The following is a 281,958-nucleotide window of genomic DNA, read 5'->3' as shown; positions in this document are numbered from 1 at the left end:
AAAGTTTAATGAAGTTCCAGTCAGAATGTGAATATAGTGATGCAGTCTCGCAACGTCCACTAGTTTCATGAAGACAAACATTCGGGCCACATTTCATGAAAGTCCGGTAAAAAATGTGGCCTCTAGAGTGCCAGATAACCCAGAATCAAACTTGAAATTGTTTCTATAATTTTACCTAGTGACCAATTTTTTTTTATCCTAGATTAACCAGTAAAGAACTCGGCCGAAGTTTTGAGACAAATATCCAAGTTTCATTGAAAATTGGGCTAGTAACTCTAAAATTGTTAGAGAACTTGGGTCTATGACCATCAAACCTTTTAGCATGATCGTGTATGGGTTGTAGATGACAATCATATTTGGAGGTCAATATATTAAGGTTATAGCGCACTCGAGACTGAAGATCGCGTACCCAGAAACCTCTGTCTATAATCAGGGCAAGGGGCTGGGGAAGGGGAAGGGATGGCAAATGCGTTTTACAGAACCTCGTTATTTTTTACTAACATATTTCCATACTGTTTGGGGTTAAGGTCAATTTTAATAATTTGTTTTCTCATAATAATACAAACTTCCAGCTGCTTGCAGTAAAAAATCACATTGCAAGAAAAGGTAAAAGAATATGGTTAACTGTGTTGAGAACTTCGTGCAGAGTTAGATTCTAATAGAATGAATTATACATTTATTGAGTGCCAGCCATATATTGTTTCTATTAAAATAACCTGATAAATTAGAGCCATCAAATTTTTTGCTTTGATTGTATATCTAATGCATCTTTATTTTCAAAAGGTAGAGCTACAACACCGTTGAGTTTTCACGTCATTTATGCACGGGAATAAGGCATAAGATCTAAATCTACTCCAAATAGATCGAGTTTTACTGTGCTGGTATAGATTTTCTTCTGTTTTTCAAGTTAAGGCACGTTTTCATGAAAAACTAATCGATCTACCATGATCTAATTATTTTGTTGTTTAATTGAACAAAGAAGGAAATCAACGATGATAAAATCTGCGGTAAACAATGGTTGACGCGCTGAATAATGAGAAAACATGACGTCAAAATGCCACATGACGTCCAGTTTATTGAATACGCTGATAAAAGAAATCCAATGTAAATTTTATCTTAATTCTTCAATAAATGTGTTGAAATGAAAATATACAAGGCCTTCTTGTTATCTCTGATTTACTGTGTTTCATCTTTCAATTTCTTAAATATTTAACCATGAGACGGACGCCCTCGTGTTTCAGTTTCAGTGCATAGATCTAAACTCTGAATCGTGGAAACTCAGACAATAAACATTGAGAAGACTTTGATTACTTCATGAATCAAATATGATAATACTCCTGAAATATAGCCCAGTTACCTGCACTTGTATATGTAACTTGATCAGTTTGCATGCTGTCCAGTTCGGAGAGATTTTAACGCCTGATTCTGTCCTATCTGGGTAACGCACAGCAATACACACACAATATTATGCCTGTCTTTATGCTTTGGTGTCAAAGCTGATCCAACGTAAGGGTGCCGGGTCGTATTCCACATCTGCGCTGTCTACTGATGCGGCGGCGTCAGCAGTTAACTATGCATACAGTTACTGCGACACTTCAAATGGCAGGAAGTCGTCGGTTTCCGAGATGTTTGGTCACTGTCCTATTATCTTAGTCTTATTTGGTGACTGTCTCTTGGACTCTAGCCATGTAAGCGAACAGACTGTTACAAGTTCGTAACTGATTGACCAGTCTCCGAGCGGACACATCAGTTGACTTAGGCCGGCCGGCACAAATATCCCTGGACGCGGTTCTCCCAATATTGCAATAATTCAATGAAATTTATGTGTTCAAGTCCGCCCAAATACAATAAATGTGGGTTTCAAGTCAATGTAAGCATAATTAAGCTTAAAGATTGAAAATTGCTATCTGTCGGTGGTTTTTAATTGAAACTTCAGATGTTTCATCGCAGATATCTAAAGAACGACTTGGCTTAAAACAAAACTTGTTCCTTGATCCCAGGTTCCCCATACAAGGCACTCGACCTTCAGTGAAGAACCGCATTTACAGCTTCTAGGTGTGCTTGGCGAGTATCCGTATTTTGAGGTATTGAAAAACTCGGAATGTCACTGCAAAAGTAGTCTTTAGCAAGTTCTATAGAATTCCATTTACTTTTAACTTAAAAAAAAGTGGAAAAGAAATCATCCCTTATACAATAATGTGTATAATTGACAGTGTCAAGGCACTGGCACCAGACCAGATAGAAAATGTCATTATACATTTTAAATTATAACCTACCTTTATGTACCTACAGGTAGGATAGAGCATGTAGATCTACAATAGCGTTTTTCTAGCCTGGTGTCAGAGCACATTTGTTTTTATGCGCGAGTCTGAAAATACAGGGTAGGAGTCGGTACTACTGAGACATTCAAAATATTTGGGAATAAATATAACTGCATGTCTGACGTCGATATACAGATACATTCACGCCTAATATGCCAGACTCAACTACCGAGTATGTTTGCGGAATGTTTCAATGTAAAGAATATCGACAGATACCAAAGAATAGATTCTTTACGTTGCAATACATGCAGCATCAATTACATTTAATTTTATCACGTCAAGAGTGGCGTCGCGGCTTGTGCGCAACCTTGTTCTGTTAACACGTGTACATGTTTTCTCTCCCGAAAAGTGACAATAACAGCAGTTTTGTTAGAATGAATAGTCAAAACTGACGGAACCCAAATCCTCTTGGCAACAATGATGGTGATGTCAAGTTCTTCTCCCCTTTCGTATTTGTAGTAATCCCCGTCACTCATTTTTAAACTTCTATATTTGATCTGACCGTAAGATATTAGTGTTGAATATGGTCCGAATGTTAGGTATGTTGGCTGAATTGTGCTATTTTGTTCTGGCGTGCTGGGGTGTTTGAAGAGAGCCAATATTCACTTAACCTAGTTAATAATTGACTAAGGGTATACTAGATGGAAGAAACATATTCTCCGGCTGCCTTGTAGATCTATGCCAGAACTTTTATTTTCAAGATTGGAGGGTAATGTTTCGCTGTATGAATCCAGGAGTTTTATCGATTGATTTCATTCTTGAGATGTGTGTTACAACTATCTATCTCTTTATCTTCCGTTTAGGTCAAACCCCTCGCGAGGACGTAGACCTTGCACTCGTCAACCGACAAAAGAATATTAGTAAGAATGTGAAAATAAAGAGGTTTAAAAACAAAGAAATAAGGTTGGTTAAAAACAGGTTAAAAAAATTAGAGCAGGTGGTTTATGGGGAGACATGTTCAATCTGACTAACACCCTGACTGAACTGCAGACCGGACAAGTTTACAACATCTGGCGGAAGAGCATTCCAGTGTATAATGGTACGGGGATAGAAGGAGTATTTGTGGTAATCAGTTGAGGTTGGAATTGGCTGGAATGCTTGGGAGTGAGTGTGTCTAGATGGTCTGGCGAGCGGTTTAAAATCATTTGGGAGGGAAATGGCTACCTGGTAATGGAGAATGTTATGAAACATAACAAGGCGCTGATCTAAGCGGCGAAGGTCAAGACGTCTCCAGTTTAGGGAGGACAACATATCAGTGACACTGGACAGTCTAGAATAATTACGCATTGCCCTGCCCTGTACAGACTCAAGCTGATCAAAGCGAGTGCCTGAATACGGGGACCAAACTGTAGAACTGTACTCCAGCCGGGGCCTGACCAGTGTCTTGTATGCAATTGATTTGAGTGCTTGCGAGTGGAATTTGATGTTACGTCTGAGGAAGCCAAGTGTCTGATTTGCTTTTTTTGTGATGTTGTCAATGTGGTTGTTAAAGGATAAGTCATTTGATATTGTAACGCCAAGGTATTTGGCAGATGGAACTGATTCAAGGATGGTGTTGTGAAGTATGTATTGAGTTGAAATGGCTGTACTACGTTTTGTGATTTGGATGACCTGGCACTTGGATGGATTAAATTGCATGTCCCATTTCTGTTCCCATATTTCAAGCTGGTGTAAATCTTGTTGTAGTAGGCTAGAATGTGAGGCAACAGTTAGAGATATATGGCAGTGTTATCAGAGAAGAGGCGTATTTTAGAACATTAACAAACTCAGGAAGATCACTGATATAGATTACAAATAAGAGAGGCCCTAGAACCGAACTGAAGCGACTCCTAAGGGTTTGCTTATGGTCAACTCAGCCTATACCCGCTAAGAACCCCTCCTAAACAGCGGACGTATCACAGACGCATATTTCTACGAGATGGCGGGCTCACCAACTCCGCGAATCTCCTACATTAAAACCCGTTACCCGGTACATTACAACTCTCTTATAAAGGCCACTACACTCCCCCCTACTTTATCCCAAAAGGAGTGTAGCCTACCCTATTGCTCAATATGCCATCCAAATATTAGAATTTTGAACCCCACTGCCCAGAAAACTTCAAAATACCCATCCCATGAATCTGAGAAATGCTGAAATTTGTACGCCATTATATTAAAAGAAATCCAGAATCAATGGCGGTCAGTTCAACGCACTCCGTCCCTGGGCAGTTCCAGCCATTTGGAAGTTTAACCAGTACTAAACATGCAAACACCCGCAAGCAACTGACAGCTTGCAAGTTGCCTACAAGGCAACTCCCTTCTTGATTCGACCTACAAGGCCAATCACAACTCCTTCTCAGTCTACCGACATGGCAGACTGCGACGTCTTCTTAGCCAACCTACGAGGTAGACCACAAATTCCTGCCTTCCTGAAAACCATCACTACCTGTCGACTCAGATGCCCAACTTCCTGACTTCTGCACGACTCCACGACCCCGACATTTGCAACCACTTGTCCTCCTGTCGCACCTGCTCTCCCCCATATACAAGATCTTAAGAGATACGCCATAGACTGCCCCACAAGTGATAACAGACTTAGTCTCTACACATTGTGCATGCCCTGATGCACCTCCGGAGACAACCATCCCTGTGGACTTCCCTCATCTATTCTAGCGCTCCAGTACAACTTCCAGAGATATTCTCCCCTTGTTACCACCATCTACAACGCTAAATCACCGCCGAAAGCTACCACCTTAAATCTCGTACTTAGCCACTCTTTGATCTTGTGACATGCTACAACTGCTCCCGGTTCTGCCTTTAGAGTTGAATTCAACCACTCAACTACGCACCTGCTGGCTGCCACTGCTACTCCAGTGCATCCTTTTACCATTTCCTGCCTATACTTCCAAGAAATTACATCAAGCAGTCCCCATAGTCGACATCTACCAACAACATCTCTGGCCTGTCTTCACTGCTCCCCGATGATTTTACTACACCATGGCCTCTAATGCCCCTTTTATTTGATGTCTTGCTTCTGATTTCCAGGTACCACCCCGATACTACCTTGCAACTACAATTCTTGTGTCATACTTGACTGGAACTATTTAGGTCTTGAAATTTCAGGTTCTTCGCTAACATCCACGACATCACCACACAAGAGGCGTACAACATCCCTTGTCCCGCATCTCTGTGTTGCTGCTTAAAACTGCCGGGGAGGGGGCTCTGCCTCCTGAGCCGATCCTACCCCCTCTAAATCTCTGTTACTTCCCCGCACCTGGTGCTTCCTATCCTGGTCCTTCCTCCCAGCAATCCCACTCTGCTGACTTTTGACACACCTGTTTTTCAAACAGTCCCCCTGGAATTGCCTTGTTTTTCTGCCCTTGGCTGAATACCTCTGCTGACCCTTTTTTAAATCCACAGCCTTTCTCGGTGTTCTAGCCTACTGCTCCCTGCAAACACCTTGAGATCACTTCTGCCTTTGACCAGCCAACTCCACAGCGCCACTGCTTCCCGTTCTCCTGACATTTAATGCAGACTGCAAATTCCGATGGCACATTGTCCCTGCACACCGTAATCCCCGCTACGAGCGGATTTCCAGGAAACTTCTCCGCCATTAGTGGTATAACTTCATCATCAAAAATCATCGTTCGCTTTGGCATGTTAAGAACTGCTCTTTTGTACAACAAGTCGAGCCCCAACAACATGTCTTGTTCTATTGGTGCCACATTCAGGTATTCCTTGATGCTGATGACAGTTTACAGATCTCTGCTACCTTCGTTTCACCATAATCATCTGACCGCCTGCAATTACCGGCCTGAACATCTGCTTCCCTGGTGAACGCCACTTTAGTCATTCCAGCTGCAGCTTCATCACCTGACTGCCTTCTTTAACTTTCACTGACTGTCACACACCTGTTTGTGTTGCTTCTGACCGCATATGCTGCCTTCCCGTCACAGTCCTACGAGGACTGCCACAATTCACTTCTGGTTCTCCAACCACCTCTTTTGCAACCCTTGGCCTTTCCACACAGCAAACCGCCCTGGTTCCGTCTTATCTGTATTATTGTTAAAACAAACCCTGTTTACAACACTCCTGCCATTCTGATGCTGATCTTGACCTTCTGGACAATTCCTCTTCAAATGTCCTTTTGCCTGACAACGGTAACATCTACGTTCTGGGCAATCTCGTCTGAAATGGCCTGTTTTACCACACTGGTAGCAAACGTCAGGACCAAGTGATCGGCCGTCACCATCGTTACGCTCCTTGGCCATTTCTGCAAACAACTTTTCCACTGTTTTCTTAACTATCACCTCTACCTCTACTCCAGTCAAACTTGATGCTGCACCACTAACTCTGGTCTCACAGATCCTTGGACCCTCCGCTTACGGTTCACGTGTACGACACGTGACCTTTGTTTTCCCATAAACCACTTGATGCACAAGTTCTTTCGCCCCAAACCGCAGTTCCAATTTCTTCATGAGACACCTGTACGACAGGTGTTCATTTCTTTCTGTAATCGTTGCATAGTAATCTGCCGCCTTCCCTTTTAAACACAAACAAGGCAGTCTGAAAGACAGCTAAATCCCCCGCCACTGCTATGGATAGTGAAAGGGTAAACCTTTAATTCTAGCTGTGACCTTGACCTTGAACTGACATGGCTGACTCATGAATTCTGCACAACGTCTTGATGAGGTGATCATTTGACCCAAGTTTCATGAAAATCCTTCAAGGGGTTTAGGAGATACAGAGCTGAAACCTTTGACCTTCAGTTGTGACCTTGACCTTGAGTTGACATGGCTGACTCATGAGTTCTTGATGAGGTGATCATTTGACCCAAGTTTGATGAAAATCCTTCAAGGGGTTTAGGAGATACAGAGTGGACACAAAATGGAAGGCTCAAACCTTCGACCCTTAGTTGTGACCTTGACCTTGAGCTGGCATGGTTGACTCATAATTTCTGCACATCGTTTTGATGAGGTAATCATTTTACCCAAGTTTTATAAAATTCCTTCAAGGGGTTTAGGAGATATAGAGCGGACACGAAATGGAAGGCTCAAACCTTTGACCCTAAGCTGTGACCTTGACCTTGAGCCGGCATGACTGACTCATGGGTTCTGCATATCGTCTAGATGAGGTGATCATTTGACCCAAGTTTGATAAAATTCCTTCAAGGGGTTTAGGAGATATAGAGCGGACAGAAAATGGAAGGCTCAAACCCTTGACCTTGAGTTGTGACCTTGACCTTGAGCCGACAAGGCTGACCCATGGGTTTTGCACATCGTCTTGATGAGGTGATCATGTGACCCAAGTTTCATGAAAATCCTTCAAGGAGTTTAGAAGATATAAAACGGACACAAAATGGAAGGCTCAAAACCTTTGACCCTAAGTTGTGACCTTGACCTTGAGCCGGCATGGCTGACTCATGGGTTCTGCACATTGTCTTGATGAGGTGATCATTTGACCCAAGTTTTATAAAATTTCTTCAAGGGGTTTATGAGATATAGAGCGGACACAAAATGGCAGGCTCAAACCTTTGACCTTGAGTTGTGACCTTGACCTTGAACCGTCAAGGCTGACTCATGGGTTCTGCACATCGTCTTGATGAGGTGATCATTTGACCCAAGTTTCATGAAAATCCTTCAAGGGGTTTAGGAGATATGGACCGGACACGATTTTGTTACGGACGGACGGAAGGACGGAAAGACGGAAGGACGGACGGACGCAGACCATTCCTATAATCCCTCCGCCACGGCGGGGGATTAACAAAGACAATCAGCACACTCTTCATCCGTCCATTCACATGCTTTCGCAAACAACGTAAATTTCTGTTTGAAGGCCCTCCAGTTGTCTTTACCACCAAACACCAGATTCTTTGGCAACGACTGCAAACCACTGTATTTCCTGCGCTTCTTACACCTGACCTCTTCTTCAGAACTGCTATCCCCATCCGAAGTGTCCAACACTGGCACACTACGCTTTGCCGCCTTCACACCTCTTTTCTTCACATTTTTCACTGATTTTCTATGCTCCGCATCACTGTCACTACCTGACCCTCCATCAGAAACTACCGCCTTCTTCGATTTACTCGTATTTTTCTCCACTGCAGGTTTATCCCCCTTTAATAACATGGCCAACATTTCCCTCAGCTCACTTGCCTTCATCTCATCCAACAACAGTGACTTTGTATCCTCTGCCATACTGCTACAAGCAATTATAATTGTCTTCCGCAATTACCCTTTATACATACAATGCATAAAGATACACCGTCTGCCTGTGCACGATCACAACCAGCTGCTCCAACGCCGCAAAATCCAAACAGATTACTGACACATTGACTAAAGCCACGGGCTAGAGTCACTTCTGCACAGCCCTCAATAACATAACCACAGCCACAGGAACGGAACAAGTTCACCTAATAATAATATCAGTTACCCTCCTCTACAAAGACCACCTAAATGATAAACAGGGATGGGCTCAATGAAATCTGGACAAGCCTTGTCTGCATAGAACCCTGCTTGGTTGCTTTTACACCTCAGCAAAAATACAAAAGAACAATCCTACCTTGTCTGTAGGTCTTCTTACAACCAGCTTTCTTACCGCCGTTCTATCTTGCACCGCCCCTGGACACTATATCTTCAAAAGGTATCTTGAACCACCCCTGCTTCCTTTCAAACTGCACGAACTGCACTTCAGTACACTATATAACTTTAAAAGTTCACTATTCCTACGAGGAATTCAATGCATAACACAGTCACTGTTAAAATTACTACCACCAATTTCACGCTACGCCCGTGATATAAATAAAGTCCTGCAACACCGTTTCAAAACTGAAATCAGTTCCACCAGATCTTATCAACCATCACACAGACTGTCACAAATTCCTATAACAGTCCTGTTCACTATTAGACGAAACACTGAAAATACCCTAATCCATAGTTTCAAACAATAATTTTGACAGCTGCGGTCACTCTTACCGTTTGTTATTATTTTTCCGGAACCACGTGCTTCTACACATCCTCGCGCATGCGCCGAAATCCGCCGGCTTCCGTCGTCGTTTCTGTCCTCAAAAACCTCTTTCCCGGCCGATCCTGAATGACTTACTAAGTCAAGACAGCTTCTTCTCAAACCCCTAAACCTTCCTCGCTTCGAAGATCGTTTTATCAGAAAGCACTGTTAACTTCCCGGTCACGACGTTACCCCACCACAGCGGTTCTCTACGCTCTACCAAACCGCTCACTAGAGCAACCTACCGACCGTCTCCACCACAACAGTGAATCTGACCCTTCTCGCAGCGCCAATGAAGCGATTCCTAAGGGTTTGCTTTTGCTCAACTCAGCCTATACCCGCTAGGAACCCCTCCTAAACAGCGGACGTATCACAGACGCATATTTCTACAAGATGGCTGGCTCACCAACTCCGCGAATCTCCTACATTAAAACCCGTTACCCGGTACATTACCGTGCAACTCTCTTATAAAGGTCATCGACCACTACAGAACCATGGGGCACCTACAACTAGTTTAGGTCCGCAAAGAGATCTAGTCCAAGATAAGGTGTTGAAGATAAAAAAAACAGTGTTTAATAAGTTTTACATCATATCCTAAGCTTTATAAGAAACCGTCAACCACAGAGTAAATATTTTGCTTAAAATCATTCCTATTTTTGTTAGTTGGAAATTTCGCCCTAAAAATAAATTTGACCACAAGTCAATTTAATAAACCAATCAAATTGTTTGTATTTCGTGCGAATAAAAAGTATTTTATTACAAATGTATTGTGTCTTTGAATTGTTGTTTATACCTGCTTTAGGTTTTAAAATGACTACCCTTTGCAAACTTATTTGGTAAAACCTTTCCCTACGTCATTGGAGATATAGACAACAATAATAAGTCCCCATTTTAACACTTAGTGTTTGCCTTTGTCCGTCTGTCTGTCTATTAAGCAAACGAGGGAACGTTTGTTGGGTACTAAGGACAAAAGGTAATTGTAACGTCTATTTATTCCGTACTGCTTATTTGGTACTTTCTGTCGCTTGGTGGGTACTTTATAACAAAAGAAATACCCGGTAAAGGTCTCTTACGTCCGTCCGTCCGAATTGGTGGCATTCATGTCTCTAGAAGTATTTGAACCAAAGTCATCAAACTTCACAGGATTATTATTCAGCATGGAAAGTTGCACGCCAGAGTATTAATTGGATTTCACACAACCAGACCAGAGTTATGGCCCTTTGTTTAGTCAAAAATATGCATAAAAAGGGCCTTAGTTCGTGTCACATGTATCTCGCATTGACCCAGGATTATTAAACATTACATGAATATCGTTTAGCATGTGAAGCTGTGCACCTGGAGTTTTGTTATGTATAGGATAGACAACTCGTGCCGTTGTCTACGGGATAAATACAACGAGTAAAGCGAGTTGTATATATCCCGTAGACAACGGCACGAGTTGTCTATCCGACTTAGACCACGTGACATAAAAACTGCAATTATTGAAAACTCTCCCAGGCGTTCAATAGAAATTAGGATTAACGTGTTTTTATAAAAGTAATATCATCTTTGTACCGTTAGCGCTTAATTGTCAGTAGGGCATATGAAATAATGCAGGTTATTTGTATAAATTCAGTTTTACTCAAATACCGGATTTACTAAGATTTAACGTTCATTAACACTTTGAGTCATTTGCAATCACAGAGTTAATGCTAAACGGTTAAGTATGGATTTCTCAAAAATACTCAAACTTGGACTGCATGCTGAACAATTAGTTTTTGTGAGGAGTTTGCATGTTGGCGAAACACGATGACAGATACGTTGATTCAAGAAGATAGCCAGGTTATTTATTTTTTTAGTTAGTTAGTTATTTTTTTTTATTTGTTTACTTTGTTTATCAGGATATAGTTAGTGGGTAGATGCTCGTAGGACTAGGAATACCTTTTACTATATCGTGCCCGTCTTGTAAGAATGATGTAGTTGTTTTACTTTCTAACTGGGCCAAGTTGTTCGAAACTTTAACGGGCTGTAATTTAGTTTAGTTTAGTTTAGTTTATACTAATTTGTTTTAGCTCGATTGTGATGAAAGCTTTAACTGTTTAAGCTTATTGTAACCACTCTCGAGTCCTTTTCCTATGAAAACTAGTACTGGGGTCATATGAGAAGTCATGGTCGTGACCCCAATGATGCTCGAACCCACAACTACTGCATTAAGCTGTTAAACTAACCGCCTGTTAAATTTCTATTCAAGATACTAGTCTTGGTGGGTGGGAAACACTAGTATGATATTTTAATTTTACTGTAAAGATGATTTAGTGTTTATAATCCTTAACAAGTGCATTTGATTTTCTAAGTTTTCTAAACTGATAAAGTTAATCGACCGTTAAGTCAATCGCCTGTTAAAGTTTCGAAGAACTGGATCCAGTTGTCTGCAAATTTAAGGATCGTACTGACATGTCTTTTTTATAACAAGTGAACATGAAAAGTTACAACTGTTGGAAACATTTCAGTGAATGTGTAAATTACGTTTTTACCCAGTTGGTTCTACACTACAAATATGTAGTTTATTGTAATTCAATTTTATTGATATCTAATAACATGGGGTCATTTTCACGATATTAATATTTAGACGTTGTCAACTGAATTTACCTCCAAGTCAGTCTTATTTTTTATCCCATTGATAACTGGTGAGAATATTGCAAGGTCATTTAACTCCGGCGTTCGCCTGTATTGTTAGATGGTAAATTGACACGAAATTCACGCGTTTTTTGCCCAAGTTTCCCGCGATATATATACAACGCTACTGTTGTATATGAAATATAGACGGGTACAAGTCTGCTTTGCGATTGGTTATTTACGGATTATCGTGGTCTAACTCTTGTATTATCTTCCCTTTCTGTGATATCGTGTTATATACTGAATCCGGTTAGTGCCATTACAGTGCTTCCGCATAATTTTATGCAGCGATGCAAAATTCAAGGTGAACATGTAAACTTGGACCATCATATGTATGACATCACAATAAAAACCACCGATCAGAGAGTATGTGCATCTTGTTTACTTCATATAAGCAAAGCAAGGTAAAGTGTTGTTTTATCATAGTTTTAACAGCGTTATCCCAGCCTAGTCACTTTTTGTAGGAATAACGCATGTTTTATCGTGTTATAACATCTGCAGAATCCATAGAGGTTAGAATGCGACTGAGCCTGGTAGGGCGAGGGTACCAACGTATCCCGAGGAATTCTGAAGTTGCTATGACAAAATGAACATGTGCTGCATAAAACGAGAAAAAAAACTAATAGATGAATACATTGTCACTCAACGTGATTAAATTTTCACGAAATGCGCGAGAATGTCTGAATTGTTTATTACGTTGACGTCATTTACCTGTTGAATTACCTGTTTTGGAGTCGAATGACTTGCCACGGAATGCGCATGTATAAAAAAGGCGTGTGTTATCTCCCCTTATCGGTACAGTATAAATAGTTAATATAAGTCATTTTCATGTCAATAGTTATACTATGCATGGATGGATATGCCAGTATAGTAGTCGCAACTTGACCGCGATGGTTGACCTTAGGCTGATTATTCATATCGATTATTTCATTGTAGAAATCAAGGGTGCTTAGGGTAGCCTTGTATATTTATATGAAATTAGTTTGTTTACAGTGCAGTATCAAAGTATGTATACTTACATTTGATCAGTTAAAACTTTCCAATACACTAATTTATATTTACACAAATTCTTATTTCCTTTTTCTCGTGCAGCTCGTGTTTTACGTACACTCCTTTTCAATAATAGGTTGTGCCTTATCATGTATTATAATGCAAAGGTCAACCATCGGGGTCAAGTTGCGTCCACTATACTTACATCTGATCAGTTAAAACTTTCCAATACACTAACTTATAATTACCAGATTTATATTTCCTTTTTCTCGTGCAGCTCGTGTTTTATGTATACTCCTTTTCGATAATAGGTTGTGCCCCATTAGGTATTATAATACAAAGGTCAACCATCGGGGTCAAGTTGCGTCCACTATAACTTAGCACAAACAGCCACCATAACAAAAGGGGTGTCACATGCAAGACTAGGATTGTAAGCTCCAAGGTCAAGTCACATTTGAGATCTGATCTTTACCTTTTCCATGCGAAGACTGATAATCAAATAACTTGGGATAAATATTTACCATTAAGACGAAGTGCCATATGTACAAGACCCAGACCCCTAACTTAAAGGTCATTTTCTTTTAACTTGGTCTATGTAATGACTTCCCTTATACATGAAAAGTACAATACATGTTGTTTTTTTTCTTAATTTTCCTACTAATATGAAAATAGCATATATGAAATATATTTAAAACAAGATAATATATACTAACAAGTAGATATTCAGAATCCAAACCCAGAAATAAGCTATCTATTATATAGCGAAATATACAAGAGCTGTCACAGGAGACAGCGCGCTCGACTATTTCGATGCTGGATAGTGAAACTGGGCATATCTGAGGAAACTAGAGCTGTCACTGGAGTGTTTAATGACTCCAATTGTGGATGAAGATATTGCACAATAGCCTGAGTCTATGTCAAAAATATCAACTTAAAGTAATAAGAGAGGTAAAGATAAAATGTATCAAAACACTATATAAGTATATCCTAAGCAAAAAGGGGCATAATTCATTAAATATTGGTGCCAGAGTTATGCACCTTGTGTCATATAGTGTGGGTGATGATGTTGAAGAACTATTTTAAGTTTGAATCAAATCCATTCAGTAATAACAGAGACAGAGTGAAAGTGCATCAAAACTTTAACCTAAAATTCTAAGTAAAAAGGGGGAATAATTAATGAAAAATTGGTGCCAGAGTTATGCACCTTGCGTCATATGGTGTGGGTGATGATGTTGAACAATTATTTTAAGTTTGAATCAAATACATTCAGTAATAACAGAGACAGAGTAAAAGTGCATCAAAACTTTAACCTAAAATTCTAAGTAAAAAGGGGAAATAATTCATGAAAAAATGGTGCCAGAGTTATGCACCTTGTGTCATATGATGTGGGTGATGATGTTGAACAACTATTTTAAGTTTGAATCAAATCCATTCAGTAATAACAGAGATAGAGTGAAAGTGCATCAAAACTTTAACCTGAAATTCTAAGTGAAAAGGGGGAATAATTCATGAAAAAATGGTGCCAGAGTTATGCATCTTGTGTCACATGATGTGGATGATGATGTTGAACAACTATTTTAAGTTTGAATCAAATTCATTCAGTAATAACAGAGACAGAGTAAAAGTGCATCAAAACTTTAACCTAAAATTCTAAGTAAAAAGGGGGAATATTTAATGAAAAATTGGTGCCAGAGTTATGCACCTTGCGTCATATGGTGTGGGTGATGATGTTGAACAATTATTTTAAGTTTGAATCAAATCCATTCAGTAATAACAGAGGTAGAGTGAAAGTGCACCAAAACTTTAACCTGTAATTCTAAGTAAAAAGGGGGAATAATTCATGAAATATTGGTGCCAGAGTTATGGCCCTTATGTCAGATGATGAGGAATAAGTATTTCAAGTTTGAATCAAATCCATCAAGTAATTACAGAGATAAGTTGAAAAAAGAGAAAGTGTAAAAAAAACTTTAACCAAGGTGGGGACGCCGACGCCGACGCCGGGTTGAGTAGGATAGCTTTCCTTATACTTCGTATAGTCGAGCTAAAAATTATGACTGTTGCTGCAGATGAGATTAATATCGATTAATTATGCATTGGCTAACATTTGTATAAAAGTCTAATAGGGCTTTTAATTTTCTGTTAAAAACAGATAAATCAGCTTGCATAATGACATAGTTAGAAAAGCACTACTTTCAAAATTGCACATGATTTTATACGATCAACGGCATAAAGGGGAGGTAATCAGAAAACAATAGATTCAATAATAACTAGAAAATGCTTTTGTAAAAAAGCGCATGTCTCCCCAAATGCAAAGTCCTATAGGCAAGAAGTCAATAGGGGTCAGGAGCGAAAGTCAAAGAGACACTGATGGTTGGCTGCAATAGGGATCATCTACTTGGCATGTCCAGTCATCCCGCTAAATTTCAACACTCTTGGCCTAGTGGTTCTCAAGTCACTGTTCAGGCTCCTGTGACCTTGACCTTTGATCAAGTGACCTCAAAATAAATAGGGGTCATCTACTCTGCATGTCCAATCATCCTATTAAGTTTCAACATTGTAGGTCAAGTGGTTCTCAAGTTATTTCCAAAAATTGATTTTACATGAACATGCCACTGTGACCTTGACCTTTAATAGACTGACCCCAAAATCAATAGGGGTCATCTACTTTGCATGTTCAATCATCCTATGAAGTTTCAACATTCTTGGTCAAGTGGTTCTCAAGTTATTGATCGGAACTGGTTATCAATGTTCAGGCCCCTGTGAACTTGACCTTTAACTGAGTGACCCCAAAACCAATAGGGGTCATTTACTCTGCATGAACAATCATCCTATGAAGTTTCAACATTCTGGGTCGAGAGGTTTTCAAGTTATTGATTTGAAATGGTTTTCCATGTTCAGGCCCCTGTGGCCTTGACCTTTAAAAGAGTGACCCCAAAATCGTTAGGGGTCATCTACTCTGCATGATCAATCATCCTATGAAGTTTCATCATTCTGGGTCAAGTGGTTCTCAAGTTACTGACCGGAAATGGTTTTCAATGTTCAGGCCCCTGTGACCTTGACCTTTCACAGAGTGACCCCAAAATCGTTAGGGGTCATCTACTCTGCATGATCAATCATCCTATTAAGTTTCAACATTCTGGGTCAAGTGGTTCTCAAGTTACTGACCGGAAATGGTTTTCAATGTTCAGGCCCCTGTGACCTTGACCTTTGAAGAAGTGACCCCAAAATCAATAGGGGTCATCTACTCTTCATGATCAATCATTCTATGAAGTTTCAACATTCTGGGTCAAGTGGTTCTCTAGTTATTAATCGGAAATGGTTTTCAATGTTCAGGCCCCTGTGACCTTGACCTTTGACAAAGTGACCCCAAAATCAATAGAGGTCATCTACTCTTCATGATCAATCATCCTATGAAGTTTCAACATTCTGGGTCAAGTGGTTCTCTAATTATTGATCGGAAATGGTTTTCAATGTTCAGGCCCCTGTGACCTTGACCTTTGACGGAGTGACCCCAAAAACAATAGAGGTCGTCTACTCCAGCAGCCCTACAACCCTATGAAGTTTGAAGGTTCTAGGTCAAATGGTTCTCCAGTTATTGCTCGGAAATGAAGTGTGACGGACGGACGGACGGAAGGACGGACGGACGGACGGACAGGGCAAAAACAATATGTCTCTTTGGGGAGACATAATTCCTAATTATTGAACCAAATATTCAGACCTTTGACGTATTTCATAAAACAATTATCCAAAGTAAGATTTAACCAAAAAAATATACTTTATATCCGTAAGAAAACTATAGCAGCCACATTATAAACAGAGAATGAGCCTTAAATTTTCAATGGTATGTACTGATTATGTAGTTTGAAATAACCCGTTACGTCAGGTGTACCTTTCATAATGTTATTGTAAATTACTTCCCTTTTATATGGTAGATTTTCTCACCAATTCAAAAATGAGAATCCCAAATCTTAAAAAATACAGAAATTAATCTTTGAAAAATAAAAAATAAATTAATCTTCAACAATAATAGACTTCCGAGCATTTTTTTTTGACATATCATATCTTCATGAATTATACAATATATATGACTGTATGATGGTAGAGTGTATCAGCATTGTGCTCCTTAACTTGTGGAGGACCGTGTATTAACCAACAGTGTTTGTTTAAAAATGTTCCAAAGGATGTCGGTATAACATTTTCTTGTTTCATCGGCTGAATTGGGATCATTAAAACTTTCCTTCGAAATACATGATATGTTTGTGAAATAGTTTGTTGATATAATATGTCTTGAATAATCTAGATGATGGCATGTCGGGTGTAACTGGTTGCGTTACTAAAAGGGCTTGATTATGCTGTCACCTTGACATGGGTGGTTTACTGAGCATAAGATTTGATAATAAAAACACTCAAATAACCCGTTTTTAGTCTGGCGATCATTGTCCTAAACCCAAAACCAACCAGGGCCATCTACTGACTATTGACGATAATGCTATGATTCATTTATTTATTTTCTTGGGTTTAACGTCGCACCGACACAATTATAGGTCATATGACGACTTTCTAGCTTTGATGGTGGAGGAAGACTCCATGTGCCCCTCCGTGCACCAATTCATCACGAGCGGTCACCTGGGTAGAACCACCGACCTTCCGTATGCCAGCTGGATGACTTCCTCACATGAACAATTCAACGCACAGAGTGAGGCTCGAACCCACACCGACGAGGGGAAGTGATCTGAAGTCAGCGACCTTAACCACTCGGCCATGGAGGACCCCTATAATGCTATGAAGAATGATGACAATATGCACAAACATTCTCCGGCAAATGCTACGAAACATTCTCAATGTCACATTGACCTTTGACTTACTGACCCAACCAAAAAAGAATATGGGGGTTATCTACTGACCACAGGCAATCATTCTATGAAGTTTGACCATATAGGCCCAAACATTCCCCAATTGTTGATCTGAAACTGTTTCCAGTCTGAAGGTCTCTTTTGGCTTTTGCTGTCCTTCGGATGTATAAGAAAATAAACACATAACATATATCTCATTGTATTATTCCTTACGTACATCATAAAATGAGCAAAATCATTGATTTATTAAAACACCGATTCAACGAGTTGAAATGACATCAATAGTCAGTAACAAAAGTTTAAGAGCTAACTGGTCAGTAAGTAGAAGTTGTAAGATTCACGAAACTTGTACGTTACCTAATAGTTTAAAATTATCAATCGCAAATATCAAGAGATGTCATCGACCGAAAGCATCAAGTGACATCCCTAATCGTAAATACCGATTGAAATTGTCACATGACATCGGTAAATATAGATCATAATTGTCGCGTGACATCATAAATCGGTGAAAGCCAATCGCGATTTAATTGGTAAATATCCGTTGTGATTTCATAAGTCGGTAAGTACTGACTGCCTTTATGGTCTGTTACTAGCGGATGCATGTATTATCTGACATCGATGATCGGTAACTAGCGACTGCAAGTATCATTTGACTACACTGATTGGTAGTTAGCGACTGCAAGTATCATTTGACTTCACTGATCGGTAACTAGCGGCTGCAAGTATCATTTGACATCACTGATCGGTAACTAGCGGCTGCAAGTATCATTTGACTTCACTGATCGGTAACTAGCGACTGCAAGTATCACGTGACATCACTGATCGGTAGTTAGCGACTGCAAGTATCATTTGACTTCACTGATCGGTAGTTAGCGATTGCAAGTATCGTTTGATATCACTGATTGGTAACTAGCGACTGCAAGTATCATTTGACTACACTGATCGGTAGTTAGCGACTGCAAGTATCATTTGACTTCACTGATCGGTAGTTAGCGACTGCATGTATCATTTGACATCACTGATCGGCAACTAGCGACTGCAAGTATCATTTGACTTCACTGATCGGTAGTTTGCGACTGCAAGTATCATTTGACTTCACTGATCGGCAACTAGCGACTGCAGGTATCATGTGACATCACTGATCGGCAACTAGCGGCTGCAAGTTGACTTCACTGATCTGTAGTTAGCGGCTGCAAGTATCATTTGACATCACTGATCGCTAGTTAGCGACTGCAAGTACCATTTGACTTCACTGATCGGTAGTTAGCGACTGCAATTATCATTTGACATCATTGATTGGTTATTAGCGACTGCAAGTATCAATTGGCTGAAAGTAATCATTTGACATCACTGATCGGTAACTAGCGACTGCAAGTATCAATTGGCTGCAAGTATCATTTGACATCACTGATCGGTAACTAGTGACTTGAAATAACTGATCAGCAACTAGCGACTGTTAGCAACATGTAACATAACTGATTGGTCACTTGCGATTGTTAGTATCAACTGACATAACTGATTGATAACTAGACTGCAAATAGCATTTGACACTTCTGATCGGTATTTATCGACTGCAAGAATCATTTTACATAACTGATCGGCAACAAGCGACTGCAAGTATCATTTGACATCATTGATTGATAACTAGCGACTGCGCTTGCTGATAATTAGCAACTGCAAGTACCATTTGTAAGAACTTCCTGCAAGCATCGCGTGACATCACTGATCAGCACAGCAACTATCGGCCGAAAGTGCCCCAAGATATCTTCGAAAGGTACCTAATGATCGCTTGAATGACGTGGCACTATTGACCGGTAAATATCCGTCGCAATCGTCACAATATAATAGTGACTGAAGCTTACTGAATACAATATGATACCTGAGAGAAAAAAACAGAATTTCATTTGTAGTACTAAGAGTTAGGGCAACAAATCGTACTATGTGTAAACAATGATGAAGCTTTGAGAAAAGTTACGTCAGATCTTGAAGCCTTCCAGAAAAGATGTAGTAACAGGATGGAGTGTTGGTTTTTTCTTGCCGTTTCCACGATGACCATATCTGCCTTCTTTTATAACATCCCAGTTACGTTCTGTGTACTTTATAGTGTCCTTATTACTTACGATTGCCATCTACCTGGAACTTGGACAGACGTCCGCGTTGTGAAATTATCTTCAGTCTTACGACGCTACTTCTTTCCAAATCTTATCATACAGGTAAGGACTCAAGGTTGTACGGAAAATCTTCCCTAGCGTATAAAATGCTACTTTTTAAAATCATTTATCCATAACGTTCTATTGTTAATTTTTTCAACCACTTTTAATATCGTTTTGTCAAAAATTCGTTTCTTCTTGTTTTTGCACAGTCTCTGGAAGTCAGAGTAGCACGTGCGATAATGATTAATGGCCGCCGTAGTCTCCGATACAGTAACTCTGAAAGAAAAATAGATATACTATTGTTTTCATTTACCAGAACTGAAACATTATCCGGTGCTGCCTATGGCTTATAGCTATCTTTTATGTAAAAAAACAGACGGGTGTGTACGTGACTGGCACACATTCATAATCAGATTTTATCTCCAATCATATGTTAAAAAGCTTCATATCCGTCCTTGTAGTTCATTCTTTCCGGGGAAGGGACGGGATATACCCTATAACCCTTCAATTATATGTCTGCACATCCTTTGACGACTGGCTACATACGTGACCGGTAGCTACAGCAAGTCTGTGCTTCAAAACATTCATATAAAAGGTAACTTCCTAAAAACAAAGAAGAATATATTAAAATCTTTACGCTCTAATAGGTGATCTACCGGCATAGTAAAGTTCAGCGTAAAGATACATCAAGTACATTTTGGTAAATAAGATATTTTGAAAGTACTAACCTTTCGTAACCCTCTAAAGGCTCGAACTCGTGTGTGTCGATGCTGTCTGGTCGGATCCGGCCAGGTATATGGACATTTTTCTGTCTCGTATAGAGCGCCGGTGTTCTTCGTAAATACTGCACAATATCAGAACCACTTGTGGTAACTGTTTTGTTCCAGTCTTTTGCGAAAATAAAACTTTTAAATGTAAATCCGGCAGCTTTAGGAAATTGTTCAGTTAAATTTCCCTGAAACGAAAATGAAAGAAAACGTGAGGAAGACAGACAAAGCATCAAAAAGGTTTAGTTATCGGCCTAATTTATGTAAACCCCGTAAAAATATCATCTGCTACACACTCACTCTTCTTGTTTAAACTAAGAGCACCGCCTTGCGGTCACTCTTCTTGTTTAAAACAAGAGCACCGCCTTGCGGGTGCTGACGCTCATCTGATTTTTTTGTATAATAGAAAAATTGTCCTACCCATGATTTTCTAAGTCCAAAAAGGGCCATCATTCTTGCAAAAAGCAGGATGGAGTTATCATCAGTTATGTTTCTTGATGTACAGAGTCAGCTTATGATGGTGAACAACAGTTGCAAGTTTCAAAGCAATAGCTTTGATAGTTTAGGAGAAAAGTTTACCTAAACATAAAACTTGGCAATAAATCTGATATTTTCTAAGTCCAAAAGGGGCCATAATTCTTGCAAAAAGCAGGACAGAGTTATGTTTCTTGCTGTACAGGGTCAGCTTATGATGGTGAACAAGTGTTGCAAGTTTTAAAAGCTGATCTAAACATAAAACTTAACCAAGAAATCTGATTTTCTAAGTCCAAAAGGGGCCATAATTCTTGCAAAAAGCAGGACAGAGGTATGTTTCTTAATGTACAGGGTCAGCTTATGATGGTGAACAACTGTTGCAAGTTTCAAAGCAATAGCTCTGATAGTGTAGGAGTAAAGTTGACCTAAACATAAAAATTAACCAAGAAATCTGATATTTTCTAAGTCCAAAAGGAGCCATAATTCTTGCAAAAAGCAATGATGGGGTTATGTTTCTTGCTGTACAGAGTCAGCTATTGATGGTAAACAAGTGTTGCAAGTTTCAAAGTAATAGCTTTGATAGTTTAGGAGAAAAGCTGACCTAAACATAAAACTTAACCAGGCAACGCCGACGCCGACGCCGACACCGACGCCGATCAAGTGATGACAATAACTCATCATTTTTTTTTTTTAAAAATCAGATGAGCTAAAAACGCTTTAAGTGAAATGTATGATATATATAGTGCAGTTTAAAAGTAGGCCTAAGAAAAGACTTGAATTAATCTAGCATATGGAAGCGAAGCTCGACAAAACATTTTTTTTCATCATAGCAAACTATAGGCCTTACACACACAATTTAATTATTGACATAGACAAATTAAATCAAAAGTTCACAGACCATCATGCTTTTTATATCTTTGTGTCTCCTTGGTAACAGAAACTCGTCAAGGTCAACAATGGCGATATACGTATAACCATGGAGACGCTGGTAACAATCGAACACAACAACCTGCTCATCCTGCCAAACGTTTGGCGACTTCACCCCTACCTCTCGTTTCATAACTGTCAATAAAAAAACAAATGCAAGTATTTAGAAGAAAGACATTACAACTAACCGCTGCTGCGACAGAATAGCACTGATGCTATGTTGTTAAACGATGAAAAGAACGTTCAGAATACATCAGGGTGTTATTTTTTACATTATTAGGAAAATGAATAGATCCACATATATCAGAATTCAATAGGTCAGGAAACTTAATATATCAGCATGTCAGAATAGGTTAGGAAATTAAATAGACCCACATATCAGAATAGGTCAATATATAACTTGAACTGATCCACATATCAGAATAGGTCAGGAAACTGAACAAATCTACATATCAGAAAAGGCCAGGAAACTGAACAAATCTACATATCAGAAAAGGTCAGGAAACTGAACAGATCTACATATCAGAAAAGGTCAGGAAACTGAACAGATCTACATATCAGAATAGGTCAGGAAACTGAACAAATCTACATATCAGAAAAGGCCAGGAAACTGAACAAATCTACATATCAGAAAAGGTCAGGAAACTGAACAGATCTACATATCAGAAAAGGTCAGGAAACTGAACAGATCTACATATCAGAAAAGGTCAGGAAACTGAACAGATCTACATATCAGAAAAGGTCAGGAAACTGAACAGATCTACATATCAGAATAGGTCAGGAAACTGAACAAATCTACATATCAGAAAAGGTCAGGAAACTGAACAGATCCACATATCAGAATAAGCAAGAAATAGAATGCTAGTAAATCCGAGTAATCAGAACAGGTCATAAAGTCGAATAACATTTTCAAACAATAAGTATAGGTCATAAATGGAATATACCCGAACGTTTCAGGGTAGTTGAGGAAGTGAAATAGATTCAAACATTCATAATAGGCGAGGAATTAAAATAGATCATCCTAACATTTGGAATAGGCGGGGGAGTGAAACAGATACAAACATTTAAGATAGGCGGGGAAGTGAAATAGATCCAAACATTCAAAATAGGCAGGGAAGTGAAATGGATCCAAACATTCAAAATAGGCGGGGAAGTGAATACGTGGAAGTAAAGTAGACCGGAACGTTCAGAATATGTGACGAAGTGAAACAGATCCTACAACTGAGATGAATAGATCCAAATTTTCCATACTTACGTCCATCTTTTTTCCATGGAAAATCAAAATGCCTTCTGTCTAGGAAACCAGTATTTATATAATGTTGCAACACAGTTTCTATATTGTTTGTCAGATTATATGTAAACATAAACACCTGATCCACCTTCATTTCCCGGTAGAATTCCATCCAATCAACTAGTAGCTTCATATCAATGTTACCATAGACTATTTTAACACAAATTGCAAACGAGTGTTTCGGTTGTTCCTTGGGTAGAAATGGTTTGATATACACAGATTCGTCTCTTGGACATTTTTTCTTACTAAATTCCAGCGTTACCCCTCTTACATCTATTAATGGCCCTCTAATCGGACATGTAAATTGTGTAGCCGGAAGTCTGCTTTTCTTCCAGTAAATTTTCTCTGGAGCCGAAAAATATGTAAATTTATTTGAATTCCACAATACACAGCACTTAATCTTCATGTTCCTATGTTTCATTCCCTCCCAACCATTTAATTTGATTTCTCTTTTATAGCCTCGTTGTGACGTAAAATTTGAACCAATGGCGCTCAATATAAACACTGCCAGAGCCTCTTTCTGATATTGGCGCCACTGCAGCAAAGTGTCATGGTATGGGGTAGCGGTGGTTGTCAAGCTGTTTCCAGTATCATTATGTTTATTAACATCATCTTGTGATCTTGTTATTGCATGGTCTGATTCTAAATATTTTCTCGATCTCACAGCAAAAGAACCGCCACTGGTTTGATGAATTATCAAATAGCCCTGAAAAATATGATGAAATGAAAAAAAAGCAACTGTTTTATGCATACTAGTTTGTTTTTCACTTCCCGCAACATTTAAAATACTTTTAATGATAACAGTAACATACATGGGAAAATGTTGCGCTGATCATTTCGGGATATTCATTTTTACCCACCAACGTTTTGGTACACCACATAAACTTAAACACAAATAGACATTAAACGTTTTTGTTACAAAAGAAAGCATCACAAAACGGGTGCTTGGCAATATATTCTTTAAAATATGGATTACGTTTTTTTTCAGTGAGTTTTCTCGGTAGCAAATAGAAAACATACAGTGCCAAACAATTTTACAGATAATGATAACTTGTACTGGGGCCTCCGTGGCCGAGTGATCAAGATCCCTGACTTTTAGTCACTCCTTCCCCCATCGATGTGGGTGCGAGCCTCGTTCGATACGTTGAATTCTTCATGTGAGGAAGCCATCAAGCTGGTCGGTGCCTTTACCTAGGTACCCGTCCGCGATGAAATGATACTTGGAGGGGCATCTTGTTTTTTTCCCCTCCACCATCAAAAGCCGGAAAGTCACTATTTAACCTATAATTGTGTTGGTGTGACGTTAAACCCAACAAAAAAAAAAACAAACAAATAAATTATACCTTTGCGACTGTATATAAAGCGAGGACACATTGTCTAACAGTTAACTTACCGTGTATGACTGCTGTAACATACTGTTCTGCAGGAGGAGGCAAACCACGCACGTGCTGAACACGAGCAAGATTATCCTCTCCGTCAACTTTCGAAATGAAATCCTCATACCTGAAAAATACTGACCTTGTTACTAATATTCAGGCTAGACTACGCTTTCTTCATCATATAAAGAACAGTTTTATCTATTTATCGGACTCATTTATTTGACTATCAAAAAACTTGCCTACACATCATACGTTCTGGAAAATATTTATTATTTCTATATCATTAACATGGATAATGTAATAACAAATACATATGAGACACCTTCTGGTTTCTGAACAAAACAGATGTATGTACTATAGTTGTGGATTTTTTTAACATATAAAGAGCGATTGCTGGCAATGCCAATGATATTCCGTTAAAGGAGTTAATTATTGTAAAACATATTCTTTTCTCGAATTGAAATGTCCCAAGTTTGAAATAACAGAATTTTACAAATGCGGCACCAGAGCCAGAGAATTAGACCATAATTTAGCATGTGTTTCAAATATATTTTCACTATCCCTATAGTGAAAATCTTATTTATCGTTCTATGATATGAAACGCTGATTCTGTAATTTCATAACCTAGGATTCTAATGAAAACATACCTCTACGCACTTCTTCATTGTATTTCTCAAGTCATAGTCCTTCAATTAATCTCGTATGTTTTAATATCCATTTCTTTATTTCATTTTTTTCTCCATACCACTCTAAGAAATTCGAAACTCGCAAAGAAATAACAGGTGAAACCAGGATAGGTTTTAGTTGACTTAAAATAAAATAAAAGCGTCCAAAACTGACCGCTTAATATGATCTCAATGACCAAATATTAACCTGTCATACCTTCAGGCGTTCTTCAAAGTGCAAAATTGTGCAGACCAACCAAGCATAAAATGACCAAACCTTGATAGGGGATTACAGGTGCTAAAATGACCAATAAATACCCTATACGTCAGGCTTTTGTAGTCTTATACAATGCGGGGGTAGGGGTGGGGTCGATTTATTCTTTATAAGTCAACTTGAGATTAAGACACGGATTAACATGTTTTGTTTCTCTTACAAATTGCTGTGAAATATTATATAAAAGTTTCCACATGCATTTTACCTATAATACCGATATAAATAGCTAATTTTATGTTTATATATTTATCGGAAAATTAGTTTGTTTTTTTTTTTTTTGTGCTTTTTTGGTAATCTGGCAAAGACAGTGGTCTTAACGAACCGGAGGCGGTGTTCAATTTTGACAAGCGCTCTGTAGATCGTGCTACCAAGAATTTAAATAAGGATCCTCAAGTGACGTTTCTCAAATGTATTCACTTTTCTTTTTCATTTAAAAACTCCGAAAATTCTATTAGATAGCAATATTTCTTTTCTTTTCGAAGCAGTGGTATATCGCCATGCACGAAATTTCATTTACCAGCGAATGACGCTGATTGATATATTATTTCGTTTGCTTCGGTGGTTATGAAAATATTGTTACAATTAGGTTAAGCAGATGGTGCACTTTTCTTGACTGCCTGCTTCACTGAGATCCGCTGGCGCCGTGTCAAGTTGGTAAATATTATTTTTCTCCGGACTATTTATATAGAGGACAGGAATTGACAATGCAGTGTTTTTAGACTGTGACTCAATGCAGACTTGGAGCGCCGGTATAAATTACAGACTCCGGTACATACCGGATTAACTAAATTTGAACGAAAATATCATAAATGTATATATCTTGTAACCATGGTGATACTAACCCTAACCTTTAGTCAGTATTTTATGCATATTGTACACTAAATGCATGCGGACATGCAAAAATATGCATATTTTTGCCGTGCGCTACAATTGACAATCACTTTCGGGCATGCGCAGAAGACCGCTCCAAGTCTGCAATGAGTTACATCGGTGTTTTTATAGGAATTCAAGCGTTGTATATTCTGCAATAAACAATAATTGACGCGCGGGCTGGTGCGAGAAATTTTATGACGTCAATTATGACGTCAAACTGTCACATGACTTCCAATTCATCACTACACTGATGAATAAAATACAGCATTACTTATATCATCCTGTTGTCATGAGCACGTTAGAATGAATATATATAGGACAACCGTTTATATACTTAAATATATATATTTAACCACTCAGGCTACCACCCGCGAATCTAAACTCTGACCCTTGATAAATCAGACGATAAACGATGCCAAGGTCTTGATTACTTGGTACGAAAAACGGATGACGTTAAGAAAAATAACAGAGACAGGTAAGACAAAAGACCTGACCGTAATACAGCTAATGCTCGACTACTCGAATTATTGTCCCAGAAGCTGGAATATTACCCCAAATGTATAAATATTTACAGAGTTTCAATACAGTATCTGCATTAGATTTGGAGATAGTAGCTTGCAAGCAAAACTTTATCTAGAAGTTTTAAGTTCAAAAGGAGATATAATTTGGTCAAAATGCATGCCAGAGTTATAGGAACTGATGAGATAATCTAGTTTTATAACCGCGAAGACATATATGAAGTTTCTATTCAATATCTGCATTTGAGCCGTGCCATGAGAAAACCAACATAGTGGGTTTGCGACCAGCATGGATCCAGACCAGCCTGCGCATCCGCGCAGTCTGGTCAGGATCCATGCTGTTCGCTTTCAAAGCCTATTGGAATTAGAGAAACTGTTAGCGAACAGCATGGATCCTGACCAGACGGCATGGATGCGCAGGCTGGTCTGGATCCATGCTGGTCGCAAACCCACTATGTTGGTTTTCTCATGGCGCGGTTACTTGCTTTGGAGACAGTAACTTGCATGCAAAACTTTTACCAAGTCCAAAGGGGCCATTATTTGACCAACATACATGTCAGAATTATGGGACTTGACCCAGTGAGGTTGGTAATTGACCTAGAAAAAGAAAAATAAGTTTCAAAGCTATATGCCTAATAGCCAAGTATTCTTTGAACAGTCGAGCTAAAAATGTAAATGTATATTAACAATATAATTATGTTTTATATATTTGCACGGGCGTGTTATTGCACGGGTATGTTTTCATTATCGAGCATTTCATGTATATAAATATATTAGATTTGAAGTTTAAATGAAAGTTTCTTTTAGTTTAAATGCTATATAAGAATGTTCAGATGTGCTTTGACATCGCCAAATGTGGCTGAAGCAATTTCATAGTAGCAAAGAAGTCTAAAATGAGCTTGTTTACACAGGTTGCGTTGTAAACATTGTTGATCGCGGCCATATTGAATAGGACAAGTATATGCGCGCTGGGGAAAATATTTCATGATGGACCTGTGAATTCTTTACTTGTGGGTGAAACAGGTCTCATAAGCGTAAATACGACTAGCTTCTACTGATTATAAAACATATCGTACGATTTGTTGTGAATTAACTGTTGTTGTACTTTTAGTAGTTCAACCGCCACCCTTGTTTAAGAGCAACATTTAAAAACACGTTTTTTTCATCCTCAAGTAATAAGTAAGTAGACTCGCCCAGTTTAATCAATCTAGACGCATAATCTAATTCTATACATAGAGCGCTTACTTCACCCGATTTACATTCGGAACATTTTCACGCGTTTCGGGCTTTATCGTATGTTTAACATGGGACTTTTGAACCGTCCAAAGATGTTGGAAATGTTTGTATCATTTTTTTTTAATAAAAATGTTACTGCTTTCATTGTCTACCACTTTTTTTCCACCCTTGCCTGAAAAAACAGTAATGAGTTTGTACACTGTTCAGACAATTGTGCTCTGTTGAAATTTAACCAAACACAAGTTTACCTGCATAAACAGAAAGCATAATATGTCACCATGCGCGGATCCAGAGGGGGGGGGACCGGGGGTCCGGACCCCTTCTGGAAAATCTTTAAAAAAGGAAAGAAGACAAGAAGGAAAGAAAAAAAATTTCGAAAAAGGCAACATTAGGACTGCATGTAAAGTATATGCGGTTGCTGCTACATACGACACAGACATAATTCATATTATTTATCTAAAAGAAACTAAGAATTTTACCTTCAAGAAAGCTTGATTTTATCATTTTCCCAAATTTAACAGGTTAGTCCATAAAACTGTCCCAGAATGCAAAAAATGAAGTGCTAAATTTCAAAATTTCCAGGGGGGGTGGGGGGGGGGCAGGGGATCTGACCCCCTCTGAGAAAATTGGCTGTGTCCGTGCATGGTCACTATACCTGTCCAGTACTGGACATTATGGTAAACGCTTCTATCCTGCACAAATGACAATTTCGCAACTTCTGTCCGGTTTGTACAAATTTCTGGCCGCGATAAACCATTTGACTTGTATTGTCATTGTATTGAGGTTGTTGTATACAATAGGGTTATTGAAACAGTAGCTCGATCTGGGATGCTGTATTCGGCTCGAGCTGATTTTGCCAGATCCGATGTCACGAAGCGCGCATGCGCCTAGTGCGATCCGTCCTTGCAAAATCCACTCGAGCCGTATACAAAATCCCAGATCTAGCTACTGTTGTAAAGACCCTTTTTTCAAAACGAGTGTGCACGTATTGCTTCTGGGACCACAAAACTCATCTCTTTGGAAAATCTACACCAGGAAATCAATTGGGAACCCCTATCGGAAAGAAGATATAAGCACAAACTCGTTATATTCTTTAAAATGCAGGCAAATCAAACACCCGATTATCTCTCATCTTTGATTCCCGACGCTGGTAACCCAAGATACTCACTAAGAAACTCTGATGACATACATAATATACATGCCAAATCTGCTTTATTTTACAACTCCTTTTTACCTTCAGTCATTCGTGATTGGAACCAACTACCAGCAGACGTTCGCAACTGCTCAACCTTGTCAGCCTTTAAAAGTCAAATTTACAAGAACAAAACGAAAACGCCACAGTATTATTACGTTGGTAGCAGAAAACTCCAAATTCTTCACACACGACTTCGCACTAAATGCAGTTCCCTCAACCATCACCTCTTTATGAAAAACATTTCTCCGTCTCCTTTATGCACGTGTGGAAAAATTGAATCAAACTTCCATTTCCTTTTCGAATGTAGATTATACAGTGCTTGCCGTAACGTCTTACTACTTAATCTACAAAACTATGAGATTGATCTCAACACATTGCTCTTTGGAAACCCATTCCTTTCAGACCAGGATAATACTATAATATTCACGCATGTTCAGAATTACATATCTGAGAGTATGAGATTTTCGTGATGCCTTTCCTTTCATTCCGAGACAATACCCCCCTACCTTTCTCTGCCTTTCCTCTTTCTGATTACTTTAGTCTTTAGTACTTAACGTTGTTCTATTTTCTATTTTTAATTATCATTATCATTTTACACTATACAGATACTTGTATCACGACCTATTCCCACTACGAGTATAATATGATATACTGCTCTTTTGTGTTTACATACAAACTTTATTGTCCGCCTAAGGAGAAGAATTCTATAAGACATGTCTTTCATTCTTATCCTTTCCTTAGTATCATGTTAGCTTGTTGTTGTAAATATACAAATCTATGTTATGTACTCTTGGGAATAAATATGTTTAAACTAAAGACCCTTTTATTATATACCTCCATCTTTGTGTTTGTTAATTTGTAATCGAACGAATGAAATGAGTGATGTTTTTGTGTGCGCTATTTATATAACTATGTCAGCTCATGTATATTAATGAAAGTAGTCCGGCCACATACAATACGGAGGGTACAATATGGGAATTTGGTAGGTACAATACGGGATTTTTTTTCGGCCTGTTTGTATTTCCTAGTGAAATGCAAGCTGTATTTTTGAAAGAATTTATATAGGTATATAATAATATATAATAAAGGTTGTTATTGTAGAAAGGTTAATTAACGAAAAAAATGGCCTGTGTAAAAAGGTACTTGCTCTCAAGGGTTGTTGTTAACCGAGGTTGTACAGTATTGTTATAGTACAAATAAAAAAATGACACAAACAACCAGTGTTTACATGCACTTGATTATGTAAATATAAAATCGGAAAAAGCAAAGTTTGCTTTGTATGATTCAATTCTTTAACATGACAATACATTGTAAATCATTATTTGTATAATCACAGAAGCGTAATGGTAACTGTAGGACCTCCAAATGTAAAAAAGGTCACAAAGTAAAAATGGTAAAAACGTTAAATAATTTTATCGTATATGTAGAAACTTTCTACAAATGTAAAATCAAGTTGTTAAAAATGTAAAAACGTTGCTGGTGACATTATGTAATAAAAAAAAGCGTCACAAATGTAAAAACAAAATTTTGGTCATATATGTAAAATCAAAAAATGTAAAACACAATTTTCACAGTCGCCCGGTGATTTCACCTGTATAAAATAGTTACGCCTTTATAGCCGGAGTGTTCCATACAGTGATATATGTTTTTTATTATCGCAAAACATTCAAAGTTTTTTTATTCTGACACGAAACACACATAATTTTTTGGGGAGCACATTCTTAGATCAAGGGGACATAACTCTGCAACATCTTGACAGAAATGCGTCAAAATATGTGTTGCACATCTACACTTCATGTTAACTATTTTATTGTAATCCCTTGAAATTTGAAGAAGTTCGCGCAACAAAATGCATACGTTACCCGCTTCAAAGTTTCAGTAGTTATGGATAAAAATTATATTTCGACTTCGTCTTTCAAATTTTAAAGTTCGAAAATGGAAAATGGGATGCTACTTCCTAAACAAGAGCTGTCACAGGAGACAGCGCGCTCGACTATTTCGATGCTGGATAGTGAAACTGGGCACATCTGAGGAAACTAGAGCTGTCACTGGAGTGTTTAATGACTCCAATTGTGGATGAAGATATTGCACAATAGCCTGAGTCTATGTCAAAAATATCAACTTAAAGTAATAAGAGAGGTAAAGATAAAATGTATCAAAACACTATATAAGTATATCCTAAGCAAAAAGTGGCATAATTCATTAAATATTCGTGCCAGAGTTATGCAGCTTGTGTCATATAGTGTGGGTGATGATGTTGAACAACAAGTTTAAGTTTGAATCAAATCCATTCAGTAATAACAGGGACAGAGTGAAAAAGCATCAAAACGTTAACCTAAAATTTTAAGTAGAAAGGGGAAATAATTCATGAAAAATTGGTGCCAGAGTTATGCACCTTGCGTCATATGGTGTGGGTGATGATGTTGAACAACTATTTTAAGTTTGAATTAAATCCATTCAGTAATAACAGAGACAGAGTGAAAGTGCATCAAAACTTTAACCTAAAATTCTAAGTAAAAAAGGGGAAATAATTCATGAAAAATTGGTCCCAGAGTTATGCACCTTGTGTCATATGATAAGGGTAATGATGTTGAACTATTGTTTAAGTTTGAATCAGATCCATTCAGTAATAACAGAGATAGAGTGAAACTGCATAAAACTTTAACCTGAAATTCTAAGTAAAAAGGGGAATAATTCATGAAAAATTGTGCCAGAGTTATGCATCTTGTGTCATATGATGTGGGTGATGATGCTGAACAACTATTTTAAGTTTGAATCAAATCCATTCAGTAATAACAGAGGTAGAGTGAAAGTGCACCAAAACTTTAACCTGAAATTATAAGTAAAAAGGGGGAATAATTCATTAAAAAATGGTGCCAGAGTTATGCACCTTGTGTCATATGATGTGGGTGATGATGTTGAACAACTATTTTAAGTTTGAATCAAATCCATTCAGTAATAACAGAGATAGAGTGAAAGTGCATCAAAACTTTAACCTGAAAATCTAAGTGAAATGGGGGGATAATTCATGAAATATTGGAGCCAGAGTTATGGCCCTTATGTCAGATGATGTGGATGATGATGAGGAATAAGTATTTCAAGTTTGAATCAAATCCATCAAGTAATTACAGAGATAAGTTGAAAAAAGAGAAAGTGCACCAAAACTTTAACCAAGGTGGGGACGCGGAAAGACGCCGACGCCGACGCCGACGCTGGGGCGAGTAGGATAGCTCTCCTTATACTTCGTATAGTCGAGCTAAAAAGTATGGAAATTACCATTTGTCTGTTAGTCCGCGTACAAGTTCCGATTGTATTTAATTTTATTCTGGTATGTTCTTGCACGTTATGTACATTCCTTTACAGTATACAAGCCGACAAAGTATGTATATTCAAGTGTTTTCAATTACTAAACAGTGAGAACTAAACTAGTTTTGAGAAAAAAAAACATCGATGGCAGAGTTATGAAGCGGACACAAAACAGACCCTGTTAACCTTTGTTTTTTAAGTATAACCTTGACCTTGGAGCTAGAGGTCTGGGTCTTGCGCTTGACACGTCGTCTCATTATGGTGAACATTTATGACAAGTTTTGCAAAATCCCTTTATGGATGGCAGAGTTACAGCCCGGACAAGAATTTACACGGACGGACGCATGCACACATGCACACGGACGGACAGTGCGATTTTAATATGCCCACCTGCGGCCGAGTAACCTCAAAAATAATATTGGGCATCTACCTACGAAGTTTGAGGAACCTATGCCTAAAGGTTCCCTGGTTATTGGTCGGAAGCCATTTTACTGTTCAAGGTCACTGTGACATTGATCTGTGACCTACTACTGACTCCAAAGTAGGGATCATCTACTCTATGAGACCAATTATCAAATTAAGTCTGAATTTGAAACGATGTTAATATAACTAAAGTAGTCCGGGAACTTTATGACCGAGTCTTGTAGTGTTCTATCAACACGTATTAATTCCCGTTCTTGATATTTTCGTTATTCTCCCAGCTATTTCAATCACGATTTATTTTCTTTAATATATTCACTTCAATGGAAAGTACATTTGTAGAGTTATGTAACATACATACATTACAAAGCATCCTTAAGATAATAAAAACTTTGGTAGTTCAGGAGATAAGTTGATCTAGACATACAACTTAATGTAAGAAAACAACCGAAAAGATGAAGATCCAATATGAGCCAGACTTGAGCTTGCATACATTCTAAGTTTTTATAGTTAAGTTAAAAAGTTAAAACGAAAGCTTAACATTTGTTGTACGGATTTCATAAAAACCCGGGGCATAGCTGGGCCCAACTGAATTCTACAATCAAGCAAGGTTTTAAAAGAGCTGTAAGTTGCACCTTTGTGTAACAGTATGACCCCCACCCCTTCTCCCATCCAAACCCCGTAGCCCTGCTAATTCCTGTCTTCGAAGGTGTTTCATGAATTGAATGTTGTCTGTTTATTTTCCGGCACGTGCCGGTTATGAACGTAGAAATGTGGAGCTGTGTGGCACGAAATTGTGGCATGCGGTGGAGTGGGAAAATGTCTGTCAATTTTCTGGTGAGCTGTACGCACTTTTGTATTTGCGAAACGGCAGCTAGGCCCCTTTAAATCCACAATTCTGCCAAAAAGTGAGATAAGTTAGAAGTATCTTACTTGCAGTACATTTTGACAGGCTAGACACATTTCCCGATCGGGTTATTTTAACGAACTTTATGTGTTTCAGTAGCCTTACCAATGTGTTAAAGGACAAGTTAATGGTTTGAACGATAGATCTTACCGTCTACTATTATATAATGATCATTTTGTCAGAAGAAGAAAAAACTAACTATAAAATGGGTAAAAAAAGTTCCCCGTATGGGACTCGAACCCACGACCCTGCGTGAACATTCAACTTAGCCTCGTTAAGCTACTTTACGAGAGAGTGCTGGTTTTCTTAAAATTGAGCTTTGGATTATAAGTTGATATAAAGAGGTCCGGTGTCAATAAATAACGCTAATTTGAAAATAATAGAATGAATTATTTACCTGAATAACTATTTTATTTAGCATTCTTTCATGTTTTTCACTGACAAAAATATGTTTTTACACTAAAATCAGGAGTTGCGCATTGTTGTGCAGTGTCATTTTATAATATTTTATACATCTCAGTTCATGTTTTACAGCATTTCTATGATGACATCGAGTCAATGTAAACATAAGCTGTATTTCACGCCTAAGAAGAAGCATGGTCCTTGTGGAACTGTTTTCCGAAAAAACATCTATTACCGCTACCCCCCTCCCCTTCCTTTACCTGTACTAGGAGCATTGTCTTCTATATTTTATGCAGAAGAAACATACAAACTGAGGGACGGACAAGTCCATTACTACACACACTACACATATCACCGTGTAGACCACTCCGGCTATATAGTTTTTGTTTTAGATAGAAAAGGCGAAACTATTTCATATAGATGAAATCACAAGGTGACTGCGAAAATTGTGTTTTACATTTGTAGGAAATTGATTTTATATGTGACCAAAATTTTGTTTTAACATTTGTGACGCTCTTTATTACATATGTCACCAGCAACGTTTTTACATTTGTAACAATGCGGTTTTACATTTGTAGAAAGTTTTTATACACGGTAAAATTATTTTACGTTTGTTACCATTTTTACATTTGGGGGTCCTACAGTTACGAAACTGGTGGTCGTCTCTTAAAGGGACATGCCTCCTGATCAACATGAAAATTAAAAAAAAAAAAAATCAGCAGTTGAAATAAGATGTTGAAAGTAGTAAGCGAGTATTATTTAAATAGTATTTTAATGTGTATGACACAAGTTACAGATCTTTTTTCCTTCTATTTTATATCAAATTTCAATAGCGTGACAGACGCATTTGACAGTATGATGTCTTTCTGCTGCAATTGCCAACTTCAGAAGGTATTTGAAAATTTTTACATAAATGAACATAGCCCAACCAACCATGTAACTTAAAGGCTTCTTCGACAAAAGCTGGTTGGTTTAAAATGTTGCTTCGTTTCGTGAGTGAACCCCTAAAAACAAATAACTTCTACAGTTTCATCAACATACCATACTGTCATAACTATGGCATAAGAATGAAGGTTTTCAGATCTTATGTAAAGGCTGCCGTGAGCAATTAAAATAACATAACGTATTAACATAAAATGTGTAAATGTATGTAGCGTATTTACTCAAAGTTGTACCTTTTTAGATTTTTATTTTCTCGTGCTGAACACTTACCCGACATGTGAAATGTCAGTTCTAACATTAAATGCTAGATACAGAATTTAATAATAAACATATCTGGTCTCTTACCTACTGAATTAATCCTTGCTTGAACTAATGTCTCAGACATGAAAAGTAACACTAACAGGTGCATTCAGCATGTTAGTCAACTTGTCGCAATGTAACTTCCTCGTAAATTTGATCGTACAGCAAATGTTGACAAAAATGCATGTTGCGTGTGCATGAATCCGTCAAGAGTAACTCTTTGTGAAAACAGATACAAAAAAGATTAAACGACTAAGATTAAATGACAAACAACATCTAAATTATTAACTGCATATATACATGTAAATAATTCTGTGTCACCATTCTTGTATTTTTCTTTTCTGTAATTTTCACTACTCGGAAGGGCTTAATGTAATGTTGATAGAACTTGTTGCAAAATCTATTTGCTTTTGTTTGTTTGTTTATTTTGGGTTTAACGCCGTTTTTCAACAGTATTTCAGTCATGTAACGGCGGGCAGTTAACCTAACCAGTGTTCCTGGATTCTGTACCAGTACAAACCTGTTCTCCGCAAGTAGCTGTCAACTTCCCCATATGAATCAGAGCTGGAGGACTAATGATTTCAGACACAATGTCGTTTACCAAATAGTCACGGAGAACATACGCCCCGCCCGAGGATCGAACTCACGACCATGCGATCCGTAGACCAACGCTCTACCTACTGAGCTAAGCGGGCGGGCTATTTGTTTTTGTATTGTTGTAATTCTTTGTAACTACTTGCATGTATATATAAGCAATAAAATATGGTTAAATGAAATACAAAAAAAAAAAAAAAATAGATACTAATACGAGCAAAACCTTCATCAACTTCATGTGTAAAATAAATTTTGGACATCCCAAGGACTTAGAAATCAACGCCTAGACTTTTTTTTGGGAAAAAAATCAAGGTCCTATTCCAGCACATGTACATGGATACGTGAACTGACCTGCATAATTTGTCCCAAGACCAAAGCCGGTCATATCTGCAGATATTACTAGAAACCGCGAAAGGCAGTAAAAATGTTCAATTTATGTTATGTAAAAGTAAGTAATGAAAAAATAAGAAAGAAACGTACTTCAACTAGAGTCCTTTAAGCATGTATGCATCGAGATGTAGTTAGTCCATAATATCCGGCTGTGTTAAACCGTTTTTACTATTCCATTATGTAAGATGCATACATCAAATAACAGCAGTTGCCCTGGAAGTCACTCTAACAAAGACAGCCTTAATTAATAACCAGTATCCATCTGATCTGTTGTTGTATCTGCGAAGTTTTCAATAATTAACACACCTATCTATTATCAATCCACAACAGATGTAGACTAATATTGATTTACTTCCTACCCTCGGGTAACAACACTGACCAAATGACCATCCAGTTTCTGCTTTATTTGTTTAAAATTATGCGATTGTTTCGTCTTCTGAACAGGAATGTAAAAATATTTATACACTTGCAAAATTAACAAAAAAAAAACCCCGAAATTTACATTAAGGTTTTTGTCCATTTCTCTTTTAATATAAGGCAATACTATTCATAATATATGTCATTTAAGAGAGCTTCAATTGTGGTAATTTGGAACTTTTTTCAAATTTACAAAATAACATTAGTTTTGAATTTATCGTAAAAAACGATTTTGATGTGACATTTCAGCTATTTTGGACACAGAAAAGGCTTTGATTTTTTTATTTGTTCAATATTCTAAAACTTAGAGTTCTAGTACATTAGTTTAACAGCATATAAGCGATATATTTCCCTGTAAAAGTTCCGTAAATTTTGAAAATCACTTCTACTTTTCATAAGTCAGGGGGGAAATACGTTTTCGGAAAAAAAAATAATTCCCGAGTCAGGAAAAAATATGTTTTTGGAAATAACATGGACACTATTAGAAGTATCTTAAAATTCAAAACGTTCCCAGTCAACCACCATTGTAACCCTTTGCAATGATGTTTAATTTTTATCTGGATGGTGCAATCCAAAACAAAAATACAGGGAAAAAAACAGTGGTGGGAACAGGCCAAGTGCACTTTGCCAAACACGTGTATTAATAAGGGGTTCAAGTTCTTTAAGGTGTTGTTTGGAAGATATATTGTTATAATATGCAATAGATCAAGAACAGGTACAGATATTACCGGTGGTATTAATCTTACCTGGTATCATAAAATCCTAATTCTATACCTGTACAGCTATGCATATTGACAATATAACACCTGGTATGTGTTGTAAAGAAATCAAGTACAAAATCAAAAGTCTGGGAATTCAGACATAATACTGCAAAACTATATTGATTTATGGGACATACCTGTAAAGGTATAAACTATTTTTTTTCCATTTCCAAATAAGGCATGAGCAAATAAAATGTTATAAAAATATTTTTCCCCATCTGATTCCTTTTTTTTTTATTTCTTGCCACTGAATTACATTTTCCAAGTTCTACTTCTGAATTTGTCTTTAATACTATACACACAAACTGAGATTTGCTTTAAAATTAGATGTTTTACACTAAAATGATCTGCTAAATAGGGTGTTTTTTTTTACCAATCCTTATCATATTTTTTTATACAATGATTGTTTCAATGTAATAGCTTTAATGTTTTCTTTTTTGATTCAGAATGGTGGACAAGTTGTTATGTAAATATTGAACAATGAGATTTCTAATAGATCAATAAAATCAAATTTCAAATACAATGATAATATTTATACAGTTTGTTTTGTTTGTTTTATGTTGTACCAACAATATTCTAGTTATAAAGCAACTTTTCAGCTTTTAAAGGGTGGAGGATGAACCAAGGCCCCACTCAGCAAGGGTGGTTACCAGGTAGCACTGAAGACATACAAGCCAGCTGGATGACTTACTCACATGACTTACCCCAAGCAGGGCTCAAACCCACTAAAATAAGGGATAATAGATTCGGTAATCTTAACCACCTGGCCATGCAGGCCTATATGTCTTATTTCTTGCTTCATATTTTTTCCCAACAGAAAGTTTCAACTGATACCACAAATGCCCATGTAAAAGAGCATTTGCATTAGAGAAGGAAATTAAATTTATCAATGATTTTAAAAATAAATTATATGTTCTTTTTTTAAACAAGAGGATCATGATGACCCTATATCGCTCACCTGTTAAACTTGGCCTTGGAATCATCAAGATAAACATTCTGACCAAGCTTCATGAAGATAGGATCATAAATGTGGCCTCTACAGTGTTAACAAGATTTTCCTTTAATATGAGTGGTACCTAGTTTTTGACCCCACATACCCAGATTCAAACTTGGCCTAGGAATCATCAAGATAAACATTCTTACCAAGTTTCATGAAGATAAGGTTATAAATATGACCTCTATATTGTTAACAAGGATTTCCTTTGATCCGAGCGGGTGACCGAGGTTTTGACCCCACATGACCCAGTTTCAAATCTGGCCTAGGAGTCACCAAAATAAACATTCTGACCAAGTTTCATGAAGGTATGGTCATAAATGTGGCCTCAAGTGTGAACAAGCTTTTCCTTTGATTTGACCGGGTGACCTAGTTTTTAATCCCATGACCCAGTTTGGAACTTGGCATAGGAATCATCAAGGTAAACATTCTGACCAACTTTCATGAAGAAGGGGTCATAAATATGGCCTCTAGGGTGTAAACAAGCTTTTCCTTTGTTTTGACCTGGTGACCTAATTTTTGACACCAAATGACCCAGTTTCTAACTTTGCCTAGAGATTATCAAAACAAACATTCTGTGCAAGTCTGTATCAAATCAAAGTATAAATAAAACCTCTATATTGCTGAAAGGGCCAAAATAGAAAATTTTGCACCTTTCAGGGGCAATAACTCTAGAACCCATGATGAAATCTAGCCAGCGAGATCTTATTGTGACAAGTTGTGTGCAAGTGTGGTTAAAATCGAATGTAAACTATCACCTCTCTCTTATTCACAAGGTAAAAATTAGCAAATTTTGGCTCTTTCATGGGTCAATCAGGGGCTGTAACTCCGGAACCTAAGACTGGATCTGAAGAATTCATCATGAAAGCCAAGACATATTGTTGTTAAAGATATTTTGCAAGTTTGTATCAAATACAACCATAAATGAAGTCTCTATATGGCTACAAAAGCCAAAATAGCAAATTTTGGCCATTTAAGGGGCCATAACTCTGGGACCCATGATGCCAATACAAGTTGTGTGCAAGCTTGATTAAAATTGATTGCAAAATGTTGTCTCTATTGTGTTCACAAGAAATTGTGGATGGACGACGGATGGATGAAGGTCAATCACAAAAGCTCACATTGTCACTATGTGACAGTTGAGCTAAAAATGCAATAGGATTTATCAAAATGCACATGGAGCTTGTCGTTTCAACAGACCATCTGCCTTAATCAAAGGTACCTTGACCTATTCCACTGAGTAATTAGTACTTCCAGTACACAGAATCAAGAGGGTCATGATGACCCTGGATCGCTTACCTGAGTAATATGAACTGCATGTTTCAAATGTCAAACTGATGATTTTTAGAATTTTTTTGGAAGATTTTCCGATGTACAATCAAGTAAACCCTGGGGCGGGGCCAATTTTATCTCGGGGTTCATGATTTCAACAAAGTTTATAGAAGTCTACTAGGCAATGTTACATATCAAATATCTAAGATCTAGGCCTTCTGGTTTATTTTTAGCAAATTTATGAAGATTTCCCTGTGTACAATCAAGTAACCCCTGGGGCTGGGTCAATTTGACCCTGGTGTGGGGGGGGGAACAGTTTTTGTAGAAGTCTACTAGGCAATGCTACATGTCAAATATCTAGGATCTAGGCCTTCTGGTTTATTTTTAGAAAATTTTGAAGATTTTTCTATGTACAATCAAGTAACCCCATGGGGCAGGGTCAATTTGACCCCAGGGGTCATGATTTGAACAAATTTTGTAGAGGTCCACTTGGCAATGCTACAAGTGAAATATCTAAGCTCTAGGCTATCTGGTTTATTTTTAGAAAAAAATTGAATATTTTCCTATGTAAAATCAAGTGACCCCTGGGGCAGGGTCAATTTTGATCCCGGGGGTCATGTTTGAACAAATTTTGTAGAGGTCCACTAGGCCATGCTACATGTCAAATATCTAAGCTCTAGGCCTTCTGGTTTATAATTTAGAAAATTTTGAAGATTTTTCTATGTACAATCAAGTAACCCAATGGGGCGGGGTCAATTTGATCCCAGGGGTCATGATTTGAACAAATTTTGTAGAGGTCCACTAGGCAATGCTACATGTGAAAATTTTTGAAGATTTTCCTATGTAAAATCAAGTGACCCCTGGGCGGGGTCAATTTTGACACCGGGTCATGATTTGAACAACTTTAGTAGAGGTCCACTAGGCAATACTACACGTCAAATATCTAAGCTCTAGGGCTTCTGGTTTTTGAGAAGAAGATTTTTAAAGTTTTTCCTTTTGGTTGCCATGGCAACCAAAGTTCTGCATGGAATTCAATTCTTTGAATAATTTTTGTAGAGCTTCACCCAACGAACATTCCTGTGAAGTTTGGATGAAATTGGCCTAGCGGTTTATGAGGAAATGTCATTTAAAGTAAAAGTTTACGGACAACGGACGCCGGACAACGGGCGGACGCCGGACGTTGAGTGATCAGAATAGCTCACCCTGGGCCTTTGGCTCTGGTGAGCTAAAAAGTCAGTTGCCATAGTGACCACATAATTTTGACTGCAAGAAACAGACTTCTCAAGAAGGTAAATCAACTATTTGCACAGCTGTATTTCTCTGGAATGTCAGTTTTATGTTGATTATTTAATAAACATGGTTTGGTTTCTTTTGAAATAATCTTGTAAAGGTGAATGATTAAGCATACCCTTTGAGACATATTATTACAACCATTACCTTCCAATCTGTGTACTCAAAGTATACCACACAGGTTTAACAATAATACACAACCAATGTCAATATTATAGCTAGCAACAAAAACATCTAAAACTTGGTCAAAGTTTACGATTTTCAATATTTACACAATTTTTTTTAAAAACGCCACATTTATAAAATGTTTCGATATACAGTGCAATCCCTTATAAATGTAAATAATAAGGAAAATGTGACTGTTTTAAAAGTTGTTGCTTTTTGAGAGGTTTATCTAACAGAAAAAAATATTATTGTAGAGGTGTTTGTTCTTCCATGGTGTCATTCTGCAGTAATATTGTAAATCACTAAATGATATCAAATGAATTAATCAGTCATTTAGTCCTTAAACTTCCATTTATGCTTTTATGTTAGAAACAGATAAAGCAGCTGCCCAAATAGTGAATATTATACAATTATCGACTTATGATGAGGTCAATAAAAACACATATTGACCGTAAAATAAGTCTATAACTGTTATATTATATGCTCTTCTCAAATGCACTCATTTGACTGGCCCATATTTCATACATATAAGAAACAAGAGCTGTCCGTAAGACAGCCAAGCTCGACTACTATTTATTCATAACAGCTAACCAACAAGAGAGCATATATCCTACATTAGGTAACATAAAAATGAAAATATCGTAAGCCACATCTTAATGAAATCGTGCAGAATGTGATTTTCTTGTAACACTGCTATCTTAAATTGCCTCAGCTGTTATATTGCTTAGTTGTGTTGTTATGCTTCGAAAGGATCATCTAAAAAAATATTTGCTATCTCAAAAAAGTCTTTAAGTGCCATGTGATGTTTATAAAAATGTCTCCTCGTACCCGGTTTCAGTGTTGTTAGATTTTCTGGCCCTTTTGGACCATGTTTACTGAAACAGAATGCCTCTTAAGCCAGTGCTAGGGGGGCGTAAGGTGTGTTTCACACTTCATTACCTCTCATAAACACACTTAATCCAACTGAGTTTGCTATTTATTTGCTTGGTTGTGTTCTTTGCTTCTAAAGGATCTTCGTAAAGTCTATTGCAACATGTTTTCAGCAACTCTGAAGTGTCGTTCAGAAGGCACTCTGTATATTCCTAGAAGGTTTGAATATCATTATGTAATTGTTTTCTTAAAACTTTTATCAAACATTTAATATTGTTCACATTCTTGACAGCTTTTTACAATTTCATAAGTTTAAATCTAAAGATTACTTAAAGTACCTGAATATTTCATTTTTTTTTTTTTAGTTTTTGTTCAGTGCTGCTTTTCAACAGTGAATAATCTATTAATTAGCCCATTTAAATTTCTCACGTAAATAACTGCACAGATACACTTCACAATCACAAGAAACAAGATAAGTATTCCATTATAAAACCATTTTCCATGAAAGGCAGCCCCAAATTTTAACCCTATTATCAGTGTATGGATGTAAGCAGGGATTTATACCTAAGTAATATATACAGAATACATACATAAAAATACATAATCAATGTGAAATGTAATTACTGACAACAATATTGAAACCATCAAATAAAAGAACATCATAATTAAGAAACTGATATTAGTATAATTAAACTGATAGATGCATTAATACAAAATAAAAAAGGAACATTATATGTGTAATAAATGTTTCAGATGATTACTTTGTTGACAAAAGTAAAGAAAGAATGTTAGAATTAATACTTTAAAGTTTTAACAAATCAGTGATATCATAATATTGATAACAATGATTCAAATTTCTTCCTACATATTTGTAAATACAGCAAAGTACAGTGGTAACGTATTTTAAGGCGCAGTTATGGAAAAAATCTCATTGCTTGAGAAGTATGGAGCTATACTATTTTGTAAGAGTATTTAATAACTTGAAAAACTAAATATTCCTCTACTATTTTCTGAGAAAATAACGATACAATAAAACAAGATTACTGGAATGGTAATGTAACATGTGTAAAGTATGTAACAAACAGATTCCACCTTCAAATAAGTATTTACACTACATTTTCATACGATATAGCTCAAATAACACAAGTTTATTGATTGCAGTTTATTTCATCATGTTGCTCAGTTTTAGTTATATCTTGTTTCCAGAGATGTTTGTTTTAGCATAAATAATTTATGCAAATTAGCTAAAATACATTATGTAGAAAAATAATATTTATCTTCAGAGTAACAAAATACTATTCTAGAAAACACTGAGAGACATTAAGACCAGATCAAAACTGTCTGATCTATATTTTCTAAATAATTGATGTAATAAATCAAGGTTATTGAAATGGTAACGTAACATGTGTAAAGTATGTTACATACTGATTCCTCCTTCAAAAAGATGTTTAAACTATATTTTCAAACTATATAGCTCACACAATTGTTATTTTATTGATAACAATTAACTATATCATTTCATTAAATTTTAGTGATATCTTGTTTCCTGAAACGTCAGTTGGGGTAGTGGTTGATTTTATGCAAAATTAGCTAAACATACTTATTTTGGAGCAAAAACATTACCATCAGTGTTACAAAATACTATTTAAGAAAACATGAGAGACTTTCAGAACAGATCAAAACTGTTTGGTACATTTAAAGTGATTTAAAACTTAGAAAATATTATTTTCTAATAAAATTTTGTCATTTTGTAACATCCTCATTAATATTCATGAATATGCAAATAAGTTAATTAACATAAAATACTGCTATTATAAGGCCAATGTCTTAGCTCCATTTTTATTGTTTTATCACCAAAACTGACCAAGATATGACTGATTATCATCTATATGGTTGTACTTTCCAAAGATGAATGGTTGCCATGGAAACAGTGAAATTATATATAGTTCAAAAGAGTTTTTTGATGGGAACATTTTTTATTTTGAAAGAGTTGGTCCTGCCGAACACTTTGGTACCTATGAAAAAAAGTCTAGGGGGGATGCATGGTAGACCTTATTGGCCCACCACCTATAACTGTTTTGATTTATGCCTTCGGGCCTGTTTCGTCGGGCCCTTAAGGGAGTTTCTCTTGATGCTCTGTCTTTGAGTACATACGTTTTTGGTTCCTAAGGATTGCTGATTCTACAGGCGCATTGTTGTGTTTTACATGCCATTTTTTTCCATTGCGTGTGTTAGATGGGAACATTGTGTGTGAGTGGTTAAGAATGAGGTTAGGTGCACCATAAACCGGTTTAAGCTCCCCAATGGTGTTTTTGACACTGAACGTTCCAAGGCAGTGTCCCAACTGTGTTCTTTGTCCTCGTGTGTCTGCTTTTTATGCGAGTGTGTAGTGTGCACATCTGCGTGCTATGAGTTTCGTTTTGGGAAGGCTACGTTTTTGGAACACGGCATTCCCTGTTTCATATTTACCCCGTTTTTATTATACTGTAGGCGTACATTTATTAGCGCGGCAAAAATTTAGCGCAAACGCAATTTTGGTGAAATATCTAATTATCTAAAAACGTATTGGCGACGTGTCATACAAGAATGTTCAGGTCGAGCTGTAACCATCGGGGAACCACCGAATACCGAAGATGCCCGAGGAACAAAACGCTACACCATCATAGAGGCCCTTAGAATTACCAATATCTAATAACCAAACTGAAAAAGAAAGCAAGAACTTACTCTGGAAGTAAAATCATAGTGGCAATGAATACGTTATTGTAATTTTTTACACGCGATCTGTTTCAGGCCTGTACCACCATAAATAACCGAACATGAGTGGATATTAGTTTTTTAAATGTGTGTTATTTATTTTTGGATTAAATTTATCATACACATCAAAATACATGAATGATCTTTTCTGAATACATAATATTTTAATAAGTATACTAACCGAATTACATCTGCTGAAAGTTTGTACCTGTGAGATTCGTGTTCGTGGACTGAAATAAAAACATTGCAAACTTTGCACTAAACAAGCTATCAAAGAACAATAAGTGAAGGCAAAAAACAAAACTAAATAGGTATATATATATATATAACTGCACTTGAAAAAAGACTACGTCGATTATTATGTAAAGAATACCTTCCTATGAGATAGAAACAGGTGTCATTACGCCATAACAAGGTCCAAAATTCTTATAAGTTACTTGAAGGATATCTATCCATCATGATATGATGATCAAATTAACGACATTTGAGACAATGTGGCGCGGCGTTATTGAAATTCTATAGTTTAACTACAGTAAGGATTCCATTGTTATTTTTTGACAACTCGTAAAAAACGGTTATGGCGTTGATTTATAACAATAACTCTTAAGCTAATGTTTCCTTCTAAATAATCAAATAATCAAAAGCAATGGTATCGTATACAGGGTTGTCAAATTATCTCTGTTTTATTGTTTTATACTTTTGTTCATAATTACTAAATGTATACAGTTCAACAACTTATGAATGACAAATACATCGGTTTTAACGGTACAATGAAAACCAATCTATTTAAATAATGTTTGCTATGTCACCTGAACGCAACAAAGTCGTATCTTAATATAAATTTATAATAAGATACGACTTTGTTGCGTTGAGGTGACGTGATGTCCTCCACTCACCACCCACCTGGTTTCTGCTAATGGCAAAACAATATTCATGCTAAAATGTCCTCCACATCCCTTGTCTATACAGTATTCAGTTCATAGACCTCACCCAACATGCCTGCATTTGTCCCCCTACTTTCTGCTTACCTCAAAATACACCCCCACCCCTTAACTGGCCACCCCCTGAATTAAACTGCTTCCGCACAATCGATTAGTTCTCACTTCTTCAAAATGTCCCTGTCCTAAAGGGTGTTTCCAGACAGTTGTTCAATACCCCCTCCTACCATCCAAATAATCCAGCCCCTCCCCTAACCCTAGTGTGGTTTGTCCTTTCTACATGAAATGGTAAACTACTTACCCCCTCCCTTCCTATTATCATCACCTCCACCCACCTGGTTTCTGCTTGCCACAAAAATAATACCCCACTCACACTTGAAAGGGCAAACTCCACCCTTTCACATACAGTAAATTACCTTGGTAAACTAGATGCCCATGGGCAACATGTCGAGCCCGCCCTTTGACCTCTAACTATGACCCTGACCTTCGAGATAGAGTCCGTCTCATTGGGTTAAACATTCATACCAAATATAAACAAGATTCCTCAATGCATGTCAAAGTTATGGGCCGGACAAGATCTGACATGAACTTTGACCTCCAACTGTGACCTTGACCTTTGAGATAGGAATCTGGGGTTTGCGCATGACACTCCGTCTCACTGAGGTTAACATTCAAGCCAAATATAAACAAGATTGCTCCATGCATGTCAAAGTTATGGTCCGGACAAACAAATCCGGATGCACGCACATACACCAAACAGCCATTTGGACAACTATGTCTTCGCTTCCGCAAGCGCGTTCGACAAAAAGTATGTAAGCAAGAGATAAAAATCAGCTCTTTAATATGTACGAGATTTTTTAATTCTCCATTGTTTACAGTAAGCAGTCTTGTTATAACTGGAACATATATAGACATATACACAACACATAATTATACACCCTGCATAGGGTGTAGCTCTCATTATGCACAGTACGTATATGCATAATATAAAAATACAGGTATGTTTGTTGCCAAAACAAGAGTTACTAAATTAAAGCATCTTTAATGCAAGCAGGAACTTTATATATATATATATGACTCAAGACCCTATTATATGCCACAAAATGCATCAGAATGCACCATTTTTTTTATCTAATTCTTCAAAATTGACAATAATAGGGGGATGCTTTTAGCAGTTAAAATATTCAAAAATTTGACCTTTTAAGTGTACTAAGTCCCCTTGATATCCAACAAAATGCATCAGAATGCACCATTTTTGATCTAAGTTTCCAAAATTTCCCAGGAAACTGGCCCTGGCGCCACCAGCAGAACGGGGAAACCTCCTCCCCCCACTCAGCTCTTGCATATCATTTTTGAAGCTCTGGCTACGCCTATGCCTTGCAGTGTTTTTTTCCAAATTACAAAATAAAATTCTGTAAAATGTTATATGAAACCCAACACAAGGCAGCAATCTAAATTAAGTTAATTACTCAAAGTAATACTTGGACATTTTTAAAGTATCACCTTCTTTAACACTTCCAAATCTGGACATAATTTTTTCCAGTTCTAACATCCTTGGCCAGATTCTCAATTCAGTGGAAGAAAACACAGCTCTGTGGATTCCTTCCATTAAAGTAATGGGTTATAATGATACAATCTGCAATGTCAGCAAAAAGCTACACCCCTAAATAAAAATGAAGTTTCAAGAATCAGTTTTCAAGCCCTGTTTGCTAGCATTGTATATATACATGTATATTTAAGTTAAATAGTTCATCCTTATGAGTAAAAAGTATTGTGATTGCACTCATTCTCTGGCTTGTATCCAATTTAAAAAGTGAGTTTTGAGTTTAAAAAAAGCATGTTTTGAGGTAGGAAAGGAGTGTTTCGAAGTTTCTTGATAAAATCAGAGGCAATATAGGTCTGTGTGCTGGGACTGGTACTTCTAAAATGAATTATATTTCTGCTGTTTATCAGTTCTAGGACTTAACCTTGCATCTTATTTAGCACAGATTTACCGGTACTATCTGATAAAGGCCACTACTGAGTAAAATGTTATAAAATCTTTCTGCCATAAAATCCTCTATAATACCACTTTCTGAATCTAATGACTTGACAAAATAGTAAGTAAGTACATGTGTAAGTAAGTAACGACTTTATTTATAGTGGATGACATATTTTGCAGAGCCAATTTACAATATGGTCCACTGTATAAATATGTACAAGTACAATACCACATGATTATAAACAATAACAAGAGAAAATTTTACAAAACATGACAGCAACTGTTATGATATAATCCATTATTAAGTACAATTACAACAAAAGCAATATGAACTGAAATAAATTATATACATGTATAAACAAACAAAAATATTCTAAGTAAAGTTAAAAGTCTGTACATTTAGAAACTTAAAGAATTTGGTTACGGCAGTATTTTCTGATAGTAATTTTGGTTGAGAAAAGTGCCATCGAAGATAGGATTGTTTGAATTGTGAATGCATGCCATGACAGTTGTTACTCCATCTCCACTAAATCCATGCATGTAATTTTATGACCATTTAATGGACATAAGTTAACCAAAAGCTGTTTATTAAGATAAGGTGCTAATAGATATGATCAGGCCTTACTGCCTCTGCTATAATCCAGTGATTTCTTGTCTGCAGAAACAAGTCTGATCAGATACATGATTTTATAGTTAATACTATGATACATATTTAAAAACCATTCAATGTTAATATATAAATGTCTGTGTACAAAATTAATAGTGTTTTAAATCAGAGTCATCACAAATAATTTTATTATATACCTATATAAATTCTGTAAAAAATCGGCTTGTATTTCACAATTAAATATGAACAGACAGACAAAAATTCCGTATTGTACCTTTTAAATTCCGTATTGTACCTTCTGTATTGTATGCTGCCAGACTTTTTCCATTAATATGCATAACCTGACACAGTTCTATAAATAGCGCACACAAAACAAGAATCAAAATGGTAAAGGTATATATTAAAAGGGTCATTATAACAGTAGCTGGATCTGGGACTTTGTATTCGGCTGTTGTGGATTTTGCAAGGTCGGATCACACTCTGCACTTGCGCGCCTCGTGAGATCCGATCTGGCAAAATCCACTCGAGCCGAATACTGCATCCCGGATCAAGCTACTGTTAAAAATCGGCTTGTATTTCACAATTAAATATGAACAGACAGACAAAAATTCCGTTTTGTACCTTTTAAATTCCGTATTGTACCTTCTGTATTGTATGCTGCCAGATTTTTTCCATTAATATGCATAACCTGACACAGTTCTATAAATAGCGCACATAAAAACTTCACTTAGTTCCATTTAATATCGATAAACATTGAAGATTTCGTTCAAGAACAAAACAAGAATCAAAATGGTAAAGGTATATAATAAAAGGGTCATTATAACAGTAGCTGGATCTGGGACTTTGTATTCGGCTGTTGTGGATTTTGCAAGGTCGGATCACACTCGGCGCTTGCGCGCCTCGTGAGATCCGATCTGGCAAAATCCACTCGAGCCGATTACTGCATCCCAGATCAAGCTACTGTTATAATAACCCTATTATATTGTATGAATTGAAATAGTAATTTAATTTATTTTTTATTTTAAAATATTATGAATATAGTGCTCTGTTCTAAACAAATATAAATTTATTCTTAATGCAACATAAAATTACTGTAATTATGTCTCCCCTAGGAGACATATTGTTTTTGCCCTGTCCGCCCGTCCGTCCGTCCGTCCGTACGTCACACTTCATTTCCGAGCAATAACTGGAGAACCATTTGATCTAGAACCTTCAATCTTCATAGGGTTGTAGGGCTGCTGGAGTAGACGACCCCTATTGTTTTTGGGGTCACTCCGTCAAAGGTCAAGGTCACAGGGGCCTGAACATTGAAAACCATTTCCGATCAATAACTAGAGAACCACTTGACCCAGAATGTTGAAACTTCATAGGATGATTGGTCATGAATAGGAAATGACCCCTATTGTTTTTGGGGTTACTCCGTCAAAGGCCAAGGTCACAGGGGCCTGAACATTGAAAACCGTTTCCGATCAATAACCAGAGAACCACTTGACCCAGAATGTTGAAACTTCATAGGATGATTGGTCATGAAGAGTAGATGACTCATTTTGATTTTGTGGTCACTCCGTCAAAGGTCAAGGTCACAGGGGCCTGAACATTGAAAACCATTTCCGATCAATAACTAGAGAACCACTTGACCCAGAATGTTGAAACTTCATAGGATGATTGGTCATGAATAGGAAATGACCCCTATTGATTTTGGGGTCACTCTGTCAAAGGTCAAGGTCACAGGGGCCTGAACATTGATAACCATTTCCGATCAATAACTAGAGAACCACTTGACCCAGAATGTTGAAACTTCATAGGATGATTGGTCATGAAGAGTAGATGACCGCTATTGATTTTGGGGTCACTTCGTCAAAGGTCAAGGTCACAGGGGCCTGAACATTGAAAACCATTTCCGGTCAGTAACTTGAGAACCACTTGACCCAGAATGTTGAAACTTCATAGGATGATTGGTCATGCAGAGTAGATTACCCCTAACGATTTTGGGGTCACTCTGTTGAAGGTCAAGGCCACAGGGGCCTGAACATGGAAAACCATTTCCAATCAATAACTTGAGAACCTCTCGACCCAGAATGTTGAAACTTCATAGGATGATTGTTCATGCAGAGTAAATGACCCCTATTGTTTTTGGGGTCACTCCGTTAAAGGTCAAGGTCACAGGGGCCTGAACATTGATAACCAGTTCCGATCAATAACTTGAGAACCACTTGACCCAGAATGTTGAAACTTCATAGGATGATTGAACATGCAGAGTAGATGACCGCTATTGATTTTGGGGTCAGTCTATTAAAGGTCAAGGTCACAGTGGCCTGTTCATGTAAAATCATTTTTTGGAAATAACTTGAGAACCACTTGACCTACAATGTTGAAACTTAATAGGATGATTGGACATGCAGAGTAGATGACCCCTATTTATTTTGAGGTCATTTGATCAAAGGTCAAGGTCACAGGAGCCTGAACAGTGACTTGAGGACCACTAGGCCAAGAGTGTTGAAATTTAGCGGGATGACTGGACATGCCAAGTAGATGATCCCTATTGCAGCCAACCATCAGTGTCTCTTTGACTTGCGCTCCTGACCCCTATTGACTTCCTGCCTATAGGACTTTGCATTGGGGGAGACATGCGCTTTTTTACAAAAGCATTTTCTAGTTTATAGCTGTATAAAATATGAAAAAGGGCTGTGTGTAAGAAAAAAACATTGAATACATGGTATAAAGTTTTACATACAATCCAACTTCATTCGCTTCAACTGAACACCCGCTTTTACTGTGTCCATGGCTTGAATTTCTCTGGGCGCAGCCAGTTTGAGCGAACAGTATGAAGCTGTATTGTATTTCGTTGAACAATGATCAAATTACATAATAACAGGGTTATAATATAATATAACAGTAGCTCGATCTGGGATTTTGTATTTGGTTGGAGTGGATTTTTGCCAGATGGGATCTCAAGAGGTGCGCAAGTGCCGAGTATGATCCAACCTTGCAAAATGCAACTTTGCAAAATCCATGAGAGCGGATACAAAATCCCAGATCTAGCTACTGTTATATAATGACCCCTTTTATTATATACCTCTACCTTTTTATTTGTTGTTTTGTTATTGAACGAAATCTCCAATGTTTATCGATATTAAAATGGAACTAAGTGAAGTTTCCATGTGCGCTATTTATAGAACTGTGTCAGGTCATGCATATTAATGAAAGTAGTCTGGTAGCATACAATACGGAAGGTACAATACAGAATTTAAAAGGTACAATACGGAATTGTTTCTGCCTGTTCATATTTAATTGTAAAATACAAGCCGATTTTTTACAGCATTTATATATGTATATAATAAAAGTACATATTGCTACATCTCGATATCAAAATTTTCAAAACAGGAACATCTACATTAAAGATACATGTTCTTTTTCCCTTCAAAAACTATGTGATATCATCATTCATAATGCGGATAGTACAGATCCTAAATATATGTCATTCTTAATAGTACATAAAGATAAGAAATAATGTCTTTTTATGTCCCTGAAGGTGTGTATATTAAAATCGCACTGTCCGTGTGTGTGCGTCCGTGTAAATTCTTTGAAATAATTTGGCATAAATGTTCACCATAATCAGACACGCAAGACCCAGACCCTTAGCTCCAAGGTCAAGGTCACACTTACAGGTCAAATGTTAACAGGGTCTGTTTCGTGTCTGGTCCATAACTCTGTCACATAAAGAGATTTTGAAATAAATTGGCATAAATGTTCCCCATAATGAGATGGACATGTCATGCGCAAGATCCAGACCCCTAGCTCTAAGGTCAAGGTCACACTTAGAAGTTAAAGAGCGGACTTGGCTATATATTAGCTTCCAGGGTCTTGTGGTTTTCCCTGACATTAATGCCCATTTTATCATTATGTTTATCTCATTTCAATGATCAGCCATTACCAGGTACACACTAAGGCAATAATGCTGGACATGGTTGCTCACTGACCATCTGGGTTTCTCTCAGAGAATATGTTCATGCTCCAGTGTGGAACTGCACTTGTGATACAGAAAAAATATTTAATCAAGTGTCACGTGCAATGATATATATACCAGTAATTTGATAATTTACATGTATATACAGTTCAATCACTGTGAATCATTTGTAATACAATCACTGGGTCTGTGAACTAAAACTCCCGTTACTTAGTACTTGAGTTTCTGTTTTTCTGTAATATATCTTTCATCATTTTCATCATTAGAGGTTAGATTTTAATGAAACACATACTAAGATCTAATGTATTTCAAAGTAACTACAGCATGCAAAACAAAATGTGATATTAGTATTTTTTTACACAGATATGAGACAATTATGGATTTACAGTCAACTGACGTCCCCTAGTCAGCTCGTGTCCCAGTCATCTCTCGTCCCCGATTTGGCCATTTCGTTCCTCTCGGCGATTTCAAACTGGTCATTTCGTCCCCCCTTTTTAGGTGACTACGTACATTACTATCTATGTGCATGACTGAGATGAATGTAATTATTTAAATAAATATAAGACAATTATGAATGTGATAATAGTCAGGGCTTTTCCCCCTATAAATCTACCCCCGGTAAAAACAGGTAATCCCACAGCAAAAAAAACCTATGTCATTTTTTTCAGATTCCCAAATGAGTGTTAACTTTTGCAGTTTTTTTTTTGCTGTTTTAAGATAGGTTTGATAAATTTTATGTACATTTTGATTATCAAAAGACAGTTATACTGTTTACAAATTACTGTATGCAATTCATTACTATCGGTATTTTACATAAAAAAATATTTTTGCATAGATTTTGGAAATTTGAAAATATTCCCACAAGAGCATTATCCCAATTCCACTGGTTTTGGTGGGCATGTTCTAATCTCTGGCCTGGCCTGGTCCGATGAGCCCAATTTTCGACTGAGCCGGGCCAGCCAGGCCAGGCCAGGCCAGATTTTATTGTACATAGAGAAATGAATGGCATGAAATCCAAATATACAATTACAATAGCAGGCAGTATTAACCTGCATTGTTTACTTGCTGCATGTCAAACAAAATGAGAAACCAGTCCCCTGGAGAATCATTAATTAGCCATCATTCATCTTATTTGAAATACAGATTTGCACTGAAGAAAATGGTGTAACTAAATGATAACTACCCATTTTTTTCTGTGATCAAATTATTTAAAGTCAACTTTAACACTTGGTTTTAAAACTAATGGCTAATTTCATTAATAAGTTTACCTGCTGCAATATAACTGAATATTTGGCAGCCGAATATTTGCATGCATCTCTTTGGGAATTGTAATTACAGGTTGTGTCCCTACTATCCTTAGCTGACCTTTTAACTGTTCAGTTGAACTTTTAATGTGTTTGGTTTAGTTAAGCTGATGTTCAATTTATAGAAGAGTAATAAAAATAATATTCATTGTGGGACCTCTCACTCACTGTCAGGGTGTTGGCATTTTAGATTATTGATATTTGTCTTGCACTTAAAAATAATGGTGCATTGTGTTTATGTTATTTCTAAGTGATATATTTAATGCTAAAAGATGCTCTTGAGCCTGTTTCACAAAACTTTGTAGGATTTTTTTTCCACATACTTAGATCAATATAAATACAGTCTTACAAAAATATTTAATTTAATATCATTAAAAAGTTTAAAACTTAGAGAATTGATGAGGTAAAAAATATTTAATAATTTTCATTCTTATTTAAAGTGGCATTATGCGTATCTTACTGCACATACTGTGTTTTTGGAGAATGTTTTATAAAATCAATTTTCGGTTACTGTATATTTAAATGTGTTAAATTAACGATAATGCCGCATAAGTAATTGAAGTTAATGCTTTAGAAATAAGGTTATCGGACAAATGAAATTATAGTTCTTTTCTGCAATCTTCTACGCAGTGATTTCCCTTACCTAAAGGTAGAGCTTTCTATAGTTGAAGGGAAGCAACTCCTGCGTGCAGTTTGACTTTTCAAAAAAAAGACTGCCCCAGTCAAAATAAGAAAAGTCATATTTGGAAAGTTATTATTTCGTACTGGTAACAGGACGAGTTTGGTTTATTGGGTTAAAAGCTATAATTTCTTCCATCCTTTTTACACACACATCTATTTCAGCTGATTTTTTACTTGAAAAATGCTCATATTTCCACTTTAAGTTATTTAGAAAAAAACTATAAAAAACTGAAGGATGTGTCTGAATGGTTTTTGAATTTGCAATGATTGACATTTTGTGGGTGGAACCATTCCTTTTATACTGAGCCCTGGGGTTTAACTGTTCAGTTGAACTTTTAATGTGTGTTTGGTTTAATCAATCTTGTGATAAATTATGGAAGAGTAATATAAATAATATTCATTGTGGGGCCTCTTTTAAATGGTTAGGGTGTTGGCATTTTAAATTATTTGATATTTTTCTTGTACAAAAAATAATGATGCATCTAAGTTTTCTTTTCATTTTCCTGTGATAAAGTCTCAAGAGCAATAACAGAGCTGAAACACCATCCCCGATCCACCACCATAGTCGGCATTTGTTTGTTCATCTGTCTGTCCTGAAGGAAGTAATGGTTTTCACTTAGTCTCTAAGTGTCCCTTCACAACTCCCTTCAATCTTTGTTTCAGTTATAAATTTTTTTTTGAGATGAGTCCTGTTTTTTCGTTTTTACGTTGAGTTTTTACTTTTACTTCAAGTCAAGTCAAAGTTTATTCGGCAAAAACATATACATGTTCATCGCCAATTACAAGGTGGCGGTACATACACATATTACAGAAAAGTATGAGTCATATATTGTATGAGTGGAATGTACAATCAATTATAAACATATTAAGCATTATGAATAAATATACAAACAAGCAAGAACATTTCATTCATTACAATACTATTAGCATAAAAGTAGCTAACCAACTGCTTCATTTCTTTTAAGCGTTGCGAAGTAAATGTATTTTCCTAAATTTAGAAGCTTACTTCATAATAGATTTGAATTTATGAACACTAGGCCATAGTTTACTTTTACTTGACTGCGTATTGTTTCTTACTCATCAAGCCATTATCCACAATATACCCCCACTCCGATTTACCAATAACTGCCATTCAGAGTGTGCTCATGTTAAGCATTTCATCTTCATTACCAATGGACAACTTATCTGTTATTTCAAATTATGAAAGAGAAGTAGCTGTTGATACATGAAGCAACGTAATCTTTATTCTTGATTAGTACATGCATGTACATGTTTTTTAGTATGTAATATATTGTTATGTTATATATTACACAAATATTTATCATTGCGTTTACAATATACCCCCACTCCGATTTACCAATAACTGCCATTCAGAGTGTGCTCATGTTAAGCTTTTCATCTTCATTACCAATGGACAACTTATCTGTTATTTCAAATTATGAAAGAGAAGTAGCTGTTGATACATGAAGCAACGTAATCTTTATTCTTGATTAGTACATGCATGTACATGTTTTTTAGCATGTAATATATTGTTATGTTATATATTACACAAATATTTATCATTGCGTTTATGTTATTTCTAATTGATATATTTAACGCTAAAAGTAGACTAGCTCCTAGACTATGATATTTTTTTTTTACATTTTTATGATTAAATGTAGTGAACTGAGCCAGTCTATATTCTATGTCCAATATCATAATTTTAACATCATTCCTCTGTGAAAATCTCTAAAATAGACTGGCTTTTGTCTCTATAAAATTAAATTCGCCAAAAAAAGGAAAAATGTAGAAATATATTATTATCAGTCTAGTGGCTAGTCTATGCTAAAAGATGCTCTTCAGCTTGTTTCAGAAAACTTTGTAGGATTTATTTTCACATACTTAGAACAATATGAAACCAGTCTTACAAAAATATTCAGTATGTATATAACCTATACTACATCATACTATCCCAGATCCCAGAATGGAGATAACATTTAGAAATAGAAAGTTGTTGGCCGTAATTATTAACAGGTGACACTCATTAATCTTGCCAATACTTACGGTCGTTTTCTTTATTTTACACTATATTTGTAACCTGAAAATATCTAAATTCATGAAATGACCAAAATAACATGCATAGTTTACCAATAGTGATAAGTTCTCCGATTTTCACGCATGTTACCGTGGGTTCAAATTTCAATTCAGACTGTTTTCATTAAAACGATATAAAGTCATTTTATCGATACTGTTTTTATTCTTACAACATTTATCAAATATATGTAACACCCGTGGTAATAACTTGTATGTTGAAGAATGTGAAATACTTGTGTATTTCTTTCAATAGATGAACAAAAAATCACAATAAGTGTTTTCCTGCAGTCTAAGTTTACAGATGAAATTAAAAAAATAAAAGATAATAATAAGGTCAAACAAGTGTCTAGACTAGCTCCTGGACTATGATATATCTTTTTTTTTACATTTTATGATTGAATGTAGTGAACTGAGCCAGTCTATATCCTATGTCCAATATCAAAATTTTGAAATCCTTCCTCTGTGAAAATCTCTAAAATATACTAGCTTTTGTCTCTATGAAATTTAATTCGACAAAAAGGAGGAAAAATGTTGCAGTATATTTATTATCAGTCTAGTGGCTAGTCAAACAACTGTCTTGAACTCACAGTCTCGAGATTGGTAGCAGAAGGTTTTGTTAGCACAACTATATCTGCATGTACGACCTGGTGGTAAAGAAATGTTTATATATTTTTTTTAATATTTATGTTAATTTTTTATTTAAGTTTGGGCATGAAAATGTTTTTACGTAAGCATATGGAATATTCTTGAGTGCTAGTCCAATAATTTCGAACAATACTCAATAATCCCCAGTAGACAAAATAATAAACATTAGTTAGGTATAGACAAAATGATAAGCATTAGTTAGGTGGTTATTCAATCGAGGGGTGGGGCGGTAACCAAGCCACCACTATAGAGTCAATGGAGGTAGAGATCCCAATAATAGACATAACAATTAATCAGGAATCACCTTCAAATTAGACTTAGTAGTAATGTTGGCTACAGGCTTATTCCCAGGTGTATAATTTTGCTGACTAGGAATTCGCTATGTATTTATATAATGTCTGAAATATCCAAACTTATCTCAATAAATAAGTTCCAAAAGTCAGATTTTAAAGATGCTTTGGAAATCACTTTCACCTTTTACGAAATTGGTATTAGCGATGTTGAGCAGCTGCTGCGCCTTAAATGCACATCCTTGGCGGTGATGCATAATTATTATTAAGTTGTTCAAACTTCAAAAACCAGCTATAGAAATGTATCGAAATAAACGTAAACATGGATTCGGGTCCTCCTTTCATCCGTATCCCTTACTCAATGTTTAGTTCTGGTATACCAGTAGTTCAGTGCATTTCTCTAGCTGATGATTGTGCTACATCTGATTGTGTTTATAGAAAATTATTTTGATGAAGTTAATAAAAACAATAAATACTTCTTTATGTTACTTAAATCTCTGTATATATTTACATCCATAAAACGCGTCTGGCTCATTCGATATTGCTGCTCAAATGTCTCTTTCTCAATGTTTCCACATACAGAAAAGCAACTCCCTGAAATGGTGTTATGCCTCCCCAACATTCTTGTCATGCTGTTTTTTCATGCTAACCCGGATTCAGGATCGAACCAATGTCCTCCGCATGTGAGACCAACGCTCCAAATAAATATCAGAATAAATAACCTGTCCGTATGTTTCAAAGCAAGTCAAGACAACTAATTCATTCTGATATCAGTGCCTATCCCCCACCCCCATCCCACCCCGCTCTCTTCCACCTTAATTAAATAAAATAAGACTCTAAAGGAATCTAATTGTTATTCCTGACAAAACAACTAAAACATAGCCATTTGAATAATTTCAAATATAGCAATAACATTTAACTGCCAGATTTTCTGCAAGTCCCTGGAGACTGTCTAGCTAACAGTCTACCTGAAGTTGAACTTTGGCAATGAGGGCAACGAGGTATGACCTTAAGATGTAAACAAATCAGTAAGTTTTGGAATGGAATGGAATGGAATGAGATATTGGAATGGAATGGAATGGAATAAGTATCTCATTCCATTCCACAAATAAGTGTATGCCCAAAAATATTCAGTATATGTGTAACCTAAACTACAAAATTTATATATCGCTTCCCCGCACCATACTATCCCAGATTCTAGAACGGAGGTAGCATTATTTTAGAAATTGAAAGTTGTTGTCCGTTAGTATTGACAGGTGCCACTCTTTATTTTACACCATATTTGTAACCTGAAAATATCTAAATTGACCAAAATAACATGCAAAGTTTACCAATGACACAGTGGCGTAGTGATAAGTTCTGCGACTTTCACACATGTTACCATGGATTCGATTTCAATTCAGATTGTTTTCATTAAATCAATATAATGTCATTTTATTGATACTGGTTTTATTCTTACAACATTTTATGGTAATAACTTGTATGTAGAAGAATGTCAAATACTTGTGTATTTCTTTCAATAAATGAACAATAAATCACGATAAGTGACAATTTTCCTGCATTCTAAGTTACAGAGGAAATTTAAAAAAAATGATAATGAAAATGGTCAAACAGGTCACGGTTTCGAACTTACCGTCCCGAGATTGGTAGCTGAACGTTTTGTCAGCACAACTTTATCTGCATGTACGACCTGGCAGTAAAGAAATGTTTATATTTTATTTTTGGTTTTCAATATTTATATTTTTATTTATGTTTGGGCACCGATTTTTTTACGGAAGCGTATGGAATATTCTTGAGTGCTAGTTCAATAATTTCGGACAATACTAAATAATCCTCAATAGACAAAATAATAAACTTAGTTAGCTTATTCAATTGGGGGAAAACCAAGCCACCAGTCAAGAGTCAATTGAGGTGGAGATCCCCTGATAATAGTCATAACAATTAATCAGGCATCACCTTTAAATTAGACATAATAGTTATGTTAGCTACAGGCTTATTCCAAGGTGTATAATTTTACAGAGTGGGAGTTCAAAATGTATTTATATAATGTCTGAAATATCCAAACTTATTCCAAAAGTCAGATTTTAAAGATGCTATAAAAATCACTTTCACCTTTTACGAAATTGAAATCTATGGCCTGGCCTGGCCCGGCTCGGTCGAAAATTGGGCTCATCGGGCCAGGCCAGGCCAGGCCAGAGATTAGAACATGCCGTTTTGGTTGCATTATCAAAATGATGAAGAAAAGGCCAGATAGTAATTTATTTACATACATGTAACTATAAATGTCTGTGCATATATATAAACAGATGATGAAAGAATAATTTACAATAAATTTACATGATTGTATATACAATAAATGTATTTACAACAAATATATCATCAAGTTACAATAAATTACATATTAAATATCCGCGAAGATACAGATTTATTTCATGGAAAGATAATTACAATATACATGTATAATGAAAAATAATATACTCTAGAAATATAATAAGTCTCATCAAATAGGGCCAGTGGCTGGATAACGACATGGAAACAGTAATAAACCTACACTATTGTAGTTTATTTTGTGCTATAAGAAGTTGCATTACTTCATTTTTTAAAGTGTGACACAATACCATTACATCATAATAACGTTAGTGCTGAATAGTTTAAATTTGTGTATTTTTAGCTCACCTGTCACAAAGTGACAAGGTGGGCTTTTGTGATCGCGCGGTGTCCGTCGTCCGTCGTCCGTCCGTGCGTGCGTGCGTGCGTCAGTCCGTAAACTTTTGCTTGTGACCACTCTAGAGGTCACATTTTTCATGGGATCTTTATGAAAGTTAGTCAGAATGTTCACCTTGATGATATCTAGGTCAAGTTCGAAACTGGGTCACGTGCCGATAAAAACTAGGTCAGTAGGTTTAAAAATAGAAAAACCTTGTGACCTCTCTAGAGGCCATATATTTCATAAGATCTTCATGAAAATTAGTCAGAATGTTTATCATGATGATATCTAGGTCAAGTTCGAAACTGGGTCACGTGCCGTCAAAAACTAGGTCAGTAGGTCGAAAAATAGAAAAACATTGTGACCTCTCTAGAGGCCATATATTTCAGAAGATCTTCATGAAAATTGGTCAGAAAGTTCACCTTAATGATATCTAGGTCAAGTTCGAAACTGGGTCACATGCCGTCTAAAACTAGGTCAGTAGGTTAAATAATAGAAAAACCTTGTGACCTCTCTAAAGGCCATATTTTTCATGGGATCTGTATGAAAGTTGGTCTGAATGTTCATCTTGATGATATCTAGGTCAAGTTCGAAAGTGGGTCAGGTGCCTTCAAAAACTAGGTCAGTAGGTCTAAAAATAGAAAAACCTTGTGACATCTCTAGAGGCCATATATTTCATGAGATCTTCATGAAAATTGGTCAGAATGTTCATCTTGATGATATCTAGGTCATGTTTGAAAGTGGTTCACGTACCTTCAAAACCTAGGTCAGTAGGTTAAATAATAGAAAAACCTTGTGACCTCTCTAGAGGCCATATTTTTCATGGGATCTCCATGAAAATTGGTCAGAACGTTTACCTTGATGATATCTAGGTCAAGTTTGAAACTGGGTCACGTGCCTTTAAAAACTAGGTCAGTAGGTCTAAAAATAGAAAAAAACTTGTGACCTCTCTAGAGGCCATATATTACATAAGATCTTCATGAAAATTGGTCAGAATGTTCACCATGATGATATCTAGGTCGAGTTTGAAACTGGGTCACGTGCTATCAAAAACTAGGTCAGTAGGTCTAAAAATAGAAAAACCTTGTGACCTCTCTAGAGGCCATATATTTCAAAAGATCTTCATGAAAATTGGTCAGAACGTTCAACTTGATGATATCTAGGTCAAGTTCGAAACTGGGTCACGTGCCGTCTAAAACTAGGTCAGTAGGTCAAATAATAGAAAAACCTTGTGACCTCTCTAAAGGCCATATTTTTCATGGGATCTGTATGAAAGTTGGTCTGAATGTTCATCTTGATGATATCTAGGTCAAGTTCGAAACTGGGTCACGTGCCGTCAAAAACTAGGTCAGTAGGTCTAAAAATAGAAAAACCTTGTGACCTCTCTAGAGGCCATATATTTCATGAGATCTTCATGAAAATTAGTCAGAATGTTCACCTTGATGATATCTAGGTCCTGTTTGAAAGTGGGTCATGTGCCTTCAAAAACTAGGTCAGTAGGTCAAATAATAGAAAAACCTTGTGACCTCTCTAGAGGCCATATTTTTCATGGGATCTGTATGAAAGCTGGTCTGAATGTTCATCTTGATGATATCTAGATCAAGTTCGAAAGTGGGTCACGTGCCGTCAAAAACTAGGTCAGTAGGTCAGATAATAGAAAAACATTGTGACCTCTCTAAAGGCCATATTTTTCATGGGATCTGTATGAAATTTGGTCTGAATGTTCATCTTGATGATATCTAGATCAAGTTAGAAACAGGGTCATGTGCGGTCAAAAGCTAGGTCAGTAGGTCTAAAAATAGAAAAAACCTTGTGACCTCTCTAGAGGCCATACTTTTGAATGGATCTCCATAAAAATTGGTCAGAATGTTCACCTTGATAATATCTAGGTCGAAAGTGGGTCACGTGCCATCAAAACGTAGGTCAGTAGGTCAAATAATGAAGAAACGTTGTGACCATATTTTTCATGGGATCTGTATGAAAGTTGGTCTGAATGTTTATCTTGATGATATATAGGTCAAGTTTGAATTGGGTCAACTGCGATCAAAAACTAGGTCAGTAGGTCAAAAAATAGAAAAACCTTGTGACCTCTCTAGAGGTCATACCCTTGAATGGATCTTCATGAAAATTGGTCAGAATGTTCACCTTGATGATATCTAGGTCAAGTTTGAAACTGGGTCATGTGCCTTTGAAAACTAGGTCAGTAGGTCAAATAATAGAAAAACCTTGTGAATGGATCTTCATGAAAATTGGTCAGAATTTTTATCTTGATAATATCTAGGTCAAGTTCAAAACTGGGTCACATGAGCTCAAAAACTAGGTCACTATGTTAAATAATAAAAAAACAACGTCATACTCAAAACTGGGTCATGTGGGAAGAGGTGAGCGATTCAGGACCATCATGGTCCTCTTGTTTTGTGTGTGTGTGTGTGTGTGTGTGTGTGTGTGAATATTATTGAGATTCAGAGTTCAACTTTTGTTTTCTCTCAGAGATATTTATACAGCATACATGCTTGGTGTTAAATTTCTACATGTAACAACACACACCTGATTCCGAAAACTGACCGAATTCATTGCTCTCATGCTGGGCATAATGGCCATTAAATTTCCATGTTATAGCTGTAAGCAGATAACTGATAAAAGTTGCCTGGAGAACCAAGTCGGCCCTTTAAAGGTTAACATAGTCTGTTTCTTCAATATTCATAGGGGATTTGAAATTGATTTGACACAAATGTTAACCATATTGAGAAGGTGTGTCGCGCTTATGACCTGTGTCTCTCAGGTCAAGGTCACAAATGAATTATGCCCCCAGGAGACATATTGTTTTTGCCCTGTCCGTCTGTCCGTCCGTCCTTTCGTCCGTCCGCCCGTCCGTCCTTTCGTCCATCCGCCCGTCCGTCCGTACGTCACACTTCATTTCCGAGCTATAACTGGAGAACCGTTTGACCTAGAACCTTCAAACTTCATAGGGTTGTAGGGCTGCTGGAGTAGACGACCCCTATTGTTTTTGGGGTCACTCCGTCAAAGGTCAAGGTCACAGGGGCCTGAACATTGAAAACCATTTCTGATCAATAACTAGAGAACCACTTGACCCAGAATGTTGAAACTTCATAGAATGATTGGTCATAAAGAGTAGATGACTCTTATTGATTTTGGGGTCACTCCATCAAAGGTCAAGGTCACAGGGGCCTGAACATTGAAAACCATTTCCGATCAATAACTAGAGAACCACTTGACCCAGAATGTTGAAACTTCATAGGATGATTGGTCATGAAGAGTAGATGAAACCTATTGATTTTGGGGTCACTCCATTAAAGGTCAAGGTCACAGGGGCCTGAACATTGAAAACCATTTCTGATCAATAACTAGAGAACCACTTGACCCCGAATGTTGAAACTTCATAGGATGATTGGTCATGAAGAGTTGATGACCCCTATTTATTTTACGGTCACTCCGTCAAAGGTCAAGGTCACAGGGGCCTGAACATTGAAAACCATTTCCGATCAATAACTAGAGAACCACTTGACCCAGAATGTTGAAACTTGATAGGATGATTGATCATGAAGAGTGGATGACCGCTATTGATTTTGGGGTCACTCCGTCAAAGATCAAGGTCACAGGGGCCTGAACATTGAAAACCATTTCCGATCAATAACCAGAGAACCACTTGACCCAGAATGTTGAAACTTCATAGGATGATTGAACATGCAGAGTACATGACTCCTATTGATTTTGGGGTCACTCCATCAAAGGTCAAGGTCACAGGGGCCTGAACATTGAAAACCATTTCCGGTCAGTAACTTGAGAACCACTTGACCCAGAATGTTGAAACTTAATAGGATGATTGGTCATGCAGAGTAGATGACCCCTAACGATTTTGGGGTCACTCTTTGAAAGGTCAAGGTCACAGGGGCCCGAACATTGAAAACCATTTCCGGTCAGTAACTTGAGAACCACTTGACCCAGAATGATGAAACTTCATAGGATGATTGGTCATGCAGAGTTGATGACCCCTATTGATTTTAGGGTCACTCTGTTAAAGATCAAGGTCACAGGGGCCTGAACATTGATAACCAGTTCCGATCAATAACTTGAGAACCACTTGACCCAGAATGTTGAAACTTCATAGGATGATTGAACATGCAGAGTACATGACTCCTATTGATTTTGGGATCAGTCTATTAAAGGTCAAGGTCACAGTGGCCTGTTCATGTAAAATCATTTTTTGGAAAAAACTTGGGAACCACTTGACCTACAATGTTGAAACTTGATAAGATGATTGGACATGCAGAGTAGATGGCCCCTATTTATTTTGAGGTCACTTGATCAAAGGTCAAGGTCACAGGAGCCTGAACAGTGACTTGAGAACCACTAGGCCAAGAGTGTTGAAATTTAGCGGGATGACTGGACATGCCAAGTAGATGATCCCTATTGCAGCCAACCATCAGTGTCTCTTTGACTTTCGCTCCTGACCCCTATTGACTTCTTGCCTATAGGACTTTGCATTGGGGGAGACATGCGCTTTTTTACAAAAGCATTTTCTAGTTTATATATATTTGTGAAAGCACTGGCCGATTCTGAATCGTTTTTATACAAAACTATATGTTAGTCTCTAGGAAAACTTGCACCATAATGTTCCACAACATTCCTTCCCGATGCACACAAACTTATTGACTGCAGTTTTTACACTCCCTTTTCTTTGGAGAGCTGTTACATGAAATGTATCTAAACTGTTGTGCACGTGTTTTGTCTATTTTTCTGCAGAATTGTAAAGTTAAATCACCAAAATCAATAAGGATATGTATCAATGCACCGTTAAACATCAATATCTTTAACATATTTACATGAAGAAAACATTACATTTCCAGTGCGCATGATAAAAAAACAATTGGTTTGCAAGGTGAACTTATCTTCTGTTAGTTTTAAATCATATTTTGTTGCTATTATATAGCAAATGATAGAAAGACCTATCATAAAAATATCCATAATATAGAATTCAATAATTTAGAGATAAATTTGTTTGTAGCTGGTGAAATTGAAATCATTTCCAGTAGCAAAACTTCCAAAACTGAGAAGCAAGGTAGGCTTGAGTTGTTAAAAAGGTTAATGTACTTGAATAGTGCATATGACTTTTCCGTGATAAGAACACTTTATGCGGCAGTTCAGAGAGAGGTAGAATTAGGTCACAAAAAGTGGGACAGTGATTTCCAGTATGTTGAAAATGCAGTACCGTCCAGATATAAAGCAAAGGTCAAATCATCAGAGAATAATTATAAATCAAAAAGTTTCTCTTCTCAGGCAGGCAGCAATGAAAGTGAAAGTTGTGGTTTTGCTCTAAATTTCAAAGAAACAAGTGCTCCAGCAATAATTCACATATGATGGTTTATAAGGGAAAAATGAGATTGGCAAAGCACATATGCGCAGCTTGTGGGCAAACTGATCATAAGGAACTGGACCATCCTGAATTTTCGTTGGCCTGTCCATATTTCTCTGCTTGACTGCCAAAAAATGAAAGTAACCAAACTGTAGTAGACATTTTTTTTTACCAAAGTTCTGTATTGATTCATTCAAAAATAATGCGTACATAAAAGAAACAGGGTTTTGTAAACATGGTAATAGATGTAAAATTTGTAAAGGAGTTAAAAATATTTTAAATGAAGATTCTGAAACAAAATTAAGAGTACATCATTTAGTAAGACAGTCTGGTAAATACAATTTTGAGGGTTGTAAAATTCCAGTTAATTCAAAAATAGATACCGAATTTATGAAAAAAATGTTGCATAATTATTCGGATCTCATGGTTTGTGATTTACTGAAATATGGTTTTCCTATCGGATATGATAAATCAGAAATACAGGTACAATCAATCAGTTCGAATAATAAGTTAGGAAATAAAAATCACAAAGGAGCAAGAGATTTTCCAACTGACTTAGAGAAATATTTGATTAAGGAGGCAACAAATAAAGCAATCATAGGACCCTTTTCAGAGAATCCGTTTGCCGAGCAAATAAAAATTAGTCCACTTAACACTGTACCAAAAGCCAATAAAGTTGATAGTCGAGTTATCCTAGATCTTAGCTTTCCAAAAGATGGTGGTTCAGCTGTTAATGATCATATTTTTAAAGATAGTTATCTTGGAGAAGAAGTACTATTGGTTTTTCCTAAAATTGATGACTTTGTTGCTTTAATTAAAAGTAAAGGTCAAGGTTGCTTAATGTATAAGTTGGACTTAAGTAGAGCATACAGACAGATCAGTATTTGTCAGTCTAACTATAACTTGGTAGCCTTTTCTTGGAAAGGCCATATATTTTGTGACACAGTCTTGTCAACGGGGTTAAGGTCGGCAGCTCAAATTTGTCAACGTGTTACAAACGCTTTTGCGTATATGATGTGGAACTTTGGGTTAGCTGTATTAAATTACTTGGATGATTATGCGGGCGCAGAAAACAAGGTTATTGCACCGTTTGCCTTTTCACTGTTGCGTAGTTTATTGGTTAAGAGTGGAATTGATGAAGCGATGGAAAAAGCTTGTTCTCCATCCACTCTTATGATATTTTTAGGAGTTCTTTTTGATAGTGAAAGCATGACAATGCAGGTTACTCCTGATAAGCTTTCCGAGATAAAGTTACTACTTAAGGAATGGTTAAACAGAACACACGCTTCTTTGAAGGATATACAAAAGATGCTAGTAGGAAAACTAAATTTTGTTGGAGCTTGTGTTCGATCCAGTAGAGTTTCATAAATCGGATTTTAAATTGGTTCAGAGAATGTTATGCACATAATGATCTCAGCTTTCCACTGCCTTTAGAGGTCAAACAAGATTTGTGTTGGTGGGATAAATTTCTTCCATTGTATAATGGAATATCCTTGATAGATTATGGAGAATGGTCTGTTGCTGATGGAATATTTTCATCTGACAGCTGCTTGTCAGGCTGTGGTGGCATGTTTGGTTCCCAGTTTTTTCATAGGGAATTTCCAAAGTTCATTATGAAAAAAGCATACATATCAGCGGTTTAGAACTCCTGTCTGTAATAGTGTCCCTAAAACTTTGGGGTTCACAGTGAAAAGAAAAAAGATCATCATTTTTTGTGACAATCAGGCTGAATGTATAGTAGTCAATTCAGGTTTTTAAAGCTAGATGCAGATTTTTGCAGCAGTGTCTTCGCGAAATTTGTTTTCTAGCATCAATACATGAGTTTCAGGTTGTCTGATTGTTTATCAAGATGGCATTTACACTCGTCTTATCAACTGGAGTTTCAAAGGTTATGTGCACAGTTGGGTGAATTAACAGAGTTAAATGTCACAGATAGTTGTTTTCAGTTTTCGCACGAGTGGTTATTTCTGTAATTAGAAATTGGTTCTGTTTCAGAATTACTCAAGTAGAGACAGGAACTGAAGATTTCCACAGCTTCAGCCTTTGCAAAAGGTACAAATAAGAACTTAAAAGTTCAATGGAAGAGTTTTTTTTATTGTTCTGTTTGTTTTTTAATTTTAAATGTTTACCTACTTCAACACAAACATTACAGTTATACGCTCAGTTTTTGAGCAGGACATTTAAATCTATAGACAGTATACGAAATTATATTTCGGGAATCAAAACTATGCATGCCTTTTTGGGATATGATTTTGAGCATATTAACATATATCTGCTTAAATTGTCTTTGAGAGGAATAGCCATATTAAAACAACACACAGTACATAGAGCTCAACCAGTCACCATTCAAATTCTGAACGATATTTATGATATTTTAGATTTTTCGGACCCAAATGACATAGTTTATTGGTGCTTGTTTGTTTTTGCCTTTTTCCTTGTTGCTCGCAAGTCTAATTTGGTACCAACTACACAACATGATTTAGCTAATGGCAAGTTCTTACACAAAGACGATATTGAAGTATTTCCTGATTACCTTTTAGTACGCTGATCAGAAACAATACAGTATGGAGAAAGGGAAGTTGTGTCTCCCTTATTACGTTTGTCATCCAAATTATGCCCTGTTTCGGCATACTGGAGGTTAATTAAATTGAATATTAATAACTCATATGGTGTGTTATTTTGTCTGCCAGGTGGTAAAAGCATCACATATCGGCTTTTTCTCAAAAAGTTCAGGGAATGCATTTACAAAATTAAATCCAAGAGACTTTTCTACGCATTCTTTCAGAAGAGGTTTTGCTACTCTAGCATTTCAGTCTAATGTTCTTCCAGAACACATTCAGTTACTAGGTGACTGGAAATCTGACGCATATAAGTGCTATTTAGAACTTTCGTGGGTAGAGAAACTTCATATTCTTCGGGAGATGTTTTCCAAATTTATCTGATCAAAAAAGAAATTGTTGTATAACAATTACGCTGAGAAGTTTAGTATCAAGTTTTATATATTTTTACAGATATTAAATTCACCATTTTGTCAGATTCCATAGCGAAATACGTGACAGACATTCGCCAGGCAAAAGTAATTCCCTTTCCAGGAATAAATATTACTCGTCTCACGGCAAGAATTGCTAAGCATATAGACTTAGTGTCATCTCCGTGTACAATATTTCACATTGGCACCAATGACATAACTAATTTTTCTGAAGGTAGTATTATGAGTACTTATAATGACCTCATATCAGCTGTACGTAGCAACTCCAATACATATATAATTTTTTCCAGCATTTTACCTAGACCTTTAGATCATGAAGTTTCGGGTCCTAAAATAAAATCAATTAATGTACAGTTGAAAAAGTTATGTGACAATAGGAATTGTCAGTTTGTTTCATCTTTCAGATGCTTTTTTTTAGATTTGGTAAACCAGTTAGAGAGTTGTTTGCCATTAGAGATGGGGGTTTGCATCTTAACACAGAAGGCACACGTCGACTTCAGCAGTGTTTTATCAATACAATTGTTCATATTTTTAAGTAATACTTGATAAGGACAAGAGTTTAGCATAAACAAGAATCCCCAAATTAAGGACTGATATATATATTCAATAGCTCTGCCTACACGTTGCTAGCATTTTGAATTTCTTTCTTCAAATTGTCAAAAGCATTTTTGATGTGTTAAGGGAGATGATTTCAAGATCACCAACTTCAGTTATACATATATATTGTTTGACTTGTGTCGTGTTCATGTTAACCTTTTCAAGTTATTGTGCAAACTTTAATTTCACATTCCTAGGAGTTATATAAGGGTTGGGTATTTTAACTTCTTAGGAAGTACATCAATTCCTAGAGGTTTGACTACAGAGAGAGTAATTATTCTCTTTAGTCAGGGTACTCTTAAATGGAGGTATCTTACTCCGGCAGAGTCTGTTTCTAGTGGAAGTAGTATGTGACACTTCTCTAGAATTCTTGCTTTTTTAGGGGAAGGGATTGTTCATCATCAGTACAGACAGATATGTAATTGATTATTTTGATTACTCATGTTTATTACATTATCTTATGTTTTCACAGGTTTTCTTTTGATGACAGATATTGTAAGTTTTGTAAAGTTTGTTTAACTGTGTATTTAGTTTGTTTTGTTATTTTGCTTTATTTTTGGGCTGGGAGTTGGCGTGTTGAAGCCTTGGGGCATTTTGTGCAGGTATTTGTTTAGCCTAAAGGCATATTAGACTTAACAAGTGAATCATAATTTGTATGACTGTTTATTTATTTATTTTGTTGGGTTTAACGTCGCACCGACACAATTTTAGGTCATATGGCGACTTTCCAGCTTTAATGGTGGAGGAAGACCCTCCGTGCACAATTTCATCACGAGCGGGCACCTGGGTAGAACCACCGACCTTCCGTAAGCCAGCTGGATGGCTACCTCACGTGAAGAATTCTACGCCCCAAATGAGGTTTCGAACCCACATCGATGAGGGGCAAATGGTTTGAAGTCAACGACTCTAACCACTCGGCCACTGTTGTTGTATTGTTGAAGTTCAACATTGTAATTAAATGACCTACTTTAACTTGTTATATTAAGTGTCGATGCACCTGAATTAAATCTATTATTATATTTAATAGTAGTCAGTTGTGTATATTGCATAAGAGGATAATTTATTGCATTTTGGCTGCACAAAATCATTTAATTATACGAATTCTAAATATCTTTTCTCCGAACATTTTTATCAATCCTCAATCAGCTGTTTTTCCGAACATTTTTATCAACCCTCAATCAGCTGTTTTTTGTTTACATTTTTACGTCACTTCTCTATGCCATTCCTTTGCTTTTTATTGGTCAAACCAAAGTTGTTTATGAAGTATTAATACGCGAGAATTACTTATAGAATTTCGCGCGTTTTAGACCAACAGTTTTCGACACTTTGTTGAACCGTCGACGTTGATTTAATTTGCCACTCCCACCCACCCTTGTCATGCTTAGGATTAGCATGTGTTTGTATTGCATATATTATCTGAGCCGTTTTCTTTATTGTTCTTTTCTTTTTTGCCTTCCTTCCTTTCAGATTTTTCATTCTTTGTTTTTCTTCCTTTTATTTTTCTTTTCTTCCTCTCTTTATTATTCATTTTGATTTTCCCTTCGTCTGTCTTCCACATCTTAAGCATGGCTTATTTATGTTTGCATTGCTTGAATTATTTTAATTTGATTTTCTTTGATTTGATGAAGATGAGATGTTATATCTGTTATAGTCAAAATGCAATGTGAAAGGCGTTTTGAAGCCTTGGGGCATTTTGTGCAGGTATTTCTTTAGCCTAAATGCATATTAGACTTAACAAGTGAATCATAATATGTAGGACTGTTGTTGTATTGTAAAAAGTTCAACATTGTAATTAAATGACCTACTTTAACTTGTTATTAAGTGCCGATGCACCTGGATTAAATCTATTATTATATTTAATAGTAGTCAGTTGTGTATATTGAATAAGAGGATAATTTCCTGCATTCTGGGGCATCTAAGCAGCATTAGCTTTTCCGCTGCGACTTGTAATGTAACAGGTTTGAAAGGTTCGGAATATTGTATATTCTATAAATCATTGTTTAATATGCCACGTAGAAAGATGATAAACTGTAATACTTGAATCTAAATTGAAAAGCTGAATTATCAAACCTGTCACAAAAGATGTATCCCAAGGGTTAAACAGGTATACTTAGTTGTTTATACCATTTATTTCCGGGATCAAAGTTAAATATGTTTAAGGAAAAGGCACGACGAATTGCGTAATTTTACATAGCGGCTAGACTGCTTAATTAAATATATATGCTGAAATATAATTATCTGCAGAGAGATTTAGAGTTAGGGGAGAGAAATTGAGTAGAAATGCTAGATTGATAAGGTCACCTCTACTTGATAATATACTGTTGCTATGTTAAATAAAACTGGTTAAAAGGTTATGTTTGTTGTATTAAATGGCCACGCTATGTTACAACGCGCGTTTCTGGAGCCGCAGACCAGGATGAACCTTTGGAATGTTGTCAGGGCACTACGATGAAGTACGCAATACCACTAGATGATCACGCCGGGAAACAAGGTTAGAAAACTGTCTATTCTATTTGCTTGTTAAATAATTTATTTTAAATTTTTTTCAAGATTTGGCTATTCAATTAAAAAATGTTTCCACCGCAATAGGAACTCAGAGCGTACAACATATGATTTCAAAATTTGATGGTAATTCTGAAGATTATAAGTCATGGGTAAAATCAATAGAAAAATATTCTATTTTAAATGATTTAAATGATGATAGAAAGAAATTAATTTGCTATCAGACTGCAACAGGGCCAGTGTCAGATTTTATACATAGATTTATGAACGAAAATCAAGATTGTACTTGGGCTGCTTTGAAAAATGTTTTATTTACTAGATTTTCTACAGTGCATGACTCACAGCATGCTTTATTTCTTTTGCAAAGTATAAAACAAAAACCTGATGAAAATGTAAATGTCTATGCTGAAAGATTGTTAACACTGGCAGAAGATGCCTATGAAAATCAAGATCAAGGTCAAAATCATATTGCAAATTTAGCAATTATCCAGAAACAGTTAATAGGTCATTTTATTGACGGGTTAACAGAAAATTTTCTGAAAATGAAAGTTATGCGTGATTCGCCGGAAACTTTACAGGCTGCAGTTACGTCAGCTATGAATGAACAAAATTTAAGAGATCGGTTTAATTTACGATTCGGAAATGCTACTAGCCAGCAAAATTTTTCAGAAACTTGTCAAAAAGCTAAAGAGATAGATCATATTCAGCCACAAATTCGTTGTCAATATTGCCGAAGGCTAGGTCATAATGTCAAGCAATGTAGGACACGTCAGAAATATGTTCATGCAGTGTTGTTACGAAAGAAAGCCACTAGACATATGCAGAAATTAAGCCAAAGTAAATTTCAAAACAATTATGATTGGAAAAAATATATTGATTGCTGGAATTGTGGGAAATTAGGACATTTTATGAGAGAATGTAAGAGTGTATTGAGACCTAAAAAGAATATATTTAGGCCTTTAAACTAAGATCTTCCTGTCATAAAGAAGTCGATGGTAGGAAAAAATGATTTATCAACGTATTTTATAGCGCTAGCAGGGAATCCAAACTCTTGTACAATTAGAATAGGGAAACAGAAGATTAGGGCGTTAGTAGACTCTGGAGCAGAAGTCTCATTAATTAATAGGAGGACATATGAATCAGTAAATAGAAAGCCAAAACTATTATAAAATCATAAAGTTTCATTACAGTCTGTAAATGGTAATTCACTGCATGTAGATGGATACACCAATTTTATTTTTCGAATAGGTGGTGAAAAAATAGAACATAAATTTTATGTGGTCTCAAATATGAATAGAAAAGCAATACTTGGAAGGGACTTTCTCATTCAGAACAAATGCAGAATTTATTTTGATCTTTTATCAATGAGAGTTAAAAATAGCTATGTCACATTACAAGAAGATGTGCATATTGCTTCAGTAGTTAGATTGCAAAAAGATACTGTAATTAAACCTCAGACAGTACATATTTGTTCAGGACAATTAAGAAAAACTCTAGACAAAGAATTTTAAAAACATATGAATAAAAAGTGTTGAAGATGGTTATCTTAGTACAGAACCTGGTTTAATGGTAGCTAATTCAGTCATAAAGTTACGAAAGTATCGTAGGTTTCCTGTTATGTTAGTAAATTCTACAAATAGAACAATTAAATTAAGAAAAGGGTGTGCTGTTGCAACTGTTGAACAAATTGATGAAAAATGCATAGCTTCTGTTTCTGATGTCAATAAATTATCACACAATCAGGGTGAAAAATCAAGTATAAATACAAAAGAAATAATAGCACCAAAAGAACACTTTCAGTATGTAGAAAAGTTAGTTCAAACAAATAGGGACGTTTTTGCGAATAATGACTCAGAATTGTCACAGACAGATACGATTACAATGAAAATTCCTACTGTAGAACATGAACCGATAAAGCAGCGACCATATAGAGTACCATTAAATGATAGAAAAATTATGAGTGATGCTAAAGATGAAATGCTTAAGGCTAACGTAATAAGACCTTCTCAAAGCCCTTATGCAAGTCCTGTTGTACTGGTTAAAAAGAAAAACGACGATAGTCGTTGTTTCTGTGTCGATTTTATGTGTTTAAATTCCCTGGTGAGGCCCACAGCATACCCTCTACCTCATATCGATGATATATTGGCTCTTTTAGGTGAATCAAAATACTTTACTACCCTAGACTGTCGCTCAGGATTTTGGCAAATACCGATTGATGAAAAAGATAAAGAAAAAACTGCATTTACCACATTCAGGGGTCTATTCGAATTTAACGTTATGTGCTTCGGATTAGTTAATGCCCCTGGGATGTTCCAGGAATTAATGTCTAAAGTCTAGAGGGAATAGATTTTGCTGTGCATATTAGATGACTGTCTTATATTCAGTAAAACATTTGAAGAACATTAACGCACTTAAACATTATTTTTCGAAGGTTAAGAGAGCATAAACTTAAACTTAAGTGAAAAAGTGTCAATTCTGCAGCTAAAACGAATACTTAGTTTTGTCATAGATGAAGATGGCATCAGACCAAACCTGAAAGTAAAGCATTAGGTCACTTCCGGTTCACAAAAATTGCGTGAGTTCGAAAATTAATCGGGGCTTCCTCCTTTATGTCGGTTCATCCCTCATTTCAGGAAATACAGAAACCTCTTATAAACTTAACAAGGAAAAAGTCTCCATTTATTTGGACAGAAGAATGTCAGAAAAGTTTTGAGAAAATTAAAGAACAATTAACAGCTATTCCTTTCTTATCTTACCCAGATCCAAACAAGCCGAATACATTGTATACCGATGCCAGCGATAGTCATGCGGCAGCGTGCTTAACTCAAGCGTGTAATTCACCAGAATCAGATGAAAATAAAGAAAGACCTATATATTTTCTGTCTCATAAACTAAGTGAAACACAAAAGAAATACAGCACTATTGAGAAAGAGGCATATGCCATCTTTTATTCTTGGCAACGTCTAGATTTCTTTTTACACAATGCTGAATTTACAATCAAATGCGACCATTCTCCGCTTCAGTATTTATTAAAAAGTCCAATGCAAAACAAGAAAATTCAGTTATGGGCATTGTCTATTAGTGGTTACAACTGTAAGATAGAGTATCTTCCAGGAAAGGCAAATGTTATTGCTGATTTCTTTTCACGACCACCAGATTCTGAAAATAAACACAAGAAAGTGAGCAAGAAATTGAACCAGATATAAATGACAATACCTACAAAATGTCTGACAAAAATACATTGAAAAGCATAAATGTTATAAACTCTAACAACTTAAACCCGAAAGAAGTAGCTAACAAAGAATATCAAAAACAAGACTCTTTAGTTGAAACTGTCTCAGCATTTGCAGATTTAGATATGAGATTAGAACAAGATAAAGATCCTGCAATTGTTCAGATGAAAATGCAACTTAAGCATGGTGACCCAAGTAAGGCTGAACTGAAGAAGTATTTAGAAGTAGACAATGTTCTATACTATATTTCCAACCCAGATGAAGAACCAGTTATGAGACTGTATGTTCCTAGTCATTTGAAATCATTAGTTATAACAGAATATCACAACAATGGTCACCCTGGTACACAGCGTATGTTTGCAACTATAAAAACAAAGTACTACTGGCCAAATATGTTTAAAGAACTTCATAGATATGTAACAACTTGTGTTGATTGCCAGTCTAGAAATTTGACAAAGGTTAAAGCGCCCTTAAGAGAAACAAATATTGCACCATTTCCATTTGCTATTGTTTCAATAGACATATGTGGTCCTTATGAGAAAACACTTAGTGGCAATCGTTATATCATTTGTTTTGTTGACATGTTCAGTGGTTTTCCAGAAGCTTTCGCAGCTCCTGATAAAAGTACAAATACAGTAATAGACTTACTTTTGAACGAGATATATCCTAGATATGGATGTCCTCTCCAGATAATTCATGACCGAGAGTCAGAATTTACGAGTTCTGCCTTTAGGGAAGTTCTGAAAGAATTAAACCTTGACAATGTATCATGTACAGCATACCACCCTGAAAGTAATGCAAAACAAGAACGAATGCACAGAGTTCTGCATGATATTTTAGCAAAAAGAGTTCAAGGTAATACACGAGAATGGGATCTCCATCTTAATATGTCTTTAGCAGGCATACGTCACAATGTTTCTTCAAGTTCAAAGTTCACACCTTTCTATTTAGTTTACAACAGAGACCCGATTTTACCTATAGATAATTTGCTAAAGCCTAGAGCTAAATACCATGGCGAAGAGTTTCACAAGATAGTTCTTCAAGAACAAGTTTCCTTACTGCTTATAGACATTTAAAACGCTCAAAACGAAAACATAAGGCACAAGTAGACAAGAAAGCAAAAGACATAAGTTCGAAAATAAATGATCCTGTCTATTACAAGAACTATCAAAGAAAAAAAACAGCTTGAAGATCGCTGGAAATCACATTACCGAATCCTTGAACAAAAAGGTCCAGTTACATACCTTATTAAGAACCAGCTTGACAAACTCAGTTGTTCAAGTGCATGCAGATCAGATAAGGCTTGCTGACATTGCTGAATGGCCCGAACGTAAAGCTGTTAAAGGTTATCCAAGACGAAGGGTTAACTATGTAATACCTCCAGATGATTCTAGCTCAAGCAGTAATGATGAATCTGATGTTTGTGATACTGAAATATCAAACAAAATCAGAAAAGTTAAAATGCCTAAAAGCACAGATAGGGTCCGTCAAGAACGAGAACATTCTTCCTCAGAAGATAACATTCCTTTAGCTCAGTTAAGAAAACATTTAAGAGAACAGAGTAGGGAACAAAATGACTCAGAAACGGGACAAAAAGCAAGCAACACTGGCGAAAGTTCAACTAGTATGAGTAACAATACAGAAGAAAACAATTATCTTGATAATGATTCCCGTATGGAATCAGGTGCTTCGCATTCTGATCAGTCCATAGAGACAGATGACATGGATACACAGTCTTTGTCAAACGAGTCTGAAAATAATCAAAGTAACATGGTTATTGAAAATGTTACAAGACACACAAAGATACCTAGTCCTGTAAACAAACATGAAGATGGTGACAAACAAAAATATCTGCAAATGATATTAAGTCACATGGCTGAGAGTGAAAAAAACAAAAATGACATGATGCAAGGTCTGATAAGAAATTGTTTTAGGCCTAACTGCTAGACAATTGTTTAAGGACTTACATGAAGGTCCTATCTTAGAGAATAGTTTGCTATTTTATAGCATAAAATGATTTAACAAGAGATTGGTAAGAAAAGTAGCGCTATATAGAGATGGTACCTAAAAAATTCAAATTCATCTTTACAGGTTTTTTTCAGAGTGAAATGATAGCTAAGTGCACCAATTTTCTAAATATATTGATGGTTTTCCTCTTCTCCATGTCAAAAATAGAAATATTTAATATCTAAAAAATGACTTTCTCAAAATATCTGAAGCAAAATGGACAACTCTTGTACTGACCGTTTTTCAAAGATTTTAGGACTTCCCCAATTATAGTCTATATCAAAAGCTCCCACAGCTAAATAAATTCAATAGAGTATAAAGTAAGTTTACACTACTTTCAACATTTTGAAAGAGCCTATACTGAATTTCCTTTTGTCTTTTAATAAAGTCAAATTCCAAGACTAGCCAAGAGTCTAAAACGCATGAAAAAATTCTGAGTGAAAGAGAATGACATGCTCTTTATTATAAGCTTACCAAAACCATACCAAAAATGTACCTTAAAGAAGTTATTAAAGATTTTATATTGTAAACAAACCCCTACACCATTTTACAAATCAATATTTTCCACTCATGAATGCACTCAATTCAGGTGATAATTGTTGATATATTTGTAAATGAGAGGCCCCAACAAAAATCTTTTTTCAAGTTGTGTAAACAGTTTAAGTTGTAAATTAACGTTGATATCTGAAGTTACCCGGTTCCTTTGTTTTCAACATAATTAAAACACCGTTTAGTTTGATTAGGGTAGTTGACCTGTAACGAAAATCATCAAATAGAGTAATCTCCATATGCTTTTTCTGCATTTATTCGTTTTTCAAGGAAAGCAAGTGATCGTGCTAGTTCCCACCAGAGAATGTTTAAATTGAGAATTTCTTAAAATACATTACATAGAGTCTTTACCTATCAGCTACCTTAAAATGTAGTAATTACAACCACTACCTTAAAGCATTGTAATTATATTTGATGACAATGAATTTTTGTGTTACCAATTTAACTTTTTTTGTTATTTCTCATTGTTGGATATATACATTTTACATTTTGATATATAAATGTTGTGTAAACCAATGTATCACCATTGAGAACAATAAATAAATAACTTTGGCTAAAAGATCAAAACTTAATAACGTTTCTTAATGTCGTTAATTTTCTTCAAAGGAATTTATGCATTATTTTATATCATCTTCATGCATTACTAAACTTTCTATCTGGGCCTCACTACAACTTACAAAATAACTGTCTGTGTAAGTCATGAGAAAAGCGTGCATATTGTATATTGAATACAAAGGGATTTAAACAAATGTAGGTCATATTTTGTCTGCCTGATTAGTTGTTTGAAAAAGGACCTATCTGATTTTTCTTTCACTTTTGACCAATGTTTAATGTTGGCTTCAGTTTATTGGTCAATTCAGAGTTGTCCCCCTTTGATTTATTTGGGTAGGTACCATCTCTACGCTATATGATGACGTTGATAAATCCAAATGACTTCACCAAGGTGTATATTCATATACACTGTATTGTTTTGTAAATATCTTCAATTAAAGTTATTGTTCATACATTTATTATTATAATTGTTCGGTGTTGGTTAAGTTCCTAATGCACAAAGTTATATTTTCTGCATAGTAAAAGGCTAGTAGAAAATACAAGATACAACCACAAAGTAACATTTTATTTCTTTAATTCTGTTTAGAACAGAATGCCTATGCTGTTATTCACATTTGTAATTATTGTTATCAGAATATTTTAATGTCAAATCATTTAGTGTTCTGAGACCTGTGAGAACAATTATATCGTGAGGTTCACTAGTTTAAGCATACTTTAGTATTGTAAGACGCATGAAAACAGTCATAATGTGAGATTTACAATAATGGTTATTGATTAATGCTTACAATAAAGTGGAAAAAAAAATTGTCTGGCTAACATTTTTAATGTATATTTTGTGTTTTGTTTCTGCAATTTAATGTCAGCTGCAGTCTGTAGAGTATTAAAAACCGGTGTCACGATAAGTTTCTCCACGCACCTGTTTACATTAACTGGTGTCATGATAAATTTCTCCACGCACCTGTTCCAGAAAGCGGTGTCATGATAGGTTTATACACGCACCTGTTACAAAATCCGGTGTCATGGTAAATATCTCCTAGCACCTGTTTAAACGTATTTCTGAAGATTTTAGTTTAGATTAAAAAAAAGAGAAAGAAATAATTATATTCAACCCATTTGAAGTTTCTGTACGAGATTTATGTTTTATTAAAGCACGTACGCTTTGCCAGTATCTAATGACTTTTGAATTTTTTACACGTATTTTTCTTAATAGTAAAATGCAAATACGACTAAAATTAAGAGGCATAACAACAATTTAATAATATATCCTAGAATAAGCCGAATAAGTAAAGCTTACAAAACGTAATTACTTTTATTGCATATATGATTTTGTTGATTTAGATTTAGTGTTCTCATACCTTTTTTGTGAGAACAAGCACATTGTTTTACTAGCAATTATAGTTAAAGCACATTTACCGCGATACATTTCCACAAAATGAATAAATTGCTGTAATCGTATTAATTCTATTTTTGTATCAAATATACATGTTTCAAAGTTCATATCCTTAATTAAAAGTATTCATTTTAAAGTTATATTGTTCTATTTTTAAATTAATAAAGTAAACATGGTCACAAATGCTGTGAAATAAAAAAAAAGAAAAATGCGGCAACCAGTACAAAAAAACTGTTATTCGTTTAACTATGTATCATATTCACTTGCCCGAATAATTTTAGCGAAATAATTCATAAAATATAAGTCTGTTTGCAAATGCAAATTAAATGTTAGAGTATTTTTTTATTTAAAACAATTTATATCAGTTAAAAGATAAATATATAAAGTACTTACCTTATAATAACTTGAATACGTGTAATCATTCCTCATGTCCATTGTTATATCCTTTTATTATATCTGAGTGCTCGTATTACGGTGGAACTTTAATTAAATTTCAAACAAAATTTCTAAAACACGTCTGCACACAATACAAGCAAGAAGTACAATACCAGTTAGCTAACAGTTTCTGCCACAAATGCAAAAGGGGACTGACAAATTCACGGTTGAACGCACGATATTGACCAATGAGAAACTGCGTAACAATAACAGCCCTCAAGGACTTATTATCAGTCAACTATATCAGCAACTTCCTGGTGGAACGTCAATGTGATAAAGATAAAATCATGAATAATACAACAATCAACGAAAAATAACCTCGAGCTATAATAATATATCTGTCTTTCTCTCCATCTACAATTAAAGAAACTTTGTTCAGACAGAATTTATGAAAAATGTTAAAATGAAAAAAAGAAATAATCTGAAATTCTGTGTAGAAAACAACAAAGAAACAAGACAAACAAGAAACATTTTAGCAACAGATATATTTACACGATGTCAGATTCTCGTCAGAGTATTATACTTTTATTCCCCATGCAATTCTTATTGAAAATACCCGACGCAGTTTGCAATTCAATTGATTATGAAGACTATTTACTAAGCTGATATGAAGACTATATTTTGCCCTAGCTGAAGACTGCTCTAGCTGAAAACTGTAAAGAATTAACATATTAAAACTAACTGGAGTGTTTTAGTGATTAGCAAATTCAGGATCCCACGGCCTGCTCCGCTACTCCGCAACGAGATGTGTGCATATAGAATTCAACAACAACAGAGAATTATTACGGAACTATGGGACGCCGATGTGAACAACGCGAAACAGCAGACTTGGTGCCACATGACCGACAACTGATGTTTCTACGCTGCAGAGAACTGGCTGATGTTGGAGGCAGATTTGTTTAAAATTTGTATCATTTATTGTTTATTTCATTTGAATATTTAAAAGAAAGAAAGGAAATTTATAAAAAAAAAAAAAATGTTTTCGGTGCATACAAATGTATATATAAAATGTATACTCTAGATACAAGTCTTTCAGAATTTATACTTTTGAAAGAATATTCATTCTTTTTAAATGTGTGCTTTAGATATCCGACTTTCAGCGTATACACTTGTAGCATGAGCGCAATTAAAAGAAAATACATGTTCAAGGCATATAAATACCTTGATCTTTAACTTGTACTTTATACATGTGCGCGTATTTAATTTTAAAATATTAGCATGTTTCAAAAGATATATCGTATCTATAGAAGATGTGATTTTACGGCTGTTGATATCTATAAACATGTACATGTAGTATTTAAAAACCAGATATGTAGTTTTGCTTTCTAATTTCAGAACCACTTATGTTTTATATGTATGACAAGCTCTGATAGATGCATCAGAAAGACGGAATTTCCACAAAATGAACGAAAAACGAAAACAAACAGACGTTTATCTGACAAACGTGATACTTTAGAGTTATATATATTATATCTATATTCTGTTATTTACATGTAATCGTGAAAATATAGACAGATGTGACTCGCAAATGAAAAACTGTTTAATTTCAATGTATAATGTAATATTGTAAAACTACAGACGAATGTTTTGAAAAGATATATAATGCATGTTATTTGTATGAAAGAAATCATCACGTTTTAAGAAATTCCTCGATTATATTTGTATTATGCTTGCACTAACTATTCTGATGCCTAAATACTGAGAAATTGTATCTATCTGTAATATTATGTACTTTAAATTGTCTTTTAATATGTATGTGTAAAATTACCCAACTGTTTAAGTCGTGCATTCAAAAGCTAATTATGTTTACTAAAATTATACCTGGCGAACCCTCGACAACATTTCTAAACGATCAACATTAAGGATTTGTTATAGCTTAGATTTACTATTAATCTTTTTTTTATTATTTTTTTTGTGGAAGAAATGAAGGGATTTGTAATGTAACAGGTTTGAAAGGTTCGGAATATTGTATATTCTATAAATCATTGTTTAATATGCCACGTAGAAAGATGATAAACTGTAATACTTGAATCTAAATTGAAAAGCTGAATTATCAAACCTGTCACAAAAGATGTAGCCCAAGGGTTAAACAGGTATACTTAGTTGTTTATACCATTTATTTCCGGGATCAAAGTTAAATATGTTTAAGGAAAAGGCACGACGAATTGCGTAATTTTACATAGCTGCTAGACTGCTTAATTAAATATATATGCTGAAATATAATTATCTGCAGAGAGATTTAGAGTTAGGGGAGAGAAATTGAGTAGAAATGCTAGATTGATAAGGTCACCTCTACTTGATAATATACTGTTGCTATGTTAAATAAAACTGGTTAAAAGGTTATGTTTGTTGTATTAAATGGCCACGCTATGTTACAAACTTTATATACAATATACCCCTTATTTTCACAGTTTTATGGGCTAACCTGTTAAATTTGGGGAAATGATCAAATCAAGTTTTCTTAAAGGTAAAATTCTTAGTTTGTTTGAGATAATTCATATAAATATTATTGTAACTGTGGGAAACTTACCAGGTGGAATCAGTCTGTACTTATGCTGTTTGGGACAATAGCCAAATGATATTGACTAGCAACACCAGCAACGTCTTTTCGTGCTGCCCGCGCCAAGGAAAATCACTCTTGCTGTGTTCCGGGTTCAAGATATCGCCCCGTAGGCCGTACCAGACCGTACGCTGGCACTACACTCCTCCCCGTCCTATTAAAAGGAGGTAGTCCTACACCATGAAAGTAGACCATGGTGTCTTAGACTATGGAAGTATACCATGGTCTCTTGCTCATAAATATGAGATGTTCCTGGGTTTAACCAGTACTTGTATTGTGTCACTTCAGCCACAATACCACCGCTACCGGCGACCATGGATCTCCGCATCCATAGTGCACCGGGATCAGCCCCTATGGCCTAAATAGACTCAGTTCTTCTATAGATAGTCAATGCTATCATAAGAACTGTTCGTACTCAAAGAATGGTCAGCAGCCAAACATTTACCATAAAACAATCTTTAGTCAAACAGGCGGCTGACTCTTACCTCACACAGTTGCCTCTACCTGAGCTTTGCCTAACAGAGGGGGGTCTAGGTAACCTTACTGTTAGTTCAAGCAGAGCTCAAGTCTCCTCCGTGACAGGGCCTTGCGGTGCCTGCCCTATCCTAGTAAAACTGTGTGAGGCCATACTTTCCTCGTCTAGGGTCTCTTAGACGAGGCTTCACTGGACTTATCTGTTTCAGAGTCCGATGTCCCAAAGAGGGAAGGCTATGACGGAGTTCAATAGCTTCCTCCTTCAGACTTTTCAGCATACCAAGATGAATGCCATCTTGACCTTAGTCACACTAACATAAAACACAATCTAACAGAAGAAATTGTTCCTTGTTTTACCGATTTGACTCAGCCGCTTGACTGGCACGAAACAGATCGGACCATGCCGGATCTGTCCTACCTCGTTCCAATCCAAAACAAACAGCAATCTCTAATCCCGTTTCCGCTCATTACTCAGCTCCATTACCGAGAACCACCAACTACACAGTCCAGTTACATCCCTCAGAGCTCCTTGATCCGGTACCGAGATGGAAATCTGAAGGCCAGACCTAAGACCTTTTGTAGAGTCAGAGGTACCTGTCGCACCCTTAGGCACGGCACGTCTTTTCAGTTTGACCTTAGACTGTGAACTTGGTCGTCCTACAATAGGCACTGAACCTGACTGTCCAGACGTGACTGTATTACCGAGGCCTTAAACAGTCTCAGTCTCAACCCTCCTTGTGGCCACCATGTTCATGTTTACAACAGCATCTTTAAACATATCTACCACAGAGGAGCTTACTCCCTCAGAGTAGTCTAAATCCATACCAGCACCGAAAATTACTTCATCTGGTAGGCTACATTTCCCAGAAGGGTCATCCCGCACCTGAGACTACTATTGAAAGGACTGGCATGCCACTCTTACCCTCGGTGTCATCTGTGGTTCCATCGAGATACCCGTAGACAGTCGTACCCATGCCCTTGTTGGTCTTAGGTTCCCCGGATGTTCTGTGATGTAAACTGCAGGTAACCCCTTTACCAACGGCACTGCGTCGTCTACATCAAGATACCCGTAGACAGTCGTTTTTTGTTGTTGTTTTTTTTTTGTTTAACGCCGTTTTTCAACAGTATTTCAGTCATGTAACGGCGGGCAGTTAACCTAACCAGTATTCCTGGATTCTGTACCAGTACAAACCTGTTCTCCGCAAGTAACTGCCAACTTCCCCACATGAATCAGAGGTGGAGGACTAATGATTTCAGACACAATGTCGTTTATCAAATAGTCACGGAGAACATACGCCCCGCCCGAGGATCGAACTCGCGACCCCGAGATCCGTAGACCAACGCTCTTACCTACTGAGCTAAGCGGGCGGGCTGTAGACAGTCGTACCCATGCCCTTGTTGGTCCTAGGTCCCTCAAATGCTCTATGATGTAAGCTTCGGTGTCCTCTATGACCAACGGCGCTGCGTCGTCTACATGGTTAAAGGACCCCAACTTTCGTTGTCTTCTTAACAATAATTACACCTGCCACGAGGTAACTGCTCCAGTCTTGTCCCAGCATGACACTCTTGGCAATGCCTCCAACCGGCATTTTTTAAGACATTGCCTTAGCTTTATCATGCTCACGACCTACCCCGTGCTGCAGCACAATATTCAACCGAGACAGCTCCTCCAGCTACTGTCTCACCAGTTGACCTTGAGGCCCTTGGAACCCCATGAACCACCTTAAACTTGAGTGGTCATTCCGTACAATAGTCCACCAAATAAGAACATAACTACCATATGCAATGACCTTCTCCTTGCCGCCCTGGATCTATGGTACCCATGCACTGATCTATTTATTCAATGCATTGGTGTAAAGCATAAACTCATCCATCCCCATCGGCAAGGCTAACCCAGTATCAGAACCTCTTATCAAAACTTCAAAAGCTCCGACCCACTCTCCCCGCCACACAAACCGAAGTTTGCCTGTCAAAGCATAAAACAGATTCTGCTTTTATAAAGCCTCTATGGTAGTTCACCAGATTCACCTCTACTGGATCTGACTATCATGACTTCTTCAATTTTAAGCTCTAATTGCCTAAGTGCCTCAATGACAGTCCTATTATCCGGTGCCCCTTGTGTGCTACTGGCCATTTCTCCCACTGCAAAAACATGTTCCTCTTCTTCGCACCATTCCTCCTCTTCGAACAACTTAGGTTGGTGCTTTGACATACCAAATATAGCCATGTGTGCCTGTTGGTATTTACGGACTACCTGCTTGGCCTGTTGGATACTTGTAGGATCAAGCATAAACACATGATTTTCTGCATCCTTATCTAACAGGTCCTGACAGAAACGACTTATGACTTGATTAGTCACAAATGAATCTGGCAGGCCTCTGAACGCTCTTGCCGCAAGGGTCAAAAGCCGGTCTGCAAATCATCTAACGACTCGCCCTCTTCCTGACAAGCCTGTTGAAATTGCAAGTGAGCCGCAGCTGGCAACTCGTGTTCACCAAACCGTGCCTCAACTTACCATGTAAACTCTGGTACGAGTTCACCTCACCACTATCATGTATCAGTACATAATAGTCCATAGCTTTGCCAGTAAGACACCAGCACAAGCCCTCAAATTTCTCAGCATCTGACGATCCACATGTCTCAGCATATCTGGTAAACTTTAAATTAAAAGCTTCCCAGCTGCCCTTACCATCAAATGTCAAATGCTTTTGCAAAGAACTTAATTTCTTTGCCAGCTGAATATAGTCGGCTCCCACTCCCCCATCTGATGATGGCCTATTTGCATTGGCATTACCATCATCACCAACAGGTGTGCTACTTTCACCAAGGTTGAAATTCAGTTTCGTTTCTGGTAACGATACCCTCTTCCTGCCCGATGCTGGTGTCCCAAGGAATTCAGCTGGAGTTTTCAAAAAAGGCCTGTGCATACCAGAAGATACAACATGCATTTTCGGTCTAGGGGTGATCAAGTCCCCAGGCCTAGCTAGAGTATTTCCAGTCTTAACATGTGACCAAGCACTGGACTCTTTTCTAGCCTCAGGCTCCTTATCACTGTCTTGAAGTGGCCATAATTTATTCTGGGTAAAATCAATTCGACCCAGCTCAGACTCTGTAAATTTCTTACGACACAACACGAACAAGACTTCCGGGGTTATGTTCCCCGTCGCCTCACGCACCGACAAAATTGCACTGGCAATCTTTGTATTAATGCCAGGTATCGTTCTCAATTGCTCAAGGGTAGCAAAATTAATTGAAACCACTTGTGCACTAATACCAGATGTAACTGACTTACGTTCTGGACTCTTTTGTTGTGACATCTTTGATGAAAATCAAAATAACAACAACAGAATCAGAAATAAATTTAATTATTTCAATTCCAGAATGATCCAAAAAATTCTTTTAAGGATCCTAAAACTTCAACCAAGGTAAACTACAATCATACCAATGCCAACTATAGGGATTTCCGATGGTGTAAGTCCTTTCAATTATTCAACCTATTACACTTAAGTAAGTGTTTTAGACCAAGAACGTAATCGACTAAATTCAATTACGCATCACCTGGTCCCTGATCCAACACAAGTCACAACCGTTTTTAGACTGGCAAGTTGGCCAAGCCTAAAAATCAAAAGTTCGGTAGCGATTTATTGGTCGGCGAAATATGGGTTCTAAATGAACCGCTGCCCTCAATATTGTAACTGTGGGAAACTTACTAGGTGGAATCAGTCTGTACTTATGCTGTTTGGGACAATAGCCAAATAATATTGACTAACAACGCCAGCAACGTCTTTTCGTGCTGCCCGCGCCAAGAAAAATCACTCTTGCTATGTTCCGGGTTCAGGCTATCGCCCCGTAGGCCGTACCAGACCGTACGCGGGCACTACAATATGAATTATGTCGGGGCCGTATGTAGCAGCAGCCACATATACTTTGGATGCGTTCCAATAATGTCTTTTGAAAAAACATCTTCTTTCCTTCTTCTCTTCTTTCCTTTTTAAGGATTTTCCAGAGGGAGTCCGGACCCCCGGTCCCTCCCTCTGGATCCGCGCATGGCTGTTAACTCTAGCGCGAATGTGTTGCCACATCATTGTCATCCTTTGTACTTTTTTAACTCATGTGCTTAAACTCATTTGCTTATATAATTATATGTCAATATTGGGAAGAAGTTTATTCCGATTCGCTGCTGAAGCGACCAGAATTTTGAATATATTGGCTAAAAACTTCTATTAAATCTTTCCTTGCCTCAACCCTGATATCAGCCAGTTCTCCTACTAGGGTGGCCATTGATATATTTCCACAACTAATATTTTCTCTATACATTATTGTCTCTATGTCTCTTTCAAGTGTCTCTCTTTGTTTTGTAAATCTGTCACAATGGAATATGTAATGTTGTGCTGTTTCTGGAACTTTGCATTGGCAGCACATTGCTGATTTTGTTGAATCAATTTTTGACCTGTGTGCATTTAATCTTGTGTGTCCACTTAATAGCTGATTGATTATACAAAAAGTTTCCCTGTTTTCCTCTCCCACAAAAGACCTAACTCCTGCTTGCTGGTAAACTTCTTGAATATTCTCAACATTTTCTGACAGGCCGACTTGTTGTTCCATTTTTCTTTTATTTTTTCTTTCATAATGTTGACCACTTCCCTTGCATCTCTCTTCTCTGTGGTCTCCTCAGTATCGGATGTACACATTTCAGATGCAGCTGCTTTTGCCTGGGAATCTGCCAATTCATTTCCTGTAAGTTCTTTATGGCCTGGGATCCAGTGAATTTCTATTTCATATTTTCTGTCTTGTAGGTTTGCCAAATATTTCTTGATTGTGATGATGTTTTCTATCATTTTTGTTGGTACTTCTTTACAGAACACTGATGTTATTGCTGCCTGACAGTCTGTAAATATATATATCTTTTTGGCAGTTGGACTTGTTACTTCAGACAAGAATTCAAGAGCAATTTCAATACCAACAATTTCCCCAGAAAAGTTATTTCCCCTTTTGCTCACTGACCTTTTTAATAAAACTGGGGTAGAGTCATAGCCATTTAAGTATACTGCGGCTACGGCTCCAGTTGGACCAGGGTTCCCAATGGCAGATCCATCTGTGAATGCTAATATGCAGCTATCTTTACAAGTGCCTGAAATGTCTTTTATATTTGATACCTGAATATCCTTTGAGTTATGAAAGGTTTCTGTGTGGACATACTCTTTGGTCCTGGATAACCCAAGATGCTCTTTGCTGTAGTGGGATTCCTGTTCAATGTTTTCTAACTTGATGTCTTCTCTTACTTCATTGAATCTACTGATCATTAATTGGAATGTTTTTGGTCTGCCTTTCGAGTTGTGACATTCTGACATCCATGTATTGAATTCTTATTTAGAGGGTCTGTCTCTCTTTTTTTCTGCTATTCTTACTAATTCCTGACACTGTCGCAATTTCATATGAAGTTCCATTGGGGTGCAATTAGTAATCTTGAATTTCTAAAGTGTCTGTACTGGTAGTCGAAACACACCCAGTTGCTTTTAGCATTGCACTTCTTTGTACCCCATTGAATTGTCTGTAGTAGCTGTCATTTGATGTTATAAATATGGGTGCTCCAAAGTCTATCACAGGTAAGACCAGGGATTTGTACAATCTCATATAATTGGATTGTGCACAACCAGCATTTTGATTAATAAATACATCTATGTTTCTCAATGCTTCATATCCCGATTTTGTTTTTTCAGCTATATGTTCTTGAAAACTGAGTTTGTCATCCAATGTTATTCCAAGGATTTTCTTGCTGCGCACTATTTCGACTCTCTTATTGTCTAGTTCAATGCGACAGTATGAAAGCACTACCGTAGTGTACACAATGTAAATTTAGAGCGTTCCAACGACCAAGATGTACTCTCCATAAGGCCAGCATTTTTTAATTTTCTTGTTTACAGGAGCGCCGACCCTATTTTTTGACAAAACAAAATAAAAATAAAAGTCATTTTCAGTACTGTTATTTTCATTTTACCCGCCGATCGTCCATAATTGCTGCTGCCAAAAATAAAATTTTAACTGTAATGTAGAGGTTTTTAATCAAGACAGCAGACGCATGAAAAATGGCGGACTGTATGAATGTAAACTGTGTGAAATTAAATAGGAAAAAAATACAAGTTAACAGACAATAATCTTCGGAATAAGTTTGCAGAGATAACAAATATTGTGAGCAAATTGGATCTGAGTAGAAATTACAGCACCTAAAGCTCAACATTAGGAATAATCACATACGAAAAATGACCTTCACTATCAACGCTGTCCAGATGTTGAAAAATCTGGCGTATCACATGTACGAGATTTCTTCTTCTTCTTCTTCTTCCATACACTGAGCTGGGCTCTTCATAGAACGTAAGTAGCTTAACGAGACTAGGCGTGGTGGTGGCGCACAGTGTCTCAAATGTTAAAATTTTAAAACTATGTACAGTGTCATGTCTGGTGAAGTAGTGTCAGGTTACTCCGCGAGGAGTGACCTGAACTCATCCAGGGTAGGCGCAGATACTGTGCTGGCTGGGAGAAGGTTCCATTCTCGCACTGTTCGTGGGAAGAAAGAGTTTGCCAGTACCTGGTCTGTTATTCGCTCCTGGAATAGCCGGTGTTGACCCCTGGTTCGTGGATCGCCGCTTTGGAGGTACTTGTCTGCGTTGATGTCTACAAGATTGTTGCGGATCTTGTACATCATGGATAACCGACCGTGTCTTCGACGCTGTTCAAGGGAATCCCAGTTAAGGTCCTTAATCATATTTGAGACGCATCCTGGGGTCTTCGTAGAAAAGTCGTCGAAGACAAAGCGGGCCGCTCTACGCTGAACCTGCTCAATGGCTTTGATGTGGTTTTGCTGATGTGGGTCCCAGACGGTGGCTGCATTCTCAAGTGAGGGGCGGACCATAGCCTTGTATGAAGCTTCCTTGAAGGTGGTGTGCATTCCCTCATGTTCCTGCGTAGAAATCCCAGAGTTCGACTGGCCTTGCTCGTGATGTTGCCTATGTGTTTCTCCCAGATGAGGCTTTCAGTGATGGTGACTCCAAGGTATTTGCTGGCGTCAACTACATCAAGTGTGTACCCATGGAGGCTGTATTTGGTCTCTATGATTTTTCGGCAACAAGCGGTGATTCTGATGACAGTTCACTTAGTGGGGTTGAAGCTCATTTGCCAAGTTTCCTCCCACTTTTCCAGTGCAGCCAGGTCTTCCTGTAGAAGTTGTCTGTCATGGTCGTTCTCGATCACCTTGAAAACTGCGCTGTCGTCAGCAAATAACTTTGATGATGATGATTTGATCACGTCCGGGAGGTCATTTATGAAAGCTAAAAATAACAAAGGGCCGAGTACCGTCCCTTGTGGAACGCCGGATAGTACGTCTGCTGTTTCGGACTTGGCACCATCAAGAACGACTTGTTGTTTTCTGTTACTTAGAAATGACTGTACCCATCTCTTGACGTTTCCCCTTACACCGTTGTTGTCTGTATATTATAACTGGACAACGATCAAATTCATGTGGGACTGTCAGAAAAATACCACAATTGATAAAAGGAAAGAAACCTAAGAAATGGCAAAATGGAAGAGCAAATGTGAGTATCAACTTGCTAAACACATTTTTATTTACTTTGAAGTCTTGGTGGTTAGAGAAGAAAAAATAACTAATACCACAATTTTCAGTAGTTCTGTTCAAAACAAAGTGCAATTTCAATGTAAAATGACACATGTCCCTGCAAATGCTTGACAAAGATACATGTGATAAAAAATCCATACTACATGTAGTCAAAATAATTGGACACTCGATCAGATTAAAGGTTGTTTAATATGTTTGACAGGCAATCTAATCAGAGTGGAGATATTGCCCATATGAAAAGATTATCTCAATATTTCCTAGGATCACGTCAAATTAGTTTGACTAAAGTTCTAGCCAGGTACTGTAACTCAAAAGATAATTATCAAACATGAAACTCCCAGCAATATTCTCATGAGTCCTGTTCACTTGAAGTTTACCGATAAAATCTGTAAGAAGACCCTTTGAAAGTATGTTTGGGACAAACATTCAGACACTACATGTCACATGTGCCTTTGACACTGAGGAACACATAATGACATATCCAGTAATAAATGTTTTTTTCAGACTCATATCTTACTCAAGTCTTACTTAAGTCCAAGTCCCATTTCGGTGAAGAGTCTTAGAAATCTCCGATACTGCTGTTTGAACATCAACCGATAAGGTTGTTATTTTGTACACATTTTAGCTGAACCAGAATTCAGATTGCTTTGGCTTGTCGTACAATACAGGTGGCACTGACAATCGGCAAAATATATAACAATATTCAAGCCACTGAAACTTAACCAAAAGCCATTCAATTTTAAAGCCAGTTTGCATAATTTTTATCAATTCGTAATTTTGGCTTTCTAGTATGACAATGCCTGTCTTTTAAGACTTTTAAGACAGTGTTTATACTTGTAACCTAATGTCAATTGGATTTATCTGATCCATAATTCTAAAAAATGTACTAAAGACAATTTAAAATGATACATACGTTACTGACGCCATGCGCAAGTTTTATACAAAACTTCACAACGCTCGATCTCTTTTATAGTTAAAGACGGAATTTTTTTAGGTAAATGTATAGAATACATATTCCCTAATTACTAATTACTGCTTCATAATATGTATGTTTGTGTTATTACGATTCCTAAACAGATTTGACGCCGATGAAGGGATACTTACGTTATGGATCTATCCTACTATGAATATATGAGCTTGACATACAAAGAATAGCGTTTTTATGTCTTTAAAGGTTATTTCTAGTTTTGTTTCAACTACATGTTATAATATTTGATACAAGATATACTTAGTAGTGATGTATTTTTCACTTAAACTTTTCTTATGTAAAGATTCCACATTCTATTATACAAACGTTACCTTTATTCTAAGACATTGAAAATCACAGCAATTCATGTGAGTAGTTTTTTCACGCTAAAACAGTGCTTGTATTTTCTATAAATCTATTATGAAGCAGAGGTCCTTCTTTATTTAAATGGCATAAGAGATGGCAAAATGATACATACGTGATAGATACAAACGTTACCAGTCTTATTTAAAATAACAAACAAGAATGTGTCACTCAGTTTTATTGACAGTGTTATCAGTTTGTATCGTCTATGTCATAAGATGCAGATTTCGCACATGTTAAGTCGCACATTTGTCCTTGAAGACGTGTTTTCTTTTTCTGAAAATGTTCAACGGGCTCAGCTGGTAATGTTCGGTTTAAATAGGAAGCTAATTTGATATTCCTTAAAGTAAAACCTATTTGTGATTATATGACAATTATATTTTTTGTTTTAATTAAATTTAAGCTGTTATACAGATTGAATACGCCATAAACACAGTACAAACTATTGATACATAAGTTACGTATGGTAACGTATGTATCCTTTCATACTTGATATCTTACTGACAGTCAATTTTATACAACATGAGGCTTCTTTTATGTTTAGAAGTCAAGGTTCCAAGATAAAACGCTCGGGCGTTTTAATTTGCTGAAAAGTTTTGTTTTTATCACTATTTTTTTCAAAACATGTCATGCAAATGCTATTTTTAAAATCTGATAATATATGCTTTAATATTTATTTCTTGTTAAAAAGGTTTTGTTTACAGAACTGGTCGTATGTCATAGCATTTTTATCATAAAGATACATGTCTGACATATTTTTGAAAACAAAATGAATGGAAACAGCATACCCGTGGTACCCATAGCACAGTGGTCGGTAACGTATGTATCAATACATAGGTTATTGGTGAATGTGTGAGTATGTCAGTAATAATAACTCACTGTTGACTTGTGGTGGGTTGCACATCAGGTTAACATTATTGTAACATCGACGGCTGAAGTCCGAAAGGTGTATCGTGAACGTGAGAAGGCTAAAGGCAATGCGCTCCTTTAAAAAGAGAGAATCAGACAGTGAAACTATTACCTCCCTGCTAATTAATCTTTGGGAAAACAGAAAAGGGAGGAGAGAAAATAAGAAAAACAAAATGAGAAACAGACTCTCGAGACTTCGAAAAAACAGTACTTTTTCACAAGAGATATATAATGTCATACTATGACATTATACATTCCCTGTGAAAATGTACCATGTTTCTTTCGGAGTCTCAAGAGTCTGTTTCTTAGTTTGTTGAATAGGCTTTGGTTGTTCGAGCACAGGCTTAACCTAAAACATAGTGTTTCTAGTTTTAACTAAGAACGTATGCCACCTTAAATTACTTTATTTTCGTATACCTTAAAAAGAATCGCTGTCTTAGAACTGGTAGCTAAAAGGTAAAAGAGCTACCTTTAATTACTGTTAACGTAAAAATCTTCCAGCAAAAGGGCATAAAATTTTGTTCCAACCGTAATACATATTGAAATATTTCTACAAGACTGTAAATATATTTGAAAATGTCTTTACAGTAAATACAGACTTAAAAGAACTGTTAATTCTGAATGAAATTTTATATGCAGAATTGTCGGTTTGTGTTGATGCTTGGTTCATGAATGTGGTTGTACTGAAATAAAATTATCTTTTCTTAATTCTTTTGAAAAGTTTAGCCTGAATAAGCTCTTATTCTTCGTGCATTTCATTATATACAGCTTAATGTTGTGTGATTCATGGATTCAACGACAAAAGAACTTGTTATAAGGGCTGCCACCTTACAAAATATACAAATATACAAGAGAATGAGATTATCAACGCCGCCTTTGAAAATACGAATAATTGATTTGACAATCGTAAGAAATAATTAATTAATTGAATAAATAAGTATTTGTGCTTTCGATTTACAATGGTCGGCTTCAATATGATGGCAATCTTGAACACAAATTTTGGTGCCCGAAAATGAATTGATTCGTTATTCTTTTGATACATAATTTCAGATCAGATGGTAACCAAGATTGTATAGTCATATTGTGCATAAGATTATGCTGATAATATGGCAACGATTTTACTACAAAGGTACAACCACAATATGTGTTGTTAAAAAGTATTATTGTAAAATTGTATGTTTTATGTTTTGACAAGTTTAATACGTGTTATAGCTGATTGACATAAATGTTTCCAAGAAAAGCTTGATAATTAAATGAACTTAAATTCGTGGTATAAGATACATAATGTTGGTAAATAACAATCATATTTGCCACGTATTAAGCCCTGCAACATTTTCGTTTTTGTCGTGTTGAGCGACCTGTGAAGTTTCCACTTTTCTCTATTTGAATGTATTTTTTCCCATACCTATGCCATTCAATGTAATGATACTTACGTTACTTTTGTAGTGCAGCTTAAAATACAAGCAGGACACATAAAGTATTCAAATTGCTCTTCCAAATGTATAAGTTAATGTCATCGTAAGAGTATATCTATGATTTTATGGCTAATAATGTTTGCGATTTGCCTTTTGTAAATGTTTTTTAAATATGTTTTGTAACAGTTAAATGTTCGTTCAATAATCTGCTAGCAAACTTGCGAGGTAATATTCCTTATTAACTCTAAGCCAACGTTAACTTATAATGTAAGAGTTAATCATAATTATGAAAAGTCATAATCATAGTTACAGCTTCAACCACGAGTAATTTTTTGTCTGTATGTATCCATCAAATCGTGAATTTGTGCGCCTAAATGTCGCATAGCGTATGTGTCTTACGCAAAATTACAAAGAAGAGCGGTATATTTCAACAATGCATAACGCCTAAACAAGTTTAGTGGTGGACTATCTTTAGTTGAACACATTGTATTTTAAGTAGATTTAACTTTTAATGGTTTCTTAAAACAAAAGTATTTCAACATTTTTGTATACTTGCTAAACGTTTGGCTTTCAATACATCACGTGTCTGATAAACAGGCGGATACCTTAAAATCTACATTGAGCAAGAGATAGTTATAAATGATCACCAAAATATTATTTAACAGAATTTTACTTGATTGTCTCTGAAAAGAGCGAAGAAAAAAGTCGTTTGAAGAAGTGAACTGCACCTTATCCTCTTATTTTCGTACACTGTTCCTTACCATCAGACAAAAAACTGTGTAATTTAAAATTACGACTTTTAATCGGGTCCAGACTAACCATGATGGAAATATATATTGAAATTTTACTTCTGATCAGAAAAATAGCTCACAACTATTTGAATAATTAGGAACAAAATACCATATTTGCTAATCGCACTATTCCTTATCCCGTGTTTACCGGAGGAGTTTCCATCGATTCAAATCCCATGACCAGCATTCCAGACAAATTACAGCACTGTTTCCAAAGTTAAAGGTACCGATAGTTAGAAAAAACAGTATAGCAGGTTGATAGCCATGTCTCATGGTCTAGAAACCCTTGAAAAAGATAAAAAATAAGAAAAACTCACATTTTCAGTTTTGGCCGCCATTTTGTTTCGGTGGTAAGGAGTAGATCGAATACCCCCCTTGAGTGAACACTGGTTAAGTCTTATTTTTTATTTCATTTTCAACAAAATTTAAGATGTAACTAACACTAAATCTCTAGAAAAACAAGGTCCGTACCCCTAGACATTCCCTTTCTCACCCTGTAACACTGACAAAAGCAAATCATTCAGTATCATGGCTGCGTGCATGTTGTTTGTTTAGTGTTAACTTTCTTGTTTTACATGTTCATATGTTTTGTTGGATTAACTCCATTTAACCTTATTATGAGAACTTATTTAGCTTGTGTCATGTGTTGTTTGAAATGCTTTCTTTTTTCTACTTTATACTTGTTAACTGGAACGCCTCTGTGAACTGGGCTGTTATGGACCTTTTCCCAGTGCATATAGCTATGTTGACTCACAGAAATTAGCCGGAAGCTTTTGTTGGCAAATATATTTCCAGACCCTGTAGAATGTGTGTTATCTGAAGTGAAAAAGGTTATAAATGCATCAATCTGACTAAAGTACATATCCTATTACGCTACTCTTAGGATCTGAACACGAGCTATTGATAGCCTCGTTCTGACGACCCTTACGCTAGCCAATCAAAAGCTAACTTACAACATTCTGCAAGCTTAAAAAAGTCTTGGTTTTTGATATCTACAATTCTTATATCGTAAGAGGTCAGATAGCCGGTTAGCTCAGTCGGTAAGGCACTTGCTCTGTTAGCAATGGGTCCCAGTTTCGAACCTTGGACTGACTGCAAATTTTTCTTACTCTTTGACATTCGAACAAGCCGCCTGATTGGCTCAAATAAAAATAGCAATATTGGAAATCCAAAATATACAGAAGACGAATGTGAATGGGTCGTTGTCAGATCTTCGTTTAGAAGATCAAGTACTTTAGTCAGATTGTAAATGCATTTAAATGACAGGAACCATTATCTTATTTTTGTTAAATCTAGGCCTAGAGACTGCCAAAAAGGTATTTTGGAAAGATCAGAACTCGGTGAAGGTGGGACGACAGGGGTTTACAGGCATACCATTTGTTGTCCTTGGACAGATAAAAAACTAAAGTTGTGTTCCTTGAATAGATCAGTGTCAACGCCTTTGAATTTTATATTTAGATACCGTAATAATTCTATTTATAGCCCATGCTCTAATAAACGCCCAGTCCCGACTTTTTGTAAAAAACCCGGCCTTTTTTAAGAAAAAAATCAAAAATACGATGTTATCTAATAAGCGCCCATACTATGAATCTTAGAAAATAATCCTACCTTTTATCAGTTAAACAGCGAGTTTTCTTATTTCCCTTCTGATGTAAGAGCGTACATCACTTTTCTTGTCTTTAATTCCGTATATTTTATATGAACACAGTATTTCAATGCCCGCTCCTTGCACGGACAATAGCACTATCACTGTGTTCGTTTTCAGGTTCTAATATGCATGTCAGTATAGTTCCGAAAGGATGATTAATTTTATGAACATGATAAACTTTTATGGCTGCTTTAACTGAAACTAACACACATGCCGCCATATCATATATACATGTAATGTGTATTGACCCAGGTAAACATGTGCTAATGCAAAGGCGCGCGCTTTTCGTAATTACGTAACGTCACTAGTCTGACATTTTGAGACAGGGTCCCGCAAGGGAAATTTAATCAATACTGGATTCAAGGTGCTTTGATCAAAAACAATAGGGTGTTTTTTAAATTTGCTTGAAAATGACAGAATCACGAACAAAAATACTTAATACTATATTCACGACAGAATAAATTAAATTTAATCATGTATCTTGTGAGTTTAGCTTGGCCGGTTATAGTACCGATATAGTACGGCCGTTATCGATTTTTGTACGACTATCACATCATTACTTTTTTATAGTCACCGGTACATTTGAAAATAAATATTACATCAAGATTTTGAATGTTTGCTGGTGATTTGTCTCTATTATTCGCCCATCCCCAACTTTTGAGCCGACCGTGTTTCTAATAAACGCCCGGGCTATAAATAGAATTATTACGGGTATATAGATTACGGAATTCGTATCCATGGTAACATTAATTTAATTCAAGAAATCACTATTTTCTACTGAAATTTAGAGCAATAGTTTAGTATATAATTACCGAATTATCAATGGAAACTGAAAAATAGATATTACAGATCAAACAGCCCAATTTTTATTTGAAAATGGTCGTGATAAGTAACCTTTCACCCAATTATATTCCTAATAACATCAGCTACCATAATCCATTTTCTTACGTTCCGCGTAACTTTTCAATATAACTACATAAAAGCCGCAAAATATTGATCATTATTCAGTGCGAAAGACTCATAAAAATATTTCGGCAAATATGCTGTTTAAAAATAGTTCAAATAAAAATTGCTCAGAATTACATACTTTCAAGATAAAAGCTATTAACTTTGCGTTAATATTTTGTAGCGTTTCTGTGGTAATTTTATTCATTATTTCAGCATCAGATCAGAGACAGGTTAATGATTGTTTTCAGAAGAATAAATATACAAACACATTTAGTTTGTCGTAAACGTTGTCGTAAATCGTCACGTTAGCTTCCGGTTGGGCATGCGCACATACAAATATTTAGGTATACTACCTACTTAAATGTCATGTTTTTAGTGGTAGTACAAATTTGTACTGTCACAGCGGCTAGTTATACATTTATCGTGCACTATTTTTAACATAAAGCACAATCCTTATTACTCAGAAACATGCTTATTTCATGTTACTGTGAGGCACTGTGTTCTCTTTTTTAAATATAAAATTTGGTTCAATACAACTTTAAGAAATACGTAAATGCACAAACTCCTAAATGTTATACACAATATATACTTTATACTTTATAGTTATGACTATCTGAGAATTTTATTGAAAGTATAACAGTTTTAACTTATATTGTATAAGCCAAACTAGTAATGTGAGTTGGTGCCTTGTAACATGTTTCTTTTAATGAACTTTCTTTTTTATGATCAAGTACGATATGCTGTCAGCTTCAGTCTTTGCCTTGTGTTCCCTTTCTAGTCTTTAAAATGATAGATTTATTGATCCAATTTCTTAATCAGAACATTTATATTTAGTTATTATAAATAACTGCATTTTGTTTGTGTCTAAAATTATATCAAATTAAAGACGATCAGACAAACAGGAAACTTTGGTTTCAACATTGATAGTTCCTTTGCATTGTACAGCCTTAGAGTAACTGCGTTTGTCTGTGCTATCAATGTTCACTTCATCTGCAATATGTTATTTACTTGAACATTATTCATTCTTACCATACGCTTATATCTGGTAAGTTTCGTCATTTACCTTTGTCTACTATGTGAATAAACTTACTTTTCTAGCTCATACTTTAACACGTCGGCTTTGTCTTTCTGTTCTATCCTACAAAAGAAAAAAATGTATAACAAGAGGAAGTACTTATTTCATGTTTAGACTAGTTGTCTATCAAAACACATTTAATAATTTCCTTCATGACTGAAGTCACGTTAAAGCAAGTAAGAAGAGACTGACAAACTTCCTTGTTAAAAACTTGCACTAAACTAATCTTTATATAGGACATCATGTCCATTTATTTCTTAATACTGTTTCACTTTTCTTAAACTTTTACATATCTCCTCTATTTATTAATTAAACAAATCTTATTTCTGCTGCTGAAATGTATTAAAATAGATTTGCAAGGCTGGCCGCATCAGACTATTCTTTTACGTATTGAAAACTTTGAAAATCTCCCTGTGAGTGAAAAAATGTCCATAATGTATTCTGAAATGCACAATATTGGGAAAAAAGTTGACCAGTGCCTTATGTTACAAAATAAAGTATTTAACATTCAGGAACAATTGAATGTGCGAGAAGATCGTTTGACATTGTTAGAGTATAAATCTATTGATTTGGAGGCACGCAGCAGAAGAAACAATCTGATATTTGGGGGGATACAAGAATCTAAATTTGAACATTGTGAAAGAACTATTTGCCAATTCCTCAAGGAGCATCTAGGTTTTGATTCTTGCCCACCCATTCCTAGAGCGCACAGACTGGGCAGATTTAAAAGAGGTTCTACTAGGCCTATTATTGTTTAATTTCTAGACTCTAGAGATACAGAATATGTTATTTCAAAAGCCAATACACTGAGGGGTACAGATTACAATATCAATCGTGACTTCTCCCCAGAAATTGTACAAGCTAGGAAAGTGCTGTGGCCTAAATACAAGAAACTTAGAGCAGATTATCCTGAAAGTAAATAGGGCATCATTTATCCTGCCAAAATCATTATGGATGGCAAAACTGTAGCCGATATGTTCCAAAATGGAACCTCATCATGCATGGCAATCGCGTTGACATTGAAAAAACAGTGGTTTCTAATATCCCTCCCACGCAATCTCGCAATTCTCGTGCGCGCACAGATACACAGTCGATGAACAACCGGCCAAGCGCTAATCAAACGCAGGAGCGTAGCCCTGTTGGGTCTCCACCAAGCAGCCGCCATGTGCCTCGGCGACTACAGTCGCAATCTCCTCGTCATCTTGGACCGCGTAATCACGCTCCAGATTCAAAAGCGGTGAATAAAACTTTCCAGTTAAATCAAGCTCTTATGGTAACAATAGAAATAATAATAACAATAATAATAATAATAAATCGTGGCTCGGTCCAAAATGCAATAAAGCTAGGAATAACTAGCATGATGCCAAAAGTAGTTATCGCTCAAACCCAACTGATATTAATAAAACACGGCTGCGCGATGCTAGTAAGCTATACAAAAGAACAATGGATTTCTATATTAAGAAAGATAAACAAAGTAAATCTACGAAGTTGCGAAATTTGAGCGAAAAAAATCCAAAGAAATATTGGAGGTTCCTTAACAGCCTAAAACCTAAAATAAGAACAAATAACCCACCGGATATTACTGAATTTTATGACCATTTTAAAAATGTAAATATAAACACGATTCTTGACCAAAATACCTTTGAGTTTGAGGAAAATATGTATCCTTTAAACTCTAATATTCAATTAAATTCCCAAATTACCGAAGCAGAAATACTTAAATGTATACAAAGTCTTAATAACGGTAAAGCACCAAGCCCTTCCGACAATATAAGAAACGAATATATTAAGAGTACCAAGGAGATTTTGCTGCCTATTTATGCAAAACTGTTCAACTGTTCAACTTTTATCCCAAATGCATGGCTCGAAGGAACAATTATTCCCATTTTTTAAAATAAAGGCCAGCCAAACAACCCAAACAATTACCGCCCTATTATAATTCTAAGCTGTTTAGGAAAGTTATTCACTTCAGTTTTCAACAACAGGCTAACGAAATATCTCGAGGACAATATTCTAAATGAAAACCAGGCCGGTTTCAGGAAAAGTTACGCCTGTTCAGATCATATATTTACATTATATTCTTTAATTGAAATGCTTAAAAAGAAGAAAGAAAAACTTTTTCGTGCGTTTGTGGACTTTTCTCAAGCATTTGATAAGGTATGGCGCGTTGGACTCTGGCATAAAATGCTTCAAAATTCTACAAATAGTAGATTTTTCAACATTATAAATAATATGTAGTAAAGTATCAAATCGTGTGTTATGCACAACGGATCTGTCTCTGCCTCGTTCATTTCCGAAATTGGGGTTAGGCAGGGTGAAAATTTGTCCCCTGTGCTCTTTTCCATGTACCTAAACGACCTTCAAACATATTTGCAGAATAGTGGCACTGTTGGAGTAGAATTATTCGATCCACAAAATCTAACACTATGGCTTAAACTCTTAGTTCTACTCTATGCAGATGACTCCATTCTTATCTCGAATTCACCCACTGACCTTCAAAATTTATTGAATGCATTTAATGATTATTGCACAAACTGGCATTTAAAAGTTAATTTAAACAAAACCAAAATAGTTGTTTTTGGAGCTCGACAAGTAGGAAATTTCAGTTTTCATTTAGGTAACGAGAATCTCGAGATAACAGATAATTACCACTATCTAGGAGTAACATTCTCTTGCAGTGGCTCCTTTCTTAAAGCCAGGAGGCATGTAGTACAACAAGCAACTAAAGCAATGTACCTATTATTTACTAAGTCAAATAATTCAGATTTACCAATAGACCTGATTATCAAACTATACTGAACAGCAGAAGAAACTATCCAGTTTTAAAACTGGGGTATTTTTTTATTTAAAAACTTTAATTTATAAATCACTTGTGTTTTTCATATCATTTTACACTTGAAGAACTTCATGTGTAAAATTTTGAAAAATCAATCAACCGTGAAGTCAGTAGTCCCACAATAGCCGTTTTGCACGAAATTCACATGCGCCTGTAATTAACAATTTTCTTTGTGAAATTTTATTGTCATTGGAAATATTGATAATTGTCTAAATCGAAAAACAGCATAAAGTTTCAAAAATATTGTTGGTTGCACCGCACGACTGAATCAAATTTAGCGCGAGCGCCTAATTGGGATGTTACAATGCAACTGACGCGCAGAACATATAGCCTTTCAAACGGCTATTGTGGGACTACTGACTTCACGGTTGATTGATTTTTAAAAAATTATCAGGTGAAGAGCTTCAAGTGTAATTTTGGTTTGAAAAATTATTTTTTTATTTCAAAATATACCAGTTATACATCTGGCTAATTTCTTTTGCTGTTCAGTATATTTGACCATACCGTTTTACCAGTTTTAACGTACGGTTCAGAAATATTCGGATTCGAAAATTTAGATCTGTTAGAAAAAGTCCACAACGAGTTTTTACGCAAAAAAACTAAATCCCGAAAATCTACGCCCTTGTATATGTTAATCGGCGAACTTGGTCGATTTCCGATATCAGTCATTGTAAAATCTCGAATGATATCGTTCTGGAATCGTCTACTTACCGGGAAAGAAAATAAAATATCTTCGCAAATTTATAGATACATGATCAACGAGCCTTACTATGAATTTAAGTGGTAACTAAAATAAAAGAAATTTTGAATTCTGTCGGGCGGCCGGAACTTTGGCAGAATCAATCACAAATTAGTCACGCGTTTATCCATAAAGAAATAAAACAAACATTAATTGACCAGTATAAACAGTCATGGCATGCGCAGCTTTGTCAATCGAACAAAGGTCTCATTTACAAAAGTTTAAGGAAGATTGTAATTTTGAAGAATACTTTCGAATTCTACATAGCCAAGAATCACATACTCTGTTCAAATTCAGAACGGCAAATCATAAATTCCCTGTAGAAGTTGGGCGCTACGACAGCACCCCTTTTCATGAAAGGAAATGTACCCTGTGCCCTGCGGACCAAGTTGGTACCGAACAACACTATCTATTACATTGTATTTTTTCCAGCAAAAAAGAGAACAGTTTCTACAAAGTGTAACGTAAAATCATAGACGCGACATTACACTTAAATCACTACCTTGATGTAATAACTTACTTGTATTGAGAAATCTTGTTAAATTTGTTGATTTTATGATGAAACATTTTAAAAGATAATCCCAATGCCTCCAATTTGAACATATTACAATTAATATACCTACGTAGCAAATTATACACTAAATAGCTTCTTCTAAAAAAAATACAATTTATAGAGATGGTAACTAAAAAACTCAAACTCATCTTTACATATTTTTTTCAGTGTGAAATGCTGGCTAAGTGCACCAATTTACTAAATATATTTATGGTTTTCCTCCTCTCCATGTAGAAATAGAAATATTTAATACTTAAAAAAATGACTTCCTCAAAATATCTGAGGCAAAATGGACAACTCTTGTATTGACCGTTTTTCAATGATTTTAGGATTTTCCCCAATTATAGTCTATATCAAAAGTCTCCACAGTTAAATAAATTCAATAGAGTATAGTGTAATTTTAGTCTACTTTCACCACTCTGAAAGAGCCTATACTGAACCTCCTTTTGTCTTTTGATAAAGTCAAATTCCAAGACAATCCAAGAGTCTAGAACTCATGAAAAAAATCTGATTGAAAGAGAATGACATGCTCTTTATCATAAGCTTACCAAAACCATACCAAAAATTTACCCGAAAGAAGTTATTAAAGATTTTATAATGTAAACAAACCACTACACCAATTTACCATCAGTATTTTCCACTCATGAATTCACCACTCAATTCAGTTGATAATTGTTGATATAATTGTAAATGAGAGGCCCCAACAAAAATATTTTTTTTCAAGTTATGTAAACAGTTTAAGTTGTAAATTGTGAAAATTTACTTATAAAATAACTGTCAGTGTAAGCCATGAGAAAAGTGTGCATGTTGCATATTGAATCAACGTATTACTTAATTGTAGATAACAATTATAGGAGTACTTATGGCCAGTTTGTTTTTCAACTATTAAGTAAAGACTTAAGCTCCGACTTAAGTCGTGTCGGATATATTTACAACGCTTAAGTCAGCACGTGAATAACGGGGCTCGACAAAAGTTAAACCTTCGATTGGATTTTTTCTGCTTTGAGCGGTGTCAGCAGTGGCTTATCTTTCTATTGTTTTTTTTAAACCAGGGGCATAGGTGGTTTAAGAAAAGATGGAGGCGGAATATTTAGACATGGATTTAAATTTTCAACTTGAAGTTAAACTGAAATGTTGAGAAGGGAAGGAATGATACGGGACTGAGCAAACCCTTTCGTTATGAACGACGATTTGGACTTTTGGATATATTTCGTTTCAGTAAAGCTAGTATTAGAGATGTTTTACTTTATAAAAAACTTAAACCACCGGCGATGCAAAAGCTCTATTTTTATTAGCAAAGTCGAGCTAAAATGTAACAGATTCAACTCTTCAATTTTAACTTTACTAAATTCGCTACGTTTGTACACGTTTCAAAATATACGTGCAATCATAAATATATAAGTGCATGTAATTAATCATAATTACATGTAACGCAAAAATATGTAGTTGAACATATATATATGGATACGCACGTCTATTTTTCTATGATTTCTATGAGAATTTCTTTTCTGATAGTAGTAAATCATCAAAGTAACACGTTTTATATATGTAAAAATACAACGAAACGGTCCGATGACTGTATCTACATGTTCAGAGTGTGTGACCAAGGCTTAGCTAATACATCGCAAATATACCCGCCGAGTATTAGTAAAAATCCGTTAGAAAACAAGGTTGAGCGATGGCTTAACTAATACTAGTTTAAGCCTTTCTTAGTGCTAGAGTTGAAAAACTGGCCATTAGTGTTTTGGGGCTGAAATTAACTTGTTCCAGAAGTTGACCATTCGAGATTTAATGATTATTTCAATAGGGTAGCGTCCAATTAAGAAATTTAAATAAATGTAGGTCATATTTTGTCAGCCTGATCAGTTGTTGGAAAAAGGACCTATCTTATTTTTCTTTCACTTTTGACCAATGTTTTATGTTGGCTTCAGTTTATTGGTCAATTCAGAGTTGTTCCCCTTAGATTTTCTTGGATAGGTACCATCTCTACAATTTACATAAACATAACTCCAACATATGAACTACTGACATATGTAAATTGTCTTACCTACCATGGAATTAGTCCATAATACTGCTATTTTTTTCCAGATATTTCTTGAAATATCCTTGGTATTGCATTTGTCAACACGTAGAGATGGTACCTATCCAGGAAAATCTAAGAGGAACAACTCTTTAGTTACCATCTCTACAGCACGTGTCTGTTTCATTAATCTAGTTTATGAATGACAATCCTTTGAGCTGTAAGACACGGAACTTGATTTAAATACACGGTATTCACGTGCAAAGTGGTCAATTCTCCCTACCCATTTTATTTATAATTAAAACTCTAAAGTACTCCCCATGTACTTAAATTAACGATGTTAATGATTGCTAAATATCAATTGTTTTTCCCCCGTATATCTCTAGAGTTCTAAGTAATTAAACGATCGAATTACTACAAAAGTGCATAATTACTAGTATTGGTAATGTTTGCTATTTATAATACTGCCTAAATTAATGAATGACATTCCTTTGAGTTGTAAAACTGTCTACGCATGAAATACTCGATATTCACATGCAGCACCGATCAATTCTCCTAACTCATTTATAAAATAAAAAACCCATCCCGTTATTTAAACTGGATATAAATATAAATATTTTCAAAACTGTTCTATGTTTAAAATGTTTCCTTTTTCTAGAGTTTTTATTATCATTGATATTATATTTCATTATTTCTCGAAGCGAAGTGATATAATGAAAGTGCATATCAAGCGCTCTTTAGCATTGCCCTTAACCCACCCCAAATAGACATCCATTTTAGATATTAAATCTTTTTGTCAAAAAGTAAACTAAATGTAATTTGGTTTTTGGTTTTCCTTACCGTCTAATATTAAATGTACCCCTGCTCGCCATCAGTAATATTGAGTGTATGTTCATTTTACTCAACGTTGAAATTCTTGTTACAGGTTATCTGATTTTTATTTGTATTTGTATTTTTACCTGTACCGGAACCATTCAAATTTTTGTGTTATATCAACATTGTTTTATATTCCCCTTGTTGTACTGAAAAATGCCTGGGCGAAATAAAAGATATGTTCTGTTCTTCTGTTCTGTTTCATTTCCATCAAACTCACAGGAATACATCTTGTAAAAAGTAGTCTATGTATACTATATATTGTTCTTTTTCCAATTTCAAGTACTGAAATAAGTACACTGTGGTCTGAAAAAATGGTATCTTTAGAAAGATAGTTTTAATATTTCATTTCTATTGAAACAAATCTCGTATATACCAATAAAGGTCTACAATATATGCTTATTAAACGACAGTGGGGGCCTGAAGTGGCTGTTAGCACGACTAAACCTATATTTGCATGAAAACGTGTCAATATAGGTTTAGGAGTCCTAATAACCACGAAAGAAACGCCATTGTCGTTTAGTGATTTCTTTATTTTATACCTTAAAGTGACTAACCCACACATCGTGATATGAGATTTAAAAAAAATCAAACTTTTCCTATATTCACCTTTATGTCACATATTTGATGTTATAACAATGTATTTTCCATCGCATTCTGTTGAAAATCGTTGTTTTCCTGATAAATTTAAAATAAAAGTATTCGTCTGCCATTTCTGATAGAGTTTCCCCATGTATAAAAAAACGGAATTCCGTTCAGGGAGCACCTGGCAACATCACGTGACAGTGAGAGAAAGACCATCGTCGTGATAATCAATACAGCGCACACGTAGCTGGCGCTCAGTAACAAAATGACAGTAAGAAATCTGGGTAAAGAAATTGGATATTTAATGGCGAATTTTCTAATATACGGTCTTGCATGCGATGTAAATCATCGTTAGGGTATTTTCAACAGCTTATAGACAAACTGTCAGGGAATGGGACCACTTATTATACATGGATTTAAAGGAAATTTTAATGTTTTTTAAATGCATTTATTGCAAAGTGAGGATTGACAGGGTGTGATAATCAATTCTGTACGTATGATATCAAGGGAGAAATGCCGTTAGCGACCATGATAAACAACACACACATCTTCAGCCAGGGAATATGACACCACTTATTGTACATCATGTTAAAGGTATCTATATTGTCTTTCAGATGCATTTAGGCCCAAATTCATACCTTGGGATAAATAGGATATACACACATGTATTATTCAATCTTCTTCTTTAAGTATTTTTGCAGAACGCCGTTCGGAGCACTTTTGAACAGCCCATAGACCCCCTTTTAGGTAATGTGACACCGCTTGTTATACATTATTTGAAAGGTATTTATACTGTCTTTCAAATACATTAATGCTCAAGTTCATATCTTGGATATAAACTACGTAGATCATTTAATCTTCTACCGTAAGTATTGGGTGAGGAATGCCGTTCGGAGCATTTTGAACATTCCATAGACACTTTCATGGAATGTGACACCACTTGCCATACATCATTTTAAAGGTATAAATATCTCCTTTCAAATGCGTTTATGCGCAATGTGCTTTCTTGGGGATGAAATTGGCATATAATTAAATCTTCCACAATAAGTCTTATTGGAGAATGCCCGGAACCCTTTAAAATAGCCCACAGACCATCTTCCAGGGAAAGTGACACCTCTTGTTATGCATCTTTTTAAAGGTATTTATACTGTCTTTGAAAAGCATTAAGGCTCATGTTCCTATTTGTGTGATAAATTAGGTAGATCATGCAAACTTATACCGTTAATATTAAGGAGAAAAAGCCATTCAGAACATTTTGACCCTCTGTCAGGGAATGTGACACCACTTTTCATACATGATTTTGAAGGTATTTACATTTCTTTCAAACGCATTTACGCGGAAAATCCTATCTTGAGGATAAATAGTGTGTATTGTTAAATCTTGTACCTTAATCATTCTTTGAAAAACGTCGTTCGGAACATTTTGAGCAGCCAACAGGCCCTCTTCCAGGGAATGTGACACCGCTTGCTTTACATCATTTTACAAGTACAATGTATTTATATTGTCTTTCAGACGCATTGAGGCTCATGTGCCTACCTTGCGGATTAATTAAGTATATCATTCAATTTTTCACCTTAAATCTTCTTGGAGAAAGCCATTTTGAACACTTCTGAACATCCCGCAGACCCTCTTTCAGGGAATGTGATACCATTTGCATTACATCATTTTAGAAGTATTTATATTGTCTTTCAGATGCATTCAAACTATCGTTTCTATCTTGGAAATCAATAGGGTAGATGATTCAATCTTGCTTTTTAAGTAATGAGGAAGGAAGGCCGTTCTGCGTACATTGAACAGTCCACAGATACTTTCTCAGGGAATGTGACATCACTTGCCATACATAATTTTAAATGTATTTATATCTCCTTTCAAATGCATTAATGCCCAATGTGCGATCTTGGGTATGAATATGGAAGATCATTCAGTCTTCTACGTTACGTCTTCTTGGAGATCGTCGGTCGTAGCACTTATGAAGATCCCACAGACCCTCTTTCAGGGAATGTGACTCCACTGACCATACATCATTTTAGAGGTATTTACATTGTCTTTCGATCAAATTTAGTCTCATGTTTTTTATCTTGGGGATCAAATGGGTATTTCATTAAATCTTTTGTCTTAAGTCTTCTTGGAAAAGGCCGTTAGGAGCGCTATTGAACAGCATAAAGACAATCTTTCAGGGAATATGACGACACTTGTTATACATTATTTTAAAGGTACCAATACTGTCTTTCAAATGTATTAAGTACAGGTTCCTATCTATGGGATGAATACGTTAGATCTTTCAACATAAACTCCTTTAACATGATGTACAGTCAATGGTGTCATATTCCCTGGCATAAGATTTGTGTGCTGTTTATCATGGTCGCTAACGGCATTTTTCTCTTGATACCATACGTACAAAATTGTTTATTACACCATATCCATCCTCAAAGTACGCACTTTGAATTACATGCATTTAAAAACATTAAAATGTATAATAAATGGTGTCACATTCCCTGACATTTTTCTTCTATAAACTGTTAAAAATACCCTAACAATGATTTACATTGCATGCAAGACCGTATCTTTGAAAATTCGCCGTTAATACCCAATTTCTTTACCCAGAATTCTTACTGTGGGTAGCCATTTTGTTACTGTGTGCCAGCTACGTGTGCGCTCTGCCCACGTGTTGAAAGTGTCTAAACTCATTCTATATTTATCAATGTTTACAAAATAAACCGTTGCAACGGTTTATAAAAGTGCATGAGAAAAACTGCGAAAACTCAAATGTTCCCGTAATTCTGGAAACTAGAAACTGATCAACCATTAAGTTTCATGTAAATATATAAAACCGTGACGGAATTTTGCCTTTTGGTGATTAATTATTTTAAAAATCACAAATCGCAATGTGTGGGTTAGTCGCTTTAACCCAATAACGATTACTCGATTGTTTGAGTGAGTTAATATTATAAAATATCGACGTGAACGATTTTTTTATCTTGACGACACGAGGTAAATGAGGTAAAATGATGTATCCGATCCCTGGCGGTCCAAAAACCGGTTATTGTACCAGCCCCCAGTGATTTGGTCTGTGTTACTGGATTCTACTATATTATGCAGCATGGTTAATATTTATGGTAGGGTATATAATAATGCTTAATACTTTATACAGATATTTGTGCAAATAAAATCTGCGAACTGTTAACTATATCTACAAGATTATATTCATACACTTATATATCATAAGTAAATTATGAACTGCACATTTTATTACAAAATTGATCAAAGTATGATATTGGTGTAAATAATTCCACCATTTTATTGAAAGGATTGAAAAGAGCAGCGTTTAGTCCAAAATAAATGTATTCTAGTTTTAATGATTATTTGTAAAGGGTAATGCTCACTGTAATCATATAACATATACAAGGGTGTGCTTTTCTGCAATGTGTGCTTTTTCGAAGGAAGTCAGTCTGTAGTAAGATATCAAGATTTCATAGCGTAATCTCCGACACCTGCAATCTCTACACTTCAAAGCTAGTCGTTAAAAAGGGCAACATTCTTTGATTAAAAAACTCAAATTGAAAGTTAGTAGGCTTATCTAAACTGTATTTATGTTAGGTGCCTAATGTTACAACGCAATTAAGCCGTAACCTGTCATATTCATGTTTAGTTTGTCTAAATGTACTATAGTTAATATTGCTAGCTTTGAATAAACTTTCTATATTATAATATAAATATCAAAACTTTTGTCATTGAAAATAGATAGGGTGTTCGGTGCATGTCAACTTTATATACAAACATATTTTCGGTATCTATGACATTAATCTCGGTCTCAAAGACTTACATATAACGTCCACATGAAAATGTTTGGTAATATTAGAACCAAAACCGTCTGAACCAGTGCAGATGTAAGTTCCAGAGTCCCCTATTGACGCATGTGGTTGGCGGTATACTGACGCAAGAAATACATGCATAGAAACATTCAGTGCCGTTATATAGAATGATTCACTTTTTCTATTTTGATGTTTAATACCTCTAAGTTACAAAAGATAATAGGAAAGGGTAGATTTCTCGGCAGCACAGGGCACCAAAAACACAGCCCCAGAGCCGCGCATTTACATAGTAGGCCCACAACAAGAAGAATCTGTAATGGAAAAATATTTCAGACGGGTTGCTTCAAACATCCAACAAGTACATATTAAATTATGCTAAATATTGATGGAAGGGAAGGAAACGGCAAAAGGGTGGGGCTGGGGGGAAAGAAATCCGAAGGGGAAAGTTGAACAAGGACGAATATACAAGGGAATGCCATGTTCTTTAAAAACAGTCGCACTACAACGTAAACTACAATAGCGCAGACATTCATGTACCAAAGATAAACACACAACTACGGTCAACTAAATAAGATAGAAAAACGAACAATTAACACATAAGAAAACAGTAGGGCACCGTTATAGACTCACAAGCATACAAACGCACCTACACACGTAGTAAAAACAATCAAGTACCGTATTGGGATTCGGCTGCCAAAACAAAGGGAAGCCATGAAAACTTACTAAAATTAAAGGGGGAGGGGATGCAAAAAGTAGCGTAAATGCAAGGGAAAAGAGAGGGCAATTGGGGGAGTGGGGTGGAGGAAAAAACGCTTACAACAAAAAAGAAAACATACGCAACAGACAATACAATACAGACAAAACAACCAGTTGAAAATAGGGGCACCGCCTTGGGACGGTCAGTAACCTAAATAAAGGAAACTGGGGGGGGGGGAGGTTTAAACGCGTTTAGGGCATGCCGACCTCTCACTTACCCTATTATCAACAAGTTAACAACACAATGTAAATAAAATCCCCGCTGAGAAAGGCTCTAACATTAGTGCAAAAGTAGCAGATAAATAAAGCAAAACGTAAAATTAAGGTAAATTTAAAGTACAATTACACAAATGTACTCAACAACTTGTCTGAAGTCAAAGCAACAAGAGCCTTACTTTTAAGGACACGACCAAGAAAACTGTAAGATAAAAATCAACTCCCTCCGTCCGTTATACAGATCAGCTCACGCGGAAAACCCATTTTCCGTTTTTCCTCGAAGGAAAAATCTTGCATAGCGAGGAATTCCTCCGAGTACTGCCTAATTCTGACTCGGAGTACCGACTGTTATAGTTTTATTACTTTAGCGGAATTTCGTCGAGTCACTCCGAGAAATTACTTGACGGAACTCCGAGACGAAATATACAGGTAACACTATAATGATTTCCGGTATTTTATGGCCACTCCGCGCGACTCCGAGTCTGTAATAAACAATAAATCGGTCATTTCGAGTGCCGCGAGAGGATTTGACGAAACTTCGAGGCAGTATTTCCTTACTTGGACGAATTGTTTTTACATAATTAGCTTGTTCTTTCAATTGAATGTATGAAACTGTTGTGAATTTTGATCTTGAAATAGTTTCTGACCATGCGAATTAGATTAAGAAGTATATTTATGTATAATAAATTAAATTATTAATCATACGAAATTAAACAAACTTTCAAATCACCACCGTTAAAGGCAAGTGATTTGTTAAATTTTGATATTTAAATAATTTCTGAATTTGTGAATCAAATTTAGGAAAAAAGTCGTGTAATAATTTATGCACCAAATTAAGAATAATTTATAAATAGATAAACTTTAAAATAACACCCGCTAAAAGTAAATTGTTCGGTATGATATTGAAATACATGCGAACTAGATTTAGAAGTAAATTTATGTAGAACGGACTAAATCATTAATCACATATTATAATTAAACAAATTTCCAAATGAGCGCCGTTGAAAGAAACTGCTGTGTTAAATTTTGATATAGAAATAATTTCTGACTTTGCGAATTTAATTTAGAAAAAAAGTCATGAACATGCACTAAATTATGAATAATTTATAACTAGATAAACGTTAAAAATACGCCCGCTAGAAAAGTAAATTGTTAAGTATTATGAATTATATAAAACTAAACAAAATTTCAAATAACTGCTGTTAAAAATAGTGATTTGTTAAATATTATATTGAAATAGTTTCTGACAGTGCAAATTAGATTTAGAAATAAAATGGATTAAATTAGAAACTATATAAGACCAGATAAACGTTAAGATAATGGCCGTGAAAGAAAAGTGACCTTTATTAATTAATGAAAGTTATAGGAAAAATGATTAATTTTCATTATGAAAATGGGTTTTCTTTAATTAATTCATTTGGAAGGAATTATAACTAGGATAAAAAATACTACTGCCCTATCCACTCAAAAAGTGATAAAATATCATAAGTAAACAGTCAAAAAAAGGTTTACTTTAAAGTAAGATAAAAATTCTACAGTATTATTTTTATTTACAAATACTGTGTTATTTCGCTTATCAATATGTAATATATAATCATCCTGCTTCGAGTAATCTGAAATCTGTCCTCGAAGTTACTCGAAGGCCCATTTAAATTTGTATAGGTAATTAATTATTCGTCTCGGAGTCACTTGAAAAAAATTCCGTCAAGTGACTCGGAAACAAAAGAAACCGATATAGGTGTGTATTCCGCTAATTGGATTTCATCTCGAGTCACTTCGAGGATTTCCTTCAAGTGACTTCGCATAAATACTCGGAGTCAGATAGCGAAATTTCTTGACGGAAAATTGCTGACTCGAAGAAACTTCGAGTCAGAGCCTTGGTACTCGTTTTCTCCATCCTCCGAGGATCGAGTAGAATGGGTTTTCCGCGTGAGCTGATCTGTATGTAGGAATTAGGAGAAAAGCATCATGGAGTCCTACACTTTATTAGTCATCGCACCACAAATAGGAAAGCGTAGCAATTAAGTGTAGAGGGGTCAATCAATAACCATGCACTGTGCTTCACGATTTTCGTATCGTATCCTCTTTTGATAAACATTTTAGCCAATTTTACAAACATTTGATTAAAATAAGGGGTATGTTTAACTATAATTTTAAAATCTACATCTCCATAGTATTCCGGGTGTGTAAGTCCAAGTTTAAAATGTGTTTTAAGGGTCGTATTGTATTTTTCTAATAGTTCAGACGATCTGTAGTAAAATTTACTAAAAGCTTTCCGTAGCTTATAATAACGGTAACCTTGTTGTAACAATTTCTTGGTGATATGAAGATTTCTGTCATTAAAATCATCTTTCTTTGAGCAAGCTCTTGCAAAACGAATAAGCTGTGAAATATAGACACCGTATGGTGTTGCTCGAGGGACATATCCATCAAGATGGGGAAAGTTGACAATTTCAAAATTAAAAACGCATGTTACATCAATGTAAAGAATATGAAAGTAGAAACGTTAGTGGTAATTATAAATATCAGAAATCATTTCAATTGATCAGATACATAGTTGCAGAGCGTTTCTTTAAACTTTATTTCTAGAAGCTTCTAGAATTCCTGTAAGTGCTATATGTAATGTAAATATTCAAACCTTTGATATTTTCATGTTTGAATCCGCATCCATTTAATTTTGACCAATACAGTGTAGGTGGATGCAGCCCAGATATGCTGCAGTTCAACGTTAGTTCACTACCGACAGGTACTTTCAAAAATGTTTCTTTTGGTCCATTAAGAGTGAGCTGTACTAGAGGTGAAAAAGATTGAAAACAAAATTAATAATGTTTATAACATATTACATTTGACAGAACACGTCTCTTAAATATCTAAAGCTGACTTCAAATCATTTGCCCTCATCGATGTGGGTTCGAGCCTCACTCGGGGCGTTGAATTCTTCATGTGAGGAAGCCATCCAGCTGGCTTATGGAAGGTCGGCGGTTCTACCCAGGTGCCCGCTTGTGATGAAATAATGCACGGAGGGCACCTGGGGTCTTCCTCCACCATTAAAGCTGGAAAGTCGCCATATGACCTATCATGTGTCGGTGCCACGTTAAATCCAAAAATGAAAAAAAAATCTAAAATATTTCTTACATGTTCATGTCCAATTATTGTTATTAAACATCCTCTACTAGACAAAATAAAAATATTTCGATTGCAATATCATGGTTCATTAATAAGCTGACATTACACGTGTTTAGGAGTTATCTTCGCAATGAGCACCAGAAGGTCTTCCCTTTTGAAGAAGTTGAAATAAAAGTAGAACAGTTATATAAAAACGATAACATATACATGTAGTTCAAAGTAACCATATACTTACAGGTAGTTTCACACAGCTCTCCCGTAAATCCCTTCGGGCATTCGCAAAGAAACTGGGACTCATGGGAAAAACAGATTCCTCTTACACAAGGGTTACTTGTGCAGGGATCAATACCTAACAATGATAAGTGAAATGATAAGAAGTAAAATAAAACAATACATTTAAGACCGTGAATAGCAAGCAGGGCAGTAATACGGTTTTAACGGCAGTGGCAGCTTAGAAGATGATAACGATATACAGGACATAATTATATTCCAAAAATAGGTCTCCATTTGCATTTTACGAAAGCCACACAAGTTTGCACTAGACAATTTCAACAATTTCACTTTGAACAGATGTTTTTAGTTGGAACACTTCGCTTTAAATATGTTTATTGGAAAGTTCTACTTTTGTGCCTATTTCGTCCAAAAATAATCGTCCTTTTTACATTACTGTTTCTAAAAATAGTTCACCATTTCATTTCAGATTATACTTCTGGTTTTAGTTTTACCTTAAATTGCTTGGTTCTTGGTTTATGATAATTAGTTAGCTGTTTGAAATTTATTTAGAAGGCTGTTTGTAGCAGTGTAGATAGTGTTTTTATTTTTAAGTGATTATATCAGGTCTTGCTGGAATGATTTGATGCAACTTTTAATTATAAAATATTTATTCCCACTTCTTATGAAACTGAAATTATTCAAGATTATCTGTTTTCCACATTATTCACTTTAGTTGTCCTTTTCATAATATGCAAACCACATATCCTCATACAGTCCTGTTACCTACCATTCTGACACCTGTCACCATCAAATCCTGCACGACATTGACACAAGAACTGGTTAATGCCATCTTTACAGAATCCTCCATTTAGGCACGGCTGGGAAATGCATTCATCTACATCTGTAAGAAGTTTGTTTCAACATACAAGCTTCTGATCAATATTGGATTTCACTCTGGTAATGAATTATGTTGAGAAGTGTCTATTGGTAACTTTATCAAAATATTGCTTTGTATGAATTTGATTGAACAAATATTGTTAATGGAATTAAATGTCATTTTGTAGTAGGTAAAATATCGCTATTCTTAAAAGATATTGCAAGATGCATATGCATGTGGCAAGATGTTTTCAATCATTCTATGACTACAATTAACATTCTTGTTGGATTTATTTATCTCACCAGTTTCGCAAAGTTTTCCAACAAATCCATTCGAGCAGTTACACGTAAAATAACCAATATTATCCACACATACACCACCATTTAGACAAGGCTGCGATTGGCACTCGTTGATACCTGAAATAATAAATGCTAGAGACACTAGGGCGGAGTATACATGTTCTATGTTCATGAAAGCTGAATTCGTTGATATTTTTCTTTTCCTTTCGTAGCATGCCATCATCTGTATATATCATAAAATTTCCTTTAAGTCGCGACAGTGTTTCACCTTTTATCTCATGTATAGGCGCAATCAAATTGAGTATTTTTCTCTTTTGCGTGGCTGCGTCTCATGCTTCCAAAAGATCGTTCTCAAAACTTTTATTGTTGAAATCAACCCTAAATCGTCATTCGAGCTAAGTATTTGCATAAAAGAATTACATCTGATTTATCGAAATGAAAATTTTACACTACATGACATGAGACAACGTCTTTTGATAGAACAAGTACTTACTACTTTCACACTTCTTTCCTGTATACCCAGTGGGGCATAAACAATGATACTTTGGTGCATGATGGAAACAAGTTCCTCTTAGACACGGATTTGAGCTACACGGATCCAGAACTGAAATACAGACGTGAAACATATGCAAGGGAAATTGTATATATGGTGCCAAGAAAGGTCAGATCATCAAAGAAAAAGATCAGTACTGTATAGAAATTTCGTAAAATGGTTTTAAAAGCACCGTGGAGTAGATAACATATTGTGGAAATTTCTACGCCGATTAAGACTGGACGATCTTACCAAGACGCATGATGAAATATTTTAAATTTGCAAGTCAAATATCCACCATACAGTATTTTTTTTGATACATTCTTTTATCATTTTAAATAGACTCTCGAATTGATTAAATTTATAACAATGTCAAATATTTTGGTATTAGGTAACACATGTTACTGCTGTGTAACCGGAATGAGGCTGACAATCTTGCTGTCGTAACGTGACATATTTGGACTTCATGACAAATAGCTCTCAAATCTCAGCCCAAATTCTTACACAATCTCTTTCCTCTAGAGGTATGGATAAGTTTGATAATCTTCGTCGTGTGCTTGGTGATGTTCCTCAGAATGAATGCACTAGCATCTCTATGGTCATTTAGTATATACGTTTGCGGTTCTGTGTGTTTATGACACAAGGCACATGTCATTCACAGCACGTTACTCTGCGGTTATACTTACGTATATAATGGAATTACTCGGCAGTGTGTAATTTATAATAGCAAACAGGATCGGGACTAAACAGTGAGGTTTCACTTCAATGAGCCAGTTTAAACTCCAGGGTTGGTGCAGCTGACTGTTCCAGAGGCGTATACTGTTGAGTTCACTTTTCGTGTATGTTTGCATCTGTGTCAAAAATGTTTCACTTACCTATTTCACAATTACGGCCTGTATGACCAGGATAACAAGTGCAAGTATAATTGTTCCCTTCATCAACACAAGATGCTCCGTTTTTGCAAGGATTCGGAACACAGTCGCCTATATCTTAGCATTTAAAAAGGTAAAATAAACATATCTTTAACAGAAACACTGATACAGTTAACACAAAGACGTTATAAAGCAAATTCTAATAAGAAAGGAAAGATCATGAAAAATAATGCTGGATAGGCAGAATTTTTTTATAAATTTTATTATATGTATAATTGCAAAATATGAACAAATCGGGACATGTTATATATGAAACGCGAATATATATCATGACCAAAATAATTGTTTTGTTCAGTTGTCTGTTTTTTACTTTGTTTGTTTTTAGTGTTCAAAAACAAAGAAGTGTTAAATGTGTCCTTGGAGCGCACTAGTAATTTCTTTTGTCTTTGTTCACTTCAAAGGTTTTACTTACCTATGTCACAGTCACGGCCGGTGTATCCAAGGTTACAGGTGCACGTATAATTGTTGACCTGATCAACACAAGTTGCACCGTTTTGGCAAGGATTAGGACTGCAGTCGTCGATGTCTGAACAACAGAGAGGGATGATAATCGTTCAAACAGTGATTAAATCAGTATATTATAATCAACAATTTAACAGTCAAAGCAAATAGCAGTACACAATATATGAATCCGTCATGCTTGATAAAGCATAGCGGCAACATAAACATACGCATTTTAGACAGATGCATTTGATTTCTTATACATGTAGTCTGAACTATCACACTGATTCCTTAATGTATTTTTTTAAGTCTTCAGGGGGCATTATGGCAGACTTAAGTTAATGTTTGTCGTAAGGTTTTTTTAAAAGTTGAATGAATAACAGATATGAGCAAACGACCTTACTTTAGGTTTTATAGCGAAGTTATAGTGTCCGCTTTAGGTATGAGAGGTTATTATGCGAGTCCCGATCAAGGCTAAAATACTTTCAGTATCTTATAAACATATGCTGTACAGATGACAATTTACTTCGTTTTGTCACAAGAGCGCATTTAAATCATAAGAGTAACTTTTCAGTTTCAATTCTGGAGGGACATTATTTCCATCACGGGTGGGAATGTAGTTAGGATCATTGACCTTCAATATGCTGAAACATCGGCAAGTGAAACGAAGTCAGCGGCCTTAATTGATCCGCCACAGTCATCAATGTCTGCACATTTTTTATTAGGCAATAACACCGTTAAAATGATCACCACAAAACGATGCTAAATGTGTAAACAGATGCGATTACTGCAATTCTTATGGAGGGAAGGGGTTATATGAGGCATCGCCTTTTTACAAAATTGAGTATCTGAAACCAAAACAGATGTAAAAATATGCCAGTAGACATGATAATTAGTTCATTTTTATAAAATAGGCTTGCAATCAAACTAATAAAATCTGTAAAAAGATCCTTATTTGATTTACACAATTCAAAGCTATATCAGACATTGTACAATTCAGTTGTGTTCGAAGTAATAAAAACAGTTATAAGAATATAGTATGACAGGACAACTTATACCTGTTTTACATTCGTTGCCTGTGAAACCAGACATGCAGAGACAAGATGTTTTTGGAGGGTTTGATCTAAAATCAGCCAGACATTTCCCACCATGCTCACATGTGACTCCGCGGCACGGTGATATAACTGAAAAGAAATTAAATTGATTGTATAGTATTTTTCTTGCCATTTGAAAAACGTTAAGACTTGCAAACACCACAGAAAGTCATAAAATTAACAGTATTTAGTATACGCAAAACAGAAAAAACCTACATCAAAACGAATGTTTTTACCTTCCTTTTGGGTGTCGTTCACTACTTTGATTGTGTAGCACCTTTTCTCACCCTTCTTCCTTTGAAGAGAAAAATCGTTAATATCATTTGTTCATTTAGAACAAACATTTATATAGAAATGCTATTTTAGAAATAAAGCTTCACTAATTTAAACCTAAACTTCATCAAATACAACATAAAAATCTTTCAGAGTATTATTATTATTATTATACCAGATTTATATAGCGCCCTTTTCATGATCAATTTCACGTTCAAAGGCGCTTTACATAGTTCAAATGCAGCCGGCGCATAATTCATCCTCTACTAGTACAGACACAGAGCGATCTGACCAGAGGGACAGAGTGAGACAAAGCCCCCACAACAGAGAGATCAGAAATCAGATACAGGCTTGTCCGGCTAACTTAGCCTAGCTCGTTGCGAATAGACAGCCTGGTTCTTTAACGTGCCCAGTGTATAGCACTGATACACGCAAGGATTGCCTGGGTTCCTGGCCAGTACACCTCTAGTTGGGTGGGGAACACTGAAAAGCGTTTCTGAAAATTCCCGAGTAGCTGCCACTGAGCTATCCGTCCACCATATTCAAATTGAATATACACATATATTTGTAGTACAGTAAATACTGAATTATGCAATAGTCTACCATGTAAAAAAAAGATAAATATCAAACAGGGAATGCCATGTTCCAAAGATGCAGTTTCCCAGAAACGAAACTCACAGCACGCATATGTGCATGCACGCACGCACACATTCGCACAATGTTTATTATTAATGTATACTACACTTGATGTTAAATATTATTTGATGACCTTATACAATTTAATCATAAATAAAGAAATGTTTAAAAGTACTAGAGGGTTTGATTATCAAATATGGATAAGACCCTGTCCAGATAAATTTCAATAATGCATCTCTCAAAATATATCAAAATATAATAGCGTTAAAGTAGGAATATTTTGTAATACTTAAAAATAAAAAGCGCTGTATATTCGGCACTTCCACCTAATAAGGGCTTACATTCAAGAACTTTAGCGCTTAGGTGAAAAAGGGGCATAATGGTAAATGAATAACAGATGTGAACAATTATTTCTGTAACAGATGATGTTGTTAATGGCACAGATATGTACAGTATAACCGCGCATTAGCAAAATGTTCATAGTTCAAAACGGGCATAATATTAAAAACATTTACTCCAGAGTTATGAAACTAGCCATGTGAGGTCAATTAATAATACCAAATATGTGTGGAGAATCTGGGAACATTGGGTCAAGTAGTTCCTATGAAACATGTTGACAAGCAAACATTTTTATGTTTAGAAGGGGTATATTTTAACAAAATAAAAGCCAGAGTTATGTACCTTGCCCTGAGAGATTATCTCATAATGCCGAAGACATGCGTAAAGTACAAAAGCATTAGACCAGGTATTTTAGAGAAACCTGCTTACATGCTAAACGTCTGTGACGCCGACGCCGGCAAAATTTGAAAACAATTGCTCTACTATTCAAAACATAGTCGAACTAAAGATATTAATTGATCTAAATTGTTAGTCAGACAATTGTACTGCAGTTATCATCGCGCTTACATTTTCTACCGTCGTCTCTAATGATTTAACATGCTTTATTATTGTATTTGCGTTGAATTTGACATGCAGTTTAGTTAAGGGCAAGCCACTTGTATTTTGCGGCATTTCGACACCATAGTATATACATTTGTAGTTGTATTATGTGGTTTCGTGAAAATAGTTGATAATCTAGACTAAAGTATTAATGGCTTGAAAATACAGCGTCGTTATGGAATCATGAGACTTGTGTTTAGAAATCTGTTGTAGTTGTGTTATGTAAATTACCCTGGTAATGCTACTTGAAGACATAGGATATGTTCGCCGTCGACTGCTGGAGGAACGTAAGATACATCTGTAGTACATTCCGTGGCTTGTCTTTTACCATCAAAGATATGTACGCCTTGAACTGGACTGCGGCTTGTTTCAGTCAAAGCTGGACTGTAATATCAATAAAACAAAAATGCAAATATTTATTTACGTGTTTCCTTATAAAATGGTTTCCGCTAATATCAAACTTGAATATCTAACTTCTGTGCAATTGTTGACATATATGCAAACACAGTTTTTTTAAAGAACTTTTGTTAACAAAAATGTAATGTTATCAGACATATAAATGATGAAAATAGGATTATTATTTACCATCTCCCAACGAATCCGAAGTTATCTCCTGCGGTGAAATGCATATCAAAATGGCAAGCCTTGTTGACCACACACAGAACAGTTGAATCAGTTGTAATTGTTGGAGAAAGAAAATATGGCTTTGTCTGTGAAACAAAGGGAGATGGATGGATACTTCTGCGAAAAAGGTGAACTTAAATATCAAGTTTTTTACATTTAAGGATCTCAGTTCTTTAAAGAGACTTTCACATAAAACTTGTCTTGGACTTTTTCTGGACTTCTGTTTCTCTCTCTATTGGCTAATAGTATACATTCTTTAATTATAGTAACAAAAACTTCTGATGCTCTCAATCGTGCAAAAATATAAACGAAGTTCTGAGAAAATCACAAGTTTTCCACGTTACTCATATATATTATTCTTTAAATTTCCGAAAACTATCGTACTGATATGCTATATTTATTATGCTATACTTAAATAGCACCCGTTTCATGTCAAACACTAAAGGGTGCCACTATATTATCTACCATGGCAGATTTATAGCTATTTGACCAAAAGGACAGAATGCGACACAATCCCAAGAACAAAAACTGGGAGAAAATTAGATACAGACATGTCCGGCTTACATAGTCTAGTTTTTGTGAACAGACAGTCTGTTTCTTTGACATATTCAGCGTAGAGCTTCGATGCACGAAAAGCCCCTTTTCATGTGGAAGCCAGTTCTGGCTTCTTTGTTGGGTAGGGGACACATTTTAGACCTTTTAAGGTACCTGGACCGGGATTCAGACCTCTGGACTGACAGTCAAGCGTGTTACAACTAGATCACCGCAGGATTTAATAAAATGTCAGAAATGATATACCTTGTCCGTCTTTTCAATAGCTTTGCCTAAAACAAATAAAAAGTTAGAATTTTGTTAAAAACTCATTAGGATTGAGTTATGAAAGTGCTCACATTTGTATAAATTCAGTAAGTTTCAATATCAGACAGAAATAGTGAGAATTTAATTCTCATCTAAAATACTTCTGAAACTAATTTATAATGAAGCAGTTCATTTGCATGGCAATAAATAGAAAAAAAGGAAAACCACAAGTCACTCAACACGACATAAATGAAAATGTTGCAGCTGGTTTGACGGCAACCTCTAGTCCCGGGTTAAAGAGAACTCGACATATACACAGGTTACAAGTACCATAATAAACTTAAAGGAACACCCGCAGGTGTATTCATACGGAGATGAAGAAAAAAGCGGCATATAGTCCCAGGTTAAAAGAATCAGTTCACACTAAACAATTGGCAGAACTTAACAACTGGAATTTAGAGACAAGATTTTTAAACTACTTACTTGTCACTTCAACCATCACGCACATTTCGTCCTCGGTTTTACTGTAAAACAGAATCATTTAAGTAACTCATGGTAATCAACTGTAGAACAAAACTTCCAGACAGTGAATTACAAAGCTCTAGCCTACTGAACAAAACGTCAAAATAACCAGCACACAGCGGAAAATATTCTTCACAAGTAGGACAGGTCATATTATTAATGTCAACATACTAATCTGAAAAGGATTGTTATTAATTAAGATTGAATTGAAGGATTGCAGGAAAGTTTGCTTTAAAGGTCAATTTAAATCAGAAGGTAAGATAAATAGAAGTTACTGCCAACACAAGTTCAAATTAACTCGCCTAAGAAATCGAACTTGTTAAGACAGTAACTTGATGTTCTCCCTTATATCTACCAATGAAAACGAAGTTTTAATGACATTGTTAATAACCTTACCTGTTAAAATTTGCTTGCAAACACAATTTGAAATTCCCAGCTGTAGTAGGCGTAGCTACTGTATGACCTTCAAACACTGTACTGGAATTACCAAGCGCTTTCAACGATGGCGTCTCAACAACAAGACGTAGGTCGTTATATCCAAGAGAAACAGTTGGCCTGAATATATCAATGTAGCTATGAACGTTTTTGTACATTTTTTATCAAGGTCATAATTGCTTTGTTTTTCAATACGTGCCAAAATTGTTAAATGTTTGTTCGCGTCAATGATGTAAATCAGGCTACAAAATATTTGCGAAACTTTAACAGGGTAAAGTATGTATAGTATTACGCAATATCTAAAGTCTATATTATGCAGTATGCAAAGTCTATAAAGACTTATGTCACTGTTATATTTCGCGAAACAAATATATTTCCTTGTAAAAGGTCGCGTATATACTTCAGAGATGGACTTCTGAAAATATAAACTTAACAAACATCCATGCACATATATGTACTTACGTTACTCCTGGTTTTGAAACTATTTGGAACGGAATCGAGCAGGACTTGTTAACAACACATTTCAACTTTGTCGGCAGTGCTAAATCTCCAATCAACGTCTACAAAAAAACAGGATATTTACTAATCCCTATTTTAGCCGACATTTTTTAAAAGGGTTGTACTGAATGAAATAAATTTATGTGACGCATAATTTTGTATTTGTTATAATTTGACATGTGATTACATGTTATTGCATATTGAATTAAATCTTCTTACTCAAATTAGGAAGCAAGCAACATGAACTTAACAAGAACTAAATCTTTTTCAGACGAGCTATCTCGCTTTAGAACCTCTAGCTGTCTTTGTATGATTCCATGTAATAAGCTTAGAAAGTAAATGAAGAAGACTTGCTTGTTAAAAAACTGTGATATAATAACAATTATATTAGATTATTGCAAATCAAAAACATGATGAGGTTTAGAGTACCTGAGTTTGGGCACTAGTCGTTGGACTTAGAACTTCAGCTGTAACAAAACATTATTTCCATAATATAAATCAGACATTTTTTAGGTATTTATGCATTAGGAAAAGAATGTCATGAAAAAATTGTTCGTGTTAGAAGCATTGCAATGTTAAGCCATGCCATGATTAAGGAATAATATGTAACAGCATCATGTAATAATATAAAATAACCACGACCAGGGGGTTACCTTACTGATTGGAATTTGGTGTATATAATTTCTTATGACTTTTTATCTTAGAGAATGAATAATATGTGACGTGACGCCAATTTAATTACTACGATATATTAAGATCTAGCAAACAGCCTATACAGTAATCTTTGATTCCAGGGTCAAACGTTTTTAAACATCATTTCAATAGCATACTTAAGATAAAAAGTTGTTCTAAGTTATGTGCAAGGCCTTAAAACACATTTTAAACTCTACGAGCGAATAAGCGCAGTATGATTCAACGTGACGTCATAGAAGTATGACATAAAGTATGACGTCACAATGATGTGACGTCATACAACCGTTAAAATCGTATCACTGGGTCAAATAACGAATTTGGTTATTCTGTTCACTAACAGTTTGCGACCTGTAAGATTACTTGTTTCCAAACGTCTGATAAAATAGAAACAAATATCTAAATGTTCCGTTTGCTACGCAACACTTTTTAACCATAGGGGTAAATTGTAACAGCATATGAATTATTTGCATTGTTAGAATCAAAATGATTCATACGTTTCGATATTTTTATCAGTAAATAAAATATGGGCAGTCGTTCGGATGCAAATTATTAAATCACTCATGCTACGCACTCTTTTAAAGCAAATTAGTAAATCACTCCTGCTACACACTTTTATTATTTAGCATCCTAACTTCTGCCTATATTTTATTAACTGATAAAATATAGGAACTGTGTAACGGTTGCTTACGTATAGCCTCACGTTTTGAACAAATCTCTGACAACTGCGTCAGGGAGACGACTCTTTGCTCAGTGGTAAGAGCATTGAACTTCCAACCGTGCGACTTGGGTTCGAATCCCACCAACGGCAGATGGGATTTTCAACAAATGATTTAATGCACCTATTGTCAAAGACATTACCATGATATAAATGCCAAAAACCCAGAATATGTCACCAAAAGCAAACGTTTGGTTAAGAAAAAATGGAAATACTGTTACTATGGTTACAAAAATGCATTTGCCTGATAGAAAACAACATTAGTTATGCAAACTTGCTTGCCTTGAGAAAATTTAATCGTTTTTTCGAGACTGGCAGTCGCTGAATCTAATGTTATGTTTTGTACTAAAGTTGTTGCATTTTGAAAAGGTATTATGGAGTTTATTCCAGGAATAATTACTTTTATTATGTGCTTATTTTCAAATTATGAAGTCAGTTCATTGGGAAAGGGCTTTAATTTATACTTTATAACATTGTAATGTGATTAACGAATGACAGACATTCTTCAAGCGTTACTTAGATACATAGTTAATTCCAATATATGTCGATGTTTCATTGCTACATATGCCCAGCAATTATCAAGATTATCTACGTTAGACATACTTATCCCGATGCGTCACAGGGAAGGAATGTCACTAAAACACAGGGCAATGTCAAAATTTACAAATATTAAAATCAAAATATACATGTTGTTAGAAAACTCGAAGTAAAAAGTAATACTGAAACCTTTTTCGCAATTAGTTCCTGAAAATCCCTTTGGACAAAAGCATGCAGGCCGGCTTGGAGCATGGCCATCACAGAAGCCTCCATTTCTGCATTCGAGAATCTGGCAGCCTGCCTTTCCTTAGAATACATATCAACAGCTTGGCTTACATATATGTTCTAAATATCTTGTTTGTGGTAAAATATAACAGTATTTAGTAAAACATCTTTTTAACGGTTAAAAAACAATATTTAAGGGGCCACAAAATACGGAATAATACGGGAAGTATGACAGGCTTTCATTGATGACAGTGTTATAATGTAAATGAAGTTATCATGTAAATGGCGTAACGGATGCTGATACTTGACGTCACCAAGCGTAAATTTTAGCGCTCCACTAGGTAGCGCTGAATTACACTATTTAATATAAAAAACAAAATAGATAATCAGTTAATGCGTCTTCTATTATAAACATTTGTAAATTCTAGAAAGTTCCCAGAGAAGAAACAACGCATGACTTACTATACCATTCGTATAAACGACGTATCTTTAATGGAAAAAAAACAAGGCCGAAAATTGATGTTATTTAATGGATTAATTTAGCATATTGTGTACATACGAACTGCACTTGGATCTTTAACTGTCATGTTGAAACATCGCATTTCTCCCACAACTGATGACCTAAAAATAGAATATAGGTCATTAAACAGTATTACACATCTTTCATAAAAGACGATGTTAAACAGTAAATATATATCACATTTCAGCAAGACTGCAAATCGAAAGCGAAGATTGGATATGAAAAAAATAGTATTACTGTATTGGAAAAATTGGAATTACCCTTTCAAGCCAACAGATAAGCAGAAACGTCGCACAGCGTCTATGTTAACGTTGCTGTTTACAATGGATAAGTCGACAGTGCAGTTGCCATTACTAGGATCACCAGGGTTACAGTTGTCACATGAAGAAAACAGATGATAGTTTACAAAACCATCTGGCGGATGAGGGTTGAATGTCACACTGAAACGCAGTTTTGAATGTATTATAGCTCGTGACTGAGGTAAGAGCGTTTGTTTTGTAAATACACGAAATGCGTTTACATTAACTGCATGTTTGTAAGAACAAATCAGTGTTTTATATCAGTTTTCAATACAGAGAGCTTTAAGCTACACTGGAGCTGAGCACATACTGCATGATTTAACTATAACTACTGCCAGCACTGCTACTACTACTACCACTACCGCTACCACTATAACTACTACTACTAAGACTACTAACACTTCTATGACCATTATTACTACAACCACAGCTACCACAACCACTACCACTACTGCTACCACAATGACTACCACAACCGCTTCCACCACTATTACCAATACTATTACCACTACCATTACCGCCTAAAATGCCATTACTACTTCTATTACTACTACCATTCCCGCCGTTACCAATAATACCACTCCAATTAATACAACTACTACTGCAAGTTCTATACTACAACTAAAAATACCACCACTTCCATACAAGTTATCACTACTAGCACCATTGCTAGTTCCGCTACTATTAGTAGCACCACAACTACTACTACCATTACTTCTACCACTACTACATTTACTAGCCCGCCTGCTTAGCTCAGTAGGGAGAGCATTGGTCCACGGATCGCGGGATCAGGAGTTCGATCCTCGGGCGGGGCGTATGTTCTCCGTGACGTTTTTATAAAAGAAATCGTGTCTGAAATTATTCGTCCTTCACCTCTGATAATTCATGTGGGGAAGTTGGCAATTACTTGCGGAGAACAGGTTCGTACTGGTACAGAATCCAGGAACACTGGTTAGGTTAACTGCCCGCCGTTACATGACTGAAATACTGTTGAAAAACGGCGTTAAATCCAAAACAAACAAACAAACAAAACAACTACTACTACTACCACTACTACTACTACTACTTCCACCACGATTACTACTGCAACTAACTTCTGCCTCTGCAACTACTACTTATATCACTTCTTCTTCTACTACTAATGCTCTCAGTACTGCTCCTAGTACCACCTGTTATTTAGCATCACATTTCATTCTGTCAAGCATAGAAACATTCATGAGACATACCATTCGTTTTCATTTCCGATACCAGGCGTCACGTGATAAAGCACGTGACAGGGACCTTCAGCCAGACACTCAACCTCAGTATCGGTAGGCATACTTGGTTCCATGAAATGTGGACGATCCTGTCAAATATCAGAAATATACGTCAGTCTCTTGAACAAACCCTTACTTGATACAAATTCAGGCGAAACTGTTTCTAAATATTACATCACTTAGCATTATTTCGAATTAATTCTTTAACATTATGAAAACATATGTCTCTCACTTCCAAATTTTAAATAGTGGTTTCTAACTGAGTACTTTGAAGATTCGAAAAAAGGCAGGGAAAAATTACATTTTTCGTTTGACCAAACACAGAATGCAACATTTCGTTCAACATCAACAAAATAGCCAACCAACCTTGAAAATCCAAATATGGCAGTATTAGAAGTGTGGTTTTTACATTTTTGTTTGGAAAATTACAGCATTGCAAACATTTGTGCAAATTGACCATTGCAAATACCTCTGAAGAGTTTTAACGAGAGAACCACGATGGCCCTAGATCGCTAACCTGAGTTTCACAGCTGGCTTGAACACTTTTGGTGCAGAGCATAGGGAGAAAACTAGTCCCATCCCTTGGCGGTAATGTTTTCAAACAGAGTTACCAAAGAAACATTGTTGTACAATGTTTTTTAAATTAAAGAGCGTTTTCAAAAAGATTTTTCAAGATTTCATATAGAGAAAATTAACTCTTTCATAGAGAATTAACTCCACACATTTTCTGGGGATAAGATTGTTTTAGTTTACCTATCTGGTTGCCATGACAACCAGAATTGTGTGTGCGTAACTGACCTGGATTTGAAGGAAGTTGAAAGAAGACTATGCGAGGAACAATCCTGCGAAGTTTAGTTGGAATTTGCTATGATTTTGACAGGAGGTGTTATTTAAAGAAGTTGTGGGCGGCGGAAGGATAAATGTTCGACAACACTTCTTAAATTCAACATGGGTGTTCAAGTGGGCTTAAGATATATAGCTAAATTATAATGATTTGACTTAATATTATACACTGGAGCAATTCTCACAACAATCAGAGTGCCAGGCAATTCAAAAGATTTATTTTTACGTTAAAACAAACAGGATTGACTCAGTTACAATAAAAGAATGTGAATAAAATTTAAACGGACTGTACTTTATCAAACCGTAGGCTAAGGATAATATTAACTTAGTAGAGACACAATAACAATTCGTGAACGGACAATAAAACAGAATAAACGGGTAGAAAATATTTATAAAATTATGTAAGAAAGAAAAGTTTTGTCTTTCCTCATTCTTGACTTAGTGCCACGAGGGCTCCTCTTTAGTTTTTAATTTGTAAATAAAAATGTGTAATGTGAAGAAGAATTTTTTACCTTAAATCCGTATATTGAGATTACATCTGCAAAGGAAACGGACATCATTCAAAACATTTAGTATACATAACAAATGCTATAAAAGGGTTTGATATTCGTCCCAGAGTTCAGGATATTGCCATTTGTGAAGTGAAAAAAGACGTGAAATAACATTTATAAAAAAAATATAAACTAGAGCTATCACTAAGGGCGATTAATACCCCCAGACGCCGCTGTGATACAGAAATGGTAAAATGTTGTGACCCTGACTTGACCTTCAAGTGCGTCGTTGACCTTGGATCTAGTGCTATGGGTTGTATACTCTGCAAGTTGTCTTTATAGGTATAATAACTGACTGATGCCGGTCTTAGATCCAAAGCGGTTAAGAAAATATGGAGCGACGAGAAGTTTAGCTATTTGAGATTTGCCTTCCAAATACAACCTTAACCTCGGATTTCGTGACCTAAATTTTGTGCTCTGAACATCGACTTGATGACGAAAATAATCTAAGCTACTTTCATGAAAATCTTCCCAGCGTCTTTGAAGATGTAGAGCGCTCATGAATCCAAGATACTTGACATTTTACCTGCAAGTATTACCTTGACCTTGGACCTAGTGACCTTGATTGTCCGTTTTGCATGTTGCCTTGATCAGAGTAACAATCAACGTTGATTTTGTTAAAATCTTCTCATTGGTTAAGAAGATATAGAGCGAACACTAAGTTAATCTATTTGCACTTTAACATCCAAGTGTGACCTTCGACCTAGTGATCAGGTTTGTACGCTCTGCAAATTGTCATGCTGAGGTATCAAGTGATGTAAGTTTTATGAAAATCATCTGAGCTGCTTATACAATATGGAGCAAACACAAAGTCAAGCTATTTGACTTTTGACCTCCTAATGACCAGTGCTTTTGTTCTGCACGTCTTCTTGACGAAGTTAAGGTTTTGCAGTATATCATCAAATCACAGAAATGTTTGGTACAGAAACATTATTTTTACCAACAACCCACCTGTCTAATATATGTTTTACCTTACTTTCCTGTACCACTGGATACTTAAGATATTCTCAAAAATTGCCCCCACCCCCACTTTATAAAAGAATGTCATTTGTAAAGAAATAAAACTAAACAATTGTTCAAATCGATGTTTAACCTAGTTATATGAAGTTTAAGCACAAGGACACTTACAATTGCATCAAAACAAAGACATGTAACAGGCGTTGAACTGTCCAGAAGTATACGGTCCCTTTCCAGAATTCAATATATGTGAGCAAATTGATCATGCTGTTGTAGACATATTTACGTTTAATAAGCTGTTTAATTTTTATGTTAAACAACTCTCTCTTTCTATGATTTTGTAATGTTCACTTTTTTCCAAAACCTGGACCTAACGCTTAACAGTTCATGCCAGTTTTATGCAAGTCTTCCTAGCGGACAGTGTAACGGATGGAATGATAATCTAGATTCTTGTATACCTGGTGATGTCACTGGTGCTTGACAACTCCATCTTACACCTCGCTGTGTAAGATGAACCTCGTGCTGTAAATCACGTAAAACAAACCAAATCTGTACCGTAGATTTGTTTTGTAATAGTAATGTTTTTCATAAAACAGAATAAAAAATAGTTGCTCTTTGTTTTCGATTCATACAACGTAATTTTAAGGGAAAAACATAACGTTTGACTGCAAATGATATAACAAAACTGGAACACTGTTTCCGTCTTTGTAACGCCGTGAAGTACTTCCTCTTTGAGTTCCCGTGCTTTGTTAATACGCTGCTAAAGAAGAAAGTGTTATACGAAAATCATTTGTTTAAATTCATTTTTATTATTGTTTGTCGAATATGGCATACAAGAAAAAGAATTCATTCACTGGTGGTATGCGCATATGGAAATATCCAGCTGTCGGGTAACTGTTTAGACGGTAACTCGGCAAGAGCTTCGTTTTCGCCATAAACAGTTACCCTCGAACCAGATGTTATCATCTGCACCTACCACCTGTGAAATAATCTTTTATTTTTAAACAGCCCTTAAATGCATTGTTTATCAGGGTATATTAACAGTCGAATAATTTCAAAGTGAAATGAAAATGCATTAATTCATCTACGAGAACATTTTAAATAAACGTGGAGCAAAATTTATAAAACCTTTGTGAACATGTGAACATATTCAACAACAACTTTAAACGGCGTTTAACCCAAATCAAACAAAAATTAGTCTTAAGTTACTTAAGACTAATTTTTGTTTGTTTTGGGTTTAACGCTGTTTTTCAACAGTATTTCTGTCATGTAACGGTGGGCAGTTTACCTAACCAGAGTTCCTGGATTCTGTACCACTTCAAACCTATTCTCCGCAAGTAACTGTCAACTTCCCCACATGAATCAGAGGTGGAGGCCTAATGATTTCAGACATAATGTCGTTTATCAAATAGTAACGGAGAACATACGCCCCGCCCGAGGATCGAACTCACGACCCTGCGATCCGAACACCAACGCTCTTACCTATTGAGCTAAGCGGACGGACAAAACTTGTTATCGTACAATTGCACAAACAACTTTTAAAATAAGATTCAAAGTAAAAAGGATATGATATTGGAGTTAGAGTAATTAACCTTGTAAAAAACATTGTTATGACGAGTAACAATTAATTAAAGTTTCAAGCAAGTTCGAAGTTCGAAGATATTATACTTAATATCAAGCCATGTATTTGAAATAAGAAAGGTACAAAATTGAATTGATACCGAAGCAACAGCATAAGTGATGTGGGTTATGATGAGATACAGCGGATAATATTTATAGATAAATTATTTACTTATTTAAAAAAGGGGAAATCGCAACACTATTTTAATTGTGTACTACAGATAAACAAGTGTCAATTATCCAGTAAATTGTCTAATTAAATGTCATTGAGCAAATTTCTGAGGTATTTGTATTTCACGTTTAAGTAACACCACACCTAGTAATGAAATATCAATATTCAGGCAATATCATGTTTGCTGTTGCTTTTGGCCAAGCCAAGGAACACAAATCGAGTAATAGAAATTCAGAAATATGTAAGCAGAAATATACTATACAACAAATCCCATTATTGCAATATATTAAGGAATTCATGCCCGAGTAATTATGGACGCTGACTTCGAAACACTTTCCCCTCATCGATGCATCATTGTCTTTGTTTAATATAGAAGATCGGTGGTTCTACCAGGTATTCACAAATTCAGGCAACGCAAGTAGGGGCACTGAATGTCTTCTCACACCTTCAAAAGCTTAAAAGTCGCCTTTAGTGACTTACTCTCCCCACCCCACCCATAATGCGCAAATGTGAAAGTCGTCTTGTGAATGATTAATGAAACAATAGTCTAGTTTTAAGGTAGCTGACCCGTATTTTCAGTATTTCCTGTTTTTTGCGGTACGTCATGTGTGTGTTTGGCTATATTTACCAGATCTTGGGTCAATTACTTTAAATGTAATTAATTAAATTACAATTACATTGAGAAATGTCCAATTAAATTACAATTACCATTACATGGAATTTAGCAGTGTAATTAATCAAATTACAGTTACATTGCAAATTGTAATTAATTACATTCAACTACAATACCAAATGTTGTGCTTCTTACATGAACACTATAGCAAAGTTCTTTACTTTGTACTACCTATACATGATAATTCACCTGTAAACTGATTTCAATGATTTCAATTATTGCAAATTGAATTTAAGCTCAAAGTAAAATAAGTGTTTGCGTGAGAACATCACTCAGTCTAATATTATTGCAAAAGGAGCTAAATGTCAGCCCTGATTAAAAGTTAATATATTGTTAAGCTGAATTCGGTTAGAGAAGATGCATGTAAAGTCAGGTATTTCTCTGAGGTCTGAATTTCTATATGATTTTCTGAGTTTATATGATCATGGTTCTGCAATATGTTTCAAATTTTAAAAGTATAGTTCAGTATTTAATCTTTTACATTTTAAACATATATTTAAAGTTTTTATCCGTGACACTACATGTTATCCAAAGGACCACATTGAAAATAAGTTGTAAAACATTCATGAGCCATCTTGGAATAATTATGTCACTAAAACTGTAGAATACTTATAATGTCTACAATAATAATTATATTTTCTATCTTGTTACAACTGTGATGTCAAATGCTATGTTGTTTGTATCATTTAATACAACACATTTTATCACAGATAAAAAAATGATAAACTAAATGCTAAGCATTTCAATTTTTGCTCCGATAAAAATCTAAATGATAATGATGCAAATAACAATTTCAAATCATCATTTGATCAGTTTCTCCAAAAACATAGTGACAAACATCATCAAAGATTACCAGTTGGTTCTAATAAAACAATTATATCAGAAGAAAGGAGCTATGTCCAAAGGATTAACACCTACCATAATATTCTGTTATTATTTTTCACAGCTATGAAATGCAAATTAGCATGTTAAAGTGAAGTGTCACTCAGTTTGGTAATAAACATATATATATATATTCCTAGTTAGACTCTGATTAACATGCAAATTGCCGAGTGTCATTCCAGATCTACTATCTGAATTCAAGTTTCTTTCAGATGTTAATAATGCCCTACTTAAATGGGTTGTAAGTACTACTTACCCGATATTACGTTCATCTTAAAGCAGAGCTCGTCTGTATTTACCCTGTTAATATTTATGCAAATAAAAATCTTCCTTCATTTTGATAAAATATAATAAACGGTCTTTCGGAAACACAGAATGTAATCAAGCAAAATGATAGCAGATTTCATTATTTTAAGTCTATTTAAAACTCTACCGACTAAATTTCTTCTATTTCAGTAGTTCTTAAGATAAAAGAAAATATAAGAAAATCATTTCGAAGTATAGACATGATTGGAGACTTGGTTTGACTGAGTCTGTTTATGAGGGTTAACAAAATGTACAACACCCTTCATATCTTACACACAGGTAATGCCTAATACATTCAAATGTGTGCTTATATATTAATAAAAGAACCGCCAATTTCATTTAAGAAATTAAAAGTATATATGAATATAGCTTACCCAGTTATGTTCAATGTCTGAATGCACATATCTTTAACACCGAGCTCCAATGGTTTAATTTTAATATTAGTCTGATAACTACTTTGTACTGGCGTTTCGTCCACTGTTACTAATTCCTCCAATAATATTGACAAATCAACATATCCCGGCGAAACCGTTGGTCTGAAACAAAAAATAAACAATATTCTTAAATACCGTTACTCATAATTGTTTCGGGAATGTTCAATCAGTTAATTTTTCAACATGATTTTGCTATTATTACTCTTTCAAATATATGCCGAAGTAGCGTTTAATTCTGAAGCGTTTCAGGTAATTTGCTTTCCTATCAGAAAAAATACCAAAAACATTACTTCTATATTGTAATTTCATTTTTACTTGTTTTTGGATTTAACGTCGCCTTTCACCTTTATAAACTGAACAACAAAATAAAGTATATGATATCCTGCTATCTCAAATATACATATATTTGTTCATTTCAAGATCATATTACTTTATCAACTACAAAATAAAATATATACATGTAATGAGCAGACAAAAGGGAGACGTTGTATAATACATGAAATAGGTGCATGAACCTTTGCTAAAATTGAAAAAAATTTTTAGAACTTATATGTGGTCCAGTTAGCAGCAAAGCAATGCTGCATGTACTGTAAATTCAGAACTTACAAGTGTCCAGATGGTCCATTAAGCAGCAAAGCAATGCTGCATGTTCTGTAAATTCAGAACTTAAATCTGTCCAGATGGTCCAGTAAGCAGCAATGCAATGCTGCATGTATTGTAAATTCAGAACAACTTAAAAGTGTCCAGATGGTCCAATAAGCAGCAAAGCAATGCTGCATGTTCTGTAAATTCAGAACTTAAATGTGTCCAGATGGTCCAGTAAGCAGTAAGGTAATGCTGCATGTTCTGTAAATTCAGAACTTACAAGTGTCCAGATGATCCAGTTAGCAGCAAAGCAATGCTGCATGTATTGTAAATTCAGAACTTACAAGTGTCCAGATGGTCCAATAAGCAGCAAAGCAATGCTGCATGTTCTGTAAATTCAGAACTTGCATGTGTCCAGATGGTCCAGCTAGCAGCAAAGCAATGCTGCATGTTCTGTAAATTCAGAACTTACATGTGTCCAGATGGTCCAGTAAGCAGCAAGATAATGCTGCATGTATTGTAAATTCAGAACAACTTAAAAGTGTCCAGACGGTCCAATAAGAAGCAATGCAATGCTGCATGTTCTGTAAATTCAGAACTTATATATGTCCAGATGGTCCAGTAAGCTGCAAGGCAATGCTGCATGTATTGTAAATTCAGAACAACTTACAAGTGTCCAGACGGTCCAATAAGCAGCAATGCAATGCTGCATGTTCTGTAAATTCAGAACTTACATGTGTCCAGATGGTCCAGTAAGCAGCAATGCAATGCTGCATGTTCTGTAAATTCAGAACTTAAATGTGTCCAGATGGTCCAGTAAGCATTAAGGTAATGCTGCGTGTTCTGTAAATTCAGAACTTACAAGTGTCCAGATGGTCCAGTTAGCAGCAAAGCAATGCTGCATGTTTTGTAAATTCAGAACAACTTAAAAGTGTCCAGATGGTCCAATAAGCAGCAAAGCAATGCTGCATGGTCTGTAAATTCAGAACTTAAATGTGTCCAGATGGTCCAGCTAGCAGCAAAGCAATGCTGCATGTTCTGTAAATTCAGAACTTGCATACGTACAGATGGTCCAGTAAGCAGCAAGGTAATGCTGCATGTATTGTTAATTCAGAACAACTTAAAAGTGTCCAGATGGTCCAATAAGCAGCAATGAAATGCTGCATGCTCTGTAAATTCAGAACTTAAATGTGTGATGATGGTCTAGTAAGGAGCAATGCAATGCTGCATGCACTGCGTATTCAGAACTTACATCTGTCAAGACGGTCCAATAAGAAGCAAGGTAATGCTTCATGGATTGTATTTTCGGAACTTACATGTGTCCAGGTGGTCCATTAAGCAGCAAGGCAATGCTGCATGTTTGACGTATAACACAGGGGAACACCAACGGTTTTGCCGTATATGTGAACTCCTGCAATTATGACATTTTCAATTTTACATGGATATTGTCATTTCTATTAATATTAAACATTCCATGAAAGTTCGATCAGAAGTGCTTGTGTCAGTATAATATCACAATTTGATACATTAATAATAGTTTTAGTGGTGTTATCCGTTTAAAGAGAACGCAGTTCCTTATAAAACCGATATCCTGTAACAACTATTTTCTATATTAGTAATATAACCAACCAGTTTTGTTACCAAATTACCAGTATATTCAATAATTTAAGATGGTTGTCTTCCTAAATTAGTTGTTGGAAGACTTCCCATAATCTGTATAATTATAATTATAATAACAATAAAGAAATAATGACGTTATTTAACGACAAATCCAAGTTGTCATAGGACCAGTCGTCCTGATGGTTCTCTTAGCACGTATAACATGAATGAGATTTGAAATAACAATGAACTAATCCCATAACTTACAGCTGATGATTTATGTAAGCTCGAAGGATCTGAAAACAAAATATTCAAAACTGATGCAACAACACATCGTGTTTAAACCAAACATGCATTAAGGTTCTGTAATATTCTATCTTATTTTTCACAATTGTGTCTTCAATGTAAATCGCTCAATAGTTGGATCAAAGCTGAAATATCTAGAATTGACTTCAGAAGGATGGCAGCGAAACTATTATAAAAATATACGAATAAAAAAAACAAGATATACAAGGTGTGCACTGATTTGTAAAATCTGATCATCAAAAATGATCCGTTTCAGTAGGTTGACGAGAACACAAAAGAACATAAAACGGAACCTAATATATTTACCTATAAAGTAATGGTCAAGTTAAATGACAATATTACCAACGTTAGCCAGTTAGCAAATGCATGAACGTAAGAATATAAACTTTAAATAGTTTTTGCGTAAAAAAACAAAGAGTCAAGTTACATTATAACAGCTATACCTATATTACAAGTCTGCCCAGAATATCCTGCTCTACATAAACAAGTGGCAACTCCATCATTTGTTTGGCAATAAGCTCCGTTCTGGCACCTGTTATCTGCCGGTTGACAGGGACCTACATATATAAAATATCAATACAAAAACAAGATATTTAAGCAAAACTGGATACATCTGTAGTTGGTAATACATAGTCATATGCTCTTACTTTTGATTCGATGTGTGGTTGCAGGCAGGGATATAATTCTGATGTATGTATGAGGACTAATGGAAGGAGAAACGTGTGACTATGAAACTGGAGCATTATGTACAATTTAATCTTAACGGTATTGACAACTGAAATTCGCCTCGAATGTGTACGTTTGCTCCAAAGCCTAGTTTCTGTTCAGGGTAACATTGGTAGTACTCATAACATATTTTACTTATCTTTATTGTATTGCATTGCTTTATTTATTGACAGCAAATAGTTATATAGAAAATTCCTTGTTGCGACGCTAGTGTGACCTTGTACATGCTTGAAATTATTAGTATTTACATTTAAAGTGACAAAAACATATGTGACTCAGCATATTAAGAATATGGTTTCCTACATCAGATAAAAAAGAATATTGCATACCTTTCTCACACTTATCACCAGTGTAATTATCAGCACAAATACACTTAAAGTTGTTGTGATCGACGTGAAAGCAGTGGCCATTGTTTAAACATGGTGAACTGGAACATGGATCTGCAAAGATAACCACGTATAATCATTATCATTTGCATAGTATTAATATTCATTTAATAATACAATTAACAATCAAATTAAATATAATATGATGTTCAAAAAGCTTTCATACTTGTATTAAGCTGCATATATAATAAAGTGCAAATATTCACTTCCTTTAGAAAACATCCAAATGTACTGCAACGGTCTGAAATATTTATATTTAAGATATGGTGCATCTTTTGCCTAATGGGTCCAGATTTTCAAGAATCCATTTTCTACATTTGCATTTAATACATATAACAACTAACAGATAGAATTAAGTTTACCTGATGTTGAATCATACACGCCTACTTTGTAACATACTTGCTGAAAATCGGTTTTACTGGAATAAAAATATCATACACATTTTTGAATGGCATACCGGTCAAAAGTGTAAACTTTTGCTCGGCAAGCCATGCAATAAGTGTTTCATAACATGACATCAAAAATAAATATATTTTTTGAAGTTTTGACTTATTACCCCGGTTAAGATATGTTGAATACAAACTACAGACCGGCGATTTATTTATGGAGTCATTAACTAATATTTTATATGAAACACTAGTTTCTCCCTGTGCATTTATCAACATTCGTAACATATTATATGTCTGACACTTGGTTCATTGGACGTTTTTCTAGTTTCTTGAAATTTGTATTTTGATAATAATGGTGGTTCAGTTTAGCACAAATTAGTGAATTATGATATTAACACTTCGTTACAATAGCTAAGTAAGCCGTCCCAATTTCGGATAATTCCTAAGGTTTTGTCGTCTCACCATAAAGGTATTCATTTGGAAATAAATAAAGTTATATTACCATTCATATCCTTCCTGTAATAATTAATAACTAACGGACGGTTTGAATAAATAATACATTCTGGTAAGGAATATTATTTATGTCCGTTTTACAAACACTGTAAACACGTCTTGGTTTACGAATCACCTTTGAATGTTTTTTTCTTCTTGTTTCTGACTGTAAGATACGTATGGTCCGAGAGCTCACGGACTTTTATTGCAACAATTGAGGCCAAAAGAAGTTTATACATTTTTGGAAACCATATTTCATATCCTCCACGAAAACCAATTTCTTAAGACTTCGTGTCAAAGCCGTGCCTATCTATATTTTGTTCACTTATGTTTGTGATAGGGGAAGTAAAACTCACTTGTAAAAATATTAGAGGGTAGGGTAAAGTTTACGTCTACCAGTTTTTTCACTGTTTAATTACAGTAACTATTTGATTGTCAGTAAATGTATATTTGTCAAACAATGACAGCAATAAGAAATTCATCAAAATGGAATGAAGGGCTAACTTGATATTCAAGGTCAAAGGTCAAATTTATGTGAAAATCACAAAAATGACATACTTGAAATTTATTTTTGTTCTTATAAAAAAGTTTGTTATCGTAAGGCACACATCTTTACCTATGTAATGTTTATATACATGTATCAGCAAAAATCAGAAATACAAATATTATTGCAAAAAGTCAAGGTCAGTCTTGATAATTGATGGTCAAAGTTCAGTTTCATGCGAAAAAGTGAAAACTGTTACCTTTACCTTTTCTTATCTGTTTAATATGTCTTCACATTATTAGCCGTCGAAGTTAATTCGTTTTAAATGTTTGTATGTCAGACAAAGTCAGCAGTGCAGATGTAACCCGAAACCGCCAAGGGTAAAGCTAATATCAAAGGTCAAAGGTCAAACTTGTGTGAAAAAAATGCATAAATAGCTTCCTGTTTGAAAAATAACAGATATCTTTTTTTATTATTAGTAATTACTCGTGATTAAGTTTAATGTATACATGTCCCACAATTTCAGTAATAAAAATTAATGTAGGCTGGAATTAGTTAAGTTTAAATGTGATATTAAGGGTCAAAGGTCATTTTCAAGTAAAAGAATGAAAAAATAGCTCTTTAACTTTTCTCTTTGTTGATAATATCTTGTCGGTATTAGTCAATGATATCAGTTCATTTTAATGTATAAATATTAGGCAATGTCTGGTATGCAATTCAAAACAATTTCAAAACATCCAAGGTCAAACATAATATCAAAGGTCAAAGGTCCAAAAAGTGAGTAAAATGTTGCAATAGTATTACCTGTTTGTAATGATTATTATTGTTCAAAAACATTTGTTTTGTCATTTTAGTAACTGATCGTTGTTCATTTTACTGTTTATATATATGGCAGACGATGTCATGGAAGAGAAAATATGTCAAGGTCAAACCTGGGTGAAGGTTAGTGGTCATTTTTGCATAAAGAGCACAAATTGCAGCATACTAACTCCTTGCTTTGTTCAAAACTGGCTTGTTGTTATTATTCATTGTTACCAATTTACTTTATTGTATACATGTCAAGCAAGGCCAGTAATGTAGTTCTTATCCCAGTAAGTCAGAGGCAAACCTATTATTAAAGGTCAAAGGTCAAATTTGTGTAAAAATTCGCAAAAAGCAGCATTTTTGCAATGATTTTTCTTTATTGTTTTAGGGTACTTTTGTCACTAGTTAAACTGATTATTATTCATTTTAAAATATCTATAACAGACAATATCACTGTTGAAATAATATTGAAAAAATGGTCAAGGTGAAACCTGACATTAAAGGTCAATGGACATTTTTATATAAAAAATTCAAAATACATCATATTTATTTTCTTTCTTCGTTAAAAATCAACTTGTAATTTCTTCTTTGAAAATAATTTTTCTTATGTATAATTGCATGCAATATCAACAATGCAGATCAAATTTCAAAAACAGTGAATGGTGTAAAGCTTAGGTAAAATGTCAAACTTTTTGCAATATATTAATATATATATGGGTCAATGTCAACAATGAAGATATCATCAGCCATAAGTTTATAGATCAGCCCTGATGTTAAAGGCTAAAGTTCATTTTCGGGTAAAAAATCAAAAGCTTGCACTGTTAGTTTATTTCTTTGTAAAACAATCTTGTCGTTTTCATGTTAATTCATTTAAATGTTAACTTTTACTTACTTACTTACTGCGTTTCATCTTCTTATGGCCATTTTATATTTTAGTATTAGATGCGGCAATGAAATGCCCGGTATTCTGCAGGTCGCTGGGATCTCCCCGCAGCTTGGTCTCAAATGAGATGTATGTGGGCAAGACTTTCTGGCGTGCTTCTTCCAGATAGGAACAGCTCTGCAGGATGTGGAATGGTGTTTGTTCCTCTAATCCGCACTGACATTTAGCTGTCCCCGCAACACCCAGCTTCTTCATATGTTTTCTCAGGCCACAGTGTCCAGTGCGCAGACGGAGGGTAGTTGTTTGGTTGTGCCTGATTAGCTTGTCATACTGTCATGATTAGGCAGGTAGCCTCCATTTATGTTCATCCGGTCTGACGCAAAGCTGTTCTTCAGTAGAGTCAGTATGAAATTGGAGGTTGAGGCTGAATTTACTTGGTTGCGTTCTTTGCAAGTTTGTCTGCAGCTTCATGCCCGGCTATGCCAATATGTTCAGGAATCCACTGAAATGTTACACTGTTGCTCTCAGACGGGAGATTGATGATTTTTAGCAGCTGTCTCGTTACGATGTCTGATGGACCTGCTGAGCGAGCCTGAAGAGTTGACTTGGAGTCTGTTAGGAAAACAATATTCTGTCCCTTTTCTCCTCGCTCATACAGTTGTAGTGTGGCCGATGTAAGAGCTTGCATCTCGGCTTTGAAGCTGGAGCATCTCTTGCAGACTGGATAATAGAGTGTGAGAGTGGAGCTCTCTGGAAATTTGATGTAGGCACAACTCCGAGCATTCTGAACTGCTTTTCCCATTGATTTTTTAGTATATGCTTGGATCCAAAAGTGTTCTGGATAGCGGTCACTGATCATTTCTAGCTTTAGAGATTATTGGTGAGCCTGATGCTGTTTTCCTTTTTCTTCTACTCCTGGCACTTCCAATCAGATCTTCGAAGCACAATGTCTAGGAACCCAATGATCGGGTACAAGCGGCTCTGCCTCTGCGTCCAGTGCTGTTGCTTTCCCTTTTTGTAGTTCTTTAACGATATGGTTGAGACTCGTTTCAGTCCGTTTTTGGTTCTGCTCTCGAGTTCTCAGTTGAGTGGATGTGATGGTAGTCTCTTTGCCTTCTCTGCCTGCACAAGGGCTTTTGTACTCTCGTCTTGTCTCTAATGGCTGAAGGTTGGTTGTCTTTTCCATTTCTTTCATTGGAGTCGTTTTCATTGCTCAGAGAATCATCCTCAGGCCTGAAGTTTGAGCCTTGTCCTATTTACCTTTACTGGTTTAGGAAGCGGTTACCCATGAGGTGGATTCGTACTCTGCTATTGGTCTATACGCTTGCCGTAGGATCTTTCTATTGGCTCCCCAACTTGTTCAAGTCAGTTTTTTCATACTGGCGAGTTTCTTGAAGACCCTCATCTTTGACCTTTAATGTCAGGTTTGACCTTGACTATTTTTTCCATTATTAAGAAAGAATGATTTCATCTGTTATATATACTTTAAAATGAATAATGATCAATTACTAGCTTTGACAAAAATACCATAAAATAATAAAGAAAAATCATTGCAAAAATGCTGTTTTTGCTTATTTTTACACAAATTTGACCCTTGACCTTTGATAACAAGTTTGGCTTTGGCTTAAGGCCTACATTGCAGACCTTGCTTGACATGTATACATTATAATAAACTGCTAAAAGTGATTTATAACAACAAGCTATTTTTGAACATAGTAATGAGTAAGTATACTACATTTTGATCTTTTATGCAAAAATGACCCCTGACCTTTAATACCAGGTTTGACGATGACTTATTTTCTCTTTCATGACATCATCTTACATAAATACAGTAAAACGAATAACGATCAGTTACTAAAATGACAAAACAAATACTTTTAAGCAATAATAATCATTACAAATACTAGTAGGTGATATAATTGCAACATTTCACTCACTTTTTGGACCTTTAACCTTTGATATTATGGTTGACCTTGAATGTTTTGAAATTATATGTGCATACCAGACATTGCCTAACATTTATACATTAAAAGGAACTGATATCATTGACTAATATCAACAAGGAATTACCAACAAAGAGAAAAGTTAAAGAGCTATTTTTTCATTCATGTACTTGAAAATGACCTTTGACCCTTAATATCAAATTTGAACTTGACTCATTCCAGACTATATTTTATTACTGACATCGTGGGACATATATACATTAAACTAAATCACGAGTAATTACAACTAATAAAAGAGGTATCTGTAATTTTTTCAAACAGGGAGCTATCTATGCAATTTTTCCCATAAATTTGACATTTGACCTTTGATATTAGCTTTACCCTAGGCGGTTTTGGGGTTACATCTGCACTGCTGACTTTGCCTGACATACAAACATTTAAACGAATTAACTTCAGCGATTGATAATGTGAAGACATATTAAAAAGATTAGAAAAAGTAAAGGTAACAGTTTTAACTTTTTCGCATGAAAATGAACATTGACCTTCAATTATCAAGGCTGACATTGACTTTTTTTGCAATAATATTTATATTTCTGGTTTTTGCTGATATATACACATTACATGGATACTGATGAGTGACTTATGATAACAAACTTTATTCTAAGAATAAAAATAAATTTCAGATATGCCAATTTTTGTGATTTTCACATACGTTTGACCTTTGACCTTGAATATCAAGTTTGCCCTTCATTTCATTTGTATGAATGCTTTATTGCTGTCATTGTTTGACATATATACAATTACTGACAATCAAATAGTTACTGTAATTAAACAGTGAAAAGACTAGTAGACGTAAACCTTACCCTCCCCCTAATATTTTTACAAGTGAGTTTTACCTCCCCTATCACAAACATAAGTGAAAAACATATAGATAGGCACGGCTTTGACACTTAAGAAATGGGTTTTCATAGAGAATATGAAATATTGTTTCCAAAAATGTATAAATTTCTTTTGGCCTCAATTGTTGCAAAAAAGGTCCGTAAGCTCTCGGACCAGGACATGTATGCTTTGTATTCAGTCCCAATTTACTTCATTTCATTCAATTTACTTGGGACGAGTTTGTTTTGAAATATATATATGTATAAATTTGGTTAGGAATTGTTCTGAATTATAAACCAGAGATTATTTGACAAAGATGGCAAAATACTAACCCTAACCTACTAGCTTAAAATATATTTTTTTGATGTTCAAAGCAAACACGTATGTTGTAGTATACCAGTACAAGAACAACACAACACTTGGTCCAAATAACTGCCACGATATGTATTACACGTTACTTCAGAATTCCAATGCAATATCTCAAAAGATGTGCCTTGATATTTTGATATAAAGACTTTTTTCTGTGTTTCGTTTCCTTACAATTCATTTTTTCCACGACGTAATGTTTATGACGGAATTATTTTCACCCAAAAAGTTAAAATGATCTGCCAATATACAATTTTCATTTTAATTTGACCTGTGTGTATTAGAGTGAGATTAGTTATTTTAATATTTATTTATGCATATATAATTATGGTGGTATACATACGCTGACTGGAAACATATATCCTTCTCCCCAGCACTTGCAAATATGAATGATGCTTCCGTTACACAACTAGGTCCGCGTGGATGTGCATGGTATACAGTCACATCGGCACTCGAAGAAATTACATCTTCACTTCAAATACAAGATAAGCATTATGAAACAACAAATTCGTTTTATTTCTTCTTTTATAGATATACAAAAATCAAACTGACTTTCTAATGATAGAAAGGGTTAATGTGCATGGTATTTATCAAGAAACAACATTATGATACATAAGGAAATGTAAGAGAAAGAATTACAACAATCACTGTAACTTTAAGGTTGAACGGGAGCCTTGAGTGGGGAGAAATGAGAGCTGGTCATTTTACAAAATTATACTCATAATCGGTGATGAAATAATTAATCATCATTCTGAATATTACTACGGTTTCGTAACAAATATGATATTAGTTCTGTTTTTTTGTGCTTGTAGATGGTTATGATATCGCCCGATATATACCGAATGTTTTTACTTCTGAAGGTTTGTAAAAAGAATATATGTACTTTGTATTTTCATGCTAACAAATAGCATTGAGTTTCTTACCAGAAATCAATCACAAATTTCGACAACAACGACTATATTAAATAGTTACCAACAAGGGTCAGTAGATTTTGTGCTGCTGTCGGGGTCCGCTTCATCATTATCCTTGTCATCCTTATCACACCCTGTAAAACTGCCCGAAGTATTAGTGGATGACCAACTACAGGAAGGCCTACAAGAAAAAGCCATTTTGATTCATTTTTATACATTAGATATTAAAGACTTTGATTATCTTTCTGAACAGTTTAAATTGTTTTTTTCCCTTATATTTATAAATATAAAGCATAAATGATAAAATCACGCATATGTCCGTGTAACTCTGCAATAGATCATTTTTAATTACGAAAAAAGCTTGAAAATACAGATTGAAAAAAAAACACTTCAAGATAAAATCAATTTAAAACGGTCCATTGTTGATCAATAACATATTAATTTCATCAAATCAACACAGAAGCATACAAACCGGCTTGACGCAAATGAGGTGTACATTAAAACGTAACATTTCTTCCCAGCTTTACATAATATTATGCTTCGGTCTTTTAAAGTCGGTTGAACAAATTTTACTTTTGCCTGAAATATTCAAACCAAATGAACAGGAAAATGACACATTAGAACATCCAGTACAGATACTTTTTTCCGTTTTGATATTTCATTTGTAAAATCAGTAACAAAATCCTTTGGAAGCATAGAATGTAAACAAGCAGAATAATAGCAGACTCGGTTTCATCGAGTCTATTCGTGAGAGCAACACCTGTCACGCCCCCTAGCACAGGCATAAACGGAATTCTATTACACATTTATTGTATGAACTCCATGATCCCAAAGAACCAGAAAATATTACAACACTGACTCACAAACTCACAACCAAAAGTGGTATCTATGCGTATCTTATTTCTGATTCGAAATGTAACGCCTTTAAAAAATATGAAAACTTAAGAATTGCATATATCTTTGTAATAGGCACTGGGAATAAAAATACAAACTTCAAGTAGGGGCTATTTATTTTAGATGTATATTTAGCTAACTGCATCGAAGTACACAGTCTGGAAAATATTCAAAATATTAGTTTCTGAAAAATAGTCATTTGAGCTAAAATAAAGAGATCCAGGGTAAAATATCTGGAAAAAACGAAGACCACTCCGCTAAAGATTTAATACAGGTTTAGATGGCTATGTACGTAGTATCTCATGCAGACCATGTACTTTTCGCCTCTAAGCACGAAAAATATGCATAATAACTGTAAAGGTCGGTACTTTGAAAAGAAAATATGTGAAGATAAAATCAATAAATGCCTTTTGTGATGAAATTTGTCAATTATTAGACGATTTTAAAACCCATAGAGTTCATAAAGTCTGAGAAAAATATATAGAAATACAAGAGAATCAAAGAAAACAATCTCATGTCTGTTAGATGCATGACTTTGTTATCCTATATGGTAGGTCACAAAAAAAACTTACTTTTCTATGACACACAATGTTCAATCTACAATTTCACTCTATATACAGATTGATTTCCTTTGGTAAAGAGGGCTTATGGTTAGTTTCTACTTGTAACCCTGAATATAGTAATATGATTTACTTACATTTCGTTGTAAATATGCCAGTGTGGTTGAGTCATTTTCGGCTAAACAAACAAAGACAAAGCGACACGCAGTTGTATATTATATCCAATAATTTGGAAACATTTCGTTCTGTTTTTATTAACATTGAAAGAAAAATCAAATAATACACTACCGGATACAAAAAAAAATAAAGTTTACGTGTTTTGAAATTGCCTCTCACAACAAAGATGAAATCTACATTACAAGTCTTAACCGTATATAACGCTGTATGCCAAAATGAATATAATAGTTAAAATATTTAACATAAAGTGCAAAGAGCAAATGTGTTGTTTGTATTTTCATTCTTATAACATTTAGCTCAAACTTAGGAAAACCATCAACAGTTTATTGGTGAAAGCCAAAGAGACATCCTTATTACGAGTTAGACTCAATGACGACAACTTTCATAATCATTAAGCAACATCAGTGTCTATTTTTGTAATTAAAAACTTACGGTTCGGAGCAATGACTATCTCATAACACGTTGATGATGTTGAAGTCCTGAAATAATAAAGCAATGTGGTCGGGAAACCCTTGACATGCTCACCTTACCTTGACATAAAATACTACAGAATCATTTTAGTGAAGAATAAACATGGGAGGTCTACACATGCATGAAGGACCTCAATAAAACGGATCATCAAAAGAAATATTGTCAGGATTTGTTTTGCGTTAAAAGGAAAAACGAAATACAAAAATGAGTCTGAACGACAACTATAGCACGATCATAATAGCTCGGTTGGTCGTGGCCTACTATAACACGATCATAATAGCTCGGTTGGTCGCCTACTATAGCACGATCATAATAGCCCGGTTGGTCGCCTACTATAACACGATCATAATAGCTCGGTTGGTCGCCTACTATAGCACGATCATAATAGCCCGGATGGTCGCCTACTATAGCACGATCATAATAGCTCGGTTGGTCGCCTACTATAACACGATACTATAACACGATCATAATAGCTCGGTTGGTCGCCTACTATAACACGATCATAATAGCTCGGTTGGTCGCCTACTATAACACGATCATAAAAGCTCGGTTGGCCGCCTACTATAACACGATCATAATAGCTCGGTTGGTCGCCTACTATAACACGATCATAATAGCTCGGTTGGTCGCCTACTATAACACGATCATAATAGCTCGGTTGGTCGCCTACTATAACACGATCATAATAGCTCGGTTGGTCGCCTACTATAACACGATCATAATAGCTCGGTTGGTCGCCTACTATAACACGATCATAATAGCTCGGTTGGTCGCCTACTATAACACGATCATAACAACTCGGTTGGTCGCCTACTATAACATGATCGTAATAGGTCAGTTGGTCGCTTACTATAGCCAATCATAATAGCTCGGTTGGTCGCTTACTATAGCCGATCATAATCGCTCGGTTAGTCGCCTACTATAACACGATCATTATAGCTCGGTTGGCCGCCTTCTGTAGCACGATCATAATAGTTCGGTTGGTCGCATACTATAACACGATCAATATAGCCCGGTTGGCCGCCTTCTGTGGCACGGTCATAATAGTTCGTTTGGTCGCCTTCTATTACACGATCATAGTAGCTCGGTTGGTCGCCTACTATAACACGATCATAATAGCTCGGTTGGTCGCCTACTATAACACGATCATAATAGCTCGGTTGGTCGCATACTATAAGACGATCATAATAGCTGGGTTGGTCGCCTACTATAACACGATCATAATAGCTCGGTTGGTCGCTTACTATAACACGATCATAATAGCTCGGTTGGTCGCCTACTATAACACAATCATAATAGCTCGGTTGGTCGCCTACTATAACACGATCATAATAGCTCGGTTAGTTGCATACTATAACAAGATCGTAATAGCTCGGTTTGTCGCCTACTATAACACGATCATAATAACTCGGTTGGTCGCCTACTATTACATGATCGTAACAGATCAGTTGGTCGCTTACTATAACCAATCACAATAGCTCGGTTGGTCGCTTACTATAGCCGATCATAATCGCTCGGTTAGTCGCCTACTATAACACGATCATTATCGCTCAGTTGGCCGCCTTCTGTAGCACGATCATAATAGTTCGGTTGGTCGCCTACTGTAGACAATCATAATAGCTCGGTAGGTCGCCTATTATAGCACGATCATAACAGCTCGGTTGGTTGCCTATTATAGCATGATTATAGTAGTTCAGCTGGCTATCTTAGGACAAGGTAAGGTAATGATAGATAGGTATTATCATGCTCCTTTTGCACTCAATAACATAGATATTGTGGTAAAGTTAACAGTCTTTAAATTAATGCAGCAGTTCTATTTTTTAACAAAATGCTAACATAAAATGTAAGTTGATATTTCAGATACTATGATTATATTTCTGTCCACGCTCGATACTATAGCTAAAACATATGTGGTAAATTATATTGAAAAAAAACATTACCACTATGACAGACATTGATATAATGTTATTATAGTCCAATTACCCAACTGATGCATGAACACAAAAATACTGTAACTTTGTACTGTTCACTGATCCGTTTATAGTAACATCTGTCGAATACATGGTAGAAATTCCTGGGAGAATCGGCGACTTAGTAACTGGTCCAATGGTTATGATGTTTTTCAATTCACTTGTGGTCTCAACATCTATATTTGGGTTAGAACTGCAGTGGGAAAATGTTGATTGATAGTATTCAAATTATTCTGAAACGAATCTTTATACATTATATATTTACTAACTGAATACAGTCTTTAAAAATCTGTTTTAAGAAGTTATTTGTCTTACTAGTAAATGCATTTTACACATTATGTACTTCAGCTTTGAAATAAATGATCAATTCTACCTTATTACCTATATTAGTTCCAAAAAAGCTCAATTCATATAAAAAAATGTCAACCGTCTACGTTCTTTGAATAAACAATTATTAGTCTAAATGCCATGGTATACACAGCTAAATGCACTGTATTGTCAATGATCATTAGTTTTCATTTTTGCTATTACCTGTAACTTTTCTGGGAAAAACAAAATATCATATCATTGTAGTAAAACTATTCATTCAAACTTTCAACTTTCTTATATAGTTTTCTGATATTGGTATTATAGTTGTTGTCATCTACATATTTTGCACTTATAATCACCTATTGGTAAAGTCTTTTTACCTATTAAGATGTATACTTTAAGTCATTTTTATATTTTACTGCATTTCAATAATTTGTTGTAGATATACTTAAGAAATAATATATTTCATTTAGTGATTTGTCGCTGAATAAATCATTGTTTGGAGCTCAGATGCGAAGGAGATAATAATACGCATCTGAACGAGAAACAACGATATATTCAAGAGCAAATCACTAAATGAGATATATTATTTCGATTCTAACACGTTATCAAAGATATTTTTTTATTATTATTATACCTAACTTATATAGCACTCTTTTCATACAAAATATGTACGTTTAAAAGTGCTTTACAAAAACATAAAGAACAGATACATACACATACATACATGAAAATATATCGGTAAAAGATTGAAATGAATAGTAATTAAAACAAGATCATCCATAAATTATGTTCAACGTTAAATTACATTACGGGACCAATCCCTTTCTAAACACAAAACAAACCTTTCATGGTTTTTTGTTTAACGCCATTTTCAACAATATTTCAGATTTTGTTATTTATTTATAACATATGTGAATGTGATTTGGTTTAACGCCATTTTCAACAGTATTTCAGATTTTGTTATTTATCTATCACATATGTGAAAGAGATGCGTTTTCAAAGATTATTTTTAAATGCGGACAGTGAGCTTGAATCTCTGATGCTTGCTGGGAGGGCATTCCAAAGCTTTGGAGCTGCATGCTTGAAACTTCTGTCACCATACTTTACTGTTCGACACCTCAGTACAACCAAAGACACCAGGCCATTTGCCGACCTTAAGTCTCTACGAGGCTTGTACATGTCCAGCATATCGACAATGTACTTAGGAGATTTATTGTGCATGGCTTTGTATGTAAGTGTCAAGATTTTGAACTCATTGCGGTGCTGAACCGGAAGCCAATGCAACTTCTTCAAGACCGACATGATGTGTTCGTATCTTGCAGTCCTGGTTATGATGCGGGCCGCTGTATTTTGTATACATTGAAGATTTTGCAGTGAGTCTTTGGAAATTCCATAATGCAGCGAGTTACAGTAGTCTGCTTTCGATGTAACCAGAGAGTTCACAAGAGACTTGGTAGCATCAGCTGTGATATACTGCCTGATGTGGCCAATTTGCCGAAGTTGTGCGTAACTAGCTCTACACAGAGTGTTAACATGCTGTGTCATGACCATGTTTGAGTCCATTCTAGCACCGAGATTCTTCACACAAATTGAGGGATTAATCTGAGAGTGTCCTACTTTCACGCAGATATCTTCGGGTATTTTTGTGTGATTTGTGTGAAACAAAATGACCTCAGTTTTGTCAGTATTGAGCTTCAGCATGTTCTGATGCATCCAAGAGACTATGTCGTTGAGACAGATTTCAATCCGAGACAGGGCTTCGTGGTGGTGGGAAATATTTTTTGGCTTAAACGATAAGTATAATTGTGAGTCATCGGCATAAAAGTGATGATTCAGTCCATGGCTTCTGCAGATTGAACCAACGGGTTTTGTGTACATGATGTAGTTTTTCGGTCCTAGGACAGATCTTGTGGTACACTGTATTTCATATAGACTGGAGTAGATAGTTTGCCATTTACTGAGACTGTTTGGTAGCGTTTGGTAGGATGTTTAAGTACATCCTTGACGAAATTCATTAAACACTTGCCCGTTTTCAGTTGGTTTCTTTTCCAGCGCGCCGCTATGCCGTTTGACGCTATGACGTAATAATTGTGACGTCAGAACAGTGAATTGTTGTATAATAATTCACTGTTTTTAGCCTTCTTTGTTTAATAGGAAAACGAATCGGATCGTGTTAGAATTTTTCTTTAATCATACGTACTTCAAGTAAAAAATAACGATGCTTTAAAAAAAAAATCAAACGCTTTCTCGTATATATTTAGGGTTGTTGTTAAAAAAAATAGTTTTATTTTAATTGCTTATGTTTTCATTTTACAATCAATGCAAAGGCGCCCGCCCGCTTAGCTCAGTAGGGACAGCGTTGGTCGACGGATCGCGGGGTCGTGAGTTCAATCCCCGGGCGGGGAGTATGTTCTCCGTGAGGATTTGATAAAAGGCATTGTGAATGAAATCATTCGTCCTCCACCTCTGATAAGTCATGTGGGGAAGTTGGAAGTTACTTGCGGAGAACAGGTTTGTGCTGGTACAAAATCCATGAAGACTGGTTAGGTTAACTGCCCGCCGTTACATGACTTAAATACTGTTGAAAAACGGCATTAAACCCAAAACAAACAACACAATCAATGCGACACATTAGAAGTACAAATCTCTGTATTGTATATTTACGTTTTGCAGACCATAGGTTAGATTGTTTTCCTTGTCTTGAAATACAGTTATCATTATTATCACTTTTATCATCATCATCATTATTATTATTATGGTATACGGCAATGTTATGAAAAAATTAATTTTACCCAGATGCCACAGCCAGATAAATTCTTGTTTTACACGAGGATATGGTATCCCCCTGCGTATAACATATAATCTTACTTCCATCATTTGCTGAGGGAGAAATGATTTTCACTCCGGTCTGAAAAAAATCATAACCTAAAATATATATTTTTATCGTATTTTTATTCAGTAATAACGTAAATTTAAGTATTTCAGAGCTATGGTATTTGCAATATGTATTTTCTTTAATATACAGTAAAGGTTTTCATTTTCCAGCCTTAATATATAACTTAATGCCTCGGTAGACTTACAAACTTTATTTTACATTTTTGCTTTAAATTAAGATCATGCTTTCGATGTAAATGAAAGATGCATTTACTTACAACGGCTCCTGATATGTCACATGTTCCTAGAAAAAAGTAGTATTTTGAGTATACTTTTGCAGAATCTCCATTCTTAGTTTTGGTTAAAAGTGATTATTTAAGAAATAATATATCTCATTTAGTGGTTTGTCGCTGAATAAATCATTGTTTGGAGTTCAGATGCGAAGGAATTATATCACGAGGGCGCAGCCCGAGTGATATAATGATACGCATCTGAACGACAATGATTTATTCAGGAGCAAATCACTAAATGAGATATATTATTTCGATTCTAACACGTTACCAAGGACTTTAAAGTATATCCTTGACGGCATTCATTAAATATTTGCCTGTTTTTAATCGGTTTCTTTTCCAGCGCGCCGCTATGCCGTTTGACGCTATGACGTAATAACTGTGACGTCAGAACAGTGAATTGTTGTATAATAATTCACTGTTTTCAGCCTTCGTTGTTTAATAGGAAAATGAATCGGATCGTGTTAGAATATAAAACTATGCATATAACACTTATATTGTAGGGATAACGCATGTGTTTTCGTGTTACAACATCTGCAGAATCCCTAGGGATCGGTAAGTGCCAGAGCCCGAGGGTACAAACGTATCCCGAGGGATTCTGAAGACGTTATGAGACGAAATGAACATGTGCTAATGCTAATCTAGCATAAAGTGTATAAAAACTGATAAATACTGTTCCTCAACGTCATTTACTTTTCATGAAACGCGCGTGAACATCTGCCATGTCTTTTTTCACTTTGATGTCATTTCCTTTTCACTTTCTTTTTTTGGGAAGCGCGAGCGCGAGAATCTCTCTGTTAACACACATTTTCTCTCCTGTTGATAAAATGTGTAAAAAGATCCTTTGGAAAACACCCCCAAAATGTGACAAGAACAACAGTTTTATGCTAGAATAGATGGAAAATGCACTTATTATTATAAAACGGTGCATATAAAAATTATACTAAATGAAAAATGCACAAGTTCTCTATTTATTTTCTCTATTTCATTTACAAGCTAAAATATAATAATAAAAATACATGTTTACAACTCAATATAAGTTACAAAAAATAGACGTACCTATATAATTAAAGAATAACTAATAAGCATTATATAAGATAAGATATCAAGTACTGATAAATTCCCCCTTTTAAAACTGTACTCAAAATTATAGTGATTTTGTAACTAAAGACTGCCTAAGCTTCACTGAATCACCTAGTATTTACTAAAAAAACTGCTATAGCTACTACGGTTGATACTGCTATTACTACTGTTTATATATAAAGTCAGTTTTATATACTAGTGACAACAATTTAGATAATGATGATTTAGACAGCATTACCAGTTTCACAGTTGTTTCCACTAAATCCGAAAGGACACGAGCAAATGCCTCCTTGCAAACATACTCCCCAACCTTGACAGAGGTTTGGGCTACAGCCGGCTGAAATATGATGGGTCATATCTAAAATGTTTTTAAGAGTTACATATGTGTTCATACGTTACTTATCGACAAATAATAAGGATGGGTCAGAATAATATTTAAAATGCTTTTGAAGAGTTACAAATGTGTTCATATGTTTCTTATCGACAAAAGGTAATTTGAATTTGAAGGAATCGTGTCTTGGTGATATGAAACAGGCAAATACTAACATCTTTGCTTTAGTAGTATTTAGTAGCCCATACTGAAACGCCCTAGATATCTTTTGGGTTATCCTCACACGTTTAGAAAATTATGTCGTATCGTAAGTAACATTATTAAATTTCAACAAAGTCGATTTATGCAATTATAACATTTTATTACCTCTGTCCATTTGTAAAAAGCACAAAAGTATACATAAATGTTAAAAATTTAACAAACTTGTCAAGATTTTGAAACATTAAGATTTTAACAAACTAGGCAAGATATTGAAATATTTTGGTATATACAGTAGATTTCCTCCTAACGGGCACGCCAAAACAACGGGCACGCCGAAATTGCGGCCACTATTTCAAAGTACAAAATAAATTTGTTCTTTATTCATTATAAATATTGACCAGTACAGCGGGCACGATGCTAATGCGGCATTGTGGTTACTTTTTGTAGAACAAATTGCTTATTTACTATGTGCTAACTGACCATAATTACGGGCAGACAAAAAGATGGACCCATACATTTTGGTATATACAATGTATTGTAGAATATGAAACCACATTTGATTTTTTGTCTAAGACTCGAGAGAGTGATTTTCCTGCCTTATGACGAAATTTGTTCTTTTGTTAATTACATACATCTCTTTGCATTTGTGTGACATTTTGAAATTGAGTGGTATCAAAGTAGTTTTCAATTTCGTTTAAAACTGTAATATGTTATTTAGGATACATTTTTTTAATCATGATAGAAACTTCATAAATATACTTTATCACATACTCGTTTTTATTCTTCATTAAGTAAAATCCGGACCGGAAACTGTAATATTTTCCAAATTGACGTCTAAATTTCATATAGCAAGCTGACATCATTTCAATAAATTCAGGCTACAGAACAAAATCTTAATAGTAGAATTTCATGAAGCAGAGAACACCCCAAATACAGTCATAGAACCATGTGTCGCAAATAAGGCCAACAACAAAACAAAACTGAACGGAAATATATAGCAGACGGGTTGCTTCAAAAAGCCAAGTACATTTTAATTCTATGCAAAATACAATAACGGGTAATGGGTACATAAAAGAAAAGGGGTGTTGAGGAAATTGGAAAAAGCAATGATGAATATTAAACAGGGAAAGCCACGCTCCAAAAACAGTCTTTGCCCAACACACACACAAACACGCACGCACGCACGCAAAAACAAACAGAGCGAGAGCAAACAAGCAAGAAAAGACAACACAAGGGGCACCACCCAGGGATGGCTGGCGGCGAAAGTTATTGTAGGCACCTAATCTTATTCATAGTAAAAGGAGAGGGACGTAAGTACAAGGAGACGATGGGGGTGAGAGTTAGGGGAAGGAAGCACCAACAATAAAGACTATATGCGTAACGTGAAATACGAAACAATAAAAAAAAAACAATAAAAATAGGAGCACCGCACTGGAACAGTCAGTAACATGAAAAAAGGAAAACTGAGGATTTTAACGCGCTTAGGGCACGCAAACCTCGCACTTACCCTATTTTTCAACAAATTAGACAAGACAGTGCAAACAAGTGAATGAAGTATTACTGTGCAATACAAAGTCCCCTACTGGAAGGCACCTAATTGTTTCTACCGCAGTATAACATACATTGTAATGAACTGATATATGTCAATGATGTATAAACAATATTGTACTATATATACAATATGTTATAACAAAACACTTGGATTAAAATTTGCATACATAAAAACCTACAGTTGCTTTCATATTGAATTATTTGGCCAATTATAAAAATGTTATCATATAAGTTATCTATCGTAACAATGAAGGGAAATTAATAAAAAAAAAACTATTATAAGTCTACAAAAAACTCTTTACCAGGTAGAGATAAGTCAAAATATATCTGAAAATTCAATGTAACATGAATGTTGTACCACAGAAAAGTGGCCTCGATTTTCCCTTCGGCCAGTAATAAAAAAGTAACAATATAATCTATTTATAGCAACAACAAGGGGGGGGGTAATTCTTAAAACAAGGGTGCCTTATGGCGATGAACATTTGTGCCAAGTTACATCAAAATCCGTCTATGCATTAAGAAGAAATGCTCTGGACAAAGTCATTCTTAAATTTAACCTTTGACCTCTAAATATGACCTTGACCTTAGACCTAGGGACCTGGTTCTTGCGCTTGACAATCCGTCTCATAGTGGTGAATATTTGTGCCAAGTTTTATCAAAGTCCCTCCATGCATGAAGAAGAAATGCTCCGGACAAAGTCATTTTTGTACCTGCCTTTTGGCCTCTAAATGTGACCTTGACCTTAGACCCAGTGCCCGGGTTTTGCGCATGATATGTTGTCTCATCCAGGGGAATATTTGTGCCAACTGATATTTAAATCCTGTCCTGCACGACAAAGTTATAGACCAGACAGGAAAATATCCTATTGTCCTTTAATCTCTAAATGTGACCTTGACCTTTAAGCTAGGGTTCTGGGTGTTGCGCATGGTACGTTGTCTCATCATGGGGAACATTTATGCCAAGTAATATTGTAATCTCTTGATGGATGACAGAGTTCTGGACCGGACAGGAAAAAAAGCCCTATTGACGTTTGACCACCAATTGTGACCTTGACCTTTGAGGTAGGGGTCTGGGTTTTGCGCACGACAAGTTGTCTCATCATTGGGAACATTTGTGCCAAGTGATATTAAAATCCTTTTTTCATGGATGGGAGAGTTATGGACCGGACAGGAAAAAAAGCCCTGCTGACCTTTGACCCCCAATTGTGACCGTGACCTTTAAGCCAGTGGTCCGGGTTTTGCGCATGACACATCGTCTCATCATGGGGAACATTTGTGCCAAGTGATATTAAAATCCCTTAATGAATGACTGAGTTATGGACCGGACACAAAACAGACCCTGTTCATGTCATGTTAATATTTGACTGCTAAGTGTGACCTTGACCTTTGAGCTAGGGGTCTGAAAGTTGTGCATGACACATCGTCTTATTATGAGATACATTTTTGCCAAGTAATATTAAAATCCCTTCATGGATGAGAGACTTATGGACCGAACAGGAAAAAAAGCCCTGTTGACATCTGACCTCCAATTGTGACCTTGACCTTTAAGCTAGGGATTCGAGTCTTGTGCATGACACGTCGTCTTATCATGGGGAACATTTGTGCCAAGTAATATTAAAATCCCTTCATAGATGACAGAGTTATGGACCGGACACGATATTGCGGACGGACGGAATGACAGAATGACGGAAAAGCGCATTCCTATAGTTCCCGAAACTGGTTTTCAACCAGTAGGGGACTAATAAAATAACTCCCCGCTGTGAAAGGCCAAAATACCAGATGATATAAAGTGATAAAGAAAAAGTGGAAAACCACACTACATACATTATTCTGATGTACATCAAAACATCAATAAAGGCTTCAACTACGCAAAAAATGAGATCCAGTTTAGAGTCGATTCATTCTTCAGTTAAAGCCGTATAATGCTTTTGTTGATAATATGGCTGTCACCGTTTTCGTAGTGAACATCAAATATAGAGAATAATAGGTTAGTGCCGTAGATGAGAAAGTTTATCTGGCGAGGCGGAGGAGGTTATCGGGTGTGCCGAAGGCGAACCTGATAACGTCCGGAGCCGAGCCAGATAAACTTTCTCCATCTTAGGCACTAACCTATTATTCTATTTATCTTGTCATTACTTCATTTTCCGATATTTGGCCATTTATTTTACAAAAATAAGTGTGCGACAACCGCTTTAATGACGTCATATTCGTAATGACGTGACTTATATAATGACGTGATTACCAGCAAAATCGCAATAACTTCTTCGTTTTTGAATAAAAACTCATTATTTGACCACTCATTAGAGATGGTACCTACCCAAATAAATCAAAGGGGGACAACTCTGAAATGATCAATAAACTGAAGCCAACATCAAACATTGATCAAAAGTGAAAGAAAAATCAGATAGGTCCTTTTTCAAACAACTTATCAGGCAGACAAAATATGACCTACATTTGTTTAAATCCCTTTGTATTCAATATACAATATGCACGCTTTTCTCATGACTTACACTGACAGTTATTTTGTAAGTTGTAGTGAGGCCCTGAAAGAAAGTTTAGTAATGCATGAAGATTATATAGAATAATGCATACATTCCTTTGAAGAAAATTAACGACATTAAGAAACGTTATTAAGTTTTGATCTTTTAGCCAAAGTTGTTTATTTATTGTTCTCAATGGTGATACATTGGTTTACACAACACTTATATATCAAAATGTAAAATGCATATATCCAATAATGAGAAATAACAAAAAAAGTTAAATTGGTAACACAAAAATTCATTGTCGTCAAATATAGTTACAATGTTTTAAGGTAGTGGTTGTAATTACTACATGTTAGGTAGCTGACAGGTAATGACTCTATGTAATGTAATTTAAGCAATTCTCAATTTAAACATTCTCTGGAGGGAACTAGCACAATCATTTGCTTTACTTGAAAAACGAATAAATGCTGAAAAAGCGTATGGAGATTACTCTATTTGATCATTTTCGTTACAGGTCAACTACCCTAAACAAACTAAAAGGTGTTTTATTTATTGTTGAAAACAAAGTAATCGGATAATTTCAGATATCAACATTAATTTAAAACTTATATTGTTTACACAACTTGAAAAAAGGTTTTGTTGGGGCCTCTCATTTACAAATATATCAACAATTATCACCTGAATTGAGTGCATTCATGAGTGGAAAATATTGATGGTAAAATGGTGTAGGGGTTTGTTTACAATATAAAATCTTTAATAACTTCTTTAAGGTACATTTTTGGTATGGTTTTGGTAAGCTTATAATAAAGAGCATGTCATTCTCTTTCACTCAGAAATTTTTCAAGCGTTTTAGACTCTTGGCTAGTCTTGGAATTTGACTTTATTAAAAAACAAAAGGAAGTTCAGTATAGGCTCTTTCAAAATATTGAAAGCAGAGTAAACTTACCTTATACTCTATTGAATTTATTTAGCTGTGGGAGATTTTGATATAGACTATAATTGGGGAAGTCCTAAAATCTTTGAAAAACGGTCAATACAAGAGTTGTCCATTTTGCTTCAGATATTTTGAGAAAGTCATTTTTTAGATATCAAATATTTCTATTTTTGACATGGAGAAGAGGAAAACCATAAATATATTTAGAAAATTGGTGCACTTAGCTATCATTTCACTCTAAAAAAAAACCTATAAAGATGAATTTGAATTTTTTAGGTACCATCTCTACACTCATTTTCTTAGTTCAGACATTTCCAACACAATGATGATGGTTTCGTTGCAAAATTTCTTATGACAACAATATCGATCAATAGGTCACATGATCAACTGACCATATATCACTGGTCACATGATCAACTGACGGTATATCAAGAAAGATATACGGCAACTGATATCGGGTCGAAAATACTGCAAGTGACAGGATAAATTATAATCAATTGTTAAATTATATTTCTGATCAATATTTTTCATAATATTTGTCAAGGGTTTGAATTTGATTATCACAGTAGAAGTTTTATTGAATCCATTGTTTTTGTTTACCTCCTTTTATTGTTATAACTGTACAAGATCATATGCATTATTAAAAAGATTGTTATTCATTACATCTATTTTGGACATTTGTTTCGTCTACTTTTTACGAAAATTTAAAGCCGTATGGAACTTTAAAAGATTCATGTAGTACTTTCCTATTTAAGTGAAGTTTAGACGTCTTATTCAACTGTTTTGCATATTTTAGAGAAATGTCCCCTTAAACAGTGCATTATTGCAAAATATTCGCTGGTGTTTATTTTCACTCACAGAAATTAGTATCAATACAATACCTGCGGGGCAACTCATGATTCCAGAAGATTGTGTTGAGCACTTATCTAAAATAGCAAACAATATTTTCAACGGAGTCTATTAAAAGAAATTCATTATTATTGACATCAGAGTTTCTCCAGCAGCATTTTGTGTTACTATTCTGTCAAAGTTACCCTAGAATACCGTTACCAGATTCGCAGCCAGTCAACGGGCAGTCAAAAAATCTGAATATATTGATTGTCTTACCGATTCTACGATTTTAGTATAAACGTTTTCATTTATCTATGAATTTTGTTAAATGTAATTGAATGAAAAAATAGAATTTGTCAAAGAGCAACGATAAACACTAACAACTATCCTAACATAAAGAGAAAAATGTATGTAAGTCTTACCATTTTCACAGTATGTCCCATCGTAACGAGAGAAACATTCACAGTCAAACCCATTAAGGTACATTCTATAGCCAAAATATCGACATTTTAGTGCTTGTCTTTACAACCATTTTGCGAATTTTTACTGAAGAATTACATATTTTGATGAATGAAATGCCTATTGAAAATGATTTAGCTCTCGTTTGAAGTATATATCTTGAAAAACAAATGCCAATTTGTACCCGAAAATCCGGACAGAAGACAGAAAAAAATATTTTTAGGCGGTCATATTTTTTCAAAATCGACAGCTGCTACATTCAAGCATTATTCTGCCTAAAATTGTGACCAAAAGTACCTAGATAATATATCTACTTCCTGCGAGCAATCAATTTTTAAATAAATTTGATGAAAGTGCCTTTTAAAGTCGATAATTTCAGAAAATTTTTTTATTTTCTCTTTTTTTCATGCAGACATCATCTTTTCACAACTAATTGAGATAAACATGCGTACCTATGACAAAAATCCATAATATCATTACAAGGGCAATACACATAAAAGTCAGATGTGTCAATTTTATTTTTAGAAACGGTTGCAGTCACAAAGTAATTGACAGAGTAAAATGTAAATTTCAGCATATTTTTTTCACACAAAAATGTGTTAGTGCGTAGAAATGTGATCAGGCTGAGCACATGGCCTTATGGATTTCATGATTTTCGGCGCTTAACGTGAAAACAGTTAAAGCACAGGATTCACAAACATTAACTTTATGCTTAAATCTATATGCGATACATTATGCATATAATTATAATTCACGATAATATCGCATATGGAAGTAACTGGAATAAATTTGGACTATTTCCTTCAGAAGTTTACAGGACTGTCCTGTCAAAAGACCTCGCTCGTGTTTACATGTTTTGACAGGTCGAGTTGTTCTGGGACTAGGAACAATGGTAAGTGCAAAGTTATATAGATTTATATAAATTAATTATTTTTGCAACGAGTTCAAAGTAAGGTTGATTATCAGTCGACTCTATTTCAAGATCTGAGAATGATTTGCCTATTTTTGGGCGGAGAACATAGCATATGCATGCTTGTATCACTGCCACCATAGATTATCATTAGATCCACTGGTAGATATACAACAAATCATTCTCAGATCTTGAAATAGAGTCGATGCAGAATTAACGCATGGTTTCATAGATAGTGAATCGATCAGAATAGACAGAATAGATCATTGTCGAAGAAAAAAAACGTTGATGTACTTTTTGCATTCGAATTGACATAATTTGAACATATAGACTCTGCATTTATGCCATAAAATATGTCTGATCGGACGTGCTGAATCATCTGGCAAAAACCATCAATATTTTTAAAGTAACATTAATTAGAATCAAGGTCTACTGTGCATTTAATCCGTCATGTGTTTGTTTCAGATGAATGAATACCTGCACCATGGAAACAATGTCATTTGCAAACTTTTTGAACCTGTACTGGGCGTTCACATTGACATTTCTTGTTCAACAGGAATACATGATGTCGACCAACAGTACAGCTAGGTGAATGTCAATGTTCTATATATATTCTACAATAGTTTCGTAAAAAAAAAGAACAATGTCTATAAGTAAGCCAAAGAAAGGACACCTCTGCATAGCTGACAAGGTCAAGGGTCTGAATGAAGCATGATCATGCACCAAAATATCAACAAATTTATACATTTATACATACAGTAGGCCTATATTACAGCAAAATGTGATTAATAAATAGTATCATTGATCTAATTATTTATTTTACATGGCATGCATGAATTGTTCAACTTCATAAATCAACTGTGCTGTAGACCTACAGAATCAACATTAAGAAATTAAGCTACATGAGTAGTTTTAAGATACATTAATCCACACTTGTCAAGATTCCATATATAATGCTGATTTCCTTATATGGGTGGTTTTCAAAATAATGAAGTTTTTCTTCTTTTTCACCTTACTTTAATTCAGTTCAGTTTTAAAATGTGTTTTGGGGCAAATCATATCCAAATCAATGTATTCAAGAAATGTGTGCAATTTCAGATGAATGGCTCAAGCATTTTTAAAGTTATGTTAAATCATATAGCTAATTTTGTCCCCTCTGCACCAAAAGTGTGACATTTTGCATGAAGGTTTCAACTGTGCATTACAGATTTACTTTTTCAAACCAAACTTAATTGTTACAGCTTTGGCTTTTCTTAAATGAAATCTAAACTCTGCACATTTAAAACAAAATACTTCTTTTCATTAACTACATTTTATTCTTACCAATAGTTCATGTCTTGTGATGGAAGCCCCTTCAAAAAAAATAGTGATACATTTAAAAGTTGAACACTACAATTTCATAACCCCATTACTTTTCTTAAGTAATAATGTTTTTCTAAGATCTTTATCCTTACAGCTTTGAAGACACCTTATGATTTTATTGTTTTATAAATCAACTTTTTCAGGATCTTCATATATGTGTATACACCCAAAAATGTCCCTTGTAAGTATTCTTTAAATAAAATGGGTTTTTACTTTATTTCCCTCTAAATGGAAGTTACAATGGTTACAAAAGCAGCTTTCAGCTTCACATATTAAGCCAAAGTGATGTCCCCTGTGCACCTTTTTTTGACATTCATCAGTTATCATAGCATTTATACTGTAATATGTTGTGGCAGTTCTATATTCTTAGCAGTGTGTAAGTTAAATGCAGGCATTACTTGATAATTAAGCATTATATAAGAATCCCAGGACAATTTAAATTTTATTTTTTGCATTTTTCTCAAGTTTTCAGGTTTAAAAGGGGAAACATCAATTTTAATTAAAGTTTACCTACATATGTAAATATTCAGTAGCTAGTATTGTGTAGTTGAAAGAATTTTACTTACTATGAACATATTCCATGAATATATATTTTGCTGCCATTTGTCCCCTGTGCATCTTCTTAAAATTAGTAGCATTATAAAGATGTATGAATTTTACCATTCCATTTTACCATGCATGGTATTTTGTCATTTTTCTACTCTGAATAAGCAGTGCATGTAAACTAAATGATTTCAATGTGTTAATTGTGTTTAAAGTTGCTTATTTTTCATTTAAAGCATTACATGTTGCTGAATTTTCATGTTTGTGTTGCGAAAATTTTCAGTTTTATAGTTATTTTGTGGAATAAAGTAATTGTTCAATAGTCTTTTGTCTTAAGATGATCACCATTAATCTTGTTTTGAACAGAAAAAATAATACTTAATGAATATTACACTGATTTTTAGTATGTGTCCCCTGTGCATCTCTTAAAAATCACCAGACATTTTTGAAATTTGGAATGTGGTTTATAAACCTGCAAAATGTGAGAAAAAAAAAAGTTTTATAATAATATGTTAATTATTTTTCATTCAGCAACAACTTTTCTAGGTAAAATTTTATTTTTATGTCAGAGTTTGGCAGAAAGGGTGATTTTAAAAACCAAAGTCCACAAACATTTATTAAATAAGTTTCAAACTATACACAAACACCTATTCATATATGTTGAAAAACATTTACTGTTATACATATTTCCTTGTCATAAAACACTGCAATATTTTTCACCCATCTTACTGGAAATTCTCTGAATTTATGAACTGAAGGCTGTTCAAAATATTATCTGATTGGTATTTCTCAACACTTTCCCAAAATTGTATATTTCCTTGAAATTTGAATTATTTGCTATCATAAAAAATAGGTGACCACCAAAAGAAATAGGTTTGAATTTCCAACCCTTATGTCACACTTTTGCTTCATTATTTTGAAAACCACCAATATGTTTCCTCATAGTTTTTTTTTATACTATACTATACTTATTTCAGATGAAGATATAAATTTATTCAAAGAAATAATGGGACAATGAATGCTAAATTTGCCAAGAAGAAGACTGCCAATTTACACACCATTTTATACAGGTAGGTGTTTAAAAGTGTTTTGAAAATAGATATGGCATTCAGCATTTATTTTACAAACTATAATAACTGATTTTAGAATTATGTACATTGTACATTTAAATTGTTTTTAATGTGAAGTGTCAGAAATTTATAGAGAAATCACAGTTAATTGTGAAAGAAAAATTGATGTATATATAAATGTACATGTTGAGCTTTTTTTAGTTACAGTATGATATGGTGAACAAAATGCCTCAATGCAGCCAGTTCTGGAGCTTTGGCTAGACTATGAACAGTAGACATCAAAAGGTAATTTTTTATGTAATTACTATTTATCAGTTCAAATGAAACTTGGTACATCAGCATAAAGTGGACAGGCACATATTGTCAGGACTATCAAATTTGATTATTTGTTTCTTCAGTTATTATGTCATTTTCTTTTTCAAATTGTCATATCATAGCTTCCTTCATACCTTTTGCATTAAAACTCTCTTTCTGCAGATTCCATCATATTGAAATGGATCATGGTATACTTCATGGCCAAGCAGCAGAATTATACACACTATTATAATTATAGTGGATTTTACGTCCGATGACAGTTTTCTAAAGTTATGGTCCTTTTAGAACCTTGAATTAAATGAAAGAGTTACAGTTTCTTTTCTTTTGTTCTTTATGTACTCAGCTCCTCCCCCACTTTCTATCCAATGCCCTTGAAACTTGTAATACACTTTTACCTTAAATGTAAATTAAGGCCTTTATCTATTTCAGCCTAAAATTTAAATTTGGATTGTTATGCCCCTTTTTATATTATAAGAATTATATTTCATCTCCCCCTACAGTTTTCATACTGTGTCACAGTTGATATGAAATTATCAACATGAAGTAGGCATGCACATATTGCAAGACTTCATTTCAGGTTACTTTTTATTGAGTGATGTCCTTTAAAATATCACAAATACACTTGTACATTGTGTATGCCTACTCACAGTTTCAAACAATTCATAAGAAATTTAGTATACATTATGGACATGAAGTGATCATGTGCCTATATATAGTGTTAGTTGAAAATGGAATGCATGAAGACATACAGACAAATATATATCATCTGTTTGAATTCAAAGCTGTATTTCTTTATTACTTGTGTAAGGTACTGTTTTTCCACTTCTTAATGACATTTTCTTGATAATGTCTGTCAGACTGATAATATTATAATTGTAAGATTTTACATTCTAAAATTTTGTGTTTTATGAACATATAAAACATGTTAAGTTTATACTAGTGTGAAAATGGCTAAATTTTTCCATTTCAGATGATCATCTGAAGGGCCACAATTGTTTAAAGCACTGGTCAACAAAAACTGAACTATTTGATGGATCATACATCTGCAGAATGTACTACCATATTTCCAGAATCAGAGGAAATAGAAATATCAACTATTAGAGAGAAAGAAAAGTATGCATCATGTATGAAGAACTGCCTAAGAATAATTTGCAAATACATTGAAATCTAACAATTGCTAATTGCATAAGGAAGTTAAGAAAGTGTACTCTTCTGGAAAATATGTGTCCAGTGCAACAGTTCTTTTCCAATTTTGTGAGCATAATTCTGAATAAAAATTGCAACATGGCTACAGGGATGATACAAAAGGTTTAATCTTATTTCCAAACACATTGGGGGAATCAGAGAAGAAATATCAAGAATTAGGGAAAAAGAAATAATTGTCATGAATGAAGAACTTGCTTTTTATTAATTTACAAAATACTTTTTATCCTCACAACTGTTAATGATATTATGAATATGGAAGTTAAAAGTGTGGACTTTGATTAATCTTCAACTTCTCTGAGCATAGTTCTTCATAAAAATTGTAACTTTATAAAATAGTCGTGTAGAAAAAGTGTAAGACTTTCATACTTGTTTTATAGAAAATGTTTCTGGATGTTTCAATGTAAGTTTGCTAGACCCAGACCACTAGCTCCTAAGTCAAGGTTGCACTTAGATGTCAAAGGTTAAAAGGGCCTGTTTCTGTCTGGTCAATAACTGCCATACATAAAGGGATTTTGGAATTATTCGGCATAAATGTTCACCATAAAGAGACAACGTGTTATGCGCAAGACCAAAACCCTTGCTCCAAGGTCAAGGTCACACTTAGAGGTCAAAGGTTAATAGAGTTTTTAGCTCGACTATTCGAAGAATAAGTAGAGCTATCCTACTCACGTCGGCGTCGGCGTCACACCTTGGGTTAAGTTTTTCGTACCAGTCCACATTTTGACAAAGTCTTTTGAGATAAAGCTTTGAAACTTTCAACACTTGTTTACCATCATCATGGCCAGTTATAGGCAAGAGCACATAACTCAATCAAGGATTTTGGCTGAATTATGGCCCCTTTTGACTAAGAAATCATGGTTAAGTTTTTCGTACCAGTTCATATTTTGACAAAGTCTTTTGAGATAAAGCTTTGAAACTTTCAATATTTGTTTACCATCACCATGTCCAGTTATAGGCAAGAGCACATAACTCCATCAAGGATTTTGGCTGAATTATGGCCCTTTTTGACTTAGAAATCTGTGTTAATATTTCATACTGGTACATATTTTGACAGTCTTTTGAGATAAAGCTTTGAAACTTTCAATACCTGTTTACCATCACCATGTTCAGTTATAGGCAAGAGTACATAACTCCATCAAGGATTTTGGCTGAATTATGGCCCCTTTTGACTTAGAAATCATGGTTAAGTTTTTCGTACTAGTTCATATTTTGACAAAGTCTTTTGAGATAAAGCTTTGAAACTTTCAATACTTGTTTACCATCACCATGTCCAGTTATAGGCAAGAGCACATAACTCCATCAAGGATTTTGGCTGAATTATGGCCCTTTTTGACTTAGAAATCTGTGTTAATATTTCGTACCAGTTCATATTTTGACAAATTCTTTTGAGATAAAGCTTTGAAACTTCCAACACCTGTTTACCATCACCATGTCCAGTTATAGGCAAGAGTACATAAATCCATCAAGGATTTTGGCTGAATTATGGCCCCTTTTGACTTAGTAATCTTGGTTAAGTTTTTCGTACTAGTTCTTATTTTTTGTAAGTGTTTGACATATGGCTTTGAAACTTTTATCACTTGTTTAGTATAATAGTCCCCTATCTGTAGGAAAAGAGAACATAACTCTGTCATCTATTTTGGCTGAATTATGGTCCTTTGGATTTTGAAATTGGTTCTGTTTTCATACAAGTCCATGTTTTGTCAAAACTATTTGACATATGGCTTTAAACTTTGAACACTTGTTTATCATTATGATTTCCATCTGTAGGCAAGAGTACATAACTATTTTGACTGAATTATGGCCCTTTTTGGACTTTGAAATTGGCTCATATATTGCCATTTAGTGCAAGACTTATCGAAATCAAAGTAATACAGGAACATTGTTTGTCTAATCTATTTATTTCTTTTGTCTGAATATCCGTGGAAATATTTTGACCCCATTCTTCAATCAGTTCTTTGAATAGTCGAGCGCGCTGTCATCAGACAGCTCTTGTTTTGGTGTCTGGTCAATTACTCTGCGATCCATGAAGGGACTTTTAGATAACTTGGCACAAATGTTCAGCATAATGAAACCAGGTGTCATGCCCAAGACCAAGACCCCTAGCTCGAAGGTCACACTTGGAGGCCAAAGGTCAGATACAAAAATGACTTTGTCCGTAGCATTTCTTGTTCATGCATAGAGGGATTTTGATGTACAATGGCAAAAATGTTCATCATCATGAGATGATGTGTGATGAGTAAGAACCAGGCCCCTAATCCTTTGCTGTTACTATAAATAGCTATTACTGTAAACTTCTATTCTATTAACCCTTATCATGCTGAACATGATTTATTCTGTCTTTGCGACCAGTGTAGATCATGATCAGCCTGCACATCCATGCAGTCTGATGATGATCAGCACTGTTCGCCATTCAGTCAGTATATTTTTGGTAAGCATCCCGTTTAACAGTTAATGGTACTGTCCAAATTGAAAAATGGACAAGTTCATTATAGAAATTCAGCAGGGTAAGGGTTAAATTTAGCCCTAGGAGAAAATTGGGACTACTTTTCTGTAGTACAACACGCATGTTACATCCAATTTTTGATGTATTTTGAGGTAAGGCTGCCTGATAAGTACTTTTGTGTGGACTTAGATTTTTTTCAGATTAACTTCTCTTTGTTATCACTATAAACAGTATATAGAAAACTTTTTATAATTGACCATAGGGAGAAATCAAGACCATTTTTAGCTCCACTATTAGGAGAATAGGGGGTCATACTACTCGCCCCGGCGTCGGCGTTACCCTTCTTGGTTAAAGTTTTTCGGAAACCTTTGTTTTTCTGTCATGTCTTTGTTACTATTGCTTGTATCTTACTGTAACTTCACATAAACATTGTCCAGTATACAAACAATATATGTGTAGGGGCTGAGCCCATTATACCCAAGGTCAAGGACACCAAGGTATTATACTTAGATTATTTTTAAGGTTAAGTTTTTCAGCAACCTTTGTTTTTCTGTCATATCTTTGTTACTATCGCTTATATCTTACTGTAACTTCACATAAACATTGTCCAGTATACAAACAAAGTATGTGTAGGGGCTGAGCCCATTATACCCAAGGTCAAGGTCACCAAGGTGTTATACTTAGGTTATTTTTAAGGTTAAAGTCTTTCGGCAACCTTTGTTTTTCTGTCATATCTTTGTTAATATTGCTTATATCTTACTGTAACTTCACATAAACATTGTCCAGTATACAAACAAAGTTTGTATAGGGGCTGAGCCTATTATACCCAAGGTCAAGGTCACCAAGGTGTTATACTTAGGTTATTTTTAAGGTTAAAGTTTTTCGGCAACCTTTTTTTTTCTGTCATATCTTTGTTACTGTTGCTTATATCTTACTGTAAATTTACATAAACATTGTCCAGTATACAAACAAAGTATGTGCAGGGCTGGGCCCATTATACCAAAGGTCAAGGTCACCAAGGTCTTACACTTAGGTTATTTTTAACAACCTTTGTTTTTCTATCATATCTTTGTTACTTTTGCTTATATCATACTGTAAGTTCAACTTTGTCCAGCATACAAACAAATTATGTGTAAGGGCTGGGCCCATTATACCCAAGGTCAAGGTCACCAAGGAGTTATACATAGAATTATTTTCATGTTATTTTTTCCGAAAGTTTTGTTTATAGACATATCTTTGGTATTTTAAAAGATAATGACTTGAAATCAAAAGTATTTGTTTATGATCATCTGCATGTGCGGCTACATACCCCATAACTCTAATTGTGTTTTTGATAGAATTATGCCCCTTTTGTACTTAAACTTTTTTGCAATATTCGTTCTCTGAATAGTACTTTAATGCAATATAAGATAAAGACCTGAAACTTTAAATGTATCTTTATCATCATCATCTGCATGTGTGGTAACAATCCCCATAACTCTGATTTGTATTTTTGACCAAATTTTGCCCCTTTCATACTTAAATGTTTTACGAACTTTGTTTTCTGGACATAAATTTGGTGCTATATAAGATAATGACTTGAAACTCAAAATATATCTTTATCATCATCATCTGCATGTGTTGTAACAATCCTAATAACTCAGATTTGTGTATTTGATGGAATTATGCCCCTTGGTGTATCTTCCTTTTAAAGTAGAGGTCTCTTATTCAGACATATATTCATTTTACTGTCATATCCCCGAATAGTGGAGCGCGATGTCACACGGACGGCTCTTGTTCTGTGTTACTTTCAAATTTTAGGTGTATTTTAAGGTACCTCTTCTGGTAAGGAGTTTTTTGTAGACTTAAAAAATAAAAACTTACTTCCCTTTGTTGCTACTATATAAAACGATTATTCTTGAAACTTTTTACGCTGGTTGTTAGAATTGGATATGTCACTGTTTTGGCTTTCTGTCTACCCAAACTTATAGTTTTGTACAGAAAATGTTTTATTATATCATCTTTCTGACGAGCATATATTTAACATCCTGGCACTCTTGTTTTATTTTGTTCATGCCAAGATGCTGTATTGGCATACAGTATGTATGATGAAAATGTCCTTAGGCAGGGGACGTTGCTAACTCTGTTACAAATTCTTGTTGTTGTTTTTTTCTGGAGTTGTTGCCTTATTTGATCTTGAACTAATTCATCACATCGTGAACTCGTGAACTTAAGTCGAACAAATCCATCCAACTGAATTGAAACTAGGTATACATCAGAAGCATGAAATGAATATGTACATGCTGCCCTGACTTTTATGATCGATTATTTTGTCTGGAGTTGTGGCCCTTCTTTAACGACGGATGACAACTACATTGTAGTTTCCTTCTCTTCATTTCAAATAAAACTTGTTAAGCATCATAAACATTATGTAGACATGCGCATTTGTTTCTTGTTCAGTTGTTTAACTTCTATATATTTTTCTTTAATAACATTATTGACCCGTCGTTATTATAAGTTATTGAATGAAACATTTTTGTCGACATCATTCTAGTTCGCTTTGCAACCTTCGTGAAGGAATATTGTCAAACTATACCGTAAAAGAGGAAGAGTTTGCTTCCTTTTGTAGCACAACTGTCTATGCATTATTGTGCCTTGCTCATATACATAACACTTTTATTTGTGTGAACATGCATGAATTTGTTATACTGCAAAATAAAACAGTCATCATTGATTACTTTACTTGTCGTCACTTTCATCCTTTTTGTCGTAAATAGCACAGTCATACACAGAAGATGCTGTATACTAAACATATTTTCTCAAAATTTAGACCAAATATTCTATCAGATGCCACCATTACATAACTATATTTCAAATTTTTGCAGGGGGAGAACACCCTGTCTCCTACTCACGCTGGGAGCTATGTGTCTCGCTGGTGACACATTCTTTCTAAACTGTTGCCTCGCTGCATCAAATAAAGGCATTTCTGGATCCGGACTAGCCTGGGAAGCCGTTGACAATAATTGTCAAAAGAAATCTTACCTACATTAAAGATCCAACTTAAATTGTGCCAATTAATGTTAATTGGCGTTCATCCGAGTTTCTGATATTGTCAATTTGCAGGTAGAAAAATAGTTAGAAATTGTCAGACTGGATTCCCTGGCTAGATCCGGACCTGCCCTTAAGTATGATAAATGCCCTTTTAAAGGGCGATGTCGGAAGAGGGATCTAGCAAAGTTTTACAACATTTAAGCTTATCAACGACGTCGGCAGAGGTTATGAAGTTTGTTCTGTTTTCAGGCTTAAGATGCAAAGGGATACTTAAACTCCAAAACGAAAGCCGTTTTTGTACAATAAAACTCCATCAAGTTTGGGAAAAAATAGTTCAAATCGTTATGAATTTTGTACAGTAATCATTTCTGCGTACAGACTGAAGTATTACCATTAGTGGATTCATAGCGGAGGTCGTGGGGGGAGGGGGGGGGGGGGGGTCACCGGGGCGCTCCCGCCCCTAAAATCGCCGGAGCATAGGTAATTTGTCTTATGTTCTGGGTAAAATAATTGCAAAAATACATTTTTTCTCGCTCGCTACGCTTTGATACATAATTTGTCTTTTATTCTGACTGAAGAATATGAAATATGCATTTTTTTCTCGCTCGCTACGCTCGCACTATTGATTAATCTTTTGTTCCGGCTGAAAAATATGCATATTTTTTCTCGCTTGCTACGCTCGAAAACTTAATTTGTTTTCTGTTCTGGGTTAAACATAAAAAATGCATTTTTATCTCTATCTCACAGGTAATTTGTCTTACTTGTTTTTTTTTTATTGATGGAAAAAATGCATTTTTTTCTCGCTTGCTATGCTGGCACATTTAAAATCTGACAGTTTGCATGAGCTCCAAAAAACCTTTTTATTTTAGTCCTAGATAAACCCTCTCCATGAAAATCCTCAAAAAACGAACGGCTAAGAAATTCCGAGATACTCGCGCAAGAATAAGTCTGACAATTCATAAGACGTGACTATAATTAGCATGTTATTTGTGTTGATTTTGTCACAAAACCTGTCCTTTGTCAATAACAAATAAAGTACCCCAGAACGCCCAGAATGCACCAAATGGATCCATTATTTTCGTAGTTTTCCGGGGAATCATGTCCCCGGACCCCACTATTTGCTCTAGTCTTCAAATATTTTACGCCCCCTCTTACACCAAATACTGTACCCGCCCCTGAGGTAGTCAATTTTTTTAAAAAACGTTATGGATGTAAGAATCTTTTTTACAAAGTTTGGAACGATAACGCTTTTATCATATTAAGTAGACCATTTAAAAAAATGTTGGATAGTTCAATGAATCAGATATTCTAGATTTCATTTTAGGTTGTAGAATATTTGAAAAAAAAAATATTGATTATTCTTCGAATACTTTTTGACTGTACTATTAGAATAGTGTTTATTGGATCTATAAATCTGCCGAGAATGATAATCGGGATAAAAGAACTCTCCCTTCAGGTAAACGGCGTGAAGAACTATCCTTTATTATATTGGCGGGAATCGAGCACGTTTTCACCGTGCAATATTAGTATTTATAGTAACAAAAAAGTAGTCCGTCATGTCAACAAAACACGATGAAAACAATCGTCTGAAGCATTTTAAAGTATATTTTCAGTCGTAAATTGTCAGCCTTTTAGAAAAAGTTTGGGTAATTTAAAGGGTGGCAGGAACTAGATACATGTCTTGTCTGTCTATTAATACATTTTAAATGGACTCCGCTTGTATTTTGAAGCAACCCTTGATTTTGAAAAAACATGACCAATTTTGTTATCAAATTCGTCGTCGTACGACTTATGAAAGAGTCGTAGTCGTAGTTTGATTATCTAGTCGTATACTTCGTTCCAAGACGAATCTATTGGTGTATACTTTTTATGACTTTTGTCCAGTAACAAACCCGCCAATCTTAATTATTTAGACCCAATATTTTTCCGATAGAATGAACCTTAACCTTGTCCTTACAGCTCCCACGTCCGCTGCATGCATTAGCGTGACAATCGTCAATGTCTGTGGAATAAAACTTTGAAATTACAAATACAACGTTTTTTAATTTAGTCGTGAAAGAAAATTATACTGACTTTGTCGATGTGTTTGATGTAAAGTTCACAACCCTGCTTAAGTAAACATATTACACATGGTACGCATTTGGTCTGACTACCTCTTCTGTCACACAGAAATAAAAAGGAAGATAAAGCCATTGTCTAGCTTTACTGGGTATTGGCCTGGACAAAGATTCAATAGGAATTAACAAGGTCAAAGAACCAGTCCTCTAAAAACGAAAATATTACAGATTATATGTAAGTACTTCACCGTGGGTGCACACGATCACTAATGCAGATAAAAGCTTAAGCTATAATAACATGCCAGAAATGTAGCATTTTCTTTTACGAAAGGTTGCAATTTTTCATGGAATTACACACTAGTGTATCATTGAAGGTTCCATGTGCACCGCCGTATGAACACATCTGCGGATGTCTCTAAATTGTTTTTTTTTGTACTTTTAGCATGTGTAAATGTTGAGTTCTGCTCAACCCGGGGCTAGAGGGCGTGGAAGGTAGCATTTCCACTACCGTCCATGAACTGGCTCAATCAAACAGAGCCTGCAACATTTTCGTTTTTGTCGTGTTGAGCAACCTGTGGAGTTTCCACTTTTTCTATTTTGTTCTATTTTGTACTTAAGTAATGCTCAAACAATTCCATAATAACCATTTGACAGAAATATAGCTTAAATTCAAAACCTAAATAAACATACATAACTAAAACCAGACGCGTAAATAATTATTGAAATGTAATACAATCTGTTGCAATAAATGTTGCACAAATTCATAATTCCTGCAGTCATACGCATATGTTAAAATACACGTTATGGGTCAAATTTACATTTTAATTATGTAAAATACTCAATAACATACTTATGTCGCACGTATCTCCAGTAAATCCCGGTTTGCAATAGCACAATATGCCGACCAAATTGAGACACTTAACTGTATTTTCTTGAACACATGGATCTGGAGTACATTTATCTTCCCCTGAAAATTTAAATAATGACGTATACTATATAACATGCTACTTGGATTATATATATTGAGAAATACTGATGGTGAAATATTATGCATTTGTTCCATTTTTCTTTTCCTACAGTGAAACATATTTCTATCTTGATTTTCACTGCAGTGAGACATATTGCCTATATTTTCACTGTTTTATTCGGAACTATATTAGTACTCTTATAAAGTGCGTATGGATGTTGCATTTTCAAGTAAGAATAAAATAATACATTGGTCGCACCGGGAGAAAGTGTCTCTATCGGTTTGAGAAGTCGACATTATTACATAATCATTTTAAAATTCTGTTAATTTCAGTTGAATCTGAAACATCAATATTTTTCAATATTGACGTTCAAATTTCATATCGGGTGTTTGACATCATTTGTGACGCCTGTTTCATGTATGTCGTCGCTGGTAATAGTACTTTAACGACGACAATTTCAATTTCACTCAGGCTTAACAACAGACTTGTAACATTTTTACAATAATTTTAAGTGCGTATGTAACAAAAAAGATTAGTAGATTTGCATTAAGAAATATGCACTCGCTCCTAAAGTCGCGCAATATCTCCGCTGCAGAACTCGTGAATATTTATTGATACAAATCTAATAACCTGTAATTATCAACATCTGCATTTAAGTTTAATATCTTTGCCGGTGCTTTATTTTTAACGTTTTGTAATTCATTTCGAATGTTAGTCCAACTATCGGCTGTACGAAAATATTCTGTTGTTGTTCTCGTTAGTTTTAGCGTTGATCGTCCAGTTTCCGCTTTAGGCAAATGAAATAACAATATAACATGGAAACAAAGAAAATGTCAAAATAATAATCGAATTCTTAAGCAAGCGCATCTTATATCCTTAGGACGACGAGCAAATTTTTATACAATCTTGCCAGGTAATGTATGTTTTTGACAATACAGAAAAGGACACCGGCGACTTTCAGCTTTTACCGGAAGTAAAGAAAATGAAAAGTGAAAAGGCTTAACTTGAAACCGAAAGTCGCATTTACATTGGTTTATTGTCAGGGGTCAAGCGCAGGAGTTACCCCGCCTAAATATGTGCTTGTGGACTTCATCGGACTTTTGCATATAGAGAGTCAATTTTCAGCTTTTTCTAACGATTTGAAAATACCTCGGCTTTAGCACGACTTGTCCGCTTTTCATCTAAGAAAAAATAATTGAACTCGAATAAACACAAATCCCACAGGGGTCCGTAACGGAGCAACAGTATAAAGAGACTTTTGGAACTTCGTCAAATCGTTCAAAATGCCCTTTTTAGATGTGTCAGTATGTGCCTCGGATGTTAGATATTTCCGTATGTTGAGAGCTACATATATAGAACTTTCAGAAATAAATTCAAAAAGAATTTCTTGTGATAAATGTTGATTCTACGGAAACGTGAAAATGAAATGCCATCAGACGCTTATACGTTTTATTACGTAACCGGAAAGGATATGAAATGAAAGAAATAACTTTTTTAACTATGTTAAATAGTAACTTTAGAAAAATACATTTTAGGAAAGACTCTTAAACAAGTTTTAAAGTTAATCTGTTTGTAATCTTTAAGAAAGGGCCGTTCAATGAGAAAGCCTGTATCAGTGACATGATGCATTTATTGCATAATAAATAGTTTAAAAAAAAAAGCTTTAAAACCATTATTTTTCTTATGTTTAAACAGAAACTAGAAACATGTATATGTTGTATTTCAGTTATCTAAAGCAAATCAAATACCACTGCAAATAAAAAGTTATTTGTGTATTCATGGCAACCAAAATTCCAAAGCACCTACACATCATGAGAATATAGAGGGGTATAAATGGCCCATGAAACCAACTTTGCACGGTTAAGTTATTTTTCAGTGAAATCATTTTAACGCGTTTCGTAATATTCATATTATGATGCTTTAAGTTAGTGATACACATAGTCTGTCGCATAAATGCCATGAAATAAACACGCAATGCGCGATGACGTCATACTGCTTTCACGACGTCTTTTACGTCACGTCTCTACTTGCCTTCGGTGACTTACACAAAAGCAATGTAAGTCTTGAAATAGTGAGAAAAATTCTTCGAATTTTCAGAGTTGAAAAGTAATAGAATGTTCTTCATAAATATGTTGTTTCTGTATTTTTATTGTTTGTTATGATTTGACACATTTGTATATAGATAAAAGTATTGTCAAAGATTTAATTATAGCAATTAATCATCGATATTTTTGTATATAACTGTATATCAGATGGAAATCACTTTTTGAATATTTTATATATTAAAGCATGTAAAAGTAAAATAAATGGTAATCTAGAAATATCTTAAATTCATAATTATAATTTTACACAATTATTTCCTTTTAAAGAGATCGAAAAGAGGATTCACCGATCTGGAAAAAGTTATATCGACCAAGGGCGTAGCTTTGTTTTTGCGTCAAAATGTAATGACTTCATTGTTGGAGGTAAATGAGCGTTTTGGCTCTGCCTTCAAGTAAAACGATTTTTTATCGTTAATCATGCGACTATGTTTAAACCAGTGAAAATAAAAATCTGAGACAAAATTCGAACATTGTAGTATTAAAGTCGAGTCCGTTTGGACTGTTTTAAATGTTGCTCACTTAAAATAACCTTTGGGCAGAAGCAAAACCTATCTACATTTCTTCCACAATTAAATATGTAATCTAAAGAGTAAAGTCAAAATAGAGAATTTTTACCGTATGTAACTCAGTATTTTTTTAAGTTGTTTAACTCTGTCCCCTTCTGTTTCAGAGGAAAATTAACTTTAAACAGGAAGAAATGGTTAACAAGTGAAACAATTAATTTTCGTACAATAAATCCAGTCTTGAAAAAGGTGAAAAACTTACTAGAAAAAAGAAAAAAGAGGTGGGGGGAATAAATTTAGTCCCACCGGGGCTTGAACCTGAAAAAATTCAGTCAAAGTAGGTTTATGGTAGGAATTGAGTAATCTTCAAAACGTGGGGTACTCTATTACGGGTCTAATACCTTTAAGGCTGAGTTTTAAATCAAAACAATATTTCAATATTTGGACGGTACCGTGCCATCATCCGGTCTTAAATTTATACGGCTGATTAGCTGGAAACAGCTAAGTTTAGGTAGCGCGGCGTAAAAAATAACTGTGAATGAGAAAAAGTTCTATGTGACAGGTCACAAGCATGCAAACAAACTAATACAATCTCTGGCATATTTTTATCATGAAACGGTAAAAACTCGAAATGTATTCACTTGTAGTTTATAATTGCTCGATATTATTTAGTGCTATTTAAAAAATAATAGTGTTCTTTTATTCTGTCTGCTGCTTACAGGTGATGCTATTTAAACTTGTTGTGAGGCCCATTTGCTGTTTAATTATTTATGTCAAAAGCTATAAACCAATGAGCAATTAAATATTATTTAAATAAAGATAGTCCCCTATATCTCCAGGCGGAAACACTTCTTTTCTAGAATATATATTTGTACACCGAATAATATTATTCTATAAAACATAGAGTCCACTGAAATCAATTATGATATAAGGAAATAGATTACTGAAGCCACGGAAATAAAGATACTGCAGTCCACCCTGTTTTATTTAAAGATCGCGGAACGAACTCTTGTTTCTTTATACACAGATCACAGACCGAACACTCGAGTACTAATCCCCAATGATAACGTGATTCCCGCCGAAACGCGAGGACGAGTCTAATTCATGATAACTGATGAAATAGCAATTCATAATGCTTGCACATTACTTGACAAGCAAATATTAGTATTTCTTCCATTTTAAATATCCACTTAGTATGTGGCAACATAGATCAGTTGGGTAAAATGCAGACAAGAATTGGATATAAGCGAATCGTTGTGTGGGATCGAATCCTCATGTAGGTTTTTTTTCCAGATGTATTTGTTTGTTTTTCCTATTAGTTTTCATTTTTGCTTTTTCCTATTCGTTTTCATTTTTGCTTCCGTATTTTTGTTTCTTTCTTTGATGGTTTGTTTTTGTATATATGACTTTATATAACACATTTAGTATCTTCAGAGTTTGCATGGCTAAAGTACATGCATTTAATCAACATCATCTTTTATATATACTAAACTATTCTGATCTGCAATGTCGCCTTTAGATACCTCTCTGTCGTGTTGTCACAGAGCTCATGAAGGAATTGAATAAAAATTGACTGTCGATGTTAAGTTTCGAACCTACACGGCAAAAGATCTGTTGAACATGGACAGTATGCTTTACCCCTGAGCTAATTTGTCATTGGTACAAAATATAGAAATATTTAGATTGTAACATGTTAGAAAAATGTTGAATTCCCTATGTTCCATTTTAATTTATTTATAGTCATGTTTGTAAATATCAAGTTATCGTTGGGGCATAGTAGCAGTCGTAATTGTTTTATAAATAGAACGCGGAACGAGCACTTGATTAGCAGTCCTAACTGTTTTAAACTAAGATCGCGGAACGAACACTTCTTCAGCAGTCCTTCCTGTTTTATACACAGATCGCGGAACGAACATTTGTTTAGCAGTCTTTTTGTTTTATACAGATCATGGCACGAGCACTTGTTCAGCAGTTCTTTCTGTTTTATACACAGATCGCGGAACGATCACTTGTTCAAGTTGCAAGTACAGATACATAAAGCATTTTCAGTCTTACATCAGGATCTGAGACTCAATACTTTTCATGTTGACGTTCTTCTGTAATGTTCATTGTATGAAATATAATCTCATACTCGCAGTAAAATAAGACATGCTATCACTGAATGTTATTTACGTAATATTTAGGTTGAATACAGACAAAATGAACAGTTTTATACAAGACAAATGTTCAAACACGTTTTATTCGTGAAAAGAACATTTGCAGAATCCATTGGACTATATTTTTGCTCCCGCCCTACATGTTCCTACACCAACATACCCATCTTGATTCGTCAGATGTTGTTACATAAAAAAACTTGCTTACGCTACAGCTCAGACATGGTTCATGTATCAAATCATTCGTAAATCTAAATATTACCATAGTAAATTTGAAATTGATGGCAGTTATAAAAGATGTGAATATAATTTCTTGTATATTGATGTCATGAACTTACTAATTTGACATGTTTTGCCCGAAAATCCAGACAGACAGCGACAAGTGAATCCTCCTGTATCTGTTTCCATTACACAGGTAGCTGAATTCAAGCATGGCGCAGATACACACGGATCTATCAGGTATAAAGTATTAAATATATGTACAATTAATGTACTACATGTACCCTCTCTACTCAAGTACAACCTTTAAAGAAAAGAAACAATATGCAAGTAGTTCTGGCTTTAATAACTCTTCTAACGCTATTTATATTTCCTGATTGACACGTCAATCAAAACTAGATGCCCACGGACAACATGTCGAGCCCGCCAGCTGTCAAAAGGACTAGGAGTTGCACATGACATCCTGTCTCATTGAGGCAAACATTTATGCCAAATAAATAATGATTGCAAAAGTTACAATATAAGTTATTTATAGTAATAATAAAGGGAAGTAAATCTTTAAAAAAGTCCATACAAAACTTCTTGCCGGTAGAGATAGGTCAAAATACACCTCAAAATTGGATGCAAGATGCATATTGTACTACAGAAAAGTGGTTTGATTTTTCCCTACAACCAGTAATAAAAAAGTAACAATATAAGCTATTTATAGTAACAACAAAGGGAAGTAATTCTAGATTCTTGCACATGACACTCCGTCTCATGATGGTGAAAAATTGTGCCAAGTTACATCAAAATCCCTCCATGCATGGAAAAGAAATGCTCTGGACTAAGTCATTCTTGTATCTGACATTTGACCTCTAAGTGTGACCTTGACCTTAGAGATAGGAACCTGCGGTTTGCGCATGACACTCCGTCTCACTGAGATTAACATTCATGCCAAATCTAAACGAGATTGCTTTATGCATGTCAAAGTTATGGTCCGGACAAACAAATCCGGACACATGCACGCACGAAACGCACATACACCGAACAGCCATTTGGACAACTATGTCTTCGCTTCCGCGAGCGGGCTCGACAAAAATTGCATAACCCTGTTTGGTTACCTAAATCAATAGCACTTTTGAAAATCAAAGCATTTTGTACATGTATGAATTTAATTGAATTATAACTATAGCCATTTTCAAAGCAGATCATAAAAATATACAGTCAATATAAGAAACGTTTACACGTAGGTATTTATGTCATACACACATTTTTTCACTTACTTGGAGGTTCAATTTTACTCTGTATGCAAACATTCTCACTTTCAACTCTGTAAAATAGTTTAATGTTCCCGATATACAAGCAAAATATATTGAATATTCAAATAAATTTTCCAAATGCGATCATTGCCTTTTAAACCCATTAACAGTAATAAGTAATGTATTTTGCGCTTGCCAATTACTTATTTTTATGGATTCTAAAACGTTTCATTAGCAATGGCGACGAATATATACTAACAGTCAATAAAATATCTCCAAAGATACCTCATGTCCAGATTTATATAAAATCTCTTCCTCATAGGGTTTTCCATAGGCCGAATGGGGTCCTTTCAAACAAGAAAAGGCCGCTAAAAAGAAGCCAAACGAATATGTGGGGAGATACATTGATTTAGGTTTGTCCGTCATTCCGCCTGTCCGTCTGTCATAAAAGTTTTGTGGACTTCCCTACTAAAACAATGGTGGGCTTTCAAGTTTTAGATATAAATTCTTCAAAAATGTGCAAATAAAATGCTAATTACGTGACAGTCACGTAATTAGCATTTTATTTGCACATTTTTGAAGAATTTATATATAAAACTTGAAAGCCCACCAATTATTTCAGTAGAGAAGTCCACAAAACTCACTGTTTTAAACGACACTGGCAAAACATATGTGTTGTTATATTTGTTTTGGTACTTGGAGATCATAGTTAACATTCAATTTTGCTGTGATAAAATTCCGCTTTAATTTAACATTCCGCTAAAACAGGCACTATGGGGTGTGGATATTGCAGAATTCGTTTCCTCCTATAAACGAACTATCAAAACTAAAAGGTAAGGGTAGATTTGACGGAGACACAGAGCCCCTCTCCTAACACGTCTGCTATTACTTTATTGGTTGTGTTCTAAGCTGTCAAAGGATTTCGTCACAGGTTTTATTAGAAGATCAATACATCTGCGTATGTCTCTAAATTACATTCTGGTACTTATAACATGTGTAAATGTTGAGTTCTGCTCAACCCAGAGCTAAAGGGCGTGAACGGCAGCTTGCACTCCCACTAACGTCCATGAACAGGCTCAGTCAAACCGAGCCTGCAACATTTTCGTTTGTGTCGTGCTGGACGGCCTGTGGTTTTTCTTCTTTTTTTTTATTAAATCTACATTATTTCTTCTACCTTCTGCAGAGCGAAATATGTCATTTCTTGAAAGTAAAGGATGTACTTTAATATCACTAAACTTGGTTGCCCTTTTTTCACTTTTGTGATATTTTTAAAATAAGGACTGATTTCGGATAATGCCACATACAGTTCATTGGCCATTGTCGATCATATGTATTTTTTATATCACATAAATATGTCAGCCAGTTTATTTCTTTTATATGCTTTGTAGCTTCCAAACTGTGTCCAATAACACATAGTATTAAGTGTAAGAAGAAAATATATACACATTATGCTTATCTAACATACCCATTTTTATTCTTTGCCACAAAGCAGATCTGTTCCTTCCCATGCAGTGAGTGTTCAAATGAAAGATCCGTTTGGTACACTGTTTCACCTTTATGTATCACGATCTGTATTGGACCCAACTGATATCGATCAATGTAACTTTCAGTCACGTGTACATCTACCACCTTGCTATAAATCAGTTCAATAATTATATTATCAATTCATTAAAGACCAAGTGGTAGAGCTTTTTTACTTTGTGATTAACATTTGCTATGCTATAAGTGTACGTCTTAAACACATTGGCGTCTGTTTGTAGCGCCGGTGGCATTTGCTTGTTTCTTGTTAATATATATATTCATCAAAACAAGCTTATTTGCCTGAAGCAAGGTTTTACGATATTTATTTTTTTCATAAACGTACATTTATGATGAAAAATAACTCATCAAATATCATGTCAAGCCTTTTGCATTTGACTTACATCGTTGATTTGACATATAATGCTACCACACATGTCGAATGTATTTTGCAGTTAACAAACTGGTCCGGTGATGGAATGTCAACAAAGTATGGTTTCCCCTAAAATAAAAAGAAACAATATGATATAAGATCAAATCATGCTTACTTTTAACAGTTCTTAGACTCCTACTAGTTGAAGCCAGTTAGATTTCATCGTCTGTGGGATTGTCATATAACTTGATACAAATGGTCCAATGTCGTACAATAATCAAAGACACGTAGCCTTAAGGTAAGGGTCACGCTTGAAGATCAAATGTTAACAGGGTCTATTTCATGACTGGTCAATAACTTCACAATCCATCAAGAGATTTTGATTTTATTTATCACATGTGCTCCCCACAATAAAACGACGTGTCTCCCGTGCACAAGGCCCAGACTCGTTCTCAGAGGTCAAGGTCACCCTAAATTTCAAAGATTTTAAATTGTTTTTTTTTCTGTTCGAACTTTAACTGTTTATCCATGGGTGGATTATTCTTATGTTTATTCTAATAATCCGGCCTACACATTCACTCGATCAAGGCAATGTGTTGCATACAAGACCTAGACTCTTGACATAAACAAAATAAAATGCTTTTTTACATTAACAAAACCATGAATGAAAAACATAGATAAAAACTAAGCAAGAAAATATCACATATCGAAAAGAATGTTGGAGAATTTCCAAGACGATTGACCAGAATTGTTTCCTTTTGTTATCTAATGATTGCAGAAGATTATTTCATTTATCAATATTACTTCCCAATTTTCAAATTTCAAGATATTTGTATTTTCCACTTCTAGATTAGTTTAGATGTTTTATTTCTGAATTTATTTTTTTTACAATTAAGTAATATCAATTAAAGAAAATAAAAGGGACAAATCCATATTTTAAGACGATGCTGGTTTGATTCCATTCTATTCAGGTATATCAATTATTATTTCTAAACGCTTACTCAAAATCTGGTACGTGGTTATTATTGTATTACATGTTACCATCTCGAAAGTCGTAAGTTTTGATATAACGTACAAAAATAAACTAGTACAAGATGTAATTTGCTATTATACTAACCTTGTAGTAGTGGAAAGTAACCAAGCAAGTATCTCGGGCTCGAGAGGATCTTATCATAATGATAAAATTGTCTATACCCTTTAGCGCCGGATTAAAGATTTAGAACGTATACATGTATTTCGGCGAAAATAACACTTCTCATGAAATAGCTCTCACTGTTAACAGATCTCCCAAAAATTCAGTTTAACTTGAATAAGCTTGAAACCTTTAAAATCCACAGACAAATTGAGCTCGAACCCACCTCATCTTCCTTATCCCTGCTTACTGTAAGTTCAATTATGTTATTATTTTTCCATAATTATAACAAGTCATATGATCTTTTAAAAAAATTAAAATTGTAATCTAAAGGATCTGTTTTGGACTAAATTTGTTAAAGATTTGGAATACTGTTTATTAATGAATTTATTTTATCATTTTATTTCAATACAGGCATTGTGTATTTTTGTCACTTGTCCTTTTCAGTTCTGCCAATTTTGTAAACCTTTTGTGCTTATGTATGCATGTATATTTACACGGGCACTTTGTGCCTTTAGTTACCAGTACGTGCGCAGTGGACTAACCTGGTGGAGCTTTTAATGACACTTCCATGTAACTGGAATAGATTAAATGGTTTAGTATGCACTTTACCAGCAGAGAGATTTTTTGCCACTGACAGTTCAAATTTATAGAAATTTATAGAGACATTTCGTCTAAAGAAATTGTTGACGTCTAACAGTTGCTGTCAAGAATATGCTGTAAAAATATCAACATCGAGAATCTGACATTGAAGATGAAAGAAAAACCTTGTCCGCATTGTGTATGTAATTATGATTCACACAGTATGGTGAAACTGAATGTTTGCCTACAATTATAACATATTACCTCTGTAGTAATCAGTAGGTGGTTTGTCCTATTTTTTGAAAATGCTCAAACTATTCTGACCAATGAGTCTGTTTTCATATATAGTTCTTAAACAGTAAAACTGGTAAATATGATACTAAATCTATTACAAATCACATATTGTCTTGTTATATTACAAGAGTCCATGCTATCACAAGATCAGCATACAAAGTGCTCTAGTTTTTGAAATACATTACGAGTTCTCTTTTAAATAAGGCCCTAGATAATCATTATATCAATGTATTGATGAAATTGCTTTTTGAGATCTGGATTTCATCAATGACAGCCCTAAATTTATTTCTTGTACAGTTTAAACAAATGCAATATACTTTAGAACTGTATAAAGACTCTGTTTAAATTGAAGTTTCAATTAATAAAGTCAGTGAGTTAAATGACATGAACCCTCACAAATATATCACTGTATTTAGGCAATTATGCTAATAAGTACAAGTAATCATAAAGAAATTAACAATTCATTCACAGTATTTAAATCAGATGCAAATTTTATTCTAATCTGGCAGGCTTTGAAACTTAAATTTAAGATTTAAAATTTTCTTTAACATTATCACTGTGTTACAAAGAAAACATATTTTATTTAAGAAAGAGCAAGAGTTGTCTAATGACAGCATACAGGCCTTATTGGCAATCTTATAACACCTTTCGATCACACAAAAGCATTACCACTATTTTCAGTCTAACAAGAGATGTACACAAGACAGCCTGCTCCACAATTAAAAAATTTCTAAATCTAACAAGCGTCTTTTATTATGGAAACTTGCACGTAAAACTTCAACCAAATTTTCCAAGTAAAAGAATGGCCACATTTTTTCAATATATTTCAACCAAGACTTCTCTAACTTAGAAATGTAAGTTGTTCAATTTGATATATGTAGTTGTTACTAAATTATAGCTTGACAGTAAGTTGCATGCAAAATTTAGCTGAAAAAGAGCACCGCCTTGCGGGTGCAGACGCTCATCTGACTTTTTTGTCCTACCTGTGTGTTTTTATATTTTCTAAGTCCAAAAGGGGACATAATTCTTGCAAAAAGCAGAATAGAGTTATGTTTCTTGCTGTACTGAGTCAGCTTTTGATGGTGAACAAGCGTTGCAAGTTAAAGCAATAGCTTTGATAGTTAGGAGAAAAGCTGACCTAAACACAAAACTTAACCAAGAAATATGATTTTCTAAGTCCAAAAGGGGCCATAATTCTTGCAAAAAGCAGGAATGGATGGAGTTATGTTTCTTGCTGTACAGTGTCAGCTATTGATGGTGAACAAGTGTTGCAAGTTTTAAAGCAATAGCTTTGATGGTTTCGGAGAAAAACTTACCTAAACCAAGAAATCTGATATTTTCTAAGTCCAACAAGAGCTGTCTCCTTAGGATGACACTTGCCAACGATGGCACTTTGAATGAATAGTTATGGCCGATGTTAGAGTTTAGGACCTTTGACCTACGGACCTGGGTCTTGCGCGCAACACGTCGTCTTACTGTGCCACACATTCATGCGTAGTTATTTTAAAATCCATGCCTGAATGACAAAGATATGGACCGGACATGCCCATCATTGCACTATCATGAAATATGACATTTAACGTCTAAGTGTGACCTTGACATTTGAGCTACGGACCTGGGTCTTGCGTGCGACACGTTGTCTTACTGTGGTACACATTCATGCCCAAAAATTTTAAAATCCATGCATGAATGACAAAGATATGGACCAGACATGCCCATCAATGCACTATCATGAAATATGACCTTTAACGTCTAAGTGTGACCTTGACCTTTGAGCTACAGACCTGGGTCTTGCCCGTGACACGTCGTCTTACTGTGCCACATATTTATGCGTAGTTATTTGAAAATCCATCCATGGATGACAAAGATATGGACCGGACATGCCCATCAATGCACTATCATGAAAAATGACCTTAAACGTCTAAGTGTGACCTTGACCTTTGAGCTACGGACCTGGGTCTTGCGCGTGACACGTCGTCTTACTGTGGTACACATTCATGCCAAGTTATTTGAAAATCCATCCATGGATGACAAAGATATGGACCGGACACGAATATTGAGGACAGACCGATAGACGGTTCAAAAACCATATGCCTCCCTTCGGGGCATAAAAAAGGGGCCATAATTCTTGCAAAAAGCAGGATAGAGTTATGTTTCTTGCTGTACAGAGTCAGCTTTTGATGGTGAACAAGTGTTGCAAGTTTTAAAGCAATAGCTTTGATAGTTTAGTGGAAAAACTGACCTAAACATAAAACTTAACCATGCAACGCCGACGCCGATCAAGTGATGACAATAACTCACATTTTTTTTAAAACAAGAGGACCATGATGGTCCTGAATTGCTCACCTATCCCCACATGACCCAGTGTTGAACTGAGTATGACGTCGTTATTTCTATTATTTGACATAGTGACCTAGTTTTTGTGCACATGTGACCATAAAGATAAAAAATTCTGACCAATTTTCATGAAGATCCATTGAAAAATATGGCCTCTAGAGAGGTCACAAGCTTTTTCTATTATTTGACCTAATGACCTAGTTTTTGAAGGCACGTGACCCACTTTTAAACTTGACCTAGATATCATCAAGGTGAACATTCTCACCAATTTTCATGAAGATCTCGTGAAAAATATGGCCTCTAGAGAGGTCACAAGGTTTTTCTATTTTTCGACCTACTGACCTAGTTATTGACCGCAATTGACCCAGTTATGAACCTGACCTAGATATCATCAAGCTGAACATTCTCACCAGTTTTCATGAAGATCCATTGAGAAATATGGCCTCTAGAGAGGTCACAAGGTTTTTCTATTTTTAGACCTACTGACCTAGTTTTTGACCCCATGTGACCCAGTTTCGAACCTGACCTAGATATCATCAAGGTGAACATTCTGACCAATATTCATGAAGATCTCATGAAAAATATGGCCTCTAGAGAGGTCACAAGGTTTTTCTATTTTTAGACCTACTGACCTAGTTTTTGACTGCACGTGACCCAGTTTCGAACTTGACCTAGATATTATCAAGGTGAACATTCTGACCAATTTTCATGAAGATCCATTGAGAAATATGGCCTCTAGAGAGGTCACAAGGTTTTTCTATTTTTAGACCTACTGACCTAGTTTTTGATCCGACATGACCCAGTATCGAACTCGACCTAGATATCATCAAGGTGAACATTCTGACCAATATTCATGAAGATCTCATGAAAAATATGGCCTCTAGAGAGGTCACAAGGTTCTTCTATTTTTAGATCTACTGACCTAGTTTTTAACCCCACGTGACCCAGTTTCGAACTTGACCTAGATATCATCAAGGTGAACATTCTGACCAATTTTCATGAAGATCCATTGAGAAATATGGCCTCTAGAGAGGTCAAAAGGTTTTTTTATTTTTAGACCTATTGACCTAGTTTTTGACCCCATGTGACCCAGTTTCGAACTTGACCTAGATATCATCAAGGTGAACATTCTGACCAATATTCATGAAGATCTCATGAAAAATATGGCCTCTAGAGAGGTCACAAGGTTTTTCTATTTTTAGACCTACTGACCTAGTTTTTGACCCCATGTGACCCAGTTTCGAAGTTGACCTAGATATCATCAAGGTGAACATTCTGACCAATTTTCATGAAGATCTTGTGAAATATATGGCCTCTAGAGAGGTCACAAGGTTTTTCTATTTTTAGACCTACTGACCTAGTTTTTGATGGCACGTGACCCAGTTTCGAACTTGACCTAGATATCATCAAGGTGAACGTTCTGACCAACTTTCATAAAGATCCCATGAAAAATGTGACCTCTAGAGTGGTCACAAGCAAAAGTTTACGGACGCACGCACGGACGGACGGACGGACGACGGACGCTGCGCGATCACAAAAGCTCACCTTGTCACTTTGTGACAGGTGAGCTAAAAATCAGATGAGTTAACAAGAGCTGTCAGTGGACAGTGCGCTAGACTATTCTCAGTGCTTGACAGTATAATATACGCAATGAGTAAAACTTTAACATTACAATAAGCATATTCTAAGTCGAAAAGGGGCCATAATTCAGTCAAAATGCTTGATAGAGTTGCCTCCTCCTTTTTACAGACTGGGGTCATGATGGTAAACAACAGGGTTAGATGCTTACCTTTTTTCTAACAATCCTGGCGGGATTCCTCCTTACAAATTCAGCTGTCCCTCCCTGATTTCAGGAATCCCTCCCATTTTCAGTGATTTTATCGATTGTTAACACTATTTAAAATGATTCAATACACAGCCAGTGACAAATGAACCGACGGTTTCGTACTGCCTACAAACTTCACAATACATTTCCTGTTTATCTGCGTCGTGTGAGAGCCATTTGTAGTCCTTCAGCCATGAACTTTGAAAATCACGCTTACGTTGGTTTTTTTTCGTAATCACGTTGCCAAACGCTGATCTTTTGTTTCTGGCTTTTTAATGGCTGGTTCCGTAACGCCATCGATAAATTTCCACATGACTTTTTGACAGGTAAACAAATAATCGCAAAAATATAGGACAACCGAAAGCGAGGCTACATGGTAAAACCCCGTACCCGGACCGTACCATACATGTTAGACTGGTACCCGCTGTCTCTTCTGTGGTTTCACACTATATATTTTATAGGACGCGGAACCAGTCTACGTACATGTATGTATTCGAGAGTAAACATCCGGACTGTGGTTAGAACAGATGTCCACTTCGAAAATCGTTTCAAAGCAAGGTTTTTCTGTCATTTTGGTATTTTTGGTAAGTTTTTTAGCTATATTGAACTGAAAACTTCCTGTCCCAACGGGACAGCCAGCTTCCAAGTTCAGGAGGCCCTCCGCTAAAATAGGTGTCCTCAGGATCGCGGGACTGCATTAAGATCGAACCCTGTAAACAAGTATGCAAAATATGAAAGCAATACCTCAATATTTGGGGTGGTATGCAAACTTTAACCTTTGTGTGACGCTCACGCTCACGCCGACGCCGTGTATCTCAAATCCGTGTTTAAGAGGGACTTGTTTTCACCATGCACCAAAGTATCATTGTGTATGCCCTGCTGGGTATACAGGAAAGAAGTGTGAAATTAGTATGTACTTGCTCTATCAAAATACGTTGTCTCATATAATTTTGTTCAAAAAATTTATTTTGATAAATCAAATGGAATTCTTTTATGCAAATACTTAGCTCAAATGACGATTTTGATCTGTTTTGGACAATAAAAGGTTTAGAACGATATTTTGGAAGCATGAGACGCAGTCACGTAAAACAGAAGAAGACTCGATTTGATCGAGCCAATACATCGAGGTGATAAAAAGTGAAACACTCCTCACGCCTTAAGGGAAACTTTATGACTACATACAAATAATGGCACGCTACCAAAAGGAAAAGAAATGTATAAACGAATCCGGCTTTCATGAATATGAAACATGTATACTTCGCCCTAGTGTCTCTATCATTCATTATTTCAGGTATCAGCGAGTGCCAATCACAGCCTTGTCTAAATGGTGGTGTATGTGTGGATAATATTGGTAATTTTACGTGCAACTGCTCGAATGGATTTGTTGGAAAACTTTGCGAAAATGGTGAGATAAATGGATTCTACAAGACTGTTAATCATAGTCATAAAATAATTGAAAATACCTTGTCATATGCATATGCATTTTGCAATATCTTTAAAGAACAGCGGTATTTTCGCTCCTACGAAATGACATTAAAATCAATTAACAATTTATCATAGCAGTTCAATTATCTTGATACAATTCCATGATGAAGCTACCAACAGAATCATCTCAACAAAATTCCTTATTAGACTGAAATCCACAATACATCAGAAGTTTGTATTGTTGAAACAAACCTTTTACAGATGTAAATGAATGCATCTCCCAGCCGTGTTTAAATGGTGGATTGTGTAAAGATGGCATAAACCAGTTCCTGTGTCAGTGTCGTGCAGGATTTGATGGTGACAGGTGTCAAAATGGTAGGTTTTCTGTTTGTTTTGGGGTAACGCCGTTTTGTAACAGTATTTCAGTTATGTAACAGCGGGCAGTTAACCTTACCAGTGTTCCTGGATTCTGTACAAGTACTTACCTGTTCTCCGCAAGTAACTGTCAACTTCCCCACATGAATCAGAAGTAGAGGACGAATGATTTCAGACACAATGTATTTTTATCAAATCGTCACGAAGAACCTCGCCCATTGCTAAAAATCACGACCCAGAGATCCGTAGATCTGCATTCTCCCTATTGAGTTTTGTGGGCGAGCTTAAAATGGTATCAGGACCTGGTGATGAATAGCAGGTTATTCGGTTTTGTGTTTGTCAGGGAAAAGGAAACATGATTTCATATTAAAAAGTGCAGAATGTTTAGTTACATGATTTGACAGCGATAGGTATATGGGAGTAGACAGCAGGATTTCAGGATGACAATTGGCAAAACGGTATTTAACAGATTTTGATGGTGATAGGTGTCAGAATGACAATTAACATATTTTTACGATGACATGTGTCAGAATGGTTGGTAAAAGGATTTGATTGGAAGAATTCTAATTCAACTTGAATAATATAGATGTCAAAACAAATATAAAACAATGTTTAATTTGCATAGCCAATTTTGAAAAGGATAAATAAAGTGATATTAGTGGAGCAAGATACTCTGGAATAATTCAAGTTCGAACGTAAGGAGTGGGTGTAAATGTTTTATTATGAAGAATGGCATGAAAAAGACATTGAATATATTGAACATTTCTTTGATATCAAGAAAATGTTTTTATTCTTTTCAACAGTGCAAATACTTATACAATCTAGGAAATAATGAATACCCAATTTTTTATCAAACCATTACTAGCTTTAAGCCAGATGAAATAGTGACTGAAAAATGAACTCATACAAACAGCCTACAAAAACTCAACCACCAAATAAACTATTATAAACCAATACGTTTAAAATAAAACTAAAAACCGAAAACAATAATATCAAACATATCATAACCTATGGACAAACAATAAGAACAACAATAGACTCAAAAAGTAGAAATAACTGTTCAAAATTACACAGTCTAGTACTGTATCATGTAGTTGGAAAGTAAATAAAACCTGTTTTGGGAGTGTAATTATGTACAAATTAGTAACTTTCTTACAGCAAAAGAAATAGCTGTTCTGTTCAATCCAGTAAATATATGTTTTGAGAAAAAATATTGTTAACTTCGAAATTTAGTTGATGAAATATTTATTTTTATCATACTTAGATGTTGAATGTATATGTTTTGAAAAACAATATTGTAAACTTCCAAATCTATTGGATATATCTGGAAAATATATATGTTTTGAAATACATATTTGTTTCCTTTTAGATATCGAAATGCTTGTATAAGTGCCCTGGCACGTTAAATAAGGTAGCAAACAAAATGCAGGCGTTCATAAAAAGAGTTCAGCCAATATGTACCGACTTGGTTGACCTTACATGTATAAAGAGGACTACAATTTAAAAAAATGCAACAAAACGTGGATTAATTATGCAATACTTCTTCTCATCAGCAAACATGAGAATGTGTAAACGTGTAAAGGAGACTAAAAACAAGAACAGCAATAAAGCAAAATACTTTATTAGAAATTCAAAACAGCTGTACATTAGGTTTTAAAAGAGAATTCCTATAATCTTCTTTCTTCCACAGAATTTTTTCAAATTCACATGTATGTCAAGAAACTTTGTGCTAAAATCAATGAACAAATAAAAGCAAAGGGTCACCAGGCTTGTTTTTGTGAAAACAAATTTGAGAACACCCATTGTTGCTGAAACTGATTCAACATTTTCATGATTTTTTGCTTTATTTATAAATACTAACCAAAGTATGCATAAAGACAGCACAATAAGATTTTTTCTTTTTACAGATTTTATTATTTACTTATTTCATATCATAGTCATATATGTTATACAATATCATGACAGTTATGCGTACAAATAAAAAAAAATCTGGTTTCGTATTCACTTTTGTGAACTCTTTTCAATGGAAAATACTCATAGTAAAGAACATTTTTTTACAAATTTTGAATAGACTGTTTCTAGAAATTTTTTCCTGTTTTCATTGTAAATAAACCATTGTATTGTGAAACTAAAAATGGCCAAAAAGTATGGGTCACCTGGCAAAATTTTAAGTTAAAACTGCTTTAAAGGTGCAAAATAAAGACAAATGAATAGACATAAATCTTAAAAAAAAAGACACACATTTTGAAATATAGTACTAAACATTACGATAGCCATGCAATATTCCCTTGAAATCAACACATGTACAGAGAAACAAATGATTGTTTCTGTATTTTCTTAGACTGACATGGGGTCATTTTGTCCTACTTTCGTGTTTATCGCTTTTCGGTAATCGGTCGGAAATTCTTCGAGATCACGTGATTTTAAAATTGTTTCAAACGAATATCCATTTAAGACGCGCAACAAAATAACTGTATTTCCATGATGGTAATTATGCACGACTTGCACGAAAAATATGAGATGTACAAAATTTAAAATTGACAGTGACATATATTAGGCCAAGACAATGTGTTTAATGTCTAAAATCTTATTAAATTAATGTAGCCATGTGTACATAAATAAGTGTATTTAGGTAAATTTCAATCATACTTTGTTTCTGCAGTGTAAGACAGTTACTCATTTATATTCTTAAGATTATACTGAAAAGAGATTATTTGAAAAAGTTTACAGACGAAATTGTAAAAACACTTTTATTCAAAAAGGGCCTGAATTGTCCTTATGAAAACTTGTAGTATAGCTGTATATTACCTGTATTATAAGAATGATTTTCATGAAGTTTTTGTGAGTTACAAAATTGTTGAATTTCATGTGCTAAGTTTGTAAAAATCACGTTATCGTTTGGGCATATGATATATTTTGCATCTATTTATAAATTATAGCCTCGTTTCGGAGGATTCTTCCGACAAAGTCCGAAGATGCTCGACGGGTTCGTAAGCAGTCGGAAAGCATACTTTCGGTTTGACATAGGCAACAGTTTTTGTTTATTTGTTAGTTATTCTTGAACATGTTCATGACTATTTGGTCAGAACCGATGCAGTGGGCCATATTTTCAGTAAATAGGAAGTCTCAGCTACAAACTCTGGTTTTCATATAATACTCGTTCGGGTTTTAGTAATGGACCTTTAATGCAACTTCTGATCGGACAAAAATGGCGCGAATCTGACCAAAGTGATAACATGTATAAATTATCTACAAGAAGTTTAAAAAATGTTTTAAAAATTCTTAATTCTTTCTGTAATTGAATACTAAATATTCTGAAAGGGTATCTATACAAAGTTAATTGTCTAACATTATATAAACAACACTGTCTTTGTATTAAATGCGCTGTCAAAACACAGCCACAAAAATGGCAACATACATGTCACGCACAATTCATGTCAATACAACATAAACCAGTATCAACATTTGATTGTTAATAAAACCTATTTAAAATGTTATTTTATTCAAGATTCCTCATATTTAAGATTTTCTGTCACGTGTTTCAAAAAATGTTGACTTCGCTTCAATTTTCCATAGATGGTGTCGGCTGCGCAAAAAGATGCACATAAAAAACTACCGGAATTCCCTTTAAAGCAGAAAATATAAGTGTGACAAACAAGGAAACGATATGGTTAAAACTGCGCTTTGCGGCATGTTAGCAGGCACGTGCACACTGCCGTTTAAATCGTATTCCATTACGCACGTATGTATGGGCGTACTATACACTGACTAAAGGTTAGGGTTATGTTTTACATAAGTCTAATAATGTACATTCAATGCGTGCGTACACTCCATACGGAAAATTTCATGCCTACTTATTACTTATCTGATACCTATAATTAGCATAATTTACTGTATTGTTTCGCATCTTTTATAGGTAATGATCCCTGCATGAGTAACCCTTGTGTAAGAGGAATCTGTTTTTCCCATGAGTACCAGTTCCTTTGTGAATGTCCAAAGGGATTTACGGGAGAGCTGTGTGAAACTATAAGTAAGTATATGAATACTTTAAATTAATTGATATCATATTTACATAAAAATTGTATTTGTATTTTGAATTTTAAAAGTGAGGACCATCTGGCGCTCAGCATGAACAGAACACATTGATTGTTCGGCCTACCACTTCATTAACAGGAGGAATGTCAGCTAATCAATAGTCAATGAACTCTCTTGAAACTGACTGTAATATTTCTGTTTTGTTATACATGTAATAGAAGAGGATATTGAATAACAATTGACATAAACACATAAGAAATATATTTTAGTAAATGTTTTCTTAGATGTAATCTATAATGAACGATATAAATTCTGTATCTATCTGTTTTCACCTTTAGTACAGCTCACCATGAATGGACCAAAGGAAACGTATTTGAAAGTACCTGTCGGTAGTGAACTAACACTGAACTGCAGCATGTCTGGGCAGCATACACTGTATTGGTCAAAATTAAATGGTTGTGACCTCAACAGTAAATATATCAAAGGTTTGAAATTTTACGTGATATTTCAAGCACTAACAGAAATTTTAGAAGCTTTACTGGAAATAAATTTTGAAGAAACGTTCAGCAGCTACATGTATATGTATTTGATAAAATGAAATGATAATAAACGCTCTCTTTCTGTTATTTAAATTTCAGATCAATGTTTCGGCTTTTAACCACTGTTCATTAATGTTTAAATAGGTTTTTTGAACTTAGAGATATAAAATACTAAAATAGAAAAATAAGCATTATATATAACGACACTGAATGTTTCTATGTATGTATTTTAAGCTTCAGTATACCGCCAACCGCATGCTTCAATAGGCGACTCTGGAACATATATCTGTGCTGGTTCAAACGGTTCAGGTCCTAACATTACCAGATATTTCAATGTGGATATTACAGGTAGGTCTCAAGATTAAGTAAGTCCTAGAGTTTGAAAATATAAGTTATTTGAAACAGAATGTGTACGCATCATATATTTCTTTAAGTTAAGACCATACTATTGTCTTTATCTCTTAGAGGTATTTAAGTTACAATAGCGAAAAAGATAGATACTATAAGAATTTATATTATGATATAGAAATAAAATCTGGAAAGTAGATCCCTTCGGAAGCACCGAGAACAAGGCAAATAGTGAAAATTGCAGACTCGGTTTGATTGAGTCTGTTCATGGGCAGTAGTGGAAAAAGCAACACTGCCCACGCCCCCTAGCACCAAGTTTTATTCAAATGTAGCAATATGACATAAAATTGATACAGACTGTCAAGATGACTTCGAAAGATTGCAGCCTAATAATATCCTTAAATTAGGCATACCAAAATTAATACAAGATAAACCTACTTAATGTCATCTTGAAACCTACTTCTGAAGTGTGGTTGTAAGAGTGTTGGTTATGCTATGAAAACTTGGTACTTTACAAAAAGTATATGCGGGTTTTCTGGGAAGAATAATACATTGCAGGACCCTTATGTATGTTACATTTGCTATATTGTGAACTACGTTACCCTTTAAAACTTAAATAATTATATTTTGGACAAAACAGTGCACTTCACAAGAAGAATATAGTAACTGCATTACATTACAGTTTCATTTCTTTTTGTAAATACAAAAATTATTTTGCTACTATAAAATTTATATAACACTGTTAAATATCCAAAGAAGGAAAATATGCGAAAATCTGATTTATCTCGTTTTAATGATTCCTGTTTATAGCTTTACACAAAGAAGAAGTGTGTGATTTCGATGATGGAACATTGTGTGACTGGGAACAACAGAAGAATGACAACTTTGACTGGACTTTCCAAAATGGTCCGACACAATCTGTTGGTACAGGACCTGATGTCGATCATACGCTAGGAACAGGTATTATATATTAGTTAAAATGGTTTTACACAATCTGTTAGAACAGGATCTTAGTCGATCATACGATAGAAACGGTTATAATATGTTAATGAAAATGTTCCTACACATATTGCTGGTACAGGACTTGGGTGTCTGTCATCCCCGAGGAAAACATATCATGAATTATTGAAAAATGGCCCAACCAAATATTGGTACAGGGTTTGGTGCTGATTATTCACTTGAAACAGGTATTACATGTTAATGATACAGTTCCAGATAATAAGTCATACGCTTTAATTTACATGCCTTTAACTAAGCATTGAAACCTGATATTATGATAATGAATTGATGCAAACATTTCAAATGTGTTTTCATGAACAATTTGTTCTGCATGTCTTCCTTGTGTTTGTTTAAACGTTGATAAAACCATTATCTGCTTTTAAACTTGATAAGGATATAAAAACATGAGCATATACATCCTATAACGAACTGTAATATATTGCTTAAACTGTTTATTTTACAGTACAGGGAATATACATATATGTAGAATCGTCATCACCAAGAAAATTTGGGGAACAGGCCAGTATTTTATCACATGTCCTACCGGCGAATAGGACGATGTGTTTCGAGTTTTGGTATTATATGTTTGGCGACGGATCTGGAACATTATTCGTATTTTTACAGGTAAAACATATGACATCTGAAACATTTATCTACGTAAATTATTTAAATCTGGAAATGTAGCTAAAATGTCTAAACTTTCTAGTTGGTATTTTAGTCGCACATAACGTTCCATTGACAAAATGTTACAGTGATTCTTTTGAATATGTAAAACAATACTTTAAGCATAAAACTCAACAAACCAATGAAAAGTCCTTTGATGAAATGAGGTAATGAAATGAGTACCATCCTCGCGGCCCCTAACGCCGGATTAAGCCGAATTCTGTTATACACTTAATTATAATAAATACCTTCAAATGACTCCATGTTTAGGTAGCAGACTTAGTTTAATCGAGCCATTTCACGACAGGTAATGAAATGGGTACATTTGTCAGTTACTGTGCTTCTTCGATTTGCAGTGACTTAAACATATAATCAGTATATTTTTACATCTGAATGTCAGAGTTATACGTGGCGGTACAATGTCATACATGTGTGTTTAAATTTTGTGAAATATGATCAGTTTCGTCATGACAGTCGTCCCTCATTAATAATAGTAATGATGCCGGAAGCTCAGTCCATATTTAAACTAGAAATATTTGTTGATTTAATTCTACACTTTAAATAAAAATGTAACAAGACTGTAACAGGCTGTAACGTGCATTATTCCGTGTTTGCTACCGCTGATGTTGTTACCTGAATGACATTAACCCTAACCCTAACCCTGATACAGGACACGTGTACGAAAATGGAAACACGGGTGTTTAAAGAGGCAGGGGACAAGGGGGCACAATGGAAACTAGCTTCTGTTACAATAGCCAGTGATTCTGTTCCAAATGACTACAGAATTGTCCTCATGGCAGACGTCGGAACGACATATCATGGAGATACGGCATTGGATGACTTAATCATACGTGATGGACAATGCCAAGGTATGGTATAGGATGAGGTTATAGAGGGCTATATCACAATAGAGTAAATTGCGCATGTTTAAATCCCATGCTAAGAATACTAAATGGACAAAAGGGTGAATAGTACTCGGTATGTTTGAAGAATTCATTAAAGTTGAATGATGTGTTTGTGTGTTTCTCATTATATTTCTTTTATCTAATAAAATGTCTTAAGATTAATTAACATCGTAGAGAAATTCGGGTTTTCATAATTCAAGGAATGATATTTATGCACCAGATATTTTAACTTATTCCTTTTGTTTTTTGTCGTCTGTTCGTTATTTTCAGTGGAAAAGTATTTGAAAAAGCTATCTGTTTATTTCACTAGCTTGTATTCATCATAATTTAGGAGATTTGAGATCTGTATCTAAAGTTTGGTTTTATAAAAATGATTCTGTAAAGTGAAGGAAAATCTGAAATATATCGATTTTACAGGAAGCCATGGAGCACCTATAGTCGGTAGGTTTATTTGAAGATTCTCTTAATTATTTAATCGAAATTTATTTTAATTTTTAAACTTATATCTTATCTTATATATTGATTAAATAGAGATATTAAGATTGTGATTATTAACTATTGCAACAATTTATTTGACGCACTAATGATAAAATGATTTCATTACAGGTTAGAGACGACTAGAACGAATATTTTACTCCATGTTATTAATCAGAAAGTGATAATAGTACAGTTGTTACAAACATTTTGAGGTCTTTATTTCTATGATATTTGTATATATTTATTGCAGTCCACTTAAATGCACCTAGAAACACAAACAGTATAATTTGTTACTTTTCTGCGAGTTATAAAATATATGTTCCAATTTGAATGCAGTAGAGAGCAGAAATAGGACAACTTTGTAGTGTCTATAGTGCCGTAAACGGTGTCACTTGATTTCTTGACATACACGACTTCTTGTAATAAAAGAAGCAATATCATTTCTTGTCATAAAAGATGAATCTTTATTTCTTGTCGTAAAGACATAACATTTTTTTTTCATAAAAGATGTAACATGATTTCCTGTCATAAAAGACGTAATATGATATCTTATCAAAAAAAGGTGCAGATATCTGTCTGTGGATTTGTTTTTTCTTGCCTGATTTAATTGACCAAAAATGTTTCAAAGAAAAATCTATGTATTTGATAATAAAGAGTTTGCAAGATATGTTGATTGGTTTTTATTTTGGATAGAGCGCTCTATAGCAAATGTCGGGGTCACCTACCAAGATAGCTCAAAATGGAGAGCGCAGACCTACTGATCGCAAGTTAGACCACTTGACAAGGCATATATTCTCCGTGACGTAAGTGATCCATGTAAAGAAATTGGCATTAAAAGCGGAGAATATGTTAGTACTGATTGACATACATTTTACGGCATTTGATAGACTGCCTTTATCTCATCTGAATTAAGGGCGGAAAATAAATTATTGTAGGTGAATGATCAGGCATCCATAAACTTTCTCTGACATTCATCGACTGACATCCACATTTCAAACGATTAATCCTCGTAAACTGTTTGATGCTTATAAAAGCATCTTTAGATAGGTATGAATCCTGTTTTTTTTATTGGGAGGATCCATATTAAGCTCTTTTTCATGACTTACAATGACCAATGCAAAGTGACTATGTTGGCAAATGAGGCTGTTTGTTAATGCATAGTAGATTATACCATAACGGATGAAAGGATACAATGTTTTTACTCTGTGTCTTGAACAATACTGTGTGATATGCTTCAGCGTTCACAATGCTTACAGCATTATAGGTGTGTATTTAACTATTATATTCGGAAGTGTAAAAATATATCAATATGTCTAATAAATATAAATACTTTTCTTGATTTTATAGAAAGAGCTGTATACAATCGTATAACTAGTAGATACTGCATATTAACATATGTAGTTTTCATGCGCAATCAATTCAGGTCTTTCAGGAAGAGAAGGATTTCTAATGCCCCTATTTTCAACCTGTTTTTATTCTTTTCGTAATGTATGTTACATATATCGTCTTGTTTGTTGTTGATATTTCTCCTCTCCCCTATACCCCCTTGTATTTACGCACTCTCTCTCTCTCTCTCTCTCTCTCTCTCTACTGAGTAAAGTTCGGTGCTCACCGTGTTTCAGCCATCTGCCATCCCAGTAACAAGATTGTCAAATAGTCCGAGCAGTTTGACCCTAGGGAAAGAAGTAAATCAGATCTAATCTACGCATATTTCGTGTTGATAATAGAGAGATATCGTTGATAATTTAAAACTTTGTGGATAATTACGAAATATAATACTGGTTATTAATTAAGGTTATCTTAGTCACAGTGACTTCGAGGGCAGCTGCTGTTATTGATATGTGGACGCTTACGTAGTGCAGAAGTAAACACTGTTTGAAAAGACAGTCAGAAAATGTAGACTAACCACATCTAGGTGCGTAGATGCTGGAAGGACTTAAGTAGAAGTATATATCCCTCTAATGTTTTTCTCAGTACATTGAAAGTTTGAACGAGCTGTGTTGGATAACTTTGGGGTTTTTATCCAATCTACTACACGTATTACTTTTGGACAAATTATGCTGGTCTCTTCGCATATATAGAAGAGGAAGAACCTCGGATTTTCAAACCAAACCTATTGTTTTCGCTCTATACGAACAGTTGCAGTAGTGCAATTTATAATTAAATATATGTGTATAATTATGTGCATATGTAAAATGGTTTGTCATTGAAAGGTGAGACATTCCCTAAAATGGACAAAACAAATAATTTGCCAAGAAAATCTGTTTTATTCCCTCTTTTGTGATACTTTTTGGCAACGTGTGACATATCTTTGATGGATGAATATAATACTACTGTGTAGTTCTATAATGCTGAAACATTATATGAAGTCATACAGACACTGTCATTTTCATATCTCTAGTAAAACATGATTTGTTTTTAATTTAGTGCTTATTTCTGTTCAGTTGCCTATATAGACTAAACGAAATAAGTCGCTTCGACTTCATCTCAGTGTTGTTATATTTTCTGGTCCTTCGGGATCATTGATTTCAACTCATTTAGATTTGAAGATTGAATACTGCTTAAGCCGGTGCTAGTGGGCGTGGGCAGTGTTGCATTTTCCATTACTGCTCATGAACAGACTCAATCAAACCGAGTCTGCAATTTTCAGTTTGTATTGTTTTCGGTGCTTCCGAGGGATCTACTTTCCAGATTTTATTAGATTGGTCCCTAATAACAAAGTAACTGATGTATTCTTAATCTTTCTTACATTATAGTGTAGAATATGTGTGGTACAGTTCACACATAGAGTAGTAGACGATATTTCTGACACTGTTTACAAATATCAAGCAGAGGCACTTCCTTTACAAAGTTGTCTAAGATTAAAGGTTATGTATACAAGCTGGCAGAGTGGATAAGGACTCTGACCTCGAATTACCTGCACCTCACCGATTTAAGTCCAAGCTTCACTCGGGGTGTTAATTCTTCATCTGAGGAAGCCCTCCAGCTGGCTAACGGCAGGTCGGTTGTCGCATGCCATTGGGCATGCATTTTACGCGCCTACAATTGAATGTATTGAATGTACGGCCGCCACACAGCACAAACAACGCTTTGTGATAAATTGATAATGAAATAGAAAAAAGTGAAAACTCAACAGGTCGCCCAACAAGGCAATAATGAAACTGGTGAAAGTTCGGTTTGTCTGAGACTGTTCATGGACGGTAGTGGAAATTCATGCTACCGCCTACGTCATCTAATAAAATCTGGAAAGTAGATCCCTCGGAAGCACCGAGAACAAGGCAAACAGTGAAAATTTCAGACTCGGTTTGATTGAGTCTGTTCATGAGAAGTAATGGAAAATGCAACACTGCCCACGCCCCCTAGCACCGGCTTAAGCAGTATTCAACCCGAATTGAGCAGAACTCAACATTCACACTGGATTCAAGTGTAAAAAGCAATTCAGACACATTCGCAGATGAGTTCATATTGCGGTGCTCATGGAACTTTCAATGATATACTAGTGTGTAATTCTTTGAAAAGCGGCATGTAGTTCCCAGTTAGAATAATGGATTTGTCCTAAACGAGAAACCAGTCGGCAGAACTAATCAAAGTGGAAATCAGAAAGGTTACGTTAGGGAGCCTGCGTATCAGAAACTGACAGAAAAGAAAATAAAAAAAAGCAGGTACCATATCCAAGGGTTGATTTTACAGTACCAAAAGCTATAAAAGCGGGAGTATTGGAACCACCAAAGTCGAATTTACCAAGCTGAAGAACAAACAGTACCAATATCACAATACGTAGTTCGTGCTAAACGATCTGAAAAGATCGAAGTATAACAGCTCTGATTGAATGTAAAGTCTCGCTCAAACAATGTAGTTCCGTTAGACCGTCAACTATAGACGTGCACAAGACCAACACGCACACACTCATAGAAAAAACAAAACAAATAGAAAATAAGTCAAAAACAAAGTGGGACATCGCTCAGGGACGGCTGATTGTAAAACAACAGCCAATATGTGGTGGATACCTAACCTCACACATTTCAAAAGAGAGGTGGGGCTCAAAATTAGGGGGTTTAGAAGGTGAGAAAAGTAAAACCATCAACAACAAACAAGACATTATACATAAAATTAAATACGAAACGGAAAAAGCAAGATTTAAGAATATCATTCTAAGTATGTCTTAGTTCCAGCAGACAAGGCGGCCAACAATATTATCATCATTTGACGCCTTCATTATATTAATGTTTAAAATTTACAAAACGAACTAAATAGCACTAAAACTTATACATTGAGTCCTTCTGTTGAAAATAATTTGGTCCTTGATCACATCACTGAAGTTTCTAATTTAAAAGTTCGTATAGACAGTCAACAAATTAAACTACCAACCATGTACTGGATTCCTAAATTGCATAAAACAACCATATAAAGTTCGCTTCATTGCTAATTCAAGCTCTTGTACAACTACAAATATTTCAAAACTATTAATATCATGTCTAACTGCTGTGAAAGCCCACGTGGAAAGATACTGCGATAAAGTATACAAAAACTCTGGTAAACACTTATTTTGGTCGATTAAAAATTCTGGCGAAATCCTGGATAAGTTTAAAATTAATAATTACAAGGTATCTACAGTCAGTACATACGATTTTTCTACTTTGTATATCACTTTACCACATAACTTAATAAATGACAAACTGACTGCCCTAATTCAAAAAGCCTTTGCCAGAGAGAATGCTCGTTTCTCGCTTGCAATTTTGAAAAAGCCTTTTTTTACCAGCAATATTATTAAACACTACAATGTGGACCTGCGACGAAGTTTGTAAAACCCTTTCCTTTTTATTGAACAACATTTACATCAGGTTTGGGAATGCAGTTTTTAGACAAGTAGTTGGTATTCCCATGGGAATAAATTATGCACCCCTTGTCGCAGATTTGTTTTTATATAGTTATGAAAGAGACTTTATGTTGAACCTTTCTCCAGATACGCAGGCAGATATTATAACTGCATTTAATAATACATCACGCTATCTGGATGATATTCTTAATGTGGATAATCCGTTTGTTTTTTGTTTTCTTTTGCAAAATGGTGGGTACTATTTATCCAAGGGAGCTTTAGTTAATTAAAACTAACAATTCGGATACTGATGCTTCATTGTTAGATTTACATCTCTCTATTTATGACAGTATTATACATACCAAAATTTATGACAAAAGGTATGATTTTAATTTTAGTATTGTAAATTTTCCCCATTTGAATGGGGATGTACCTCAGGCTACATCTTATGGGGTATATATTTCTCAATTAATTCGGTTTGCCAGAGTGTGTAGTCATGTCAAGCATTTCAATGAACGTAATCAATATATTTCAAGTAAACTTCTTCAGCAAGGCTACCGTTATTACAAATTGCGTAAATATTTTGCTAAATTTTACTATCGTAATTCTGATTTAGTTTTAAAATTCAATAGTAATTTAAAGACACTTCTGCGAGAAGGTATTTCTAAACCCGTTTTTTATGGGGATGTGGTTTACAAATTCGTAAGATGTTGGGTCATAGTAATTTTCCTTATGTATTTGGTAAAATTATAAAACGTTTTAGTAAGAGGTTACGACCCAACTGTTTTGAGACATACCGGATGTTTAGTGTTCAACCCGTTTACAGTTGGACACTACGCTTCCCTCTTTGATTGTGTCTGAATGAAGAGGGGAGGGGGGACTCTATGATAAGCAGTTTTTAAATCCTACCAGGACTGAACTGTTTTGATATCTGTCTTCTGGCCTGTTTCGTTGGGCCCTTAAGGGTGTTTCTCTTGTTGCTCTGTCTTCTGAAAAGGCATTGAGTACATACGTTTTTGGTTCTAAATATATATTTATACACGAGCATTTTTGTGTTTTACATGCCATGCCTTTTTGTTTCCATTACGTGTGTTAGAGATTCACCTGGAGGGGATTACTTTTATTTACACTGTCCCGTGTCTTTGGAATATGGTGGGGGTAAGAGTGAGGTTGAATGCGCACCATAAACCGGTTTAAGCTCCCCAGTGGTGTTTTTGCCACTGACCGTTCCAAGGCGGTGCCCCATTTTGTTCCTTTGTTTGCCCGTTTTGTCCTGATGTGTTAGCTTTGTGTGTGCGCGCGTGTATGTGTGTGTGTTTTGGTGTGCACGTCTGCGTACTGTGGGTTTCGTTTTGGGGAGGCTGCGTTTTTGGTACGTGGCATTCCCTGTTTGATATTTGCCTTTGTTTTTTACTTGAAAATAGGCGTGTCGCCTTGTAATGGTCAATAACTTACTTCTTTTAATAAAACTCCTTAGGTTGTCTCAAAATGTCAAAACAGCCTTTATTTAGTGTGCAGCTACCTGACCAGCATTATGCAACTTGGCAAGTTTTTTTTAAGTGTGTACTATGTTAAACCTAACTCATTATACGTGACCAAACAAGTAAGGCCTATCAGGTGTTACCTATGCTAAACCTAACTCACATTGCTATTTATGCTGTTTATTTACACGAACATATTAATTTAAATTTGTTAATATGCAACTACTATGAGGTAACTGCTCATATGTATAGTTTACTATATCCTTAGTTTTTAAACTGAAGGCAAAATATATACCGGGCTTAATTAATTAACATCCTTTCAAAGTTCTCCCGAGATGTTAATGTCTAGACATTTACAACACTCATTGTAATTTATATTGGAACACTTGTATGCAAACATACATTGATATTTATTTGTCATATTCATAATGTACAGAGTGAAGATAGTTTAGCCCACAACAATGCTTGCTTGAGACTTGAAGACTTCTGTCTTTACAAATGGTGGCACAGGGAGCTGTGTATGGCTGTCATATAACGCACATTGCTTTAGAGCGCAGGGACTTTCCTTCCACAGGTACCTGGAATTCAGATTAAAAAAACGTATTAAGAAAAGTAAAAGTTGTAAGTTAATGTAAGTGTTTCACTTATATTGTGTTTGGAGACATTGTCTGTGAAAAAAAATGTAAGTATTATTTATAACAAAGCTCAACAATCTCTTCAACTGGTCCACCTCTGTAACGCCTGAAAATGTTACCAACGCATTTTTTATTTTTATCAAAACTTGTCCGAATTTTTGTTGTCTGTACCGAACTGCAGTAGACAAAATGTATATTGTAAGTGCATTACCAAATGGACAGGGTAATTGAAAATATATTGCGGATAAAAAGATATTTAAGTATTGTAACGGTTATGCATTTAGTTCGACAAAAAAGAATATATTAGGAAACAATATCATCTAAAATACAGAGCCATGATGGTTTTGAGCCGGTCTGTTGTCCAAACCTTTAAAAATATAGCGACTGTAAACCGCAGTTAAACGCGGCCATTTGTACTTTTGCGATAAATGATTGTGAAGATCCTGCAAATGGTAAATGAAAAGAAATTACCAGTGCAAGTAAACTTTAAACAAAAGATAATGGTAGACGACCGCCGGAGCATCCAAAAGTGCTTATGCTAATAAAAAGCAATAAATAAATTATATTTAAATGAGGAGAGAATCATCAACCTGATGATGGTACATCACGTGTACATCAACATTGCAGTCGACATCATCATCATTATCATCATCATCGTAGCCATATTCATTAGTTTCATATTATCATCGTTTTAATAATCACCTTCACCATTGCCATCATTCAAGGAAACACTAATATTTCATCCTGATATACATGGAACTGCACGTGCCTGGGTTACTGTTAATAAGTTATTATGAGAAAATTGCATGGAGTACATACATAATGCGTTCGTCCGGAACAAGAGTTAGCAAAAACTGATGATATTGATGACTAACCTTCTTCTGAAGATAACGATGATTGCGGTGATGACAATGACGACGTATTTACATTCCAAATCGAGTTCCATTAAAAAATACTTGTGCAATGATATGCATCCTTGTAAGGAATGTTACATTCGGCCTAATTTCGGCAGTTATTAACAGATTGCATTGCTATCACCTTAGTTTAAATATATTTTAGTTCAGAAATTTATGAAAACTTTAAAAACATCAGTTAAGGAAATGGACAGGTAACAGGTTTCACGGTCTTTATCAAGAATTATAAAAGTCAATAATATTTGTAATTAGTTTTTTTTGTTATAAAATGGTGTTCGAATAATCATCAATGTATACATTTTTGTATGTATGCAGCCTTTCCTAGAATCTGTATACGAGAGAGTATGAAAAGACTTTTGCTATATCTTTTTTAAATTTTTTCATAAAACGAGAAGACTGGCATGCATTTAACTAACATATTTTTCAGTTGGACGCGCGTGCGTATTAATTAGAGAAATATGATTGACATGTAATGCTTGATATATTTTACCTTACACCAGCAACATGATAGTTTCCCTGGCAACCAGAAGCGTCAATCTGAACTTTCGAGGTCATTGTCACTTTAATTGGAGCGGCGACCCAAGAGGCGGGGTTACTGCAGCCGGATATTGTGCTCGCGCAACAAACCTATGAAATATTTTATTGTATTTAAAGAATAAGGTCAGTTAGTCGGTAAAATATGTTTCTGTAATGCAAAAGCAGTAAAACATAAATAGATCCCAATATTTCCATTTTCCGCAGTTTCGTGTAAAAGGATGCTTTAATCAAACTTTTTCACTTCTAAAATGCATTCTCCATGAAATGAGATGGTTTTCATGCTTATACTCCAATATTTGCAAATTTTGCAGATCAAAACTGGAAGTACGGGTTTAGTTTTAAGACAATAGCAAATAAGTGTCTTTTTAGGGTTAGAAGACCACCACTGACTGGCATTTCACTAGGAAATATTTTCTATTTCTTATTTATGTTTTCATCAATTTATGGTAGACTCTGTCATGAAAAGTATGTGTAGGAAAAAGTGATGTTATATAAAGATACGTAAATAAGATCAGAAATTGTTTCTTCTATGAAACAAAGAAGAAGTTGAATACGTGACCTTTAATCTCAAACAAATTACTTGACCATTTAGATTTCGTGACATCCTAAAGAAAAACTCAGTTTCTAAAATTTCATACTTTGCATTAATCTGTTACGTCATAGTACAGAAACCATAGACATTATTAAACAACCACATGCTCGCATCAGTTTTGTTCCGGAATCACGGCATAAATTAGTCCAGCCTACGAACTTGGACACTTTCGAGATGTGATCAAATATCACTTTTAAGAAACTTCATAAGATACCTCGAAACCGTTGTTGTTGTTCATGTGTAAACTTCCGGTACCATTGTCAAAGGTTATAGTTAAGCTATGTAGTCCGTTATCGACGTTGTAAGCGGTTGGAAATGGGCCTTGAAAAATAACGTTACGTTCGCCATAGGCAACGTTCCTGGCTCCCAAAACTAGACGAGCTGCGACGTCTTGTTTATATGTAGGATGAATGCTGGAATATACAAAAAAAAAAACAATTATATTCATAGATTTTTACAGCAAAAATCCTTTATTTTGGTGAATTGATATGGGAAACATGCCAATTACCAGTGCGGTACAAATACTTTTGTTTCAGTGGTTTCGATATTTGCATATGTTATATCGCCTCGTGATAAACGTGCAGGTTACACTGCAACGGACGTTGAAAGCGTGCGTTGTTAATACAGTCTGTATATAGATTCTTTGAAAGCATAGAACGCAACAAAGCAACATAATAACAGACTCGGTTTGATAAGTCTGTTCATGACAGATTATAAAATGTGTTGCACCTCTCACGCCCCCTAGCATCGTACTAAGCGCCTAATTCAATGATCTTGAAGGACCAGAAATTATAACAACACTAAAGACGTTTTATGACCGCTTCAAGGACTACTATTGTGATAGTTAATAAAATCTGTGAAAAAAATCATTTGGAAGCAGAGAACGCAACCAAGCTACCTAACAGCAGACTCGTTTGACTGAGTATGTTCACAAGAATAATGAATTGTACGTCACCCCTAAAGCCCACTAGCACTGACTTAAGCGTGGGATTTAATAATCATAAAAAAATGAATGTGCTCAATGATCTAAATGAACCAGAAAATATTAAAACACTGAGTACAAGTACGGAATGACTTCTAACAGCCGCCGCAACATGGCACTATCAAGCGTCATCCCGCCATGTATTTTCTAAATAAGATATAGAATCTGGAGAAATATAAATTCTACATACGCTCCTGACGGTGAATTAAAATCTGGCAGATCTACTGCAACAGCCATAAAAGTGTCTGGCATATTAATGTTTGGCACATATCCAACATCTGTCGTCTGTGCCCATCTTGTTGGAGGGAAACCCCCAATTGTGTTTCCGGCACGGAATGGCGCGAGCTAAAATAAATGCAAATAAATTAGTTGTCACAATACCATAGAATGGTTCCGCCTTTACGTAAGGTAAGTAAGTGAATGATGTTATCAGTTTGGACATATTCCGAAACAGTAAAAATGTTTTCAGCTTCCGGTTGGACGGTTAAAATGCAAGACACAACCATTACCATGCCTACCCTATGTATATACAGTTGTACGAAGCAAAATATGCCTATCCGGGAAAATAAGGTGCGATGTCCGTTGGACTGACAACGCCTATTTTCACATGGAAAATAATTGAAACTAGAGGACGTTTTTCACGAAAAGCGTATGTCTCCCAGCACTTACCATGCAGAAATAGTACAATGTCACAAATTAAGGACCATAACTCCAGGTAAAATAACTGATCCATAACATTCAAACGATAGACACAACTAGGTTTGGCAGTGGTAACTCCTGTGAAGTTTGGTGGAATTCCAACCAGTGGTATTTGAGAAATAGCACAGACCTAAGAATTGACAAATCAAAGGTCATGACTCAGATGAAAATCATTTAATTAGAATATGATGATAATATGTACAACTAAGCTTCACACTATATCACTTGTAACTTTTGGTGAAATTTAGCCTACAGTATACTTACCAAGCAGTGTAACATAAAATTTGACGAATCAAGGGCCTCTACTCCGAAAAATACTAAACTGTAACTTGCCGACGATATGCACGTTTAGATTTGGCAATGAATACTTTTGTGAAGTTTGGTGTGATTCCTCCATGTGGTATTGGAGCAGTTACCTGAACAAGCTAAAATACGACAAATTAAGGGACATGACTGCACTGAACATCACTGAACATCACTGAACCGGGACATGCCGACAATATGCACACCGAAGAATTTGATGAATCAAAGGCCATAACTCCGCTGAAAATCATCGAAACTTAAATGCCAATAACATAAACAATGAGGCTTGGCACTGATCACTCGTGTGAGATTTGTTGTAAAACCGCCCGATATTTTTACAGAACTGGCCAAAACGTTATAACATATGATGAATAAAGGGCCAAACTCCGCTGAAAATTAAACCGGAAAATGTCGGCGGTACGCACAAATAGGCTTGGCAATGGTTACTCCTCCGAAGTTTGGTGTATATCAGCGCTGTGGTGTAAGAGGAAATATGTCTGCCCCACTACATGTGGGAGACATTATTACACACGTGGATGTTTACAGGTCCTTCTGACCATTTCGGACTCAACGTCATCATAAAATGGCTTCTATGGCTTGGTATTTTAAAGATGAAATAACGAACCTGCACAAAACCAAACGGAAAATGTTCACTTGTCTCGCCATCCGAGTTAGCATGGAACTTTTTCCTCCAGTCGTTAATCATGGCGGGAAACTGACATGCGTAGAGGTCAGGGTGTCCCGAATTTGCTTCTCCTAAATTGATTATAAAGCTATAATGTAGGTCGTTGCATATATTTATTGCACAGTCGTTTCATACGAATTTTTCATACTGAATACAAGACTTTAATGTTTGTTTTATTGTTCGAAACTCATCAAATCTGTATATTAAACTTGGTACCATATCAGCCCTTAACAAAGTAAAACGCCAATTCTATCCAACAGGGCTATTATGAAAGTACCATGATCTGCAATATAGTATTTTACTCTAGAGGATTTTACGAGGTCTGAATCCCACTAGGCGCGGGCGCTTGATCCGACCTGACAAAATCCACGCGGGTCGAACGCATCACTGCAGATCAAGTTAATGCCTCATTAACCCTTTTATTATATACACATATACATATACCTATTTTAGGTGTTAAATCAACCAACATTGACCATAAGTTTAGACAAATGGACGAAAACACCTTAGAAACGGTAAACTTTTTGACGCATAGGACGTCAAGACGCCATCGTCGCGTTATTCCTGACATCATATTAGAAGTACAATCCGTATATCAGACGAAAATTCAGTATATGATAGATAAAATATACATACTGCCAACCGACGTTACAGAACAACAATATGTCTTCAACTTATAAGTACAAAGTCAGACATGTCTGAAAATGAAAGTAGTTTTCTCACCCTGATACCAGATGGCGCCTTTTATTGTCATTGATAGATAAGGATGCATCATAGAATTCCAGAGCGCACCTAGATCTGTTGGCCAATATATGCTCCTGAAAAGATTTTTTATTCCAAGTCACAGCATTGATATGTTTACAAAAGTTGCTTCCCACACGATGTGAAAGCCGATATAACTGGAATTGCATTTTCCATCAAAATAAAAAAAAAAGCACGAGATGTTTAGTGTTACTGTAGTATACATGAAACGCAATAAATTTGGTTATATACTGTTATATTATATATTCCAATAGAACAATGGTTGCAAGTCTGTAATAAAATCATTTTAACTTTTTCTTGTAAATATTGTTTATAAATATAAAGGTTAGAACACCTTCCTTTGATTGGCCTTTGTCATTATTATGATATCAGCGGTAATTATTTGTTAACAAAATCAAATTATCGAGTTTTCCCAATAAGAAATCACTGAAACTATAGGATGTTAAGAGAAAAACTCCATAGATATATGAGCCGCGCCATGAGAAAACCAACATAGTGCGTTTGCGACCAGCATGGATCCAGACCAGTCTGCACATCCGCGCAGTCTGGTCAGGATCCATGCTGTTCGCTTTCAAAGCCTATTGCAATTAAAGAAACTGTTAGCGAACAGCATGTTTTAACTTACGGACTCGGTTTAACTGTTGTTGGACATGCGTTGATTGCATCCGGGGAACTCCACACCTCAATTGGAGTACCGCCCCAATTAGACTCAATTATTCCTATTGGATAGTTTAAATGTTTCTGAAGGTCACGTGCGAACATAAAACAAAGCGCAGAAAACTCGTCTATGATTCCTGAAAGATGATTATTTTGCTTGAAATTAAATGTACATGACACTATTATTACAAATCATATTATCGTCTCAGGTCAAGGTAGTTGCGTCTCATTTTTTTTAAAAATGGGCAAAGAAAGAACATTTCATTTTAGTCAATTTGTTTTTTATGCGCATCTTTCTGCGCAGCCGACACTTTCTATGGAAAACTGAACTGAAGTCAAAATTTGTTGAAACATGTTACAGACAGTCTTAAATATGAGGAATCTTGAATGAAATAACATTTTTGATAAGTTTTATCAGTAATCAAATGTTGATACTGGTTTATGTTGTATTGACAAGTATCATGCCTGACAGGTATCTTGCTATTTTTGTGGTTGTGTTTTCACATAGCACTTTAGTACAAAGACAGTGTTGTTCATATAATGTAAGATAATTGACTTAGTACTGATAAGACATTATTACCTTTCAGATTATTCAGTATTCAATTATAGAAAGAATTAAGAATTTTTAAAACTTTTTTTTAACTTCTAGCAGACATACATGTCATCAATTTGGCCAGTTTCGCGCCATTTTCCGTCCGAACAGGTGTTGTATTCTAGCGGTCTTAACATAAAAATTAGCCTGGTGACCCATACATGTTTAGCCATTTTTATGCTCACAATACAATTATCTATACATAAGAAAAACAGGAAAAAATTCTATGAAAGAGTTTTTTTCAAAATTTAAAATAATATTCTTCACTATGGGTATTTTTCACTGAAAAAAGTTCACAAAAATAAATATGAAACTTTTTTTTTTTCATTTGTACCCATTATTGTAAGGATAGAGTATTACAAATATGACTATGATATCAAATAAGTATATAATAAAATCTGTAAAAAGAAAAAAACTTAATATTGTGCTGTCTTGATGTATATTTTGGTTGGTACATGTATTTATAAAAAAGGCAGAAAATTATGAAAATGTTGAAAAATCGCTAGCAGTGTCAGCAACAGTTGATGTGTTCAAAACAATTTTTCACAAAAACAAGCCTGGTGACCTATTGTTTTTATTTGTTCATTGTTTTCAGCACAAATGTTCCTATCATATATGTGAATTTAAAAATTTTCTATGAAAGGAAAAAAACTATAGGAATACTCTTTAAGCATACAATAATGCGAGTTATCGAATTATATCGTATATTTGTAAAACCACCGCTTTCGATTTTTAAGAACTTCATTGCTACAAGTGTACGATAACTATTTACAATCTGTTTTACTTGACTTATATTAAAGTTTAAGATTGAAGGTTTGAGAAAAACTGTCATTCTACAAAATGATAAATCCGTTTTTACATGGTAGCACAAACCTTTGATAGGATATACCCATGGATGTCTTATAGACACATCATCAAGTGGAACGGACGATTTTACAAAATCAGAAAATATCATCCGAATATCTCTGTACTGTATAGAATCGTCGATTTCATGTGCGCTGTCGTACACCTAGTGAACATTAGAAACAACGTATTTTAACTCATAACAGAATAGCCAATCAAAATTTGATATGATCATTCTGATTTTATACCCCATGCACTGCTAATCAGATATGTCACTGAAATTTGATTACAAGCATCTTAAGAATTTCCATGAAGAGAATGCATGTGCAAGCATGAAGGTTCGTGCGTTTATTGTAGTCACAGTAAAATGTCACAGTCTGCTTTATATGCATTGTGTTTTAGTAAGTTTTGCTTATTTTTGCATACAGAAAGAAACATGTAGATGTTCGTATTCAAATTCAACTAATAATTATTTATTGTCCATGTTGTTTTAAAGTGTTTTCAGTATGAAATTAGAATTCTTCATGTTTGGTATACATTTGTGTTAAAATAACATCTACCTCCCTCATTTTAAACTGCATGTTACTCTGTCCCGAACACATCCAAACATCTCCGAACATAACGTCAGCAAATGAGAGAATTCCCTCACTAGATTTCACTTGAATGTCGTATGGTCCAGCATTTCTTTCAGCCGGTAGTTTTAGTTTCCATATTCCAATCGTGCCTGTAGCCGACGAAAAGCAGAAGTGTAGGTGTGATGCAGTGTCGTTTGTGTGTAGAAATGGTCATTGTATCAATATACAAATATGTGCTGATTTTATTCTTTTCAACATATGTCTATATTGTTATTTTTATATACAGTCATTCTTTGAAAATATCAAAAGTGTTGCAAAGTTGTCTTTCATATTTACTTCTGAAAAAATGTTAGAAAAGTCAGTTATAAGATTGTTAATTGATTGGCCATTTCTGTTTTCGAGCGTTTACAAAGATGTAATTAGTTTAAATACAGAGAAAACGTTTGTATTTTACTCTCCTTACCTAAACTGTGATTTAAAATTCAATAAAATAAATAAATATAATTTATATGTTTATTATTTTGGCAATGCAAAACTGACTCTTACCATTACTGGAACTTTTTTGAACGGTTGTTTCTTCAACTTGAACACCATTTTTAAGAACAACGACTGTATCTCCGATGACGTCAGCAAATCCCCACAAGATGGCGCGAGCAGGTGCGCGCTGTAGAACCATATGATTACTATAATATTTTGGCATCCGCAGAACACCGTAAACACCTGTCAACGTGATGAAACTATGACAATAAATTACATTGCAAGTTACAAATAGGGTGTTGATTTACGTGGGATGTTAAACATACTGGTAAAACAAATAAAAAAAGTGCGAATTAATTTTTTGAATATTTTTTTAATCATCATTAAGATCATCTATGGCTTCGGGTCTGCCAAATTAAAATGAAAAACAATATTTAAAGACAGAATTGCTCGATGTCTTACATAATGAATGGTAAAACAGACGTCTAAACGTCGGTAAAATTTGGGACATTATTCTGTACATGCTCTAAGTTGTCATAATTAATGACCTCGACGGTAAGGGATGAATACTAGTGTTACATTTTGCATCTTTATTTTACAGGGACAATAAAGTAATAAATGGATTAAATATTTACGTTTCTAAAACTATCGATACTAAAAGCAGTGAAGACTTACCAACAGTAAGACATGCTGCCACAAGAAAAACAATTTTGAGCTCCATGTTTCACACGACCTTTATCCTTATCAGTGAAGTTTTGTTCTATAATGCCACCTTGTACAATAATTGTTCAACTTCTTGATAAATTGGGTCTTCAAAACTGTCTTCTGAGTCTAGCCCTGATTATATTACGTTGTATGATCAAGGTCATATTTTAATTAAAAGGTAACTGACCACAAAGAAAACAACAACACACGATTTTGTGTTTATTATACGATGGTCGTTCTGAGAATAACAAGGGAGTAAGTTAACAATCATTATGTTTTGAAGAATACATAGATAACTTACAGACCGTCTAAGATATCTATTGTAATTGCTCCGCATGTTTTATTTGATACAATACTTTCATACTTTTTGTTGCTATTTACACTTTACATCCAGTTTTGCGAAGTAAATTTAACTTACTTTAAAAGCTGATTACGTTTCACATGTTTTTCGGGAAAATATAGGATAATTATTTCCACTATGGGAAAACACAATATGCAACGTCATGCAGGGTCAGTGCAAATAAGTTGTCCATACGAACATTAGCTTCAGATATATAAGAACGATCTATTGTAGCTTTCGATTCGGGACAAAGAGCACCGTTGCGTTTCTCCCCCGTGATTCGCGGATCTTTAGACGAGTAAAATTGGTGATGAATTGTGCGTTGTCCAAATGTTTAATGAAATTACACAGACACTATCTTAAATTTATATTGCATTAATTGTAAATTTCTAAAATATAAGGAACCGATATGTTTTCAATTTCACTGTGGAAGCACTAAATCTGTAGGATGCCGTACCAAGAAATTAGAATTAACTCCTTTGGCAAAAGTGAATGTCACATGTACCGACAACATGATGAATTTAAAAGTAAACACAGACTGGAAAAGCGATTTCCTGTTTGTAATAATATTCACAAACATTTTGGGTCAGGACCCCCACACTCTACCGCCCCTGCCAACTATACTTGTACTTTTTAGCATTGTAACACGTACTCAGAGCATAGGTGACGATCATAAAACGGGTTTTGCTACAATTTCAGCATGTTTCAACAAAGTATGTTTACCACAAATGCTGTTTAAAAGCAATAATAGGCCTCTGTAAGTTTGACACATGAATCAGTAACGTCACCGTCACAGAGAACAAGTCTCGCCAATGGATCAAACAAATGATCCATGGGTTTGCGATTTTCCTTTTGAACTATGTTGGCCTCGACTCCATGAAGAATAAAAGCAACTAACATACTTTTTAATTCTTTATACATTCAAAGCTTAGATTTTTCTCTGAAACTTTTTTTTATCATTTTAATCAAGCAAACAAAAAACAAACAAAAAAAAACCACACAGACTGATATATCTGCAATATATTACAATTATAACTTTTAAATAAAGTTACATCTTTTATGACAAGCAATCAAGTCGCATCTTTTATGACAAGCAGTACATCTTTTATGACAAGCAATCATGTTATGTCTCTTTTAAGAAAGTAAGTTACATCTTTTACGACATTTTAAGTTATGTCTTACTTTGCTCTCTTCTGTAATCAAATTTCAAAACAGATGATTTCGTTCGACAAAATACATGACTTTGTGTCTTGTTGGCAACAGAATCCATTCAATCATGTAAGGTGGTGTTTACTGATGTTGTTATTCTATACTTTCATTGAACCTGCCCTTATATATTCAGGTGTTTACTAAAATGAATTCACGTGTTTAAATCACACACTGGCAGTGTATACATTTCTAGCATGTTATAACTCGCTGAGAAGTAACGAATTAAAATGCATGTGTGTAAGGATACATTTTATCGAATAACAATATGAAACAAATCCATAGGTCACCTATACTAATTGAAACTCCTGATTAATATATCAAAACTTGAAGTAAAATATTTGCCATAGTCGTCTCTAACCTGTAATGAAATGATTTTAGAATTACTTATGTTAATGCGTAAATATATTGTGGCAATGGTTATTAATTACAATTTGAATTAAATGTCTCTGTCTGTACTCATATTTGTATTTAATCAAAATAAATATAACAACATATTTACATATATAATATATGATTAGATTATTATTAATAAAAACACAGTTTGCAAATTAAAATTTGTTTAATGGTGAACCTACCGACAATAGGTGCTCCGTGACTTCCTGTAAAAATGGAACAATTCAGGTTTTAGTCATTGGGGGACTAACTTTAAAATCAAAAGGCAACATTTTCGTCCACTTCAAATATGTTTTTATAAAATTACTTTTTTATCTACAGTTTCAATAATTCCTAAATTATGATGAACATATGCTAGTTAGTATGAAAAACTGAAATAAACAGATAGCTGTTTGAAGTAATTTTCTGCTGAAAGAACAAAAACGGAGTATATAAATCCATGAGGAATAAGTTGAAATATTTGGTGTATAAAATTTCATTTCCTGAATTATTAAAACCTGAGCTTTTCATTTACTAAACATGTACTAAATACGACGTTGTAGATAATTTCAATTAGATTAAAGAAATATAATCTGACGTACATTCAAATTAAATGCATTCTTCAAGCATGCCTACTGTCAATTTAGCACTCTCTGCATGTACATTAACAACACTGTGATTAAGCTCTACAATTGACCCTATATAATACCTTGGCATGGTCCATCATTTATGATTAAGTCATCCACTGCCGTGTCTCCACGGTATGTTGGTCCGACGTCGGCCATGAGGACGATTCGGTAATCATTTGGAACAGAATGTCTTGCTATCGTAACAGAAGCTTTATTCCATTGTGCCCCCTTGTCCCCTGCCTCCTTAAACACCCGTGTTTCCATTTTTGTACACGTGTCCTACATCAGTAAAATTAGAAATACAAAGTTAAAACGAAACATCCTAAAATTCTTTATTCAAAGAGTGAAATTTTATCTGAGAAATGCCTTTCAGGTAAAATCATCAGTGGTAGCAAACAATCCGGTACAATCTTGTTACTTTTTCAGCTAAAGTAAAAATAAGGTTTTTACTTCGAAGGATCAACAACGTTTTTAGTTTGTATATGAACTGAGCTTCCGGCATCATTACAATTATATGTTAGGAACGGCAGTATTTGCAATTGACCATATTCATCAAATGTGCCCAGTTCATTGCATGACATGAAATGGCTCAATTAAACCAAGTCTGCTACTGAAACGTGGAGTCAATTGAACGGATTTATCAAAATTAAATGTATAATAGAATTCTATTTAATCCGGTGCTAGGGGACATGAGGGTGGTTCTCATTTCATTACCTCTCATTTAAGGACTAAGCTTTTCGTACGTTGGTTTCGTTTTATACTTACAGTATTGTTTTACATGTTAAAAAGGAAAAATAAAACATTTTGCCAATGGAACGTTATGTGCGGTTGAATTACCAATTCGAAATTCTAGACTGCGTAACTTTTAAAAAAAGTTCAATAGAACAGGAATGTTTCAGTTGTCATATGTTTTACCTGTAAAAATACGAATAATCGTCCAGATCCGTCGCCAAACATATAATACCAAAACTCGAAACACATCGTCCTGTTTGCCGGTAGGACAGGCGACAAAATACTGGCATATTCCCTAAATTTTCTTGGTGCTGACGCTTCCATATATATGTACATTCCCTTTACTGTAAAATAATCAGTTTAAGCATTACTATTATGTTTGGTCTCACTATTATACAATTTGTCATAGGATATGTACACATATTTTCAATATCATTATCATGTTTAAAGGTACCAAATGTTTTAATCGTCAGAAATAACTAGAAAGACTTGCAGAACGAATTGTTCAAGAATGAACATTTCAGATTACTGTGTCAATTCATTTGTAAGTACCGTCCCTGAGGTATTTGGAATGATATGTTACTTATGTCTAGATATTGCACAATAAACTAGAAATGTAAGAAAATCTTTCTGCGGAATGAACAGCAATACCTAAAGCCTATTTGAACTATCAAAATATCTTTTTGTTTTTCTTATTGGCGACCACAGAATTATCTACGGATTTCTCTAAATGGTACTTTTTGTACTTGTAACATGTGTATATTTTGAATTTTGCTCAACAAGCGGTTAGAGGACATAGACGGTAGCTCGCATTTCAACTACCGTCCATAAACAGGCTTAATCAAATCGAGCAGGCAATTCATTAAAGCCGAGCCGATTTTGGTGACTTGTAATTTTCCACTTTTTCAATTTTGAAGATATTCTTTGAAATATGCTTAGTTAAAGGAAAGTAACGGCAACATAAAATACATATTCCCAGCGTATGATCGACGTCAGGTCCTGTACCAGCAGATTCCAGTGACATGAAATACCTGTTAGACAATTCTACAAACATATAATACCTGTCGGACCATTCTCAGTAACATACAAGAGACCCATAATGGCCTAATATCGCCAACCTGAGTTTAACTTTCTGTGGGAACAGTAAAAAATTTCTACTTAATAAATACTGGCAGGTTATGTGTATGTGGGTGGGCGTTGGGGGTCGAAGTGGCGTAAGACATTGGGGAAGTGATGTGATATGACAATATTAAACAAGAAGGTTTTTAAAGTTTCCACTACATAAATAAGGGGTTAAGTGATCACACCCCCCTGGCCGCAATGCTTTTTGATGAAAAAGAATATTTTCTAAATTCTTCTTAAAGGGTCACCCAAGAAACAGTTGTGTAATATTATTTTGACGAAACGAAACAATTTGAATAATCTTGGGAGAGAATCACACAATGACCATTTGCGAGAAATTATTTGAAAAGTTTTTCGCTGTATACATATAGGGAAAACAGACCCCACCATCCCCTGGCGTCTATGTTTTTGGAGGGATCGGAACAATTTGACCAATCGTGATAAATGATCACACAGGGACGATTTATGGGAATTTATTTTAAAATCGGACAAGCAATTTCATACAAGAAAATTTTAAATTTTCAAATGTATACAAAAAGGGAAAAGTGACCATGCACCCTGGCGGACATGGTTTTTGCGAATAGTAACAATTTGTATAATCTTGACAGAGTGTAACATAAGGAACATTTGTATGACATTATTTTAAAATTGGACCAGCGGTTTAAGAGACGAAAGTGTTAGAACAAGGTGTCCCTCGGGGCGGGGGCATTTTGGGGTATGATTTGAACAATCTTGGTAAAGGGCTTTTATATGATGCTACAAACCAATTATCAAACCCCTAGACCATGTGGTTTTAGAAAAGGTTATTTCAAAATTGATCCTATATATATAACTTGTATCCTAGCGGATCTCACGTATGGGAAAGTCATCTGTTCTGAATATAATTATATCCCTGAATGCAAACTATCTCTATATATTCATTGTATCCTCAAGATCAAGTTAACTTTCAGAGAGAGAAAATATAGCTTCTCTGGTCAAAAACAGTTAAAAAGACTAAAATGTCACTACTGATTTGTGAGACATGAAAACAGAGATTTGAGTATATATAAATGCAAATGTTGAACCAGTACGAATGTGTAGTACAATTCGGGCTAGTATATAAAGCAGCGTCGAAACTAATCTTAGTGGGTTGGTTGGGTGAGTGGACTTGCTGTGGCATGTGCGTGTTCGTTTGTACTACTAGGCGCTTTGCCGTAATTGGTCTGGTGTATTGTGGTGGTGATTTAGTTCGTATTAAATATCAAGGCCCTAGGCTCTGTGGATTTGGACTAGAATATTTTCAAAAAGTTTTTCTACAGACTACGAACTTCCTACAGCCTTCGATAAAGCATTTTTTGCTAGTTGCATTGCAAAGAATTATACTATGTGGACCTGTGAAGTTTGTAAAGCCCTTTCCTTTTTATTGAACAATATTTACGTCAGGTTTGAGAAGTTTGCAGTTTTCAGACAAGTAATTGGTATTCCCATGGAAACAAATTACGCACCCTTGTCGCAGAGTTGTTTTTATATTGTTGTGAAGGAGATGTTATGTTGTGTCTTTCTCCAGATACACATGCAGACATTATTACTGAATTTAAAAGTATATCACGCTATCTAGATGATATATTTAATATGGATAATCTGTTTTTTTGTTTTTTTTTCTCAGTTGGTAGATAATATCTATCCCCGGGAGCTTTAGTTAAATAAAACTAACAACTCGGATACTACTGCTTCATTTCTAGATTTATATCTCTCTATTTATGACAATTTTATACAGACCAATATTTATGACAGTCAAGAGGGATGACTTTAAATTAAGTATAGTAAATTTCTCCCATTTGGATAGTGAAGTACCCAGGCTACATCTTATGGGATAAATATTTCTCAGTTAATTCGGTTTGCAAGAGCGTGTAGTCATGTTGAGGATTTCAATGAACGTAACCAATATATTAGAAATAAACCTCTTCAACAGGGCTACCGTTATTATAAACTACGTAAATAGTTTCTAAATTTTACTATCGTAATTCAGATTTGGTTTTGAAATACAATAGCAATTATAAGACACTTCTGCGAGAAGGTATATCAAAACCCGTTTTTATGGGGATGTGGTTTACATCATGGAGTCCATGGAGTACATCGTGGATCATGGTGTCCATTCAACATATGTGTAATAGAGTTCCGCTTAAGTCGGTGCTAGGGGGCGTGAGAGGTGTTGCACATTTCATTACCTCTCATGAACAGACTCAATCAAACCGAGTCTGCTATTATTCTTCTTGGTTGCATTCCTTGCTTCCAAAGGATCTTTTTACAGATTTTATTAACTATCACAACAGCAATCTTTAAGTGCCGTGTGGCGGCTGTAAAAAGTCTCCCCGTACTTGGATTCAGTGTTGTTATATTTTCTGGTCCTTTGGGATCATGGAGTCCATTCAACATATGTGTAATAGAGTTCCGCGTAAGCCGGTGCTCGGGGGCGTGAGAGGTGTTGCACATTTCATTACCTCTCATGAACAGACTTAATCAAACCGAGTCTGCTATTATTCTTCTTGGTTGCATTCCTTGCTTCCAAAGGATCTTTTTACAGATTTTATAACAAACTTCGTAAGATTTTGGATCATGGCAATTTTCCAATTGTATTTACTAAAGTCATTAAACGTTTTATTAAAAGAGGTTATGACCAACTGTTTTGAGACACACCGCATGTTTGGTGTTCAGTTTAGTAAAGAACATATCTGCCCTTTTACAGTTGGGCGCTACGCTTTCCTATTTGATTTTGTCTGACGGAACAAGTGGAGGACTCTATGATAAGTAGTTCTTAAATCAACCCGGACTGAGCTATTTTGATTTCCGTCTTCTGGCCTGTTTCGTCGAGCCCTTAATGGTGTTTGCCTTGTTTCTCTGTCTTCTGCAAAGACAGTGAGTACATGCGTTTTAGGTTATTAAGGATTGCATTTATATATCTTTATACAAGAACATCTTTGTGTTTTACATTACATGCCTTCTGTTGCCTTTGCGTATGTTAGGGTCTCACCTGGCGGGGATAACTTTTATTTACACTGTCCTGTGACTTTAAAACATGGTGTGGGTAAGAGTAAAGTTAGATGCACCATAAACCGGTTTAAGTTCCCCAGTGGTGGTTCTGCCACTGACCGTTCCTAGGCGGTGGTCCCTTGTGTTTCTTTATTTGTTTGTTTAGTACTTGTGTGTTTGCTCTGTGTGTGTGTGTGTGTGTGTGTGTGTTTGTTTGTTTGTGTGTGTGGTGTGCGTGTGTTGATCGTGTGCGTGTTTGGGGAGGCTGCGTTTATAGAACGTGGTTTTCCCTGTTGGATATTATTCCTTGTTTTCCTGATCAACCCTCGTATAAGTCTCTATAAACCTCGTGACTCCCAGGGCGTGACTATATTTAACCCTAGTAAAATAATGTGTACAACTTTGGTAGAGGACTACAATATATATGATACCAAAATATCAAAGCTTTAGGCCCTTGGGATTTGGACATGACGATTTTCAAAGCTTTTTCGTATATAAGTCTATATAACCATGTGACCCCCAGTGTGGGGGATAATTTGAATAATTTTGGTAGAGGACTAATAGATTATACTACATACCAGATATCAGAGCCCTATGCCCTGTGGTTTTGGACGAGGAAAATTTAAAATTTTATCATTTCTGCTGCCATGGTAACAACAGTTTTGTACCGAATTCAATTCTTTAAACAAATTTAACGACGACCATTCAAGGAACATCCCTGTGAAGTTTCATTTAAACTGGCCTGGTGTTTTATGAGGAGATGTTGTTTATATAAAACTGTTTACGAAGTACGGATAATCACTGACCTCAGTAGCTCATGTTCACCCTTGATCACTTCAGCTAATAATATCTGTTCCTAGTGTATGATCGATATTAGGTTCTGTACCAACAGTTTGTGTAGGATCATTCTAAGTAACATATAACACCTGTCGAACCATTCACTAAACATATAACACCTGTCGGACCATTCTCTAAACATATAACACCTGTCGGACCATTAACAAAGAATATCTGTTGGAACAGGTCTACATCTCACCTACATATAACACCAAGAGTGTATGATCGATATCAAGTTCTGTACAAACATATTGCGTTGGACCATTCTAAGTAACATAAAATACCATTTGGTCCATTCTCATTAACAAATATCAGTAGTACCTGTTCCTAATGTATGATCAACTTCAGGTCCTGTACCAGCAGACAATGTAGGACCTTTCTGAAAAGTCCAGTCATAATTGTCATTCTTCTGTTGTTCCCAGCCACACAATGTTCTATCATCGAAATCACACACTTCCTCTTTCTGTAAAGCTTGATAGAAATCATTTATAAGTATTTATTTCAGTTTTATGCATATGTTTCTTTCTAGAATATTCAACATTGTATATTATATTTTCAAAAAGCAAGAATATATTGTTATTTACAAAAAAGAAACTATAATATAATCTTACGTCGAACAATCTAAATATAGTTATTTCTTTAAAGAGCACTGTTTAGGCCAAAATGTAATTATTTTAGTTTGAATGATAATTTCTAAAATGTAACGTCCTTATTCACAAAACAAGGGTTCTGCAATGTGTTATTTCTCGAAGGAAGTCAATGCGCAACTTGTCTAAGATACCAAGATTTCATAGCGTATCCCTACCACACTTCGCAGATAGGCATTGAAAAAGGCAATCTTGTTTTATCAAAGAAATACTAATTTTACAGGTAAGAAGGTTTATCTTAATTGTATTTTTATTTTTGATGCCTAACTTTAGGACGCAGTTAAGTTGCAATATATCTTTTTGACAGTCTGTCTCAATGTATAGTTAATATTGCTACGTTTGAATAAATCTTTCTATATTACAAGATAATATCATTATAATACCTATCTTTGTTGCTATCGTAACTAATAGTCTTTTTAAGATTCTTCCTATAACCATGTTCTAAGAGAAACATTTTTCATTATAAATAGATATGTGTTCCGAGGCGTTAACTTTACATATCATGAGGAGATGTAGAAAATAGAATGGTCTTCATATAAAGAAAATTATATGGTACATACATCATTCTGTTATAAATAAATTTTATTTTTAACATCTAAGATTTTCTTTAAATCTCAGTCTCAAAGAATTACCTGTGATGTCCACACGGAAATATCTGGTGTTATTAGGACCAGAACCATCCGAAGCAGCGCAAATATATGTTCCAGAGTCCCCTATCGACGCATGTGGTTGGCGGTACACTGACTCTAAACATACATAGAAACATTGAGTGTTGTTATGCAATGCTTCATTGTTTTAAATGTTTAATACCTCTAAGTTAAAAAATACATGTTACAAAATGTACATCAACATGAACATATCAACAAATATAAAAGTCGAAACGTTAGTGGTAATTTTAAATAACAGGGAGAGAGCGTTCAAAATCAATTCTATTTATCAGTTATACATTTGCAAAGCGCTTCTACAAACTTTATTCCAAGAAACACTTCTAGAATCCTATAAGTGCTTAAAATATTACGAAAATTTTCAAACCTTTGATATTTTTATTTTTGAACCAGCAACCATTCACTTTTGTCCAATACAGTGTAGGTGTATGCAGTCCAGACATAGTGCAGTTTAACGTTAGTTCACTACCGACAGGTACTTTCAAATGTGTTTCTTTTGGTCCATTCAGCGTGTGCTGTACTGAAGGCGAAAACAGATTGATATGATATTATTAACGATTATAATAGGGTACATTTAAGAGAACTTTTACCTAAAAATATTTTATACATATTCATGTTCGGTTTTTGGTGTTAAATATTCTAGAACGGTATTGATTCATTTAATTGCAATATGGTTCGGTGATAAAATGACATTCCATTGAATTTCTAATAGTACTTTTATTTACCTCCGTTCATTTTATTTATCGTTTACACATTCTATTCGGGGAATGTCACGTGTTAAAACGCAGCCTCTCCAAAACGAACCTCACAGCACGCAGATACAGCCTTTGAACTGTCAGTGGCAAAAATACCACCGAGGACCTTAAAACAGTTTGGTTCGCACCAAACATCACTTTCACACAAATTATGTTCCAAAGTCACAGGACATTGTAAATAAAAGTAATCCCTGCCAGGAGAATCTAACACACGCAATGAAAGCAAAAGGCACTGCATATAAAACAACAACATAAATAATGCTTATCTATGATTTAGAATCAAAAGAACTTATGTACTCGATGCCTTTGTAGAAGACACTGCAACAAGAAAAGATCCTTAAGTATCCGACGAAACAGCCCAGAAGGCAGAAATCAAAACAGTTCAGTTCTGGCAGGATTTAAAACAAGAGCTGTCACAGGAGACAGCCCGCTCGACTATTTCGATGCTGGATAGTTAAAATGGGCACATCTATGTATTAATTCTAAGCAAAAAGAGAACATAATTTATTAACTATTGGCGCAAGAATGGTTCAAGTTGTGTCAAATGATGTAGGTGATGATGTGGAACAACTATTTTAAGTTTGGATAAAATCCATTAAAAATAACTGAGAGTGAAAGTGCGCCAAAACTTTATTCTAAAATACTAAGTAAAAAGGGGGCATAGTTCATAGTTCCATAGTTATGGATATTGTGTCGTGTGATGTGGGTGATGATGTAAACTATTTTAAATTTGAATCAAATCCATGTAGTAATAACTGAGATAGAATGGAAGTGCACAAAAACATTAACCTAAAATTAGTCAAAAGAGGGATAATACATGAAATATTGGTGAAAGACATATGGCCCTTGTGCCATTTAACGATGAGAAATAACTATTTCAAGCTTGAAACAAATGCAAATGATTACAGAGATAAAGAGAAAGTGCATTAAAACTTTAAACAAAAAGCGAACACGAAAGGATGCCGAAGCAAGACCGAGTAGAATAGCTCTCCTCACTTCGTATAGTCGAGCTAAAAATACTCATCCGTTTATTTGAGCCCCCCGCTCTTCTGTCAGATACAACCAACGAGGGAACTGCAATCAGATTAAACTCTAAACGTGCAGTGTGTCTAAAAATGCCTCGGAACCTCTTCTAAGGAAATATGTCTCATATGACATTCCTTTTGATTTTTATTAAATTTTGTCCAACTATAGCATGATTGTTCCTATTTATTTTTATGTCGTATTGGCAACAGTACGTTATCAGTGATGACGTCACGAAGGTGCCAAAATTTCCAAATACGGCCGTTATGAATATTCTAAAATGTAGGGATAACGCATGTTTTTTCGTGTTATAACGTCTGCAGAATCCCGAGGGATTGGTTGGTACACGAGCCCGTTAGGGCGAGGGTACCAACGTATCCCGAGGGATTCTGCAACTGTTATAACACGAAATGAACATGCGCTAACGCTATTCTAGCATAAAACGCGTAGAAACCGCTGATAAATGGATAAATGTCTCTCAACGTCATTAATTTTCCACCAAATGCGCGGGAATGTCTAAGTTGTTTTTAACGTTGACGTCATTTCGTTTTGAATTATCCGTTTTGGGGCCGAATGACGTTTACGCTTTGCCACGGAACGCGCATATATAAAAATGTGTTATAACAGCACGCGAGCGCGAGAATCTCTCTGTTAACACAAGTTTTCTCTCCTGTTAAAACACCCCCGAAAAGTGACAAAAACAGCAGTTTTATGCTAGAATGTCTAATTATGATTTAAAACCAGCGAAACTTAACAATTTGAAACTTTTTTTAAATTCATATAAGGACTAACATGTGGTATCGCAAAGGACATTTATCATTTCATTGAGCAACCCGTGTTCCTTCTAATATAAAATTTTTAGAAAAAAAAGGCAAATACATGCAAAAATGAAATCTTTAAAAAGCTACAGGCCCATTAAATGTCTGATTTTCAGCATAACTGATCAATTTGCAAAGGACATGCAAAAAGGGAACTTAACTTCTTCAGTTTTTCACAACATTGTGTTGGAGACAAACTGTCCTTTTTATGTAAAAGGCAACGTTTTATTCACTCCGTTTATTGTTTACATTGTTGCGCTTTAAGGATTTTATGCGACTTGAAACTAAAAATTTATGTGAAAAATTTAAATCCTCAAAACAGTTTGGGAAATGCAAGGGCACAAGAAATAAATGATAAAAGTTGAAATGATATATCTGTAGGTAAATTTGCGATCATGAAAGCTTGCTATCTCCACAGTGTATTAAAAGAAAACGAGTGAAAATTTTCAATTTTCGGTGCAGATTTTTGGTATCATATGCAAATCAAACTGCTTAAAAATATGTTTTTTAAATCAAAGAAATACCAAAATATTGCACACGAGCGTTACTTTTCCAAGAAAATGTCGTTTAACATTCTAATGCGCAAAACTCAGAAAACAGCGCTAAACTCAAAACAAATACATCTTTTTATTTCATGGAATATTTAACAGTTTTAACAGAATGCTTACTAGTATTTGTGATGTTTGATAGGTTTCCTATTTATGCAAAAATATGATACATTTATATGGAATATATTTCATTTACGTATCTATGAATACAAGGATAACCTTTTCTTTACACATATATCCTGACAAATAAATTTCTTTGCAAAGGATCTGTTTCTATCTAGATAAAACTTTTCAGAGAAACATAATAAATATACTCTGTTTCCCCACGGTTATTCACAGAGGATGAACTCTATTTGAAATTAGGTTGTCCGACAACTCTCTTAACAATCGAAATATTTCCCAAACTTAACATTTGTAGTAAATTTCAAAACATTAAAATCTTTATATGATTTCCTTTGATTGAATATAATCTAAACATTAAGATCTGAGTTCTACACCGAAATAAATACGTCAAAGATAGCAAAGTTTTAAAGTGTATTTTGATTTAGTAGTAGTAAGAAAAAAATATATTTATCAAAACAGCGTAGATTCTGATAAACAAAATACTCAATTGCGCTATCTTGTGATTTTAGGGTAGGGATTTCCTATACTTTCCCCTAGCGTGTTAAAAAAGCCACACTAGTTTGTACTAGACAATTTTATTTTCCCATTGGTTCTAGCTACCCTGGCTAGCCAGAATAGCCAGAGAAAATACAGTAAAACCTGTTGCGAAATGACCCTTTTTTGTAGTCTCTGATTTTGTTGTGTTTTATGTATCAAGTGATTAATCAAACGGACTTCAAAGAATTGTCTTATTTTTCAGACAGCAGCCAGACTAGCCAGAGTTTCTAAGATTTTAACATGTTCTGGCTACTCTGGTCAGCCAGAGTTGCCAGAGTAACCAGGCTTTCATTTGCTCTGGCTACAGAAAATGCTAAATATCTTTGGAGTACTATTAGTGATGACTTTAGTTGGAAAAATCGTATTGAAATTACATCTTCAAAAGCTAGTAACACTCTCAGATTAATAAAAAGAAATGTACAGTGTAATAACCGTAATATCAAAGAAACTGCCTTCAAAACATACGTTCGCCCACAATTAGAATCCTGTAACACCATATGGCATCCATGGCAGAAAAACTTAGCATATGAGATAGCAAAGGTACAAAGAGCTGCAGCCAGATGTGTTTATGAATGACTACTCATACCAAAGCAGCGTAACATCAATGCTTGAAACTCTTAAATGGCAGACACTAGAACAGAGAAGAAAACATGCCCTAATAATGTTGTACAAAATATCAGATAACCTCGTCTCTGTAGATCATAACAACCTGACAGCCTCTAGAAATTATTTTTTTTATTCCATCTTCAAGAACACAATATCATATGAACTTTAATTTTCCACGCACGATCACATACTGGAACGCCTTCCATAATAACATCAAAGACAGTGTGAACCTTCAGTGCATGACATCTGGCCTAGACTAGTATATGTACTAATGTCATCATCCTGTTTTTTGTTTTTATTTTTAACATAGCTGTATTATTACTGCTCTTACTCTCTTAACACATGAATATCATGTATCATGTAACATAGCAACATGCTTTTAACAACTGCTCCGACCTCCAAATTATAATCAGTAATTTATTGTTGGAGCACTTATGTAGATGTACATGTAGATTTCACAACAGGTTTTACTGTATTTTCTCTCTAGCCAGGGTAGCTAGTACCAATTGGCATCTCGGAAATTCTGGCTGTTCTGGCTTGCCAGAGTAGCCAGAGCAAATGAAATCCTGGTTACTCTGGCTGGCTGACCAAAGTAGCCAGAACATATAAAAATCCAAGAAACTCTGGCTACTCTGGCTGCTGTCTGAAAAATAAGACAATTCTTTGAAGTCCGTTTTATGAATCACTTGATACATAAAACCAAAACAAATTCAACCCTACGAGTACCAAAAGAGTTATTTCGTAACAGATTTTACTGTATTTTCTCTGGTTATTCTGGCTAGCCAGGTAGCTAGAACCAATGGGTATCCCGGAAATTCTGGCTGTTCTGGCTAGCCAGAGCAAATATGATATCCTGATAATATGATATCCTGGTTACTCTGGCTGACATGAGTAGCCAGAACATGTTAAAATCATAGATACTCTGGCTACTCTGGCCAGCCAGCCAAATGTTCTATACATTTAAAGCTTTTTACATGCCATCCTACATATTAATAAAAAGTAGGGATAAATATCCAACTGGAAACCCCAGGTTCCAAAAGTGTAGCATCTCCATGCGCAAAACCAGCATGCGGACGCACACACGACCAAATGAAGGAAACACCTAGGGTACCGCCTTGGAACAGTCAGTAGCAAAACCACCGCTTAGGAGCATAAACCGATTAATGGTGCACCTAACCCAATTCTTACACCCACCAGTTTCAAAGTCACAGGACAGTGTAAATAAAAGTTATCCCAGTAGGTGAAACTGTAACATACGCAATGGCAACGAAGGCATGTTAATATGCAAAACACAAAAATGTTCTTGTATATTAAATTTATATCAAGAGAAATCCTTACGACCCTAAAATTTATGTACCGAGTGCCTTTGCAGAAGACAGACGAAGAAGGGAAACTCACTTAAAGGTTTAGAAAAGGACTGTCTCTAATGTTGTTAGAAAGTGTTGTTCTTTCTTTTTGCCCTTAGATTGTATGTACTGAAATTGTTATTGTAATAACTTCATATCAAAGAGTAATTAAATAGTATCCCTCAGACACAATCGAAGATGAAAGCGTAGCGTACAACTATCAACGGGCTGATATATAAGACGCGAGTCTAATTCATGACTACTTGCTTGCCTGTGTAAGACGGATTTTTCCCTAAACGAAGGACAGTGTGGAATGAAAAAACCGAGGGTTAAACACTCCGTTTTCTATAAAACCTGTCCCGAGGGTTTGGGAAAAAGCTGTGTTACACAGTCAGACATGTAAGATCATTTGTCTTGCCTAACATAGTCTTTTTTACACAAATCTTTTCCCTAGGGAAAGACAGAATACCTATCCTTGTTGCGTGATCGGACAAAGGTGTACTTTCCCTAATAGGTAGGCAAGACGAAATATGCTTGTTTTCTCCCCGTTGTCTTTCTGTTATTGAGTGTATTAAAAATAGATGAGTTTTACTAAAGGAGTAATTCGACTTTGATGCGTACTAGTAATTCTTCTCATTTTTGTTCATTGTAAACTTAAAACGGTTATACCTAGCAATTTCACAATCATGGCCGGTGAAACCAATGTAACAGAAGCATTTATAATTGCTGACCTGATCAACACAAGTTGCGCCGTTTTTGCAATCCATTAAGCTTGATAAAGCACAACGACAACACAAACATTAGCAGTTTAGACAGCCACGTTGATTTTCTTATAGTCCGAACTATCACACTGATTCCAAGTATTTGGTACTATGTTGTTTGAAATTATTCAAGAGGTATTTTGGCCAAATATTTAAAATTTCTGCATATGTAAGTTATTGTTTGAATATATAAAAATCTAATGAATAACATATGTGAGCAGACGACTGCAAATGACGTAATAGAGTACGCCTTAGGTATGAGATGTTCTTACTCGAGTCCGTATCAACTTATCAAGGCTGAAATATTTTGTGTTGTAAACATACGCTGTACAGATGACAATGTCGTTCGTTTTGACGGATTTTGAGTCACAACAGCAGATTTAAATCATATAGTAACTTTTCAATTTCAATACTTGCGGGAAATCCACAGTGCTCCTTCTGATATTACTTCCGTCACGGTAAGGAATCTAGACATAACTTTTGACCTTTAACACGCTAATAGCTACCTTATATGAGAGATCTCAATATTACAATATGTGTTTTGAACCACGGACACTAAGTATATAAGACGCGACTTCAATTCATGACTACACGCATGCCTGTGTAAGACGGACTTTTCCCTACTCGGGGGACAATGTGGAATGAAAAACCAAGCGATAGACTCTCGACTTTCTATAAAACCTGTCATGAGGAATTGGGAAAAATCTTTCTTACACAGTCAGACATGTTAGATCATTCTTCTTGCCTAGCATTATCCATTTTACACAAGCTTTTCCCACAGGAAAGACAGAATATCTATCATTGGTGCGTGATCGGACAGATGTGAACTTTCTCCACTAGGCAGGCCAGACAAAGTATGCTTGTTTTGTCCCCGTTGTCTTTCTGTTATTCAATGTACACAACAATAGAAGTGTTTGGCTAAAGGAGAAATTCATCTTCGATGCGTACTAGTAATTTTTCTCATTTTTGTTCGTTGTAAACTTAAAACGGTTTTACCTACCAGTTTCACAATCATGGCCGGTGTAACCAATGTAACAGCGGCACTTATAATCGTTTACCTGATCAACACAAGTTGCGCCGTTTTTGCAAGGCTGGGTTGCGCAGTCGTCAATATCTGAACAATAAAGAGGGATGATAATCATTCATACATTGATTAAATAAGTGTATTATCATTAACAGTCAAAGCAAATAGCAGTACAACATGAATCCATCAAGCTTATTAAAGCACAACGACAACATACACATACGCATTTTAGACATCCACTTTGGATTTCTTATAGTCCGAACTATCACACTGATTCTTTCTAAGCATTTGGTACTGTGTTCCTTGAAATTATTCAAGAGGCATTATGGCCAAATAATTAAACTTTCTGCATATTTAAGTTAATATTTGAATATATAAAATAATTAATGAATAACATATGTGAGCAGACGACAGCTAATGATGTTATACATTTCTTAATTATGTACAGTAAAACCGATGCGTTAGATGCACGTGTTTTATAGACCTTACTTATAGCAACATTATAGTGTCCGCGTTAGGTGTGAGATGTTCTTATTCGAGTCCCTATCAAGGCTGGACTACTTTGGGTTATAAACACACGCTGTACAGGTGACAATGTCGTTCGTTTTGACGTATTTTGAATCACAACAGCGGATTTAAATCATAGAGTAACTTTTCAATTTCAATACTTGCGGAAATCCACAGTGCTCCTTCTGATATTACTTCTGTCGTGGTAAGGAATCTAGATAAAACTTTTGACCTTCCACAAGATAATAGACCTTAACCCTTAGGCTACGTCTATACATTTAGGAAGCGTCCAGCTGTAAAAGGGCTGATATGTAAGACGCGAGTTCAATTCATGACTACATGCCTGCCTGTGTAAGACGGATTTTTCCCTACCCGAGGGACAGTGTGGAATGAAAGACTGAGCGTTACACACTCGGTTTTCTATAAAACCTGTCCCGAGGGGTTAGGGACAAAGCTGTCTTAAACAGTTAGACATGTTAGATCATTCTTCTTGCCTAAGATAGTCTATTTAAAACAAGTGTTTTCCTAGTAGGTAAAGACAGAATATCTATCCTTGGTGTGTGATCTTACAAATTGTTGCTTTCCCCGCTAGGTAGGCAAGAAAAAGTATGCTTGTTTTTTCCCCGTTGTCTTTCTGTTATTGAGTGTACACAACAGTAGAAGTGTTTTGCTAAAGGAGAAATTCATCTTTGATGCGCACTTGTAATTCTTCTTATTTTTGTTCATTGTAAATTTAATACGGTTATACCTACCAGTTTCACAACCAAGACCGGTGTAACCAGTGTAACAGTGGCACTTATAATCGTTGACCTGATCAACACAAGTTGCGCCGTTTTTGCAAGGATTAGTTGCGCAGTCGTCAATGTCTGAACAATAGAGAGGGATGATAATCATTCATACAGTGATTAAATAAGTGTATTATCATTAACAGTCAAAGAAAATAGCAGTACACCATGAATCCATTAAGCTTGATAAAGTACAGCGACCACATACACATTAGCAGTTTAGACATCCGCATTGGATTTCTTATAGTACGAACTATCACATTGATTCTTTCTAAGCATTTGGTGCTATGTCTTTTTGAAATTATTCAAGAGCCATTATGGCCAAATATTTAAACTTTCTGCATATTTAAATTAATGCATGAATATATAAAAAAATAATGAATAACATATGTGAGCAGACGACTGCAAATGATGTTATAAATTATGTACAAAAAAAAAACAGGAAACATTCTGGATTCATAAGTTAAAAACACTAAATCCTGATGGACTTAATTAAAAAACATTGTTTAATGTGTAATGAATTTTACATGTATATATGTGTTTGTTTAGTACTATTACGTTTCTTCCTATCTATGGTTTTTTTTATATATGCTGCTATAGGAAATTCTGTATTCTTATATCCGTAACGTACTTAACTTGTTATCTGTTATTCACATTAATTTATGTAACACTTAAAAACAGTGTACGTTTTTTCCGCCATTCAACGTAGCCTTTACTTCATGACGTCACGTCCGTTGTTTTATTATGTATTTATTCTGATGAAGGCGTAAGCGCCGAAACGATAAAAGATAAAAGATAAATAGTCACGTGTTGTTGTTGAATTTTACCATCGTATAAATTATGTACAGCATAAATGAGGCATTAGATGTTTTATAGCCCTTACTTATAGCAACGTTATAGTGTCCGCGTTAGGAAATCCACAGTACCCCTTCTGATATTATTTCTGTCACCGTACGGAATCTAGAATTTTTTACCTTTCACAAGCTAATAGCAACCTTATATGAGAGATCTCAATATTACAAGCGGTGTTTCGAACCCACGGACGATTACTGGCAAGTGACTCGAAGTCAGCGACCTTAAACGCTAGGTTACGTCTGCATCTTTAGGAATTATGTTGGCAGAATATTTTAAAACTGATCATCACAAAAGGATTGCTAGATGTGTAAACAGATGCGATCACTACCATTGTTATGGCTATATGTGGATCGCCTTGTTACAAAACGGAGTATCTGAAACCAAAACAGATATACAAATATGCCAGAAGACTTGATGATTGGTTTATTTTTCTAAAACAAGTTTGCACGCAAACTTTGCTATCTGAATTATGTATGCACACTTAAAAAGTATTCTCGACTTTTTACAGATCCGTTGTGCTCGAAGTAATAGAAAACACGATAATGAAATAATATGAAAAAATTACAGCTTGTACCTGTTTTACATTCGTTGCCTGTGAAACCAGACTTGCAGAGACAAGATGTTTTTGGAGGTGTTGTCAGAAAATCAGCCAAACATTTCCCACCATTCTCACACGTGACTCCGCGGCACGGTGATATAACTATAAAAAATGAATTGATTGTACTGGTATAGTATCCTTCTTTCCGTTTGGAAAGAATTAAGACTTTTGAACTTCACAGAAGGTCACAAAATTGATATTATTTAGTATACGCATACAGAAAAAATAATACATCAAAAGAATGTTTTACCTTCCTTCTTGGTGTCGTTCACTACTTTGATTGTGTAGCATATTTTCTCACCCTTTTTCCTGACGAAACAGAAAAATCGGTCATATCATTTTAGAACAAATATGTATAGAAGGGCCATTTTAGAAATAAAGATTCATCTATTCAAACTTTAATTTCATCATATACAAACAAAATATTTCTGAGAATTCAAATTGAATATATATATCATATATTTGTTTCAAAGGGGGTACTGACAGCTTATGCAATAGTCTACAATGTGAACCACTGTTTTATCATGATTTTTTATTAATGTATACTACCCTTGGTATTAAATATCATGTTATGACCTTATATAAGTTAATTGTAATAAAAACTGTTTGAAAAATGCGCCCGAGTGCAATTATTTTGGACCACGTATAACCGCCTGAATGTATAAATAGTGATAAAGCACTGTTTTCCTATAAATTATTTCTATTCTGATATGTTCTTTATCGTAAAATTTATATCAAATATGATGGAACTGTTTCTTCGCGCAAGCATTGCGCCAATAGTAGGTATTTGGTAAAACACGCCAGGACCAGAAACGGTAATACGTCTTGCGGCAGAGTTCAGTTCGAGCGAAAATTATTGCGAATTATTCAGCAAAGCGAATAACTAATTCAATATGTGTATAAATTAATCAAAACATTTGTGCAATGTGACATTTCGTTTAAAACATGTTATCAAGTAAAATATTACATGAAATTTGAAAGCGCTATTTCTTGAAGCGTACAATTCACTAAATATCACCTTGACGTGACGTCAACATAACATCATTGTGATGATTAAAGCATTGTTAGTCATATTAGAATAGTGTTTGCTTATAAAATATGGATAAGATCCCGTCAAGATTAATTCCACCAATAAATTGCTTGAAATATATCAAAATATGATAGCTTTAAAATAAGTGTACTTCGTAATACATAATAATTTAAAACTATCAAAAAGCGTTGTTCATTACATAAAGCCCTTCCATATGATAATATATTATTATTATTATTATTATTATACCAGATTTATATAGCGCCCTTTTCATGATCAATTTCACGTTCAAAGGCGCTTTACATAGTTCAAATGCAGCCACACAGGGCGCATAATTCATCCTCTACTAGTACAGACACAGAGCGATCTGACCAGAGGGACAGAGTGAGACAAAGCCCCCACGACAGAGAGATCAGAAATCAGATACAGGCTTGTCCGGCTAACTTAGCCTAGCTCGTTGCGAATAGACAGCCTGGTTCTTTAACGTGCCCAGTGTATAGCACTGATACACGCAAGGATTGCCTGGGTTCCTGACCAGTACACCTCTAGTTGGGTGGGAAACACTGAAAAGCGTTTCTGAAAATTCCCGAGTAGCTGCCGGGAATCGAACCCCCGACCTCAGGATTGGAAGGCCAGTGTGCAAACCACTGAGCTATCCGTCCACCACATATATGGGTTACATTCAAGACTTAAGCGCTTACTTGAAATGGGGCCATAGTTTCGAATGAAGAACAGATTTGAACAATTATTTCAGAAGATGTTGTTAATTTCAAAGGTATGCTTCAGCAAAATTTTCATAGTTTCAGGGCATAAATTGAATGAACATTAAGCTGAAATTATAAAATTAGCCATGAGAGGTCAACTCATAATGCCAAAGATGTGTGGGGACTTCGAAACTATTTGATTAAAACGTTCCTAAAACATGCTAACATGCAAAACTTCTCTGTTTAAAAGGGGGTATATTTTAACAAAATATGTACCTTGTCCTCAGAAGTTATGTCATAATTTCGAAGACATGTGTAAATTTCAAAAGCATTGGACCAGTTAATCTGCTTACTTGCAAAGCGTTTGTGACGCGGACGCCGACGCCGGCGAATCAGTGAAAACAAAAGTTCTACTATTGAATAATAGTCGAGCTTAAATATGAATTAATCTAAATGGATAAGACATAGTTGGGAGCCACCTTCATTCCGCCGAGCAGTATCTGTCTCCCGTCTGTTGGTTCGTTTGTCTTAATACCAATGAATCAGACATTAACAAGAGATAAACGATTGGCTAGTAACTAATGTAAAAATTTTTGTTTTTTATTTAGCTTATTTAAGCTTAAATTGAATAGTTTTGGATTCTAAAATATTGATATCAGTGTACCAATTTTGCATTTTGTAGTACTGTAGAAAAAGTACATGTATCAGCAGTGAATATATTCAAACAAGAAATGGTATATCAAAATCAATTGTAAAATTGGTCCGTCTTGATATTGTGGTCATAAACTCTACGCATTTATTGTACTTTAAAAATGGATTTTTGTAACAAAGCTAGAATGTTTTAAATTGAATAAAATGTTTTATGCATGTATTGTCTCTTGTAACTCTGTGTAGAGCGGCTATATACAGTATAAAGTTAAATCGTACGTGTCGCAAGTATATATGATGTATAAAGATGAGACATTTATAAAATAATAATCTTAACTAATTATTTTTTTTAAATAATCAGATAATTGTGCTGCAGTCAGTCAGCTAAATAATTATCATGCCGCTTACATTTCCTAGCGATGTCTTCGCGGATTTAACATGTTTTATTATTATATAGTTAAGGGCAAGTCACTTGTATTTGGGGGCAGCGCGACACTGAACAGTAGGTAAACATTACCAATTTTCTCGGCATTAACTAATAGTAACTGTACCACAGTATATAGTTTTATTATGCGGTTCAATGAAAATAATTGATTATCTGAACTACCTTACTAATGGTTTAAAAAAAAACAGCGTCGTTACGGAGTCATGAGACTTGTGTTTTGTGATCGGCCTTAACTGTGTTATGTAAATTACCCCGGTAATGCTAGTTGAAGACACAGTATATGCTCGCCGCCGACTGCTGGAGGAACGTAAGACACATCTGTAATACATTCCCTGGTTTGTTTTTCACTATCAAAAATATGTACGCCGGGAACTGGACTGCGGCTTGTTTCAGTCAAAGCTGGGCTGGAATATCATTACAACAAAGATGCAAATAATTTATTTATCTGTTTCTTTATAAAAGGTTATCCGCTAGTATCAAACATTAAAAGTTAACTTCTATGCAAGCTCATTTCTTTAAGAATTATAGCCAACAAAACTTTAATTGAACCTGAAATATATATCATGAAAGTAGTATTATTTTTTACCATCTTCCAACAAATCCAAAGTTATCTCCAGCGGAGAAATGCATATCAAAATGGCAAGCTTTGTTGACCACACACAAAACAGTTGAATCAGTTGTAATTGTTGGAGAAAGAAAATATGGTTTTCTCTGTGGAAGAAAGGGACATGGAAGTATATTTTTGTAAAAAGGTGAACTTAAATATAAAAATAAGTTTTTACACGTTCTTAGATCTCAGTATAGAGACTTTCATAGAAAACTATTAATTGAGAATATTCCTGTTGTCCTTGATTCTTTTTCTTAGAGAAACTCTGTTAGTTAAAATTATACATCCTTCAATTATAGTAACAAAACCTTTCGATATGAAACTTCGTACAAAGACAAACACCTTCAAGGACGTTTTTACATTTCTTTATACATATACAAATACCACAGTCAAGGACGCCAATTCATCCTCTACGAAAGCAGATCCATAGCAATCTGTCAAAAGAGACAGAATGCGACAAAATCCGGAGGAACAGAGTGGGAGAAATTTAGATACAGGCTTGTCCGGCTAACATAGCCTAGCTATTTGTAAACAGAAGGTCTGGTTCTTTGGCATGTCCAGCGTAGAGATTCGATGCACAAAAAGCTTTATTTCCCTGGAAAACATCAGTACTGGCTTCTTAGATGGGTGAGTGACACTCAAGAGTATTTCAGACATTTTTAGGTGCCTGGAGTAGGATTCAGACCTCTGGACTGTCAAGTGCAAATTTCCATAAAAATGTAAATTCAGCATTGTATTACCTGGTCTGTCTTTTCAATAGCTTTGCCTAGAACAAATCGAAAGTTAGAAATTTGTTTAAAAAATTCATTAGGTGTTCGTTATGAAAATGCTCACATTGAAATTAAGGTGATTTAATTGTCATACAAAATTGGTGAGAATTTACTTCTCATCTAAAATACTTTGAAACTAATTTTTAATGAAGCAGCTCATTTGCAAATATTAAAAGTGGGAAACCACCTGTCACTCAACACGACATAAATGCAAATGTTGCAGCTCGGTTTTACCGGACCCTTTAGTGCGGATTAAACAGAACTCAACATCAATACATGTTACAAGTACCGAAATGAAATTTAGAGACAACCGCAGTTGTATTCTAACGGCGGTGAAGATGGAACTTTCAATGATACACAGATTGCAATTCTATGAAAAGCAACATATGGTCCCAAGTTAAAATAATAGGTTCACCCTAAGCAAGAGGCAGAACTTAACAACTGGAATTTAGACAGGAGATCTAAAAACTACTTACTTATCACTTCAACCATGACGCACATTTCGTCCTCGGTTTTACTGTAAAACAGAATTATGTAACTCATAATTATTAACTGCAGATCCAAGCTTTCAGACAGTTATTTGCATACCTCTAGCCTACCGAACAAACAGTTAACCTGCACATAGCGGGAAACATTTTTCACGTGTAGGACTGATAAGGAATGTTATTGGTTTAAATTGTCTGTATTTTCTGAATCAAGGATCATGGTAGTTTGTTTAAATTTAACAAAGCTCTACCGTTTGCCTGGTGGGGATGGGAGTAAATTTAATTTTATTTTATAGTACATGGAAGTCAAGCACAAAGTTAAGGTTAGTCCTAGTTTATTTGTTTTTGTTCAAATAACTCGGCTGTGTATTGACAATATACAGTAGTGTTGTGTAAATTTTTAAACTAAAGACAGCTATATAGCTAGTCATTCAAATTTGGAGGTAATAAAAATAGAAGATGAGGTTTCTGTCTACATAGGTTCAAGTTACCTCACCTGGGAAATTTAGATTATTAAGACAGTTACTTTATGTTCTGTATTTATATCTTTTGGATCTTGTTAATAAGCTTACCTGTTAAACTTTATTTGCAAACACAATGTGAAATCCCCAGCTGCAGTAGGCGTAGCTACTGTATAACCTTCAAACACTGTACTGGCACTGCCAAGCGCTTTCAACGATGGCGCTTCAACAACAAGACGAAGGTCGTTATATCCAAGAGAAACAGTCGGCCTGAATATATCAACGTAGATATAAACATTTGTTTTTACATTTTTGATGCAGGTCAAAATTGCTTTTACCCGATACGTATTCAAAAACGAAAACGTTTGTATGTGTCAACGATGTAAAGCAAGCTATAAAATATCTGTGAAATTCTAAAAGGGTAGAGGATCCTAAATATTATGCAAAATTCAAAGGCTATTTCCAAACTTAATTAACTATGTCATATTTCGCGAAACAAAGATATTTTCTTGTATGAGGACGAGCATATACTTTAGAGATTGACTTCTGAAAATACAACCTTACCATACATACATCAATGAAATATTTCGATGTATATACTTACGTTATTCCTGGTTTTGAAACTATTTGGAACGGTATAGAACAGGACTTGTTTACAACGCATTTCAACTTTGTCGGCAGCGCTAAATCTCCAATAAACGTCTACAAAAATAACAGGATATGCAATTCATTTTACTTAAGCATATTTTAGTGATAATTTTTAAAAAGAATGATTGAAGTACTGAATGAATTAAATTTATTTGACTGTATGATTTCGATTTGCTATAATTTGGCAGGAGATTACATGTTTTTACGAAAAAGAGCTTGTTTTCTAAATGTTCTCAATCAAATTAAAAAGAAAGCAGCGGATGAGCTATCTCCATTTAGAACCTTTCATTTTTCTTTGTACTATTTCATAAAATATATTCTCCAAGCAGATATAAAATATAGACTATTCCAAATTAAAAGATGATGAATCTAGGAGTACCTGAGTTTGTGCACTAGTCATGGAACTAAGAACTTCAGCTGTAATGAAGCATAATTTCCACAACATAATTATTTAAGACTTTAAATGAATTTATGCATTAATGTATTAACCACAAACTCATAAGTACTATAATTAAAACATTGTACTCGTGAGTTTATGGAAAAATCTTTCAATTACTTTAACTGAAATCTGTTCGTGTTAACAGAATTGCAATTTTAAACCGTACCATAATTAAGTAATAATATGTAACATCACCATATTATGATATATAATCATCATGTAATAATAATAAATACGACCAAGAGGTTACATAACCACTTCGGAATTTGATATATATAATTTCGATTCTGACATTTTTTTTATTGTAAATAAGTTAATTATCGACTCTGACCCTCTCAATGATTTAATGCGCCTTTTGTAAAGACATGACTGCAATATCAATGCCCTAAGCAAAGAATAGGTTAGCAAAGACAAAAGTATAGTTAAGACAAAAGTGGCAAGACGGTTACAATGGTCACATATTGCATAATAAAATAACAACATCAGTTTTTCGAAACTGGCAGTCACTGAATCTGATGTTTCATAATGATAAGTTGATGCATTGTGAAAAAGTATTATGGACGCATTCAGTTTTACTCCAATGAGATTTTTTCATATGTGCCTTAAATTATAAGTGCATTAAATCATTTGAGAAGGTCATGTTCGTATTTTCAAATTACGAAGTCAGTATATTGGGAGAGTGCTTAAATTTATACCTTATAAAATTGTAATGTGGTCTGCAAATTATAGAATTACTTCAAACGTTTCTTAGATATATCTCATTCCGACATATGTGGATGTTTCATTGCTGCATACGTCCATCCATTATTAAAATTATCCTCTTTAATACATTCTGTATTATCACCTTGAGACCCTGACGCGTCACCATGTAACGACGCGCTTACTATGTAAAGCAACGACCTAGACAGGCGACAGAATGTCACTAAAGCACAAAATACACACATAAAAATTAAAAATTACACCTTTCGCTGCCTACAAGACGGGTATACCAGTCCCACTTCTATGTCAGCCTATTTGCCTACACGGGTTTACCCGTCTTGGGATTTCCCAACATTCCAACATGTAAACAATTCAAAAGACGTCACATGAATTCATCTCAGAGCAACCAATCATATTAAAAGAATGTTTTCCATCTGTGTTTACTGTAGCACTTTTAGAATACTGTACATAGGAAAGCCCACAATGACCTAAGTGACTGGTAAATATCCACATTTCAAAATGGTGGACGGCGATTCATCTGCAGGGTAAAGTAGACAAAACAACTGCAATATTCCCTCTAAACGTCGAAGATTCGATAAAGAGATTGGGTACTTTATATTGCTTTGTTTTATGAATAAAGATTTACAAACTAAGCAGATTCTTCAAAAATTTATAGCTGTTTATGGTGATTCTTCCCCATCTAGGTCCTTCGCTGTCTACATGTATGACGGGTATACCCGTCTCACATTTACGTCAGGATATTTAAAAGTAAAACAAGATTTTTTAATAGATCTGTTCATCTGTATGCATTTATTATTTATCTTTCTAAAAATTATAGGTTAGTGCCTTGGCAAATACAGTGTACATAACTTTATCGGGTCCTCGGCAGCGAAAGGGTTTGTTATAAAACAAGAATGAAGAAGGCATACTGAAACCTTTTTCGCAACTAGTTCCTGAAAATCCCTTTGGACAGAAGCATACAGGCCGGCTTGGATCATGACCATCACAGAAGCCTCCATTCGTGCATTCGAGAATCTGGCAGCCTGCCTTTACTTTGAAGCATATATATTACTTGATTTACACATTATTTTATTACTTCAAAACTATGTCATAAGAGTATTATTAGAAGGTGAAATGTAATTGTATTTAGTAATGAATCTTTAAAACTGTTTTAAATAATATTACGAGGTGCAAACGATGAAAGTAACCCATGTCCGGGAACTTTGAAAAAATCATTGACAACTTCAAAAACGCAAGTCTCAGATTGGTATGATATTAACCATATAATTTATAGCTGAAGAGGCGTAATAAATGCTAATATCTGACGTTGCAAATTTTTAGAGATAGCTAGCGCTGAATTACACCGTCTTAAGTAAATACAAGATAATCATTTAATTGGTCTTGTGTTATCAGAAAACATTTGTAAAATCAAGAAAAAAACAACGCATGGCTACCATATGATCCGAATAAACAACATATCTATAATGAAAAGCAAGGACGCAAAAGTCTTATGTAATGCTTTAATTTCACATATTGTGAACTTACCAACCGTACTTGGATCTTTCACTGTAATATTGAAACATCGCATTTCTCCCTCATCTGATGTCCTTAATATATAAGATAGTAAAAAAGATGCAGATTTACATATAAGCACATTTTTTCATAAACAAACATGTCAAATTGAAATATATGACACATTTCAGAAATACTTTATATGGAAAGCGAAGATAGGATATGAAAAAATAGTACTGTATTGAAAAAAGTGAGATTACCCTTTCAAGTCAACAGATAAGCAGAAACGTCGTACAGCGCTTATGTCAACGTTGCTGTTCACAATGGATAAGTCGACAGTGCAGTTACCGTTACTAGGATCACCAGGGTTACAGTTGTCACATGAAGAAAACAGGTGATAGTTTACAAAACCATCTGGTGGATGAGGGTTGAATGTCACACTGAAACGCAGTTTCGAAAGAGTTACAACTCGTCACTGAGGTAAGAGCGTAGCTTTAGTAGATATACAAAATGCGTTTACATTTACTGCATGTTTATATGAACAAGTCAGTGTTCTCAGTTTCCAATACAGAGAATTGTAAGCTACACTGGCGCTGAGCAAAGATAGCAGTACTGTCAGCACTACCATTTAAGACCAGTACTGCTACTACTATAACTACTACTATTACCACTTCTTCGGCATTATTACGCTACCACTACCACGTCTACTACCGCTACCTCTACCACAACTATTAACGCTACCACTGCCACAAATACTACTATTACCACTAATACTTCCACTGCCACTGCAACTAATACTAACATTTTCAATATCACTACTACTACCACTACAACAACTTCCATTACCACTACTACTACCACTGCCACCACTACTACTACTACTGCCACTACCGCTTCTTCTACCGCTACCAACACTTCTGCCACTACTATTACCACTACCATTACCGCCTCCAATACCATTCTACTACTATTATTACCACTCCACCATTAGCAATACTACCACTCTCATTATTACTACCACTACGACTACTCTTGCTACTGCTTCACTCACGACCACTACTGCAACTAACTTCTACTACGGCTACTATTACAAATACTACTGCAACTTCTTCTACTTCTACTACTTATGCTAATAGTACTCCTATTACCCCGCGAGTATCACTTACTATTTAGCATAATATTTCATTCTATCAAGCATAGCAACAGTCATGAGACATACCATTCGTTTTCATTTCCGGTACCTGGTAGAACGTGATAAAGTACGTGACAGGGACCTTCAGCCAGACACTCAACCTCAGTATTGGTAGGCATACTAGGTTCCATGAAATGTGGACGATCCTGTTAAATATCATTAACATGCGTCAGTTTCTTGAACAAGCCCTTACTTGATACAAAATCAGGATACTGTTTCTAAATATTACATCACTTAGTAATAGTTCGAATTAATTCTGTAGCAGTTTGAAAATTACTTCAAAGTTTAAAAAAGTGGTTTCTTACTGAGTACTTTGAAGATACGAAAATGGACAGGGAAACATTACATTTTTCGATTGAAATATTTGCTTGGACTATACGGAACGCAACCAATTACTATGGCGAAATATAATATGTCTTTGGTATTCAAGCTACCGTGAACTGCACTATCTATTCTTGATAGCGTTAAGAAACTTGGGTGAAACGTTTCGAGACCAGTCATAAATGCAACATTTCTGTTGTTCAATAGGTCATAGTCAGAAACAGCCAAGCAACTGCTAGACATCTGAGACTGATTTTTAACAAAGATTTATTACCTTAGATACTTTGATATGAGTTTATTAGAAGTGTGTTTTTGGATAGATGCAGCATTGTAAATATTTGTGTAAATGAATCAATGAGAATATCTCTGAAGGAGTTAAAACACGTAAACCGTGATGTCCCTTGATCGCTCAGCCGAGTTTCACAGCTAGCTTGGATCCTTTTGGTAGAGGGTCAGCTAATGTCATTTATGATTTATATTAAAATCTGGCAAGCTGTTTGAGAGGAGAAGGTTATAGGCATACAGAGAAAACTAACCCAGCCCATGGTGGCAATGTTTTCAAAAAAATTAATTTAAATTGGTAAATTCTGAAAGAGAGTTAACAAAGAAACATTGTTATTAAATTACTCGAAATCGAGTTTTCCGAAATGATTTTTCAAGTTTTCATAATTATAGCCATATGAATAAAATGAACTCCGCCTTCTGGTGGCCAACGTTTCTTGTGGTTAAGATCTTTTAAGTTTGTCCTTTTGGATGCCATGAAAACCAGAATGTTGCATAGGTGACCTAGAGTTGAAGGAAATTTGAAAGATGGCCACCCAAGGGAACAATCTTTTGAAATTTGGTTGGAATTAGCTGTTTTGTAACAGGAGAGGCTTTGTGAAGGAGCTTAGGACAATGGACGGACGGACGTTGGACATTCAACGATCCTAAAATATGACTCAGTATAAGTTTTTTTGTGCTCGTGTGAGCTGAAGATATATATATATATAGCTAAGTTCTAACTATTTACTAAAAAATATTACACTGGTGTTATTCCCAACATATTCGAAGTGACAGCCTCAATTCAAAATATTCATTTTTACTTGAACAGACGTTAAAACAAATATTATTTTAAACCATAGGAGGAGAACAATATTGGCTCACTAGAGTTACAAAAACAATATGTGAACAGACATCAAAACATAATGGACAGGTAGAAACTTTTTACGAAGAAAGTGATTTTGTCTTTGCTCAATTTGATTAGGTACCACGAGATATCCTCTATAGCTTTAAATTTGTAAAGGGAAATTAGTTATATGAAGAAAAAAACGTTTACCTTAAATCCGTAAATCGAGATTACATCTGAAAAGGAAATGGACACCATTTAAAGTTTTAGTAACAAAACGATGCTCTAATAGGATCTGATATTCGGCCAAGAATTCAAGATATAGTGTCATTTATCTGAATGACGATGGGAAATAACTATTATGAAAACTGGAGCTTACACTAAAGGCGATTTATACCTTCAAAAACCACTTTGATACAAATAACAGCTCTCGGATGACAGCGCGCTCGGCTATTCGAAGAATTGATTGAAGAATGGGGACAAAATTTTACTGCAGATTTTCAGACAAAAGAAAAACAATAGATTAGACAAACCATGTTCCTGTATTTGTGGATTTCGATACGTCCTGCACTAAATGGCAATGTGTGACCTTGATGGTAATGAAGGGTTCAAAGTTTCAAAGCCAAACAGTTTAATCAAAATATGGAATGGTATGAAAAATTTAACTTATTTCCAAGTCCAAAAACGGACATAATTCAGCCAAAGTAGTTGTCAGAATTATGTACTCTTGCCTACTGATGGAAATCATAATGATAAATAAGTATTCAAAGTTTTAAAGCCATATGTCAAATAATTTTGACAAAACGTGGACTTATACAAAAACAGAACCAAGTTCCAAGTCCAAAAAGGGCCATAATTCAGCCAAAAGAGATGACAAAGTTATGTACTCTTGCCTACAGACAGGGACTATAATACTGAACAAGTGATAAAAGTTTCAAAGCCATATGGCAAACACTTTACACAAAATACGAACTGGTACGAAAAACTTAACCAAGATTTCTAAGTCGATAGGGACCATAATTCAGCCAAATTCCTTGATGGAGTTATGTATTCTTGCTTATAACTGGACATAGTGATGGTAAACAAGTGTTGAAAGTTTCAAAGCTTTATCTCAAAAGACTTTGTCAAAATGTGGACTGGTACGAAAAACTTAACAAAAATGTGACGCCAACGCCGACGCCGTACTGAGTAGGATAGCTCAGACATAGTATGGTAATAGTGATGGTAAACAAGTGTTGAAAGTTTCAAAGCTTTATCTCAAAAGACTTTGTCAAAATATGAACTGGTAAGAAAAACTTAACCATGATTTCTAAGACAAAAGGGGCCATAACTCAGCCAAAATCCTTGATGGAGTTATGTGCTCTTGCCTATAACTGGACATGGTGATGGTAAACAAGTGTTGAAAGTTTCAAAGCTTTATCTCAAAAGAATTTGTCAAAATGTGGACTGGTACGAAAAACTTAACAAAACTGTGACGCCGACGCCGACGCCGTACTGAGTAGGATAGCTCTACTTATTCTTCGAATAGTCGAGCTAAAAAGTAAAATGTTGCCATCATAACATTTGACATTCAAGTACGTCCTTGACCTTGGATCTAATGATCTGGGTTGTATACTCTGCACGTTGTCTTTATACTGTTAATAACTTGTGCCATTCGTAGAAAAAGATCCACAGCGGTTTTAAATATATGGAGCAACACAAAGTTTAGCTATTTGTCATTTGTCTTCTAAATACAACCTTTACCTCGGCCTTCGTGACCTGAATTTTGCGCTCTGAACATCGATTTGATGAGGAAAATAACTGATACTAGTTTAATGAGAATCTTCTCTGTGGCTCGGAGGATGTTGAGTGCGCATCAGTTTAAGCAATTTGACATTTGACCTGCAAGTGTTACCTTAACATTGGACCTAGTTACCTTATTTCCCGTTTCGCATGTCGTCTTGATCAGATTAAAAATCAATGCTAGTTTTTCGAAAATCTTCCCAGTAACTAAGAAGATATGGAGTGGACATAAATTATTCTATTTGACCTTCAAACCTAAATGTGACCTTCGACCTAGTGAAATCACTCTGCAAATCGTTTGGTGAGGTCAACAAGTCATGTGGCTTTTATGAAAATCGTATTAGCGATTTATACACTATTAAGCGAGCATAAAGTTTAGATATGTTACTTTTGACCTCTTAATGACCTGTGTTGTTCGTTCTGCACGTGCTTGACGAGGTTAACAATTGATGCTAGTTCTATGAAAGTCTTCCAAGTGGACAGAACAACGGACGGACAACATAGCACCATATATTATCGAGGAAGTATAGATTAAAACAAAAAGCTTTTTATCTTTTTATATATCTAAGATGCACGGTGACCCGAACATTTTTTTCTGTCTATTACGAAGCATTTTTATCTGTAATTAAAGCAGCAAAATATTTTTTAAAACTTAACAACGGATGTTTTTGTAAGCTTAAACTCGTTTTCCCGATTGAAATACGTGGGTGGGGTAATTATGTCAACATGTGCAACTGAAATAGACTGATTGTGACAAGTATGCTTTTATATTACTGATATCAACCTGTATTCATAGTAATTTGTAAGACCTGAAATTCCAAGTGGGATAATATATGATTTATAAAGTTATTCCATTTTTTAATTTTACTTAATTTCAGAAATATTTGAACAGTGGGTGAGGAAAATGCCCTAAGAAATAAAAACGAGTGCGGCGACTTGTGGTTTTTTTCCCAACTTTTTCTGTCTAAGAAACCAATGTTTTTCAAGCTCACAAAGTATGAAAAAACATCTTAACTGTAGAATACAAATGATCCTACGTAATGTTTGCTGTTGTTTTTGGCTAAGCCGTGGAACATAGAAATCGAGTTGTAGAAATACAGAAATATGCAAACTGAAATATCATTACAACAAATCCCCTTTTCTCAATATTGTTGGGCCTTCGTGATCAAGTGATTTTGAACACTTTCCCCTCATCGATGTGACATGCATCATTGTCTTTGTTTCTTACAGAAGATCGGTCAAACACATGCATGAAATTACAATCGGAGGGTCTTCCTACACCTTCAAAAGCTTAAAAGTCGCCTATGGTACTGTGATTTTAAACCAGCAAAAACAAAAACAAAAAATCAAATATGTTGTGTTTGATCATATGCAAAAATATGAAAGTCCTCTTATGAATGATTAATGAAATATTATTCTAGTTTTGTGGTAGCTGACTCTCCGTATTTGATTTCGGCATTTTCCTCTGTTTTTTACGGTAAGTTATGTGCGTGGTTAGCTATATTTACGTCCAACAAAAAACCGAATCGCTTAAAGATAATATGTATATTGCAGATATTGCAGATTGTCATTCAGATTTGACTACCTAAATTCAAGTTTCTATCAATTGTTTAAAATGCCCTACTTTAATGGGTTATAAGTACTACTTACCCGATATTACGTCCACCTTAAAGCAAAGCTCGTCTGTATTTACCCTGTTAATATCAATAGAAAACAAATTATTTTATCATTTTGATATAATATATAAAACGGTTTTTTTTAAAAACCAAGCAAAACGGTAACAAATTAGATTTGTTTTTAGTCTTTTTTAAGAAAAATGCAGACCGCATTTCTTTTTGACAGGTCTTAATATGTATACAAAATCCTTTCGAAGCAAAGAAATGATGGCAGACTCAGTTTGATTGAGTCTGCTCAAAGTGCAACACCCACAGAGAATGAAAATGCGTAATATATGCTAAAAAAATGCTATTATATTATTAAAAGAACCGCCATTTTCATTCAAAGAATTAAAGTTTTAAAGTTTACTTGAATATAGCTTACCCAGATTTGTTCAATGTATGAATACACATATCTTTAACACCGGGCTTCAAAGGTTTTATCTTAATATTAGTCTGAAAACTGTTTTGTACTGGCGTTCTTTCCACTGTCTCTATCTCCTCCAATAATACTGACATATCAACATATCCTGGAAAAACTGTTGGTCTAAAACAAAAACAAACATTCTTGAAGACCTTAACTCATTATGGTTTTCGGAACCAGTTCATTTACCGACATTATTTCCCTATTCTTACTCTTACAGAAATATTGAGAAGTAGCGTTTGATTCTGAAGCGTTTCAGATAATCTGCTTTCCTATCAGACAAAAATATCACAAACATTTTACATCTATATAGTGATATTGTTTGTTTTTGGATTAAGTGCCATTATTCATCTTTATAAATTGAACAATAGGACAAAGTATATAGAATTGATATCTTGTCATTTCAAGATATTTTATCAACTACAAAATTAAATATAATGTACAGACAATGTGGAGACGCTGAATTAATATACTTGAAACAGATGCATGTACTTATGGTAAAATATAATGATACACTACAAAGCTGAAATCGTTGCCTAAGGTCCATTACCACTGACAAAAATTCAGTAGTCACCTGCATGTACTGTACAATTAGAACTTACATGTAGCCAGATGGACCAGTTAGAAGCAAGGCAATGCTGCATGTTCGATATAAAACACAAGGTAACACCAACGGTTTTGCTGTGTCTGTAAACTCCTGTCATTAACACAGTTTTCAATTATACTTTATATTGTCACTTTTATTATTCGTAAATATTCGATGACAGTTCGATCACAAGTCTTTGAAATTACCTTGTGACAGTTTATCACATATTGATACAAAAGCAATTAAAGTTGACAGTTCCTTATATGTCATCTATAGTCTGTATTTTTACTACTTTTCCTAAATTAATTTTTGGAAGTTTTTATAATGATATGATTATACTACTGTTAATATAATAATTACTTTATTTAGCAAAAAACCTTGCCACAGGACCAGTCGCCCTCGTGGCCATCGAAACACGCATGATATGAATGAGAGTTCATTAGCGACATATTTGAAATTACACCGAAATAAACTAGTAACTTACAGCGGATGATTTATGTAAGCTGGAAGGATCTGAAACAAAATGTTCGAAATAGATTCATTAACAGTCTAAACTAATTTTATGCTCAACATAATTGTGTCTTCAAAGCCAATTACTAAATAGTTTCAACAGTTTGAACAAAAACGACTTAAGAAAATTGACTGTAAAATTATTGTAACTATGAATAAATATAACACAAAATACACGACCGCCTCGGTAGCCTATGGTTGACCGCTTCTAGTGTGGGAGGTCTTGGGTTTGATCCATTGCGGCGTCATACCACAGACGTGAAGAATTATACAAGTAGCTTCCTGGCTTGGCGCTTAGCATTAAGAGGATAGTTCCCGAACTTGTTAACCCGGTACCAGTATAATGTGACTGGGTGGGATATTATGTCACGTGTCTACGTCGTGATATTACAGTGAGGCAACATTATAAAGTTGGACATTGTGCTCACTGCTACAAGTAGACACCGTCGTTTATATGACTGGAATATTGTTGAAAAAGACGATAAAACCCCGAACACACACACACACAAAAACAAGATACAATAGATTCGCACTCAGTCCCCGACATGTAAAATTTTATCATCAAAAATGATTTGTCTGAGGTGGTTGACGTGAACACAAAAGAACATAAAACGGAACCTAATGTATCTTGATTTCAAGTAATGTGCAAGATTCATGACAGTGCGACCGACGTAAGCCAAATTTGCAAAAACATGAATCTTAAATACTTTTAACTTAAAAGAGCAATGTTAAAACAGATGTACCTTGATTACAGGTGTGCCCAAAATATCCTGCTCTACATATACAGGTAGCAACTCCATCATATGTTTGGCAGTAAGCCCCGTTCTGGCAGTGGTTGTCTGCCGGTTGACAGGGTCCTAAAAATATATAATTTCAATACAAAAACAAGATATTTCAGCATAAAAATGGATAATTATAGTTGGCACCAGATTGTAACTTACACATTGTCAGATGCTGATGTGAGGAGGCAGGCAGGGATATAATTCTAATGTTTTAGCATTAAATATAATAGAAGAAGAAACATCAATTGACTAAAATATGGTTATGAAACTTGAGCTCTTCTTTTTGTCCCATTATCGTTTGCACAATTTGTTGCTATCATGTTTACAACTGAAATATAGTATTATGTATAATCTTTTCATTTATGCATTAGTAACGATATTGAATGCGTTCGTTTGCTTCCAAGCTTCGTTTCTGGTTAGGCTACTCTTAACACATTTTTACATATGTTAACTGTATTTCATAGATTTATTTATTGACAAAGCAAATAGTTATAACAAATATCACGTGTAACGACGCTAGTAGACCGTGTACAAGCTTTTGTATTGGTCCGTGTATACATTTAAAGTTGCAACAACATCTATTTTTCATCATTATTCTGTACAAAGTAACATGTTGTTTGTAGAAATGCATACATTTAAACTTTAAAGATATGTGACACAGCATATTTACAATCTGGTTTCTTACATCAGATAGAAAAGAATACTGCATACCTTTCTCACATCTATCACCAGTGTAATTATCAGCACAAATACATTTGAAATTGTTGTGATTGTCGTGAAAGCAGTGGCCATCGTTTAAACATGGTGAACTAGAACATGGATCTGCAAAGAAATTATCAACAATCAAATTATTAGATATCCTGAGATAGAAAAAGTGTTCAGATGTTCATAAAACAAACATTACTTACACAATGCACAAAACAATACACTTCCATCTATATGGTTCTGATTTTAGAAAACAATATCATGTTGGAAGAAATTTACATACTTGTATTTAGGTGCATATGTAATAAGGTGCATATTTCACTTTGTGTAGAAAATACTCATATGTACTGCAATGGTCTGAAATGTTTCTTTGTTCAATTTTTCAAAAAAATTCCTTTCTTCATTTGTATTAAATAAAATAACAACAGTACTATCAGATAAAATTGTTTGTTTGTTTGTTTGTTTTGGGTTTAACGCCATTTTTCAACAGTATTTCAGATAAAATTAGTTTTACCTGATGTTGAATTATACACGTCTATTTTGTAACATAATTGCTGAGAATCAGTTTTCCTGGAATAAAAATATCATACACCTCTTGAATTGAATACAGGTCAAAAGTGAAAATTTTCACTCGGCAGGCTATTCAATAACTGTTTTATAATATTAATTAGAATTTTTTTTTTGAGGTCTTGACCTATTAGTCCTGTTATGGTGTGTTAAATACAAACTATTGAAAGAGATTTATATATAGAATCATATAATGATATTCAATATAAAAAACTGTTTTCACCCAGTGCATTTATCGACATTCATATTATTTTATATTTCCAGTCAAATCATTCCGGTAATAATTAGAATCCGACGGACGGCTTGAATAACTAATACATTCTGGTAGAGAACATTTATTAGGTCCGTTATATTACTAGAAATAATTTTTACCCGGTCTTTTGATCCAGTTAGTCAGTTGTCAAAACAATATAGTAATTTCGAAACATGCATTGCTGGACAATGCATTAACTGGGCGATATAATGTAACCTGTCATTTAATGCACATGACTAATTTCTAGACCGTAAAGCTAAGTGTGAAAAGGAATGCGAAATATATTCTTAAAGTACATGACTTATTATTGACCGAAAAGCTATCTGAAAAGAATGCCTAAGAAGTATTTGGTATAATGGATTCTTTAAACCATTATATCACATAATGTCAGAAACTTACAATAATACCAACATAAAGTTTTATTGATGGTTTGGTTTCTCATCTTCAGTTACTTATACAATACAAGAAAAAGTCGTCAAAAGAAATTCAAGCAAAAATATTATGTTATCAAACACCTAATCCATTCGAAGTAACAATGTGAATACATATCGATCATATCGCGATAGATGTTCTGACATTGAGATACATATCTCCACCTTAGCGCAAAAAGTGAATAAGTCCTTCTTTAAGTCTATGCAGTTATCCACTACTTACGTTGAGGTGACGATATGTTTGGTGTTCAACCCCTATTAACTTCAACAGGAACGAGTTTGTTTTGGAAATATGTATGTATAAGTTTGGTTAGAAAATGTCATGAAATTTGACACCCAGTTGCTCTTTGACAAGATGGCAAAATACTAAACCTAGCATTATAGAAATCTTAAAACACCTTTTTGTCTGATATTCAAAGCAAACACTTCTGCTGCAGTATACCAGTAGTACAACAGTATTGCATATTGTCCAGAATAACGGCCACAATATGTATTAGACGTTACATTAAAATTCCAGATGCAATATCTAAAAAAAGTCCTTTGATATTTTGAGGACTTTTTTCTTTTTGAGGACTTTTTTCTGTGTTTCATTTTCCTACAAACTACATATACGACATCAACACGTTTATGATGGAATTAGTTCCACTCCAAAATTTAAAATGATCCGCCTATATACAATTTCTACTTTAATTTTATATGTGTTAGAGAGAGAAATTACTTACTTGAAGGGCCTCCGAGGTCGCGGACTTCGAAAATGATCTTCCATTTTAATTTAACTTTTGTGTGAGAGAGAGACATAACATATATGAGGGGACACCGTGGCCGAGGGGTTATTGTTGCTGACTTCGATCCACTTGCCCCTCACTAATGTGTGTTCATGCCTCGCCCCACTCTTCATGCCATCCAGCTGGCTTACAGTGGTTCTACCCAGGTGCCCGTCAGTGATGAAATAATGCACGGAGGGGCAGCTAGAAAGTCGCCATATGACCTGTGATTGTGTCGGTGTGACATTATACAAGACAAAAACAAAACTTAATTGAATATTTATCTATGGATATATAATTATGATTGTATACATACGCTGACTGGAAACATATATCCTTCTCACCAGCACTTGCAAATGTAAATGACGCTTCCGTAACACAACTAGGTCCACGTGGATGGGCCTGGTATACAGTGACATCCGAACTCGAGGAAATGATGTCTTCGCTTAAAATAAAAAATAAAGCATTTTAAAAACATTTCCTACGTTTTTTTTTATTTTATCAAGATACAAAAGTATAGTCCGTCAGTTAATTATACCCTAGTCATGTTTTAATAATTTAAATGATCCTAATCGCGGCCGACTAGTTAAGACAGTCCCGTTCAAAATGCATGTAAATTGATCTGTTTTGGGCAGTATAAATTATCTCAGTTTAAGAAAATTAAAAGTAAAGCGTGTGTGCATCACGTGTTACAAATGGAAATAAAAAGTGATCTTGTTTAACTTAAAAGAAACATATTTACTACCGTATTTTCCGGTGCGACCTATGCGTCGAAGCGGCCTATACGTCATTTTATTTTTCTAAATGGGCCTTTCGTGCGGCCTATACAACAGTTTTAATTTTTCACTTGCATTTTGAAAGCTGTTGAAATTCAAATTACGATTTTATCGGTTTCATTTCTTCTTGACACCGTTTTGGATGTATCGTGAAATCTACACGCCCGTAACAATCGCACCTTACATAAATGAGTAAAATAGATTTATGAGCTAGCATATGCATTTTATTAACTGTTTTATCACAGTCACAGACTGTTTCTTTGGTTTTTTATCAATATACACGCATTACACTGCTACGTTTTTAACATATACGCTTTGCCCAAGCATTACAGTAGCGGTTCATTATAATTAAAAGTGCTCGTCAAGTGAGATTTATTTTCAAAATTATTTTGCTTTTTTCAACGACCTATAAATCTCGAAATTTTTAAACATCTCGGTAAAATCTCCACGATTTCGACGTGTATTTGACAACAAAAGACAAACTATGAAATTAGCCCAGTTGTTTCGCATCTCTGTTTTCAGTAGAAAAAGGATGAATACACACAAACAGACGATTACCGGTATTGTGTCAAATATGTGTAATCTGATTATCATGTTTATAAAAATTGTTGTGCAGAAATTTTAAATAAAGAACGGATTTTCATCTTTAAAATATTTACAATTGATATATATATATGTGTGTGTAAACTGAGCTATATATCGGTTATTGAAACTCGTTAAATTTAGACAGTGTTTACCGGTATATACCTCGCCGCATTGCGGTGTATAGGCCGCGGCCAATATGCCGGAGCGGCCTATACCTTAAATTGTATTTCTGATATAGTTAAAATATACGGCTGCGGCCAATACGGTGTAGCGGCCTATTGTCCGGAAATACGGTACTTTGGTAAAATAATTAACGGTATATAACAGGTGGAATTCCATTCCAATGGTTACCTCTCTCTCTCTCTCTCTCTCTCTCTCTCTCTCTCTCTCTCCTAAATAATAAAAATATCCTAGTGAAACGTCTAGATGTGCGACAGCGGCTGTCAACTTGACTTTCTGTCTGATGTCTTGCAGTAAAGGAAAGAATTCGGGAGGTAGATATGGACAAGGAAAAAGGAAAAAATATAGATCATTCTTAGAGACAAAGTTTAAACCAAGTGTTTCCACATTGTTTTATTCCCTGCAATTTCTCAAGATATACGATACTATTTTAGTTATATATCATTTTAAAGGAATCGATCTGAAGGTTGTAGTAGGAATTTTTTAACAGAATCAGTTTTAAAAAGTATCGTCTAAAAGTAACTTTAATAGCGGTTTCAATCAATCTGAGGTCATAATTCATATGTGAAAATAACACAAGAAAGTGATAATGGGAGGAATTACCGTGTTACTTTGTGGTGTAAAGATGATACTAAGAGAAATGACAGAAGAGACACAGTCAAGATATTAAAGAGTAGAGGGGAGCAGGGATGTCTTTTGTGTATGCGAGATTCTTAGAAACATTTCGAAGTAACGAAAGAGTTTTTATGCTAGTTTTATGAAAGTCTTCCAAATGGACAGAACAACGGACGGACAACATAGCACCATATATTATCGAGGAAGTATAGATTAAAAAAAAAATTTTTTATATATATATCTCAGATGCACGGTGACCCGAACATTTTTTTCTATCTATTATGAAGTATTTTTATCTGTGATTGAAGCAGCAAAATATTTTTAAAAACTTAACAACAGATTTTTTTGCAAGCTTAAACTCGTTTTCCCGATTGAAAAACGTGGGTGGCCCTTTTCTCAATATTGTTGGGCCTTCGTGCTCAAGTGATTTTGAACACATTCCCCTCATCGATGTGACATGCATCATTGTCTTTGTTTCCAGCTGCACATTGTTTTATTCCCTGCAATTTCTCAAGATATACGATACTTATTTAGTTATATATCATTTTAAAGGAATCGATCTGAAGGTTGTAGTAGGACATTTTTAACAGAATCAGTTTTAAAAAGTATCGTCTAATAGTAACTTTAATAGCGGTTTCAATCAATCTGAGGTCATAATTCATATGTGAAAATAACACAAGAAAGTGATAATGGGAGAAATTACCGTATTACTTTGTGTTGTTAAGATGATACTAAGAGAAATGACAGAAGAGACACGAGATATTAAAGAGAAGAGGGGAGTAGGGATGTCTTTTGTGTATGCGAGATACTAAGAAACAATTCGAAGTAACGAAAGAGTTTTTATGGATTAACGTCATACCGACACAATAATGAAGGTAATATGCCAATTTGTCAGCCTTCGAAAATGAAGGAAGACCCAAGGTGCTCTATGAAGTTATTTCAGTCATGGGCGAGCATCTGGGTAGAATTATTGGTTTTTCGTAAGTCAGCTGGATCTCTTCCTTACATTAAGTTTAAAGCCCAGCGAGGTATCGAACAGGGGCAAGTGATTCAAAGTCAGCGAACTTAACCACAGAGGCCCCAAGTGATAAAATATGTAATAATTTTAAACTAATAAACAATTACTGGTTCAAGCACAAGATACTGATTGGGAAAAGACACAAAGTAAAATATTCAGGTTGGTACAATGTGGAAGGTTAGAGGGGTTGAATGTGTATCATGGTTATTAATATTATGGAGTACATAAAAAGTAAGAGAAAGAGTTACAACCATCACTTTTACTTTAAGGTAGAATGTAAGTCCTGAGTGGGGATAAATGAGAGCCGTGGACAAGGGAAAAATCAGAACTATTTTAAAAGTGAAAATCTGAGAAACAGTATATAATAACAAATAAAAAAAGGAGTTCGACAAAAACGTATCATGGATTAGTAAGAGAAGTTTTTACCAGTGGCCCCTGAATGAAAAGCTATCTCTGTCTTCCTAGGACCAATGATCAAATCAGGTTTTATGATAAAAGGGACTGTAGTTAAAAAGTGTTTACAATAAAATTTTAATATGCGTATGTCCAACCGAAAGAGTAATGTAATAATTTACAAAAACATTTACGACAAACATGTAGTTAGGTGACAAAAAGGGACCCGAGTATGAAAATGCAGTGAAAGTTAGTTTTTTCAAACAGTTTAATCACTTGTTCAATATTTAACCTCGAAGACCTTATCCTTCCGGTACTCCACGCTATACGAAGAGATATCTGATGAAAGTTTTGATGATCATATGGACAGTGTCGGAATGAAGATATAGTAGAAGTGATAATGTGTGCCTTTAATCTATATGTCGTTTATTTATCTGAAAGCAATTATTCCAATGTCGATAGCACCTGCGATACCAAACATTTTGAATAGTTCTAATAAAATGTCTGATAATTAAGAACTTGGAAAGATTGAGAAAAGACGGGGGTTTTTTGGCGAAAGAAACATGTAGGGCCATTGCATTCCGATTTATAGGTTTTCTTCGAATTTGATTGATGACTTTGTAATACCATTCGATGGTGAAATGAATAAATTCTTATTCTGAATAACACCATAGTTACATATCAACTATGATACTAACACTGTTTTCGCTTCTACATGGTAAAGATATAAACAGAGACTTACTTAACGAAGATTTGCAAAATGAATTTATGTATTTTATATTTTCATACTAAAATAATCATTGCGCTTATGACCAGAAATATTTTAAAACTGTCTACCAACGTATATATTCTGTATTTACCAACAAGGGTCAGTAGTTTTTGCACTGCTGTCAGGGTCACCTTCGTCATTATCTTTATCATCTTTATCACACCCTGTAAAACTGCCAGAAGAAACATTGGACGTCCCTAAACAAGCAGGCCTAAAAGAAACAGCCATTTTAATTCAATAATATGATATATTAAAAATAAAATTCATTGACTATCTTTTAAAAAGTCCCACAAAATTGATCTTTTTAATCATTCTACTTTCATAATAGTAAAATAGCAAAAGCGGAAACTCAACAAGTCGCTCAACACGACAAAAATGAAAATATTGCCGGCTCGGTTTGATTGAGCCTGTTCATGTACGGTAGCGGAAATGCATGCTGCCGTCCACACCCTCTAGACCCGGGTTGAGTTAGAACTCAACATTCACACATGCTACAAGTACCAAAAACAATTGAGAGACATCCGCAGATGTGTTCATATGACAGAGCACATGAAGCCTTCATTGATACAATAGTGTGTAGTTCCATGAAAAGCGGTGTATGGTCCCCAGTTAAAAAATGGGCTTGCAATAAACGAGAAAAAAATGGTCAGAGCAAAACAAAAAAAAAATTGGAATTTAGAAAAGTAATCTGAGGTTACGGAGCCTGCATTTTATAGAATAGAAAAGTGGAAACTCCACAGGTTGCTCAACACGACAAAAACTAAAACGTTGCAGGCTCGGTTTGATTGAGCCTGTTTATGGACGGTAGTGGAAATGCATGCTGCCGTCCACGCCCTCTAGCCCCGGGTTGAGAAACTATCAAAAGACAAAATTAAAAAGCAGACACCACATCCAAGGGGTGATTTAAAGCATAAATGATGACATCTAGTTTGTGTTCATGACCGTATAGCACTGTGAGTAAATAATTAAATAAAGTTATTTTCAATATCTTTTTATTCAGAAAAAAATTGATGATATTTGCAAAGTTTGTTTTTGTTAAAAGTAACTTTTAAGATCAAATCAATTTAGAAAGGTCAATTGTTTTAGCAATTAGATATTTATTTGATTACAGTTATTCAAAATAAAAGCATACTAACCGGATAGAGGCGAAAGATGTGTACATTAAAATCTGACATTTCTCTCCAATCTTACATAATAATCTGCTTTGTTCTATCAAAGTCGGTTGAATAAATGTTACGCTTGCCTGAAATAGCTCAGCCAAATAAACAGGAAAATGGCATATTACAACATCTAGAACAGTTAGAATATGAACTTGTTTCCATATTTAATCATTATTAAAACTTGCAAACAAAATTGATACCTATACGTATTGTTACTTTCTGTTTCAAAATAAAATACCTTTTTTTAAATTTTATCAAATATGAGAACATTAGATTTGTATATATCTTTGTAACTCTAAATATTGGTAATATGATTTACTTACGTTTCGTTGTGAATATGCCAATGTTTTTGAGTCACTCTCGGCTAAACAATCGAAGAAAAAGTGACACACAGTTGAATATCATATTTCAGTTAAATGGAAACATTTTATTCCGATTCAATTAATATTTATAGTAAATCAAATAATATACTACTCGATACAAATATCATCAAAATTTATCGTGTTATGCAATTGCCTCTCAAGACTAAAATGAAATAAAAATTACAAATGTTATACATGAACTGTATAACATTTGTACGAGTCAAATATTTAAACCTAATTGCCTTTGCAACTTTGTTGCCTATATTTCCTATAAGATCTTTGCCAAACTTAGGATAACAGCAACAGTTTACTCTCATTGAAAATGCACAAAGACCTCCTTAATAAGAGTCAGACTCAATGATGTTAAACTTCGTAATCATAAAACAACATCAATATCTGTTTTTGTAAATACAAACTTACGGTTTGAAACAAGGCTGATTTCATAACACGCTGAAGATGTTGATGTTCTGAAATAAAACAAATTGGTTGTGAATCTCTTTGACGCGAACACCATGTCTGAAGCAACTCCATTCAGTGGATCATCAAAAGATATCTTGTAACGACATTTTTCTGTTTCTACCTCTAGTGACCGAGTGAATCAAAAGATGTTTTCGACAGGTTAGGATAACTATCATACTCCATTTTGCAATCATTAACAAGGATGGATCAACAGTTTGTAAATTAATGGATAAGCTTATTCTTTATTCTAGCATGGCCCGATTTGATTGAAAATCAGGTTCTGGACAATCGTTGAAGCGCGGAACGGTAAAAGAGCATTATGACGTCAATTATGACGTCAAATTGCCGCATGATGTCCGGCAAATTAAATTTAGGGTAAATGAAGTCCAGCATAATATTTATAAAAATATGTTAATGAAAACAAACAAGGCCTTCTTGTGATTTATCGTCTAGTTTACCACGGTTCAGAGTTCAGATGCGTAGGAATTATATCACTAGGGCTTTAGTCGTAGGGGTTAAATACTTATTTGTTAAACAAAACATTTATTGAAAACGAAAGTAAATAATTCAAGTAATAAGGTAGGTGACGTTTCTATTTATAAACGTTCTACCAAACTGACAAACATTGACATAATGTAGTTTTAGAAGTCCTTTTCGCTACTTACCCAACTGAAGCATGAACACAAAAATATTGTAATTTTGTACTGTTCATTGTTCCATTTATTGTTACATCTGTCGAAAACATTGTAGAAATTCCGGGGAGGACCGTTGACTTGGTTACTGGTCCAATGGTTATGTGGCTTTTCAATTCACTTTTTGTTTCAACATCTATTTTTGGATTGGAGCTGCATTAGGGAAATAAAGTTGATTGAAAATTTTTAGATTATTCTGGAATGAATCTGTCTATTTAAAACTCTGACTGACTGACTGTTTAACTCTCGCCCTATAAAATCGTTATTTTCTTAGAAGTTATTTGTCGTAAATGTACGTATTATGAACTTCAGCTTTTACTGCATTCGAAATAGATTCATTCGTTTTAAAAATCCAAGTCGTGGTCTTTATTAGCAATCAACATTAGTTTTCATAGTATTGTTTTCTGGCCGACAAAAGATGTCATATCATTGTACTAAAACTTTTCGTTTGAAACAACTGATTATGTTGTTCCCATGCTCTGGATTTAGCGATTTAATGAAGAAATTCCAGACACTGCCGAAAATTACACTAGGTAAATGTTTGCTCTGAGTACTGGAATTTCTTCATTAAAATTTTCGTTTGAAATTTCAAACATTCTTATGAGTTCTCTCATACTGATAAAATCTGTTCAGGCCAAACAAAGACGTCATATCATTGTAACAAAATTCTCTTGGACATTCAAACAGTCTTATGAGTCTGCAGATGTTGGTAGTATATATACATACTTTTGCACTTTTATTTTAGTAGTATTGTCTTTGTGACGGTCTCTTTTTATTAATTGAATTGTATATATTAAAATATTATGTCAGTTATCAAGTAAACTGTGCTCGGTGTTTTAATGACTGTAATATTTTCTATTTTTAAACGTTGAACATTACAATTTGTCACAAGATAAGCCTGTAATATATAAGAAATATATACTTTCTTTAAGATTGTTGTTAAAGAATCAGTTTTGGTTTTGTATTGCATTTTTAGGTTTTGCTAACGATGTGTTAGATTGCTTCCCTGCAAAATCTGTCTTTATCTTGAAGTACAGTTACCGTAATCATTATCATCATCATCATTATTATTTTAGAATTTACGATGGTACTGTAGATACTCAATTTACCCAGATTTCACAGCAAGATAAATTCTTGATTGACACGAGGAAATTGCATCTCCCTGCGTGTAACATATAATCCTACTTCCATCGTTTGCTGAGGGAGAAATGATTTCCACTCCGGCCTGGAAATAAAAAAGAACTAAACCCTGTATCTCTGTATTTCAAAAGCACTTTCACTTGGTTTTATACACAAATTTTGGTACTTCAACACTGTGGTATTTGTAATATGTCTGTTGGGTTTTTTTAAATACAGTAAAGGGTTCAGTTGTCCAGCCTAAATATACAACTAAATGCCTCGGTAGCCAAGCAGTAGAGCGCCCATTTCGGGTAAGTGGTGTCTTGAGTTAGCTCCAACGTCATACCAAAGACGTGAAAATGGTACGGTAAGCTACCGCGCTTGGCGTTAAACATTAAGAGTCCTAGTAACAGAACTTGGAAGTACAGTGTCTATCAAATGTTATTGGGTGGGGTATCATGTTATATGTCTACGGCGCGATATTCTATTAGGGCAGAACTATAAAGTTGGGCACTGTGCTCATTGCTACAAGTAGACACTATCATTTATATTACAGTATAAATGTTTAAAAAGACGATAAAAATATATACACACACGCACAAGCACATACATTAAAAGTATTATTGTCAAAATAATTTTTCTATTATTGTATCTTTATGAAGTCATTCTTTCGATGTTAATGATTAATGAATTTACTTACGGCAGCTCCTGATATGTCACAAGTTCCTAAAAATAAGCTTTAGAGTTTGAGCTTACTTTGCAGAATTTCCATTCAAGTTTTAGTTGAAAGCTGATATTACTTAATTATGCATATAACAGTTATAATAGATAAAAATGCACTAGTCCTGTATTAAATGATAATAATATAGAATCATGCTTACATCACAGTATCAGCGTACGTAAATGATTAAAAACGTCATAAACACTAAGCAAAATAAAATACCAAGAACTGATGAGTTCCTCCTTTTTACACTGTTTTACAAGGCTTTACTGTCTACAACAGCGAACACTTCTTAAGCATTACAGAATCATTTAGTATTTACTAAGAAACTATTTACACTGCTACTACTAATACTAATACTGTTACAGTTACAACTGTTACTGGGAATGCTACTGCCACCTTCATCACCACTAACACCACCACTGTTAAAACTGCTGATCCTACTACTCATAATCATGATTATAGTCATGATGTACAGGTCCATCTCAAAAGTAAACAACATAGCCTTCACATAATGTTCCACATACTCCTACATCGAGTATATTATTATCACATTGAAGGATATATATTATCTTTGCGAAAGAAACATGTTTTTCCCTAAAAGGTTATGGATTCCTTCAGACTGTGAAAGTGATAAATCCTTTTCAATTATCCAGTATCTAATATAACTTATTGATCCTCAATTCTAATCGAAAACATGAAAACATATAAGAGCAGGAAGCATGATGTAACTCGTTTGGCTTGCGACTGCATCAAATCGCCGAGAGCTATATTGATAATGTTTTGGTCCGAGTTACAGCTACATTTTATCGGTACTAAAATACTATTACATTTGGAATTTTCACGACTTTACACAAGATCGATGATGATCTTTCATGTCCACCAGATTAATCAACGGTAGCCTGCAACACATTTTCTAGTTTTATTATGTTCTTTTGGATTACTTTCAGATTTCATCAATATTTCGGCTATTTTCACAGAAAGACAGTTAACCGAAACATCATACATGAGAAAGCTAGTCTCTCATCCTCCGTCTATTAGAGATGTTATTGTATAGTTAAAAATCAGTGATCTTCAAAACGCTTTTAATATAGGTTTCCTTGTGGCCCAGCCCATTTTATAAGAAATATATATGTTATTCTTTAAACATTCAGTGTGAGTACATTGCAAAACATAAGTAGGCCTATATATACATGTTATGTAACAGTAAACAAACACAAAACACTGTTACTAATTTTAGAAGCCCGCCCACTTAGCACAATATAGGGATAGCGCAGATCTACGGAGAGTTCGATCCTCGGGCGGGACGTATGTCCTCCGTGACGATTTGATGAAAGACATTGCGTCTGAAATCATGCATCCTCCACCTTTGATTCATGTGGTTGCGTGGGGTTGACAGTTACTTGCAGAAAACATGTTTTGCTGGTACAGAATACATGGGCACTGGTTAGGTTAACTGTCCGCCGTTACATAACTGAAATACGGTTGAAAAACGGCGTTAAACCCCCACAAAAAACTAATTTTAGACATTAAGTGCAAAAACAATACAATTTCAGCTTAGAGAGTTTATCTACGGTTACGGATTATTTGATGCGGCTATCAGACAATACACTCAACGAAATTTCTAATCTGTCAGTTTAAATTGTATTACTATATAGGTCTATTTTGTTAATAATGCACGAAATTTCACATACCGACATTTGAATAGGTACTGATTTATTTTTGGCCGACACACGACTAGAGTAACCGCCATAGGCGTTTTGACCAATATAGCATATTTTGCACGTGCATGACATATGTAACAATACGCATGTGTAAATGAACACTTTTGGCATAACTGACGAAAGTCCTACTTGAAAAACACATATCATCGTAAAATTGACACAAAAGCAACGCAGCCAGGCTGTCGGAATTTTACAACAAAATTCAAATCGGTCACTTAAATGAATTCTACTTGTGTTAAATTTCGCCAATAGAGCGCGAATGATGGATAACCAACGACTGAAGGTTCTTCTAAACGGAAATAGGATTTAAAATAGAAATAGCCATCAAAGTAAGAGCTACAAACAAATATCATCAAAATTCTTTTGAAACTGCAAAAATGATTATACACATATCATAAATATATCCAGGCTAGCAACATTCCGACATTCCGATCGCGTTAGTCTTATGTCAATTTCACCATTATATGTGTTTTTCTAATAGGACTTTCGTCAGTAATGTCAAAATTGTGAACGAATACGTGCACATATAAATTATACTTGTAATCTAGTATATGTGCCAAGGATGAGGGATAAGGTAAATGTAAAAGTCTTTAATATAAGAGATACACTAAAAATAAATACAAAAGATGTCTTACCGATACAGGTTACTAAAGAAAAATGTCTTTACTTTTTGTATAATAATAAAAATACCTAAAATATTGTAAATCTAAAAACGAAATTTCTTAAAAGAGACTAATTCTTGGAATTTAAGGGGTAGTAAGTCACTATAAAAATAAAAAGGTTACTTCCCTTTGGCTCTAAAACAATCAGAATGATATATAGTGAAAAATTAAAAATGCATCAAAATTAACCTTAAATTCTAAGTAAAAGGGGGCATAATTCATACCAAATGGTGTCAGAGTTATGCACCTTATGTCACATGATGAGGGTGATGAGGTGGAACATCTATGTTGAGTTTGAATCAATTTAATTTTGTTATAACTGAGATATAGTGAAAATGCATCAAAAATTTCCTTAAATTCTAAATGAAAGGGGCATAATTCATGAAACATTGGTATCAGAGTTATGTACCTTGAATCACAGGATGCGGATGATAAGGTTGAGCATCTATTTTAAATTTCAATTAAATCCATTTAGTACTAACTGAGGTATAGTGAAAATGCATCAAAATTAACCTTAAATTCTAAGTAAAAGGGAGCATAATTCATTAAAAGTTGGTGTCAGAGTTATTCACCCTGTGTCACTTAATGTGAGTGATAAGGTTATACATCTATTTTAAGTTTGAATCAAATCCATTCAGTAATGACTGAGATAATAGATTTCGCGACGGGATGCGACGGGACGGGATACGACAGGGCGGGACGGGACAAAACGGGCTCCTATATAGCCCCCTCCCCACCCCACCTCCCCCCCCCAACCCCCAACATGTTTGGTGGGGGTATAATTAGCTTCAGTACCTATTCAAATGTCGGTTTGCGTAATTTCGTGTGAATACATGCATTCAACCTCCAGCACTGTGTTATCTTCCCTTATCGGTATAGTAGTTTGACAATATAATATTCCTGCGCGGAGGTTAACATGCATTATTCACAAAATAGTAATACAATATAAACTGACCGATTAGGATTTTTGTTGAGTGTAGAAATAACGCTTTACCAATTTTGCTTACTAGAATTAGATAATCCTGTGAAAAAAATAAAAATTCTGTCTGAAAAGAAATTCAAAACAAAAAAATTTTAAAACGTTATTTATCAGAGATTTACACGGAGAAAAACACTGATCACAGAAATTCTCGAAACCCCATGTTTTATTTTCCAAACTGCTAACAGTCTAGATCTAGGGCTTTTTTAAGGTTTATATAATATTATCGTTTCTACAGAGTAGGGGACTGTAAGTTCTCGTTCGTATAGCAACAATTTTTTCCCAAGTGTATAACACTGATCAATGATTTCTAATGATTTATGGATGCAATACATGTGAATGGAGAGAGCAGCAACATGTGCTTTTCAAACATTTCACGCCTGATAATTTGGGACCCCTCTTCTGTAGTTTGATGAAGATTCTATCTAGACTACTATATAGGATCTACATTGAAATCTGACACCAAATCAAAAAAGTTCTCGAAAAAGAGATTTCTGTGACAATATTTGCAATATTCATGTTAAATTCATGAAAAAAAATAAAACTGGTGAAATTAAAAAAGTATATTATATTTCAGTGGGGCTTGAACTCCAGAGTCTGGAATGTACAGGGAACACGCTACCTCAAAGCTAAAGAGGAACAATAACACCTTGCTGCATAAAGACATATTTATATAATTCATTTCAGTTTCGGCAGCATACGTTGAATATAAAGATAAATCAAAGAAGAAATACATTATGGATAGTGAAAGGGTAAACCTTTGACCCTGAGTTATGACCTTGACCTTAAACCGACATGGTTGACTCGTGGGCTCTGCACATCGTCTTGATGAGGTGATCATGTGACCCAAGTTTCATGAAAATCCTTCAGGGGGTTTAGGAGATAAGCGTGTGTAGAAAATGGCCGATATAATGAAAAGGAGTTCGGTGACCTACCTTTTTTTTTTGCTTTTATGTGCAATAGATACTAAAGATCTTCAAACATGCAAAGTATGAAACAAGAGGGCCAAGATGGCCCTAGGTCGCTCACCTGAGAAACACACCATAACACACCATAACAGTGTAAACATGTTTGACCTAATGATTTCATGGAAAAAATATTCTGACCAATTATTAAAATTGGAGCAAAAACTCTTGAGTATAAATAAGTATTTTCTTTGATTTGACCCAGTGACCTAGTTTTTGACCCCAGACTACCCATATTCGAACTTGACCTAGATTTCATCAAGCCAACCATTCTGACCAAATTTTATGGAATCCAGTGTAAAATGCAGTCCCTACTGCATACACACGGTTTTTCCTTGATTTGACTTAGTGACTTAGTTTGTAAACCCAGATGACCCATATTCGAACTTGACCTAGATTTCATCAAGGCTATCATTCTGACAAAATTTCATGAAGATCAGTTGAAAAATACAGCCTCTATCGCATACACAAGATTTTTCTTTGATTTAACCTAGTGACCTACTTTTTGACCCAGATGATTCATAATTGAATTTGACCTAGATTACATCAAGGCAATCATTCTGACCAAATTTCATGAAGATTAATTGAAAAATACAGCCTCTATCGCATACAGAAGGGTTTTCTTTGATTTGACCTAGTGACCTACTTTTTGAGTCCAATGACCCATAATCAAACTCAACGTAGATTTTATCAAGGCAATCATTCTGAGGAAATTTCATGAATATCAATTGAAAACTACAGCCTCTATCGCATACATAAAATTTTTCTTTAATTTGACCTAGTGACCTAGTTTTTGATCTCAGATGACCCATATTCAAACTCGACCTAGATTTTATCAAGGCAATCATTCTGACTTAATTTCAGGAAGATCAATTGAAAAATATAGCCTCTATCGCATACACAAGGTTTTTCTTAGATTTGACCTAGTGACCTACTTTTTAACCCTAGATGACTCATATTCAAATTTGACCTATATTTTATCAATGCAATTGTTCTGACCAAATGTCATGAAGATCAATTGAAAAATACAGCCTCTATCGCATACACAAGGTTTTTCTTCGATTTGACCTAGTGACCTAGTTTTTGACCCAAAATGACCCATTTTCAAACTCGGCCTAGATTTTATCAATGCAGTCATTCTAACCAATATTCATGAAGATCAATTGAAAAATACAGCCTCTATCGCATACACAAAATTTTTCTTTGATTTGACCTAGTGACCTAGTTTTTGATCCGAGATGAACCATTTTCAAACTCGGCCTAGATCTCATCAAGGTTATCATTCTGACCAATATTCATGAAGATTAATTGAAAAATACAGCCTCTATCGCATACACAAGGTTTTTCTTCGATTTGACCACTAGTGACCTAGTTTTTGACCCGAACTCGGCCTAGATTCCATCAAGGTTATCATTCTTTCCAATATTCATGAAGATTAATTGAAAAATACTGCCTCTATCGCATACACAAGGTTTTTCTTTGAGATGACCTAGTGACCTAGTTTTTGACCCCAGATGACCCATTTTCGAACTCGGCCTAGATTTCGTCAAGGTAATCATTCTGACCTAATTTCATGAAGATCATTTGAAAAATACAGCCTCTATCGCATACACAAGCTAAATGTTGACAGACAGACAGACGACAGACGACGGACGCCGGACATCGAGCGATCAGAAAAGCTCACCTGAGCATTGTTCAGGTGAGCTAATTCTTAATTGTAGAACAAATTGGCCTGAAACGTATCCAACATCGACAACCGTTCAAATATGACGTCGTCCTCGGCAATGAAGAAGAGGATCATGTGACCCGTCAAGTGGTCAGTTTTGGCGCGATTTTTTTGGGATTGGAGCAATATTGGGCTATTGGCTTTCGGATATTTATATAGATACACCACTTCGATATCAAGCGTTTTCTCAAAGAATACGGAAATGCCCGATGTTTCACGATCAGACAATGCATATTCCTTCGACTAAAATCAATAAATTAAAGGAAAACCTGTAATACACTTATTATTTTTTTTTTGTTACAATATTTTGGCAGCTCTATATCATTCTTGATGAAAGTTTTGCAGACTTTTGTATCATCATATTGTAAGTTCCAGTTTTTCAAGGCGACTCATGTAGGGAACTGTTTTATATCAACGGAGTTTTAAAAGTGATTAAAAAATCGAATACGACCTTTTTCGTACTATATGTATACTTTTGTGCAGGTGTGGAGAAGGGGGAGAAAAGAGGAGGGAGTGTGGTTACACTGGCCGGTTTGTCTTCGACAACCGTCCAAAAAGAATCTAGAAATCTATAGACTGTTCTTACAGATTGAAGGTCAGTAATGGTCTCATATAAAAAAAAAAAACGACAGCTTCAGGTCGTCTTAAGGTAACTTTATAGATCATCACTTTTTCCTACATCTATTTTTCATGAAAATTCTGTCATAAATTAAAGACCAAAATAAAAAGAAAATATGGCGTTGAATAGTTCCAAGTGAAATGTCAGTTGTGGTCTGCTACCCTAAAAACGGCGCATATTTACTCTTGTCCGTTCAATAAACCCTACTTTCGGTTTCGATCTGCAAAACTTGCCATGTGGGATGTATAAACATGAAAACCGTCTCATTTCGATCAGAATGTATTCTTGTAGTGAAAATGTATAATTAAAGCACTCGTTCTCCTCATTCAACACGAATTTACGCTAGAGATGGGAAAATTAGGATCTATTTACTATGGACATCTTTCGACGACACCACGGTACACCACGGAAGCCCATTTTCGACCGGATTACTGACCTTATTCCTACAGACAAGAGACAGTCACAAATTATGTCCTTAGCCCGTGTTACTTCCTTTGATTCACATGCGCTCATGTAGATTTGTTTTTCGTCTGCAGCAGTATTTTCTAAATATACGCAGCGTGACGTTGACAAAGGTAAAGACTCATTGCTCGCTGGAAATCTCTAGCAGTCGTTCATAGGGATAAGTGCTTTATACATTTTTCCTATTTTTCTTAAAATACTTTCTTTTAAAATGATAAAAAATATCTTGTGCACAATTCAGCTCCTAATTCCTTTAAGTAACCATTACAAATATTATATTTCTTTTATTTACAATATCATTTTTTCACTGTCATATTTTAACAACTTCTCTATACCAGTGGCAAAATCCTAAAGCGTATCAAATATAGTCGCCGGTTCCTAACAGCGACTAATAAACCAAGTCTATGATCAATAGATAAGATCATAATGAGTAGGTTAAACTTCAAGAAAAACACTTTTACCATCGATATTTAATTGTCAATCAGAAAATTGAATTTGCTGAAAGAACGGGAAACCACATTTGACAATCTATGACTTTTTTAAATATCTTACGCATTTTGATCCATCATACATGGCATTTCGCGTTTAGACTACTTCGCAGTTAATTTCGTGTGAAATGTTTTCCTTAATTTGCAGAGACGCTATACGATATTACGTTTATAACAGGCATTCTTTGAGGTAACAAAAAAAAACTTATACATATTTCTCAAATAAAAACATGTTTTATCGATTCAATTTGACACGTTTCACAGATCAATGTACTTAGCTTGGACCAGGTCTGCATCAGTCACACGCAGGAAAGTTTTTTTTTTTTTTTTTTTTTGTTTTTGTTTTTTAATCCTGCTGTTAGTTTTGGTTGTTTCCGACAAATAATTAAGGGATCGATAAATCATGTAAAGTATTCGCAATTTTGATATGATATAAGAATTAATACAATCGCAGTTGTAAAAGTAATACCCTGAGACAATTCGCCATGTATTTAAATTTTGAAACGGACCTGTAGTGATAACTTTTATACGGTTAAACACCTAAAAATAACCTAACTAATCTTCTCAGTGGTAAATACATGTTCGTTCAAGAAGGAGTGCAGATTAATATACCAGTAATGACAATTTAGTATTACGTGTTTCACAGTTGTTTCCAATAAATCCGTAAGGACACGAGCATACGCCTCCTTTCAAACATACTCCACCTCCTTGACAGGGATTTGGGTTGCAGCCGGCTGAAACATGAAGGGGTGATTTCAAATGTTTTAGAAAATCATAAATTTATTCATATGTAACCAAGAAACAATTTATTTTGAAGGGATTTTGTCCTGGTCATAAGTAAAGTTAGAATAACTTAATCAGACAACAATATGCTCTATTCTGTTTAATTGCTGTTAATTATTCGCTGTTATTTATATCGAGTCATAGAAGACAGTATCAAGACACTACCTGTGGTACAAATCATGATTCCAGCAGCTTGTGTTGAGCATTTATCTAAAATATCGAAAACAATATTTCAATTCATTTTAGGTCGATTTCTAAGGGACGTTTTACAGCTGATCTTAATAACTCTTGACGCCTGACTAAATGGATCGCAATGAGGGTATGAGTTATGAGAAGCCTGTTGTTTTTTGTTTTTTTTTAATATTCAGCGCCAAGTAAGGGAACTTATTGTATCATTTAACACGTCTTTGATGTGACGCGGCCGGGGATCGTACCCAATACTTCACACAATCAAAGTGGGCGCTCTAGGTAGTTTTTAAGCGGTACAGAATGCTTTACAATACAGAATACTTTTATACCATTCTCTCAAAATTATCTGGGAATACCGTTATCAGGTTTGCAATGCGCAAGCAAATAATCTGAAGATATTCATTGGCTAACTGGTTCATTTTTTAATATAACCGTTTCAATTTGTTTTTGAATTTTGTTAACGAAATTGAATACAAAATAGATTGGATCAAAGAGCTCATATTCAAACTAAAAACTATCCAAACTTAATTTGAAAATCGTTAAACCAGTCTTACCATTCTCACAATGTGTTCCATTGTAACGTGAGAAGCATTCACAGTAAAATCCGTTATGCTTGTCCTTACAGATCCCATGACCGTTGCATGCATTGGCATGACAATCGTCAATGTCTGAGAAATAAAACTTTGAATAGATACAAATATTAGAATTCAGTAGTAAAGGAAAGTTTACAGACTTAGTCGGTACCTGTGATTAAGTGTGATCCCGTTGTACTTAAATAACACGTTCATAGAACCAGTCCTTTGAAAATTTATATGTAAGTTTATAATGCATATACATACAGATACAATAATACCAAGGGAATACACTGAACAGTCAATGCTACTAGGTAATTCTGATCAATGAATTGTGCACAGACCTCATTCTTAAATCTCAGACATGGCGTTTAAGGATTGGTTAGTCTTTCAAGATAAATTAGTTTCGTGATATGTTTATAAATGATATATGTAAGAAATTCCTTTGAAAGTATAATAAACAGGCAAACTGTTTCATTAAGTAGAAATATTATATGTTGCCAGAATTTAGAAACAATTATAAATTTCTTCTCTAATATAGTTGGAAAACCTATCGGCATTTATACAGTCGAAACTCGGTATCTCAAACTCGCTTACCTCGAAATTTCGCTTAAGTCGAAGAAATTTTCAAGTCCCGTCAAATTTCCTTCTGTATATATGTAATTCAACTTCGGTTACGTCAAAATTTGACTTACCGAAACTCCGGATGTATCGGAAGGGATTTTCAGTCCCGTCAATAAAATTCAAGTGCATTGTAAACTCGATAAGTCGGAGTGAGAAAAATATGCGATAAAATTTCACACATGCCATTGTGAATGTGGCTGGTTTTTAACACATGTCAATGTTTATTGCCTATCCAGAAAGCCGTGATGCCGACATATCAAAGATGCGGCGATTATCAAAGTTAAATTATGTCATACTTGTTTATACGTGCCATAATGATAATTGTTTGATGTAAACATTAGACTTCTTTAATTAGCAGTCATTTGTTTTTGAGACGTTATGAAAATTGCTTTTTATTTAAACTAATGATTTTACTAGTTTGAACAGCTGGGATCTTTAATAAGGATTAATTAGAGTAAACGCGATGAGACTGTATAAACATTAACTGTTGGGGGAAAGCATCATTCGTTCAAAATGCCAAATCGAAATGCTGGCAATCCTCCGGCAGAGAAACGTGGTGCAAAAAAGAAACTTGACTCAAAAACATTTGAGGTTAGTATCATTTTTATTTTTCGAAAAAATTTATAAAAACTTTGATAAACACAAACTGTGCGGAATCGTGTATGCGTAAAGTACCGACCGCGTATAGACGGCATCAAGGAAACAGTCTCTATTTTTTATCAATTTTTTTCGTAATGTGTACTCATTTCTGTCCATATACGTCCCTCCTCATAACTCGAATTTCGGTTAGCTCGAAATAAAAAACACAGTCCCTTGAAATTCGAGATACCGAGTTTCGACTGTATATCAAGCGAAACATGATCTAAAATGTTCAACATTTTTTGAATTTTTGATATCATGTATCATATATTCTAGGACTTTCTATATACACTTATTTTTGAATACACAGTAATACGTAAAATCTTTCAAAAATGCTTTGATAGAATGTTACAAAAAGCATAAATGAATTTACCACTTGCGAAAACTAAATTAACATAACTAAAACCAGACATCTGAATAAATATGAAAATTGGAAAAAAATGTCATCTTTTTTCATACGTGTTGCAAATATCTTTTATTGCCATTGATGTATATAAAAATATATGTTAAAGATCAAATATATATTCTTATTATGTAAAATTCTGACTTACTTTTGTCACAGGTATCTCCAGTAAATCCCTTTTTACAATAACACAATATGCTTCTAACACCGGCACAAATAACTGTATTTTCTTTAACACATGGATCTGGATTACATTTATCTTCCTCTGAAAATTCAAACGGTAACGTATACTAGTACTTACGTTTTTTATTTACTACTTGCTACTTTTATCACATTCTTTTTAATGAAATTTTAAGAAATGTTGACGATGAAATAATGAATATTTTCAATGTATCTATATCTTTTTGCAGTGAACGATTTTCACACCAGTAAAACCTATTGCCTATATTTTCACAGGTTTTCCGGAACTATCTCAGTACTTTCGTGTAGTGATTTCGGTATCATTAGAAGAAGAAAATGCAATGGATATTGAAGTATGTTAAGTCTGAATATAAAACTTTCATTTGCCTGATATTGCAAACGGAATGTGAATGTCTTCCGCAAAAAGACAAATCATCGATATAGGAAGTCGAATATCGAAAACTGCTCGTACGGCCATACATTCAAGTTTAATATCTTTGTTGATGTTGTATATGTTTATTTCAAATATAAGTCCAGCTTTCAACTGTGCGGAGATGTACTGTTGTTGTTCGCGTTAGCTGTTAGTGTTGCTGGTCCAGTTAGCTTTACGCAAAAGCAGTAATTGCAATATAAAATTAATAAAAGTAAATGTAATTAAGGAAATGGATTTTATATGGGAACATAAAGAAGGATTTCGTGGTGTCAACCATATAACTACTATTAAAATAACATTTTAGGAAATAATTTTAAACAAGCTCAAATTATTCTATTCAATTCTGTTTGTAATTCCAAATAATGGGCCGTCAAAACTTGTATCAGCGACATGATGTAATTATTGCAAAATTAAGTTCAAAATACTGGAAAATCATTATCTTTCTTATGTTCATGCAGGAACCAGAAAATAGAACATTGCAAGTCAGTTATTGAAGGGAAATCTAATTCAACAATGTTCTACAAATGAATGTTATTTGTGTTGTCATGGCAACCGAAATTTCAATGCACCCATACATTGATAATATTGAGGTGTATAGATTAAAGTGTTAGGGTTAAGATTTGGGAAACCAAAATATTACAGTTATGTAACGGCGTGCAGTTTACATAACCAGTGTTTTGGATTCTGTACTAGTACAAACCTGTTTTCCGCAAGTAACTACCACTTCCCAACATAAATCAGAGATGGAGGAGGAATGATTTCAAACACAGTGTCTTATCAAATCGTCACGGAGAACATACATCCCGCCCGGGGATCGAACTCACAACCCCGAGATCCGTAGATGTGCGCTCTCCCTATTGAGCTTAGCGGTCGGGCTTACTATTTGTATATAGGTAACAATTTTGTCACGGAGTAAATCATATCTATTTTTTTCTTTCTGGTAATAACTGTATTTCAGATTGATATTACTTTTTGGATATATGTTTCATAACATGCAAAAGTTGTTAACTGTTTATCATAAAATATCTTGAATTTACACAATTATATTCTTTTAAAGAGATCATTATTGGGACTTATCGACCTTGAAAAAGTAATACGGACCGAGGGCATAGTTTTGTTGTGACGTCAAAATCTTATGACTTCACAGCTGAAAGTAAATATTGTTTTTTGTCTCCGCCGTCTAGTCAATACGAGTTTTTATTATTAATCATATGACTATATTTAGACCAATTAAAAAGGACTTTATATATAGATTTCATAAAAATAATGTTTGTTTTACGTCTTTTGTATATACGTATCATATCTTGTATACGTTTGTGATGATGTTTGTATTATGTATGTACACTTATGAAAGAATAGAATGTCTATCTGTGTGCTATTTGGTTAAGAAAAATTGACAATAGAATAAAACTTGTCTCATATTAGTAAAAATGCGGAAAATTATATTCTTGCATAAAACCTTTGTTTTTTGCCGATTTCGGGCATACACAAACAGGGAAAAAACGTGTACAAACAAGGAGATTCTCGTGAGCACGCGCTGTTGGTGAACGTTTTGAATATGCTGTTGCGGGTCCAACGTAAGCAAATTATGGATCCCGAATCAATTTTGGACGAAGTCGAAAGTTCCGAGATTTATGAAATCTTTTCATCTGCATTTTTTATTAAAAATATCATTTTTCAACCTAACTTTACTTTAACTTGTAATAAGTGCTACCTGTCTTGATACGCGACTGCATTGACGTTCCTTATTATTGTATTATTACGCGTATTTCACTCAAAGTAAGTTTACACGCCTCAATTTAATCCCTGAAAATGATAGGCAAACAACATTTACAAAAATACAATTTCGTTTTCCAAATTAATTTGAGTCGAGAAAGTTGACATGCTAACTTTAAATCTTACACTAAAACTTTTAAAAAATGTTTGTGTCTACTTTACACATCTATGCAGTCTACTGATGTAGTGATGGTGTGTAATGTAAAGCATAAACATGACGAAGCGTTTAGTTTGAAGGATTTTTCCATAGTTAATGAATATTTGATGAACAGAAGGTATTTATTATATATTTTTCAATTTATTTGTAGATCTAACCAACCATGTCTGAGTTTATAAATCCAATCTAAGTTGATTGTATCGATGCTGGAAAAAATTAAAATTTTTGTGTTTATCAAACTTTGATCGCGACGGGGTGGGGTGCAAAGCAAAATTTTCTACGTTATATAGGTCTAGAGATTTCATTTTTAACGATATGAAGAATATAGGTATCGATACCAATTTCTATTAAACGATAATGTTTACATTTAAAAAGCGTAAGGGACAGACTATTAATTTAAACCAAGCAGAATTGTGTTCTGTCGGCACCTCACCTGCAAATTGTGTATCCTGTTGATAAAGACAGGATGCCGTGTATGTCCTATTTTCATAATTCCGAGCCTCTAAAGCTAAAGTTCCTACCGATATATTGGAAAAAGGGGGAGTCATACTTAATTTACATATATTTAATATTAAAAAAAATACCACATCAAGAATGTCCGTTCGACATGTATGAAATATGCACTGTTTCTGTAGGCCCTAAATGCATAAATAAAACATGTGTCCATAACAACCTGAAACGGCCGACTTCGATCGGCTAATGTCAGCTGAATAGTCTTGTTTTTTTCGGTATTTCCAGCACTTCAGTTGTGTTTTATGCAAGAATAGCGATAACACACGTTTGTTTCGTGAAACAACATCTGCAGAATCCCTCGGGCTATGTTGGTGCACTCGCCCTACGGGCTCGTGCACCAACCAATCCCTTGGGATTCTGCAGATGTTGTTACACAAAAAAACGTGCGTTAACCCTACAACTGTTACAAGAAAATTCAAATTCATCATCATCAAACCGAAGTGAACGTACGTCTGATCAAATATTTTTTTCAATTAAAACCCCATCTATTTCATTTTTGATACATATATACATACTTATCATCTCATGAGATGTCATACGACACTAGTACTCACACATATTCAAAAATAACACCCGGGCTTATCAAAATTAAAGCCCGAGTTTTAAATCAATACAACATTTCAATATTTGGACGTGTTTATATCGCCCAGTCTCATAATTTAACCAACTGATTTGCTTGAAACAACTATAGTTAGGCAGCGCAACGTAAAAATAACAATGAATAAAAAATAACTTTGTCGCAAGTCACAAGCAGACATATAAACCCATGCTATCTCATAACATATTTTACTATGAAAGTATGTGCATTTTGTTCTGTAAAATCTGAAAAAGCCAGTTCGTTTTTCTTTCATCAAGCAAAAACTTAAAACGAAAAAAAAAATCAGCATTGTTTTCATCAACGTTGTTTCACGATATGTTACACACGGTAATCCGAAGTGCACAATGGCATGGTCTAATTATTTGAAACTACCACCGTCGTCTAACAATTACCGATAATGATATAATTAGGTGTGATGGTCAATCAAAGTCCTAATTGTTAATCACTTAGAAAACGTTTCTTTGTTTTTGTTTGTTTGTTTCATTTTTTGTGAATGTATTAAACTGAGTGAATTTCACTTGAATTGTTCTTATCTGTTCCTTATGAACATCTTCCGAACTATACCTGAGTAACCTCTATACTTGTGTAACCGTTATGCCGATATACAGTAGTTTGCAGTTCTAGTGTGTACAATTGTTGTTGGACTTATATTTGTTCAGTTCGCATGTTATTATATTCTACAATGCATTTATTAAAAGCAAAGCTACTTAACAGCAGCTGCTGGTAATTTAGTTTATTGTTTTCATACGCTCTCATTCTCACGATGTCCGATCATGCGAGGAAATACCTCCTCCTTGGTATCAAAAAACGCAGAAAATTCACTTCCTTTTATGTGAAAACGCAGAAATAAAACACGCAGAAATTACTTTCACAATTTTTGGGACCAAAACGCAGAATATTTTGATCGCAGAAATAACCTGCTATACGGTACTGCTTGAGAGAAGGACATTGTCTAATGCCACTGAAACCTGTTACCGTTTATTTTTGCAATTTAAATATTTATGCTAAAATCTATAGATATCGAAGAGCAATATAAGTGTTAATTGTCGCGAATTGCGATTATTATGATATTCATATCATTGTTGTTTTGATCCGCCGGAGGTTTGGTGTCCGTCGGGATTTCAGTCCCGTCGGAGTCTGTTTATTATTTTCACACGCTTTGTGTCTGTTTGGCGGGAAAACTTTACTATGTAAGCAGGTTTTTTGGTATAGAAGGTTTGATGTAAAATATCAGACTGTGTAGGCGTTATACTGAAAGTAAATGGAATAAAATAATAATAAGTTTTGTGATATTGTAAAAGGAATAAAATAAAAGTGAAGTTTTGTAAATTGAATCGTGTTTGTGTGTTATTCAACGGGAGTACTAATTATAATAATAAAATAAATCCAGTGAGGCTGTTCAACTTATCTACAGTCCGACAAATAAACAAATAAAAAAATCGCCACATTAATAAAATATCTTCTAGCGGACAAATTCTTTCCAGAACGCAAATACGAAGTCACATGAGCATATATTAATATATCATTGTCTTCAATAGAATGCGCTTGAATATTATTTTTTTTATATTTCGATTGTCGATTTGGAAGAACATATCTGAACGTAACCATTTTGTGTAATATCAATAAATGACATCACATCGCAGTTCTGCACCAGTTCAAATACTTCAATATTTTACAGAACAAAAATAATGATATTATATAGAATAATAAAAATAAACATTTGTATACAAAAAAAAGTGATAACGCGTTAGTTTCGTAAAATAACATCTGCTGAATATTTCGGTGGTGCTCTCGCTCTATGGGTTCATGCTCCAACCTTACTATTGTTGTTATGCAGATGTTGTGACATGAAGAAAACAACTTTTATAACATTGTTGCTAACTTTAATGTTGCTAAAGTATATTTGATATCGATAAAAGCTATAAAACATATAAACGTTATTAGCTTTTTGTCGTTGTTGTTGTGTTTTTTTATTCTTACTTCTTTTACTTAATGTCTTTTACTTACTGATTTCACATGTTTTTCCCGAAAATCCAGACAAACAGAGACAAGCGAATCCTCCTGTATCTGCATTCATTACACATTTGGCACTATTCAAGCATGGTGTCGACTTACACGGATCTATAAGGATATATATAATAAACGTACAAAATGTCACCTCCCTATATATATTTATCTTTATTAGAGTCTCATTACTATACATGATAAACAATACAAACACAAATAAAAGAGTTACAAACAAAGTAAAGTATCAAATTTGATTTATAAGAGACTGTATACAAATTAAAAGCATCTATACATATTTAAGAACATAATTTTATTAAGAATCTAAAATTCTATTAAAATTTAACACAAAAACTGTCCGTAAGACAGCGCTATCGAACTTTCTTACTGCTTGACTCTGAATTGCAAGTGAAAATTTTATGATACACTGTGGTCAAGACATTCTAACTTAAAAAGTGGCATAACTCTGTCAAATTTCAAATCAGAGTTATGGAGATTATTCCTCCTGGTGAAGATTTTTATAGTATATGACCATTTATAGTTTCAAGTCAAACGCTTTGATACTAGCAGAGACTTAATCAAAACTTTAACCAAAAATTTTAAGTAAAAAAAGGGGGATAGCTCTATCAAAATTTGAATCAGAGTTATGTGGATACATAACAGGAGATATTCTGGAGTTAATTTTGACAATATATAACTATTCCAAGCTTCAAGTCAATATCCTTGATAGCAACAAAGATATTTGATGATATATATATAAAAAAACTTTTAAATAAAATTAATCCCAGTTTAAAAGGGGCATAACTCTGTCAAAATTCAAATCAGAGTTATGTGGATTTTTTTTCCTGGTTAACCCTCTTAGTAAATAACTATTTTAAGTTCCAAGTAAAAGCTAACAATAGCTTAAAGACCTTAAAATTTGATCACAGAATAAAAACATCGGTAAGGCTAATTTTCCATTGATTATCAGGAAGTAAGATACAACATATTGACATTTGCGAACAGAACCCCCTTTTTTCCCAAACGTCACTTAAATAGCACTTCTTTGAACAAAGTCTATGAAAAACAAATACAATTGAAACAGTTTAGTAAATTTTCCATCAGTGTATCAACATTTTTCAGAGCAGTAGATCATACTTTCTATATTAAACGCATACTAGTATTTTTCTTTTCCTTTTTTTCTTTTAAAAGAATTTAACATCATCTCTATTTACAATAAAATATAAAAACAAACTATATTAGTGGTATAAACAATTTTTCCTAAGTTTTAAAATTTCTGAACAGGATTTGGCAGTGTATTTAACCATATTTTCATTTGACAGAAGGAAGCATATTTTTTCAGTATCAGAATACCTGTTGAAACTTGGACATATACTAGTAGCTTTGTCAAACAACACCTGGCGTACATCATTATACAAATAACAATGTAAGAGAACATGTTTCTCATCTTCTACTTCTATCTTACATATTGGGCAAACCCTATCACTGATATCAAGTCTCTCATATCTCCCGGTTTCAATGCGAATTGGTGCGACACCCATTCTAAATTTAGCTAAAGCTGCCCTTTGACAATATGGTAAAACCATGTTAACATATCTTTCACTATCAAAATCAAATTTAAAATTTTATAACATCAATTTGAGCGCACACTACTTGGAAGGCAAAACTGCTTTTGTTGATGTTGTTAAGGAGAGTTTGTTGGTCACCAGGTGCTAATTTGTAAAGAATTTCATCTAACGGGGAAGTGTTATTTATTATTTGTATGCAAACATTCGCACTTTCAACATTGTAAAATAGGACAGTTGTTTACTGAATCAATAGTTCGAGAAATCTACATTCTGAACGGGAAACTTGTTACTAAAAATAGAAACCTGGTTATGAAGCAAAATCATCTTTTTTTCTTGTTTCCTGCAAATAGTTAATCGGCTAGAACCCTAAGGCTATGCATGCTGTTATCTAATGCCCAGTAAAAATTAGATAATTTATTCAAATTTCTATCGTTGATTCTTTAAATATTTTTTCAAGAAAATGTTTAGTCAACTTTTATGTTTCCGAATTTTAAAGGTTCCTGAAGAGGCAGATAATTTCCCGACCGAGAAACACTGAAATACGTAAATTAACATTGAATTGCATTTAAAAGTGTCAGACATTTTAATCATCCTCATAGTATACAAATCTATTCAAACAATTAGACGTCCTAAACAAAACTGAAAGAAGTATGCGTTAAATGTATACTGAATAGTTAAACATAAACTTAGATATATGTAAGATTATTATATAGAAGCGAAAGAATTGTATTTACTAATATCTCAACTTAAATAAATCTGATAAAACAGAAACTTGACAAGAAAAATTTAATCGAAACACTATGTATTATCTAACTGTTCCCTGGAAACAAATCGTATTAAATTTATACATATAATCATACTATTTAGAGTAAGTAGACCACTGCATTGCTTTCAGAATGATGACTTATTTTCCACTCATTTTTTTTTAATTTTGTTCAGGTTCGTATGAAAACTTTTAATAATGCATGCTATTGAATACAATAATATTGGGCCAATACAATTTCAAACAAACAAGAACAGCACGTTTACGAGCATATACT

At 34.9% G+C, this 281,958-nt stretch overlaps 9 protein-coding genes and 2 long non-coding RNA genes across 12 annotated transcripts; 3 read left to right on the top strand and 8 right to left on the bottom strand.

Moving 5' to 3' along the window:
* Nucleotides 1–5,499: 5,499 nt before the first annotated feature.
* LOC123552586 (CCHC-type zinc finger nucleic acid binding protein-like) lies at nt 5,500–6,571 on the bottom strand. The gene is made up of 2 exons (XM_045342326.2): nt 6,282–6,571; nt 5,500–5,635 (listed from the first exon to the last, which is right to left on the bottom strand). Exons 1-2 carry the CDS (start codon nt 6,569–6,571, stop codon nt 5,500–5,502), a joined length of 426 nt encoding a protein of 141 aa, XP_045198261.2.
* Nucleotides 6,572–17,986: 11,415 nt separating this feature from the next.
* LOC123552587 (uncharacterized) lies at nt 17,987–36,020 on the bottom strand. 2 transcript variants are annotated; one of them, XM_053540100.1, is made up of 6 exons: nt 35,878–36,020; nt 24,809–24,918; nt 23,380–24,121; nt 22,096–22,259; nt 20,685–20,911; nt 17,987–20,232 (listed from the first exon to the last, which is right to left on the bottom strand). In XM_053540100.1, exons 1-6 carry the CDS (start codon nt 35,939–35,941, stop codon nt 20,064–20,066), a joined length of 1,476 nt encoding a protein of 491 aa, XP_053396075.1. In that variant the 5' UTR covers nt 35,942–36,020; the 3' UTR covers nt 17,987–20,063. The 2 variants fall into 2 exon arrangements, with proteins under 2 accessions (XP_053396075.1, XP_053396076.1); XM_053540101.1 differs by lacking the exon at nt 35,878–36,020 and adding an exon at nt 25,442–25,660.
* Nucleotides 36,021–96,081: 60,061 nt separating this feature from the next.
* LOC128556101 (fibropellin-1-like) lies at nt 96,082–122,134 on the bottom strand. The gene is made up of 15 exons (XM_053540005.1): nt 122,115–122,134; nt 121,278–121,402; nt 120,924–121,076; nt 119,081–119,139; nt 118,809–118,934; nt 117,722–117,835; nt 117,253–117,366; nt 116,339–116,449; nt 115,849–115,962; nt 115,457–115,570; nt 114,692–114,805; nt 113,969–114,121; nt 100,063–100,207; nt 98,956–99,003; nt 96,082–96,085 (listed from the first exon to the last, which is right to left on the bottom strand). Exons 2-15 carry the CDS (start codon nt 121,319–121,321, stop codon nt 96,082–96,084), a joined length of 1,413 nt encoding a protein of 470 aa, XP_053395980.1. The 5' UTR covers nt 121,322–121,402; nt 122,115–122,134.
* Nucleotides 122,135–122,581: 447 nt separating this feature from the next.
* Nucleotides 122,582–153,992, bottom strand: LOC128556100 (fibropellin-1-like). Its single transcript, XM_053540004.1, has 22 exons — nt 153,875–153,992; nt 152,542–152,567; nt 152,182–152,297; nt 149,091–149,270; nt 145,067–145,186; nt 144,438–144,566; nt 138,217–138,272; nt 137,798–137,908; nt 137,186–137,299; nt 136,704–136,732; nt 136,154–136,248; nt 134,193–134,354; nt 133,769–133,812; nt 129,170–129,195; nt 127,785–127,903; nt 126,520–126,699; nt 126,299–126,360; nt 125,704–125,820; nt 123,999–124,036; nt 123,534–123,631; nt 123,033–123,191; nt 122,582–122,638 (listed from the first exon to the last, which is right to left on the bottom strand). The coding sequence occupies exons 1-22, from the start codon at nt 153,990–153,992 to the stop codon at nt 122,590–122,592; spliced, it is 2,148 nt and encodes a 715-aa protein (XP_053395979.1). The 3' UTR covers nt 122,582–122,589.
* Nucleotides 153,993–160,887: 6,895 nt separating this feature from the next.
* Nucleotides 160,888–165,773, top strand: LOC123527307 (uncharacterized). The gene is made up of 5 exons (XR_008370426.1): nt 160,888–161,317; nt 161,801–161,923; nt 164,218–164,310; nt 164,512–164,595; nt 165,596–165,773. It is a non-coding gene; the product is annotated as an uncharacterized LOC123527307 (long non-coding RNA).
* Nucleotides 165,774–169,008: 3,235 nt separating this feature from the next.
* Nucleotides 169,009–170,987, top strand: LOC128556144 (uncharacterized). Its single transcript, XR_008370427.1, has 2 exons — nt 169,009–169,133; nt 169,308–170,987. It is a non-coding gene; the product is annotated as an uncharacterized LOC128556144 (long non-coding RNA).
* Nucleotides 170,988–174,951: 3,964 nt separating this feature from the next.
* Nucleotides 174,952–188,905, bottom strand: LOC128556099 (uncharacterized). Its single transcript, XM_053540003.1, has 8 exons — nt 188,826–188,905; nt 184,116–184,147; nt 183,797–183,819; nt 182,470–182,567; nt 182,013–182,180; nt 180,572–180,618; nt 179,426–179,539; nt 174,952–174,959 (listed from the first exon to the last, which is right to left on the bottom strand). Exons 1-8 carry the CDS (start codon nt 188,903–188,905, stop codon nt 174,952–174,954), a joined length of 570 nt encoding a protein of 189 aa, XP_053395978.1.
* A 515-nt stretch (nt 188,906–189,420) lies between these two features.
* LOC128556141 (MAM domain-containing glycosylphosphatidylinositol anchor protein 1-like) lies at nt 189,421–199,907 on the top strand. Its single transcript, XM_053540105.1, has 11 exons — nt 189,421–189,517; nt 189,900–190,013; nt 190,295–190,408; nt 194,325–194,438; nt 194,782–194,928; nt 195,217–195,330; nt 196,141–196,290; nt 196,793–196,953; nt 197,663–197,861; nt 198,315–198,338; nt 198,504–199,907. Exons 4-11 carry the CDS (start codon nt 194,339–194,341, stop codon nt 198,506–198,508), a joined length of 900 nt encoding a protein of 299 aa, XP_053396080.1. The 5' UTR covers nt 189,421–189,517; nt 189,900–190,013; nt 190,295–190,408; nt 194,325–194,338; the 3' UTR covers nt 198,509–199,907.
* Nucleotides 199,908–205,083: 5,176 nt separating this feature from the next.
* On the bottom strand, nt 205,084–214,817 carry LOC123552582 (sialate O-acetylesterase-like). The gene is made up of 11 exons (XM_053540099.1): nt 214,600–214,817; nt 213,994–214,167; nt 213,433–213,596; nt 212,903–213,038; nt 211,406–211,574; nt 210,742–210,836; nt 209,959–210,089; nt 208,522–208,676; nt 207,564–207,762; nt 206,711–206,847; nt 205,084–205,249 (listed from the first exon to the last, which is right to left on the bottom strand). The coding sequence occupies exons 1-11, from the start codon at nt 214,643–214,645 to the stop codon at nt 205,120–205,122; spliced, it is 1,536 nt and encodes a 511-aa protein (XP_053396074.1). The 5' UTR covers nt 214,646–214,817; the 3' UTR covers nt 205,084–205,119.
* Nucleotides 214,818–215,770: 953 nt separating this feature from the next.
* On the bottom strand, nt 215,771–259,859 carry LOC123552581 (fibropellin-1-like). The gene is made up of 34 exons (XM_053540002.1): nt 259,825–259,859; nt 259,478–259,584; nt 258,433–258,552; nt 254,322–254,450; nt 252,505–252,560; nt 251,997–252,107; nt 251,247–251,360; nt 250,478–250,506; nt 250,010–250,104; nt 249,369–249,530; nt 248,979–249,022; nt 245,757–245,782; nt 244,145–244,263; nt 243,186–243,365; nt 242,959–243,020; nt 242,349–242,465; nt 240,655–240,692; nt 240,232–240,329; nt 239,739–239,897; nt 239,158–239,198; nt 238,652–238,677; nt 237,891–238,015; nt 237,556–237,708; nt 234,728–234,786; nt 234,454–234,579; nt 232,992–233,105; nt 231,709–231,822; nt 224,559–224,711; nt 224,159–224,272; nt 223,201–223,350; nt 218,095–218,255; nt 217,260–217,458; nt 216,754–216,777; nt 215,771–216,536 (listed from the first exon to the last, which is right to left on the bottom strand). The coding sequence occupies exons 2-34, from the start codon at nt 259,501–259,503 to the stop codon at nt 216,532–216,534; spliced, it is 3,249 nt and encodes a 1,082-aa protein (XP_053395977.1). The 5' UTR covers nt 259,504–259,584; nt 259,825–259,859; the 3' UTR covers nt 215,771–216,531.
* A 112-nt stretch (nt 259,860–259,971) lies between these two features.
* Nucleotides 259,972–263,338, bottom strand: LOC128556098 (uncharacterized). Its single transcript, XM_053540001.1, has 5 exons — nt 263,236–263,338; nt 262,834–262,859; nt 262,124–262,239; nt 260,988–261,167; nt 259,972–260,026 (listed from the first exon to the last, which is right to left on the bottom strand). The coding sequence occupies exons 1-5, from the start codon at nt 263,336–263,338 to the stop codon at nt 259,972–259,974; spliced, it is 480 nt and encodes a 159-aa protein (XP_053395976.1).
* Between the last annotated feature and the right edge of the window lie 18,620 nt (nt 263,339–281,958).

This window comes from Mercenaria mercenaria, chromosome 4 (assembly GCF_021730395.1).
Source record: "Mercenaria mercenaria strain notata chromosome 4, MADL_Memer_1, whole genome shotgun sequence".
Classification (NCBI taxonomy): domain Eukaryota; kingdom Metazoa; phylum Mollusca; class Bivalvia; order Venerida; family Veneridae; genus Mercenaria; species Mercenaria mercenaria.
Note: the sequence above shows the minus strand (reverse complement) of the source record. Positions and strands in the feature narration are given on the sequence as shown.

What these genes read in the sequence shown, in the direction of transcription:
- LOC123552586 (XM_045342326.2), bottom strand. Translation starts at nt 6,571, where the DNA reads ATGGCCAAGGAGCGTAACGATGGTGACGGCCGATCACTTGGTCCTGAC. An exon ending in AGGTGGTTGGAGAACCAGAA is followed by an intron (nt 5,636 to 6,281) that starts GTGAATTGTGGC and finishes TTTGAAAAACAG; the next exon opens with GTGTGTCAAAAGTCAGCAGA.
- LOC123552587 (XM_053540100.1), bottom strand. Translation starts at nt 35,941, where the DNA reads ATGCACCTGTTAGTGTTACTTTTCATGTCTGAGACATTAGTTCAAGCA. An exon ending in AAGATATAAAAAGCATGATG is followed by an intron (nt 20,912 to 22,095) that starts GTCTGTGAACTT and finishes TTTTCGTTTCAG; the next exon opens with GGAAATTTAACTGAACAATT. An exon ending in CCTTTAGAGGGTTACGAAAG is followed by an intron (nt 20,233 to 20,684) that starts GTTAGTACTTTC and finishes TTTTTCTTTCAG; the next exon opens with AGTTACTGTATCGGAGACTA.
- LOC128556101 (XM_053540005.1), bottom strand. Translation starts at nt 121,321, where the DNA reads ATGCATTTCACCGCAGGAGATAACTTCGGATTCGTTGGGAGATG. An exon ending in AGGCCGTAATTGTGAAATAG is followed by an intron (nt 116,450 to 117,252) that starts GTAAGTGAAACA and finishes TCTGTATTTCAG; the next exon opens with TTCTGGATCCGTGTAGCTCA. An exon ending in AGAGCTGTGTGAAACTACCT is followed by an intron (nt 114,122 to 114,691) that starts GTAAGTATATGG and finishes TTTCACCTCTAG; the next exon opens with TACAGCTCACTCTTAATGGA.
- LOC128556100 (XM_053540004.1), bottom strand. Translation starts at nt 153,992, where the DNA reads ATGACCCATCATATTTCAGCCGGCTGTAGCCCAAACCTCTGTCAAGGT. An exon ending in CGTGTATGATTCAACATCAG is followed by an intron (nt 137,909 to 138,216) that starts GTAAACTTAATT and finishes TTATCTTTGCAG; the next exon opens with ATCCATGTTCCAGTTCACCA. An exon ending in TTATCTGTTGGCTTGAAAGG is followed by an intron (nt 126,361 to 126,519) that starts GTAATTCCAATT and finishes TTCTATTTTTAG; the next exon opens with GTCATCAGTTGTGGGAGAAA.
- LOC128556099 (XM_053540003.1), bottom strand. Translation starts at nt 188,905, where the DNA reads ATGGCGTTACGGAACCAGCCATTAAAAAGCCAGAAACAAAAGATCAGC. An exon ending in GTCATTAAAAGCTCCACCAG is followed by an intron (nt 183,820 to 184,115) that starts GTTAGTCCACTG and finishes TTGAACTTACAG; the next exon opens with TAAGCAGGGATAAGGAAGAT. An exon ending in TTATATGTCAAATCAACGAT is followed by an intron (nt 182,181 to 182,469) that starts GTAAGTCAAATG and finishes ACTGATTTATAG; the next exon opens with CAAGGTGGTAGATGTACACG.
- LOC128556141 (XM_053540105.1), top strand. Translation starts at nt 194,339, where the DNA reads ATGAGTAACCCTTGTGTAAGAGGAATCTGTTTTTCCCATGAGTACCAG. An exon ending in CAACAGTAAATATATCAAAG is followed by an intron (nt 194,929 to 195,216) that starts GTTTGAAATTTT and finishes ATGTATTTTAAG; the next exon opens with CTTCAGTATACCGCCAACCG. An exon ending in TTTCAATGTGGATATTACAG is followed by an intron (nt 195,331 to 196,140) that starts GTAGGTCTCAAG and finishes TCCTGTTTATAG; the next exon opens with CTTTACACAAAGAAGAAGTG.
- LOC123552582 (XM_053540099.1), bottom strand. Translation starts at nt 214,645, where the DNA reads ATGGAGCTCAAAATTGTTTTTCTTGTGGCAGCATGTCTTACTGTTG. An exon ending in TCAAAAAAGTTCCAGTAATG is followed by an intron (nt 213,597 to 213,993) that starts GTAAGAGTCAGT and finishes CGTCGGCTACAG; the next exon opens with GCACGATTGGAATATGGAAA. An exon ending in TTCCGTTTGGTTTTGTGCAG is followed by an intron (nt 208,677 to 209,958) that starts GTTCGTTATTTC and finishes CATTTATTTTAG; the next exon opens with CTCGCGCCATTCCGTGCCGG.
- LOC123552581 (XM_053540002.1), bottom strand. Translation starts at nt 259,503, where the DNA reads ATGTACACATCTTTCGCCTCTATCCG. An exon ending in TTGCAAATAAAGTTTAACAG is followed by an intron (nt 239,199 to 239,738) that starts GTAAGCTTATTA and finishes TCTGTTTTACAG; the next exon opens with TAAAACCGAGGACGAAATGT. An exon ending in AAATGATGGACCATGCCAAG is followed by an intron (nt 216,778 to 217,259) that starts GTATTATATAGG and finishes CCATTTTTACAG; the next exon opens with GAAGTCACGGAGCACCTATT.
- LOC128556098 (XM_053540001.1), bottom strand. Translation starts at nt 263,338, where the DNA reads ATGGACCTGTACATCATGACTATAATCATGATTATGAGTAGTAGGATC. An exon ending in AGGTGGCAGTAGCATTCCCA is followed by an intron (nt 262,860 to 263,235) that starts GTAACAGTTGTA and finishes GCTTATTTTTAG; the next exon opens with GAACTTGTGACATATCAGGA. An exon ending in TATCTTGCTGTGAAATCTGG is followed by an intron (nt 261,168 to 262,123) that starts GTAAATTGAGTA and finishes TCCCTAATGCAG; the next exon opens with CTCCAATCCAAAAATAGATG.